Source organism: Microcaecilia unicolor, chromosome 11 (assembly GCF_901765095.1).
Source record: "Microcaecilia unicolor chromosome 11, aMicUni1.1, whole genome shotgun sequence".
NCBI lineage: Eukaryota > Metazoa > Chordata > Amphibia > Gymnophiona > Siphonopidae > Microcaecilia > Microcaecilia unicolor.
Genome location: NC_044041.1, coordinates 15,555,430 through 15,809,182, shown reverse-complemented (window position 1 = coordinate 15,809,182; position 253,753 = coordinate 15,555,430). Strand labels below are relative to the sequence as shown.

Here is a 253,753-nt window from a genome sequence, read left to right as displayed (position 1 = left end):
TGAGAATTTCCCTAATGAATATTCATCTAATATATTACCACAACTATGAGTTATTCCAAAATATTTATTATATACTTCAAAATGTGTGTTAAAATACTGTGAACATATAAAATCACATACTGATAGTGTTGCTATACACATAAACATGTCACTACTACCCTATCCGTTATATGAACTACTGCCCGCAGCCCTACTGCACAACGGGATCAGTATACGTCTTTATAAGAGGAGATGTACTTATCGCAACAGTCCTCCAATAGTTTGTCCAAATCAGAAGTCCATTTTGCTCCGCACTGACACAGTACAACAATTATCTATCCAAAGCATGCGCCATAGTCTGTATGTTAGTTGAGTCAAAATTCAAGGATATAACAAGCCCTCAAAATGTTATGTGCAGAAGGGTGCCATGATGTTTTATTTCACCATGAAACAAGGGCTATAAAGTTAATCCAAAAGCTACCAGACCCAACAAGGTCTGTGTTTGTTTTGCTCCATAAGATGTCATCAGGGGTCGGATACCTAAATACAAAATAGCAGTCACTATAAACTATCCCCCATCCCACAACTATGTTAATACAATCAAAAAAATTGTTTCATATATATATATATATATATATATATATATATATATATATATATGCTGGGGGTGATTGGGTGTGCAGAGAAAGAACTAGGCACCAGAGAGAGAAAAATGGGAGGTGTCCACCTTAGAGAAGGAGGGGAGGCGAGAAAAGCTGTTGAATCTGCTGGGGGGAGGGGGGGTCATGCCTCATAATGGAAGAATTCTACACAAAAGCTACAAATAATATGCAGAATTTCCTCACAGTAAGTAAAGCACCAAACAGATACATAAAATAGAGATGCTCCTTCTACCGAAGGTGGACAGGTTTGCACTGCATAGGAGCCACACACGGATGCCTGTACATAATGCCACCACCTCAAAGGTCAACTTGAGGGACGTTTCTGGTCTACATAAGTATTGTCATACTGGGCCAGACCAAAGGTCCATCAAACCCAGCATCCTGTTTCCAACAGTGGCCGATCCAGGTCACAAATGCCTGGCAAGATCCCCCAAAAGTACAAAACATTTTATACTGCGTATCCCAGAAACAGTGGATTTTCCCCAAGTCCAATTTAATAATGGTCTATGGACTTTTCCATTAGGAGGCCGTCCAAACCTTTTTTTAAACTCTGCTAAGCTAACCGCTTTTATCACATTCTATGTCAACGACTTCCAGAGTTTAATTACACGTTGAGTGAAGAAACATTTTCTCAGATTTGTTTTAAATTTACTACTTCATAGCTTCCTCGCATGCCCCCTAGTCCTAATATTTTTGGAAAGCGTAAACAGATGCTTCACGTCTACCCGTTGAAGTCCACTCATTATTTTTGACAGGTTCTCAAGGATAAGTCTGGAATCGTGAGCCCTTGGACTGCTGATGGGGAGCGGCAGCAGCAGGTAAAAAACCACCAATTAGGACTGGATAGCATACAGGAACTAGCGTGACTGGACAATACTTCATCTGTGCTTGACCGCCGTTCCCTAGGGGTTGAGCTCCTAGGTGTAGGCAGCCGGCAGGACTTACTGGACGGAGTGGATCAAGACAAACTTGACAGGGTACAGGACATAGGGTCTCAAACAGGCAGGAAACAAACACAAGCTTGGCTAGAACGAGGTACAGGGTCTTAGGCAGGAAACAAACACAAGCTTGGCTAGAACGAGGTACAGGGTCTTAGGCAGGAAACAAACACAAGCTTGGCTAGAACAGGGTTCAAGGTACAGGGTCTCAAGCAGGCAGGAAACAAACACAAGCTTGGCTAGAACAGAGTGCAAGGTACAGGGTCTCAAACAGGCAGGAAACAAACAAGGTTCACAACCAGAAGGGAAAGGAAGCCAAAAGCAGACAGGGAAGGAGCAATCAGGACTGAATTCAAGACAGGATTCAGGAGACTCAAACAGCCAAGGAATACAGACTAGGGACACTAACTAAGAAACAAGGCTAAGCAAGACAAGGCAGAAGTGCACAAACACCAACCTGAACCTTTGGCGTTGCAAAGGCAAAGCAGAAAGTTTCCAGGTGGCTAATAAGCCCATCAGCAGCTGAGGCTCAGCTGCAGCAATCTCAAGGCAGCTAAGGGTGAAGCTAGCTGCCAAACTTCCTAGCAAGACTGGAGGGCTACAATATCTGGACTGGACTGAAAAAAAAGAGTCTGGAAAGTCTATGGCAGCCACCGGTTCTGGCCACCAGAGGGTGAGAGGAGCACAAACCAAGAAAATAGTCACAATCATGACAATTTTATAGACATCTATCATATCTGTCCTCAGCTGCCTTTTCTTCAACCTGAAGAGCCCTAGCCATTTTAGTCTTTCCTCATAAGGAAGACGTCCCATCCCCTTTATCATTTTCGTCGCCCTTCTCTGTGGGTCTTTCAAAGCCGTGCTGCCTTCCACAGGCAAGGTGGTCATTTTGGTGACTGCCGTGACCAAAGAGTCCAATGTGGGTAACTGCAAGGACTCCAGATCCCCAGATGGAAGTAGGTAAAGTCTCATCATTGCCCAAGCCACCTCCAGGCTGGTGTCCAGTGCATCCACTGTGTAGTAATGAGAACCTTCATAGCCTCATGATTGTGAAAGGTCTTTGTGGGTGTCTTGATCCCCGACATAATCGACGTGACCACCAGAGGGGCTGAGGCATACTCTGGAGAGGAAATGGTTTAAGACTTTGAGCAACCGGAACAGCCTTGCCGCTGTGAGGTCGTCTCCCTCATGCGGTGGCAACTCCCCCTCTTCCAGCACCTCAGAGGCCGCTGTGAGGGAAGTCCCTGAAAGGCAGTCCTCCTCAACTTCTGAAATATCAGAGCCCTCCGGGAAGTCCCTGAGAGCTTCCATACATGGGCACTTAGCAACAGCACCTGCAAACTAGTCAGTAATTCTTGAGAGGATGTCCATGGAGCAGAGAACCGAGGGTCCCCTGCCCGTTTAAGTAGGAAAGCTTTGTGCATTAAAAGCACAGATTCAGGGGAAAATGCTGCCTCTGACCAAACCAGATGGCCTGCAGAATCTCTCAACTCCCCTGCTTCGCTGACTGCTGGAACTGCCCACTGTTCACTCGACTGACCCGCTGTCCCAGAGAAGCCAGCACTTGGCGCTAAAGAAAAGATGGCGCGCACCCTGAAAGAAGGCCTGAGCTTCCCACCAAAACAGCTGCCAAAGGCTAATGCTAACGCTGCCGGTTGCGGGCCTGGGCACTCAGGCAAGCTCTCCGGTTCCCAAACCAGGAGCAACGTTTTGCCATTTCTGACGGCGGCGTCATAGTGAGCCTGCTGAGGACTGAAAATCGCCCGACCCCCAAGTGCTGTTCCCAGCCGCAGCCCAGTGCTCCCTCGCCTGTCTGCCAGAAATAAAAGAGTAGAGTTAAATGTTCACCAGCTGCTGTGAGAGGCTTGCTTCTGCAAATTGCTGCTTTTTTTTTAATGAAAGAGGCAAGACGGAAGCCAAGCCAGGCGGTTCAATGCTGAAAAGGCACCGTGGGGGGAGGAGAGGGAGGGACCTGGTACCTCCCTTTATACCCTAAAATCCCACTCAAGGAACCTGACTCCCAAACTAGGCTCAACTGGACCTAGATGCTGGGACAGCAGCCCTTCACTGCAGAGCTCCACGGTTATGTCTGTCCACCTGCTAGAGAATACTGAGGTGATGGTAGCTGGATAGGGTCACATATACCAAACCTCTGAGTTCTCTCTATCTCCACTTGCTGGCAGAGGGACATAACCCACAAGTCTCTGCCTTGATTTTTATATTTATTTATTTGTTTGTAACATTTGTACCCCACATTTTCCCACCTATTTGCAGGCTCAGTGTGGCTCACAAAGTACTGTAGAGGCGATCACCAGTATCGGTATGAACAAATACAAAGTGAAGTTGTGGTAGAGTAAAGTTCGTGCATGACAGTCAGATTTAAGAATCATAAGGAGGAAGAGGTAATTTATGTCCAATCGAGCTTTGGTTTTGTTGTGTTGCAAAGTTGAGGCATTTAAGTTGGGTTGTTCAGGTATCCCTTTTTGAACAGGTAGGTTTTTAGAAGTTTCTGGAAGTTTATGTGGTCAAATGTTGTTTTCACGGCATTTGGTAGTGGGTTCCATAGTTGTGTGCTTATATAGGTGTTGATCTTGTTGCATTTCTGATTGGGAGGTCTATGAGGTCTGACATGTATCCTGGGGCTTCAGCGTTGATGATTTTGTGAATGAGGATGCAGATTTTGAACGCTATACAGTCTTTGATTGGAAGCCAGTGTAGTTTTTCTCGTAAGGGTTTTGCGCTTTTGAATCTTGTTTTTCCATATATGAGTCTGGCTGCTGTGTTTTGGGCAGTTTGGAGTTTCTTTATGATTTGTTCTTTGCGTCCCGCATAAATTCCATTGCGGTGGTCTAGGTGGCTTAGTGCCATTGATTGTACCAATTTGCAAAATGTTTTGGGAAGAATGGTTTCACTCTTCTGAGTTTATATATTTGGAACATTTGTATCCCACCTTTCCCCATTTATTAGTAGGCTCAAAGTGGCTTACATAGTTCCGGAGAGGTGGTTACAGACTCCGGTGTGAACAAATACAGTATAGGGGTACTATACAGATCTGTGGGATGCTATGGAATGCAGAAAAAAAAAACAGTGGGCATATCTGGGTATTCAATGCCAGAAGCTGCACACGCCTCAGGTACTGAATATTCAGGGTAAGGTCTGCCAGCAGCTGGAAGTGGCTTGTAAGCCACTTACTACTGTGGGCTGCATATCAACCCCAATATTGTTTGTCATTAAGAAAATGGAAACCAAGCATAGAGTTGCTTAACCAAAACAGTACTGAAACAAACTTTACACCTCTTAGAAGGCATGGGGTGAGAGCTGCATTTCTATCAAAAGCTTGACAATTTAGAAATATTGTTACAGAAACTAATTAGCATAAGCTTTTTAAGTCTACAACAAATTTAAACAAGCAATTGCAACTGGCAACAACATACTTCTCTTACAATTTGACATGTCCAGTGCTTTCGACATGGTTAACCATGGAATATTACTACACATCCTAGACTACTTTGGAATTGGAGGTAATGTTCTTCGCTGGTTCAAAGGCTTCCTGACCACAAGATCATACCAAGTAACAGTTAACTACATCAACCCCATGGACACCTGAATGTGGAGTCTCTCAAGGATCTCCCCTCTCGTCAACCCTCTTCAACCTAATGATGACACCATTAGCCAAGTTACTATCCAATCAGAAACTTAATCCATACGTATATGCAGATGATGTCACAATTTACATCCCGTTCAAACATGATATAAAGGAAATCACCAACGACATCAACCAAAGCTTCTTAATCATGCACTCTTGGGCAGATGCATGTCAGCTGAAACTTAATGCAGAAAAAAACACAATGTCTTATGCTTACTTCACAACATAATACAAATAAATTCACCACTGTAACCACCCCAAACTTTTCCCTTCCCATTGCAGACACTTTGAAAATTCTTGGAGTTACCATTGATCGCAATCTCACCTTGGAAAGTCAAGTGAAGAATACAACTAAGAAGATGTTCCATTCAATGTGGAAACTTAAAAGAGTAAAACCTTTCTTCCCAAGGGCTATTTTCCGCAACCTGGTGCAGTCACTGGTGCTGAGTCACCTAGACTACTGCAACGCACTCTATGCTGGCTGTAAAGAATATTATCAAAAAAATTCAAAGAGCCCAGAACACTGCAGCCAGACTCATATTTGGAAAAACAAAATACGAAAGGGCAAAACCCTAAGAGAAAAACTACATTGGCTCCCAATTAAAGAACGTATCGCGTTCAAGGTCTGCACTCTAGTTCATAAAATCATTCACGGAGATGCCCCGGCCTACATGCTAGACCTTGTTGACTTGCCACCCAGGAATGCTAAAAGATCGGCCTGCACATTCCTTAATCTACACTTCCCCAGCTGTAAAGGACTAAAATACAGACTAACACATGCGTCCAGCTTTTCCTACATGAGCACGCAGCTGTGGAATGCATTACCACTTAAAAACAAATTACGAGCTAATCAATTTCTGTAAATCTCTGAAGACCTATCTATTCAACAAGGCATACCACAAAGAGCAATAATTTAATTATAACACAATACCACTTCAACTATATTCTGAACATTTTCTTGCTATACCCATTTGCTTAATTCTATATTGTTATCCATGCAACACTAATGTATCTTTTACTCCAGAATGGCAAATGCCATAACGGAACATTGTAAGCTTAATTCGATATTGGCATCCATGTACTCCATGTAACACCAATTGTTTCTTTTATTCTGGAATGGTGAATGCCATAACGGAATATTGTAAGCCACATTGAGCCTGCAAATAGGTGGGAAAATGTGGGATACAAATACAACAAATAAAAAAAAATAAATAATAAAAAATATCTGCAACTGAGATGTTTAATAAATAGCATGTGACTGTCCTAACAACTTTATCAGAAACTTTTCTTCCCCTCCTCACAAGCTTTCTATGTACCTCCGTGGAAGAGGGAAACTCCCTTTCCAGAGTGGCTAAAGATAATACAAGGTGGTCTGGATTTTAGACATCAACAAGTGATATGGGTCTTTGCTTAAAGCCCACCTCTTCAATGCTGCGTTCGGCACCTAACCCTTACCGTTCAGTGAATCCAGACTGCCCCAATTTGACTGCCCCTATTGGACCGACTGTTCACTTGTCTATTAGATTGTAAGCTCTTTGAGCAGGGACTGTCTCTCTTTGTTAAATTGTACAGCGCTGCGTAACCCTAGTAGTGCTCTAGAAATGTTAAGTAGTAGTAGTAGCATAGCTGTAGCTGTGCCTTGTGTCCTTGAACTAAAGCAAGTCTGAGTTCTTTGCCTTTTATTTTGTAGGCATAGGGAAGAACTGTGTTCTTGAATGTTAAGATAAGGATGGTGCTAGAGCATCAAGAGAAGAATAATTCCAAGACTAAAGTCCTACAGAGGGGCATAACTACCACTAAGCAAGCTCAAGAAAATATCAGGAGCTATCCACTGTTGCTCCCCCCCCCCCCCTGCAGGTCTTATAATTTCTCTCCCTTTCCACCCCCTTCCCCCACCCCACTGGCAGGTCCGGTATCCCCCTGTGACCCTCAAAATCCATGGCAGTTGGCCAGCAGAGGCAGCAAAGTAGAGAGACTGCCTCTGGCTGTTGCTCCTAGATCATTTCCACTGCCATGTTAGGCCTCCTTCATATCACTTCCTGTAGGCAGGATGCAGCAGAGGAAAGACTCTGCAGGCACTGGCTGTAGGCAGTCTTGTCTACCTCGCTGCCTCTGTCTGCCGCCTGTCACGGGTTTCAAGGGCTGTGGAGGAGAAGAGGGGAGTGGAAGGGGCAATATCAGACAGGTGGCGGGAAGAGGAGAAGGATAGGAATGCTGGGTTCTGCCCAGGGGGAGTAGAAGAGGGGGGATTTGTTAGAGAGATGTCAGACCACAGGGGGATGGGGGCAGAGAAAGAAAGTTATACGAGGACCTGTGTGGTGGGGAGGGGATTGAGGCAGAGTAAAGCGAGCCACCCCTAGGAAAGAAAAGGTGAGAGATGATGCTGCACCAAGGGACTGAGTGGAGGGGAGAGATGCTGGACCCAAGGATGTGGAGGGAAAAGAAAGACAGACTGGATCTTGAAGGGAGATATACCAGGCCAATGGAGGTAGAGAGTGATGCTGGACTGTGGGGAGGGGGAAGGGAGAGTTGCTGGGCCAGGGGTGGGGTGGTGTGGAAGGAGGGAAAGAGAGAGGCGATAAGCGAAGAGAAAGGGACATGGAAGAAATGCTCAGTACGGAGGGATCATAGAGACAGGGACACGGAAGAGATGCTAGACATGGGAAGGAATGGGGACACTGAAAAGGCAAGTGTTGAACATGGGGTTGGGGATATGGACAGAGGATAGATGCTGGAATAAAGATGCAGAGGAAAGATGGATAGTGGGAATAAAGAGAAGAAATATCAGAAGAACAGAAGACCCTGAAAAGAGATGTAAGGGGAAAACAACAGGGAAAAGCAGAAAAGATAGACAACAAAAGGTAGAAAAAATGTTTTCTGAATTTATTAATTGTAATATGTCAGCTTTTGGAAATGTAAAGCAAAACAAACGAACAGTGGAGTTGACGAAAACGGCTGGAGATATTTATTTGCCAAGTCTTTTGGAAATGTGCATCTCTGATATCTTGCATTTCATTTTCTATTTCTATTACTATGATACGTTTTCTATGTAGGGCTTAGATACATTCCAGGACTTAATAAAATTCTATTTATTATTATCTTGTTTTAAAGATAGGAAAGTTGCATGATCTTTAATGACCCCCCCCCCCCAAGTTTGTTCCCACCATTCTTAAATTCTCAAGTGTTACAGAGGAGCTCATTTTCAAAGAGAAAAACGTTAAAGTGGCATAAATCTGCATTTGGATGTTTTTCTCACAAAATGTCCAAATTAGTATTTTTAAAACCAATTTTTAGATGTTTTTCTATGAAGTCCGTCAGAAGTGTGTTCAGGTCACAAGGAGGCATGTTAAGGGCTAGATCTGGGCATTCCTAACACTTGGGACATTCTTCAGCCATAATGGAACAAAACAAAACCGTCCAAGACTAAAACTAAGATGTTTTGAGCTAGACCTGTTTTTATAACGAAAAAGGCACAAAAAAGTGCCCTAAATGACCAGATGACCACTGGAGGGAATCAGGGGTGGCCTCCCCTTACTTCCCCAGTGGCCACTAATCCCCTCCTACCCCCCACAAAATGAGATTAAAAACATTACATGCCAGCCTCAGATATTATTTACTCAATTCCATTAGAACAGCATGAAGGTTCCTGGAGTCATCTAGTGGCGGGTGCAATTTACACTGCAGACATGTGGACCCAGGCCCATACCTCCCCTTACTTGTTACACTTGTGGAGGAAACTGTGAGCCCTCCAAAACTCACCAGAAACCAACTTACCCACATTTAGGTGCCCCATTCACCCATAAGGGCTATGGTAGTGGTGCACAATTGCGGATAGTGGGTTTTGGGGGGGCTCTGTAGGCAAAATAAGGGAGCAATGGTGACGTGTACCTGTGCGAGAAATATGTAAATATATTGCTTTTTCACTTAACAAAATTGCAAAAGTAAAATACATAGCTTATGCCCCTTTAAAAAGGAAAATCTTTGGGGATAAATGGTGTAATTATACTTGTATGAGTTAGTGTGTGTGTACTAATATTGCAGGCCCTTCCTAATAAGGACCACTACATTAATACATAAAAATGCTTTAAGAATTGGCAGTTTGAAAAGCAGGATGTTGCTAGCTAACAAGTAATGTGAAAAGCAAGATAAGCTATAATCAGTAGGTGGGGGGGATGAAGCCTACCACACCTGAAACTGCTGATACAGACATTTATGTAAGTCTTCAGAACACGAAGGTCTGAAGGCTGAGATATGAGAATGTAAGCCAAGCATAAGAGCTACCCATGGGTGGACACATGTAAGACAAAACCCCAAAATAGGCTCTGTAGCTATGGAAAATTTACAGTTTTTCAAAGAAAAGAAAAAGGGAACAGAATAAGGGGTGGGGGTTGACATATGATGCTTAGAACTAATGTAATAGGTTATAGATATGAAATTAATATCCAATGAAGAATTTAGGGGCAGAAACCTATGTTACAAGAGAAAGGAATATAAGCTGTAAGAATTAAGGTATGTGTGCCTGCTTGCTATAAGAGACACCCATTCTTGCAAGATTGTATTTTGAAATAATAAATTAAGACTTGCTTCACCAATTTGTTTTTGAAGTTCTTTCTTTGTTTAGGTTCTCAGGTTATCTAGAACCCATTTCATAGACCTGGGAGCATTTTATGAAGTCCACTGCAGTGTCCCTAGAGTGCCCTACTGCTTTCATAGGATGTCTGGGGGACCAGTCTACTAAAAATGCTGGCTCCTCCTACATCCCAATGGCTTGATTTTGTGTGTTTTGCACTATAAGGAAAGGCTAAAGAGGTTAGGGCTCTTCAGCTTGGAAAAGAGACGGATGAGGGGAGATTTGATTGAGGTCTACAAAGTCCTAAGTGGTGTATAACAAGTAGACGTAAATTTTTTTTTTTACTCGTTCCAAAAGTACAAAGACTAGGGGACACTTGAGGAAGTTACATGGAAATACTTTAAAAACAAATAGGAGGAAATATATTTTTCACTCAATGAATAGTTAAGCTGTGGAACCCTTTGCTGGAGGAGGTGGTAACAGTGGTTAGCATATCTGGTAAAAAAAAAAATGTTTGGACAAATTCCTGGAGGAAAGTCCATAGTCTGCTATTAAGACAGACATGGCAAGTAACTGCTTGCCCTGGGATTTGTAGTATGGAGTGTTGCCACGTTTTGGGTTTTCTGCCAGATACTTGTGAGCTGGAAAACAGGATACTGGCCTAGATGGACCACTGTTCAGACCCAGAATGGCTGCTCTTATGTACCTTTAACTCCCCTTCCTCTCCACGTCCATGTCCTTTTGGTGTCCCTATGCTCCCCCCCCCCCCCCATGTCCAATATTTTCCCTCCATCTCCCTATGTCCAACATCTACATCCTTTTCATCTCCATATACAGCACTCAAATCCAGTCTCTGCCCTCCATCTCCATATCCACCCCATCCCCCTCCCCTTTTCCAGCATCTCCCAACTTCTGCTAAATAGTGTCCATACATTTTCCATCCCACCGCGGGACAAACATCACTCCCTCCCCCCCCCTCCCCAATCCCCTTCTCTCGAGTTCGTTCCCCGCCTCCCCCCCCCCCATTAAAATGCGCCATTTCCTTCCAGAAGCACCGCCCCTCCCCTGCGGAATCAGGAAGTTACGTCACAGGAGGTGGGACGCGGCAGATGGCGGGTGGCGTCTGTGAAACGAGGCCGGCGGCTTCGCGAAAGAAAGACGCGTTTTAAGGTAGGACGGGGAGAGGGTAATGTGGGACCCAGGACCGGAAGTGAGAGGGGGATGCTGACACGTGGGTGGGGGGAGGGGGGAAGGGAGACGGTGCCGCCGGCTGGGCCCGGGACCAGAGACCAGGCCTCCTGCAGGGACCCCCATGAGCCAGGCCTCCTGTGCCAGCCCTTTCAACCGATCACCGTAACGTTCCAAACGTTAAGGGGGGAATGTTTTCTAGGGGTTTAAAAGCCAGACTAGAGCAACAGGACGTGTTTCATACCATTCGGACTTCAATCTTTTAGTGTCGGACTTTTGTAAGCTTTAAGCCATTGACTGATGCACCAGACTGAAGGTCAAAGGTGAGGCAAGGCAAAAAAAAAAAAAACCTCCAAATGCCGTTCATTTCTGTCATATTGTTATAGGAGAACAGGCTAGCAAAGTGGAAGAGTGGGTTTCAGCATCAGTCCAAGACTTTCCAAAGCTACATAAGTACATAAGTACATAAGTAGTGCCATACTGGGAAAGACCAAAGGTCCATCTAGCCCAGCATCCTGTCACCGACAGTGGCCAATCCAGGTCAAGGGCACCTGGCACGCTCCCCAAACGTAAAAACATTCCAGACAAGTTATACCTAAAAATGCGGAATTTTTCCAAGTCCATTTAATAGCGGTCTATGGACTTGTCCTTTAGGAATCTATCTAACCCCTTTTTAAACTCCGTCAAGCTAACCGCCCGTACCACGTTCTCCGGCAACGAATTCCAGAGTCTAATTACACGTTGGGTGAAGAAAAATTTTCTCCGATTCGTTTTAAATTTACCACACTGTAGCTTCAACTCATGCCCTCTAGTCCTAGTATTTTTGGATAGCGTGAACAGTCGCTTCACATCCACCCGATCCATTCCACTCATTATTTTATACACTTCTATCATATCTCCCCTCAGCCGTCTCTTCTCCAAGCTGAAAAGCCCTAGCCTTCTCAGCCTCTCTTCATAGGAAAGTCGTCCCATCCCCACTATCATTTTCGTCGCCCTTCGCTGTACCTTTTCCAATTCTACTATATCTTTTTTGAGATACGGAGACCAGTACTGAACACAATACTCCAGGTGCGGTCGCACCATGGAGCGATACAACGGCATTATAACATCCGCACACCTGGACTCCATACCCTTCCTAATAACACCCAACATTCTATTCGCTTTCCTAGCCGCAGCAGCACACTGAGCAGAAGGTTTCAGCGTATCATCGACGACGACACCCAGATCCCTTTCTTGATCCGTAACTCCTAGCGCGCAACCTTGCAAGACGTAGCTATAATTTAGGTTCCTCTTACCCACATGCATCACTTTGCACTTGTCAACATTGAACTTCATCTGCCACTTGCACGCCCATTCTCCCAGTCTCGCAAGGTCCTCCTGTAATCGTTCACATTCCTCCTGCGACTTGACGACCCTGAATAATTTTGTGTCATCGGCGAATTTAATTACCTCACTAGTTATTCCCATCTCTAGGTCATTTATAAATACATTAAAAAGCAACGGACCCAGCACAGACCCCTGCGGGACCCCACTAACTACCCTCCTCCACTGAGAATACTGGCCACGCAATCCTACTCTCTGCTTCCTATCTTTCAACCAGTTCTTAATCCATAATAATACCCTACCTCCGATTCCATGGCTCTGCAATTTCTTCAGGAGTCTTTCGTGCGGCACTTTGTCAAACGCCTTCTGAAAATCCAGATATACAATATCAACCGGCTCCCCATTGTCCACATGTTTGCTTACCCCCTCAAAAAAATGCATTAGATTGGTGAGGCAAGACTTCCCTTCACTAAATCCGTGCTGACTTTGTCTCATCAGTCCATGTTTTTGTATATGCTCTGCAATTTTATTCTTAATAATAGCCTCCACCATCTTGCCCGGCACCGACGTCAGACTCACCGGTCTATAATTTCCCGGATCTCCTCTGGAACCCTTCTTAAAAATCGGAGTAACATTGGCTACCCTCCAGTCTTCCGGTACTACACTCGATTTTAGGGACAGATTGCATATTTCTAACAGTAGCTCCGCAAGTTCATTTTTTAGTTCTATTAATACTCTGGGATGAATACCATCAGGTCCCGGTGATTTACTACTCTTCAGCTTGCTGAACTGACCCATTACATCCTCCAAGGTTACAGAGAATTTGTTTAGTTTCTCCGACTCCCCCGCTTCAAATATTCTTTCCGGCACCGGTGTCCCCCCCAAATCCTCCTCGGTGAAGACCGAAGCAAAGAATTCATTTAATTTCTCCGCTACGGCTTTGTCCTCCTTGATCGCCCCTTTAACACCATTTTCGTCCAGCGGCCCAATCGACTCTTTGGCCGGTTTCCTGCTTTTAATGTATCTAAAAAAATTTTTACTATGTATTTTTGCTTCCAACGCTAATTTCTTCTCAAAGTCCTTTTTTGCCCTCCTTATCTCCGCTTTGCATTTGGCTTGGCATTCCTTATGATCTATCCTGTTACTTTCAGTTGGTTCTCTTCTCCACTTTCTGAAGGATTGTTTTTTGGCTCTAATGATTTCCTTTATCTTACTGTTTAGCCACGCCGGCTGACGTTTAGTCTTTTTTCCCTTTTTTCTAATACCTTTTTTCTAATCCCTTGTGATGCAGGTAGTTCAGGGCAAGGGCATCTTCTCTGTAGTCATAGTGGTGGGTGGGGAGAGTGAGAGTGTTCCCAACCCCAGTGTACACTGTTGCTCAGGATCCTTTCCACATAAGGCCAGCTTATGTTCTTTGGTCCATGTTTTGGCCACTAGGCCTGCATCAGGAGCCTAAAACAAAACTTAAACTAATACAAAAATTATAAAAACATTAACAAAAATATAACATAAAATCATAATAGCAAAATAGTGAATATTTAGCAGTAAAAGGACATAAAAAAAATTAAAATGTCAAATAGTACTTACATGAAAAATGAATTACAATATAATAAAATATAAAAACTGTATGTATGTATATATATATATATATATATATATATATATATATATATATATATAATATATATGGAAGACCTCTTCAGCCAATGTACAATTGAAGGAGGCAGACCAGTTAATACCAGTCAGAGCAAGAATATGATGTAATATGCTAGATCCACCAAATTATGGGGTTCATTTTCGAAAGAGCAAAACATCCAGAAAGTGTCATAAAGCACCATTGGAACAGATTTCTTCTTAAAACATCCAAATCGGTATTTTCAAAACCTGTTTTACAGACATCTGTGCATTTCATCTGCAGTGTGTCAAAGTCTCAAGGGGACGTGTCAGGTGTGTTTCAAAGGCAGGCTTAGGGCGTGCTTAACACTTGAATGCTTTATAGCGTTAATGGAACAAAAGAAAAAGGTCTAGGGTAAAAACTTCAACATTTTGGTCTAGACCTGTTTTTATAATAAGGCACAAAAAGGTGTCCTGCCCCACCTTACTCCCCCATTGGTCACTGCCCCCCCCCCCCCCCCGCAAAAAAATGTGAATAAAAATAGTACCAGCCTCTATGAGAGCCTCAGATGTTATGGCCAGGTCCATTAGAGCAGCATGCAGGTCCTTGGAGTGGTATAGTGGTGGGTGCAGTGCACGGTAGACAGGTGGACACAGGCCCATACCTCCCCCTACTTGTTACACTTGTGGTGGAAACTATGAGCCCTCCAACATGCACCAGAAACCCTATAGGGGCCCCCTTCACCCATAAGGGCTATTGTAGTGGTGTATAGTTGGGGTAGTTGGATTTTAGGTGGATTTTGGAGGACTCAGCAGGCAAGATAAGGGAGCAACTGTGAGATGTGTGCCTGGGAGCGTTTATATGAAGTCCACAGCAGGGCCTCCTAGGGTGCCCTATTGCTCTTTTGAGATGTCTGAGGGGCCAGTCTGCTAAAAATGCTGGACCCTCCTACACCCCAGTGGCTTGATTTTCTACATTTTTCACTTGTACGTTTTTTTTTTGTAATGACCTGAAAAAATAAAACGCACAGCACAAAAGCTTGTTGGAAACGGTATTTTGGAAAGAAAAAAATAGACGTTTTGCGGTTTTGAAAATGGCTAACAAATCCAGGTGCGTTCTAAAACTACGCGCATAACTTAATTAGCTCAACAAGCAAATCAGTGTGTTTAACAGCACTTAAAACAATAATTAGCATGTAGTTCAAAAGGGGCGTGTTTATAGGCCTTTTGTGGACGTTCCAAAACTTACACGCATAGTTATAGAATATGGCACAGTCCACCTAAATCTATGCGCTGGGATTTACACCAGGTTTTAATTGGTGTAAAAGGGTGTGCACAGATTTAGGCACGAAGATATCAACTAAGTGTTTTCTATATACCTTGTGAAAATCTTATAAAATACATTTAGGCGAAACGGAGTTCTGCATGGATTTTTTAGGCACCATATATGGAATCTAGCCCTTAGTTCAAAACGTCCAAAGTCCGAATTAGACATCATATCAAAAGTGCCCTTCCACATGTCTTAATAAATGGAACCTGGTATAATATCTAAATTAGTGTTAATATAACAGAACTCTGAGTAAAATAGTCTGCTTACATAAATCGTGAGAATAATACAAACAGACTTCTAGGAAAAAAAGGGGGAGAACAGAATAAATAGCAGGTACTTATAGAACTACTTATGGCCAAAGAAACGTAGGTAAAAAAAATGGCTTGAAAATGAAATGTTGGAAGATAAATGTCAAGTATCAAGCAATCGGGAGAAAAATCAATTAGGCAGACTAACTGAACTGCTGCATTAGGGGCCCTGTTTACAAAGCTGCGTTGTAGGTACGCTAGCATTTTTATCATTGTGTTAGCTAGTATCCCTGCTGTTGAGGTACCCGCCAAGATTGAAGAATTAAACATTAAACTTCTTGATTTTGGGGATTCGGTCAAAAAGATGAAATTAGTCTACTAGAGACGAATGAGATTACCAACAAGATAGGGTTTACAACTGGCAGTGGCCCTGTCAGCTAGTATCTTGCCAAGATTGAAGAATTCAACAGTAAACTTTGAGATTTTCGGGATTCAGTCAAAAAGACAAAATTCAGTCAAGTTTACTAGAGACAAACGAGTACCAACAAGATAGGGCTGCTGCCAGTTGTAAATCCTATCATCTTCGTGGTAAATCGAAGAAGGTTATGTTTGACCAAAGCTCTAGTAGCTCTGGGGAAGAAAATAACATCTATCCCTCTGTACTTCCACAGAAATTCAGGCTTAGCCTCTCAATTTTTTAGAACATTATCCACATCAGAGGGGCAGGTCCAGAAGCTGAAGAACCTCTGACTTCAACCGAGCTCCAGGTTACAATCTGCCCGAGGATCTTTGTCTGTTCACTCAATCCCAAGACATGAATGCTCGGCAGTGATAAACATTTCTTTGGTGCCTTTGACAGAAGCCCAATCTCAATTTTTGAATAGAGGTTTATCATTTGTTTCTACTCCAAGGTTAGACAGGTTTTCCATCTATGAGTCTTTACAAAGTTTTTTTCATCCTTGAAGGCTGAAAGTGTTTTTTTCAAGATCATCTTTCTGAAGGTGACACTGAAACATCCTGAGTGAAATTACCCTCGAAGTAGTTGCCTCCTGGTCCAGTAGACCCTGTGGTTGATGTCTTTCAACAGTTGGTTCTCCAAGATTTGAACAGAGATGCTTTCCCTATTTTTAACCATCATAAAATCGTGATTCAAAAGCGCCAAACCCCTTCGAGAAAAACTACATTGGCTCCCAATCAAAGAACGTATTACTTTCAAAATCTGGCACCCTGGTCCACAAAATTATCTATAGCGATGTCCTGGGATATATGATTGATCTCATAGACCTGCCAACCAGAAACTCAACCAGATCATCACGAACATACCTAAATCTTCACCACCCTAGCTGCAAAGGACTCAAGTACAAATCAATTTATGGATCCAACTTCTCCTATATAAGCAAGCAACTTTGGAATGCACTACCAAAAACCGTAAAAACAATGTACGACCACCTCAACTTCCGGAAATCACTAAAGACCAACCTGTTCGAAAAGGCATACCCTACTGACCCAACTTAAAAGCCTGAACCCAGCATCACAAAGAAACCAAAACTTGTAATGAACACTATGCAACTCCTCTTCTCTACGATTCCCTAATATGTCTGTAACACATTTATCTCATTGACTATGTGAGCCACATTGAGCCTGCAAATAGGTGGGAAAATGTGGGGTACAAATGTAACAAATAAAATAAAATAATTTGACTCATCTGGAATAGCAAGCAATTCAGGAATTGAGAGCTCATCCGTCTTTGGTTATTAAACCTGCAGATAAAGGCGGTTCTATTGTAGCCATGGATCGTGATTTCTATGTTAAAGAGGTGTTAACTCTCAAGAACAGATTCTTACCAACCCCTAGATCCCGACCCTACCAAAGATGTGAAGAAGTTGGTGGATGTGCTAATTCAGGAGTGTCTGGACAAACAATATTTAACTGCACAAGAAGGTCAGTACTTACGAGTTTCACATCGAGTGATGCCAGTGATTTACATCTTACCGAAAATAAACAAGGATCTCCAGAACCCCCCCCCCCCCCCCAGGTTGTCCTGTTATTTCTTCTAAAGCACTTTATACCAACATTCCTCAACAGGAGAGCCTGCATGTCATCCAAGAAGTTTTAGATACTTGAAGAGCATTTTCTCATCCACCTACTGAGTTTTTTATTGATTTATTACAAATGGTTCTTACAAAAAAATTTTTATGTTTCAGCAGTTATTTTTTTCAAGTTAAAGGAATAGCAATGGGAGACACGGTAGCACCTGATGTGACAAATCTATATGTTGCTGCATTTGAGAGGCAATTTCTTCTGGATTCTCCATTTGCTGCACATATTTTATTTTGGAAACGTTTGATTGATGACATTTTTTTTTTGTTATGGGATGGAGATGCCTCCAGTTTGGCTGATTTTGTTTTCGTAATTGTTTGAATGATTGTGATCATAATCTATAAAAAGTTGAGTTAGTCAATGGAGATAGGAACCAGATGATTTTTTATTAAACAAATATAGACAAGAGGAAATCCAACATAGCTATGTTTCGGCACAGCAAGTGCCTGCTTCAGGGTAAATGTTCTAAAAATGAAAATAAAATATACAAGAAATAAATATGTAAATCCAACAGACATAAAGAAAAAACCAGAGCTATGGTACAGTAACCAGAAAAAGTATATATGTAGAAAATATTTAAGACACAATAATAGAAATATATAAAACTAAACAAAATATAATATAAACATGCTGTTAAGTATAAAAGATAGTGCTTCGTAGAATCCTCTTAAGCAGTCTTATAAAACAATGCTGTACATTAAAAACCATTGAGATAATAAATATTCTCTCAAGAAAATGTGCTTTGTTCAGCGTAACGACCGTACCTTGCGTTGAAATTGACGGATGGGTTAACATAAAGCATCAAAAGCTGGTGGTATACGTAGTCAGTTTTGGAAAGCAACTTAAACAGGTCTCAGCGAGTTTAAATGAGCTAAAAACAGGACTCAAGAAAATGAATAGAACTGGCATTTAGAAAACCGCCTATATAAGCAGTCTAAATAGGTATCCATGAGTTTAGATGAGCTAAAAACAGGACATGACAAATTATTTATGAATGTATTTATAAAACCATCATTAAAAAAATCCCTTTCAAATTAAGCCTATGCATTTTTGTGTTCTTTGTGGGCAATGAAAACTTAATTATAAAGTATAGCCATGAGTTGTTTATGAGCAACTGTCTTGATAGTGGAGACAAACAGAGCAGATCAGTCAATAGTACCAATCAATCTTTATTTATAGGGTAGACACCTAAAAAAAAAAAAAAAAGTGCCCAACACAGGCTGTGTTTCACCCAAAAGGGCTACATCAGGGTCTCTGGCAAATGTTAAAAAGTATATACCCCAGTTGCACCAAATGTAGTGAATGGACAAAAAGCTAAGGCACAATTGCAGGCAAACCCCCCCCCCCCCCCCCCCAGCATATAGGAAACGTTAGAGATAAAATCGCACTCCAGGGAATGACAGCGTGTAGCCACACTCTTCAATTGATTGGTATTATTGACTGATCTGCTCTGTTTGTCTCCACGTAGGATTTTGTGGATCATTTGCTTTGCTGTTTTCTGGCAACTCTCTTGCTATACAGCAAGAAATAATATTAAAAAGGCACAAATTACCTTGAACACAATAAAGCTGGCAAGTACTGTGAGACAGCCAATACTTGAAATTGTCAAATTTAGATCGCTAAAAATATTTTTTGGTGCACCCTGCAAAAAACAAACATGCGACATATCTTGTAAAATACTGATGAGCATTTAATTGCATCAACCATGTCAGGAGCCAGAATCTTACAAAATTAGAAAGTGAAAACTTACATGAGAGCCTTGAGATATAGAACATCTTGCTAAAAAAAAAAAATAATAATTCAAACAGCTAATTCTGACCCATAGCAGCCCTTAAATGGAAAAAGGTGGAAAAATGACGTCTTAAGCTGAATGAATAGTGATGCTTGCAGTGTGGTTGAATGTAAATTAATGTAAGGTGCATGCTAGCACTATGGACGTGAAAAGGGAAATTAAACACTGTTCAAACGGAATATTGTAATGTGTAAAAGAGATAAAATTGAACACTACTGAAACGGTATGTTACGATGTGTCTGTCACACAACTGATAAAAAATACAGTAAAAAAAAAACTCCTAAAAATGTGAAAAATGAAAAAAAGAGGTACTCTCTTGATATACAGCCGTCAAACCATCTGGAAATTGATATTAAATAAAAAGGTTTAATACACATTACCGTAAACATAATATAACTGGTGAATGCCGTGAGAGAGCCAATACTTGAAATTGTCAAAATTAGATCGCTACAAGAATTGGTGCCATTGGCAAAACAGCGTGCGCCATGTCTTGTAAAACACTGACTGACAGTATTTCGTCAATCTGTTTTTAAATATGCGTAAACAACCATGCCTTGATATTAAAATCTTTATCATGAGCCCAGAATCTTAAAAAATGAGAAAGTGAAAACTTACATGAGAACCGCTAAGAAAATTGTCCAAACAGCTGATTCTGGACCAGAGTGGTCTTTAAAAAAAAAAGTCGCGAAAATTGATATCAAGAGCTGAATGAATAATAATGACACAGTGTGGTTGAATGTAAATTTACATATGGTGAACACTAAACTATGGACGTAAAGAGGAAAATGTAAACACTGCTCAAAAGGCATATTATGATGTGTAAAAATAAGAAAGAAGGAAAAATCGAACACTACTGAAATGGCATGATGTTATGTGTCTGTCATACTATTAATAAAAACACAGTAAAAAAAATCCTATATATACAAATACTAGTAAAAAAGCCCCGTTTCTGATGCAAATGAAACGGGGGGCTAGCAATGTTTTCTTCTGTGTGCATGTGGGAGTGTGTGTGTCCCTACCCTCTGGCCTCTCTCCCCTCCCCCCTCTGAGTCCTTCACTGTTACAGAGCCAGCGATTTGATTTTGTGCTCTGCTGTTTTCCTTCACTGACTGTGTTACAGAGAGGGCGGGGCAGACACTCATAGGGAAACCGGATATCTCGCCCCCTTCACACTTCCGGCTGGAGGCTTCATAGAACGTTGGTGTTGCCTTTTATATAGAGAGATGTGTGTGTGTGTGTGAAAAAAATGAAACAAAGGCAGTAAAAAAGGTATATTGATCAGCTGAACGAAGCACATAGAGGTGCTATTACTTTCTCTAGCATTTATTTATTTTATTGCATTTGTATCCCACATTTTCCCACCTTTTTGCGGGCTCAGTGTGGCTTACAATACATTATGAATGGTGGAAATACAATTTGTTACAACTCGGTTATGGATTACATTGTGAAGAGTTATACGAGACAAAATCAAAGTATCGTTAAGGAATATAACAATGGAAAAGAACCGTGAAACATTGGAAGGAGACAACGGGAAGCTAAAAGGGCAATTTATAATAACAAGAAGACATACGGTATACATTTTTCTGTGAGTAAGGTATGAGTGAGGTGAGATTACGGGGGATCAGAGTTCAGAAGTGGATGTATTGATGCATTACTGAATAGTGAGTGTGGACTTTGTGTTTTGGTTCTTTCCGTAAATTTTATCAAAAAGATGGGTCTTCAATAGTTTGCGGAAGGTGGCTTGCTCGTAGATCGTTTTCAGGTTGCGTGGCAGTGTATTCCAGAACTGCGTGCTCATGTAAAAAAAGGTTGACGCGTGCAGTGTCTTGTATTTCAAGCCCTTGCAATTAAGGAAGTGGAGGTTGAGGAAAGTTCGGGATGACCTTTTAGCGTTTCTGGGTGGTAAGTCTATTAGCTCAGACATGTTGGCTGGGGCTTCACCTTGAATGATTTTGTGGACTAATGTGCATACTTTAAAAGTAATGCGTTCCTTGAGTGGAAGCCAGTGTAGCTTCTCTCGTAAGGGTTTTGCACTTTCATATTTTAGTTTTCCAAAGATGAGTCTGGCTGCTGTATTCTGGGCTGTTTGAAGTTTCCTCAGTATTTGCTCTTTGCAACCTGCGTATAGTGAGTTGCAGTAGTCCAGATGGCTGAGTACGAGGGATTGCACTAGGCTGCGAAAGACGGATCTTGGGAAGAATGGTCTTATTCTTTTCAGTTTCCACATGCAGTAGAACATCTTTTTGGTTGTGTTGTTTGCATGGGTTTCGAGTGTTAGGTGGCAGTCGATAGTGACTCCAAGGATTTTTAGCGTTTCTGAGATTGGCAGGTTTAGTTTTGGCATAATCAGATCAACAAACATATCATGAAACTGAGTAAAATAATGCATTCAAGTGTATGAATCAAATGAAAGGACATGACAAACCATAAGAGGATCACACTTATACAAAAATTCAAATATTAGAGAGAATGTCTATATTCAGTTTTCTTTATTGAACCCATGGTGTTGGATAGTATTCAGCTCAAAAATCAAATGCAGTTTGTTTTGTAATAACAGCTGATCTGTCATCTCCTCTAGGTCTGGAATGAATTATTTTCAGTACAAAAAAACCCGCAAGTCTGAGACTGAATGCCCTTCTTTCATCCAGTGTTGTACTAATGAAGCAGTCTGATGTCTGTTAATGTTACTTTTATGTTCAATAATCCATGTTTTAATCATATGCTTAGTCTTACCTAGATATACCTGGTTACAAGGGCATAGAATCACAGATAACTTGGGTGGTATTTCAATTAGAGGTGTGTGATAACTTGAAAATCTTCTTGCTTTGAGGATCAGTAAGTGTAATTTGTAGTGAATACTGACATACAGTGCAATGACCACAACTAGTGTGTCCTTGATGTCATGTAACTGAATGAGTCAATGGAGCTACCTCTGAAAAGGTGTGAGCAAATCCAAATAAAAAAGATAGAAGGTACTAGCTTTTCTTTTAAATTTTTGTTAATATGTACCAATGTTTCAGTTTACTCCTTTTAACATAATTTGAAAGATATGAATGCCTCATGGTACAGACCATGTGAGGTTTTTCTTTGTTTTTGTTTTTTTGTCTTTTAATAAACCTTCACAATTAGCAATCTTGGCTTTATCAAGACCATTTTGAATGTGTTTGTCAGAATAGCCCCTGTTTCCAAATCTTGAAGACATTTTTAGGGCTTTAGATTCAAAATTAGAACACAGTCGTCTTAATCTTAGAAATTGACAAAATTGAAGATTACATTTGAGTGCACTGGGATGTGAACTTTCAGAATGCAAGTATTTATATCTATCTGTCGGCTTATGGAACACTGGGGTCTCAAGAAAATAAGTACCTTTTTTTAATGAAAAATCATTCTTATTTTAGTTCAAAAAGTTTAATTGATGACGTGCATGAGTATATTCAATACAAACAAACAAAACTGCAGTATAAACAGATACAGAAAGTGAAATATAGAATACAAATTTCCGTCACCAAACAAAAGCTCAGAATGGATTCTGCTGTGCCTAAGACAAAATAAAATAAACAAAACAGGAGTTAAATCACCTGTTGCGTGGGACTTCTTAAATCACCTGTTGCCCAGGACTATTGAGCCTTTACGCCTTGGATATCACACCCGATCCTCTAACTGTGAGTATTTACCAACCTCCAAACTGAGACCAAAACGCCAATATGAATACCGCCAAACTGCTCCTAATAATCTACTCCTTATCCCTAATTCACCACACACTAGCCACCCCTCTCACAGATTCCAACATTATACCCACATTACATATACCCTGCAGACTACCTGGTCATAATACAGTTCACCAAAAGAATAACAACCAAAACAACGGAAGACTTACCATACGTGGACAAAACCAACACAATGGAAATAAAGGACACAACAAACCCAGACCCAATGAGAATAGACAACTAATAAAAATTAACACAACTTCGAACCCAACTGAACCCTACCAAACAATTCAAGTGGGATACATTAACGCCAGATCAGTAGTCAATAAAACAACAACAATAGCAGGCTGAATTACGACATACAATCTCTACCTTCTATTTATTAGTGAAACTTGGATACACGATCTTAAGGACTCCATCATTTTAGATCTATGCCCTCCAGGTTACAAAATCACACACTGGACAAGAATAGAAAAAGAGGAGGCATAGCTTTAATCCACAAATCCCACTTCACCGTAACAACAGCCGAATCCATAACACCCCTACTTGAAATTGCCTCAGTTAGGATCAACCACACTAACTTTCTCGATCACCTAAACGCTGTCCTGTTTTATAGACCACCAGGCAATTGGCATGAATGCCAACCTCACTTCATGGATTTCATATTGAGCACATGTGTATCTAACTCCAATTCACTAATAATAGGGGACATAAACTTACACCTAGAAGACCCTAACTCAACTAACGCACATGAATGCAAGGACTTCCTCCAACTATGGGACCTTAATTGGCCAAATATGCAAACAACCCATGCCAAAGGACACACACTCGACCTCTTCACATACAAACTGTCCTCTGACTTAAACCTGGTATTAACAGATCCAAAATGGACAGACATACCATGGTCAGACCACTACAAATTAAACCTATCCCTACAATGGCGAAAAAAGCCCCACATCACAACCAAGAACATTGACCCTGAAACATTTTGGCACAAATCTATAAGAACGAATGGACAGCACATACAGACTTGAAACACTATAGATTGTCGGCCTTCCCCCCCCCCCCCCCCCCCACCCAGTTTCTAGTTTAAAAGCTGCTCTATCTCCTTTTTAAATGCCAATGCCAGCAGCCTGGTCCCACCCTGGTTAAGGTGGAGCCCATCCTTTTGAAATAGGCTCTCCCTTCCCCACAATGTTGCCCAGTTCCTAACAAATCTAAAACCCTCCTCCATGCACCATCGTCTCATCCACGCATTGAGACTCCGGAGCTCTGCCTATCTCTTTGGCCCTGCACGTGGAACAGGTAGCATTTCATAAAATGCTACCCTAGAGGTTCTAAACTAGATCCTGCAGTGCCTGCTAGAGTCTATCTATTAATTCTGTGGTACAATGTTTTTAAAACTAAGTGGAAAAGACTATGGAGATTAGTTGATAAACTTTGCTTTTTATATTTTTATTTTTCCTATCTCTAACCTACAATTCCTCCTTTAAACCCAAATCTTTAAGTTCCCAAAGCACAAAGCAAAACAATGTTCACTTACCAGAGAAATGTCCTCTCGGAACTTCTCAGAAAGCTTGTAATAAAGTACTCTTAGCAAAGTGTAATATCCTGTTCTGTGCGTTCCATATTTCACATCTTGATGTCCAAGCAGACCAGTTGCTACATCTAGCTGAAGCACAGGCTAGAATTGTACATGAAAACTAATCAAAACAAAGTAAAACAAAAAAGAACACAAGACTATAACAAAAAAAAAGGAAAGGGTTTATTAAAGGTCAAGCTATGCTGTATAGCAAAAAATAAAACAAAAAACAACACTTCGCATTGCAAATAAGATCTGTCCAAAGTTCAATTATAGTCTCTAATAGTAGACCAAATGCCCCTCAGAGACATAGGAGAGCAGTGGTCCATGCGAGACCTCATAACAGCTGAAGCTTACTTGGTGCTGACACAGCAATGCAGATTGATAAGATATGATCTATACTTCAAAATTTAAAATATCACTTCAGAAAATGCTACCCTAGAGGTTCTGGATTTGAGCTTTCTACCTAAGAGCCTAAATTTGGCTTCGAGAACCTCTCTCCCATGTTTTCCTATGTAATTGGTACTCACATGTACCAAGACAGCCGGCTTCTCCGCAGCCGGCTGTCTTGGTACCAAAGATCAAAGACCCAGCACCTATTCAGATCCTTTACCCCCATCCCTTCCCTCCCACTCAGGCAGGATAGTAGCTAACATACCACCCTGGAGGTGGTAAGTCAGTGTGATTACACTATGGTAACATAGTAACATAGTAGATGACGGCAGAAAAAGACCTGCATGGTCCATCCAGTCTGCCCAACAAGATAAACTCATATGTGCTACTTTTTGTGTATACCATACCTTGATTTGTACCTGTCCTTTTTAGGGCACAGACCATGTAAGTCTGCCCAGCACTGTCCCCGCCTCCCGCCACCCAATCTCGGCTAAGCTCCTTAGGATCTATTCCTTCTGAACAGGATTCCTTTATGTTTATCCCAAGCGTGCTTGAATTCTGTTACCGTTTTCATCTCCACGACCTCCCGCGGGAGGGCATTCCAAGCATCCACTACTCTCTCCGTGAAAAAATACTTCCTGACATTTTTCTTGAGTCTGCCCCCCTTCAATCTCATTTCATGTCCTCTCGTTCTACCTCCTTCGCATCTCCGGAAAAGGTTCGTTTGCGGATTAATACTTTTCAAATATTTGAACGTCTGTATCATATCACCCCTGTTTCTCCTTTCTTCCAGAGTATACATGTTCAGGTCATCAAGTCTCTCCTCATACGTCTTGTAACGCAAATCCCTTACCATTCTCGTAGCTTTTCTTTGCACCGTTTCAATTCTTTTTACATCCTTCGCAAGGTACGGCCTCCAAAATTGAACACAATACTCTAGGTGGGGCCTCACCAACGACTTATACAGGGGCATCAACACCCCCTTTCTTCTGCTTGTCACACCTCTCTCTATACAGCCTAACAACCTTCTAGCTACGGCCACCGCCTTGTCACACTGTTTCGTCGCCTTCAGATCCTCAGATACTATCACCCTAAGATCCCTCTCCCCTTCCCTTCCTATCAGACTCTCCCCACCTAACACATACGACTCCCGAGGATTTCTATTCCCTAAATGCATCACTTTGCATTTCTTCGCGTTGAATTTTAATTGCCAAACCTTAGACCATTCTTCTAGCTTCCTCAGATCCTTTTTCATGTTTTCCACTACGTCAGAGGAGGGCGGGCCCAGGAAGAAAGAAGGGACGTCTGAGGAGGCCTTCTGACTCGCCGATCAGCTGTTCTTGCCCGTGCAGCAGAGGTGAGAGGCGCTGCACGGGCCAGTAAGGCAAAGGGGGGGGGGTTGTTGGACGGGGGGAGCGGCAGCCACGACCAAAGGGGGGGCGGCGGGGGCGGGGCATGGGACCGGAGCATGGCAGGAGGCGGAGCTAGTGTGGGAGAATACAGGAAGGGAGGAGGGCCGGCCCCGGGCTGCTAAAATTGGAAATTTTTCGTGCGGGGGGGAGGGGGAAGCGGGGAGCAGCAGGGGGGGGCAAGGCGTCCATACAGGACGCTCATGACGAGTGCCTTTGCCCCCTCCCGAAACACACGTGTTTGTGGGGATTTTTTTTTTTTGTTTTGACAGCTGGGCCTTTGTGGCATGCACAGAGCAGCCAGCATAACGCTTGGGCTGCTCTGTGCATGCTTTAGGCGCTGATTAACGACGGGTTTAACGATTCTGTGATACATCCTACTTTGCAATACCGATCCGAACATTTCTGGAGTGTTTTTGTAGTGCATGCCTCGTTTTTTAAAATCGTTAAGCACTTTTACGATTCTTATTTTTTAACGTTTGGTTGATGCATCTGGGCCTCAGTAGCTGACAGGCTTGCTAGACTTACCTAAGTGGCTGCAGCTGCAATACACTGAAAAGAAAGCAAGGAAACCTATGAGACGTAGATACGGCCGTCCCCTTGGCCTCTGATGCTCCTCCCTTCTTCTATTTGACTTCCCTCTGATAGGTCCATCATTCGGTGTGACGCTCTTCCCTTTTCCTATTTGATAGGTCAGAGTGGTGCAGCTGTGACACTCCTCCCTTCTCTGATAGGTCAGGGCGGGGCAGAGATGTAGTGTGCTTAAAAATGATTACAGAGCTTCGAACATACGAACTGTTGAAGCCTCAGAGTGTGCTTTAGAACGTTGAGGGTGCTTTTTATGTGCAGATGGGGCGTGGCCTACGGCCCAGATGGGCGTGGCTGAGACTGAGGGTGAGTAGTCCGAATAGCCTAGCCTACCAGGAAGACAGGAATTCAGGACAGATGGAGTGAGCTTCAGAACGTCTGAGGGGGGATTTTATTTATCTAGATATGTAACCATTTCGGAAATTCTACCATTTTAAACAAATGAATGTGCCCATGTAGTCCTAAAGGCAAAGTTTGCCAGCCCTTTAATATACCTGTAGTAGAGTCTTAATAGACGAGAAACAGTAAGATCATTTCTTTCCTTAGACTGCATAGAGAGATGTATTCCCAGGTAACAGAAAGAATTGGGTGCCCATTTCAGAGGAAACAGTCTCTCCAAATGTTTGCAAACTTTTCCGGAAGAAGCAAGTGCTAAAGACTTTTGGAGCTTGAGATGAAAGCCGGAATAACCCCATATTCCTGAAATAATTTGAGCAAAGCCACTAGCGAGCGCTGTGGCTCAGTTAGATAGTGGGAGGGCGGGGCTGGTGGTTGGGGGGCAGGGATAGTGCTGGGCAGACTTATACGGTCTGTGCCAGAGCCGATGGTGGGAGGCAGGGATAGTGCTGGGCAGACTTGTACAGTCTGTGCCCTGAAAAAGACAGGTACAAATCAAGGTAAGGTATACACAAAAAAGTGGCACATTTCTTGGGCAGACTGGATGGACCGTGCAGGTCTTTTTCTGCCATCATCTACTATGTATGTTACTGTGTATCAGCAAAGGCCAACATTTTAAAGGTAAGGGATTGAAACTACATTGTATCTCTGGGTGAGTTGTAATTTCCCGAATAAGAGGATCTAAAGTCAGAACAAAGAGAAGAGGGGAAAGGGGCATCCCTGGCATGTACCTCTATAGATTGGAAATGGGTCAGAAGAGAACCCATTGACCCATAACACTGCCAGCGGATTTGAATAAAGGGTCCGCACAGCATCCATTAAAAAACTTATGATACCATACGACTGGAGTGCTTTGAACAGGAAAGGTCAATAAACCCGGTTAAAGGCTTTCTCTGCATCGAAACTCACCAGAATAGAAGGTAAATTATTACTGGCAGTTAGTTCCAGAGATACTAATATCTTAGAGATTTTTAGTGGCTGGGTCTTACCTCTAACAAAACCCACTTGGGAATCCTCCACCAAATCTGGAAAGATATTAGCAAAACGATTCGCCAGCATCTTTGCAAACAATTTGGCCTCAAAATTTAGCAGAGATATGGGTCAATAAGATGCTGGAGAGCAAGGCTCCCTATCCGGTTTTAAAAGTACAATAATTTGTGCCAAACGAAGAGACTGTGGCATGGAACCATTTTGTATAATTTGTGTAAACATCCGCAATAAAGAAGGCCTAACATAATCCTATAAAATCTTGTAAAACTCAGTTTGAAAGGTGTCCGGTCCCGGTGCCTTATTATGTGGACTGCCACCCAAAGCTAGGGCTAACTCATCCTCCTGGTTTACTAAATCTCAGGTGATATCTGACAGGACTCAAAAATATTAAGATTAAAAATAGAATTTAAAAAATGGATAATACCTTTTATATTTGCTATCAAATTGTTTGTAATAATTGTGCAGTGATGTATCTCACCATCTCCCTCTTTCTGTCTTGGAATCTTCCTCTTTTCACAGGCAGGGCTTGGAGACTCTGAATTTTGTGATTTCCATTGGTCCCTCAGGATTTCAGATCAGCAGCAATGAACATGTAGACCAAAGCTCAGAGCTGAACATGTTTCTGTGTGAGAAAATCCCACGCTGTATTTGGCAGGTAAAAATTGGGATAATACGTTTAAAGAGGGGGAGATGTGCCCTACCTGAAAGAAGCTAGTAACTGTAAGTACAAGGGTGCTTTTGGTTGTATGTAATTGTCTACATTTGTATCTGATGTGTATGTTGTGTGTGTACTGTGTACGCTGCCTGCTATCAGCATATCTCTATATTTGTACATAGCTGAAAAAAAATTCCATTGGAAGCAAAAACTCATGGTAAAACTTTTTTATAGGTATATTAAAAGCAAGAAGTCAGCAAAAGAATTAGTTGGACTGCTAGGTGACCGAGGGGTAATAGAGGCACTCAGGAAAGGCAAAGCCATAGCGGAGAGATTAAAAGAATTTGGTCTTCTCCGAGGAAGATTTAGGAGATATACTGGTGCCAGAAATAGTATTCAAAGCTGACGTATCAGAGAAACTGAATGAAATCTCTATAAACGTGGAAGACGTAATGGCACTATTTGACAGCAGCAAATCGCCTAGACCAGATGGTATTCATCCCAGAATACTGATAGAATTGAAAAATGAACTTGTGGAACTGTTGTTAGTAGTATGTAATTTAACTTTAAAATCAAGCATGGTACCAGAAGATTGGCAGGTGGCTAATATAATGCCGATTTGAAAAAAAGGTTCCAGAGGTAATCCAGGAAATTATAGACCAGTGAACCTGACGTCAGTGCCGGCTAAAATGGTAGAGACTATTATGAAGAGCAAAATTACAGAGCATATTCAAAAGCATGGATTAATGAGACAAAACTAGCATGGATTTAGTCAAGGGAAATTTCCCATCTACTACATTTCTTTGAAGGGGGTGAACAAACGTGGATAAAGGTGAGCCAGTTGATTGTGTATCTGGATTTTCAAAAGACATTTGACAAAGTACCTCATGAAAGACTCCTGCCCACCAGGGGATGTACTATCCTCTCGCACCGAGGATATGTCTCTAAGTGCTGCCCGGGAGGGAAAGGTTAGGACAGCTGTTGTAGTTGGTGATTCGATCATTAGGCATATAGATAGCTGGGTGGCTGGTGGATGTGAGGATCGCCTGGTGACTTGCCTGCCTGGTGCGAAGGTGGCGGACCTCATGCGTCACCTAGATAGGATTCTAGATAGTGCTGGGGAGGAGTCCCCTGTCTTGGTACATGTGGGTACTAATGACATAGGAAAATGTGGGAGGGAGGTTCTGGAAGCCAAATTTAGGCTCTTAGGTAGAAAGCTCAAATCCAGATCCTCTAGGGTAGCATTTTCTGAAATGCTACCTGTTCCACGTGCAGGGCCCAAGAGACAGGCAGAGCTCCAGAGTCTCAATGCGTGGATGAGACAATGGTGCAGGGAAGAGGGTTTTAGATTTGTTAGGAACTGGGCAACATTCTGGGGAAGGGGAAGCCTATTCCAAAAGGATGGGCTCCACCTTAACCAGGGTGGGACCAGGCTGCTGGCGTCTGCATTTAAAAAGGAGAGAGAGCAGCTTTTAAACTAGAAATGGGGGGAAGGCCGACAGTCGCTCAAAAGCGCATGGTTCGGGAAAAGGTATCTTTGAAAGATACCACCAAAACAGGGAAGATAGGGTATCCAGATAGTGAGGTTGCACAACAGACCGTGGTAGGCCAGGTGCCCTTAAATACACTAAAGATCAGACAAAAGATGGCAAATCAGTAGTGTCAGGTACTAAGCATCTTGCAAATAGGAACAACAAACGTACTCTGAAATGTCTATATGCAAATGCTAGGAGTCTAAGAAATAAGATGGGAGAGTTGGAATATATTGCACTAAATGAAAAATTGGATATAATAGGCATTACTGAGACCTGGTGGAAGGAGGATAACCAGTGGGACACTGTCATACCGGGGTACAAAGTATATCGTACTGATAGGGTGGACCGGACTGGTGGAGAGGTAGCATTGTATATTAACGAGAGCCTTGACTCAGGTAGATCACAAATTCAGCAGGACACAAATCACACCTTTGAATCATTGTGGGTTGAAATTCCATGTATAAAAGGGGAAAAAAACGGTGATAGGAGTGTACTACCGTCCGCCTTGCCAGGATGAGCAGGTAGACGCAGAAATGAGAAAAGAAATCAGAGACGCGAACAAAATGGGCAATGTGATAATAATGGGTGACTTCAATTATCCAAATATAGACTGGGTAAATGTAACATCGGGACACGCTACAAAGGTACAATTCCTTGATGAAATCAAGGACAGCTTTATGGAGCAACTGGTGCAGGAGCTGACGAGAGAAGGAAAAATTCTAGACTTGGTCCTTAGTGGAGCGCATGATCTGGTGAGGGACGTTATAGTACTGGGGCCGCTTGATAACAGTGATCATAATATGATCAGTTTTGATATCGACCTTGAAGTAACTATACACAGGAAGTGAAATACGTTAGCGATTAACTTTAAAAAAGGAGACTATGATAAAATGAGAAGAACGGTAAAAAAAAACTTAGGGGGGCAACTGAGAAAGTAAAAACTGTACAACAGGCGTGGACGCTGTTCAAAAATACCATCCTGGAGGTCCAGGCCATACATATTCCGCGAATTAGAAAAGAAAGACGGAAGTCCAAAAGACAGCCGGCCTGGTTGAAAAGTGAGGTGAAGGAAGCTATTAGGGCTAAAATAAACGCCTTCAGAAAATGGAAGAAGGAACCATCTGAAAATAACAAGAAGCAGCATAAGGAGTGTCAAAGCAAATGCAAGGTGCAGATAAAGAAGGCCAAGAGGGATTACGAAAAAAAGATAGCATTAGAGGCAAAAAAACATAGTAAAAAATTTTTTCGGTATATTAAAAGCAGGAAGCCGGCAAAAAAATCGGTTGGGCCGCTGGATGACCGAGGGGTAAAAGGGGCAATCAAGGAAGACAAAGACATAGTGGAGAGACTGAATGAATTCTTTGCTTCGGTCTTCACCGAGGATGATTTGGGTGGGATACCGGTGTCGGAAATGGTATTTCAAGCGGACGAGTCGGAGAAACTTACTGACTTCACAGTAAACCTGGAGGACGTAATGGGGCAGTTCAGCAAACTGAAGAGTAGCAAATCTCCTGGACCGGATGGTATTCATCCTAGAGTACTGATAGAACTGAAAAATGAGCTTCCGGAGCTACTGCTAGTGATATGCAACTTATCCTTAAAATCGAGCGTGGTACCGGAAGATTGGAGGGTGGCCAATGTAACGCCGATTTTTTTAAAAGGCTCCAGGGGAGATCCGGGAAATTATAGACCGGTGAGTCTGAAGTCAGTGCTGGGGAAAATGGTAGAGGCTATTATTAAAAACAAAATTACAGAGCACATCCGAAGACATGGATTACTGAGACCAAGTCAGCACGGCTTTTGTGTGGGGAAATCTTGTCTAACCAATTTACTTCAGTTCTTTGAAGGAGTAAACAAACATGTGGACAAAGGGGAGCCGTTTTGTATTGTGTATCTGGATTTTCAAAAGGCGTTTGACAAGGAGATAGTATTCTATTGTGGATTAAAAACTGGTTAAAAGATAGAAAACAGTAGGGTTAAATGGTCAGTATTCTCAATGGAGAAGGGTAGATAGTGGGGTTCCCCAGGGGTCTGTGCTGAGACTGCTGCTTTTTAACATATTTATAATTTGACCTAGAGATGGGAGTAACTAGTGAGGTAATTAAATTTGCTGATAACACAGTTATTCAGAGTTGTTAAATTGCAAGAGGATTGTGAAAAATTACAAGGGGACCTTACGAGACTGAGAGATTGGGCATCCAAATGGCAGATGATGTTTAATGTGAGCAAGTACAAAAGCGATGCTTGTGGGAAAGAGGAACCCGAACTATAGTTACATGATGCAAGATTCCACATTAGGAGTGACCGACCAGGAAAGGGATCTAGGTGTCATTGTTGATGATACGTTGAAACCCTCTGCTCAGTGTGGCGGCAGCTAAGAAAGCAAATAGAATGTTAGGTATTATTAGAAAAGGAGTGGAAAACAAAAATGAGGAGGTTATAATGCCTTTGAATCACTCCATAGTGCGACCGTACCTCAAATACTGTGTGCAATTCTGGTCACAACATCTTAAAAAAGAATATAGTATAATTAGAAAAGGTACAGAGAAGGACGACAAAAATGATAAAGGGGATTAGACGACTTCCCTATGAAGAAAGGCTAAAGCGGCTAGGGCTCTTCAGCTTGGAGAAAAGAGAGCTGAATGGACATATGATAAAGATCTATAAAATCATGAGTGGAGTGGAACGGGTAGACTTGAATTGCTTGTTTGCTCTTTCCAAAAATACTAGGAGTAGGGGGCACTCAAATGAAGCTACAAAGTAGTAAATTTAAAACAAATCAGAGAAAATATTTCTTCACTCAATGTGTAATTAAACTTTAATTTGTTGCCAGAGAATAGTAAAAGCAGTTAGCTTTATGGGGTTTAAAAAAAGGTTTGGATAGCTTCCTAAAAGAAAAGTCCATAAGCCATTATTAAAATGGAGTTGGGGAAAATCCACTGCTTATTTCCAGGATAAGCAGCATAAAATGTATTGTACTGTTTTAGGATCTTGCCAGGTACTTGTAACCTGGATTGGCCAGTGTTGGAAACAGGATGCTGGGCTTGATGGACCTTCGATCTGTCCCAGTATATGGTTGGGGAAACAGGATGAAAGGAAATGAACAGGTATGACAGCTGTAAAAGGTAGAGCTGATGTCAGTGGAGAAGGGGTGCTGGGAGGGTGCCAGTGAGGTTGGACAAGCAGGCACTGATGGAGAGTGGGAGAGGGGTGCCATGGCACTGCTGTTACCCTTCTGAGATTTTTATGCATTTATTTTGTTTTATTCTATTTTGTGTTTCGACGTTTTTATTAGTTTTCCATCAGATTGACATCAAACATACTCCATATATTTTTCACTATACATCAGAAACCTGAACATTATAAATCTTCAAAAATATGCCATCCAAATATTTTCTTTTAACATTTCCTCCCTTCTACCCCTCTTATGCCCATTACCCCCGCTCTCCCCTTTCTTTTGTTTTATTATATTTTAAAGGATAATACAAAACAGAGGCTCAATATCACCAGTATTGATACTTGACATTTTACAAATTTTCAGAAATATGCAAAGCGTTCCCACAGCTAAAGGGAGCAAAAAGTGAGAATGACTCCTGTAGAGCTTCTGTAGTCAAAAGTTAAGGCTCAAAGTTCACATAAAGATTGTAAGCTCCACTGAATGTGATATTGAAAAATTTCTTGTATAGTGGTAAAAGGGGATTCTGCCTCGCCTCACCCTATGCTTGGAATAAACTTCCCGAGCCCTTACGCCAAGCCCCCTCCCTACCCATCTTCAAATCCTTACTCAAAGCCTACCCCTTCAATGTTGCCTTCGGCACCTAACCTTTATACCTTTCAGGAAATCTAGACTGCCCCAATTTGACCACCCCTACTTGACTGACTGTACATTTGTCCTTTAGATTGTAAGCTCTTTGAGCAGGGACTGTCCTTCTATGTTAAATTGTACAGCGCTGTGTAACCCTAGTAGCGCTTTAGAAATGTTAAATAGTAGTAGTAGTAGTAGTAATTACAAAGTTCAGAGTCCTGGGAATGTGACTAATGCTGGTGATAGCTCTGGTCTGCTCACACTGTGTGTAGTTGATGGTGTTGCCCCGCTCTGGTCTGCCCGCACCATGCGCAGTCAATGGCGTTGCCCTACTCTAGTCATTGCCTTCTGTGTCGCTGTATTAATGACCTAGAAATGCTTTTTTGCTTTTTGGGTTGACTGTTGAAGGCGGGAACAAAATGGAAAATGTGGGATTGTGTATTGAGACTCATTGCATATTACTACTTCATCTCCGTAGCAGAATGCAGTCTCAAGTCAAGCTCTGATAGAGCTGGAGTCTTAAACAGAGACACGTTTTACTGTAAATAAAAGTTATAAAAGAAATCTGGCACACTGATTCATTGCTGTTCTGAACTCTGAACTCCTTCCTCCTACCTTATAGCTGCCCATGCAATGCTAATATTTAATGATGCAGGAGACAGAGAATGAGAGCCTGACCAGTAAAGACCATGTCTTTGTTGATGTGAGTTTGCAGATGGAGACAAGTGGATGCGTTGTTCTCTCCCCCAGCTGAGGCAAAATGCAGTGAATGAGCTCTCTGTACCAAAGCTACTAATGTTACAAGCTGATCGAGGTGGGAGGCGAGAGGAGGAGAGTGGCAGTGAGAAAAGTGATTGGGACATTTTGCCAGCCTATACAGGTTAGTGGGAGGGCCAATTGAGGAAACCTGCTCACCTGTGAAGTGAGAGAGCCTGTCTAAGGCAGATTCAGGGAAAGGCAGGGAAAAATCTAGGTGAATTAAAAGCAGAACAGTTCAGAGATACAGGGACAGGTGGGAAAGGAGGTGTGCACTTAATCTGAGGAGAGAGACAGAGCCACTGGCAGATATAGAGACAGGATAGCACATGCTAGTGTAAGTCGAGGCACGGAGCTGCTCATGAGCATGGTACATGCATTTCTACAAAGAAGCAGAAAGATGGATGGGACATGCACCTCTAAGGTGAAGGATGCAACTACTGGCAGAGACAGAAGATGATATCGCAGGCAGGACCAAGTATTCAGCTGAACAGAGAAGGCCAGGACTGCAGAGCTGGACTTTCTGCATTATCGTTCATCCCTTTCGACATCTTTGGGGATAGAATTCCTACTTCTGATTTCTGTGGTATGGATGTGGCTCAGCAGAGATGGAATGAAGAGGGTGGCAACAGAGTCTCCCGGAGAGGAGCAGGCTGGCATTAAGCAACGTGCCACACTAAATACTTTATCCATGTTGAAGGATCCCTGGAATCTCTCCTATCTGACCTGTCAGGAAGAAGCAAAGAGATTTGCCTAAAGAATTCTATGCCCAGAATAAGGTTTGCCTTTTCATATTCCTTTGCAATTTCATTTTGTGTATTTAATATTTAGCTTATGCCTTTCCAGTGGTAGTTCAAGGCGAGTTACACATTCAGTCACATTACTGTAGCTCCAGATATCTATATAGTCAAGAGAAGCAGAGGTGTATGTGTGTGAATGGGTACAAGTGTATGTATGTGTGCACCCGTCAGTGGCAGATTTAACCTTTTGGAATGTCCCCTCCAAAATCACAGGTCACAGTGGGCTTCAGCTGGTCATCCTAGTGTGAGGACAGGGCAGTGCAGATGATCACTGCTGAGGCAGGAGCAGGTACCTGGGGCTGGGAGTGGGGGCTGCCTCTACGCCATTACCTACTCTGCTATTGGACAGATTTCCCTTGCGTCCAGAGGGGTATGAAAACATCCATATTTCAGCGCATTTGTTGCTTATGTAAGTGGTTTAGGCTGAATGAAGAACAGAGAGCCATTGAGTCCGCTGTCGTGGACAGGATGCTGGGCTCGATGGACCCTTGGTCTTTTCCCAGTATGGCATTACTTATGTACTTATGTAAGTTCTCTACTTGGTAATACAGAGAAAGACCAACCTCCACTGACCAACCGCCTGTGCAAGCAATTCTAAGTGCGCAGAAAAGAAAAATTAATTCCTGATCCTAAATGTGATCAAACTAAGGACCTCAGTCAGTATCTCAAAAGAATTGTTTTGTAGTGAAAGCCTGCTTAATGACATATGACTTTCTGAAACACTGTTAAGCCCCTGGATCAGGATGTTCATCTAGAGTCTAACGTCCTCATCACACCGCCCAAGCTTCTATATAGAGGAGTAGCTTAATGGTTAGATTAGCGGACTGAGAACCAGGGGAACAGGGTTCAAATCCCACTGCTACATTTTGTGATCTTGGCCAAGTCACTTAACCCTCCATTGCCTCAGGTACAGACCTAGATTGTGAGCACTCTAGGAACAAATACCTGTTGTGCCCGAATGTAAGCCACTTCAATGGCTTTCAGGCGGTATGTATGAAATTTAAATAAGTGTTATATCTCTTGAAGCACTTATAGGACTAAAAAGCTGAGGGACTGATGCACAAAGCCTCACAATAGAGTCTTCACTCTACTGCGACATTAGCTCACAAAGATGTCTTTCATGTCAGTGCCTGAGCAGTGATTGACTGAGGAACTGCCAGGAAGGCTTGACATAAAAAAACACAGACACACCTTTCCAACCCCCTCCCCAAAACATATCTGATTATAAAAAAAAATGCCCTTGAGGTCTAGTGGTTCCCAGCTTCTCTCTCCCCACACAAATTTCCTAGTAGTCCCCCACCCCCCCAACTGTTCCAAAAATATCCCTTGTAGTCTAGCGGGATCCCCTCACCCACTTTGAATGGGCTTTGTTGGTATTGCTGCGCAGGAACCGCTAGCACAGCTTGAGAAGAGGCCCTAAAGCTGTTATTTGTCCTTTGATAATAATGTGGAGGAGTGGCCTAGTGGTTAGAGCACCGGTCTTGCAATCCAGAGGTGGCTGGTTCAAATCCCACTGCTGCTTCTTGTGATCTTGGGCAAGTCACTTAAACCTCCATTGCCTCAGGTACAAACTTAGTTTTGTTTATTTTCTCTGAATCTGCCTTTGCTAATCAAGCAGCGGAAGCAGTGGCCCGTCTCATCTCTCTGGGCAAAGTTACATATGCCCTCCAAATATCTAGCTTTCCCAACCTTGAATCTGCTCATGACAGGCTTACACCATCAGGCAGTATGGACTCTTGTAATTAGAAAGGAACCCAGTATGTAGTAGATATAATAAGATAGTTTATTACAATCTTACCAATGGTAATACAGGTAAGTTAAGCATTCACATAATGGAACCACATATCATGGCACGTCCTCTCTCTCTAGCCTTCTGGAGTCTTCCTTCTCTGGTCTTCTTCTCCTCTCGTCTGAACTAATACTCCTCAAACTGCTGCTTATATACAATTTTGGCCCTATTCATTTCAATGGACCCCAGCTGTCTCAACTGGGCTCCTAGTCCTTATCAGTTGATCAGAATGACTTCACATATTCCCAAACCTTCCTGTAGCCCCCCCTTTGGATGTTCTCACCCGGGGTGCAGCTGACCCAGCACTATCTCTATGTAACCATAGCAACTCCTGCTTATGACGTCTTGCAGGTGCCAATCTCAGGATTGTTTATAGAGTAGATTGCCCCCACCCTTGCCAGTTCAGCACTTGCCACAGTGAAATGTAACTGTGTCAAAGGTGACCTCTGATTTTTACAAGCTAGCTCTCTTTTGTATCAGAGATTATTCTGATTTTAAGAAGCCTAGTTCTTATTATGAGCCATTTGCTTGCAGAGGCCTAGCTCTTTAGCCTGAGCCATTGACCTGTATTTTACTGAGAGCAAGGGCGGCCATATATACATTTCCCCTCTTGCCAGGCCCCTCAGAGGGGGCTGGCACACATGACTACTAGTGGGTGTGGCCGTCCTTTCCAGAGGGCTCATAGAGTTCTGTGGGGGGGAATGTATAGGATTGAGGTGACATGGGTGCTCTGGCACAATAAGGAACAAGGCCATAGCAAGAGTCAGTATGTGGATACATAATTATATGCTGGATGAAATGCAGCATTAGGTTTCCCCTTTTATCATAACCAACCCAAGGGGCCCAACTTTCTTACACCCACCCCTCTAGGGCGGAGCTAGACTTGGAAACATGTGAAGTCAATTAAGTCTAGGTACCATACAATGGAATCAATAAGGTCAAGTGCATATGATTGTGATTGATTAATATATCATGATTACAAAGCTGATGTTGGAAGGCGGGGGAAAGAAAACTTTCAATCAAAGTTTATCATTAGTCAAACTTTGAATGTGTAAATATAGCTAAAACTGGTGTTAATAGGGAACAAATATTTCATTTTAGCATTGAAAAAGGATTAATATTGGCCAAATAATGAATAACTACTGCAAATTCAGGAGCATTACAAGTATTGCAAAGGCTAAGCTATGGATGTTATAGGCCTACATTATATATGAAGGGCCTGCTGCTTAACCTGCAGTAGTCTTATAATTATGGGCAGGATAATAGTTTTGTAATTATCTTACTGCTAGGTGTAATGTATCTAGATCATATATGAAGGCACTGTTGAGTTATAGTGTTTTTGGAACATACATAGGAACATAATCTTCTTGTTCCTTTATACAGAATATGAAGCAAATATGTGTTAAATGAATTGATCTGCTTCACTTTCACTTGATGATTAAGAAATCATCAACAGTAGAAAACAGTCTGCTTAGTTACTATTTGAGGTTTCTCCGAGGACAAGCAGGCTGCTTGTTCTCACTGATGGGTTGACGTCCTCGGCAGCCCCCTCCATCGGAAAGTTTACTAGCAAAGGCCTTTGCTAGTCCTCGCGCGCCCATGCGCACCGCGCATGCGCGGCCGTCTTCCCGCCCGAAACCGGCTCAAGCCGGCCAGTCTTCTTTCGTCCGCGCTCGGTACGGTCGTGTTACGCCGTTCGTGCCCCAGAGAATCGACCTCGCGCGTCCTTTTCGACGTATTTTTTCCTTGTTTTTCGTTGAAAAAGTTCGGGAAGCGCTCCGGAAGTGTTCCGGAAGACCCTTTCGGGTTTTCTGCCCTTCCCGTAATTTTCACAGCTTTTGCCCCGTAAGTTTTCTTTCGTTGTCAGGGTAGGCCTAGTTTGGCCTCAGTCAAGATTTTTCTCCCTTTAAATCTTGGTGCTTCAATTTTCGCCATTTCGGCCTTTGATTTCGCCGGCGTGATTTTTCCGCCCATGACATCGAAGCCTTCCAGCGGCTTCAAGAAGTGCACCCAGTGCGCCCGGGTAATCTCGCTCACTGATAGGCACTCTGCGTGTCTTCAGTGTCTAGGGGCCCAGCACCGCCCTCAGAACTGCAGTCTGTGTTCCCTGTTACAAAGGCGGACTCAGGTAGCGAGATTAGCCCAGTGGAACGTTTTGTTCTCGGGCTCTTCGTCGGCATCAGCACCGGAGGCATCGAGTGCATCGACGTCGTCAGCGTCCGGACCATCTTCCTTGGCTGCCGCTCCATCGACTGCATCGAGGCATAGGACCTCTGCATCGGCGCCGAGGCATCGGGCGACTGCATCGACGTCGGTGGTACCGAGACTTCGTCTGCTGATGTCGTCGGACGGAGGTGCATCGTCAGGAGTGCAGGTGAGGGCTGTCCATTCCCCTGCTGGTGGCGGTGAGCCTTCGGGTGGGTCTCCTCCTACCCTGAGGGCTCCTGCGGTACAGCCCCCCCGGGATCGACCTTCTTCGGTCTCGGCCCCGAGGAAGTGACGGATGGATTCTACGTCCTCCTCGTCGGTGCCGGGGAGCTCCGGTGACATGCTTCGGAAGAAGTCGAAGAAGCATCGACACCGGTCTCCTCCCCGTGTCGGCACCGAGAGCTCTGGGTCGCCGAGGGAGTCGGCACCCAGCAGGCATCGGCACCGAGAGGACCGCTCACCCTCTGTTCAGGAGGTGTCGATGCGCTCCACTCTGGACAGCCCGGAACAGCCTCCTCGCCCGGAACAGGTTCTGACGTCGACGCCTGCATCGACCTCTCAGCCTTTTTCTGCAGCCACTCTGAACGAGAGCCTCCGGGCCGTTCTCCCAGAGATTCTGGGAGAGCTGTTGCGCCCTACCCCTCCGGTACCGGCGGTGCTTGCGCCTCCGGTACCGTCGAGCGTGGCGCCGGCTGGTCCATCGCCCAGGTTGAGGTCCCCGACGTCGGTACCGCGTGCGGTGCCGACCGCGGCCACCTCCCAGGAAGGCTCCCCGACTACGTCGGCGGAGGGAGCTTCGCCGATGCGGGCGAGGGAGTCTACCTCTCGACGCCCCCATCGTGGACGTGGCTCCACGGAGTCGAGCCGGGCGAGGTTGCAGACACAGGTCCGTGAACTTGTGTCTGACACCGAGGGTGAGGCCTCGTGGGAGGACGAAGAAGACCCCAGATATTTCTCTGACGAGGAGTCTGGGGGTCTTCCTTCTGATCCCACTCCCTCTCCTGAAAGGCAGCTTTCTCCTCCTGAGAGTCTGTCTTTCGCTTCCTTTGTCCGGGAGATGTCTACGGCCATCCCCTTCCCGGTGGTTGTGGAGGACGAGCCCAGGGCTGAAATGTTTGAGCTCCTGGACTATCCTTCTCCACCTAAGGAAGCGTCCACTGTTCCCTTGCACCATGTCCTGAAAAAGACATTGCTTGCGAACTGGACCAAGCCATTAAGTAATCCCCACATTCCCAAGAAGATCGAGTCCCAGTACCGGATCCATGGGGACCCAGAGCTGATGCGCACTCAGTTGCCTCATGACTCTGGAGTTGTGGATTTGGCCCTAAAGAAGGCTAAGAGTTCTAGGGAGCATGCTTCGGCGCCCCCGGGCAAAGACCCTAGAACCTTAGACTCCTTTGGGAGGAAGGCCTACCATTCTTCTATGCTCGTGGCCAAGATCCAGTCTTACCAGCTCTACACGAGCATACACATGCGGAACAATGTGCGGCAGTTGGCGGGCTTGGTTGATGCTCTTCCCCCTGAGCAAGCCAAGCCTTTTCAGGAGGTGGTCAGGCAGCTGAAGGCGTGCAGAAAATTCCTGGCCAGAGGAGTTTATGACACTTTTGATGTTGCGTCCAGGGCCGCTGCTCAAGGTGTGGTGATGCGCAGGCGCTCTCATGGCTGCGTGCCGCCGACCTGGAGAATAGAATCCAGCAGCGGATTGCGGACTCGCCTTGCCGTGCGGACAACATTTTTGGGGAAAAAGTCGAGCAGGTGGTAGAGTCTCTCCACCAGCGGGACACCGCATTCGACAAGTTCTCCCGCCGGCAGCCTTCAGCATCTACCTCTACAGGTAGAAGATTTTTCGGGGGAAGGAAGACTGGTCCCTATGCTTCTGGTAAGCGTAGGTACAATCCTCCTTCCCGACAGCCTGCGGCCCAGGCTAAGCCCCAGCGCGCTCGCTCTCGTCAGCAGCGTGCGCCTCAGCAAGGCCCCGCGGCTCCCCAGCAAAAGCAAGGGGCGAGCTTTTGACTGGCTCCAGCAGGGCATAGCCGACATCCAAGTGTCAGTGCCGGGCGACCTGCCGGTCGGGGGGAGGTTGATAGCTTTTCACCAAAGGTGGCCTCTCATAACCTCCGATCAGTGGGTTCTCCAAATAGTCCGGCAAGGATACACCCTCAATTTGGCCTCAAAACCTCCAAATTGTCCACCGGGAGCTCAGTCTTACAGCTTCCAGCACAAGCAGGTACTTGCAGAGGAACTCTCCGCCCTTCTCAGCGCCAATGCGGTCGAGCCCGTGCCATCCGGGCAGGAAGGGCTGGGATTCTATTCCAGGTACTTCCTTGTGGAAAAGAAAACGGGGGATGCGTCCCATCCTAGACCTAAGGGCCCTGAACAAATATCTCGTAAAAGAAAAGTTCAGGATGCTTTCCCTGGGCACCCTCCTCCCCATGATTCAGCAAAACGATTGGCTATGCTCTCTGGACTTGAAGGATGCCTACACTCACATCCCGATACTGCCAGCTCACAGACAGTATCTGCGATTTCAGCTGGGCACACGCCACTTCCAGTACTGTGTGCTACCCTTTGGGCTCGCCTCTGCGCCCAGGGTGTTCACAAAGTGCTTGGCTGTAGTAGCAGCGGCACTTCGCAGGCTGGGGGTGCACGTGTTCCCATATCTCGACGATTGGCTGGTGAAGAACACATCCGAGGCAGGAGCCCTGCAGTCCATGCAGATGACTATTCGCCTCCTGGAGCTACTGGGGTTTGTGATAAATTATCCAAAGTCCCATCTTCTCCCAGTGCAGAGACTCGAATTCATAGGAGCTCTGCTGGATTCTCGGACGGCTCACGCCTATCTCCCAGAGACGAGAGCCACCAACTTGTTGTCCCTCGTCTCGCGGGTGCGAGCGTCCCAGCAGATCACAGCTCGGCAGATGTTGAGATTGCTGGGCCACATGGCCTCCACAGTTCATGTGACGCCCATGGCCCGTCTTCACATGAGATCTGCTCAATGGACCCTAGCCTCCCAGTGGTATCAGGCCGCTGGGGGTCTAGAGGACGTGATCCACCTGTCCACGAGTTTTCTCAAATCCCTATATTGGTGGACGATTTGCTCCAATTTGACTCTGGGACGTCCCTTCCAAATTCCTCAGCCACAAAAGGTGCTGACCACGGATGCGTCCCTCCTCGGATGGGGAGCTCATGTCGATGGGCTTCACACCCAAGGAAGCTGGTCCCTCCAGGAACGCGATCTGCAGATCAATCTCCTGGAGTTACGAGCGATCTGGAACGCTCTGAAGGCTTTCAGAGATCGGCTGTCCCACCAAATTATCCAAATTCAGACAGACAACCAGGTTGCCATGTACTATGTCAACAAGCAGGGGGGCACCGGATCTCGCCCCCTGTGTCAGGAAGCCGTCAGCATGTGGCTCTGGGCTCGCCGTCACGGCATGGGGCTCCAAGCCACATATCTGGCAGGCGTAAACAACAGTCTGGCCGACAGGTTGAGCAGGATTATGCAACCTCACGAGTGGTCGCTCAATTCCCGTGTGGTACGACAGATCTTCCAGGTGTGGGGCACCCCCTTGGTAGATCTCTTCGCATCTCGAGTGAACCACAAAGTCCCTCAGTTCTGTTCCAGGCTTCAGGCCCACGGCAGACTGGCATCGGATGCCTTCCTCCTGGACTGGGGGGAGGGCCTGCTGTATGCTTATCCTCCCATACCTCTGGTGGGGAAGACTTTGTTGAAACTCAAGCAAGACCGAGGCACCATGATTCTGATTGCTCCTTTTTGGCCGCGTCAGATCTGGTTCCCTCTTCTTCTGGAGTTGTCCTCCGAAGAACCGTGGAGATTGGAGTGTTTTCCGACCCTCATCACACAGGACGAAGGGGCACTTCTGTATCCCAGCCTCCAGTCGCTGGCTCTTACGGCCTGGATGTTGAGGGCGTAGACTTTGCCTCTTTGGGTCTGTCCGAGGGTGTCTCCCGCATCTTGCTTGCTTCCAGGAAAGATTCCACTAAGAGAAGTTACTTCTTCCATTGGAGGAGGTTTGCCGTCTGGTGTGACAGCAAGGCCCTAGATCCTCGCTCTTGTCCTACACAGACCCTGCTTGAATACCTTCTGCACTTGTCTGAGTCTGGTCTCAAGACCAACTCTGTAAGGGTTTACCTTAGTGCAATCAGTGCTTACCATTACCATGTGGAAGGTAAGCCGATCTCAGGACAGCCTTTAGTTGTTCGCTTCATGAGAGGCTTGCTTTTGTCAAAGCCCCCTGTCAAGCCTCCTACAGTGTCATGGGATCTCAATGTCGTTCTCACCCAGCTGATGAAACCTCCTTTTGAGCCACTGAATTCCTGCCATCTGAAGTACTTGACCTGGAAGGTCATTTTCTTGGTGGCAGTTACTTCAGCTCGTAGAGTCAGTGAGCTTCAGGCCCTGGTAGCCCAGGCCCCTTACACCAAATTTCATCATAACAGAGTAGTCCTCCGCACTCACCCTAAGTTCTTGCCAAAGGTCGTGTCAGAGTTCCATCTAAACCAGTCAATTGTCTTGCCAACCTTCTTTCCCCGTCCTCATTCCTGCCCTGCTGAACGTCAGCTGCACACATTGGACTGCAAGAGAGCATTGGCCTTCTATCTGGAGCGGACACAGCCCCACAGACAGTCCGCCCAATTGTTTGTTTCTTTTGACCCCAATAGGAGGGGAGTGGCTGTAGGGAAACGCACCATATCCAATTGGCTAGCAGATTGCATTTCCTTCACTTACGCCCAGGCGGGGCTGACTCTTGAGGGTCATGTCACGGCTCATAATGTTAGAGCCATGGCTGCGTCGGTAGCCCACTTGAAGTCAGCCTCTATTGAAGAAATTTGCAAAGCTGCGACGTGGTCATCTGTCCACACATTCACATCTCATTACTGCCTGCAGCAGGATACCCGACGCGACAGTCGGTTCGGGCAGTCAGTTCTTCAGAACCTGTTTGGGCTTTAGGATCCAACTCCACCCCCCGAGGGCCCTGTTTGTTCTGTTCCAGGCTGCACTCTCAGTTAGTTGGTGAATTTTTCAGGTCAATCTCAGTTATGTCCTCGCCGTTGCGAGGCCCAATTGACCATGGTTGTTGTTTTGAGTGAGCCTGGGGGCTAGGGATACCCCATCAGTGAGAACAAGCAGCCTGCTTGTCCTCGGAGAAAGCGAATGCTACATACCTGTAGAAGGTATTCTCCGAGGACAGCAGGCTGATTGTTCTCACAAACCCGCCCGCCTCCCCTTTGGAGTTGAGTCTTCCCTTGAAGTGTATTGTCTTGCTACATACTGGACTGGCCGGCTCGAGCCGGTTTCGGGCGGGAAGACGGCCGCGCATGCGCTGTGCACATGGGCGCGCGAGGACTAGCAAAGGCCTTTGCTAGTAAACTTTCCGATGGAGGGGGCTGCCGAGGACGTCAACCCATCAGTGAGAACAATCAGCCTGCTGTCCTCGGAGAATACCTTCTACAGGTATGTAGCATTCGCTATAGCGAAGATGAAAGGTACAACAGTTTAAAAATGGAGAGAAAACAATCTAAACCTGTCTATACAAATTAGCAAAATGTAACAAACTAGAAAGAAACATATGATAGTTCAATTAAACAGCATAAGCAGAATAAATATCTTCCTTAATAAAAGAGGTATACTTGCGTTACAGGCAATAAGAGTAAAATAAACAGCAGTGGTCCTACACAGATTTTTATGGTGGAAATGTAGTTTGTCTTGTACTGAGAGTAGTAACAAGGAGGCTTAAAACAAACCTCTGAACATAGGGAATAATGCACCAGATAACAGTATCAACATCTGATTTAGTAGTTAATTTTGTCTGCTAAGGCAAAAAGATCTTGTAATACCTTTATAATGGAATCATCAGTGTCAGTATTACTGGGAATGTAAGTATAACAATGATTTCTGGCTTTAAATTAATCAAGTACCCCTCTTGATAGTGACAATAGAGGATGAAAAACCAAGGATGCCACCCACTTTAATCAGTGCTATAAGTGGCATACCAAAAATATACAGGTTCTCTGTTAGAGGGTCTGATTGTTGGATGTGTAATCTGTTAATTTTAATTTGTCCACATCCCTGAAAAATTTCAAAGTTATCAAACAAAACAAATGATGATTCGTATTGTCAGGAATAATAGAATTAAATAGAATTAAAAAGAATTAAAAAGGGCAAGTAATGATTAGTTATAGGGTTTCAATTAAAACAGAGTAAATCAACTGTTGGGGTACCTAGGGTGGATTCTTGTTATTATTACTATGTATACTGAAAAAACCCGTGAGTCTTTTCAAATGTATAATAGATTAGTCCTGGAACCAAAATTAGGAATAATATAAGTACAACAAGTCCCAATACAGTTGTTGGAGTACAGAGTAGTGTCCTCTTGTGGGTAGGTGGACTTGCATCACACGGTTCCACTGGAAAGATGGCAAGTGCAGTAGTAGGCTCTCTTTGATGGGCAATGTTCCGTCCAGGTAAGGTGATAATGTCTGTAGTTGTCAGATGCTTGGAAAATGTTCTTGTAGTCCATCAACTTGAAGTGGTGGCTGCAGAACCAGTGGTAACTACTGAGCTGGTGGGGATGGCTTGAAAGGGACTGAATCAGGAACCTTGTAGATGCAGATGTCTTTTAGGTGGACCCAGGATGTGTGGTCTTGCAACTTGACTAATTTGGAAGGGTCCTACGTAAATAGGGATGTAGTACTTCCAGTGAAGCAAATCTCCAACTTTGAGAGCTTTTGGATAACCGGTGGCAGGGGAAGGGCTATCATTACCCTCCCCTCTTCTGACTGAGATTTCCTGTGAAAATCGAAGACAGAAAAAGTAATGATAATAAACAGAATATTGGCAGGCAAGTTGTTATCAGGATTAGCTTTAAAAAGGCAGATGGGGTGGCTTGAAGAGCCATCAAGGCAAGCGGCAGAGCATTGAGCCAATTGTGAAGTCAATTTACCATAAGTTGTATTAATTTAGTTTTTAAAAGTGCATTGTAGTGCTCAACTAGGCCATTGCTAGTAGGTTTGTAAATACAAACAGTATGGTGTGAAATACCCAGTGCAGGAATAAAAAGACTTTAGGAACTCATCAAAAATGAAAACCATTGTCTGTAGTAATTTTGCAGGGATTGCCAAATATGGGAATAATCTCTTTAATGCAAGGATAAGTTTCTATTTATTATTATTATTTTGTTAAAAATTTTTAGAAAGCATCTATGCAGACAAGCAGGTACCTTTTAACTTTCACAGGTATCTGCATATCTGTAAAATCAGCATAGGCCTGGCCCTTGCACAAGTGACCAGTAGGTATACAGCAGACGATACACTGATCTGGAATGACATTAGATAGAGAAGCTTGCTCATGTGGGATTTAAATTTGTTGCCAGTAATTCTTATACATTGCTTGAGAAACAGAAAAGCATTATGAACAGAAAAATTTAGAGAATTAGGGAAATTCAGTATTGGGTATATTGTAAGGGATACCCATTCTTGTGAAATACCTAATCCAGGAAAGGGTACTTATTATTATGAAACAGAAATAAGCAGTTTGTGTAGAGACTTCAGCTATTGTTGTGTGTAAATAAATATGATCTGTTTGAGAGCATATACAGAGAAATAGAAACAAGATATAGATATTATATGGGCATAACACTGTTTTTTGTTATTGTTAGACAGACAAAAAGCATTATAACTCAAAAAGCTTTAGGTAGAATAGAAGGCCTCACATAAATAGAGCACAGAGGATAGCAGATACATTACCACATTCAAACTTGTCAAAATTCCTCTGGACCTTCTACGACTTTTCTCTTCACCATCGCGACTTGCGAAAATCTTTCTTAAGGGTCTGTCATGTGAATGTCTACTTATATGCACTTATAGAAAGCACATCCAATGATACATGAACAGCTAAACCATTTCACATTGCAAACATTTCTGAAACCTATCATATTTGAAAATATCATTTCCTTATAACCTTTATAATTATCCCAAAAATGAATGGGATTCTCACATCCAATTACCTTCCTCCGCAACTTAATCAAAACTATACTGGAAATGTGTATCATGGTAGCCCCCATGGTGGCTAAAAAGAAGGAAAAATACAGTTCGCAAAGTCAGAAAAAAAAATAATTTAAAAATAAATAAAGTTGAATGGCAGGCTTTGAACCCATCAACTTGGTCATAAGGAATGAGTGCAGTAGAAAAGAGAGTATGGACTGAGTAAATGAGCAGGATTGAGAAAGCAGCCTGTTCATTTCCATTGCATAAGTTTTGCTTGTGTAACTGAAGACTGCAAAATAGAGAAAAAAATAAAAAAATCTTGTGAAGGGGGGTGGAGGGGACGTCAGGGGGAGGGGTAGGAGGCATAGAGGAAGGAGGGGCTATGCAGGGAGAGGAAGGGAGGGCTGAGGGGGAAGAGGAGGGGCTATGGAGGGAGAGAAAGGGAGGGCTGAGGGGGAAGAGGAGGGGCTATGGAGGGAGAGGAAGGGAGGGCTGAGGGGGAAGAGGAGGGGCTATGGAGGGAGAGAAAGGGAGGGCTGAGGGGGAAGAGGGGGGCTATGGAGGGAGAGGAAGGGAGGGCTGAGGGGGAAGAGGGGGGGCTATGGAGGGAGAGAAAGGGAGGGCTGAAGGGGAAGAGGGGGGGCTATGGAGGGAGAGAAAGGGAGGGCTGAGGGGGAAGAGGGGGGGCTATGGAGGGAGAGAAAGGGAGGGCTGAAGGGGAAGGGGGGCTATGGAGGGAGAGAAAGGGAGGGCTGAGGGGGAAGAGGGGGGGCTGTGGAGGGAGAGAAAGGGAGGGCTGAGGGGGAAGAGAAAGGGAGGGCTGAGGGGGAAGGGGGGCTGATGGGGGATAGGAAGGAGGGGGTAGAGGTGGAGTATGGGGTGGGGTTAATGCATCCAGGGTGCGCAGTGGCAGGGTGAGATCAGGACCAAAGGACACCTGACCTGCTGTTACCTGGCGTGCCAGGTCATCAGCTAAATTGCTGTTATTAGGGGATTGGATGAGTGATCTTTATAATATAGATCAAGCATAGAAGAGTCTAGAATTTGGACATGAAAAAGTGCAGTGCATTTTTAAATATTCCTCTGTCCTGTAATTCAGCAGCTGTGAAACAGAAAATAGTTAATTTGTAGGCAGACGAATCTGCGCTTGCAAACAGAAAGACAGTTCATAAATCTTTACACACACAATGACGTCGGGAGAGCAAATGGAAGGGAAAAAATTTCCTTTAAAGTACTCCGGTAGCAGAAAATACAAATATAAATCAAAAGAGAGTTGAACAGAAACCAGTAAACGGTGGGAATTTATTAAAAATCAAAAGTGAGAAATAATGAGTTTTATCTTGTCAGCGGCATTGCTTATCTTTAGAAGTTTAAAGAAAACTGTTCAGTGCTACAGACAAGTATTATAGACAAGTAGCAGAAGAAAATACAGCTGTTAATCAAAAGAAAGTTAGTCAGAAGGCAGTGAACAGTGAGACTTCATTATTCAGATGTGTGAAATAAAGAAAAAAATAAACAGAGGATCACATTTTTTTTTTCCCTTTTTGTTTCCAGTCTGTGAATAACAAAGTAAGGAAAAAAGTAACAGAATAGATAACTCTATCTGTAAACCACTAGTTTGCGGGAGTTCATAGTGAATGTTTAAAGAACCAGGCTAGGGGCTTCCGGTGGCTTTAGGGGGAAGCGCCGTAGAATTCTGTCTCAATCAGATAATAACTAAATCATTATCATGCTACAAGCAGGGTGTGAGAAAAAGAAAACCCAAAAGTAAGAAATAAAGAGTTTATCCTGTTACACAGAAGTTTTAGAAATAGCGGCACCTCTCTGCCAGGGGAGGGGAGGAGGGGAGAGTACTCAGCATGACCTTGAAGTACAGAAAAATGAAACTGTCAGGCTTTCCCAGTGTGAGCGTTTACACAGAGAAAAGCAGAGATGCAGCTTTAAGCATGAAGCACAGAAGAATGCATTTGTAGGTCTGAGTAACTCGGGCTCAAACCAGATGGACACACGACCATTCTGTTTTGTTTTTTCTCTAAGAATGAGTTGCACAATATATTTAAAAAGTTAGCTAAAAACAAATCTATTACAGGGGATTCTGGAGTGGAAAAGCCTGATGAACTGGGACCATTTTATTCCTAAGTAAATATCAGATAAAGTAATGGCATTAAACCATGGCATGTTAGCACAAGGTATGGTAAAAAAACAAATATGGATAATACAGTAATTCAAGACAGTGTAGGAAGTAACCACTATTTAGAATTAAGTCAGAAGAGACAGTAGGACTACTAAAACTAGAATATTACCAAACACACTCAGGATAACTTCTAATCTTTAATCTAATAGTTTAAGCATTGTTCTTCACAATAGTACAGTTGAGCAAAGTGATTATAGGGTCCAAATAATTTGCTCAGGTACGGTCCACACCTAGTTATTGAGAATGGCTTTTGTCCGGGTTCCACAAGGGGAATGATTGCTGGACAGGGGGATTATTACGCCGGGCATGCTTATGAAAAGACTGTTGACATATGGCAGAAAAATGGCCCAACCTATGACAGCGCCCACACCTAATATGCTCGCCACAATCTAGGCTGACAACTCCTGGTTGTCGCAAGACATTGGGAGCTTTGTCTATTTTGTCAAGGGTAGACACAGAGTTAATTTGTAACTGACCTAGATTAGCATTGCCCGAAGTGATAGGGAGTGACAAGGGGTTCACTGGTTTAGATGGCTGTTTAAATTTTACTGTTTTAGAGGGTTGTTTAAAGGTGACAGATCTCGGGACTGAAGGGCGGGTCTGGAGCCGGGATTCTGGTCCAGAGCTAGAAGGGATTGCATTAGTAGGGACACTTGGCAGGGGTACAGGTTGAGGAAGAACGGGAGGAGGAACAGGTATAACAGCACCTGGGATGACAGGTTGAAGGATAATAGGGATAGCAGCACCTGCAACTGTGGTGGCGGCACCTGGAACAATGGTTGGAGGAATGGCAGGGATGGCAGCACCTGGATCAGTGGGCTGGGGGATGGCAGGGGCAACAGCACCTGGAATCATGGGTCCTGGACCGGAAGGAACAGGGACAGGTGACAGATCTACCGTACCGGAGATCTGTACAGATGTGGGCTTGTTCAGAGTGATGGGATGGGTGGGGGGAAGTGGAGGTGTGGGATTCAGAAGGTGGGGTGGTATGGGCGTATATCCAACGGCAATGCCACAATTTAAAAGTTTGTTGGAAAGACCTGGCTCATATGGAGGCGGAGTCCCCTCATATGAAGGTACAGCCATGGGTGCAGTGTCATCCAAAGGTGGATGTGCTGGGCTTTGGGTGTTGAGCAGAGGATTAGAATTACCTTCTTGCTCCCCAATAAGAATAAATTTGTCTATGGCATTGAGATCTTTATCTCTGGACTTCACTTTTTTATGGGAGTTGTTGTAAGTAATTAAACCACGTAATTTGGCAGGTTCAAAAAAGCTGGACACGGGCCAATCAAGGGTCTTATCCTTGGCATTCCAAACTTTGAACCATTTCTTACAGATACGGGTGAGAGCCTTTGTTTCATTCTGGAAGAACTTTAGAATTGTGTCTAAGGGCTTGGGCTTGGTCATAGTCAGAAAAGTATATGGCACAAAGGGTGGTACAACTGGTGTTGTGTAATTATGTGCTTAACTTTATTACAGTGTGAAAGGGGTTTAATAGACTGACTAAATCTTCATTAGAAATTGATTCCAACAAAAATGAAGTGAATTTTATACTTACCTGTCTTCAGAACTTTCCAGTGTACAGGGATACTTCACAAAAGGGAAGGAAACCTGTGAATAAGTCTAAGTAAAAAGAAAAGGTTGCCTAGGGCAATTTCATAAAGGTACAATTATAGCTGAACCGGTCAAAAACAAAAAAGAAAATTACAATGTGCACGCAAACAAAAAATCCTCAATATGTGTTTGTAATAGTCAAGGTACTTAGCAAAACCCCGCGGTCTAAACCTGGCCCATCAATTAGTGCGTCCACTTATTGAGAGTACACTCAGGATCCATTACAAGACACTTAAGACAGGGTGGCTAAAGGTTACCTGTATTACAAAAAAACGCAGTTCACCTTGAACCGGAAGAAAACAAAAAAACCCCTCAACCTCTGTCAAGAGATCGGACAAAAAAACCAAACAAACCCTCAGTTACTCTGAACTGGACAAACTCTCGGTCACGCTAGACCGGGGAAAAGAAGCAAACCCTCAGTTACTCTGAACTGGACCCTCAGTGTCACTGGACTTGACCCTCAGTTTCACTGGACTGGACCCTCAGTCTCTCTGGACTGGACAAACTCTCAGTCACGGTAGACCGGGGAAAAGAAGAACCCTCAGTTCCACACCTAGAACTGGAATAACCCTCAGTCAATTTAGACTGGAATACAAAAATATCCCTCAGTATTAAACTGGAACTCTTGGTCACCTTGACCAATATAAAACCTCTCGGCCAACTGTAGACCGGTGAACAAAAAAAAAACCTATTTAAAAAAAAAAACGTAATGGTCAGCTAAAATTATAGTACCTGAATAAGGGCAACCCCAAAAAACCACTTGTTAGTATTCACAATAAAAAATTAATCTGGGGGACAATTTGGAAAGTACCCCATATAGAGGCACCTAGATAATCAATTCTATATATTCACAACGGGCTAGAACAGTAAGGATAAAACTGCTTTTAAAATCAGCGTGGCTATGCTGCTTCAGCAGGGCTGAATTGGTAAGCAAGCTAGGATTGGCAGCCTTCCCAGAAACAAGAAACCCTGAAAACAAAGTAAGTGTTCCGTTCGGTACCCAATTTTAAAGATGCCTAGATTTAAAGGTGGCAGATTTAAAGAGGGACCCTAAGAGAAACCCACAGCTGTGCACAAGGACAGTAAAAAGTGTGTTTGAAATCAGCTTGTCTATCCTGCTTCAGTGAGTGTCTTTAGACAGCACAAGCAGGGCTGAATCGGTAAACAATGTATGGTTGGCCACTTGCCCAGAAACAAGACAAAGAAAATGTACTGTGCAATGGCCAGTCTCAAAAAATTGTCCTGCACAAAGCCCAAAACCTTCAAAAGTACCTTGGTAGAGGTTAGAAGGTGCTTCTTACTCCCTTTATTAGTACTGGGGAAAGCTCAGCAACCCACAGACTGTAAGAAGTCCGGAACCTGCACAAAGGGTGGGGTCAGTCTCCAGTAATTGGAAACTGGCTAACTAAAAAAAAATTAACCCAGCTAAAGGTGGTAATTTGGGACCGCAGCCAGGGGAAGGCTGTTTGTGTATCAGAAAGTGCTGCCGAAGGAGGCAGACTGAAAATCTAGAGATAGGGAATCATAAATCTCATCGGCGTTAAGGGAAGGACCCTTGCATAAGTCCACCGTCGAGAATATGTTGAAAAAAAAAGTTGTACCAGTTTCGAGAGATGAAACGAAACTGGAGTTGAAAGATATGAAAAAAATAAGAGAGGGAGTTAGTTAGATGGATTTAGGAGCAATACAGTTGACAGAGGATAGACAGCGAGAGGTTAAAAAGAATACCTGTGTAAATGACTGTTTAACTTGTACCACTTCAGCATAGAACAGGGACAAAAAACGAACGGAAAAGGGGGAAAAAAAATCACTTTCTGAGCTTTTAAAAGTGAACTGTAGAGCCTCCTCTGCCGAAGCAGTGCTAGACTGATAAGGCAGCTAAAGTGGGCAAGCTTCCCAGATTCTCATGTCCTTGAGATAGCGAACTACAGCACTTGTTAGGGAAAACCTTTAAAAGCTACAGAAAGAAATGGCAGTTTCGGGACCCTGGATAAGGATATTAAAAAAAATGTGAGAAAAAGGGTTTAGAACTTACAGCTCTTTGGGCAATTTTAAATAAATTTACAAAGGCAGATTCGAAGCCCAAGAGGGAGTAACCATCCTCTGGCTACCAATATGTTTATTTTCTCTGAATCTGCCTTTGCCAAACAAGCAGCGGAAGCAGTGGCCCGTCTCATCTCTCTGGGCAAAGTTACATATGCCCTCCAAATATCTAGCTTTCCCAACCTTGAATCTGCTCATGACAGGCTTACACCGTCAGGCAGTATGGACTCTTGTAATTAGAAAGGAATCCAGTATGTAGTAGATATAATAAGATAGTTTATTACAATCTTACCAATGGTAATACAGGTAAGTTAAGCATTCACATAATGGAACCACATATCATGGCACGTCCTCTCTCTCTAGCCTTCTGGAGTCTTCCTTCTCTGGTCTTCTTCTCCTCTCGTCTGAACTAATACTCCTCAAACTGCTGCTTATATACAATTTTGGCCCTATTCATTTCAATGGACCCCAGTCTTTCTCACCAGGGCTCTTGGTTCTTATCAGTTGATCAGAATGACTTCATATGTTCCCAAACCTTCCTCTAGCCCCCCCTTTGGATGTTCTCACCTGGGGTGCAGCTGACCCAGCACTATCTCTACATAACCATAGCAACTCTTGCTCATGACCTCTTGCAGGTGCCAGTCTTAGGATTGTTTATAGAGTAGATTGCCCCCACCCTTGCCAGTTCAGCACTTGCCACAGTGAAATGTAACTGTGTCAAAGGTGATCTCTGATTTTTACAAGCTAGCTCTCTTTTGTATCAGAGATTATTCTGATTTTAAGAAGCCTAGTTCTTATTATGAGCCATTTGCTTGCAGAGGCCTAGCTCTTTAGCCTGAGCCATTGACCTGTATTTTACTGAGAGCAAGGGCGGCCATATATATACAGTTTGTAAGCCCTCCTGGGACAGAGAAATATCCAGAGTACCTAATGTAACTCACCTTGAGCTACTACTAAAAAAGGTGTGAGCAAAATCTAAATAAATAAAATAATAATGTTAGCGTGTGCTATTGGTAAATTATCTTCCCCCTCCTCCCCTCCCAAAGCATTCCTTCTTTGGGCTATGCACGAGAAGTCTTTGTCTGCCCATATGAAATTCAAAGTCTTGGTTCTGGTTCATTGTGATCTTTTCAGTACTCTTCATCTTATCTAGCAGACCCCTTTCTTTTATGCTGCAGGCCACCTCAATATTTGCTATGACTCTTTCTCATATGTAGTATTCCCTTCCATTGTCGTCTTAATAACAGCCTTCACTCCTTAAATGTAGGAAGATGATTAAGACTTGGCTCTTCCAACTAGCTTCCTCCAATCTGTGGTGTGCTGAATCTACCCCACTCACTTTCTGTCCCCTTCGTGCTGCTAGATGTGCAGTCTCCTGTTCTCTCCTTCCATTTTTTTCCTGCTTTCCTTATTAGAAGGTTTGTAAACCCCTTTGTTGCCCCCAGATGGCTTGAAATGCAATATAACAAGTTGTAAAGCCCGTTTAGTCTGTCTAGTCTAGTTTGCATCCTGTTACGATATTATAGACAACAGTTAATGCCTGCCTTTCTGTTCACTGCCTTGCAATTAAACATCCACTGTTCTTATCCAAAACTTTCTTGAATTCTGCTGGGTTTTTTTTTTTTTTTTGCTTCCACCAGGAAGTTGTTCATGCATCCACTATTCCCCATTTTATAATGCCTTCTGCCATCTAGTTCATCCATTGTTGTTGCGCTTCTTGCCATATCATAAAGGAGAACAAATAACAAACCCATAATAATCATAACCCAGATCAAACAAATATATCATAATGAAATACAAAATATCCAGGTGAATTATTATAAATATTCAAGAGACATAAAAATCAGTAAAGCGTACACCTAGGAAAAATATATGTGAGAAGTGCTCAGAATTAATTTGTGCTTAAAATGTGGAAAAGAGAAAGCACTAGATTTCAGTCGTTGTACTTGGTAAATCCTTCTACATGTATATATTGAGGTAATATACTCGTACCTCAGTTAAAAATAGTCACAACAAAGAATGTCCTAGACCAAGACTCGCAGCTCACATTCCGCAGCTCTGACCAGTAGTAATCACCATTATGCAATGGCTGAGGCCTTACGTCTCTCTGTGAACACTGCCTTTACTGCATCCCCAGTCCCAGAGGAGCAGTTGCACAGTTTGAGACTCAAACCCTGGTTTCCTACCCATTTAGGGCCTAATTCATCCAGATCATTCTCCAGGAACACAGATTGGTAGAGAAGGCTTAGTGAATCAGGCTCTTTGCGTTTATGCACGTTAAGGGCAATTCTATAACTGTATGCCAGCAATTAGGTACTACATGCGCATGAGAATGATGCCTTAATTGCCACTTAGAACATAAGAATAGCCATATTGGGGCAGACCAGTGGTCAATCCTGCGCACAAGTACCTGGCAGAATCCCAAAGAGTAGCAAGATTCCAGAAGCCCTGAAAGTATCAAGATTCTATGCTACCAACCCCAGCCAGGGCAAGCAGTGGCTTTCCCCATGTCTATCTCAATAGAAGACTATTTATTTATTTATTTATTACATTTGTACCCCACGCTTTCCCACTCAAAGCAGGTTCAATGCGGCTTACATAGTAATTGGGATTACAAAGTATTGGTGGAGAGAAATAAGTTGAGTATTATCGGAGTAATAAAAGAAATAAGAATGTACAAATGCAGGGATGAGGGGAGTAGGAGAAGTATGAGCAAGGGTAAGTGAACAATTGGGTAGATGAGGCGGAGGGGAATGGGCAAGAGTGAAGGGAGTAGGAGAGGTGTGAGTAAGGGTAGGTGAGCATTGGGGGAGGGGTTGATGAGGCGAAAGGGAATAGAGCAGGGGAAAATGAGGCGGGAGATGTAGTCTAGGTCGTTTTCATTGTCTCCTGGATATGTGATGAATAGATGGGTTTGTGGGAATTAATCTGGATCGTTTGGGTAGGCTTGTCTGAACAGATGGGTTTTTAGTGATTTCCGAAAGGGCAGATGGTCACAGAGTGATCGGATTGGTCTGGGGAGGGCATTCCAGAGTTGGCTGCCTAAGAAGGAGAAGTTGGATCCATAATAGGTTTTGTACTTGAGTCCTTTGCAATTGGGGTGGGTAGTGTAGGTTGAGGTAAGTTCATGAGGTTGTAGACATGTTCCTGGTGGGGAGGTCGATCAGGTCGAGCATATAGCCTGGAGATTCACCGTGGATAATCTTGTGGATTAGTGTGTGGACTTTGAAATTGATTCGTTCTTTGATAGGGAGCCAATGAAGTTTTTTTCGAAGAGATGTTGCTCTTTCAAATCGTGGTTTGCCAAAAATGAGTCTAGCTGCTGTATTTTGGGCAGTCTGAAGTTTTTTCAGGATGTGGTTCTTGCAGCCTAAGAAAATACTGTTGCAGTAGTCGGCGTGGATAAGTACTGTGGATTGCACCAAGTTCCGGAATGTTTTCAGGGGAGATATGGTTTTACGCGTTTCAGTATCCACATCATGTTGAACATTTTCTTTGTAGTGGATTTTGCGTGATCTTCGAGCAAGAGATGGTTATCTAATGTCACTCCAAGGATTTTTAAGTTGTCAGATATAGGGATTGTGGTGCCAGAGATGTTAAGGTTGGTAGGGAGGGGCGCTGAGTGCTCGGAAGAGAGGATTAGGCATTGCATTTTTTTCTTTGTTCATTTTCATCATAAAGGCGTTGGCCCAAGCGGTTAAGATGTGACTGCCCAAGGATGTTTTGTCGGAAATTTCAGTTAGATTTGAAGGGAATAAATATGGTGACGTCGTCAGCATATATGAAAGGGTTGAGACCATGTCTGAATAGAGCTTTTGCTAGTGGGATCATCATAAGATTGAAAAGGATTGGGGATAGAGGGGAACCTTGAGGTACACCGCAGTTTGGTGACCAGGGAGATGAGATAGTTGAGGTTGATTTGACTTGGTAAGATCTTGAGGTGATGAAGCCCCCCACGCGCCGCATCTCCTTTCTCTCTTCTCCCACCCTGCCCCTGTCCAGCGATTCTCCTTCGCCCCCATCCCCCTCCCATTTATGGCCACCTGCCCGCCCTCTTCTCCCCCCAACATCCCCCTTTTTCTTCTTGCCACCTTGCGTGGTTTGTCTTTTTTAATTTACCTCCGTCCCAGCAGCCACGTCATTTGAAAGCCCTGCCCCGTCTCTAGCCTTCCCTCCCTTCGTGAGTTCGTTCCCTCAGAGTCCCGCCCTGGAGGAAATGACGTCAGAAGGCAGGACTCTGTGGAACGAACTCACGAAGGGAGGGAAGGCTAGAGACGGGGCAGGGCTTTCAAATGACGCTGCTGCTGGCACGGAGGTAAATTAAAGATTTAAAGCCCCAAAGGCGGTGCGGTATGGCGGCGCAGCGCTGTAGCACCACCCTTGAAGGCAGGCATCCCCCTGCGGTGCTTACCCCGCTTACCGGGTTTGACCGGCCCTGCTACTGATGTCCACAGGGTGAACACTTTCTGTTCATTTTCGGTTATTTGGGCTGTTTTTTTATTTTTTGGATATGTTATTATGTTATCTATTGGATATGACATCTAAATCTGACTTTGGTCATTTTACACAAAATGTCCACAATCTGAGTAGGAAAGAAGGTCTTTTTCAAAAAAGATAACGTCTTATCTTTTTTTTTTCTTTTTTTTTTAATACAAGGTTTTGTGCTTCGGACATTGTTTTTTTGGTCCATTTTTGAAAAGAAAAAACAAATAAGTGCAAAATGTAGAGATTCTTGCTATTGGGATGTAGGAGGAGCCAGCATGTTTTAGTAGACTGGTCCGGTCCCCCAGACATCCCAAGAGAGCAATGGGGCATTCTAGATGGCACTTCATGAAAATGCTTCCGGGTGCACATCTCACCTTTGCTCCCTTATCTTGTCCCCAGAGCCCTCCAAAACCCACCCAAAACCCACTGTCTCCCACTGTACACCACTACAGTAGCCTTTATGGGTGAAGGGAGCAACTATTTGTGGGCACAGTAGGGTTTTGGTGAGTTTGGGAGGGGTCACAGTTTCCACCACAAGTGTGACAGGTAGAGGGAAATAGGGACCTGGGTCCCCCACTGTGTACTGCACCAACCACTACACTACTCCAGGGACCTGCATGCTGCTTTAATAGACCTGCCTTTAACATCTGAGGCTGTCATAGAGGCCGATAAGTCATATTTTTATTTATATTGTTAGAGGGGTGGGAGGGGTTCAGTGATCACTGGGGTATTGGAGGGTCAACCTTTTATTCTCTTCAGTGGTCATCTGGTCTTTTTGCCTTATTTGTTCTGAGAACAGGTCTTCTAAACCAAAACATCTCAGTTTTAGTCCTGGACATTTTTGTTTTATTCCATTATGGCTATAAAATGTGCAAGTGATAGGCATGCCCTAATCCCACCTTCAAAACGCCCCTGACACACCCCCTTGTGATTTGGACGCACTTCAGACGAATTGCATAAATAAACTTTTGCAAAATAGTTTTCAAAAATACTGATTTGGATGTTTTTTTTTTTTTTGGTTACATTTGTACCCTGCACTTTCCCACTCATGGCTGGCTCAATGCGGCTTACATGGGGCAATGGAGGGTTAAGTGACTTGCCCAGAGTCACAAGGAGCTGCCTGTGCCTGAAGTGGGAATCAAACTCAGTTCCTCACTTCCCCAGGACCAAAGTCCACCACCCTAACCACTAGGCCACTCCTCCACTGTTGCTACTATTTGAGATTCTACATGGAATGTTGCTATTCCACTAGCAACATTCCATGTAGAAGTCGGCCCTTGCAGATCACCAATGTGGCCGCGCAGGCTTCTGCTTCTGTGAGTCTGACGTCCTGCACATACGTGCAGAACGTCAGACTCACAGAAACAAAAGCCTGTGCAGCCTTCTACATGGAATGTTGCTAGTGAAATAGCAACGTTCCATGTAGAATCTCCAATAGTAGCAACATTCCATGTAGAATCTCCAATAGTATCTATTTTATTTTTATTACATTTGTACCCCGCACTTTCCCACTCATGGCAGACTCAATGCGGCTTACATGGGGCAATGGAGGGTTAAGTGACTTGCCCAGAGTCACATGGAGCTGCCTGTGCCTGAAGTGGGAATCGAACTCAATTCCTCAGTTTTCCAGGACCAAAGTCCACCACCCTAACCACTAGGCCACTCCTCCACTCCAAAAAACATCCAAATGGTGCTTTGACACTTTTTGGATGTTTTTCTCTTTTGAAAATGAGCCCCTATGTATGTTTCTAATAAAATATTTTTTTAACACATATTAAAACTGGTTAGTATAAGATAGTCAATTTAAATAGGCTTTGATGTGATTTCACTTGCGCTAAAATGTTTAAGGTATGCTAACAAACCAACTATATGCTAAAGAATGCACAAGACATCCTTTCTATATACCCACACAGATGTGTATATGTAGATACCAGTGGATGCATTTTTTGTAAATTTCTGTAAGCATATGTGACCATCTGTGGGAAAAGGTGACTAAAGTAGCAGATCCAAAATGTTGAGAATGGCCAGTTTTTGATGTCATGGGTCCATGAGCAGTCTGCAAAAGTTACATGTTTGAATTTCTGTAACCTTTTGTTTTATTTTTTCACATAAAAGGGTAGAGTTTGAGCTGTTGTATAGCAAATTTGCTCTAACAGAATTCATTAAAACCTCTTTTTCTTTGTTTGTTTCTGGTGTCTTTAGTCACCTTTTCCCAGAGATGGTCACATATATCCTTCTATGTGTGTGTGTATATTATATTCTGGATATGAGCATACTCTGATTTCTCAAGTATTTCCAGCTTTCATGTAGTGAAGAATCTCCCCTCTTTTTGGCCAAAATGGTTTAAAAATTACTCTGTTTTTACTGCCTTTGGGGGCAGATGTTTCCATTCAAAATTCTTAGATGTACCTTTTCTTTGTCTCTCTTTTTTTTTTGTGTGTGTGTGTGTGTTCTCTGTAGTATCTAGTGCCAGTATCACTCTGCTCTACCCTATACTGTGGGCCAGAAGACCCCACCTTTCTAGTGCCAGTATCACTCTGCTCTACCCTATACTGTGGGCCAGAAGACCCCACCTTTCTATAGGCCCACAGTGCCACAATAGACCTCATTTACATAAGAACATAACATAAGCTTTGCCATACTGGGACAGACCGAAGGTCCATGAAGCCCAGTATCCTAGCTGCTTCAGCCTTTCCTCATAGGGAAGTCATCCATTCCCATTTATCTTTATTTTTGATATTTTTATTTTATTTTTGTTACATTTGTACCCCGCGCTTTCCCACTCATGGCAGGCTCAATGCGGCTTACATGGGGCAATGGAGGGTTAAGTGACTTGCCGAGAGTCACAAGGAGCTGCCTGTGCCTGAAGTGGGAATCGAACTCAGTTCCCCAGGACCAAAGTCCACCACACTAACCACTAGGCCACTCCTACTGTTGCTACTATTTGAGAATCTACATGGAATGTTGCTATTCCACTAGAAGTCGGCCCTTGCAGATCACCAATGTGGCCGCGCAGGCTTCTGCTTCTGTGAGTCTGACATCCTGCACATACGTGCAGGACGTCAGACTCACAGAAACAGAAGCCTGCGCAGCCTTCTACATGGAATGTTGCTAGTGGAATAGCAACATTCCATGTAGAATCTCCAATAGTAGCAACGTTCCATGTAGAATCTCCAATAGTATCTCTTTTATTTTTGTTACATTTGTACCCTGCGCTTTCCCACTCATGGCAGGCTCAATGCGGCTTACATGGAGCAATGGAGGGTTAAGTGACTTGCCCAGAGTCACAAGGAGCTGCCTGTGCCTGAAGTGGGAATCGAACTCAGTTCCTCAGTTCCCCAGGACCAAAGTCCACCACCCTAACCACTAGGCCACATTTCAACTGATGTCTTATCAGAAGTATGATTCTTTAACAAAGGTTTAACTGCAGCTGTCTTCATGTCATCAGGAACTATACCTCGCTCATAACACTTATTAATGATCTGTGTGAAAACTGCAACAGACAATTCTTTCAATACTTTCACCACAGACAAAGCACCTGTCACTCTAGCAACATTTTTTGTACTTGATTAATACACTGCTTGAAAAGTTGACCATGACTCTGCATCACTGAGGGAACAGGGCAATTCAATAGGTAGTTCCCGATTATCAAATCGTTCCACATTTTCTGATACTTTACAAACAAAACCTGTTGCAAAATCATTGCAAGCAATATTCATGTTGGACTCATCCAATCTAGGAGTCTATTTTACTAACGAAAACACCACACTAATTCCTTGGAACTAGAAGGAGCTCGTTCAATTATGCCATCAAAAACTTCGCACTTCACCTGCTTCGTATTCCTGCAATAACAATTCAAAGCCACATTATAACTTTCCTGCATTAGTCAAAAAAGTACCTGTCTCCATTCTCTCTCTTTTCTTCTCAATTCTTGTTTTTGTTTCAGTACCTTAATCTCTGTTTGCCTTCTGCGTCTGTCTCTTCAGCTCCTGTGCCCTTGTGGGCTGCATATCTTTAGGTGTAAGCAACATCCATCTTCTGCATCACAAGTCAGCTTTTATCAATGATGATAATATGACCAGCAAACCTCATTTTTTGTGCATCATTGAACCCTGGCTTTGAGACACAGAATTAGCTTACCTCACTCAGTGCAGTACCCCTAGTTGTTTATTTATTTATTTATTTATTTTCAGAATCCGGACTCTTGTGCTGGAGGGCATGTGTCATTCATTTTCTTGAATGACTTTGATCTGGGACAGTTAAACCTCTCTCAGATCTTTCATTCTGAGATATTGTTCATTCCTGTCATTTCAAAACCCTTTATGTACTACTTCCTGTGCTGTTACTGTCTACCCTCACTTCCATCTGACTATTCAGAAGAGGTTCTGAGCTTTCTCTCTACTCTCACAGATTTACTGATTCTTGAAGTTCATAACATCTAGGTTGACAATCCCATTAAATTTTGTCTCTCACCCTGCACACTCTCCTGGTCACGTTCTTGATTTTATTATCTCTTCCTGCTGTAATCACCCTAGTGGTTAGGGTGGTGGACTTTGGTTCTGGGGAACTGAGGAACTGAGTTCAATTCCCACTTCAGGCACAGGCAGCTCCTTGTGACTCTGGGCAAGTCACTTAACCCTCCATTGCCCCATGTAAGCCGCATTGAGCCTGCCATGAGTGGGAAAGCGCGGGGTACAAATGTAATAAAAATAAAATCTTAACCACTAACTCTACCTTCCCTTTTTCTTGAATTAATCACATCCTTCTTTCCTTTTCATCTAGCCCAGTAACCTGTTTCCAACAGTGGCCAATCTAGGTCACAAGTACCTGGCAGAAACCCAAATAGTAGCAAAATTCATGCTACCAATCCTGGCTTCCCTGTGTCTGTATCAATATATATGTACATTTTCTCCAGAAATGTGTCCAATCCTTTTTTAAACCCAGATACGCTAACCGCTATTTCTACCTCCTCTGGCAACGAGTTCCAGAGCTTAAACTATTCCCTGATTGGAAAAAATATTTCCTTCTATTTATTTTAAAAGTATTCCCATATAACTTCATTGAGTGTCCCATAGCCTTTGTACTTTTTGAAAGAGTAAGATATCAATTCACTTCTACTCGTTCTATATAGCTCAGGGTTTTCGTAAACCTCAATCATATCCCCCCTCAGCCATCTCTTTTCCAAGCTGAAGAGCTCTAACCTCTTTAGCCTTTCCTTATACGAGAGGAGTTCCATCTCCTGTATTTATTTATTCATGCATTCTTGTATCCCACTGTTATCCAATAACAAGTTTCGGTTCAACGTGGCTTACAATTTACATTTTAGGTGAGAGTTACAAATAGCTTTTTATCGTTATGACAGGAATAGGACAAAGATTGTTTTGGTCGCTCTTCTTTGAACCTTTTCTAATTCTGCTATATATATATTTTTTTAGATACGGTGACCAGAACTGAATGCAGTACTCCAGGTGAGGTCGCATCATGGAGTGATACAGAGACATTATAGTATTCTTGATCTTATTTATCATCCCTTCCCTAATAATTCCTAGCACCTTTTTGCTTTTTTGGTCGCTTCCACACACTTTTATATGGAATTACAGATCCTCTTTCCACTAGTTCTGAACTTTCCTCCACTAATTCTATTGTTAGTGTTACTAATTCTTATCTTAATTCGTAGTTGGATTTCAATAAAGTTACTTTATTTTCTTTTGAAAAGACTATGGTTCTTATTTTTGAAGCATATAGACGTGTAAAAATGCCCACATGGATGTCCGGGTGCTTGAAATTGGCAAATCTCAATTTTGCAAAGGCAGAAAAGGGACGTCTAACATTGCAGTACGTCCAAATAACAAGGGGTTGTGTAGTGGGCGTGTTTTGGGCAGTATTAGAGAGGGCCCAAAATTAGAATGTACAGCAATAACTGAACAGGACGAAATGTCAAAGTCTAAAAAGAAGGACATCTGTAGTTAGACCTGTTTCAGTCACGTCTAGGGTACAAAAAGGTGCTCTGAGCAGCTGGCCACTGGAGGGATTAAGACATGACAGCTCCTTAATTCCCCCAGTGGTTGCTGTCCCCTTCTCTCTCCCCTGAAAGGGAAACTGGAAAGGAATACCAGGCTCTTTAATAGCTTCAAGTATTATGGGCATTCTGAACAGAGCAGTATGCAGATCTGAGGAGTAGCCTAGTGGTTAGTGCAGTGGACTGTAAACCAAGGGACCCATCTTCAAATCCCACTTTTAACGCTTTTATTTTATTTTTTTTAGTGTATAACAATTTATATTGATGACAAGCATAATAGATACAACCATCAGCTAAACATACAACGTCAAGTGAAAGATAAGCACATGTGAACAACAGTATGGTATCTGTCATCAAACTTTAGGCAATACATATCTCCCTACCCACTGCCAAACCCTTCCCTAACTCTACAAGAAGGTAAGATAATAAGGTAATAAGGAAGGAAAAAATCATCTAATATAATAAAACTCACCCTCAACGTTCTGAGGACACGGACGTCACTTCCGTATATAAAACTCACCCTCAATGTTCTGAGGACACTGACGTCACTTCCATAATGAAGGGTTCGTGGTGGTGAAGCCACCGAAAGCACCATGTCGCTGAACCCCGCTCTCGCGTCAAACGTGATAACGTCGAGGGCGGAGCAATGGCGTCATGCATCGAGGGCGGGGCAATGGCGTCAGTGGCTTCACAACCAAGAAGTTGATGAAGGTGTGTTCACGAGGTGCGGACCTATGGCGTCAGTGGCTTCAGAATGACAAACCGGTGGGTAGGGAGGGAGGAGGTGTTGGGGAGGAAAACCTTGCTAGCGCCCGTTTCATTTGATCCAGAAACGGGCCTTTTTTACTAGTAATAGATATTAGGTATCTGTTATTGATGCACAAACCAAAAAGGTGTACTCTTATCCCTTCCAGCAGTGTCTTAAAGATCCAGAAAAAAAAAAAAAACACCCCACTCAATCAAGGCATGTGTGGTATGGGGATTTGTCTTCCAAAAAGATTGTGGAAAGGAGCTTCCACAAAAAAAACCCACGAAAGGAAAGGGAGGAAAGAAAGGAGAACACAAAAGAAAGGTTCCCTACCCCTTATCTCCCTCCTCTCGCTGCTCCGCCCTTAAAATGTATTTAAAATCAAGCTTCTAGCCCTGTGTGGGAGAGACTAAATGTATAAATCCCATACCGCCTGAGACAATTTTTTTCTGTTTAGGGGAACATTTGGCTTGTCTTTGCTCCAGTAACATCAATGCATACATGTAGTTTCTGCAGGCCCAGAAAGAGGGTACCGCTTCACCTATCCATACCCATAAAATAATTTGCTTACCCAGGGCCCCTTTTCTTACAAAGAAGAAGAACATGATAACTATTGGAAATAGGAAAAGCTTCATATTTATCCAAGAGCAATTCTGCTGGCGTGACTGGCAGAGAGCACCCTAAGAGTTCTTCAAAATAACGTAAAATGGCCTGCCAGAATATTTTTACTTTCAGACATCCTCAGAAAGCATGGAAAGAAGTTATGACCCTGATTACGTTTTTGATATATTGGGGTTTCCAACCCACCGATCTTATATACTTGCTGCTGTGTAAAATAAGCCCCCTATATAATATGCAAAACTGACCTTCTTGCAATTCAGCACTCACTGATAGTTCAGGTATGAAATCTAAAGAGAGGGCAGGCAATCCTGAATCTTGACTCCATTTATGAATTAGATCCTCTCAAGACCAGGCAGGAGAGATTAACTGTAATTCTCTGTGAAGGGATCAACAAGCCTCCATCTCGGAACTTATCAAAAAACTCCTGTAAATGAAGAGCCAAGGAGAAGGCCAGGCTGTCCAAATCCAACGATTGAATATAATGCTGCAATTGTCGATATGCTAGAAAATCCCTTGATTCCACCACTCCCATGTTCTGCAACGGTTCCCAAGACAGCAACGGTCAACTCCCACAAACTCCCACAGAGATACCAATGGTCAACCCCCACAAACTCAACCGAGTACACAACGGAATGGGAGAAGAGATGTATCTCGACCCTTGACATACTAGCACCTATCCGAACCAAAATCACACATAATCACAACACAGCCCCCTGGTTCAATGAAGACCTGAAAACACTAAAGACACAATGCAGAAGACTAGAATGGGCACAGACAAGAAATAAAAATGACAAAACTAAAAATATATGGACGGATACACTAAAAAATGTGAACACAAAATAAGACAAGACAAGCGGAAATTCTACAAAGACACAATAGGACCTGACTACAAAAACACAAAGAAACTATTCAAACTGGTGAATAAACTAATGGACACTAAAGCAGCAACAACAACAAATGAAGACCTCCCACCCACAGACGATCTAGCTAAGCACTTCAAAGAAAAAATCATCAACTAACGCAAAAGCCTCCCTAATAACACCTCCAAACTCAACACCTTCCTAGATGAACTAGGTCCAAAACCCGAAGAAGCACCAACCAATCGAACTTGGACAATTTTCCCCATTTTCTCCTCTGAGACAGTAGCCCAAATGATTACAGAATTATCTGTGGCCCACTGCCCATTAGACGCATGCCCAAACTACATAATGAATACACCCCTCATCCAATACATCGAAGACCTAACATCCCACCTAAACTATCTGTTTGGTGAAGGAATATTCCCAGCAAACAAGGGAAACATCCTCCTCGCACCCATTCCAAAAGACCCCAAGAAGAACACCAAAGAAATAACAAACTACAGACCAGTAGCATCGATACCACTAACAACCAAGGTGATAGAAGGCTTAGTTGCCAAACAAATAACTGATTACATGATTTACTTCTCAATACTGCATGAATCTCAATCAGGATTCAGAGCCAATCACAGCACTGAAATGGTCCTAACCACTCTACTGACCAGATTCAATCATGAAATAGCAAGAGGTAATAATATACTACTCCAGTTCAATTTGTCGAGCGTATTTGACATGGGTGACCACCATATTCTACTAAGAATACTTGATAAAGTAGGAATAGGGGGTAAAATACTCTCTTGGATCGAAAGTTTCCTGACTACCAGAACATACCAAGTAAAGGCCAATTCCGAAATCTCCCAGCCCTGGAAATCAGAATGTGGGGTCCCACAAGGCTCACCGCTTTCCCCCATCCTATTCAACCTTATGATGACTCCACTAGCCAAATCCCTTTATTCCCATGAACTTCGTTCTTTTACGCAGATGTCACAATCTTCATCCCCTTCAAAACTGACCCATCAGAAATAGACCACAAAATCACGACCAGCATGAACATCATGGAATCCTGGGCATCTACCTTCAAACTAAAAGTCAACAGAGAAAAAACGCACCCATGGAGACCTGAATTCCCCGTGAAGGTCGGGGGGGGGGGGCCTTGAGGGGGGGGGGTACTGTCACGGTGGTGACTGTTTCATTGTCTGTGCTCACCTCGCCCTCTGGTGGCCTGAACCAGTGGCTGCTATGAACTGTCACACATTCCAGACTTCAGCCCAGCCTGGTCCGGATCTTCCGGGCTGCCAGACTTGCTTCTCTTGTTTGTGCCTGAACAGCATCCGTAGCTGCCTTGTGATTCCTGCAGTGAACTTCAGCTGCTGATGGGCTTTATTAGCCATCTGGAAACTTCTGTGTTTGCCTTTGCATCGTCTGAAGTCCCTGGTTTGTTGGTGCTTTGTTGCACTTCTGCATAGTCTGGTTTCTTGTTTGAGTTTCTTGTCCAGTTCTAGTTAGTCTGTGTGTAGTTTAGCTTAGGTTTATTGCTTATTTCTTAGTCTTGTTTCTGGTTTGTATTACTGGTCTTGTTTCTATTTGTCTGTGTCTCTTGCTTAGTGGCTGCTCTGCATCTTTCAGTCCTGACTCTTTTCTGTCAGTGTTTGTACCCTGTTTCTGTGGCTGCTTGTCAGCTTTCAGTTCCTGTCCTTTAGCTTGTCCATTTCCTGTTTTGTGTAGTATTGTCTGTGAATCCTAGCCCAGTTTTCTGCCTTGCTGCCCATGTATATTTCCTTTCCCCTCTGACCCTTAGTCTCTGTTCAGCCTAATTGGTATCTAGTTCCTGCCCTGTCCGGTAAGTCATGCCGTCCGCCTGCACCCAGGGGCTCAACTCCTGGGAAGGGCGGTCAAGTGCAGGTGAAGTCTAGCTGTTTCTGTCAGAGTTCTGCCGTCTCTGGTGTGGGGTGGTTTTGCCTGCCACTGCCGCTCCTCAGCAGTGGCCCAAGGGCTCACGAACCTAGTTTCTGCCTTGAAAACCTAACATCACCCCTGTTTCTCCTTTCCTCCAGGGTATACATGTTCAGATCAGCAAGTCTCTCCTCATACATCTTGTAACGCAAATCCCATACCATTCTCGTAGCTTTTCTTTGCACTGCTTCAATTCTTTTTACATCCTTAGCAAGATACGGCCTCCAAAACTGAACACAATACTCTAGGTGGGGGCCTCACCAACGACTTATACAGGAGCATCAATACCTTCTTTCTTCTGCTGGTCACACTTCTCTCTATACAACCTAACAACCTTCTAGCTATGGCCACCGCCTTGTCACACTGTTTCGTCGCCTTCAGATCCTCAGATACTATCACCCCAAGATCCCTCTCCCCATCCGTACATATCAGACTCTCACCACCTAACACATACATCTCCCGTGGATTTCTACTCCCTAAGTGCATCACTTTGCATTTCTTCGCATTGAATTTTAATTGCCAAACCTTAGACCATTCTTCTAGCTTCCTCCGATCCTTTTTCATGTTTTCCACTCCCTTCTGGGTGTCCACTCTGTTACAAATCTTAGTATCATCCGCAAATAGGCAAACTTTGCCTTCTAACCTTTCGGCAATGTCACTCACAAATATATTGAACAGAATCGGCCCCAGCACCGATCCCTGAGGCACTCCACTACTCACCTTTCCCTCATCAGATCGAATTCCATTAACCACCACCCTCTGGCGTCTGTACATCAACCAGTTCCTAATCCAGTTCACCACTTCGGGTCCTATCTTCAGCCTGTCCAGTTTATTTAAGAGCCTCCTGTGGGGAACCGTGTCAAAATCAAATACAAATCGTCTCTGGCAACCAGCTTCTCATATATCGGCACCTAAATCTGGAACTGGCTCCCAAAGAACCTAAAATTGAAAGACTACTTTCCGTAAACACCTAAAAGCTTATCCTTTCAGAAGACACTTACTCTCAAACCAAACAATCAGATGAACAAAAAAGGGCACTAATAACAGCAACATACTGGACCCAAATATATACCCTAACCTACAATCCCACTTCCTTACCTCTCTACGAATGGCCGACCAAGAAACTAACTCAGCTCAACCCCCTGCTATTCTGTTTGTCTCTCATCGTAATTCTACTATAATGTACATAATGACACACTGGGAAAAGATCAAGGGTCCATCGAGCCCAGCATCCTATCCACGACAGCGGCCAATCCAGACCAAGGGCACCTGGCAAGCTTCCCAAACGTACAAACATTCTATACATGTTATTCCTGGAATAGTGGATTTTTCCCAAGTCCATTTAGTAGTGGTTTATGGACTTGTCCTTCAGGAAACCGTCTAACCCCTTTTTAAAGTCTGCCAAGCTAACCGCCTTCACCACATTCTCCAGCAACGAATTCCAGAGTTTAATTATGCGTTGGGTGAAGAAACTTTTTCTCCGATTTGTTTTAAATTTACTACACTGTAGTTTCATTGCATGCCCCCTAGTCCTAGTATTTTTGGAAAGCGTGAACAGACGCTTCACATCCACCTGTTCCACTCCACTCATTATTTTATATACCTCTATCATGTCTCCCCTCAGCCTTCTCTTCTCCAAGCTGAAAAGCCCTAGCCTCCTTAGTCTTTCTTCATAGGGAAGTCGTCCCATCCCCGCTATCATTTTTGTCGCCCTTTGCTGCACCTTTTCCAATTCTACTATGTCTTTCTTGAGATGCAGCGACCAGAATTGAACACAATACTCAAGGTGCGGTCGCACCATGGAGCGATACAATGGCATTATAACATCCTCACACCTGTTTTCCATACCTTTCCTAATAATACCCAACATTCTATTCGCTTTCCTAGCCGCAGCAGCACACTGAGCAGAAGGTTTCAGTGTATTATCGACAACGACACCCAGATCCCTTTCTTGGTCCGTAACTCCTAACGTGGAACCTTGCATGACGTAGCTATAATTTGGGTTCTTGTTTCCCACATGCATCACCTTGCACTTGCTCACATTAAACGTCATCTGCCATTTAGCCGCCCAGTCCCCCAGTCTTGTAAGGTCCTTCTGTAATTTTTCACAATCCTGTCGCGAGTTAACGACTTTGAATAACTTTGTGTCATCAGCAAATTTAACTACCTCGCTAGTTACTCCCATCTCTAAATCATTTATAAATATATTAAAAAGCAGCGGTCTTAGCACAGACCCCTGAGGAACCCCACTAACTACCCTTCTCCATTGTGAATACTGCCCATTTAACCCCACTCTCTGTTTCCTATCCTTCAACCAGTTTTTAATCCACAATAGGACATTTCCTCCTATCCCATGACCCTCCAATTTCCTCTGTAGCCTTTCATGAGGTACCTTGTCAGATACACAGTATCCAGATACACAATATCAACCGGCTCACCTTTATCCACATGTTTGTTCACCCCTTCAAAGAAATGTAGATTGGTGAGGCAAGATTTCCCTTCACTAAATCCATGTTGACGTTGTCTCATTAATCCATGCTTCTGTAATTTTGTTCTTAATAATAGTCTGTACCATTTTGCCTGGCACCGACGTCAGACTCACCGGTCTATAATTTCCTGGATCTCCTCTGGAACCTTTTTAAAAAATTGGCATTACATCGGCCACCCTCCAATCTTCTGGTACCATGCTCGATTTTAAGGATAAATTACATATTACTAACAATAGCTCTGCAACTCATTTTTCAGTTCTATCAGTACTCTGGGATGAATACCATCCAGTCCAGGAGATTTGCTACTCTTCAGTTTGTAGAACTGCCCCATTACATCCTCCAGGTTTACAGAGAATTCATTAAGTTTCTTCGACTCGTCAGTTTCAAATACCATTTCCGGCACCTGTATCCCACCCAAATCTTCCTCGGTGAAGACAGAAGCAAAGAATTCAGTTAATCTCTCCGCTACAGCTTTGTCTTCCCTGATTGCCTCTTTTATTCCTTGGTCATCTAGCAGTCTAACTCATTCTTTTGTCAGCTTCTTGCTTTTAATATACCTAAAAAAAAATTTTGCTATGTATTTTTGCCTCCAACGCAATCTTTTTTTCGAAGTCCCTCTTAGCCTTCCTTATCAGCGCTTTGTATTTGACTTGACGTTCCTTATGCTGTTTCTTATTATTTTCAGTCTGTTCTTTCCATTTTCTGAAGGATTTTATTTTATTTTTTTTTTTATTTATAATTTTCAAATAATACAAACCATGTATATACAGTGGGGGAAATAAGTATTTGATCCCTTGCTGATTTTGTAAGTTTGCCCACTGACAAAGATATGAGCAGCCCATAATTGAAGGGTAGGTTATTGGTAACAGTGAGAGATAGCACATCACAAATTAAATCCGGAAAATCACATTGTGGAAAGTATATGAATTTATTTGCATTCTGCAGAGGGAAATAAGTATTTGATCCCCCACCAACCAGTAAGAGATCTGGCCCCTACAGACCAGGTAGATGCTCCAAATCAACTCGTTACCTGCATGACAGACAGCTGTCGGCAATGGTCACCTGTATGAAAGACACCTGTCCACAGACTCAGTGAATCAGTCAGACTCTAACCTCTACAAAATGGCCAAGAGCAAGGAGCTGTCTAAGGATGTCAGGGACAAGATCATACACCTGCACAAGGCTGGAATGGGCTACAAAACCATCAGTAAGACGCTGGGCGAGAAGGAGACAACTGTTGGTGCCATAGTAAGAAAATGGAAGAAGTACAAAATGACTGTCAATCGACAAAGATCTGGGGCTCCACGCAAAATCTCACCTCGTGGGGTATCCTTGATCATGAGGAAGGTTAGAAATCAGCCTACAACTACAAGGGGGGAACTTGTCAATGATCTCAAGGCAGCTGGGACCACTGTCACCACGAAAACAATTGGTAACACATTACGACATAACGGATTGCAATCCTGTTGTGTCCGCAAGGTCCCCCTGCTCCGGAAGGCACATGTGACGGCCCGTCTGAAGTTTGCCAGTGAACACCTGGATGATGCCGAGAGTGATTGAGAGAAGGTGCTGTGGTCAGATGAGACAAAAATTGAGCTCTTTGGCATGAACTCAACTCGCCGTGTTTGGAGGAAGAGAAATGCTGCCTATGACCCAAAGAACACCGTCCCCACTGTCAAGCATGGAGGAGGAAATGTTATGTTTTGGGGGTGTTTCTCTGCTAAGGGCACAGGACTACTTCACCGCATCAATGGGAGAATGGATGGGGCCATGTACCGTACAATTCTGAGTGACAACCTCCTTCCCTCCGCCAGGGCCTTAAAAATGGGTCGTGGCTGGGTCTTCCAGCACGACAATGACCCAAAACATACAGCCAAGGCAACAAAGGAGTGGCTCAGGAAGAAGCACATTAGGGTCATGGAGTGGCCTAGCCAGTCACCAGACCTTAATCCCATTGAAAACTTATGGAGGGAGCTGAAGCTGCGAGTTGCCAAGCGACAGCCCAGAACTCTTAATGATTTAGAGATGATCTGCAAAGAGGAGTGGACCAAACTTCCTCCTGACATGTGTGCAAACCTCATCATCAACTACAGAAGACGTCTGACTGCTGTGCTTGCCAACAAGGGTTTTGCCACCAAGTATTAGGTCTTGTTTGCCAGAGGGATTAAATACTTATTTCCCTCTGCAGAATGCAAATAAATTCATATACTTTCCACAATGTGATTTTCCGGATTTAATTTGTGATGTGCTATCTCTCACTGTTACCAATAACCTACCCTTCAATTATGGGCTGCTCATGTCTTTGTCAGTGGGCAAACTTACAAAATCAGCAAGGGATCAAATACTTATTTCCCCCACTGTACATACAAAGAATGTTAGAAAATGATATTACAGGATATCTCCAAAACTCTAACATAATAAGGTAATAGTTCTTCTTACTTTGACCACAATAAGTCAGACAAGATACTAGGAATTAAGCTAAGGAATTATTTTCTTAATAATTAATTGAGAGGAAAAGACACATAAACCAACTAGCTGATATTACTAGCATATCAAACTGTGTGATGATTCAGGTAGATCCAATACCACCACTCTCCTCTTTGGCAACCACCCATGCCTGCAATTTCTCATGGTCAAGAAACACATAGTTAACATCATTTAAAGAAACAAAACATCTACATAAATATTTCAGTACAAAAGATCCACCTAATGCGAGTATTCGTGGCTTTAGCGCCAGAAACTCTCGCCTTCTTTTCTGTGTTTCTTTATTCAGATCAGGAAAAACTTGTATCTTGGCCCCCAGGAATAATGCTTTCATATGTTTAAAATATAAACGAAAAATGTTATTCCTATCCGGCTCCAGTGCAAAGGTCACAAGGAGAGTGGTACGGTGAGTTATCACCTCTAGAGAACTTTCCAGAAATTCTGTAAGGTTAAGTCCAGGTTGAAAGCCTTGGGAGGGAGTTCTGATTCCTGAGATATATTGAGCTCTGGTAATTGGTGGAAAACCCTCTACCGGAACTCCCAAAATTTCACCAAAGTACTTTTTTAACATGTCTATTGCTGGAATCAGTGGAGACTTTGGGAAATTTAGAAATCTTAAATTATTTCTCCTTCCTCGGTTATCAAGAAATTCTAGCTTCCTAGCTAGAATTTCCCTTTCTTTAACCATTACTCCTGTTAAGTTCTGCAGTTTTTGTGTCTCTTCTCCTAGTGTCTCAATTTTCCTTTCATTTTCTTGTAATCTCCCGGATAGGACACTTTGTTCTTGCTTTAAGTCTAGATATTCTGTTTTAATGGAGTTTGTTACGTGGGTTAGGGTGATATTAATTCCCTGGATAGCATCCCACAGTGTCTCCATCGTTATAACAGCTGGTCTTATTTCCACTCGACTTCTCTCAGGAGCAGCCTCCAGAATCAGGGGAGATATCAGGCTTTCAGCCCTTATACTACCAGCAGTGTTCCGTTCTGGGGTTGAGGTAGCGGCAGGGCCCCCTTCTGCAGCTCAAGATCTCACCACTTCGGAAGGGTCATCGAACTGCTTCCCTGCCGGCACTAAGCTGCTTCCAGGTCGAGGAGGAGCTGTAATCTGAGGCGGGCTTAGCGAAGCCGCCTCAATGCTTCGGTCCGTCTGGCCAGCATCGGGTCCCGTCAGCGTTGGCGTCTGCAGCTTCAACGCCTGGACTCCGAATTGTTCCAGCGTCTTTTGCTGGGTAGCCGGTTTCGCGGGGTCGGAGGAGGCTGAAGCCCCGGTCTTGCCCTTCCTCTTCCCCATAATATCAACGGGGAAGAGTGCTGCATCCCAGGTATGTCCGCTGAGAAAATCAGGAGCTCCCAGATATGCATCCTCTCACAGCGCCATCTTGTCTCTTGAAGGATTTTATTTTAACTCTAGTAGCTTCCCTCACCTCACTTTTTAACCACGCCGGCTGTCGTTTGGTCTTCCGTTCTCCTTTTTTAATAAGCAGAATATATTTGGCCTGGGCTTCCAGGATGGTGTTTTTGAACGCATGACCCTCGCAGCTGCTCCTCTAAGTGTTTTTTTCACCGTTCTTCTCATTTTATCATAGTCTCCTTTTTTAAAGTTAAATGCTAACGTATTTGATTTCCTATGTATACTTACTTCAAAGCTAATATCAAATCCAATCATATTATGATCACTGTTATCAAGCGGCTCCAGCACCATTACCTCCCGCACCGGATCATGCACTCCACTAAGGACTAGGTCTAGAATTTTTCCTTCTCTCGTCGGCTCCTGTACTAGCTGCTCCATAAAGCTATCCTTGATTTCATCAAGGAATTTTACCTCCCTAGCGTGTCTCGATGTTACATTTACCCAGTCAATATTGGGGTAATTGAAATCACCCATTATTATTGTGTTGCCCAGTTTGTTTGCGTCCCTAATTTCCTTTATCATTTCTGCATCCGTCTGTTCATCCTGGCCAGGCAGACGGTAGTACACTCCTATCACTATCCTTTTCCCCTTTACACATGGAATTTCAATCCACAGTGATTCTAAGAAGTGTTTTGTTTCATGCAGAATTTTCAATCTGTTTGATTCAAGGCTCTCGTTAATATACAATGCTACTCCTCCACCAATTCGATTCACCCTATTACTACGATATAATTTGTACCCCAGTATGACAGTGTCCCACTGGTTATCCTCCTTATACTAGGTCTCAGAGATGCCTATTATATCAAATATTTCATTTAGTGCAATATATTCTAACTCTCCCATCTTATTTCTTAGGCTCCTGGCTTTCGCATATAGACATTTCAAAGTATGTTTGTTGTTCCTATTTACATGATGCTTAGTATTTGACAGTATTAATTTGCAATCTTTTGTCTGATTTTTATTTAAGGACACCTGGAGGCATATTTTCAAAGCACTTTGGGAGGCTAAGTTCCATAGGTTTCTATGGAACTTTGGGAGGCTAAGTGCTTTGAAAATGAGCCTCCTGGTCTACTATGGTCTCTTTTGCAACATCACTATCTGGATACCCTATCTTCCCTGTTTTGGTGGTATCTTTGAAAGATACCTTATCCCGAACCATGCGCATTTCAGCGACTGTTGGCCTTCCCCCTGTTTCTAGTTTAAAAGCTGCTCTATCTCCTTCTTAAATGCTGATGCCAGCAGCCTGGTCCCACCCTGGTTAAGGTGGAGCCCATCCTTGTGGAATAGGCTCCCCCTTCCTCAGAATGTTGCCCAGTTCCTAATAAATCTAAAACCCTCCTCCCTACATCATCGTCTCATCCACGCATTGAGACTCCGGAGCTCTGCCTGTCTCTTGGGCCCTGCGCGTGGAACAGGTAGCATTTCATAAAATGCTACCCTAGAGGTTCTAAACTAGATCCTGCAGTGCCTGCTAGAGTCTATCTATTAATTCTGTGGTACAATGTTTTTAAAACTAAGTGGAAAAGACTATGGAGATTAGTTGATAAACTTTGCTTTTTATATTTTTATTTTTCCTATCTCTAACCTACAATTCCTCCTTTAAACCCCAATCTTTAAGTTCCCAAAGCACAAAGCAAAACAATGTTCACTTACCAGAGAAATGTCCTCTCGGAACTTCTCAGAAAGCTTGTAATAAAGTACTCTTAGCAAAGTGTAATATCCTGGTCTGTGCGTTCCATATTTCACATCTTGATGTCCAAGCAGACCAGTTGCTACATCTAGCTGAAGCACAGGCTAGAATTGTACATGAAAACTAATCAAAACAAAGTAAAACAAAAAAGAACACAAGACTATAACAAAAAAAAAGGAAAGGGTTTATTAAAGGTCAAGCTATGCTGTATAGCAAAAAATAAAACAAAAAACAACACTTCGCATTGCAAATAAGATCTGTCCAAAGTTCAATTATAGTCTCTAATAGTAGACCAAATGCCCCTCAGAGGCATAGGAGAGTAGTGGTCCATGCGAGACCTCATAACAGCTGAAGCTTACTTGGTGCTGACACAGCAATGCAGATTGATAAGATATGATCTATACTTCAAAATTTAAAATATCACACAATATGCTGCACTGTCCAATCCATAGACTGCACTCCAAAATCCATGACTTGAAAAGGTGAACAGCCAGACTCAGCAGAGTCCCACATTGCCGTCAGACTAATATTCCGCCAGGGTCGTTATGCTCATATTAGCCCTCTCCTCAAATCACTTCACTGGCTTCCTATCCGTTTCCGCATACAGTTCAAACTCCTCTTATTGACCTATAAGTGTATTCACTCTGCAGCTCCTCAGTACCTCTCCACATCTCTCCCTACATTCCTCCCCGGGAACTCTGTTCACTGGGTAAATCTCTCTTATCTGCACCCTTCTCCTCCACCGCTAACTCCAGACTCGGTTCCTTTTATCTTGCTGCACCATATGCCTGGAATAGACTTCCTGAGCCGGTATGTCAAGCTCCATCTCTGGCCGTCTTCAAATCTAAGCTAAAAGCCCACCTTTTTTATGCTGCTTTTAACTCCTAACCCTTATTCACTTGTTCAGAACCCTTATTTTATCATACTCACCTTAATATTCCCTTATCTCTTGTTTGTCATGTTTGTCTGTCCTAATTAGATTGTAAGCTCTGTCGAGCAGGGACTGTCTCTTCATGTTCAAGTGTACAGCGCTGCGTACATCTAGTAGCGCTATAGAAATGATAAGTAGTAGTAAAGACTCACAGCACCTCAATTCCAACGGCAAGGGCGCTATCACATAGGACCATGTAGTGCTATCCAAAAAAAAAAACCCAAAGCCTTGGACGGACCAGTATACACACAAAATTGCAACTAAGACATAATAATTGTATAACCGCTGGTATGGCGATAGCCTTATCAGTACATTGCAAGCCACTTTGAGCCTGCTAACATGTGGGAAAGAGTGGGGGGTATAAATGTGCTAAATAAATAAATAAATAGCGTTCAGAATAGTCCTCTCGGCAAATGTGCAGCCTTGCTTAAACTATATTTAAAGCAACAAGGTCCAGGTTTTCAGGTGACCAAGTCATACGTATTGAAAACTTTGCCAAAGTTATAGGGAAAATAACAATACCTGCATTTAACAATACCTGCAAGATCCAACCCACTTTACAACCAGCTGTCAACTTTGGACGCTCAATGACAGCAGGTTTTGAAGAAAGGTCTTGGCTGTTTCTGCGGAATCAAAGAATTGTGGCTTGCCTTCAGTAAACACCTTTAGGCGAGCTGGATAAAAGAGAGAAAATTGAATGTGGCACCGGTGTAGTTCTGCACATATAGGAGAATAAGCCTTCCTCAGGAGAGAAACTCTAGAAGAAAAATCTTGAAAGCACAGTACTGGCTTGTTTTCAAAGGTGAGCAGCCCTTTAGTGCGAATAGCCCACAAAATTTCAGCTTTTGTGCACATAGTTAAGTAACTTAAAGATGACTACTCGGGAACATGTCTCCATGGGCCTGCGAGGGCCCAGTCAATGAGCTCACTCAATGCATAGAGTGCCGGCCTCAGAGTGCATTTGCAGTGTGGAGACCAACCAGGATTCCAGGAACCCCCTGAGCTCCGATTCAGTAATTGTTTCCAGTAAGCCCACCAGGAGTAAATTTCCCCTTCGGGACTGATTTTCAATGTCATCCATATTTTCTTCCAGCACCCGGAATTTAGTTTGGAGGTCTATATTTGAAGTTGAGAGTTGTTGCATTCGGTCTTCAAGATCAGATATGCACTGATACTGTGCAGAAAATTCTCCCTTCAGCAATTCCAGTCTCCCATTGTCAAGATAAACGATTGCAACATATAACAGATAAGCTTGATAATGTTGCAATCGTTTATCCAGCAAAGCGTCTATGACCTGTTTTACTTCCGCAACAATCTCAGTAATCCATGCAGAGCTTATCGATGACAGTCCGGCTTCGCCTCTATCCGCCATCTTGAGATCACTTTGGCGTGATTTCTCTTTCTCTCGTCGTGGTGCTCTCGCAGCCATCCACCCAAACAGACTAATTCTACCTCGCAGTTAGTGTAGAATGATATGGTGTTGTAGTTTCCAACTTTTTGCACCAGAAATATACATTCGGATGGTGAGTTTTGGAGGTTGAGGCCTAGGAGCTCGTCCCAACTGCGCCCGCTTGCTAGCACGGCATTACGTGACCCCCCCCCCCTTAACTCTTTTTTAAAACATTTTTAAATTGTGAGCCCTCCAGAAACAGAAAAATAATTACTGTACCTAAATATATAAGCCACCTGCAAGCCTGAAGGTTATTGAAGTGGTGTATGTTCAGGTGCAGTAGGTATTTTTCTGTTGCTGAAGGGCTCACAATTACAAAATAAGAGTTAAAGTGGGATTTGAACCTGCATTAACCACTAGGCTACCTCTCTGTTCTTCAGGGATGTCTGTATGGCCATTCTTCTAAGAATGCTGCCAAATGGACATCCTTGTTCCTGTTTTTTTGCTGTTCATATGTTGGCTGTTCCAAAATGGCTGTCCTCAGCACATGAATTTCCATCTCACATATTTTCAAACGGGAAATCCTAATGTATTTCCTTTTGTAAATACATGTGATAACATGATCAGATTTGATTATGTCTGGAGTAATTTAGACAGGATTGGAGATTAAGGAGGTCTGGATTATTGGGGTCTTTGTACAGAAATCAAGAGATATATAGGCTTTAACAGAAAATTCTTGGATAATGGTGGCTAATGGACTAAGAAACAAGTTGAAAAAAACAGGTGACAGAACAGAACCTAAAGGAACCCCACATGAAAGCAGAAAATGATCTAATTAGATGGCAGTGAGAGAAATTTGGCAAGTGCGAACAGACAAAAGAGAGGAAAACCAGTGAAAACCTTCTCCCAAAGTTCAGAGTGACTCACTAGATCAAAGTCTGCAGTAAGATTCAAAGAAATAAGTAGGAACCGCATTGTTCCACTCAAAAGCTTGAATGAAAGTAATTTATTCATTTATTATCTCATTTGTACCCCACAGTTTCCCAACAGTGTCAGGCTCCCATTGAGAAGAGGAATAAGATTTATCTTTGTAGAATGTCATGGACGGAATCCTGACTGATGGGGGTGAAGCATGTGAGAAGCCTCAACATGTTGAGTTAACTAAGTGAAAACAGTATGTGCTACTAGTTTTATCAAGAATGGCAGGAGAGGAGCGCGTCTGTGTGGGCCGCGCACGCCAGAGTCAGAAGACAGCACTTCTGCTGGCAGGGGTTTGGGTGGAAGGGGCCCGGCCTGGTGGCGGAGGCGGGTGGGACTGTGGCACCGGGCCCCCCTCAGGGGGGGGGGCGACGACAACCTATGGGGGGGTGGCAGTGGGGGCGGGGCCCGGGAGCGGCCTTGTCCCGGGCCCGGCCCAGTCTCTCGTCGGCCCTGAGTTGCAGTATGTTCATCCTCTTCACTTTCCCCTGTTTTCATGCATGTCTCAAGTTTATTCGACAGTCTGCATTTTACTACATTGCCCGCTTTTCCTCTGGAACTATCTTCCTGCCTCCCTTCATGCTGAACCCAGCTATGACAGGTCTAAGATTTTCTTTTGTAGATGTCATTAAATCTCCCTCTTGATTCTCTGTGGTTCGTAGGGATGTGCCAGCTGGAAATGACAGCCTCTGATTTCTTAATGTTTTTTCTCCATTCTTTCTGTACTGTCACTGTCCTTTTTTTAATTTATATTCTGCAAATCATTGCAATCCACGTTCATGTAACCTATTATGAAAGGCTGTATATCAAGAATCCAAATAAACTAAATTAAAACTACTTTCCCATGCCCCTTCTAAAAATTTCTCTTTCTATGATAAATTTCCATGGGAGATTTATATCATCTTAATTGCTTTCCAGTGTTGGCATGTTTTATGTAAGTGTAAAATCTTAGATATGATCATATGTGGCTGTGTGTAGGGTTGAGCCTGTATGACCTATCAGTATGTACATTTAAGCTCAGATGGGGTAATGAAGGTTTTCTCCTGTTTTACTGCACGGGTGACTGTGATGACATCTGTCTGGGGCTCCTGCCTCAGTTAGGTACACTACAGCCTTAAATCAGTGCCTGTAAAGAGAGAAAGTATCCAGATATGTTTTGCTTGTGGTTAAATTACTGCCGTGTTAAATGAGTCTGACTCACGACTCACCTTTTGATTACTACATTAATTATTAAGTTACCTTTTCAAGACAATGTCAATAGTAGGACTCGGGCTGCAAGTGTTTTTCCTCTAGTACTGTTTGCTGTTCAGGGTAGAGTGGAAATCGTGAAGAAGAGGGGCACAATGCAAGGCTTTTATGATCTATGCTGGACATTTGTCTAGAATTTTGAGGGAAATGTGGTGATTTTGCTGGAGACTGAAATAAATGAATGCTTTCTCAGATGCAGGAACTTATTGGAAGCTAGATGCAGAACGTAAATGACAAAATTCTGAAGGCTTAGAGGACACGAGGTTAAGCAGGTTAGGACTCTAACTTAGAAAAGAGATGACTGAGAGAAGATATGGTACCAGTTATAAAATCAAGCATGAATTGAGACAGTAACGGAAGAAACAGTGGTTCAACCTTTCAAACAACACTAAAATAAGAGGTCATTCCATGAAACTAATGACTAGCAGGCTGAAAACAATTGTGGAAAGTATTTTTCACACAATGCATACTTAAGCTGTAGAATCTGTTGCTGGAGAACATGGTCAAGGACAAATTGTTGGAGGAAAGACCTTAAATAATTATTAGCTAATTATCCTTGGAAATGCGCTGAGAGAAATTTGATCTCCTTTTTGGGATCTTCCAGGTATTTGTGAGCTAACATGATGGACCAACTCACTGACTTTTTTAAATGCATAGATAGACTTCTGCAAAACAGGTTTCAAAAATTGTGATTTGAATGTTTTGGCAAGCAGAATGTCTAAATGCTGTTCTGTGCCACTTTTTAAAGCGCTGTTCTCTTTTGAAAATGAGCCTCTTAGTCTCTCACATTCAAAGCATAGGCTATGATTGCAGGTGGTGCTTATCTCTATGGGGGAGGGGAGTAGAATCATAAAGTTGATACTATTGAATAAATGATTCTAGTCGGTGGTGGGGAAGGGGAAGACATTCTTAGGGTTTAAAGTAACAGTATCATGGTATTATGTTCCAAGATCACATCTTCTAACTACCCGTACTAACTAACTAACTGCCCATACGCCATGCGCCCTCCCTGCCCATTTTCAAGTCCTTACTCAAAGCCCATCTCTTCTCCCTTGCTTTTGGCGCCTAACCACCTTCCCCATTCATGATACCTACACTGACTACATAGTTTGTTACCTTTAGATTGTAAGCTCTCTTGAGCAGGGACCGTCCTTCCCCATGTTTAAACTTGTACAGCGCTGCGTAACCCTGGCAGCGCTATAGAAATGCTAAGTAGTAGTACCCGTATGAGGTTGGCAAGGCATGTTTTTGGCTTCCTTTTTATAGTGCCAGTGTTTAATCATGAAGAAGTAGAACCTGCCCAGAGTGGCAGATGCAGCTCTGGACACGTTGTTGGGACAGACTGGATGGGCCGTGTGGGTCTTTATGTGCCAACATTTATTGTGTTACTATGAACAGTTGGCAGCAATTGTATAGCAGGTTTTCAGCAGAAAGTCTGCACAGAATCTAGGGAATCAGTTGTGAACTTGCTACGTCCTGCACTATGCCTTCCCAGCACCTCTAGTGTGTTTGTGCCTAATTTTATAAAAGGTTGTCTGAATTCATGTAATTCTGACCACACTGTTATGTTATATTTTTGTTTTTTCACTAGGTCCTAAAGCTAAGACCCTTAAATTGTTAACTTGTGAGAAACTCCCCATATGGATTAGATCCATGTGTAACATTATTGATCCAAGCGACTAATGCTTTGCTTCGAGATGCTTTAACTTGCATTGTTAATGCCTCTTAAAAAAAAAAAGGGGGGGGAGGGCGTAAGGTGGCTTTTCTCTTTAAAAGGAAACCATTCTGTGCCCAATATTCCAACAAAACAGCCTTCACTAGCTTGTAGTGAGTCAACTCGTTATTGCCCAATTTTGTATAAGTCTCTGGTGAGGCCTCATTTGGAGTACTGCGTGCAGTTCTGGAGACCGCACCTATGGAAAGATATAAACAGGATAGAGTTGGTCCAGAAGGCGGCTACGAAATTAGTAAACAGTCTTGAATGCAAAAATTATACGGACAGGCTTATGAACCTCAACATGTATACGCTGGAAGAGAGGAGGGAGAGAGGAGACATGATAGAAACGTTTAAATATCTCAAGGGCATTTATGTACAGGAAGAGAGCCTTTTTCAAATGAAGGAGAGCTCTGGAATGAGGGGGCATAGGACAAAGTTAAGAGGGAATAGGCTTAGGAGTAACCTAAGGAAGTATTATTTCACAGAAAGGGTAGTGGAGGCATGGAAAGGCCTCCCGGTGGAGGTGGTGGAGTCGAGGACTGTTCCAGAATTTAAAAAGGCATGGGATAAGCATGTGGGATCGCTTAGGAACAGGAAGAATTAGGGGTTACAGAGGATGGACAGACTGGATGGGTCATATGGCCTTTACCTGCCGTCATGTTTCTATGTTTCTTCTATTTTGGATCATCCTTTTTTACAGAAATTGAACAGTTGTTCTGAAATTGAATGTTTTGGATAATCATTTCATCTGAGATTGTATTCAGTATGGATTTGTAAGGGCCACAGTACTGAAACTCAGATTTGTAAGGGCCACAGTACTGAAACTCTTTTGATATCTGTGATTGATGTTGTACATCAGGATAGGACTTCCCAAATTGTGAGGCATGAACTGAACAGGCTTTCCATAAGATATCATTGGTCTGTGCATCCAGAGGGTCACAGCCACAGAAAGATTGATGGGCAGGGCCAGCGCAACCCAGTAAGCATGACAGGGGGGCGCCGACCTCTGGAGGGTGCCACAAGCCATGCTTACTGCCACCGGCGGCTCACAGTTCCAGGCCCAACTGCAGCCCCCCTTTCCCCACCTGCCTGCTCTCAGCTCCCGCAACAGCCCACATTTTGTTCCCGCTGCCCTGCGTTTGAATCTTTTACCTCAGTCAAATTGGCAGCGGAGGTAGCAGTGAAAGAAGCAGGCTCGCCTTGAGCCTTCCTTGCTCTCTGTGTCCCGCCTTTCTCTCATGTAATTTCCTGTTTCTGCAAGGGTGAGACACTGTGAGGGAAGTGAAAGCTCGAGGCGAGCCTCTGCTGCCGCTTTGACTTTGAGATAAAAGATTTAAACGCAGGGCGGCAGGAACCAAAAAGATGCAGTTGTGGGAGAAGAGGGCGGGCAGTTGGGGGAGGCTGGGGTTGGAACTGGAACTAGCAGCAGCTGAGAAGGGGGCTAAGGCTGGAATTTGTGGACTGAAAAGGGAAGGGAAATAGAACTTGATATACCACTTTTCTGTGGCATTTTGCAACTACATTCAAAGCGGTTTGCATATATACAGGTACTTGTTTTGTACCTGGGCCAATGGAGGGTTAAGTGACTTACCGACAGTCACAAGGAGCAGCAGTGGGAATCAAACTCAGTTCCCCAGGATCAAAGTCCGCTGCACTAACCACTAGGCTACTCCTCCACTCGGGGGGGCAGGTGGGGGCAAAGGAGAATCGCTGGACATGGATGGGAGGGGAGGGCAGAGGAGAATCTCTGGACATGGATGGGAGGAGAAGGCAGGGGAGAGAGGAGAATTGCTGGACATGGATGGAGAAGAGGCCAGGGGAGAGAGGAGAATTGCTGGACATGGATGGAGGGAAGGGAAGACAGAGGAAGGAGATGCACATGGAGGAGAAGGGAGAGAGAAGACATGCTGGACATGGATGAAGGGGAGGGAAGACAGAGGAAGGAGATGCACTTAGATGGAGATGAGGGAAGGGGAAGAGAGAAGAAAAACTGCACATGGATGGAGAAAATAGGCAAAAGCTGGATCCGCTCTATACCGCCTCCAGTCAAGTCCGAGGAGGACCCAGCTTTTGCTTATGGATGTAGGGCAAGAAATGAAGGAGGAAAGTAAAGAAATAAATGGCAAGGAAGCCCTGGAAACAGAAAACAAATAAGCAGCAGAACCCGTGACTGGGACCAACATGATAATAAAAACAAAATCACCAGACAAAGGTAGAAAAATATTTTATTCTCATTTAACATTTTATTCTCATTTTAGTGTTTGGAATATGTCCAGTTCGAGAATTTACATCTGCTGTCTTATTTTGCACTGTATACGAGGGAACATGTTTCTTTCTGTTTTTCTGGTATTGTGCTTCTTAGGATTTCAGGTTAATTTTTGAAGAATTTGAAGAGAGCCTATCTCTGTTCTGCACGTGTGACTGCAAGGCCAAGTGTCTGAATAGGGATCTGTTTATTAGGTTGTGAGATTTTGATAACTGTCAGGTTCTCAAGGATAGTCTGGAATCTTGAGCTCTTGGGCTGCTGATGAGGAGCGGCAGCAGCAGGCAAAACCCTCTAACCAGGACTGAACCAACAGGACTTGAAGGCAGGCGAGGCAGGAACCAGAATCAGGAAACACAAGCAGGATTCAGGAACTAGCGTGACTGGAACAGGACTTCACCTGCGCTTGACCGCCGTTCCCTAGGGGTTGAGCCCCTAGGTGCGGGCAGCCGGCAGGACTTACTGGAAACAGGAACTCACACAGGGTATAGGACTCTAAAGCAAGCTTGATAAAACAGGGACCAGGAATCAGGACTGAGGGTACTCCCTCAGGTGACAGGATACAGCAACAAGCTTGACTAAACAGGGACTGAAGGTAAAGGCAGAGGGGACTAGAGAAACAACACAAGACAGACAAGGCAGACAAACACTAGAGGGACCAAGACAAGGCATACAGGCACGAACCAAAGCAAGGCAGAAGTGCTCCCAACAACACCAAAAGGATAAAGCAGGGCAGCTAAAACAAGGCAGAAGTGCTCCTAATAGCACAAACAGTAAGCAAGGCAGAAGGGCTCCAAACAGCACCAAAAGGGAAAAATAGAGAAGCCAAAAGGGAAAAGCAGGGAAGCTCAAACAAGGCAGAAGTGCTCCTAACAGCACAAACACTAACTTGGACCTTTGGCGTTGCAAAGGCAAAGCAGAAAGTTTCCAGGTGGTTAATAAAGCCCATCAGCAGCTGAGGCTCAGCTGCAGCAATCTCAAGGCAGCTAAGGGTGAGGCTAACTGCCAAACTTCAAACCAAGTCTGGAGGGCTAAAATATCTGGACCGGACCGGAAAGAAAGTCTGGAATGTATAGGGAGACAACAAGACAGTCTATGGCAGCCACCGGTTCTGGCCACCAGAGGGCGAGGTGAGCACAGCCAAGGAAAACAGTCACAATCGTGACAATAACATATTGTGTTTCAGATTTGGCAAGACTGTTCTCCTATTTCCAGGTCTGTGTGCTGATTTGGTTTGTCATTTTGAGTATACTGGAGTAACAGCTTACAGAAATTATAATGAAAAAAAATCACGTTATTTTTCTTTTATACTGGTGTAATATTTTCAATGATGCCTGTTTATATGCGCAATGATGGTAAAAGGGGTGTGGCCAATGTGGGTATGGCTACTGTAGGGGTGGAGCCATAGTGATCCTGCCCCTATGGTTACTCATAATAACATAGTAGATGACGGCAGAAAAAGACCTGCATGGTCCATCCAGTCTGCCCAACAAGATAAACTCGTATGTGCTACTTTTTGTGTATACCTTACCTTGATTTGTATCTGTCATTTTCAGGGCACAGACCGTATAAGTCTGCCCAGCACTATCCCTGCCTCCCAACCACCGGCTCTGGCACAGACTGTATAAGTCTGCCCAGCACTATCCCCGCCTCCCAACCACCAGCCGCGCCTCCCACCACCGGCTCTGCCACCTAATCTCAGCTAAGCTTCTGATGTGTACCAGTACCTTTTTTTTCCTACAAAAAACCCCACTGGAGGCAGGTGTATGGTAGTGGAGGAGTTTGTGTTGCTCTCACTGAGGGAAGGGGAGAGAGAAGGTGCTAGATGAGGGGAGGGGTTGGGAGGAGAAAGAGAGGAGATGCTGGATGGGTAGGGGGCACCGTCTAATAGACCTTAGGGGCGTGCCAGAAACCCCAGCACTGGCCCTGTTGATGGGTATGACTAGACAGAGGAGATGCCTTTTGCTACTTGTATTAAATATCATGTCTGCTTTCGCTACCATAAAACATGAAATATTTTAAGATTGAGACCTGGGTTGAGGAGTCAATATATTACAATAATTTTAAGTTTGTTTTTTTTTATCTGGCCATATCTCTTTGTTGTGGAATGCTCCAGTGCTCAGCACTTTGTTTTGTGTAGTTTAATTTTTTTTTTCTTCAGCCAATTAGAAAACCTCTAATTACTTGTGGAATGCAATATTTTCTTAGTGATGATAATGGTGAGTTGGGGTTTTTTTTCCACTGCAGTCCGCTGGGCAGTGCTACAGACCATGTAAGGGAGCGATTCCCTTACATGGTCTATAGCCCCGCCCAGCGCATCCCAGGATGCACTGGGCGGGGCTGGGCGCCGCCATTTTGCTGTCAAGCCAAGGGAGGCAGGCTGTGTCCCTCCTCCAACTATAAGGTAGGGGGGCCTGGAGGGGGCTGTCCTTACGCTGGACCACCAGGGATTGCTGAGACGTTGGGGGGGGGGGGGGTGTTGGGGTGGGCTGGAGGTCCGCCGGACCTTCAGCCCCTCTCTGTCGCTCGCTAGGTGGGTGGGTGGGAGGGAGGGGGTTTTGTCAGCGGCCACTAGACCACCAGGGACCAATTTCGGGGGGGGGGGGCGGTTGGGGGGGCTGGAGACCCACCAGATCTCCAGCCCTCCCTGACCTGGAGGGGGGGTGGGATCATCGGGGGGGGGGGGGGGACCAGAGGTCCACCGGACCTCCGACCCCCTGTTAGCGTTTGCTTTGGGGGGGAATGGGGGCCTGCCAGCATGCAACTGCATGCTGGACAGGGCTCACCATTCCTTCCCAATGATTGGCAAACCCTAACGCCAGCTCGGAGCTGGCGTAGGGTTTGCCGCGGCCAGTGACCCAAATTTTGGTGCGCTGGGTGCTGATCATTGGGGAGGAATACCTAATGCCCTGTTTAGCATACATTTGCATGCTACTTGCGCTATGAGCCCTCTAGTGCGTTTTTTCACGCACTCAAGGGCTCTGATCATGCGGGGCTAGCAAACGCCGGCGCTAGTACAACGCTAACAGCCTCTAGCACCGGCGTTTGCTTTTGATCATGAGGGCCTGAGTCTCTGTTGCCTTAGCAACAGCTTCTTTGTCAGTTGCGGAGAAGGGCAGAGGCAGCTGAGGAGAGAGGAAGCACTGTGAGTGTGTCTGTGGCTGAAATAAAAGTGGAGGTATTTAAGGAGTATTTGAAAGGAAATTCAAAGGTTAAACAGGGAAATAATAACTTTGTAACAAGTGTTGGTGTTTCCCCTGATGAGCAGCTCTAGTTAGAGAGAGACTGTGCGCTGATTTAATTGGTGTGTGAGTGATTAGGTGAGTGGAGCGTGATAGGAAAAGTACAAAAGTATGCTGGCCAAATTTGGGAAGTGTGTAAGGGGTGTAACATTGAGAGTGTCTCTGTATCTTTGTGCAGAAAGTGATGGTGTCTTGTCTGTCTGTCCTGATTTAGATTGTAAGCTCTTTTGAGCAGGGACTGTCTTTTCTTCATGTTCAATTGTGAAGCGCTGCGTACGACTGGTAGCGCTATAGAAATGATTTATAGTAGTAGTAGTAGAAGCCTGCCCTTGCAGATGAGCAACGTGGCCGCGCAGGCTTCTGTTTCTGTGAGTCTGACGTCCTGCACGTATGTGCAGGACGTCAGACTCACAGAAACAGAAGCCTGCGCGGCCGCATTGCTGATCTGCAAGGGCAGGCTTCTACATGGAATGCTGCTAGCGGAATAGCAACATTAACATTCCATGTAGAATCTCAAATAGTAGCAACAGAATCTCCAATAGTAGCAACATTCCATTTAGAATCATTCCTATGTGTCCTATCTGTCTGTCCTACCCTCCTTATCCCTTATTGGTCCTGTCTGTCTGTCCTGATTTAGATTGTAAGCTCTTTTGAGCAGGGACTGTCTTTTCTTCATGTTCAATTGTGAAGCGCTGCGTACGACTGGTAGCGCTCTAGAAATGATTTGTAGTAGTAGTATGGTGGGACTAGCAGTGAGGTATGTAACTTAGAGTTTTGGTTGGAGTGGTGGTTGTATTTCGGAGTGGTGGTATATGTCATTGCTTCTGCCCATTTTAGTTTAGGGACATTAAGTAAAGGTAGCCTGCCGGGAAGTGAAGGAATTTTCTAATTACTTTTATTTTCACTAGTTTGATTGGCCACAGTGTTTGTATATTCATTAATGGGCAGATAATCAAAAGCCCCGCGCTGTTCCAAACAGCGCTCTAAAATAGTGCTGGAACAGCACGGGGCTTTACCGCACCGATGATGAGAGATAATGCATGCAAGTTTAAGCAGCGCAATTATCTCTGATCATGGGGTAGAAGTGCGGGCGAATTGTGCCAACTCCCGCACTTGTTTGACAGGTCTGAGCTGTCAAAAGCCCAAACCTGTCAAACACAGGGGCTGGAGGTCCATGGGACCACCAGGCCGTGACTACCCCTGCTCCGAGCAACGGGGGCTGGATGTCTGGTCCCTCCGACGATCCCATCCCCCCAGGTTCAGGGAGGACTGGAGATCCGGTGGGTCTCCAGCTCCCCCAAACCCCCAGAAAAATGACTCCCTGGTGGTCCAGTGGCTGCCGGTCAATCCCCTCCACCCAGCAAGCGACGGGGGGGGCTGGAGGTCCGGCAGACCTCCAGCCCACCCCAACTCCCCCCTCCCAGCATTCTCTGAAGAAATCCATGGTGGTCCAGTGGCCGCCGGTCAATCTCCTCCTCCTCCTCCCCCCCCCCCATTGAGCAACCGGGGGGGGGGCTGGAGGTCCAGCAGACCCCCAGCCCACCCCAACTCCCACCTCCCAGCGTTCTCTGAAGAAATCCATGGTGGTCGAGCGAAAAAAGAACCCCCTCCCGGCCCCCCAACCTTTTAGTTGGAGGTGGGAGGTAGCCTGCCTCCCTCCTTTTTCTTGGTTGACGACGCACAAAATGGCGGTGCCCAGCCCCGCCCAATATATCAGACCATATAAGGGAGCAATATGGTCTGTAGCCCCGCCCAGCGCATCCCAGGATGCACTGGGTGGGGCTGGGCGCCGCCATTTTGTGCGTCGTCAACCAAGAAAGAGGAGGGAGGCAGGCTACCTCCCTCCTCCAACTAAAAGGTAGGGGGGCCGGGAGGGGGTTCTTTTTTCACTCAACCACCATGGATTTTTTCAGAGAACGCTGGGAGGGGGGAGTTGGGTTGGGCTGGAGTCATTTTTCTGGAGGTTTGGGGGGGCTGTGGGCATAGGCGTAGTTTGACTGTTTCATTTGAGGGGGCAAAGAATGGGCGGAGCATATTAGCATATCATTTGCATATATACATATGCAAATGAATATGCTAATATGGAGGAAGGAATTGAAATTTACAGGCAAAATATCACAGATGCACATTTCAAAAAGCTGACACATTTCAATTAATAAATTATGAATAAAATACTTTTATCTACCTTTGTTGTCTGATCATTTAGTTTTTCTATTCGCTTTGGTCCCAGTGTGTTCTGTTTTATGCAGTGTCTTCTTTCCAGTAGGCTTCCCTCTGCTCCCCACCCTCCCAGTCCCATCCATCTCTTGCTGCTTCCCTCTGCTCCCCACCCCTCCCAGTCCCATCCATCTTCTGTTCCTTCCCTCTGCTGTGCCTGACCTCTCCCAATCCCATCCATCTCCTGGTCCATCCCTCTGCTCCCCACCCCTCGCAGTCCCATTCATCTCTTGCTCCTTCCCTCTGCTGTGCCTGACCTCTCCCAATCCCATCCATCTCCTGGTCCATCCCTCTGCTCCCCACCCCTCCCAGTACCATCCATCTCTTGCTCCTTCCTTCTGCTCCCCACCCCTCGCAGTCCCATCCATCTCTTGCTCCTTCCCTCTGCTCACCATCCCTCCGTCCCATCCATCTTCTGCTCCTTCCCTCTGCCGTGCCTGACCTCTCCCAATCCCATCCATCTCCTGGTCCCATCCCTCTGCTCCCCACCCCTCCCAGTCCCATCCATCTCTTGCTCCTTCCCTCTGCTCCCCACCCCTCCCAGTACCATCCATCTTCCCTCTGCTCCCCACCCCTCCCAGTTCCATCCATCTTCCTTCTACTGCCCCCCCCCCCCCCCCGCGAGGTCTAAGATCGTGACTCCGTTTACCCCCTCTCTTCCTCCCTCCCTCCCTCCGGCGCAGGCAACAGTCTTCAGCTTTTTCAGCATTCCTGGCAGCGGTAGCGATGTACACGCTGCCTTCGGTCTGCCCCGGAAGCCTTCTCTTCAAGTTCCTGTTCCCACCTATGCGGGAACAGGAACTTGAAGAGAAGGCTTTGGGGCAGAGCCGAAGGCAGCGTGTACATCGCTACCGCTGCCAGGAACGCTGAAAAAGACTGCTGCCTGCGCCGGAGGGAGGGAGGAAGAGAGAGGGGTAGACGGACACGCTCCTCTCCGTCCGCTTGGCTTCCCTGCCCTCTCTGTCTACGTCCCGCCTTCCTCTGACGTCAGAGGAAGGCGGGACGCAGACAGAGAGGGCAGGGAAGCCAAGCGGATGGAGAGGAGCGCGTGCCTGCATGTGTTTTTTTTGTTTTTTTTTTTTTAAACTAATGGCGCGGCGGCGCTTCATCGTCGTTTGGGGGGCATTGCCTCCCCCCCCCCCAGTCTACGCCTATGGCTGTGGGTCTCCATCCCCCCCAAACCTCCAGAAAAATGACTCCAGCCCAACCCAACTACCCCCTCCCAGCGTTCTCTGAAGAAGGTCTCCAGCCCTCCCTGAACCTGGGGGGGAGGGACCGGAGGTCCGCCGGACCTCCAGCCCCCTGTTAGCAGGTTTGCTTTGGGGGGAAATGGGGGCCTGCCAGCGTGCAACTGCATGCTGGACAGGGCTCACCATTCCTCCCCAATGATCTGCAAACCCTAACACCAGCTCTGGTAGGGTTTGCCACGGCCAGCAACCCAAATTTTGGCGCGCTGGCCGCTGACCATTGGGGATAAATGCGCTAAGCCCTGTTTAGCATGCATTTGCATGCTACCTGCGCAAAGAGCCCTCGAGCGCGTTGTTTCACGCACTCGAGGGCTCTGATCATGCGAGGTTAGCAAACACCGGCGCTAGTACGGCGCTAACACCCTCTAGCGCCAGCGTTTGCTTTTGATCATGAGGGTGTAAATGACACCTAGCACAGTTCCTGGAACAGTGACAGGAAGATAGGGTTTTCTCTCCAAATTTAATTTGGTTAAGATAGGTGTAGGAAGAAGTTCCACCAGGAAAGGAAACCAGGGATTACACATCACTTTTTGGAAGGAAATCTTCGGGCCCCCACGCAAGAAAGAGTCTCACGCTTCCACCATCTTACAAAGTTACATAGGGGCTCATTTTCAAGGCAGACTTAACAAAATTCCACTTAGTGCTTTGAAAATACACCTCATAATAACTTATGGAATTTTGTTAAGTATAAAGTGCTTTGAAAATGAGCCCCATGGTAACCTATGAAACTTTGTAAGTCTAAGGCAGGGTTGTCCAACGTCAGTCCTCAAGGGCCACAATCCAGTCTGGTTTTCAGGATTTTCCCAATGAACATGCATGAGATCTATTTGCACGCACTGCCTCTATTGTATGCAAATAAATCTCATGCATATTCATTGGGGAAATCCTGAAAACCTGACCTGGCGAGGGCCAAGGTTGTGCACCCCCTAGTCTTAGGGGGCCTTTTACCATGGTCTTAGGGGTCCTTTTACCATGCTAATCAGCAGTGCACATCCTGAAAGACAAGGTCTGCTCAGCTAATACTGCCCCAGACATCACATATATACTGTTACAAGTTACATTTTCCCAGAAATCATGTGATTTCCCATAAACCAGAACCATTAGGTAGCCTTATACCATATATGGATTGGTCATGTATTCTATCAGTCTCTCCTGATGTGTTTGCACGTGAACAGTCGGTGGCCATTGTTTAATTACTTGTGAGTTCTGTGTCAGTTCTGCGTGCACAGCCAGAACAATACCCTTGTGTCCTCTCTCTGTCTATCTCCCTTAGCCCTCACTGTGTCCACAGCCTGTCAGCAACTGCCAAGGTTACATCCACCTTATATGAAAAACATACCCAGCTGCAAATTAAATGTTATGAAGTGTCAGTTCTGAGCTCCTGAGAAATCAGTGATTGTTACACAAGATGCTGAGTTAGTAGGCTAACATGTGAGAACCAAACTGGGCAAAGTACAGGCCTTAGGCCTAACCCTTAGGAACAGTTCAAGCATAGAAAGGCATATACATCAGTGACGCCCTTGGTTCTTCTTTAGGCAAAGGGGAGACAGTTTTGAGCTGTTTGAAATTGTTCACACACAAACCCACTGGGGGAGCCATCCCTTTACCGCCTCCATCCTAACTGTTTTTCATTTTCTGTTGTTGGTCACTAGTGTTCACACTGTGAACTTCACAGACCCTGAACCTTTTGAGCTCGACAAGGTCCAAGCAGGAGACTGGGTCCTAATCAAAGTTATCAAGAGGGAAAATTGAGCTTCACTTCGCTGGGAAGGTCCATATCAAGTACTCCAGTATACTTATCACACTGCAATAAAGTTGCAGAGGTTGTTGCTGAGATTAAGCAACCAGAGTAGACCAACTTCTTGCAAGGGTAAGTCCGGCTGCAATGGGGAGGTGCTTCAACAGGAAACCTCGTCTCAAACCTGGTGAAAAAAATAACAACCCAAGCGAGAATTTAGTGTTGAAATGGAGGCCTTACCATCTAATCCACATGACACTGCTCCTGTCTATTCTGGACACTTTTGCATTTGGAGTCTTGCCCCAACATCATCTTTCCTTGGAGGAGATTCTTCCTGGAACCATTTATCTGATCTTCGCCCTTCACCTACTGTTTTGTCTGGATTTGCTGTGCGGTAAGTACACACTTGCTGCATGGCAGTTTCCTGGGGGATCCGTTACCACCCACTATATAGGAGGCGGTAAGGGCTCCCATGCTAACCTGGCAGTAACACTGCCCGATTACCGCCAGGTAAACCCCTGATGACAAAATAAAAAATAATTTTTTTCATGCCAGAAATGGTGTGCAGTGGGGACAGCACTACTACTGGCTTCTGCACTAGTTCCAGATTGGCGTGCTGCAAGACCATGGTAGGCATGCTGTTCCTTTGTAATAGGGCCCCTTAGTGCTTTGAAAATGAGCCCCATAATCCTTTCAAGAAAATCAGTTAATCGTTTAACTTATTAGTGGAATATAACCACAAGGGCATGGTATGGTCGCACATTCAATATGGCAATACTAGAGCCTAGCTAAGGAACAGGTTAATTTGAGTTAGTCTTCACTGAGCCAAACTTTCTTCCTTGGGCCATCACCATCCAGCTGGATAGGCAGTACCTTAAAAAGTGTAATTAAACTCCCGAATTCGTTGCCAGAGAATGTGATATAGGTGGTTAGCTTAGCGGGGTTTAAAAAAGGTTTGGACGGCTTCCTAAAGGAAAAGTCCATAAACAATTATTAAAATGACTTGGGGGGGATCCACTGCTTATTTCTGGGATAAGCAGCATAAAATGTATTGAATTTGTTTGGGATCTTGCCAGGTATTGTTAACCTGGATTGGCCACTATTGGAAATAGGACACTGGGCTTGATGGACCTTTGGTCTGTCCCAGTGTGGCAATACTTATGTACTTATGTGGAGGATAAAGGATATTATTTTTTTTGTTTTGACATTTATATCCCACATTGTCCCAAGCAAACTCTGGTTCAGTGTGGCTTACATTTGAAATTACAGTGAGACAGAATAATAGAAGTCAGTAGCATCATGGGAGCAAGTAGATGGATATGTCTGAAACATTTAACAAAGTTGAGATTAGTATATATACCCAACTGGGCATTTAAAAGTCTGTCCTGTCCTTTAGTGATGCCACATGTTCAGAAATCATAGCCATAAGTATAGACAGTTATTCAAACACTGTCACATGCACAAAGGCATCCATGCACACATTGCAAAAGTAAACTACTACTACTATTTAGCATTTCTATAGCGCTACAAAGTGTACGCAGCACTGCACAAACATAGAAGAAAGACAGTCCCTGCTCAAAGAGCTTACAATCTAATAGACAAAAATAAAGCAAGCAAATCAATTAATGTGTAGCGGAAAGAGGAGAGGAGGGTAGGTGGGGCGAGTGGTTACAAGTCAAAAGCAATGTTAAAGAGGTGGGCTTTCAATCTAGATTTAAAGATGGTCAAGGAAGGGGCAAGACGTAGGGGCTCAGGAAGTCTATTCCAGGCGCAGGGTGCAGCGAGACAGAACAATAACAGCTTCTACAGAATACATCCAAAACTCAATTTCCATAGCATCTCACAGGTCAATCCAGAGATGAGTGGGTTATGTCCCTCTATCAGCAGGTGGAGATAGAGGGAACCTCAGAGGTTTACTATATGTGGACCTGTGCATCCATCTTAATCTCAGTATTCTCTCTTAGCAGGGTGGATGGACATATCCTGTGCTGCTCTCTGAGCTTTGCTCCTAACCTGTTCCCTCAGGTTTAGTTGAGCTGAGGTTATTGACTGGGCTTGGCCACTTTGGAGTACACTTGGTGGTGCCAGGTCCCTTCCCTGCCTCTCTTTCCTAACAGCATGTTCAAATTCTGCTATATAGCTCTCCTGCCTCTTAAAAAAAAATACCAAGCTTACAGAAGCTGTGGCTCACCTGTGGGTCAACAGTCTTTGAACTCTGGAGTCCTGGCTTCAAACCCTTTTATGACACTATTTCACTAAGTGCACTTCTGCAAAGGAATAACTCTGTGCACTGTCTGATCGCAGGGAGTTCTTTATTTCTCAATTCTGTTGCTGTTACACTCCTACCTTGCTACTTCTGGCGGTGGCCATCTTGAGAGGTTAATCTGAGGGGCAGCCATCTTGAGAAGTTCATCTGTATCTGTATCTGTTCCTGAGAGGCAGCCATCTTGAGAAGCTTATCCTTATGGGTGTGCCCAATGAGAGTCCTCGCCTGGCAGCTGTGGCAGGGATCCTCTGAGGGAGGCCTATTTAATAGCAGAACACTGTCAGCATTTTGCTTTAGCTTCAACTTCGGTGGAGTTCCCTGTTTTCCTGTGTCTGGTGAATTTGACCTTTGCCTGAATCCTGACCATTTTTTTGTTTGCTGCTTGCCTTGACCTTTGCCTGAATCCTCCTGACCATCTCTTTGTTTGCTGCCTGCCTTGACCATTGCCTGAATCAGTGGCGTAGCTAGGGTAGTTGACACCCAGGGCCGGTCATTTTTTAACACCCCCCCCCCCCCCCCCCCGAAATCCAGTACTAGGCATACCGAGAATACAAAACACTCAGGACCTATAGAGCAATTCTACCATACCATAAGCAGTAATTTGTACGAGTCACACAAGGAAAAGGAAAGCATCTTAAACACTACAGTGAGCACTAGAACATCAATTCACCTATTGTAAAACGAAAACAGACAGATCGTAGATCCTGCACAGTCAATGCCAACCGAAAGCCATGTCTTTTTCACAAATACAGATACACCCTAATCCACTATAGAATAAGTAATCATAAACTTTCTATTTAGACAAAAATTAAACTGAACCCCCAATGCCAGACTCTGCATACAATGCAACACCACAGAAACAGAAAATGTCCTCTAGTACTGTGCAAAATATAAAGACAGCAGATGTAAATTTGAAAAAACTAACAAATACCAATCACCACTTTACAAATTAACAAATAGAAATAAAACAAATAATATCATTTTATTGGACTAATACATTTAGCTTTCAGAGGCCAAAACCTCCTTCCTCAGGTCAATTCAGTATAGTACTGTTAGTGTCCTATCCTGACCTGAGGAAGGGGGTTTTGTTCTCCGAAAGTAAAATTAGTATAAAAATTAGTATTAAAGTTAGTATTAAAATTAGTCCAATAAAAAGATTACCTTATTTACATGTTCTATTATAAACATTTATTAACACAGCTACAATACTACTTTATCCTAAAGCAAAAAAATAAAAATATATATTTACAGTTCGTTGTCTCTGGTTTCTGCTTTCCTCATCTTTTCACTGTCTTCCTTCTATCCAGCATCTGTCTTCGCTCTCTCTCGCTGCCATCCAGTGTCTGCCCTCTCTCTCTGCCCCTTCGATCCACTGTCTGCCCTCTCTCCCTTCCATCCACTTCTGCCCCTTCCATGCACCATCTGCCCCAGTCTGCCATCTCTCTCTCCTCCTTCCATCAACATCTGCCCTCTATCTCTGCCCCTTCCATCCACCATTTACCCCAGTCTGCCCTCTTTCTCTCTCCCCTTCCACCCACCATCTGCCCTTTCTCTCTGCCCCTTCAATCCGTCTGCCCTCCCTCTACCATCCATCCAGGGTCTGCCCTCCCTCACGCTCCCCCCTTCTATACCCTCTCTCTCTGCCCCCTCTTTTCAGCCCCCAGTTCCAGCCCCCTTATTCCACCTGCCCCTAGTTCCAGCCCCAGCCCACATCTCCCACCTGCCCCCCTTTTCAGCCCCACTATCCCACCAGTCCCCAGCCCTTTTCTCCCATCAGTCCCGAGCTTCAGCCCCCAGCCACTTCTCCCTGCCCTCTTTTCAGCCCCTAGTTTCAACCCCAGCCCTTTTCTCTCACCAGTCCCGAGCTTCAGCCCCAGCCAGTTCTCCCTGTCCCCTTTAAAGCCCCTAGTCCCCACAGTTTCAGCCCCCTTCATCCACCACATGCCTTGCATCCCCCCTTTTCAGCCCCAGACCCATTCTCCCACCTGCTCCAGGCATGGACCCATTTTCCCTCCTGCCCCCTTGTCAGACCCCAATTCAAGCTTCAGACCCCTTCTCCCATCTGAGCACTCCCCTCCCCTCTCTGAGCACCCATCTGAGCTCCCCCACCCTAATCCCCTTTAAGCACCCCTCTGAGCTCCCCCACCCCTCCCCAATCCTCTTCTCCCCTCCTTGATGCTCTCCCACCCTCCCTAATCCCCTTTAAGCACCCCTCTGAGCTCCCCCACCCCTCCCCAATCCCCTTCTCCCCTCTTTGAGCTCCCCAACCTCCCTAATCCCCTTTAAGCACCCCTCTGAGCTCCCCCACCCTTCCCCAATCCCCTTCTCCCCTCTCTGAGCTCCCCCACCCTCCCTAATCCCCTTTAAGCACCCCTCTGAGCTCCCCCACCCCTCCCCCCCTTCTCCCCTCCTTGATGCTCTCCCACCCTCCCTAATCCCCTTCAAGCACCCCTCTGAGCTCCCCCACCCCTCCCCAATCCCCTCCTCCCCTCTAATTCCCCACCCTCCCTAATCCCCTTTAAGCACCCCTCTGAGCTCCCCCACCCTTCCCCAATCCCCTTCTCCCCTCTCTGAGCTCCCCCACCCTCCCTAATCCCCTTTAAGCACCCCTCTGAGCTCCCCCACCCCTCCCCCCTTCTCCCCTCCTTGATGCTCTCCCACCCTCCCTAATCCCCTTCAAGCACCCCTCTGAGCTCCCCCACCCCTCCCCAATCCACTTCTCCCCTCTCTGAGCTCCCCACCCTCCCTAATCCCCTTTAAGCACCCCTCTGAGCTCCCCCACCCTTCCCCAATCCCCTTCTCCCCTCTCTGAGCTCCCCCACCCTCCCTAATCCCCTTTAAGCACCCCTCTGAGCTCCCCCCCCCCTCCCCAATCCCCTTCTCCCCTCTGAGTCCCCCCCCCCCCGACCCGACAGCTGAGATCTGTTCTCCTGCTGCTCCTACCCTGTCCTGCCTTAAAAAAAAAAATTTTTTTCGAAGCGCCGGAGAGCGGCAGGCAGCGCACCTCGCGTCTGCCCTGCTAGTAAAGAAGATCTCGTCGACGTCGTTGTCCTTCCCACACTGAGTCCCGCCCGCCCTCGCGGTAATAGGAAGTTGCCTCAGAGGGGGGCGGGACTCAATGAGGGAAGGGCGATGACGTCAGCGAGATCTTCTTTACTAGCAGGGCAGACGCGAGGCGCGCTGCCTGCCACTCTCCAGCGCTTCGAAAAAAAAACTTTTTAAGGCGGAGCAGCGGGAGTGGAGCACCCCCCACCCGATGACACCCAGGGCAGACCGCCCCCACCGCCCTGCCCTTGCTACACCACTGGCCTGAATCCTGACCATCTCTTTGTTTGCTGCCTGCCTTGACCTTTGCCTGAATCCTGACCATCTCTTTGTTTGCTGCCTACCTGGACCTCTGCCTGACTTCCGACCGTACTCTCGGCGTGCCTCTTCTCTCGGCTGGTGTCTCGAAGTCCTGTTGCCCCTGGGGCCTGGGGGCTCAACCCCCAGAGGAAGGGGTCGCTCCAGGTGAAGTCTCGGAATTGTTTGGCCGCCTTGCGGAGCTCAGGTCCACGTTTGTCTCATTTGTGCTTCGCTGGGCATAGGAGCTCACAAGCGTAACAGTTGCTGTGAGTATTTGTCTTTTTGAATTTAAGGTGCTTCTGGTCTCCTTTCTGCACCGGTCCAGGAATCTTCATAGTAATGCTTAGGGGGAGCGAGGTGTTTGGCAGGCTCTTCGGCTGTTTGTTTGCCTGCGGCCGCCATTTTGTTTGTATACTTCGACAGTGTAATCGGCATCCTGGTCATTTTTTTTCTCAGGAGCGAGCTCATGCGATTCCCACCCCTTTCTCCGGGCTGCCTGTTGCTTCCCTCTGGTTCATTGGCGCTCATTGCAGGAGTGCTATTGTGACAGTGATCCTCGGTGCTTCTTGCGGATTTGATTTCCTGCGCTCCTTCAGTTGTCCTTGCATTGCTGCACGTGGCGGCACAACAGGGGAGGCGCGCTTTCTTCTTTAGGTGCATCTGTTGCTGTAATTGGCAATTTTGGGCTGTAAGTACAAGACAGTTCATTTTCTTTACTTTTAGTTGTAAAATGTATGGGGAGATGTTCTCTTTAATCTTTGGCAGGAGAAGACGGGTCCTGCATCAATATTTTTGGTTCCCTGTTTATGAGAGCAATCTAGTTCTGTCTGATAATTAGGTGGTGTACAAGTGAGGTGAAGTGAGCGTTTTCCTCTATACTGCCATTTTATTTTGCATGTTCTAGTGTCCTCATAACATCACTTAGTTATCTGTAGTTAACTTTTCGCTTGTAAGTCCCTGACCCTTATTTACAGTGTTGTGTTTGGCTCTTTAGATCACAACTTTCTACTGTGCTGGGGTATGTTGGAGATGACTTTTAGTAGTGAAATTGGGGACTGGCATTTCAACTGTTGATTTGGCCCTCGCTTTCCTCTTTTGCTAGTATTTTGTGACCACGGCTGGCACAAGATGTTTTAGATTTCTCTGTGCTGGAAGTGATTACTCCTGGTGCCCGGGGAACCAGAGGTCTGACCTGGGCATTGAGCCCCTGTCATTTGCCTAGGAGCTATGCAACCTGATCATGGCCTTCTCTTTTCTCTTTTTTTTTCACTCTTGCCCTTTCAGGGCATGGCAGTACACATGGTGTTTACTTAGAGTCAGGTTTGCTGCTGTTGACACCATGTTTCTGGGAGAAGTGTTACATTTGGAGTTGATTGCTGAGGCTAGTGCTATCCTCGCAGAGTTCTCTTGATCTCCATGGTTACCTGCACCCTCTATGCTAACAAGGTAGCAGTTTCGCCAGGTGCAGTGTTTGCATTAAATTGGTTTTCTTATGGAAGTGACTGACTTTCAACCTTGGTTCTCTGCCACACTTTTTAACTCCAGTTCGCTGCCAGTTCTAGGGCACAGCCACACCAGCCAATTATTGACACTCCCTGCAAGCAGTTAGCTCTGGCTTGGGCATCGGACAACTGAGATGGCTTCCACGTCGCATTTGGCAAGCTACCTTTTTAAAAGTATCTGGTGCCTGGACAAGATCTCCGCTGGGGCCTTTGCTCCTGTCCACGGGCGTCGGGCCTTGTGTGATCTCTGGACACAGACCCTTACGTTGACTCTGGACATCGAGTTTGGCACTGTCTTGGGAGGTCGGGCCTTCATTGTCCTCTGGACATCGAGCCTCTTCCATCACTGCATGTTGAGCCTTCCCTGATTGTGCCTTCTTCCGACTCGGACTCTAGTCTTGCTCCGTCTTGGGATGCCGAGCCTGGTGCTGGCTCCGGTGATGGCACCCTACCCTGTCTATGGATTTTGGGCAGAGTGCTTTTGCAGGCATTTGGGCCTTGTCCTGTCTCAGGTTCACGGGTTTGGCTACATCTCTAGTTCTCAAGATTGGCTCTGTTTTTGCCTGCCAGCCAGTGGCGTAGCAAGAGGGGGGGGCGGAAGGGGCGGTCCGCCCCGGGTGTCAGCACAAGGGGGGCTGCTCCGCCGCTCCTGCTGCTTCCAGGCACCCCCGCACCCAAAATCCCCCCCCATAGGTGCCTCGTATAACCCTCCTCCTCCTTCCTTCCCGCCCTCGGCAGCCCTCCTCCTCTCCGCCCCCCCCCCCCCCGTGTCATAACCCTTTTACTTCCCGTGGTGGCAGCGACATCAGTTACGTTACGAAGAAGGCACTGCAGGCTCCCCTCCGGCTTCAGCTTCTCCCTTCGCTCTTCACACAGTGAGTATCCTGCCTTCGCGATAACGCATTTCCTGTTTCCGCGAAGCCAGGACACTCACTGTGTGAAGAGCGGAGGGGAGCCTGCAGTGCCTTCTTCGTAACATAACTGACGTCGCTGCCACCACGGGAAGTAAAAGGGTTATGACACGGGGGGGGAGGCAGAGAGGAGGAGGAGGGCTGCCGTGGGCGGGAAGGAAGGACTCAGAGGGACAGGGACTGTTAAAGCGAGCAGAGCTGCTTTGCTGCAGCGCTAGCCCTGTGTTTGTGGGGGCAGCAGTCAGGTGAAGGAAGGAAGGAACGGAGAGGGTAGGGGAGAGAGGATAATGCTGGATATGGATGGGAGGGGAGAGCAGGTGGAGAAAACAGATTGCTGGACATGGAGAGAAGGGGAGGAAATGGAGAGAAGGGGAGGGCATGGGGAGAGAAGAGATCGCTGGGGAAGAGGGGAGGGCAGGGAAGAGAGGAGAATTGCTGGACGTGGGTGGATGGATGGAGGGGAGGGCAGGAAGGAACGGAGAAGAGGGCTGTCGGGGAGCTGAGGGAGGGCAGGGAGAATCGCTGGACATGGAGGGGAGGGCATGGGGAGAGAAGAGATCACTGGAGAGGAGGGGAGGGCAGAGGAGAGAGGAGAATTGCTGGACGTGGATGGATGTAGGGGGCAGGGGAGAGAGGAAATTTGCTGGATATGGGTGGATGGAGGAGATGGCAGAGGAGAATGGAGAGTTCCTGGACATTGATGGAGAATTGCTGGATATGGATGGATCAATGGGGGCAGGTGAAAGAGGAAATTTGCTTGATATGGGTGGATGGAGGAGAGTGCAGGGGAAAATGGAGAGTTGTTGGACATGGATGGATGGAAGGGAGGAAAGTCAGGAAGGAAATGCACATGGATGGAAGAGAGAAGAGAGGAGAAATGTTGGACAAGGATGGAGGGGAGGAAAGACAAAGGAAGGAGATGCACATGGAGAGAGGGCAGATCCTAGATGGAAGGGGCAGGGAGAGAGGGCAGACTTTGGATGGAGGGGACAGGAGAGAGAGGGCAGACACTGGATGGCAGGGAGAGAGAGAGAGAAGGCAGATGCTGGATGGAAGGAAGACAGTGAAAAGAAGATGAGGAAAGCAGAAACCACATTGAGCCTGCAAAGAGGTGGGAAAATGTGGGATACAAATGCAGCAAATAAATAAATAAACCAGAGACAACAAACTGTAAGTAAAATATATATTTTTATTTTGTTTTGCTTTAGGATAAAGTGGTATTGTAGCTGTGTTAATAAATGCTTATAAATAGAACCCTGTCAGACTGTCATAGTAATGCTTGAATGTTTTCACTTATATACACTGTCAGCTAGCACATTTGCTTATTTCCGATCTGACGAAGAAGGGCAACCTTCGAAAGCTAATCAAGAAATGTATTAAGTTATGTCCAATAAAAAAGGTATCATCTTATTTTCTTTTCCATGTTTTATTTTGTTTGATTTCTATTGATAACCTTAAGAGTGGACTAACACGGCTACCACACTCCTCTACTTAAAATAGAACATGGAAATAAGGTAATCTTTATTAGACTAATTTTAATATATTTTGACTAACTTTCGGAGAACAAAACCCCCTTCCTCAGGTCAGGATAGGATATTGTAAAATCATTATACTGTACTGATCTGAGGAAGGAGGTTTTGGCCTCTGAAAGCTAAATGTATTAGTCCAATAAAATGGTATTATTTTGTTTCTGTGGTGTTGCATTGTATGCTCAGTCTGGCCTCTTGGGGGTTCAGTTTAATTTTTGTTTAAATAGAAAGTTTGATTCTATAGTGGTTTAGGGTTTATCTGTGTTTCTGAAAAAGACACGGCTTTCAGTTGGCATTGACTGTGCAGGATCGATGAACTGTACTATTCTGTCTGGTTATGTTTTACAATAGGTGAATTGATGTTTTAGTGCTCACTGTAGTGTTTAAGATGCTTTCCTTTTCCTTATGTGACTCGTAGAAATTATTGCTTATGGTATGGTAAAATTCTTCTAGAGATCCTGAGTGTTTTGTATTCTCGGTATGCCTAGTACTGGATTTGGGGGGGGGGGGGGGATGTTAAAAAATGACCGGCCCCGGGTGTCAACTACCCTAGCTACGCCACTGCTGCCAGCTCTTTCTCTGTCTTGGGATGCCGGGACTTAACTGCCTCTGGTTTTTGAGCTGGTCCGTTCAAGTTGTGTTTCTGACTCCAGCCTTTGCTAATGGGTTTCCCTCCACCTTGGTCTTATGATATTACACCGTATTGGAGGTTGAGTCTGGTTCTGTTTTCGAATTCAGCTTTGACTCCATTGCTTGGGGTCAGGCCACACTCCTTTCCCTGACTTTTGGCTCTAGATGCCTAACCTTGCTCCAAGTGTGGAGCTCGAGCCTCTTTCAGCTGTTGCTTTTGGCAGGTCGTGCCTGGTTCATTGTCCGGAGGGTCGCGTTTGCTCCTCCTCTGGTTCTTGGGCCTTGCCGGTGATGGAGGTTGGGTATTCTTCTGTCTCTGGCTGACTTCCAGGCTTGGTCTCTGTCGCTCGTGCCTGGCTTCTTCTCTGATAGGGAAGCAGGGATCCCTTGCTGCATTTTGGGTCTAGATGCCAAGTCTTGCATGGTCTCTGGCGGGCGAGCTTATCCTTCCTGCCACAGGGCGGTATCAAGCCAAATCTGGCTATGGTTCGGGAGGTGGGCCTTGCTGTTTTATAGGGGTTCAAGTTAGCCTTCCACCTCTGGTTTTGGTTCTTGCTCGGTCTTTTGGCTGTCGGTCTTGTTCCACCCCTGACGGATGAGCCGGGTATTCTCGCCGACTGTCAATCCTTAGGCTGTGTCTGCCTGGCCTGCATGGCAGTTCTAGCCCCTGAGTCTTGCCTGGTGTCTGGCTATGGCGGCCTTCTTCAACTATGTCTGTTGAGCCTTGCTTCATCTCTGACTTGCGAGTCTTTTAGGGGCTAGCTAAGTAGCTGCTTGTTGTGGCTATCTACATTGCGGACTGGAGTGGATTTTCTGCCACCAGATGGCAGTTTTAATCCTGCAATCTGGGGGAGGTCAGCGGGTGTTGGCCTTCCTCGTTCAGTCATCAGATGTCTTTGCGCCTTGTCTGGTTGCAGAGTATTTTTCTTTTTAGCAGTTGGACCTGGCTGCTTTCATAACTCCGGTTATATTGCTTCTACTGGTCCTGGAGAGCGTTTCTTGTTCCATCTCGAGATGGTGAGTTTTCTCGAGATTGAATCCCTCCTGCTGCCTCTGTTTTTGGGATCTGGCAACAGTGCTACCTGTTGGGGCTTGTTTGGTATCTGTGGTTCCACCCTACTTTGGGATTGCTTTGGTACATCCCACTCATCTCTGGATTGATCTGTGGGATGCTATGGAAGGTAAAATTAGTCCTTACCTGATAATTTTCTTTCCATTAGTCCCAACAGATCAATCTAGAGGCCTGCCCTTGGTTGATATTGACTGACTATTTGCTTTCTCACGCTTTTTTAGGATTCTTAAAAAAAAAAAGAGAGAATTAAACAAAGCATTAGACTGCAGTTTACTATTTTGGATATTTCCCTCTCGCAGGAGCGGTGGAGGAGGGGAGCCTACTTGGCCTAGATAGAGGCAGAAGAGAACTTCCACGTTTGCCTCTTTGCGGATGATACTAAACTCTGCAACAGGGTGGACACCCTGGAGGGTATGAATGACATGAGGAAGGACCTAGCGAAGCTAGAGGAATGAACCGATATTTGGCAACTAAAGTTTAATCCAAAAAAAAATCAGGGTCATGCACTTGGGTCACAAAAATCCGAGGGAACGGTACAGTATAGGGGGTGAAGTGCTTCAGTGTGCGAAGGAAGAGTGGGACTTGGGGGTGATTGTGTCTGATGACCTTAAAGCTTTCAAACAGGTAGAAAAAGAAACGGCCAAAGCCAGAAGTACATAAGTAGTGCCATACTGGGAAAGACCAAAGGTCCATCTAGCCCAGCATCCTGTCACCGACAGTGGCCAATCCAGGTCAAGGGCACCTGGCACGCTCCCCAAACGTAAAAACATTCCAGACAAGTTATACCTAAAAATGCGGAATTTTTCCAAGTCCATTTAATAGCGGTCTATGGACTTGTCCTTTAGGAATCTATCTAACCCCTTTTTAAACTCCGTCAAGCTAACCGCCCGTACCACGTTCTCCGGCAACGAATTCCAGAGTCTAATTACACGTTGGGTGAAGAAAAATTTTCTCCGATTCGTTTTAAATTTACCACACTGTAGCTTCAACTCATGCCCTCTAGTCCTAGTATTTTTGGATAGCGTGAACAGTCGCTTCACATCCACCCGATCCATTCCACTCATTATTTTATACACTTCTATCATATCTCCCCTCAGCCGTCTCTTCTCCAAGCTGAAAAGCCCTAGCCTTCTCAGCCTCTCTTCATAGGAAAGTCGTCCCATCCCCACTATCATTTTCGTCGCCCTTCGCTGTACCTTTTCCAATTCTACTATATCTTTTTTGAGATACGGAGACCAGTACTGAACACAATACTCCAGGTGCGGTCGCACCATGGAGCGATACAACGGCATTATAACATCCGCACACCTGGACTCCATACCCTTCCTAATAACACCCAACATTCTATTCGCTTTCCTAGCCGCAGCAGCACACTGAGCAGAAGGTTTCAGCGTATCATCGACGACGACACCCAGATCCCTTTCTTGATCCGTAACTCCTAACGCGGAACCTTGCAAGACGTAGCTATAATTCGGGTTCCTCTTACCCACATGCATCACTTTGCACTTGTCAACATTGAACTTCATCTGCCACTTGCACGCCCATTCTCCCAGTCTCGCAAGGTCCTCCTGTAATCGTTCACATTCCTCCTGCGACTTGACGACCCTGAATAATTTTGTGTCATCGGCGAATTTAATTACCTCACTAGTTATTCCCATCTCTAGGTCATTTATAAATACATTAAAAAGCAACGGACCCAGCACAGACCCCTGCGGGACCCCACTAACTACCCTCCTCCACTGAGAATACTGGCCACGCAATCCTACTCTCTGCTTCCTATCTTTCAACCAGTTCTTAATCCATAATAATACCCTACCTCCGATTCCATGATTCTGCAATTTCTTCAGGAGTCTTTCGTGCGGCACTTTGTCAAACGCCTTCTGAAAATCCAGATATACAATATCAACCGGCTCCCCATTGTCCACATGTTTGCTTACCCCCTCAAAAAAATGCATTAGATTGGTGAGGCAAGACTTCCCTTCACTAAATCCGTGCTGACTTTGTCTCATCAGTCCATGTTTTTGTATATGCTCTGCAATTTTATTCTTAATAATAGCCTCCACCATCTTGCCCGGCACCGACGTCAGACTCACCGGTCTATAATTTCCCGGATCTCCTCTGGAACCCTTCTTAAAAATCGGAGTAACATTGGCTACCCTCCAGTCTTCCGGTACTACACTCGATTTTAGGGACAGATTGCATATTTCTAACAGTAGCTCCGCAAGTTCATTTTTTAGTTCTATTAATACTCTGGGATGAATACCATCAGGTCCCGGTGATTTACTACTCTTCAGCTTGCTGAACTGACCCATTACATCCTCCAAGGTTACAGAGAATTTGTTTAGTTTCTCCGACTCCCCCGCTTCAAATATTCTTTCCGGCACCGGTGTCCCCCCCAAATCCTCCTCGGTGAAGACCGAAGCAAAGAATTCATTTAATTTCTCCGCTACGGCTTTGTCCTCCTTGATCGCCCCTTTAACACCATTTTCGTCCAGCGGCCCAACCGACTCTTTGGCCGGTTTCCTGCTTTTAATGTATCTAAAAAAATTTTTACTATGTATTTTTGCTTCCAACGCTAATTTCTTCTCAAAGTCCTTTTTTGCCCTCCTTATCTCCGCTTTGCATTTGGCTTGGCATTCCTTATGATCTATCCTGTTACTTTCAGTTGGTTCTCTTCTCCACTTTCTGAAGGATTGTTTTTTGGCTCTAATGATTTCCTTTATCTTACTGTTTAGCCACGCCGGCTGACGTTTAGTCTTTTTTCCCTTTTTTCTAATACGTGGAATATATTTGTCCTGAACCTCCAGGATGGTGTTTTTAAACAGCATCCACGCCTGATGCAAGTTTTTTACTCTGCGAGCTGCTCCTTTCAGTCTTTTTTTCACCATTTTTCTCATTTTGTCGTAATCACCTTTTCTATAGTTAAACGCTAGCGTACTTGATTTCCTAGTTTCACTTCCTTCAATGCCAATATCAAAACCGATCATATTATGATCACTGTTATCAAGCGGCCCTCGTATCGTTACCCCCTGCACTAGATCATGAGCACCACTAAGGACTAAGTCTAGTATTTTTCCTTCTCTTGTCGGCTCCTGAACTAGCTGTTCCATGAAGCTGTCCTTGATTTCATCAAGAAATCCTATGTCCCTTGCGTGTACAGATGTTACATTAGCCCAGTCTATATGCGGGTAATTGAAATCCCCCATTATTATTGTGTTGCCCAGTAAGGTATACACATATGTTTGTCTTGTTGGGCAGACTGGATGGACCGTGCAGGTCTTTTTCTGCCGTCATCTACTATGTTACTATGTAGTGCTGCTGAAAATTCACCACTAGAACACTTATATTAGGAATGTTAGTGCAGTCAGCTGAGGAACTGGGTTCAGCTCTTTGTGATTCTAGGCAAGTCACCTAATCCTCCATTGCCCCAGGCACAAAAACTTAAAGTACATGCATATGATAACTGTAAACCGCTCTGGTTGTACTACAGAAAGGTGGCATATCAAATCCATGACCCTTGGCCCTTTCTCTCTGTCCTTGTGTAGCAAAAGGCACAGGTTTGTGGACATCTAAAGGTGTGGCCTCTGGAACTGGTCTAGCTGCTCCGGCTCATGTCACGCACACTGCCTTTTTAAGTCCCTACCGGCCTGAGCTGGATTTAAACTGCTGACCTAGAGGTGAACGCCGCCGTGACAATTTCCCAGAGCCAGCCCTTACATTAGATTTCCTGGATTGCAGTCACCTTAGTGTCCTCCTTAATCTGTTGCCACTTTAATGTTTTTAGTAGGTTAATGTTACTTCACTGTGATGCCTGGTTCGCTTTCTGCTCCTGGTGATGGAGAGAGAGAAGGCAGGTATGCCACTGAAATATGAGTTCAGAAAACATAACATTAGAGGCTTGCAGCAGCTTCGTGACACCAAAGTCAATAACGGACTGCTGTCTCTCAAGTCACAATAAAGCATCATGTTATGAAGGTCATTTTAAAACAGGACTGCTTGGCAGAGAAGGCACATATGTCTGCCCCAAAGCAAGTTAAATGAGTATGTGTATGTTCTAGTAGAAACCAGTGCATGTGTTTTCTTTTTTTTTTCTTTTTTTTTTTTTTTAATAAAATACACTTGTAAATTCCAGTCCATCCCCTGCTTTGCCTATTCTCCATCCCCGGGAATATTCAGTGCACTGCATAAAAGTGGACACTGTTTTCTGAGTGCCTACATCCCTGGGCAATTTTGCAAGGGCTGACTTGAACTTGTAAAACCCTGCTGTACACACTCAAATTGCTAATAAAGTTACCTGTTATGTGCATGTATATGTGTGTGTGGAATCTCTTTTACCTCATTCACTCCTCTGTTTCCATCTTCCTTCTCACAGCAGTAATGGCCTCACCCCTGTTTCTCCCCGCATTTTTCCCCCAATATTTGACAAGTGAGACCAGGAATCCTGTGCAATCTGGAGCCCATTTGGGCTCACTGTAATTCCCACTGCAGTGCACGCAGGGAACTGTGGTCCTTAATTTGTCAATTAAGAAAACAGGACTTCAAACCCAACACTATTCTTTTAAGCCTGGCCTTGTCCCCTTTCTTAACACTGCCCCTCTCATATATTTTCAACATTTGAACTTTGTTAAAAAAATAGATTTGGCCTTGAAAACTTTCAAAAAATATGCAGTAGGGGCAGCCCAAGTCAATCTGCCGCCTGATTCAGGGATGAGATGTCGCCCCATCCCTGTCTGGCCAGTCTGGAATCCCCCCCTTCCCTCTTCCCCACGTTTACTTTCTTTTTTTTTTTCTTTTCCAGAAGGCGGCAGTGGCAGTGATTCCTATAGGCTGCCCCGCTGCTGGCATCGGCCTCTTTGCTCTACAGCGTCCTGCCTCTGAGGAAAGAGGAAGTTACATTAAGAGGCGGGCTGTGGTAGGGAGAAGAGGCCAGTAGCAGGGCAGCCTATGGAAATCACTGCCGCCTCTTGGAAAAGAAATAAAATAAGGTAAACATAGAGATGAGGGGGGAGAGGGCCCTCCATGGAGAGTTCCGCTTGAAGTCAGTATTGCTCCCCTCCCCCCCTTTCTGGCTTGTTAATATGGTATACCTGGACACTCATTTGTGGTTGCGGGGGGTGCACTGGCAGTTCTTGAATGAATGTTATTTCTTTGTGTCAATTATCAGTCTTTATTGTAGACGCTCTGAATTAACCATTATTTATTTTTTTTTAATGTGTGTGAGCGTGCTTGCGTTGTGGTTCGTGCACCCTCTCTTTTCTAGCCCATTAACATGGTATACTCAGACACTCATTTGGGGTTGGGAGGGATGCATTGGGAGTTTTTGAATGAATGTTATTTCTTTGTGTCCATTATCAGTCTTTATTATAGACGCTATGGATTTTTTTTCTTCTCTACAGTTAAAAGGGGGAATCATCCAATGCATATAAACGTGACCTTTTGACCTTCTGCACAGTCATGCAGTGGGTCGTCTAGGTTAGGTGAGGGGAATCAGGGTGTTTGTCTTGGGTGGGAGGCAGGGTGGAGGGGGTTCAGTTTTGGGGGATTGTTTGGTGGTTTGTAATGCTGACCTGGATGGTTACTGGGTTAAATGAAATGCTGATTCCTGCTGTGTTTTGTCTATATTTCCCGGGGGGGGGGGGGGGGGGGGGGGGGGATTCCACAGGATGAAGGATTTCTGGGTGAGGGCTTGGCACTTTGGAAGTCTTTTGTGTTTCAATTTTAGCGATTTCTATTATTTTATGGAATTGTGATCCTGTCTAACCCAACAATTCCTAGATTAGTCTCCTGGAATTTGTGGGGAATTACCTCACCCATGAAACATACTAAGATTCTGTCTGTGTTACCACGCCATAAAGTCTCACTGGCTTGTCTCCAAGAAACTAAGTTGTCGGATGCTGAACATTTGAAATTTCGTCAGCGGTGGATGGCCAAGTGTTTCTTTTCTTCCGCCCAGGGAAGAAAGGGGGGGAGGTGTGGCTGTCTTTATTAATAAAAACTTGCAGTGTCAGACTCACATGGTGGCTAGTGATGAGAATGGGAGATATCTTTTGCTGCTTTATTTGAATATTATGGGCCAAGAGGTCTTTCTACTTAATATATATGGGCCTTATGTTTATGATCATACTTTTTTTCAGCATGTGGTGCGGCCGGGCACTCTACAGCTCCTTGGATCATCCTGGCTGGTATGGCAGGAGAGGAAGGGGTCTTCCTTATTTGTGCAAAGTGTTTGTCATCTAGTGGGTCCTTGGCGTCTATTAAATCTGGATGTCTGAGATTATACCCACCTTTCTTATTCCCACTGTACCTGGTCTCATCTTTATTATATTCTCGTAGATGCCACCCTTTTCCTACAGATTATTCATGCTGAGATTGGTCCCATGGAGATTTCTGATCATGCCATAATTTGGGTGGATATATTTAGGCTCTTCATGGCTTCCCTCTTTATCTGTTTGACAACTCCCACTTTCAGGATTATTTGCTTCAGAAATGGTCCCTTTTTGCAGAAGCTAATGCTTGTCATGAGTCAGAGCCCCAATTGTATTGGGAGACATCAAAGGCAGTCCTTAGGGATGATATTATTTCACCATTTTTATCACAAGATTTTTACAAAAACTTCATTGGCTACCAGTACAATACAGGGCTAAATTTAAAACTCTATGTCTGATCTTCAAGACCCTGAAAGGAAATGGCCCTGAGTACCTGAAAAATAGGATGATCCTCCACACACTGCCAAGGACACTAAGGTCCTCCCAAGGGCTTTCACTAACCACACCCTCTCCAAAAGACATTACATGATGTGTTACCCGCAAGTGAGCATTCTCCAGAGTAGCCCCCACACTCTGGAATGCACTGCCTGAAAGGCTGCGCTTAACACAAGATTATCTCTACTTCAGGAAGCAGGTGCCGCGCGCGCCTGTCCTCCGTTGTTCTGTGCTTCTCTGCCCTGGAACAGGTTACTTCCTGTTCCAGGGCAGAGGGGAGGCGGGGTGCAGGCACCCCCCCCCCCCCCCCGGCGGCGTGCACCCGGCGGCGGGGGGGTTCCTTCATGGGGGTGTCCTTTCGCCGGGGCGGGGGTCCGCGCTGCATCGGGGGGGGGGGCGCTGCACCCAGGGGGCAGGGCGCATCGGCGATCCGCCCCGGGTGCCGGCCCCCCTAGGAGCACCACTGGAAAGGCGGTATATCGGGTCCCATTTCCCTTTCCCTTTAATGGTAGAACCTTAGGACCAAAGATGTTCAAACTAAAGCACACACTTTAAGATGACGGGGGGGGGGCTGTTTCCTTGGCTGCAGGCACAGAGTTAGCAAGCCCAGGAATCGCATGTGTGTGTGTGTGTTTGTGGCGTTCCCCCCTCCCCCAGTTGTGTTCTGGGAGCTCTCAGGTTTGGGTAGTGCTGCTCTCACAGGGCCTGGGTTATCTGAGGAGCCACTGAGGTCATTCATCTACTTTTCACAGCCCGCTTCCTTTTATTTTTAGCCAAATCCGTCAGCCCTGATAGGCGGGAGGAAAGGTGGGTAATCGGAGCCAGGGAGAGGACAGAGCTCCTGCCTCCCTTCCTTCTCCACCTCCTCCTGGGAAGGTTCTGAACTTGGCCTGCTCCAGGCAGATGGATTTGTTGAGTCATGTGAGGTCAGTTACTCACACACACACACTGTTCAGCGTGGGCAGATGGGAAAAATTTTCCCCACCCCAAATCGGCCCTAAACCAGCCCAAAACCCACCCAAAGTCAAACCCTGCCTCCAACGTCACCACCCCGCCCCCTGATGTCACCTCTGATGTCGTTAGCCCCACCCCTGATGTTACCTCTGATGTCATTAACCCCGCCCCTAATGTCAACCCTACCCCGGAAAAGCTTCTATTGGACCAAATTGGACCAATAGAAGCCCCTGAAAAAAAGCGCAAACCCCGCACAGCTGCAACGAAAAAGAAGCCCAATTTCCCGCAGCCCGCAGCCTTCGAAAATTTCCAGCATCCTGGCTTAAAAACCAGCCCAGTTGGGTGGGAAACCCACCCATCTGGCAACACTAACTGGAATGAGTGAAATTAAAAAAAAAAAGGGGGGGGGGGAGGAGGTTTGAATGTAGGAAATGTGCTGGGAGGCAGCTAGACAGAGGAATGCAGCAGATTTATTCTTGTATAAGGTAATGTCTGGTTACAGCAGGGGGAGGAGCCAGGGCTGAGAAGAACTCAACTAAAGCTTTAGATAGTTGGGAAACGTGTGTCTCCCCTTGCCTCTCCCCCCTGTCTCGGCTTTGGGCTACAGCCAGGTTGTTAAGAGAAAACATTTTGTTTTAAACTCTTTTTATAAAGTGTGGTTGCCATGTTAGTCCACTTGGATGCAGGGAAATAAAGATTGTTAATGAAAAAAAAAATAACTTGACTACTTTTTGGGAGCTAACATACCCCCCCCCCTCTCATCTTTCTCCAATCCAAACAGAATTTGTTATATCAATAATACACAGTGTGTTTCTTCTAGCAGAAAAGGTGCCGGTACTACTCAAATGCTAGGACACCCTTCAGGAGTGGGGTGATAACTGAGGGACCCACCCACCCCATAATAGCCAGACCCCCTGCAACCAGTCACAGAATCTATGACAAGACTGAATTGGTGTGTAGAGCCTGAGCTCTTTCATTAAAACTTGGAGTCCATGGGTCAATTTTAGCAGACAATGGAAAAGGTGCCGGTACTCAGAACCCCCTCAAAAAAAAACCCTGATAATACATGAACATTGTCACTGTAGTTTGAATACCTCAGAAAACATATATAGACAGACAAAATGGTTGGCACTTAACCTAACCATTACTCCTCTATTCAATACCACTACCAATCTGTCTGTATTATGCATTTGCATACCTTAATTGTCTTTAGCTGTTTAGATCTATTAGTCTGTCCCTATGAACTATTGTGTAGTCAGATGTACTGTGCTGTCCTAATTTGATTGTCTCTGTTGTTATGTCCTTTAGATTGTAAGCTCTCTTGAGCAGGGACCGTGTCTCTTCATGTTTGACTGTACAGCGCTGCGTAAGTCTGGTAGCGCTTTAGAAATGTTGAGTAGTAGTAGTAGTAGTAGTAGTGAAAGCTTGGCTCTTCAACCAAGCCTTTAATGGAAGAAGTAACTAACTCCTTAGTCTCACTCACACACACAAGGAGTACTCAGGCTGCATATGCTGCAGCAGGACATGTTTATCCACTCCAACCCTAGCTGAGATAATATTTAACCATCTCTCTGACCTTGTGTGCAACTTTCTTTAAATCAATCGCCTTACTTTCCTTACCCTTCTATGTGTTACGTCTTTGCTTTACCCTTCGCTATCAATTACAATGTTCTATTACGTATTGTGTTGACATTGTAAATAGTATACCATGTCATACTTTGTATTGTTTTTGAATATTTTTACTGCTGTAATTGTCTATTGCTCATGTTTGATCTATTCTTACTGTACTTTGCCTTGAGTGAATTCCTTCAAAAAGGCAGTAAATAAATCCTAATAAATAAATAAATAAATATATGTGTTACTGTGCGCATAGAATCTCACAGGAAATTATTCAACTTGAACACAAGGCGGCAAAGTGAGTGTATCTTGCCCTGCCCTTCCTTTCTCCTCGAGATTCAATGCTGTTGGCCCTTGCAGCATTGAACTAGTTAATTCACAAGCATACCAAAAAGCAGCTTTTTCTTTGCTCTTTTGCTTTTCATAGATTTGGTAATAAATCTGGCAAGTTGTTAGCAAAAGTTACAAAGTCATGGGCTGGTAATCATTTTATTCCATCCTTGCTCGCACGTGCATCATTCACTTGCTGTTGCAAAGCTTCTGCATGATTATTATGCCTCCATATATTCCACACCTGAGCCACTATCCAGTCCTCCCATTTTAGATTATCTGGAGGGTTCTGGATTGCCGCGACTTTCTCCGGAGATTCGGGCCCAACTCAATGCTCCTCTTAGAGCAAAAGAGATCCAGCGAGTGGTTAAATCTCTTAAGAGTGGTACAGCGCTGGTACCAAACGGGTTTTTGGCTGAATATTAAAAGATCATGATGCTACAAATTTGTGGCCTGTTGTCCTCCTTTTTCGATGCTTCCATATCATCTGTTTTCTTCCGTATAGTTTCTAATGAAGCTTTGATTACGTTACTTCCCAAGCCAGGGAAACCCCTAGACCATCCAGACTCGTACAGACCAATATCACTCATTAATGTGGACTTGAAGATCCTATCTCGGGTATTGGTGGACCGGCTCGCCCCACATATTCCATCTCTAGTTGGTGAGGGTCAGGTTTGGTTTGTCCGTAGCTGTCAGTCTTGATTAATGTACGTAAAGTTTGCCTGGCTATTTTGCAAAGTTATAACAACAAGGAACCCTTGATTGTAGTGAGCTGAGAAAGCCTTCGATAAGGTGCGCTGGGACTGTCTTTTCTCAGTGCTAGAGTATGTGGGCATCGAGGGCTGGGTTTTTTTTCGTGCTATTAAGTCGCGTTATTCTAAACCAAAAGTATCTTTAGTCGTCAGTGGACTATGGACATCTCTGTTTTCAGTAAATAATGGGCAACCCTGCCGCATACCTTTATCACCTTTACTATTTCTCCTTTATTTGGAACCCCTGCTGTGCACTGTGCAGCTTGATTGCTATATCATGGGTATTAGCTTGCCCTCACTTTCGGTTAAAACTTTAGCATTTACAGATGACATTCTAGTGACTTTGACACGCCCACAACAATCTCTGTCAGGTTTAATTAATGCAACAGATGAATTCAGTTATTTTTCTGGTTTTACATTGAATTTGCATAAATCAGTGGCCTTCCCAATCCAACCTACAATTAGGGAGTCTTGGGTAGGCGAATTCCCCCTCTCATGAGCGACAGGACCACTCAGATATTTGGGTGTCCTCATTCCATCTGACTTTTCTCATTTATATGAGCTTAATATTGACCCCCTTTGCTCTTTTACTAGACAAACGTTACAGGCGTGGCAGTTGCTGCCTTTGTCTATTATGGGTAGAATCGCCCTGCATAATATGACGGTGGTCCCGAAATGGACGTATATGTTGCAAATGTTACCCATATTTCTTAAGCATAAAGGTGAAAAGTTCTTGACTCGACTTCTCACGTGTTATATTTGGCAGGGTAAGCATGCCAGGCTACCAGCTTCTCAACTTTTTCTCCCTCAGCTTAAGGGTGGGATGGAGCTGTTAAATGTCAAACTTATTTTCAGCGGCTAGTTGTATGTGACATCTTACTAGTTGATTTCGTTATACCTCATATTTTTCGTGCCCTCCCCCACCAGGGGACCTATCAGGAAATTGAAATAAAACACATATTCTCTCTCTCTCTCTCTCTCTCTCTCTCTCTCTCTCTCTCTCTCTCTCTCTCTCTCTCTCTCTCTCTCTCTCTCTCTCTCTCTCTATCTATCTATCTATCTATCTATCTATATATATATATATATATATATATATATAAGGCCAATGTGGAGCGAACTCCTCTTAAAACGAAGAGATTCTACAGGACTAGCTCAGAGATACACTTCAGCCCTCTTCTTTTTATTGGTAAGCAATCAAAGCTTCAGAATCAGGAATCACATGTTATCAGCATCATATGGAAAACATTACTCACTAATCATTATCTTTCTTATGAAAGTTCAGCAGAATCATGGAAAATTGTTGTAATATCAGAATATGTCAGCAGTTGTCCATCCAGCATATTAGTAACAAGCTGACCTATATTTTATCTTTCTAATTCACGTCAAGTCACTTAATGCTGACAAAGCTATGATTTCCCAAAAACAATGGGATCATGGACACGGCATAGTTCCGTGTTCTTTATCATTCTGCTAGCTTAGAAATATGTGTTACGTCTAGCATCTATCTCAAGTTATTTCAACATTAGATCAATGTCTAGTAAATTATTATTCAGCAGTTGCTGTAAGCAGAATCATCTAGCTACAAGCTTTTTGTTTCCCCTGATTTAATTGTTACATTAAATTCCTGGGCAGCTATTCTCAGACAGATTTTCCAGACCATCCTACTGCTGTGGAGATGGGATTGCTTTCCCCTCTTCACTTTAGTTCTTGGCTTCATGCATCACCAGAAAGGGTGCGTACGCCCGCCCCTTTTACTGCATTACTATCACCTCTGAGGCGGGCCTGGCGCTGGGTTTGTCACACCTATGGTCTCTCTGCAGTGTCTTCTCTATTGTTACCTCTGCAGGGAAATGTGGGTTTCCCAGTAGGTTCCACCTCCTTGAACTTTGCAATTTGGGCAGCCAGAAGTATAGTTTATGTTTCAACAATTTTTATTGATGACAAAACAGACAAACATCTCCAACAAGTGAAATGTGCATAAAGTCAAACATCAAGATTTGTTCCCCTATAACAGAACATTAATGTCAGTCATCAAACTTTATCTGTTATCTCCCCCCCTTAATATTCCAAACAATATAGTATTAATACAGCAGTAATCTCCCCCAGTACCCACATTTAACATTCCCCTCCCCTCCCCGCCCTACCCTACCCAATCCACCCCCCGGCCACCAGGGTAGGTGTTCTTCCAACCAATTATAAGAGCATTTTGCCCTAGTATATATGTCATTCCACTATGTGCAAATTCCAGATGAGGGGCCCTTTTTTCTTAGTACCCCTCAATCCTCTGCCTGACCAACCATCATGGGCATGCCATTGATTAATCAAAGAGCGATCCCTAGCGCCCCTCATATGAACATATATCTCCACGCAGTGAACTTGTAAAATAAGATAAGATCTCTATTCCCCCCAGGGCGCTGATCCCCCCCCCCCCCCCATTCACTCCACATTCATCCCAAAACATTCAACACCTGGCTTCTGGATCTGGGTGCAATGATGTTTTGGTAGGCTCCCCATACTCCTATGAACAACTTCCTCCTTTTTCCGGAGTAACGGGCCCCTTGTGCTTCCCATAGCATCAGTACATGCAATTTATTCCTCCAATACCAATAGGATGGAGGGGTGCTAGAAATCCAATAATAGAGTATACATTTTTTTCCCAGGATGCAGGACTTACTAAGAAACAATTTCTCCTCTCGATTCCCCGTTATCCATACCGCTCCCGAGCTGCTTGATCGAAAGAGATGGTTACTCGCCGCCCTAGAGTCCCTGATAAAAATCGGGCAAGAGCTGCCCAGAACTTCCGGATGGTCCTACATTGCCACATCCCATGTGTCAAAGATGGCATGCTCGCCCCACATTTCCTGCATTTATCCGAGTCTGTTACCCCTGCTCGCCATGCCTGTTTGCCTGAAAAGTAGGCCCTGTGTATTGATCTGAAATGGCATTCCTGCAACTCCGCACTGTGTACCACCCCTGGTATTCCTTTGAGTGCTGTTAAGACCTTCCCTTCTGTTATGTTCCCCACCTGCTTCCTTTCTCCAACGTTCAACCACCTCGCTAACATCCCTCCTAGGCTGAAACTCTCTCAGAGCCTTATGGAACCATGATACTGATACCTGCCCCGCTGCATCTCCTGATAGAAATTCCCTAACCTTCCCCCCAAATTCCGTCGACAGAGTGGACTGGGGCAGTCCCCGGACATAATGCGCCAACTGCATATATGCCAGTTCCGTCAGAGGCTCTCCCGCGCATCTCCTAGAGAACTCCGCATATGGCATCACCTTCCCATCAGGTTGAACAAAGTGTTCCAGCAGGGACACGCCCTGCTTCTCTAGGTCTCTAAAGACCCAACTATCTCTTCCCGCCGGAAAGTCTGCATTCCCCACAATTGACAATAATCCACTACTCTCCGGATTCTGTCCCCAGTATCTTAACAAAACCCACCAAGCGTATCTCATGGGCTTTAAAAGCACACTATCCTTTACCTGCTTTGGAAGTCCCGCACTTTTTGCATGCAGCAAATAACTCATAGACCAGGGCTTAAAGTAAACTTGTTCCCATCCAATATCTGTGTAGGTGGACATGTCCAGAATCCAGTCCCTTAAGTGTCTTAACAAACAAGCCTGATTGTAATCGCTCATCTCGGGCATACCCAATCCACCCCTCACCTGGGCTCCAGACAAATATTGCCATCGCATTTTTGGTTTTCTCCCCGCCCAGCAAAACCTCACCACGTGGCTCTGTAGCTTCCTCAAGTCTTTTCTCAAAAGTCTGAGCGGCAATGCTTGTAGCACATAGAGCCACTTCGGGAATATAACCATACGATATAAATGTATTCTACTCATAAAGGACAACGGTAGTGAGGCCCATGCAGATAGCTGTTTTTTGGTGTCTCTGAGCAACTGGGGAATATTATAACTATACAGTTTCATCGGTTTAAGCGGCATCTGTACACCTAGGTATTTGAATGCTTCTGTCGCTTTCCGTAAGGGAAATTGATCCCAGACTGTTTGTCTCACCCCCTCACTAGCCAAAGCCTCCGACTTGACTAAGTTGAGTTTGAACCCCGAAAAATCTCCACATTCTCGTAGGCTTTCCATTAAGTATCGCAATGACGTCGGGGGGTCTGTGATCAGAACCAACAGATCATCTTCAAAGGCCGCTGTTTTAAACTCTCTACCCTGGATACTCACTCCTTTTATGTCCGTATTCCTCCTTAATTCCCTCAAAAGTGGATCTAATGTCAGTACAAATAAAAGAGGTGATAAGGGGCATCCCTGCCTGGTTCCCCCGACCAATAGGAAACCAGTCTGAGCACAGCCCATTGACACTGATTCACGCCGTAGGTCTGTTATAAAGTGTCTCCACAGCGTCCACGAAAAACCCATCAATGCCATATGCCCGCAGTACCTCAAAGAAGAACCCCCAGTCCACTCTATCGAAGGCCTTTTCCGCATCAAAACTAATTAACATAGCTTCTTGGCCTTCCCTCCTGACCCATTCCAACGCCCCCGGGATCTTCCTCATGTTTTTTGCAATTTTCCTTTCTCGGACAAAACCCACCTGGGACTCCTCAAGCAGAGTCGGTAGAAACCTAGATAGCCTGTTTGCCAGAATCTTAGCCAATAACTTGGTCTCTGTGTTCAATAGTGAAATGGGTCTATAGGATTCCGGGAGGTGTGCTGGCTTACCTGGCTTTAATAGTACTGTGATATGAGCCTGATTCAGATGTGCTGGCTTCCTTCCCTCCTGGGTCATAACGTTAAAGACCTCTGAGAGTACCTTGCCTATTTCTGATCTGAGCAGTTTATAAAATTCATTTCGGAAGCCATCAGGCCCAGGCGCCTTGCCTAGTGGGCTCTGCTTTATTACCCAATCCACTTCGTCCTCCGTTATGGGAGCGTTTAAGGTACGCACCTCTTCTCTGTCCAGACGGGGTAGGTCTACACTATCCAGGTAGGCTCTACTAGGTGTTGCAATCTCCCCCTGTGGCTTATATAATTCCTCATAAAATTTTTTGAATACCCCAGCTACATCTTTTTTTTTTTTTTATTATTCTTTATTAATTTCAAATTATACACCAAGTATTACACTGGTAAAGAAAAGGTACATTTGTCCATAATTTTAAAAAGCAATATTAAAAAAAAAAAAAAGTAAATCCTGACTAAGTACACACTAGTCCTCAAAATTAGATCCAAGATTTAACAATAACCGGAGAATATAGTAACAATTTTAAAGAAAACAAAAACCGGTCAGGGGTTTTTTCTTTTTCTATTTAAGCTTGTTCTTTTCAGTTCAAAGATCTTTTAGCAGTTATAAATTCACTAAGTTGTACAGATTCAGAAAAAACATATTTGACCGATTGATAACAGACAATGCACTTACAAGGGTAACGTAAGAAAAATGTTGCACCTAGCTGAAGAACTCCTGGTTTCAATAATAAAAACTGTCTACGTCTTTTTTGAGTCTCCTTAGAGACATCAGGAAATATACATACCTTAAAGCCCATAAATTCTTTTTCTTTATTTTTAAAGTATTTCTTCATAACCATAATTTTGTCAATAGGAATAGCTAGTTACTAACAATGTAGCCGGGGCTACTAAGTCCTCTGTTGGTGTCTCCAAAATCCCTGATACGTCAAGTGGTTCCTCTTGTTGTTGTATGGAGGGCTCAGATTTCGATTGTGGTAAATAATAAACTTGACTCATAGGTGGAAAATTTTCATCTGTAAATCCTAAGATTTCTTTCATATATCTGGCTAACATCTCTCTTGGAGCAATAGTTACAGCTCTCGGAAAATTCAAAAGTCTTAAATTGTTTGCTCTTTGAGAGTTTTCCAGATTTTCAATTTTTTTCCTCATATTAGTAAAGTCTCTTATCATATTAATTTGTACCTCCTGTGTTTTTTCCACTTGTTGTACTGAGGTCTTGGATTTTCCCATTAACTCTTTATTCTCTCTTTCTATTGATTCAACATTTTTTTCCAAGTTTTTAACTCGTGACTCCAAGTCCAATATTTGTGGGCACAGTACTTTCCCTAAATTAGCAATCAAGCCCCATAAACTTTCCAGGGTAATCTCCGCTGGTTTATCTTGAAGGAAAATCAAAGTACCTTGTCTTTGTGTCTCCTCGGCCAATGTCTTCTCTGCTTCTGTATTAGCAATAACCGCCAATCTTCCTCCTGCAAGCTGAACATTATCTTCCAGGCTTAAACGAGGGCTCTCAAATCCTTCCTCCCCTCGACTCTCCGTCGAAAGGTCTTTTCCCCCCAGAGGCTCCGCCGTTAACCCAATTCCTGGGTACTTCGGAGACGACACCAAGACCGGAGAGAGAACAGCCTGGGGTTGAGGAGGGGGTGCTCGTTGGTCGGGGCTAAGGGTGACATCATGCACAGACGGCGTCTCAGTTCCTCCGTTTGTCCCGGATGCTGCCAGCGTGCTGCCCTCCAACCTTCCAAAAACCTCCACCCCAGCTACATCTTTATCAGTGTGCACCCTAACCCCCTGTGCGTTTGTCAATGTAAGTATCTTCTGAGGGCCCTCCCTTCTGTTTAGGAGCCTCGCTAGAAATTGCCCCCCCCTTATTTGCAAATCGATAGAGCTGGTACTTATAGTATACTGCTGATTTCTGTGCATTGTGATATAAAAGTTCATTGAGCGCCTGCTGTGTCTCTGATAACTGGGACCGCAACTCCTGCGAGTGGGCTTTTCCATATTGCCTCCTTAATGCAGTCACCCTCCTCTCCAATCGCATCACCTCCCTCTGTCTCACCTTCTTCTTAAAGCTCGCATATGCTATAGTCTCTCCCCTGAGGACCGCCTTAGCGGTCTCCCAAAAGAGCACTGGATCGTCCCTATGACCTGCATTATCCCCTTGAAAGTTAGCCCAACATGTCTTCAGATGTGGTATAAACTGATTATCTCTATAGAGATATGCGGGAAAGCGCCAAAGGAAGTCTCCCCGACCCTCCCCGTCCAAACGTAATTCCATGGATACCCATGCATGGTCAGATATCACTATGGGACCTATTGTGGCTTCCGTTACCCGGGTAAAGATATCCCTGCCTACTAGTATGTAATCAATACGGGAAAGCGTAGAGTGTGCACGTGAAAGGTGCGTATAGTCCTGATCTAGTGGGTGCAAGGTTCTCCAAACGTCCACCACATCCAGGGCCTCCTCTAACATCCCAAGACCTCCCAAAGTCCTGGACAGCTCCCGTGCTGTAGGTTGTGAGCGATCCAGTTTTGGGTCCATAACCTCATTGAAGTCCCCTCCCATTACCACCGGCCCCTCGCCCATGTCCCGCATCCTGCAGATAAGGTGCCTATAGAACTGCTTTTCAAATTTGTTAGGTGCATAAATGTTGCATAGCAGTAAAGGGTGTCTGTCCAATTCAACCGACACCATTACAAACCGCCCCCTTTTATCCCGAATTGTTTTTTTGATTTGCACATGGATTCCCTTCCAGAACAGGATAATCACCCCCCCTCCTTTCCCGTCTACCACTGGAGACTCCACAATTTCACCCACCCACCAATGTTTCAACTTCTCATGTTCAGCTTTAGATAGATGTGTTTCCTGGAGGAAAGCTACTGCTGTTTTCTGATCATTGAGTGCTTTTCAAATTTTATATCTCTTGATGGGGGAGTGTATACCTCCTACATTCCAGGTTATGATTTTTATCACTGACATCCCCCCACCATGTCCCACATTCTGGTCAGTTGTTCCTGTGGCTCACTCCCCCAGAGGGCGTCCCAGCCTCCACCCCCCAGGTGTACTCCCCGGTCTCGCTCTACCGCTTTTCTATGTTGGAAGCCAGCTATTCCTTCTCTCCACACTCTCACATCTTGCACCCACATTCATACCCCTGTCTCCCCCCTCCCCCCCTCCATCTCCCTTCCCCTCCCCTCCCAACCCCCTTCCCGCCCATCCCACCCCCCCCTTTCTTCCCACTCTCCCTCCCTTCCTCTCATACGTTACCCCTTCCATGCCAATTGGCATTCGAACGTCCCTCTCAGGGCTTGGGACTTCTTATAGTGTCTGTGAGGGTTCAACCCCTCTCTTTGTCCTGGTCACTTAACCTTGCTCTTTCATAATTTCAACTATGCATGTATAACATCTCATGCCAAGCCAGCACCAACGGGTGCAACATCCAAACGAAAGTCTCCACTCCGCCGCTTCTCCTCCCACCAGCAAAGCTCCCTGCAGACTGCCAATTCTGCCATATCGCCATGCTTCAACCGTTGTTTTGCCCACGTGCTCCATCCGTAGCCTCGGCCAGCTTATCCACGTATTCCTTTGCTGCTCTAAAGGAGTCAAAGTACAATACTTGCCCATTGCTGATCACTTTCAATCAAGCCGGATATGACAAGCTGAACTTATGTTTAAGCCCAAACAATTTGGAGCAAAGGGGAGCAAACTCCTTTCTGGCTGCTGAGACTTTTAGCGAATAATCCTGAAAACACAGGATTTTCCTGCCTTGATACTCAAGCTGTTTCCCAGTTCTCAGCTTTTGCAAGATTTCCACTTTATGGGAATAGTTCAGAATCTTTAGTATAGCCACCCTTGGTCTGTCCGCGTTATCTCTTCGTGGGCCCAACCTGTGGGCACGTTCAATTTTCAGCCTGCCCTCCAGGCCTGGGTCCTCCAACGCTTCCGGAAGCCATTTTTCCAAAAAGGCTCCAAGGTTTTTTTCTGGCAGGGCCTCTGGCAATCCTACCAGCCGCAAATTATTCCTCCTAGAACGATTTTCTAGGTCCTCCAGCCTCGATTCTAATTCCGATAACCGGGATTCATGCTTGGGCTGCACCTCCGCTAGTTTCCGGATTTCATCCTCCGCTTCCCCTAAGCGCTGCTGTGCCTCATGCATATCTGCTACCAGTGCTGTATGCCGTTCTTCCATCCCGTCTAGTTTATCGAGGATGAGCTGCAACTTGTGCCCCACCGTTTGCTCTACCGCCAATTTTACTTCCTCCGTGATTTCAGCTGCCCACACGGAGCCTGGAGATGGGGAGTCTGAAGCGCTTTTGTCCGCCATCTTGGCGTCTGTGAGTCTTGCTCTCTCCTTGGGCTCTTTCTGCCCGGATTTTGCCGCCATCCAGCGCTTTTCGTTGGTCCTTTGTGGGATTTTGTAAGTGCTCCTCTCTCACAGTGCCTTCTGTGAAGTTTTAGTGATTTTGGACGCCGTTTACGAGTGTGGTTTATTTAACGTCCCGGAGCAGTGCGATCTTCCGACTCACCGCTTCATTCCCCAACCGGAAGTCCAGGGCTATAGTTTATATACACCATTTGTATGCAGAGGATAAAACATTTGAAAGTTTGCAAATAAAATATGGGTTGGATAAGAGAGATTTATTTTCCTTTTTGCAGGTACGCCATTATATTGTGCCTCTCCCCCCCTGATTCATTAACAGCTGAGGTTTGGGAAAAGTTCCTCACTATTTTGGAGTTGGATGCACAATTATCAATCCCTCTCAAATATTACCATGCTGATCTTTGGGAGAATTTGACTATGAGAACTTAGCTAGTAAATGGGGTGGAGAGTTGTCTATCACTCTCCAGGGGCATAAACTGAAGACATGTCTCCTGGGAATTTTTTAATTAACAGAAAGTGTGATGTTCAGAGAAACCCATTACAAATTCCTTATGAGGATGTATGTATCTTCCCGCAGAGCCTTTAGAGCCTCTTTAAGAGCAGATGATGCATTCTTGAAGTGTTCCAGTTCCCCTGCAGACCTGAGTCATATGTTTTGGTTTTGCCCTCCCATTTTGGATTTTTGGAGGCAAGTGTGTGCTCATGCTTCACACCTTTGGCGGGTGACTTGGCGTTCAGATCCTCATCAATTCAGTGTCTTCAGACTTTTTCCATTTTTCCTAAGGGCTTTTGCCCTTCTTTAAAAACGTGCAGTTCTCGCTGCTAAGAAGGCAATTCTACATCATAGGTTAACTGCAGAGGTGCCTACCTTGATGCAGTGGCGCACTGCTATGATTCTTTTTTGTGCACTGGAATGCAGGGGTATTGGTGACTTATCCTCCTCTAAAGGGGAACTTTTGCCAGATTTGGTCCCTATTTTGGGATTCTCTGACTTTGGTGGCGTGAAGCAGGATGTTAAATTCTTAGTTTATTCAGGTTTAACACTCTGGGTTATGTACTAGTACTACTATTTAGCATTTCTATAGCGCTACAAGGCATGTGCAGCGATGCACAAACATAGAAGAAAGACAGTTCCTGCATAAAGAGCTTACAATCTAATAGACAAAAAATAAAGTAATCAAATCAATTAATGTGAACGGGAAGGAAGAGAGGAGGTTAGGTGGAGGCGAGTGGTTACAAGTGGTTACGAGTCAGAAGCAATGTTAAAGAGGTGGGCTTTCAGTCTAGATTTAAAGGTAGCCAAGGATGGGGCAAGACGTAGGGGCTCAGGAAGTTTATTCCAGGCATAGGGTGCAGCGAGACAGAAGGCGCGAAGTCTGGAGTTGGCAGTAGTGCAGAAGGGAACAGATAAGGATTTATCCATGGAGCGGAGTGCACGGGAAGGGGTGTAGGGAAAGACGAGTGTGGAGAGATACTGGGGAGCAGCAGAGTGAGTACATTTATAGGTTAGTAGAAGAAGTTTGAATAGGATGCGAAAACAGATAGGGAGCCAGTGAAGCGACTTGAGGAGAGGGCTAGTATGAGTAAAGCGACCCTGGCGGAAGATGAGACAGGCAGCAGAGTTTTGAACTGAGTGGAGAGGGGAGAGGTGACTAAGTGGGAGGCCAGCAAGAAGCAGATTGCAGTAGTCTAAATGAGAGGTGACATGGGTGTGGATGAGGGTTTTGGTAGAGTGCTCGGAAAGAAAGGGGGTGGATTTTACGGATGTTGTAAAGAAAGAAACGACAGGTCTTGGCGATCTGCTGGATATGAGCAGAGAAGGAGAGAGAAGAGTCAAAGATGACCCCAAGGTTTCGAGCTGAGGAGACAGGGAGAATGAGAGAGCCATCAACAGAAATAGAAAACGGGGGCAGCGGGGAGGTGGGTTTGGGGGGGAAAATGAGAAGCTCGGTTTTGGTCATATTTAATTTCAGGTGGCGTTGAGACATCCAGGCAGCAATGTCAGACAAGCACGCTGAAACTTTGGTTTGGATGCAAGGTGAGATATCAGGGGTAGAAAGGTAGATTTGGGAGTCATCAGCATAGAGATGGTAGGAAAAGCCATGGGATGAGATTAATGAACCAAGGGAAGAAGTGTAGATAGAAAGAGGAGGGGACCAAGAACAGAACCCTGAGGTACGCCGACAGGCAGAGGGATAGAAGTCTATGTCTATTTATTTATTTGTTACATTTATATCCCACATTTTCCCACCTATTTGTAGGCTCAGTGTGGCTTACATAGCACCAGAGAGGCATTAGACTCCGGTGTAAACAAATACAAAGTGATGTTGTAGTAAGATAAAATTCATGTGGCACAGCCACACTAGGGAATCGTACAACGGAAGAGTTGTGTTATGTCCATTACTTCCTTTAGTTTTGTTGTGTTGCAAAGATCAGGTATTTATGTTGGATCGGTAGGGTATGCCTTTTTAAACAAGTTAGTTTTTGGTGTTTTCCGGAAGTTTAGATGGTCGTTCGTAGTTTTCAAGGCTTTTGGTAATGCGTTCCACAGTTGTGTGCTTATGTAGGAAAAACTGGACGCGTAAGTTGATTTGTATTTGAGTCCTTTGCAGCTTGGGTAGTGCAGGTTTAGGTACGTTCTCGTTGATTCGGATATGTTTCTAGTTGGTAGGTCAATCAGGTCTGTCATGTATCCCAGAGTTTCACCGTAGATAATTTTGTGAACCAGAGTGCAGATTTTGAAAGCAATGTGTTCTTTGGGAGCCAGTGTAGTTTTTCACGAAGGGTCAATCAGGTCTGTCATGTATCCCAGAGTTTCACCGTAGATAATTTTGTGAACCAGAGTGCAGATTTTGAAAGCAATGTGTTCTTTGGGAGCCAGTGTAGTTTTTCACGAAGGGGTTTTGCACTTTCAAGTCACGTTTTTCCGAACATAAGCCTAGCTGCCGTGTTTTCAGAAGTTTGAAGTTTCTTTAAGGTTTGTTCTTTGCATCCCGCATAAATTCCGTTGCAGTAGTCTACATGACTTAGTATCATTGATTGTATCAGGTTGTGAAATCCCCTCAGGAAGAATGGTTTCATGCGTTTGAGTTTCCACATTGAGTGGAACATTTTCTTTGTTGTGGATGTCACTTGGCTCTCTAGTGTTAAGTTACGGTCCATTGTAATGCCAAGGATTTTCAGGCTGTCTGAGATAGGGAGGGTGTAATCTGGGGTGTTGATTATATAAACAAACTCTCAATATTACATGAATCACAGTCAGGTTTTCGCCCCCTCCACAGCACAGAAACAGTACTACTCACTCTCCTAGCCAGATTCAAGCAGGAAATAGCAATAGGCAAAAACATCCTCCTCCTCCAATTCGACACGTCTACTGCATTCGACATGGTAAACCATAATATATTAATAAGACTACTAGATAAGTTCGGGATTGGTGGAAACATACTTAGCTGGATCAAGGGTTTCCTAACCACAAGAACATATGAAGTAATCTCAAACTAAACATATACCACAAAGACCAAAACATGTGAAACTCGCAAATGCATTCAGAAATGTCAATAATGCTTTGTATTATATTACTTTCATGTATTCTATTACCATGTAACCCAAAATCCTTCTGTAACACCAAAGGTCTATTATCTTCTCACTTCCACTATTCATGATGTATTGTAAGCCACTTTGAGCCTGCAAAGAGGTGGGAAAATGTGGGATACAAATACAATTAAATAAATAAATAAATATCATCGCCGTGGAAAGCAGACTGCGGCGTACCACAAGGATCACCGCTATCACCGATCCTCTTCAACCTAATGATGACCCCACTAGCCAAGTCCTTATCCAACCAAGGCCTTAACCCTTTCATCTATGCAGACAATGTCACAATATTCATTCCTTACAAATCGAAACTGATAGAAATCACCAACAAAATCAAGATCAGCTTGAACATCATGGACTCTTGGGCAAATGCATTTCAACTAAAACTAAACAAAGAAAAAACACACTGTCTCATCCTCTTATCCCTACACAGTGCGGATAACCCCACTATGGGTGGGGAAGGTGGGGGTGGGGAGATTATTGTTGGGAAAAAAAGGGGGGGCATTCAATTTGTAATGGCAAAATATTGTTCTGTTATACTATTGTTATCTGAATGACCTTAATACAATTCTTTAAACATAATATAACTGGAGTATTGGCATTTATGTCGACATGTGCCAGTATTTATTTATTTATATTATTTACTAACTTGCACAATCCAGAAAGTTCTTGGAGATTTACAATAGTAACTAGAGAAAGACACAGGGATGGGGAGCCGTAGTACCGTGGTAAAAGGGAAAAATTTGGCCTGTTTACCGCAGGTGCAAAACTTTTTATCACCCCATGGGAATGGTAAAAAGCTTTTTCCCTGCAGTTGAAAAAAAAAAAGCTGTGGGTGATCTCCACAGGCGTGCTCCGGGGCCTTCTCTCTGTCCGGCAGGATTGCCAGGTGGAAAATTTTTTCCCCACCCAAACCCGCCCAAAACCCGCCCAAAGTCAAACGCCGCCCCTGACACCCCACCCCCGCCGTCATCAGCCCCGCCCCACCATCATCGGCCCCGCCTCCCCGTCACTAACCCCGCCCAGAACGTCACTAACCCCGCCCAAAACGTCACTGACCCCGCCCAAAACGTCACTAGCCCTGCCCCCGCGGCCCAAAAAACCACTAAAAAAAACGCCGAAAGACCCCAAAACAAGCCCAAAAAACTGCAACCCGCCGCGGGCAAAAATTTCCCACGGCGGGTCGCAGAAAACCGCCCAATTGGGCGGGAAAACCGCCCACCTGGCAACACTTGCTTCCAGTCCTGCCTTCTGACACAACTTCCTGTTTATCAAAAACAGAAAGTTGCATCTTTTGACCAATCAGAGGAGGCTGGGCAGGAGGGAGGGGGAAAGCTGAGCTTTTTTTTTTTCTGCTTCTTTATTTGGAGGCGGGGGGCACTGAGCCTAGGAGAGCTGCATTGTGAGTGCTAGCACAGCCCCGCAAAAACCCAGCATGCAATCGAGATCCTGAGAGAGAGAAGAAAATGGTGTTGAAGTGGGCTGTAGCCTGCGCCTTATATGTTTGGCTTCATAACGTCTGTACTGCTTTGTAGGTGAGCCCTGGTGTGGTTGCGGCAGTTGACAGATTTGTTGGCTGAGTGATGATTGCTGACCAGGAAGCTGGTCCTTCTGGAAATAATAATAATAATTGAAAAAAAAAAAAAAGAGAGTGGGGGGGGGGAGGGGGTGTTGGAGATTCTGGGGACTGAGGTGCTGCTTGATCTGGATTAATCATTATTTTTCCCACCCAAAGCCCACTACCAGGCCATTTCTTCTTCAGCTTCCAGCAGGCTTAGGGCTCTCTCTGGCCTGGGGGCATTTCTCCTAGTTGCACTCCCCTAACATCATCCCTGGCATGTGTGATCTTTATATTTTGCATGGTATAGGAGGAAATGCGTCTCATTCTATTTTTTTGTTGTGGCTTCTTGAGATTTTGGTTTATCTTTATCATTTTTGGTCAGCTATTATGAATTTGGCATTTGTGTTCTGTGTGACTGAGGTATTCTGTTAGCATAAATTTCCTATGTAGCATTCTGTAGTAATTTGACTTGTTCAGTTTTCCCGAGAGTGGAGGGCATATTTGTGAGGGGTTTGGTTGATCCTTGTTCTGTATAGTTTGTGATTTATAAAACAACAGATGTACAGAATATTGTTTCTTTTTATACTTTAATGAAATGATTTAAATATGTTTAAATCATTGTTATTAAAGAGTTTCAACCTAACCGCAAAGAGCATCCTAGTACTCAGTACCAGTCAGTACCCTAACAGATACAAGGAACCAATATAGAATACACCCATCCAACCCTAGTCCCCCCCCAATCTCCCCCTTATCTCCCCTGTCTGAAATGATTTAAATATAAAATCATAACTGTTGGCGGCTTGGGTGGATGGGATCAGACAGAGCTCGCAGGGATGGGAACAGACTTTGTCCCCGTGTCATTCTCTAATAGAAAAACATAAACAATACAATAAAACATATACTTCTGACAAAAAAGTAAACAAAATCAACCTTAGTTAAATATCAAGCAATAACCCTCCAAATAAATAGGAGTTACTAAACATTACTGATTAAAAACTTGTCAGAATCAAAAAAGTCTTAAGTCCTTGTATTCTGGTCATCTGTCTGCATTCTTGGGGCCCCGATGCTTAAAGCTCTGGCGCTAAAGTGAACAGCGCAGAAAAGTAGCCCTCTGATGCTCAAAGTTAATGGTATTTAAATTATATGTGTGCTGTGAGACCAAAAGTAAGGAGGAGGAACATGCCTGACGCATGTGCACAAGAGTTTCACAGTAAGCGCAACTGCATTCGCTAGGCAAAGTGAAGCGCACATCAGCGCCATTCTTCTGCACCTTTAAATATAAGGTTTTCAAAAAAAATTTCACTTGAAAGGCTTATATTTAAGCGCAGAAAACAGGCGCTAATATATGCTTTCACTTTCGGGTTTGCTCAGACTCGTACACGTTTCGTTCTCAGTACTTGTGCTTACAGGCTTGCAGGGGCTTCCTTCTGCTTCCAAAAGAAATCAAAACTGGCAGATTTTAAACTGAAAATCAAAAGAAATCCTCTCTTCAAAGCCCGCAAAACCAGCTCTGAGCTGTCGGTAGGTTTCCAGCGGTAAGAGCAGGGTATGTGCGCTGTTCTCTGAGCACTGGGATGGCATAGCAAATGACCTCATTAACATTCATTTGACTACATTTAAATACAATTTGTAGCTATCTTTGGTGCTCACATTGTTTCCTTCCCTCTGAGCGTTCTCTGTAGATTAACACCGGTGCTAGGTTCTGAACATCAGCCCCCAGGTGCCTGAATGTTGGCGCCTTCCTTATAGAATTGCCCTTAGAATGCTGCTGAAAATTCTCATAGACCAGCCTGGCATTATCCAGAGAGTACCAAACGTAATTCTGGGTATTCTTAAAGAAACGGTTTCAAATTCTGTTACATTTATTAATTATCCAGAGAGTGCCAGAGCAGAGTGAGGGCATTTGTTCAGCCACTATTCCTATAGCTAAGCAATTTAATTTATGCCAACAAAAAGGGCCTAAATTAACAGCGATATTCAGTCACTGTCTCTAAAGCACTGCTTCTCAATCCAGTCTTCAGGACACACCCAGCCAGTCGGGTTTTCAGGATACCCATAGTAAATATGCATGAGATAGATTTGCATACAAAGTAGTCATCTTCAACTCCTGCCTCTCCTTCTCCGCGCATATCCAGCAGATAGCCAAGACCTGTCGCTTCTTCCTCTATAACGGTGATGGCGAACCTATGGCACGCGCGCCGCTGGCACGCGCGCCGCCGGTTGCCTAACCCGAGACTTTCAGCCCTCCCACCCACCCAGCATCAAGCATTTCTTCCTCCCTCCCTCCCACCCGGCGTCAAGCATTCCTCCCTCCCTCCCTCCCACCCGGCACCAGCCCGCCCGGCCTCCATCCCTCCCTCCAAACCCGAAGAAATTTAAAAGTCTTCCCTTGTCCAAGTAGGCGGCGTCAGCATCAGCAGTAGCAGCGAAAAGCGTGCTGCTGGTTCGGCGCGTCTTCAGCCTTCCATCTCTCAAGCTCTCTGGTCCTGCCCTCATTTCCTGTTAGGGCGGGACCAGAGAGCTTGAGAGACGGAAGGCTGAAGACGCGCTGAACCAGCAGCACGCTTTTCGCTGCTACTGCTGATGCTGACGCCGCCTACTCGGACAAGGGAAGACTTTTAAATTTCTTCGGGTTCGGAGGAAGGGAGGGATGGCAGGCTGGTGCCGGGTGGGAGGGAGGGAGGAATGCTTGACGCCGGGTGGGTGGGAGGGAGGGTGCCCTGGTGCACGCCGGGTGGGAGGGAGAGAGCGAGGCCTGATGCTTGGGTGGGAGTGCTGGGTGGGTGGGAGGGTGGGAGGCCTGCCTGGTGCTTGGGTGGGTGGCCTGCTTGGTGCTTGGGTGGGTGTCCTGGTGCTTGGGTGGGAGTGCTGGGTGGGTGGATGGCCTGGTGCTGGGTGGGAGGGAGGGAGGCTTAGGTGGCCTGGTGCTTGGGTGGGAGGCCTGGTGCTTGGGTGGGAGTGCTGGGTGGGTGCATGGCCTGGTGCTTGGGTGGGAGGGAGGGAGGCCTGGTGCTGGGTGGGTGGCAGGCCTGGTGCTGGGTGGGAGGGAGGGAGGCTTGGTGCTGGGTGGCCTGGTGCTGGGTGGGAGGGAGGCCTGCCGCTGGGAGGGCAGGGGGGAGAGGAGGGTGGCTGGAGGGGAGGGCAGGGGAGAGAGGAGGGTGGCTGGACATGGGCGGCTGGAGGGGAGAGGAGGGTGGCTGGACATGGGTGGCTGGAGGGGAGAGGAGGGTGGCTGGACATTTGTGGCTGGAGGGGAGAGGAGGGTTGCTGGACATGGATGGAGGGCAAGAAATGAAGAAGAAAGGAGGAAAGTAAAGAAATAAATGGAAAGGAAGCCCTGGAAATGGAGTTAAGAGAACAGAGAGCAGCAGAATCAGCGACTAGGACCAATATGGATAGAAAAACAAAATCACCAGACAATAAAGGTAGAAAAAATCATTTTATTTTCATTTTAGTGTTTGGAATATGTCCAATTTGAGAATTTACATCTGCTGTCTTATTTTGCACTGGGTATACTGGAGCTGTAATAACTTACAGAAATGATTTATAATGAAAGAAAATCATGTTATTTTTTTCTCCTATACTAGTATAATATTTTCAATGATGTCTGTTTATATGCGCCATGGCTGGTGTAAGGGGGTGTGGCTATCATAGGGGTGGAGTCATATGTGGTGACCCCGCCCATAATGAGTACCGGCACTTTGCGATGAGTAATTAGATTTTGGGTTGCTGTTTGGGCACTCGGTCTCTGAAAGGTTCGCCATCACTGCTCTATAACATTAGCAAAATTCGCCCTTTCCTCTCTGAGCACACCACCCGAACTCTCATCCACTCTCTCATTACCTCTCGCCTTGACTACTGCAACCTACTCCTCACTGGCCTCCCACTTAGCCATCTATCCCCCCTTCAGTCCATTCAGAACTCTTCTGCACGTCTTATCTTCCGCCTGGACCGATATACTAATATCACCCCTCTCCTCAAGTCACTTCACTGGCTTCCGATCAGGTACCGCATACAGTTCAAGCTTCTCCTACTAACCTACAAATGCACATGCACTCGATCAGCAGCCCCTCCCTACCTCTCTGCCCTCATCTCCCCTTACGTTCCTACCCGTAACCTCCGCTCTCAAGACAAATACCTCCTTTCAGTACCCTTCTCCACCACCGCCAATTCCAGGCTCCACCCTTTCTGCCTCGCCTCACCCCATGCTTGGAATAAACTCCCTGAGCCTATACGCCAGGCCCCCTCCCTGCCCATCTTCAAATCCTTGCTCAAAGCCCACCTCTTCAGTGTCGCCTTCGGCACCTAACCACTTTACCTCTATTCAGGAAATCTAGGCTGCCCCAACTTGACATTTTGTCCTTTAGATTGTAAGCTCCTTTGAGCAGGGACTGTCCTTTTTTGTTAAACTGTACAGCGCTGCATAACCTGAGTAGCGCTCTAGAAATGTTAAGTAGTAGTAGCAGTGCATGCAGATCTATTTTATGTATATTTTCTGTGGGTATCCTGAAAAACCTGACTGGCTGGGTGTTTCCCGAGGACTGCTGTTTAGGGAAAGGGGATGAGATTTGATACACAATCAGAGCTGTTTTCATTTTATGGTTAAATCTTTTTTATTATTAACATACAAAGCTTGACAGAATACAATCTTGGTTTGTGATCTATGAAATCCTAATACAACAAGCAACTAGTATTACTTTGCCAAAGTCCAGTATTTTCTCTTTATTCCCCTCCCTACTCCCCCCCAACAATCTCTCCCTCCCTCCCTCCCAACAGTGCATCCCCCCCTTCCCTTCCCCCCACACAAGCTGCTTATCAAATGGTCAGGTAAAGTCTCTTTCTCAACCCCTTAATTTAAAATCTTGCTTCTTGCCAAGGGTTGTAGCGTGTCCCAAAAGTTCTCCCATATTCTCTGAAACCTCTTGCCCTCCTCCGTCGACAGATCTTGATAACTTCGTCTCTCTAATTTCAAAAGTTCAATCATTTGTATTCTCCAGGATCCGATTGTGGGGGCTCTAGTATCGCGCCAGTGTTGCAGGACTACTCTCTTTCCCATCAGCATCGCTCTCTGTAGAAAAGCGAGGAAACCCGGTGGAGCTGGCTTGACATACTTATATTCTCCAAAGAGCATCAAAGGGTGTCTCTGTGCTGTTCGCCCCCAATATCTCTTAGTCTCTCTCAAAATTTGCGTCCACAGTTGCAAAATATGTTGGCAGTACCAAAACATGTGGGCGAGTTTAGCCAAAGACTGTCCACACCATGGGCAGACTCCATTTCCGCCAAAGCCGGCCCTCTTCGCCCTGTCCGGGGAGATGTATAGTCTTAAAGCAAATTTATATTGCATTTCCCAATATCTGGTAAAAATGGAGGATTTTTGAATCGAGATGATAAAATTGTGCAATATTTCTTCTGTTACTTCCGTCAACAAATCTCCAGCCCACCTTTGGGCACTAGTTCGAAAGTCTATATTCTCCGTCGAATCCTGTAATGATCTATGATGGTATTTTAGTGGCACTACTGCTTGTGCCCCTAAGGTCAGGTCTGAGCTCAGGATATCTTGAACATCTTCGCTTAGATTCGACCAACCCAGGGATCTAATATAGTGTCTAACCTGAAGGTATGCGAAGCGGTCTGACTCCTTTAATTTAAACTCCTTTTGTAGTTCCGCAAAGGGTTTAGTCTCACCTTCCTCGGAGACCAACTGATAAACATATTGAATCCCTTGCTTCCTCCAGTTATTGAAGGTCCTCGAGGAGGTGCCCTCCGGAAAGTCAGGGTTGTGGAACAAAGGCAGGAAAGGGGTCGCCCTCCAGTCAAAATAGTATCTTTTACACAGCCACTTCCATGCTGCTCTCGCTGTTGTCACTAGTGGATTCTTCCCCAGCCCCCCAGGGAGCGCTCGACCTGATGCATGTAATACCCATCCCAGGTGTGCAGTTGGGGACATTTTCATCTCTAATTGGGTTGCTGAAAAGTGATGGTGACCTGTCAGCCAATCCCTAATATGCCTCATGGAGCAAGCCGTGATTAGATGACGTATATTTAATAACCCCATTCCCCCCTGTAGCTTCGGTTTTTGTATGATATGTATGGGGAGCCTAGGCCTTTTCTGATTCCACAGGAATTTTTGTATTAACCTGTGTAATTCTTTCTCCTCTCTCCTTCTCAGGTGGATTGGTAACACCTGAAACTTGTACAACCATTTTGGAATTATTATCATGTTTACCAACCCCACCCTACCCATTAATGATAGTGGACAAGAGCTCCAAAGCTGTAATAATCTTCTAGTGGTGTCTAGTAGGGGTCGGACATTCTTGTCATATAGGGTTTTCATTTCTATTGGTATAGTAACTCCCAGGTAACAAAAGTGTTGGGTCCCCCAAGGAATCTGGGGCTGCCCCCTCCACGAACTCTTAACCGTCTCTTCCAGTGGCAGGGCCAAGGACTTAGTCTGATTCAATGTGTATCCGGATAACTCACTATATGTGTCAATAACCTGTAGGAGATTGTCTAGTGAAGCCTGAGGGTTGCTCAGCAGCAGTAGTACGTCATCTGCATATGCAAGTACTTTTAACTCTGTCCCATGAACTTGGATGCCTCTAATGTCTTTATTTGCCCGTATCTCAATCAACATAGGTTCTAGGGTTAATAGGAAAAGTAGTGGGGAAAGAGGGCATCCCTGCCGAGTACCTTTGTTTATCCCAAAATCTTCTGTCAGGACCCCATTCACTCGGATCTTAGCCCGTGGCTGGTTATATAACGCTTGTATGGCTTGCAAGGTCCATCCCTCCAGGCCCACTTGTCCCAGCGTTTCAAACATGAACTCCCAGTCTACTTGGTCAAATGCGCGTTCTGCGTCCAAGCTCACAATCATCCTGCCAGTATTAATGTCATCTTCTGAAAGCATGGCCATAATAAGTTTCCGTACATTTTGTACTGACTGTCGCCCTCGGACGAACCCCACTTGTTCCTCCCCAATAAGGTTGGGTATCAGAGGTGCCAGTCTGTCCGCCAATATACGAGATAGTATCTTGACTTCCACGTTTATAAGGGAGATGGGTCTATAGGAGCCTGGTTGTAATGGGTCTCTACCCTGTTTGGGTATTAAACTAATTGTTGCCAAATTAGTATGTTGCGGAAAGTGGCCAACCTCCACCACCGTGTTTAGGTGTTCAGTCAGGGGGCCCACTATCTGCATTTTTAGGATTTTATAGAACTCTCCCGACAGGCCATCAAGTCCCGGCGCCGAATGCAGTTTCAAAGCACTTATGGCTTGTTGTAATTCTTTTGCTGTCACAGGGCTATCTAAGATCTCTACGGTATCTGCTGGAATCTTTCCTGGTCCCCGTGTTTGTAAATATTGCCTTATGTCATTCCCCATGTGCTTTGATTTGCTGGTCACCCCGTATAATGTAGCAAAATGATCCCTGAACACTTGTGCTATCTCAGCCATTTGGTTTGTTACTTCTCCCGTGGGCTTCTTTATAGCAGGTATAAAGTGGGATTTCCGGGAGCCTTTCACTACTCTAACCAGCATCCCACCCACTTTATCTCCAAATTTATATAAATTAAATTTCCTATATATCTGGGATCTTGTAGTTCTCTCATGTAGTAGGCTGTTTAGAGCTGTCCGTGTGGCTACCATTAATTCATATGTCGCTTGAGTTGGGGTTCTAGTATATTTTCTCTTGACCGTCTTAAGTTTCTTCTCTAAGTCCACTATCCCCTGTGAGAGACGTTTGTTTCGGGCGCTAACATAAGCGATTATGTCACCCCTTAGGACAGCTTTCGCTGCTGACCAGAATAGGGTTGGGTCTTCTTTGTGAGCCTGGTTGTTAGCTGAGTACTCCTCCCATTTCTTTTGGAGGAAACCTTCAAAGTCTTTAGAACGGTATAAATAAGCTGGAAACCTCCACCCCGGGGATTGTCTAAAATACTGTGGGTTTTCCACATCTAACCAGACCATGGCGTGGTCAGAGATTTCTTCTGGTCCAATTCTAGCTTCTCTGACTCTAGGAAAAAGGTCTTGTGTTGTGAGAATATAGTCTATTCTAGACTGCGTATGGTGCGCTCTAGAGGTATGTGTGTAGTCCCTCTCCTCTCCGTGCAAAATCCTCCAGGGGTCTAGCAGGCCCATCTCTCTGCAGAAGATCTGCAGTAATGAATTACTAGGATTTTGTTTGAGTTGTTGTTTCTTAGACCTGTCTAATTCCATATCCATTATTTGATTTAAGTCACCTGCCATAATTAGTGGTATTGTTGGTACAGTCTTATATTTTGCTAAAAGTTGTGCATAAAAAGAGTGTGCTGGGGTATTAGGACCATATATAGAGGCTAAATGTAATTCTACTCCTTGCAGATTAAGTTTGATCCCCACTATCCTCCCCTCTCCGTCTTTGAATACCATTTGTGCCTGACACATTAGGGATTTGTGAATAAGAATGGCAACACCTCCCTTTCTATTAGCTGCTGGGGAACAAAACACCTCTCCCACCCAATGTCGTTTCAGCTTCTCGTGTTCTTCTTGTGAGAGCCTAGTCTCCTGGAGGCACGCTACTCCCGCCCCGTGTCTCTTCAATGCTGTCAGAATTTTTGCTCGCTTAATGGGGGAGGTGATGCCACCTACGTTCCAGGAGACTATGCGTACTCTATTTGGGGATATGCTTGGTTGTTTGAATCTGGGTCATTGCAAAGATGATAACTTTTACCTCCTCGGAGTGCCCAGCCACCACTCCAAGGTTCCCCATCTGCACACCATTTTGGTTTAGCCTCTTCTCTAAATTTTTCTCCTGGTTTCTAACCCGTGTCAGCAATAAATCAGTTGTTTTGTTGAGTACTGCTTGTGTGTCTTCTTCCCCCCCTCCCCACCCCCTTCCCTCCTCCGCCACCCTCTTTCTTCTCCCCCTTCTCTTCTTTCCCCAATCCCTAAATCCCTCACAGCAAGTGCCCATATTTAATGGGTATCAGGGGTTTCTGTCTCTCCCGGTCCCCCACCCACTCCAACGTAACTCAAATTTTATGAGCCCTGCAGCTCCAACTGTCACAAACCTAGATATTTCTTGATCCAATGTGTTCTTCATGTGGGACTTGTAATCAGTCATTGTCGTTTGGATCCCGCTCCTGTGCTTCTAGAGTTTGTACGTATGCCTGTGCTTCTTCTGGTGTTCTCAAGGCCTTCCATTGTCCATTGTCTCTCACTCTCAATACTGCTGGATAGGCCAACATGAACTGGATCTTCCGTTCGTAAAGTTTCTTACAGTACTGATTAAATTTTTTCCTCTTTTCCTGGAGTCCCGCTGAATAATCTTGGAATATTAGGATTTGTTGTCCATCAAATTTAACCTCATTTCGCTTCTGCCGAAACCCCCTCAGGATTTCATCCTTGTGGATGTAATTATGCACCTTCAAGATCACCGTTCTGGGGTTTCGCCATCCATCTTGCTGTTTGCCTATGCGGTGCGCTCTTTCCAAGCACAATGGCCCCGCATGGTCCGATAGTGCGAATTCAGTCGACAACCATTTCTCTAAAACTGACATCAGCACTGAGGCTCCCACAGACTCCGGAAACCCCACAATACGAAGGTTCGTTCGGCGGGAGCGATTTTCAAGCTCTTCGAGCTTCTCTTGGAAAATCTCTAGTTTAGCGTCCATCTTGGTCTGGCGTTGTTGCGCAGGGGCAAACGTCTCTTCCAGCGCAATCACTCGCTGTTCCAGCTCCCCTGTCCTTTTTGTGGTTTCGGTGGTGAGTGACTCTAACGCATTTAACTGTTCTGCAATTTTTTCCCATTTTGGGTCAATCGCGGCTCTCACCACTTCTGCCAGTTGTTGTAGTTGCTCAGCCGTGAACGCCCCCGAGGCCTGCGGTAGTGTGCCGACCTCTAGGCCTCCCACCGCCTTCGCCGCTTCTTTTTCTTTTTTCGCGCTTTTGGGGGGCATTATCTTCGGAACGGCGCTCATATATTTGTCCATGCAGTTCTTCTGTTTGATCGCCAGCAAAATTTTTTCTCGTTTCACGTTTGCAGGGTTTTTTTATAGGAAAGTTTGAGTCGAGGACCGGGAGAGCCCAGATTCACGTCCGCCTCGTTCTAAAGCATCACGTGACCCCGCTGTTTTCATTTTATATACAGACACTTAACTTGTACCTGGGGCAGTGGAGGGTTAAATGACTTCCCCAGAGTCTGCTGTTCCATTCTATGTGATTTAAACACCATGGCTTGCATTTTTTTTTAAACCACTGATTACGGGATTTAAATATTGTGCCATCTATGGAAAAGTAGCTTAGTAAATATGACCTCTAGTGGGGCAGTGGCAGCTTAGGGAGCATGGTGAGCAGGTTTCTCCACCACCCTTTTTCTATAGAATGGAATGTCTCTGTTAGTCTGGTGACTGGAGAATTAAATCAGGGATGTGCTATAGACGTAATCTACCTAGATTTCAGCAAAGCTTTTGACACGGTTCCCCACAGGAGGCTCTTGAACAAACTGGACGGGCTGAAGATAGGACCCAAAGTGGTGAACTGGATTAGGAACTGGTTGACAGACAGACGCCAGAGGGTGGTGGTAAATGGAATTCGCTCGGAGGAGAGAAAAGTGAGTAGTGGAGTGCCTCAGGGATTGGTGCTGGGACCGATTCTATTCAATATATTTGTGAGTGACATTGCTGAAGGGTTAGAAGGTAAAGTTTGCCTTTTTGCGGATGCTACTAAGATTTGTAACAGAGTGGACACCCGGGAGGGAGTGGAAAACATGAAAAAGGATCTGAGGAAGCTAGAAGAATGGTCTAAGGTTTGACAATTAAAATTCAATGCGAATAAATGCAAAGTGATGCACTTAGGGAGTAGAAATCCACGGGAGACGTATGTGTTAGACGTTGAGAGTCTGATAGGTACCGACGGGGAGAGGGATCTTGGGGTGATAGTATCTGAGGATCTGAAGGCGATGAAACAGTGTGACGAGGCGATGGCCGTAAGTAGAAGGTTGCTAGGCTGTATAGAGAGGGGAGTGACCAGCAGAAGAAAAGAGGTTTTAATGCCCCTGTAGAAGTCGTTGGTGAGGCCCCACCTAGAGTATTGTGTTCAGTTCTGGAGGCTGTATCTTGCTAAGGATTAAAAAGAATTGAAGCATGCAAAGAAAAGCTACGAGAATGGTATGGGATTTGCGTTACAAGACGTATGAGGAGAGACTTGCGGACCTGAACATGTATACCCTGGAGGAAAGGAGAAACAGGGGTGATATGATACAGACGTTCAAATATCTGAAAGGTATGAATCCGCAAACAAACCTTTTCTGGAGATGGGAAGGCGGTAGAACTAGAGAGCATGATATGAGATTGAAGGGGGGCAGACTCAAGAAAAATGTCAGGAAGTATTTTTTCACGGAGAGAGTGGTGGATGCTTGGAATGCTCTCCCACGGGAGGTGGTGGAGAGGAAAACAGTAACGGAATTCAAACATAGGTGGGATAAACATAAAGGAATCCTGTTCTGAGGGAATGGATCCCCAGAAGCTTAGCCAAGATTGGGTGACAGAGCCGGTGGTGGGAGGCGGGGATAGTGCTGGGCAGACTTATACGGTCTGCGCCAGAGCCGGTGGTTGGGAGGCAGGGATAGTGCTGGGCAGACTTCTATGGTCTGTGCCCTGAAAATGACAGATACAAATCAAAGGTAAGGTATACACAAAAAGTAGCACATATGAGTTTATCTTGTTGGGCAGACTGGATGGACCGTGCAGGTCTTTTTCTGCCGTCATCTACTATGTTACTATGTTACCCTCCTACCTGTCCATTGTACTTAGTTGCTTCACTTTGAGGCCTCCCAGCACTGTTTACTGCTCAAACATCAATGTAAATCAGAATTCTGAATCGCTTGTGTCATAAAAAGGCGACATTGAGAAGAATAAAGGAGAACCAACCAGTTTAGGAAAATTTTTAGAGTTCTTTCGTGTAAGGACATCTTAAAGAGTTAAATATTTGAGCACCGTTGTTTGTTTTTATTCTGTTGTATTGTGGTTTGAATTTTCACGATAAATGGTTGTTTAATTTTAATTTGTAAACCACTTTAATACTGTTGTGTTAACTGATATATTACATTAACAAATTGCATCAAATTTCTGTCTCCCTCCCCCTCGTCACATGTGCTGCTGCAGGGGCAATGTTATTCCTGCATGTACTTGAGACACTGTAATCTAAGATGCTGCTCTGATCTTCTCCGCTCAACAACTTTGTTTCCAGTACAATTGAGCACTATAGCTTCAGTTTATTGACACACATATTCTTTTTATATTTGGATAGAATTAATAATCAACAGACGGCAGAGATGCAGGCCATTACGGCCGAAACACAGCTGTGTCGAGTCCCTTTCTCCCTGCTACAGTTTGGCTAATAAAGTTGATTCTTCATTTTTACATCCAAAGTGTCGTCTTTTTTATGTAATTTTTTGATTTTGATGGACTTATCTTTTAAATACATATTTTATGATTAATTTTAAATTTTGACGTTTTATATATATATATATATATATATATATATTATTTTTATATTTTTTGTTTTTTGTTTTTTGCTTTTGTTGGTCATCTTTGCTGTTTTGTTTCTTGTACTTGAGACACCGACATTCTCATTAATAAAGAAGCAAAAAGTCAGAGGGATGTCCGTTTGCAAAAAATAACAATGACAAAGGACAGGGGGAGGGGTATTTAATTATTTATTAGGATATATTAACCACCTTTATGAAGAGATTCACCCTGGGAGAGAGAAGGGGAGGGGAGTTAGGAAGAGAGAAAACAAGGGATCAGAGAGTGGGAAAGCTAGGGAGCAAGGGAGAAAAAACTAGAAAGTTAAGTAGGGCTGGGTAGAACCCAAAGAGTGAGATTGATGGGGAGGGAGGAGAGTATTCTGTAGAATTTCAAAATATTGTGTACAAAATTCCCTCAGGCATTTATGTGTTATCCAGGCTTCTCCTCAGTAGAATATGTTTTGCAAGGTATTTTCTGCATTTTCTATTAAAGATTCTGTATATGTTTTATAATGTTATTTTTCACCCTTATTTACTACTCTTTATTTGAGTGCAGTTGGTTTAAGTATTGTTAATGGGTTTGTAAGATCAGGTTCAAGGGTATTTTTAATAACTCAGGGAAACTGGATGATTAGATATATAATACTTTGCTAAGGGATAGCTTGTCATGGGAGTAACTGATCTCTTTCATCCCAGTTTGTAATTACAGAAAAGGAAAAGGTAAAACGCAGGTGGGGGCATTAGGTTAGGTGGTCTATTTTCTCATTCACCTTGTGAATGAGGGACTCTATTCTTTTTTTCAGATCCTAAGTCACTGCGAAGCAGCTACTTGTGTGCTTTTTTGTTTCTGTACTATACAGCTGCAGTGTTGGATATCGGAGCAGAAGAGTCCTGTTACCTGCAGATATCTCTCATTTTTAGGATCTGTTTACTGTTCTCATTCATAATTCACTCCACCAAGAATCTCGGCCATTTGATCAATTTATTACTGCATGACTTTGCACTAAGTTTTAGTAAAAGGACCCATTAGTTAGATTTATTTGCCGCTTTTTTTTTTTTTTTTTAAAGAAATTCATCCTAGGCAGTGTATTTCAAAAGTCAAACTAGGCAATAGACAATTACAGCATAAAAATATTCAAACAGTATACATTATGACAACATAGTCTGTAAGCAAAGTTGGAACATATAAACAGATAAGATAGTCCTCTTACATTCTATCTCCTGTTAGTCTAATTTAAAGAAAGTTGCACTTGACATCAGAAAGTTGCATGAATTTAATCTCAGGGTTAGAGTGGAAAACAAGTCCTGCTACTGTATATACAGACTGGCGTTAGTCCTTTTGTGTGTGTGAATAGCTACTTAGTTGTTTCTTCCATTAAAGGGAGAAGAGACAAGTTTTAACCTGCTTCCTGAGGTACAGATAGTCTTGCGTTGAGCAAGGCCTTTCATGGAGTACATTCCAGAGTGTAGGGGCTGCTTTGATGAAGACTTGCTGGCGGGCGTTGTAGGCACTGCTAGTATGACAGATAAGCACTCAGCAATTACTCTGGACTCATTTGGTTAGAGGTGTGAGAGTACCTGAGGCTGTCCCCAATGAAATAATGATGCCAATGTGGGAAGGCCTCTGCGAGAGAAACTGCACTGGCTTCCTGTCAAAGACCGTATCACTTTTAAAATTTGTGCTCTGGTGCATAAAAACATCTATGGTGAAGCCCCTGCATACATGGACACCCTAATCAACTTGCCACCAAGGAACTCCCACAGATCCGCACGAACGTACTTAAACCTCCATTACCCAGTATATAATGGACTTCAATGCAAAAGCACCTACGCATCAACTTTCTCCTACACTAGCGCTCATCTCTGGAATGGTCTGCCTAAACTGGTGAAACTTACTACTGATCACCCTACTTTCAAAAAGTGCCTCAAGACCTTTCTATTTGGCAAAGCGTACGCACCACTCCTGCCAGGCATCTCTACCTTCTGATCTGTCTTTACCCCGGTGTCAGATTACTCACCGCTGCTCTTTCTCTTTTTCTTTACCTCGCTTTTGCCTTTTCCCCATTATCCTTCTAGGACATTATTTGTTTGACCCCTGACTTGCTGTGTGTTTATGTAGATTGTTGTAAGCCACATTGGACCTGCCCATGGGTGGGAAATTGTGGGATATAAATGCTGTAAATAAATAAATAAATAAATATATATATATATATATATATATATATATATATATATATATATATATATATAAGCAATTATGACAAGCAAGATACAAAAATATACTGAACACCAAATTACTGATGATTATACAAAATAGATATATGAATGTATATAGGTATATGTCATTACACAACTACAATACTGTCCAGACAAGAAATTACTAACTCAGCAACTATATTAGGCAAGACCATGTGCCTGAGTCCTACCCAACTTTTCTGGCAAAGACCAAAACTGGCTAACCCCGAATCGTAAAGAAAAATCCCCTTCTCTCACCGTTGCAGACTGTAGCTTCAGTGTCCAGATGGGGTGATGAATTGGCTTCTCTACAGGGCTTGAGCAGGATTCCCCATGAGCTCTCTGAAAGTATCGTGGATAGTCCCATGTCCTCGTTCTGGAAAGCGGCTGGATAGTTAGTCTTTGGGAAGCCGTAAATCAGCTTCTGAATCCTTCCTTGTGCTAAACTCAGCACAGAGAGAGATACAGTTCACAGGTGTGCTGGCAATTCAGTCCCTCTTGTCAGAGAGATCCATACATCATCCAGTCTTCTCTCTTGTTCTCTTCTCCTTTGTTCTTTCTTTCCAGTCCAAGATTGGCACTGCCCTCCGGGTCCCCAGGTGACAATCGTGGATCATTCAGGAACCGTATGCCTCTGTCCAGCAGGTTACATATGGTCATCAGAATGAAGGGCCTAGGGCTTCCAGAAAGACCACTTTATCAGCAGTAGTTTCGCTACTGAGGTAAACAACAAGCATTACCTCATTCATGTCTTGCAGTGCATACCGCTCCTCCACAGTTTCACACAAGATACTAGAGGCCCTGTGTGCCTGTAAAGCTCTCAGTCTCCTCAACAACTTCCCAGGAGATAAAGCAGAGAACAAATTCAGGTGAACACCATATCCTTGAAGTCAGCTAGCACAGCTGTGCCAGGAAAAAATGCAGAATCCATGTTGTTTCAGAAAAGATGGTTCATGGCCTAACCAGGCCTCAGGCCTAACAAAGGTGAAACATGGATAAACCCTACAGCGTCACATCATTAATGCCCTTTGGAGAGGGTGTGGTTAGAGATACTCCTTGGGGAGGTCCTTAGCAACCTTGGAGGTTTGTAGAGGGAGCTCTTCAAGTATTCTGGACTATTTTCTTTAAGGGTCTTGAAGATCATAGAAACAGAGAAAACTGAAGGCAGATAAAAGACCATATGACCTATCCAGTCTACCCATCCATGCCATCTATTCTCCCTATCACTGTACTTGTCCCAAGCTCTCTTGAATTCAGATACTGTTTTCACCGTCACTACTTCCACCAGGAGGCCTTTCCACAAATTCACCACCCTTTCTGTAAAGAAGTATTTCCTCAGGTTACTTCTGAGTCTATCCCCTTTCACCTTCATCCTGTCCCCCCTCATTCCTGAGCTTCCTTTTAGTTTTAATAGACTCACCTCCTGTGCATTTAAGTGCATAGGTATTTAAATGTCCTCTATCATATTTCCCCTCTTCCGCCTTTCTTTCAAAGTGTACATATTGAGACCTTTAAGGCTGTCCCAATACGCTTAATGATAAAGACTACTGACCATTTTAGTAGCTGCCCGCTGGACTGACTCCATCCTGTTTATATCTTTTTGAAGGCTTGGTCTTCAGAATTGTACACATATTCTAAATGAGGTCTCACCAGTCTTATACAGGGGCATCATCACCTCCTTTTTCCTACTGGCCATTCCTCTTTCTATACACCCAAGCATGCTTCTAGCTTTCGTTGTTGCCTTTTCTACCTATTTGGCCACTTTAAGGTCATCTACTACTACTACTACTATTTAGCATTTCTATAGCGCTACAAGGCATACACAGCGCTGCACAAACATAGAAGAAAGACAGTCCCTGCTCAAAGAGCTTACAATCTAATAGACAAAAAATAAAGTAATCAAGTCAATTAATGTGTACAGGAAGGAGGAGAGGAGGGTAGGTGGAGGCGAGTGGTTACAAGTGGTTACGAGTCAAAAGCAATGTTAAAGAGGTGGGCTTTCAGTCTTGATTTAAAGGTGGCCAAGGATGGGGCAAGATGTATGAGCTCAAGAAGTTTATTCCAGGCGTAGGGTGCAGCGAGACAGAAGGCACAAAGTCTGGAGTTGGCAGTAGTGGAGAAGGGAACAGATAAGAAGGATTTATCCATGGAGCGGAGTGCACGGGAAGGGGTGTAGGGAAGGACGAGTGTGGAGAGATACTGGGGAGCAGCAGAGTGAGTACATTTATAGGTTAGTAGAAGAAGTTTGAACAGGATGCGAAAACGGATAGGGAGCCAGTGAAGCGACTTGAGGAGAGGGCTAGTATGAGTAAAGCAACCCTGGCGGAAGACGAGACGGGCAGCAGAGTTTTGAACCGATTGGAGAGGGGAGAGGTGACTAAGTGGGAGGCCAGCAAGAAGCAGATTGCAGTAGTCTAAACGAGAGGTGACATGAGTGTGGATGAGGGTTTTGGTAGAGTGCTCGGAAAGAAAGGGGCGGATTTTACGGATGTTGTAAAGAAAGAAACGACAGGTCTTGGCGGTCTGCTGGATATGAGCAGAGAAGGAGAGAGAAGAGTCAAAGATGTCCCCAAGGTTTCGAGCTGAGGAGACAGGGAGAATGAGAGAGCCATCAACAGAAATAGAAAACGGGGGGAGTGGGGGAGGTGGGTTTGGGGGGGAAAATGAGAAGCTCGGTTTTGGTCATGTTTAATTTCAGGTGGCGTTGAGACATCCAGACAGCAATGTCATCACATACGATCACACCCAAATCCCCACTCCTCTTTCATTTACAAAAGTTCTTCACCCCCTGAACAGTACTGTTCCCTTGGGTTTTTGCAACCCAAATGCATGATCCTGCATTTTGTAGCATTAACTTTTTGCTGCCAAGTTTCAGACCATTTCTCTAGCTTCACTAAGTCCTTCCTCATGTTATCCACACCATCAGAGAGTCTACCTTATTGCAGATTTTAGTATCATCTGCAAAGTGGAAAACCTTACCACTATTACTATTTATCATTTCTATAGCGTTACTAGACATATGCAGCACTGTACACTTGAACATGAAGAGACAGTCCCTGCTCAAACAAGCTTACAATCGAATCAGGACGAACAAACAGCACAAATAAGGGAATTACTAAGGTGGGAATGTAGAAGTGAATAGGGGTTAGGAGTTAAAAGCAGCATCAAAAAGGTGGGGTTTTAGCCTAGATTTGAAGATGGCCAGAGATGGAGCTTGACGTACTGACTCAGGAAGTGTATTCCAGGCATATGGTGAAGCAAGATAAAAGGAACAGCGTCTGGAGTTGGCAGTGGAGGAGAAGGGTACAGAGTTCCCAGGGAGGAGTGTAGGGAGAGAGAAGAGTGGAGAGGTACTGAGGAGCTGCAGAGTGAGTGCACTTGTAAATCAAAAGAGGAGTTTGAACTGTATGCGGAAACACGATAGGGAGCCAATGAAATGACTTGAGAGGGCTAATATGAGCATAGTGGAAGAATTTTGAACAGATTGAAGGGGAGAGAGATGGCTTAGTGGGAGACGTGAGAAGTAAGTTGCAGTAGTCTAAGTGAGAGGTGATAAGAGTGTGGATAAGGGTTTTGGTAGTGTTCTCAGAAAGGAAAGGATGAATTTTGGTGATATAGAATAGCAAGTTCAACTGATTTTACTTGATAATTTTTGCCAATAATCCTGAAATCTAATTTATTTTAGAGGAAGGAAAAGACCTCAGATGCTCGGCTTGTTGTAATTGGTTTAACAGAATGCCGTGCGAACATCCTCACCGGTCTGAAAAACCTCCTCAATTTTTCTATATTTTAATTGCGTGCAAGTTTTTTTTCATTTCACTTTTTTTCATATTCCTTAATTGTTTCATATTATTTCAACGACTAGGGATTAAGAGGCACTTATCTTTTACTGAAAAGTGTTGCATTCAGATTCTCCTGTTTTACATCCCTCCTCATTCGTTTTACATAACCAGAAAGAAAGTGAAAAAGAATGAAAGACTAGCCTGCTCTTCCAGTCAAGAATTGTATTACTCTTGATATCAGGAAAAGCCAGAGCAGACTTTCTAAACCTTTCGCTGATGTCCTGCTGGGTAATATTAGGAAGAAACCTAATCTTCCATACAGGCATGAACAATCTCCTCTTGTTAGACACCACCAGTTCACGGATAGTAATGATGTGGAATTACTACCTTTGTTAGTTGAAGAGACTTTGGGGGGCTAATTTGCAAAGCTCAATGTAACTTTGTAAGTATAATTGCTTCAAAATTACGCCTCTTTGTATCCTCCTGCTGATCTTTTCAGACATCCTTTTGTCGCTCTCAGGTTCCCAGTGCTGTATTGTGTTAACTATGCCAACTCTGGGGCAGATGCACTAAACGTTTTTCATCGTTAAATGAGCCCTTAAGGAAGAATTTCCGATCCTTTCCATGCACTAAAGCCTATTTTTCGACGGTAGTAGCAGCTAACGAAACTGGAATGCAAATGAGAAACTACCATTGAAATGTAGACAATTCGGAATGCACTAACCATACCGACGATAGCAACGATTCACTTACCACCAGAAATTTAACGTCAGCTCAGACCTGTCGTTAAAGCCTGAGCTGTCATCTCCCCACTGCCCCCTGCACGATGAAAAACCAAATTGCTGCCATGTTTTAAAAGAAAAGTGGCTCCCTGCTTCCCTGTGCCTAAAATAAAAAAGGAAACTAAATTAAAAAAGGATCGGGAGGGGGCAAAGGCGCTCATCAGCAGCGTCCTGTATGGACGGCCTGGCCTGGCCTTGCCTTGCTTGCCCCCCCCCCCCCCGAAGTCCCCGCTGCTCCGTTTGTGAAATAAAAGCTTTTAAAAATGAAACCTTTGCAGTTGCTGGGCTCCCCCTCCCTTCCTGTGTCTCTCTTCTTTAGTCGGCAATGCTCCGCCTCCTGCCCTCCTCCACCTCCGTGCCCCCCCCCCCCCCCGATTTCGTCCCCGCTGCTCCCCCCCCCCCCCCACCGGACCCCCCCTCCACCACAATGGCCGGTGCAGCGCCTCTCACCTATGTTTGAAGGTTTTGCACAGGATGGATCAGCTATTCTTTAGCTCTTCTGTCTCCTCCGATGTCTCCTTTTTCTTCCTGTGTCCGCCCTCCTCTGACGTCAGTTATCTACGTATATAGTAACCTGTTCCGGGGCAGAAAGAGCAGGGAACCAGCGAGCCGACACCCCTCCCAGCGCGTTCACCCGGGGCGGACCGCCCCACCGCCCCCCCTTCCTACCCCACTGCTCCAGTGTTGCTTTTGTTCAAAATCTGTGCTGTCTTGTCTGTGTGTGGGGGGCCTCGTGAAGATGGCTTGGGCCTGTGCTGTTTGATGTGTCTGTCTCCTCCTTTCTTCTGCCTCATTTCCTCATTGCTACAATGATCTGTACTGGGACCGGTGCTGTTTAACATATTTATAAATGATCTGGAAATCAGAATGACAAGTGAGGTGATTAAATTTGTAGATGACACAAAATTATTCAAAATAGTTAAAACACATGTAGACTGTGAAAAATTGCAGGAAGACCTTAGGAAAGTGGAAGACTCGGCATCCAAATGGCAGATGAAATCTGTTGTGGACAAATGCAAACTGATACACATTGGGAAGAATAATCCGAACCACATTTACCTGATGTTAGTATCCATCTTAGGACTCAGCACCCCAAAAAAAAAAAATCTAGGTGTCATTGTAGACAATATGCTGAAATCTTCTGCCTAGTGTTCAGTGACGGCCAAAAAAAGCAAACAGGACGCTAGGAATTATTAGGAAAGGGATGGTAGTAAGACCTAGAATATTATAATATCTTTGTATTGCTCCATGGTGCAATCTTACCTTGAGTATTGCATTCAGTTCTGGTCATTGTAGCTCAAAAACATTATAATGGAATTAGAAAAGGTTCAAAAAGAGCAACCAAAATGATAAAGGGGGATGGAACGCCTCTCATTTGAGGAAAGGCTAAAAGGTTAGGGCTCTTCAGCTTGAAAAAGAGACGGCTGAGGAGGGATATGATTGAGGTCTACAAACTCCTGAGTGCTGTAGAACAGGTAAAAGTGAATTGATGTTTTTACTCTTTCAAAAAGTGCAAAAACCAGGGGACATGCAATGAAATTACATGGAAATACTTTAAAAACAAATAGGACGACACATTTTTTCACTCAAGGAATAGTTGAGCTCTGGAGCTGATCGCCAGAGGATGTGGTAACAGTGGTTAGCATATCTAAGTTTAAAAAAGGTTTGGACAAGTTCCTGGAGGAAAAGTCCATAGTCTGCTATTGAGATAGACATGGGGGAAGCCACTGCTTGCCCTGGGGTTAGTAGCATGGAATGTTGCTACTATTTGGGTTTCTGCCAGGCACTTGTGACCTGGATTGGGCACTGTTGGAAACAGGATACTGGGTTAGAAGGACCATTGGTCTGACCCAGTATGGCTGTTCTTATGTCTCTGTTGTCTGTCTTTTCTTTTATCTTCTTTTGTTTATTTTTTTTTGTTACATTTGTACCCCGCGCTTTCCCACTTATGGCAGGCTCAATGCGGCTTACATGGGGCAATGGAGGGTTAAGTGACTTGCCCAGAGTCACAGTTCTTCATTCAGACTTGCAAAGAGCAAAAGAAGTCGTAGGTAACTCGCACCAGCAGAAAACATTTTAAGTTTTGGCACAACAAAAATTGATAAAGTGTAGTGCACAGCACTTCTACTTTGCCTTGTATGTTTTTATTTTTGTTACATTTGTACCCCGCGCTATCCCACTCATGGCAGGCTCAATGCGGCTTATATGGGGCAATGGAGGGTTAAGTGACTTGCCCAGAGTCACAAGGAGCTGCCTGTGCTGGGAATCGAACTCAGTTCTTCAGAACCAAAGTCCACCACCCTAACCACTAGGCCACTCCATCACTAAATCCATAGTATTTGGTTTTCCAGTCTTCTGCACACTTCTTTGCATCCAGGTGACATGGCTAATAACCTCATTACTATGCCATTATAAGTCACAGAGCACGATACCATGGGCTTATAATAAGCAGAGTGCTGTTGTCTGTGCAACCAATTGTGTACAGATTACCCATGCATTAAACCCCTTTCCTTATCATCCATTCCAAACCAGTCCAGACGAGTGACTTATGTCCCCTTATACAGCTCAGAGCTGACTTCATTCTGCCTATAGGGGGGTTGATGCTACCTTTATCTCCTCAGTATTTTCTGGCACCAGCAGATGGTGCAGACTTGTAGTCTGGTGGAGCAACTATGAGTAGATTGTTCCAGGGAAGGCTATAGGCCCAAATTCCTGGTGGAGCATACACCAAGTCTGGGGAATGCTGCAAGCAGCAATCCTAAGGGGCTGATTACCTTCTAGTGGCTAACCGAAACTGCTGCCAAAACGTATCCACCTGGTTTCAGCCATAGCAGAAACCAAAAACTAAAGATTGGTTGTGTGAATGTGAACCAATGAGTTCCACTGGTGCTGATCAAAGCTTGCAGTTGGCAGCCCTCTGCTAAACACATAGGAGATTACCACCCAGTTCCAGGAACTGTAAGCACAGGCTGACAACTGGAAGAGCCATCTTAACAAGTACTTCTCAACAAGTCTGCTACCTTTAGGGGCCCAAGTCAATGCAGATGTAGTTAAATATCATTTATTTATTTGTTACATTTGTATCCCACATTTTCCCACCTATTTACAGGCTTACATACAGTGGTGGAAATAAGTATTTGATCCCTTGCTGATTTTGTAAGTTTGCCCACTGACAAAGACATGAGCAGCCCATAATTGAAGGGTAGGTTATTGGTAACAGTGAGAGATAGCACATCACAAATTAAATCCGGAAAATCACATTGTGGAAAGTATATGAATTTATTTGCATTCTGCAGAGGGAAATAAGTATTTAATCCCTCTGGCAAACAAGACCTAATACTTGGTGGCAAAACCCTTGTTGGCAAGCACAGCGGTCAGACGTCTTCTGTAGTTGATGATGAGGTTTGCACACATGTCAGGAGGAATTTTGGTCCACTCCTCTTTGCAGATCATCTCTAAATCATTAAGAGTTCTGGGCTGTCGCTTGGCAACTCGCAGCTTCAGCTCCCTCCATAAGTTTTCAATGGGATTAAGGTCTGGTGACTGGCTAGGCCACTCCATGACCCTAATGTGCTTCTTCCTGAGCCACTCCTTTGTTGCCTTGGCTGTATGTTTTGGGTCATTGTCGTGCTGGAAGACCCAGCCACGACCCATTTTTAAGGCCCTGGCGGAGGGAAGGAGGTTGTCACTCAGAATTGTACGGTACATGGCCCCATCCATTCTCCCATTGATGCGGTGAAGTAGTCCTGTGCCCTTAGCAGAGAAACACCCCCAAAACATAACATTTCCACCTCCATGCTTGACAGTGGGGACGGTGTTCTTTGGGTCATAGGCAGCATTTCTCTTCCTCCAAACACGGCGAGTTGAGTTCATACCAAAGAGCTCAATTTTTGTCTCATCTGACCACAGCACCTTCTCCCAATCACTCTCGGCATCATCCAGGTGTTCACTGGCAAACTTCAGACGGGCCGTCACATGTGCCTTCCGGAGCAGGGGGACCTTGCGGGCACTGCAGGATTGCAATCCGTTATGTCGTAATGTGTTACCAATGGTTTTCGTGGTGACAGTGGTCCCAGCTGCCTTGAGATCATTGACAAGTTCCCCCCTTGTAGTTGTAGGCTGATTTCTAACCTTCCTCATGATCAAGGATACCCCACGAGGTGAGATTTTGCGTGGAGCCCCAGATCTTTGTCGATTGACAGTCATTTTGTACTTCTTCCATTTTCTTACTATGGCACCAACAGTTGTCTCCTTCTCGCCCAGCGTCTTACTGATGGTTTTGTAGCCCATTCCAGCCTTGTGCAGGTGTATGATCTTGTCCCTGACATCCTTAGACAGCTCCTTGCTCTTGGCCATTTTGTAGAGGTTAGAGTCTGACTGATTCACTGAGTCTGTGGACAGGTGTCTTTCATACAGGTGACCATTGCCGACAGCTGTCTGTCATGCAGGTAACGAGTTGATTTGGAGCATCTACCTGGTCTGTAGGGGCCAGATCTCTTACTGGTTGGTGGGGGATCAAATACTTATTTCCCTCTGCAGAATGCAAATAAATTCATATACTTTCCACAATGTGATTTTCCGGATTTAATTTGTGATGTGCTATCTCTCACTGTTACCAATAACCTACCCTTCAATTATGGGCTGCTCATGTCTTTGTCAGTGGGCAAACTTACAAAATCAGCAAGGGATCAAATACTTATTTCCACCACTGTAATACCGTAAAGGCATTCGCCAAGTCTGGTAGAGAAACAAATACAAGGTGATGTAGTCAAATATAGGTACATGTGTTTCAGGTACAATGGGGATCGAGGAGAGGGAGGTTATATAGTGTCCATTACAGTGGGGATCGAGGAGAGGAAGGTTGTATAGTGTTCATTACGATCTTTGGTTTTGCTGTGTTGCAGTGTGTAGGTGGTTATGTTGGGTCGGTGGGGTATGCCTTTTTGAACAGGTTGGTTTTTAATGATTTCCTAAAGTTTAGATGGCTGTATGTTGTTTTCACAGCTTTTGGCAATGCGTTCCATAGTTGTGTGCTTATGTAGGAGAAGCTGGATGCATAGACTGCTTTGCATTTAAGTCCGTTGCAGTTTGGGTAGTGGAGGTTTAGGTATGTTCGAGATGATCTGGTTATGTTTCTGAGTGGTAGGTCTATGAGGTCTGTCATATAGCCTGGGACTTGGCCGTAGATAATTTTGTGGACTAGGGTGCAGATTTTGAAGGTAATGCGCTCTTTGATTGGAAGCCAGTGCAGTTTTTCTCGGAGGGGTTTGACACTTTCGAATCGCGATTTGCCAAATATCAGCCTGGCTGCTGTGTTTTGAGCGGTCTGAAGTTTCTTTGTGAGTTGTTCTTTGCATCCCGCATAGATTCCGTTGCAATAGTCTGTGTGACTGAGTACCATTTATTGTATTAGGTTACGAAATGTTTCCCTCGGGAGGAAAGGTTTTACTCGTTTAAGTTTCCACATTGAGTGGAACATTTTCTTTATTGTGGAGTTCACTTGGCTTTTGAGTGTAAGGTTGCGGTCAATTGTGACACCGAGTATTTTCAAGTTGTCTGAGATAGGGAGGGTGTGTTCTGGAGTGGTTAAGATTGTGGGTTTATACGTATTGTGTTGAGATGAGAGGATGAGGCAGTGTGTTTTTTCAGTGTTCAGTTTCAGTTGAAAAGAGTTGCCCATGAGTCCATGATGTTCAATCCAAGTTTGATTTTGTTAGTGATTTCTGTTAGATTGTGTCTGAAGGGAATGTATATAGTAACATCATCTGCGTAGATGAATGGGTTGAGGCCTTATTTAAATATTGGTGATAGTGGTGATCCTTGAGGTACTCCACAGTCTGCTTTCCAAGGTGGTGATATGTTTAGGTTTGATTTCACTTGGTATGTTCTGGTGGTTAGAAAACCCTTGATCCAGTTAAGTATGTTTCCAGCAATCCCGACATAATCTACTACTACTACTACTACTTATCATTTCTATAGCGCTACAAGGCATGAGCAGCGCTGTACACCATACACAAAAAGACAGTCCCTGCTCAAAGAGCTTACAATCTAGATAAGACAGGTAAACAGAACAATAAGGGTAAAGGAATAAGGCGAGAGGTGCAGCAAGATAAAAGGGACGGAATCTGGAATTAGCAGTAGAGGAGAAGGGGACAGGTAAGAGAGATTTATCTACAGAACGGAGTATCCGCCAAAAGATAGTTGTTATTAGCGGTTATTAAGATAACTTGAAAACCAAATGAGAACTTTGTCATTGATGCCAATTGATGGGAGATGGTGAAGAAGGAGAGAATGATCAACAAGGTTGAATGCTGAGGATAGGTCAAAGGACATATGGATCACGGGGCAACATTGGTCAAGAGAAATGTGGATGAAGTTGTGAGGGGCAAGAAAGGTCTCTGTACTACAATTATGGCGAAAGCCAGATTGGTACTAATGAACGACATTACATTTCTCAACATGTTGGACAAGTTGGAGAACCTAGTTTTTCAGGAAGCTTAGACATAAATGGGAAATTGGAAACGGGGTGGAAACTTGTAGGACGAGAAGAGTCAAGATGGGGTTTTTTTGAAGAGAGGATAAAAGAGTTTTAGTAGTATATTGTGGTTGACCATGTCGAATGCGCTCGACATTCGAATTGGAGGAGGAGTATTCTTTTACCTGTGGCTGTTTCTTGCTTGAATTTGGCCAGGAGAGTGACTAGCACAGTACTACTAGTGGAATAGATGCAACTGGGCGGTAGTTGGCAAGTTCGGTTGTTTTTTTTCTTGGTGTCTTTTGGGATTGGGGTGAGTAGGACATTGCCATGTTCCTCTGGGAAAAAGACCTTGTTGGAGCAGGTAGTTTAGGTGGGATGTTAAAAAGCAGTCCGGGGCGGATTTTAGTAGGTAGCTGGGGCAGGTATCCAGTTTGAAGTGGGTGCTGGAGAACCTTTTGATCGCCTGGGTGACTGTTTCAACGGTGAGGAGTGTGGTTTGACCAAGATCGGTCAGCTGCGTGTTCTCCAGGGTTTGGGTCCAAACTATTGATGAAGTTATCGGTATCAGTATTGACCTGGGGTAGCATTTTGCGTAGGTTTGTGAGAACAAGTAAAAAACAAATCATCATTACCAGTCTTTTATGGTTACCCAAACTGTGCACAAATAACAAGAGAAAGTATCATTGAGATTGTTTCCTAGTTTGTATTTAGTTATAAAACTGATTAAGGACAAACATGGTATCTTGAGCCGTAGCTGATTATTGTCGAACCTGTGATGCGTGCCAAAGAGTGGGTAATACCCAAGATCACCCCCGAGCACCACTGAAAACTTTACTCATTATCAATGAGCCATTTGAGAGGATAGCTATGGATATAGTGGAGCCTCTAGCTGTCCCTTGCCGGACTGGGAAAAGATATATATTGACAGTGGTGGATTTTTCCACCAGATATCCTGAAGTCATCCTCAATAGAAGCAGAGAATGTTGCCACTCCCTGCTAGAATTATTTTCCTGGATAGGATATCCATGAGAGATACTCTCAGATCAAGGGACACAGTTTATGCCCAAGCTGATCCAGAATCTGTGGGCACACTGTGGAATGAAATACATACCACACCATATCACCCTGAAACTAATAGGTTGGTGGAGAGATTTAATGGGACATTAAAGCATATGTAAAGACTTTTGTGGAGTCAGGAGACTGAGACTGGGAAAAGTACTTACATAAGTACATACGTATTGCCATACTGGGAAAGACCAAAGGTCCATCAAGCCCAGCATCCTGTTTCCAACAGTGGCAAATCCAGGTCAGAAATACCTGCAAGATCCCCAAAAAAGTACAAAACATTCTATACTGCTTATCCCAGAAATAGTGGATTTTTCCCAAGTCCATTTAATAATGGTCTATGGACTTTTTATTTAGGAAGCCGTCCAAACCTTTTTTAAACTCCACTAAGCTAACCACTGTTTATAGTGGAGTCTGTTCTTACACAAGGACACAAACCTGAAAACCAAGCATCAGTAGAAAAAAGACAATAGGAAGAGTATTAGCATACGGAATATTAAAGTAAGAAATTTCAACAGGTCATATGAAATTTTCTGAAGCCACTTACCATTAGTTGCAGCCTGCAAGCTAGGTGTAAAGAAAGAAACTGCACCAAGTTCAGTGAAAGAAAATAAACAAAATTCAGCAGGAATAGAAAATCAAGCGTACAGGTTGACAGGTACCAGAATTATTCCCAAGACGATATGAGTGTAAATGAGTGGAACAATGCCAGAAAATATCCATAGAAGGAAAAACAGCATGAATAGAAATAAAAGTAATAGTGGTCACACAAGACAATACTTGACCTAAGTGTCGACATGTACAAGAAAAGGAAATACATAAAAAAGCTGAAATAAGAGGATAAACTGCAAAGACATGAGAAAAAGATAGAGGACAATTAATACGACTAACAATGCAGTACAGTTAACCGCAATACAAAAAGAGTTAACCAGTATAGCAACAGACAGCATATGATACGAAGCATTAGAAAACTAGGCAACAGAAGCCATAGACATAGTATGAGTAGTATTAATGCTAAGAAGAGAAACAAAAGAGTGGAGAGTGAGCAACAATAATAGGAGAAAAACAAACAGTTGTAAGAATAAAAAAACAAATTTATCATTATGGCAAATACTTCATTATGGCTAATGTGCAGAATATAAAGTCCAAAATGCAAAGTCCAAAATCCAGACAAAACAGTAGGTGAAGGGCGAAGATCAGTTTGATGGTTTCGGGAAGAATCGCCTTCAAGTAAAGATGATGTTGAGGTAAGAGTCCAAATGCAAAAGTGTCCAGATTAGACAGGAGTCACGTGGGCATATTAATCAGATGGTAAGGCCTCCATTTCGACCCTAAATTCTCACTTGGGTTGTTGGTTTCTTCACCGGGTTTGAGACGAGGGTTCCTATTGAAGCACCTTCCCTTTGCAGCCGAGCTTACCCTTGCAAGAAGTTGGTCTATTCTGGTTGCCTTAGCCCTCTTGATGACCTTGACTAGGACTCAGTCTTCTGCTTGGACCATTTCGAGCTCAATAGTTTCAGAATCTGTAGACACTACTGATCAATAACAGAAAATGAAAAACAGTCAGAATGGAAAATGTGAGGTAAGGACTCCAGGCAATGTTATTATCAGGATCAGGAAACTGAAAGCAGACATGAGAAGGTTAAAAGGTTATAGCAGTGTGTTCACAAATGTTAGAGTAATACAGAATATAAATCCTCTTTTTATCAAGAAAACTGTTGCTAGTAAGGCAGTGAGAATAATAACAAAAAATGAAATAAATGAAAAATCTAGAACCATAAGTCTCCAATCATACAGTATGAACTATGGCTGAGTCAAGTTTTGTCAAATGACATACAGGTAGCAGACATCAGATATCTCAAGCAGGAAGTAAGGTTTTGCAGCTTCATAGCAGCAGCTGAAAGTTATGTGCGTGTAGGATCTTTAAACTGACTGGGAATGACATTAGACAGAGAAACATTTTTGTTAAGTAACGTTTTCTTCAGATATGTTGCCAGTAATTTTTATATACTACCTGACAAGCAGAAATTCAAAAGGAATCAATTCTGTTCTTCCTGGAAATTGTACTAACAGATATAATGAACAGTAAAAACTAGAGTATTGTGATAACTCGTATGCTGTAAATATTATTGTTACAATTGTAATCACTGTGGTAGAGTTCAATAGTTCAGTAGATCAAGTTCCAAACAAAAAACAAATTAGAGCAGGTCTGAAATTACACTGAGTCCAATGAAATTATCCTTCCAGCAATGCAAAAGACCTGGTATGATCATAAAGCCCAAATTAGAGAGTTTTATGAGAGCCAGCAGGTACTTGTTTTAGTCCCAGTTCGTCAGAATAAACTTCAAGCTAATTGGGCGGGACCTTTCAAGGCTTAAGACGCCTCAATGATAACAAACTGTGTTACAGAACTATAGACAGAAAGCAGCATACCTTTCATGTAAATATGTTAAAAGTCTATGCAGATCGCACAGCTGTGTTAGCTGTGTGCAACCCACCAGAAGAGTGTCAGAATAATGAACCCATACCTGAACTCCTAGCCAGAGACATTATTAGAAGGATCTACATAATCATTTCTAGTGGGAAAGCAATTAACCCCCAATCAGAAACAGCAGCTAGAAGCCAGTACTGGAAAAGTATGCTGATGTGTTTTCTACTAAAAAACAAACAGAAAAGTGGGCACAAAACCAGGAGTCCCAGAGACTGGATCACAGTAAAGCTAAAACCAAATTTTATTAATTAGTAAATTTGTGCCCACTTTTCTGTTTGTTTTACAAAGTATCTGTGGGTCTTCTTTGAGTTCTCCACGCTTTGTGGATTCTCTATTGAGTGTTTTCTACTAAACCAGGAGTTACTCATTTGACTAATCATAATGTAGATACTGGTGATCATACACCACTGAAGCACAGTGCCTATTGAATATCTGCTGAGGTGTAGAAGCATATGAAGCAGGAGATTGATGAGATGCCAGCCCTAGGTGTTATAAAGAAGTCTCATAGTCCCTGAGCTTCTCCTGTAGTTCTTATTCCTAAGAAAGATGGCACAACCCGCTTCTGTGTGAATTACAGGAGACTTGAATGTACTGTATCTGACACCTATCCGATGCCCCGGGTAGACGAGTTACTAGACCACTTAACTGGGGCCTAATACCTGACCGTAGCCAAGGGTACTGGCAGATTCCCCTCATAGCTGCTGCTCAGGAGCAATTAGCATTTATTACCTCATTTGGTCTGTATCAATTTACTGTGATGCCTTTTGGAATGAAAAATACCCCTGGTACATTTCAGTCCTTGGTGAATCATCTGTTAGATGGACTCCAGGAGCATTCTAGGGCTTATCTTGATGACATTGCTGTGCATAGTCAGACGTGGGATGACCACCTGATCCACCGGATCAGGGAGGCTTACCTATCAAGCCCAGTAAATGTCAAATGGGAATGGCAGAAGTGCAGAATGAGAGGTGGACAGCTAAAACCTGAGTCAGCTAAGGTGGAAGCTATCCAAAGTTGGTCCATTCCCCATACTAAAAAGCAGGTATTGGTCTTCCTTGGAACAGCGGGGTATTACAGGAAGTTTGTGCCTCACTACAGCACTATAGCCAAGCCCCTGTCTGACATGACTAAAAAGAGACTACCCCAAATCTTTACCTGGTTGCCAGAATGTGAAGCAGCCTTCCAGTAATTAAAGACGGCATTAGCTACTGATCCAGTACTAGTTGCACCTGATTACCAGCAAGGATTTGTGGTACAGACTGATGCCTCAGCATATGGCATTGGAGCTGTACTCAGTCAAGTGAATAGCAGAGGGGAGGAGCACCCCATTGTGTACCTGAATTGAAAGCTCCTTGACAGAGTGGTAGCCTATGCCACTATTGAAAAACAGTGTCTGGCCTTAGTGTGGGCCCTCAAGAAATTGCAACTTTACTGTCATCACAGATCACAATCCATTGGTCTGGCTTAAGAGAGCCTCAGGAGAGAGTGGGAAGCTACTCCAGTGGAACCTGTCCCTGCAGATGTAAAACTTCACCATATAGCACCGGAAAGGCAGTAAACATGGCAATGCTGATGGACTCTCCAGGACAGGAGCGTGTTTCCTTTCCACTATGATTCAAGCAGAAGATGTCTTTAGCATCTCCCTCACTCCCTTCTGTCCCTGGATCCAACATCTCCCTCTTTTTCCCTTTCTTCCCTGTGCATATCTCTCCTCCATCCCCATGTCCAATCTCTCTTCACTTTTCCCTCTTTCCCATTGTCCACATCACTCTCTTCCTTCCTTACACCCTGGGTCCAACATCTTTCTCTTTCTTCCTCCCCCTTCCCCATACAGCATCTCTCCCTCCCTCCCACTTCCATGTCCAATATATCTCCCTCTCACTCCCCATGCATCTCTTCCTCCCTCCACAGCCAACATTTCCCCCTCTCTCCCCATGCATATTTACCCCTCCACCTCCATCCTCATATTCAACATTTCTCCCTCTCTCCCACCCTGTGCAGCATCTCTCCTTCCCACCCCACCTCCAATAATTCTCCCACTCAGCAGCTCACCCTCCCACCCACCTCCAACAATTTTCTGTCTCCCCTAACCCATGTAGTATTTCTCCATCCCAACTCCAGCAATTCTCTGTTTCCCTACACCCTATGCAGCATCTCGCCCTCCCTCCCTCCCCTCCAAAAATTAACCCTATCTCTCTTCTCTCCCCCATGTGCAGCACCTCTTTCCTTCCCTCCACCCCCATGTATTTCTTTGCCCGTGTGATCCTCGGTCTGAATCTCTCCTCTCCTCCCTTCACAAATGTTTGTCACATCAAGGGTTGCTGGCAGCGGTAGCAATTCCCACACACTACGTGCAGTAGGTATGGAATCTTCACCTGCGATGACTACCATTCACCAAGGGTTGGGCCCTCAGCTGCAGGAGGCCAGCAGGACTTACGAGTTAGATGATTCAGAAAGAAGGGTAGCTTAGGAAATAGTCATAGTCAAAACAGAAGACTAATGTGAAGAAATTGAAAACTCATAACTAGTCCAGGTGACGGAAGTATCTTCTGAAATCACGGTCACTGTTTGTTGTAACAGAGAGCTCATATGTAAAGTGCCATGAAAAAGATGAGCCTGCAAAAAATGTAATACAGCAGAATATTTAAGAGCATAACCAAGAAGGTCTAAATTAATGACATAACTTGGACAAAAGAAAATTCTCATTGGAGAAGTTGGTGCTCCTTTTTCTTGCCAGAGGTCGGTTGCAGTAGAAGTACTAAACTGGAATAGAGGCGGTAGATCAGGATTTGGATCAGCAGTCAACCTACAGTACTGAATAAATAGAGATGACATACGAGTAATGCCTAGTATTTAAATCTTAGCACAGGATCATTAGAAAGAAAAGTCAAAGAATGCATTGTTAGTTCCTTGGGGTACCAATAGGTGGTGCATAGTGTCAATATATAAAATCACAAATTACAAATACAAAACAATTTTCCTCCTGTAGATTAGATGTTGCTGGCACAGGAAGTCGTCAGAGTCTGCTCCAGGAAAATACAACAGCCTTTAACATGATATTTAGAGAGATAGAGAAAAGCCAATATCAGAAAACTATATATTTCTATGAGGCCTCCTCACGTGACCTTTACATGGTTTAAATAGGCCAAATGAGAAGGACAACAACCTATAGTCCTCTGTAATAGCTCAGAGCCAAATTGGAAAATGAAAATAATATAAATAATAATAAATTCGAAACTGATCATTTTTATGCTTTCATAATTTGGGCCCTAAATTATGACAGCATATCAAGATTCACATTCAGAGGGATAGCTAAAAATAAGCTTATATGTTCCCAAGAATCAATTTACAATTTAGAGTATATTTTAAATATAAGCAGGAGCATTTCTTAAAACATTATAGTAAAATTCAAAATTCAAGGATAGAATAACAATTTTTATTAATGCAATAAATGCACACAATTGACCAATAGCATATGTTCATATAGACCAGTATGATAAATGGAACAGCTTGTAAGCCTACATTGTAAATTGAATTCTAAACAAAGAGTAGCAAGGATAACACAGAATCACAGAAAAACCCATCTGGTTATTAAAAATCTGAAACACGTAATGAATTCCTGTATCGTATACTGAGTTCAAAGCTTTTGCAAAAATGAACTTTAGAGAAAATAAGAACTACAAGGGTTAATCTCTGTCATTCGGTCTTAAGGAAATCACGAAATAACAGTGCTTCCTGTGTCTAATTTGAGTTTACTGCTCACTGCAAGCATTGGATATAATGGTGACTGAAAATAGGTCTATACATCAGACAAAAACTGTAAGTTGAAGCTTTTATATTAATACTTCATGCTGGTGTAATTAGTCTTCATAGAATTAATACTTCAGGAGAGGAAAAGGAGGAAAAGAAGGTTATTACTTTATCTGTTTTCCATAGGGTCTCAATAAAAAGGAAGTTGGCAATTGTAGCTAGTCTTATCTGCACATAGCTCTAAAATAATAGCAACCTGAAATTCTTTAGTTCTGATTTACCAGTTAGTTATGTTATGCAAGGGTTAATCTCCAAACCCTATTGCATAGATTATAAAGCAGGCGCTGTAGTAGTATGGAATCCGGAAATGAAATTTAACTGCGCCATTTGGGGTTTGAGAACCAAAAATGCTTGAACTCTATACAATAATTTATCTTAAAACTATAAATCTTTAAGAGGCAAGGAAGGAAGTTTGAGAGTAGTAGATAAGACGTGAAAAGAAAAATTAAAACAGTTAATTCATTATTACGGAATACATCCCCAATAAAGAGCCAGGAAGTGAACATCAGCACTAGTTATTTTAAACAACATTACAAAGAAACAGTGTTTTAGATGGTATATAATATAGAACCTTTTATAGTAAATACCTGGAATAATTATGCAATTTTCAAAGAACACATACACGGATGCACACCTATAAAATTAAAACTGTAAGTGGATCTCTTTTACTAAAAAGTCTGTCATATGATACCTAAATAAGTATCATGTCCGGTATATCTGTCTTATCCAGATTTAGAATCCGGATGTGATTACCGGAGCTAACAAAGATAAATTATCGAAAACTCTTAAACTATTTATAGCTACTAGAACTAAAAAGTGCTTGCATTTCTAGTGAAAGCAATTTACCGGAAGTAAATAACAACAATCTATTTAATATCATGTCACAAATTAAACAAACATTGCTTAAATGAAATAATATACAATCCTGGAAAAAAAACACTCCTTTGAGATTTACTACCACTGCAGTTGATAGGCAATCTCTCAGAGTAACCTTAAAGCACTAATTTAAAACTAAAGAAATGATTCCTTAATAACTAGCTGGTTTAGTTTATTCTATTTACCACAGGACACACAGGAACATACAGACATAAAATTAAAACTGTAACCTAATCCTGATAAGCAGAAAAGTTAAAACTCAGAAGAGGAAGCAAGATATTTCTAGATGTAGTTCAAAACCAATCATTGGAATTGTGCACGGTTAAGGAATTGTTTAGGGTATCAAAAAACAAAAAATATAAAAATAAATATTCCAGTAGCCAATCATAAGTCACAGCACACAGACAGAAAAGGAAAACCACACTCATACACATACACAGTTATTGTCCCACATACAGAGGTGTCCCTGTGTATTGAGGACAAAATCTTAATCCTAAATTTGGTAAAATAAAACATTTAAATTAGAGCTAATCCAACAGGCCATGAAAGTATACAAAGTATACAAGTAACACATACAATAAATGAAAATATACTCACGATTCGTGCAATGTAATCTCCAGCGCAGAAAATCAATTGAGAAGGAGAACAGTTGGCGGGATCACTATGCCCTTCCGAACTCTCGGTGGCATAGGGAGGTCAACCGCAAAATAGGTTTGTTTCGGACGGAAAGTCCTTACCAAAGGTCAGAATAGAGGTCAAATCACCAATATCTGGTGTTGGGTGCGGAGAGGAAGATATGATATAATGGGTAGTGAACAACATCACCCAATATGTATAACAACGGGACCTAGTGAGCAAGTGGTCTACAAATAAGCTTTAGACCTGTAACCTGCTATAGAAAAAATGAACTAGATTAGTAATATATATATTGACCAGATGTAGAACCTGGTACAAGGTCAGTGGTTCAAAAGGCAGCTTCAGGGATAACAAGGAGACCTAGAAATGATAATGTGCTAACAGTTTACAAAAACATGCAATGATTATTCTGATAGTAAAACATGCAGAGACATAACACAATCATACTCACGCATCTATTAATGTATTCCAACATAGGGACCCAAAATAAAAATTACTAATAGTGGGGATCCAGATTTAGGTTACAAGTTATACAATGCAGCGAATGATAGCCTAATACAGCAAAAGCATTTATACTTACAGCCTTTCATCATTAAGTGAAGCCCACAAATCATCGTTTGGAATGAGGAGTTTATTTGCAAATCAGACTTTAATCAGATACATTCATCAGACAAATTCTGGATTCAGCTGACCGGAGCTCTGCGTCCTAGATGCGTTGGGGAGAACCTCCAACGATCTATCTGATGCCCTTCTCTTATATAGTATCTGGACGGAGATCTGGAAGATCTAACAGGGCTGGGTTTTCAGGCTGGCCTGCTGAAGGAAGTGGCCGGTCTCGAGATGGTTGGGCTGGTAACATCTGGTTGTGCGGCTGAGTAAACCCGTATATCTTTCACTTGTGGTCCAGTAATTTGCAAGGTGTAAAGATTATTGCCACAACCTTGGGGGATCTAACATCATTTGGGCCTGGATAGATCTTGAAGACGTACTTGTGGTGTACAAACTTGGATCTTTCCATGTCTTTATTCTAGGCATGCACCATCATAATCAGTCCATCAAGAGTCAAATAATATATAGATGTAAACATGGAGAAAACAGTGCTAATTAAGTGCAAAAGCAAAAGCGAAACCATAAGGGTTCAATAATGAAAAGCCAATTTACATAAATAGCAATAGTATATATGAAATTATATCTCCTGATTGGTAGGGATCAGAGCTTCAACTTCAACCCTCTTAATACTAGGAATTGGGATTTGCATAATATATCCCCACTTCTGGCTTGCATAATGTGCAAGACAGATTGGTAATTATTATGAAAACATGATCAAATAACAATGGTTAAGTATATGGAACAACAGAAAAGAGTACAAAAAAACCAACAATAAAAATTGATTGTTCGAGTTATTGATGTATGGAGGGTTAGGAATATGGTGAACAAAAATAGTCAAAAGGCACGGGCAATGCGTTGCAATCTATCGCCAGTAGGTATGGAATCTTCACCTGCGATGACTACCATTCACCAAGGGTTGGGCCCTCAGCTGCAGGAGGCCAGCAGGACTTACGAGTTAGATGATTCAGAAAGAAGGGTAGCTTAGGAAATAGTCATAGTCAAAACAGAAGACTAATGTGAAGAAATTGAAAACTCATAACTAGTCCAGGTGACGGAAGTATCTTCTGAAATCACGGTCACTGTTTGTTGTAACAGAGAGCTCATATGTAAAGTGCCATGAAAAAGATGAGCCTGCAAAAAATTTAATACAGCAGAATATTTAAGAGCATAACCAAGAAGGTCTAAATTAATGACATAACTTGGACAAAAGAAAATTCTCGTTGGAGAAGTTGGTGCTCCTTTTTCTTGCCAGAGGTCGGTTGCAGTAGAAGTACTAAACTGGAATAGAGGCGGTAGATCAGGATTTGGATCAGCAGTCAACCTACAGTACTGAATAAATAGAGATGACATACGAGTAATGCCTAGTATTTAAATCTTAGCACAGGATCATTAGAAAGAAAAGTCAAAGAATGCATTGTTAGTTCCTTGGGGTACCAATAGGTGGTGCATAGTGTCAATATATAAAATCACAAATTACAAATACAAAACAATTTTCCTCCTGTAGATTAGATGTTGCTGGCACAGGAAGTCGTCAGAGTCTGCTCCAGGAAAATACAACAGCCTTTAACATGATATTTAGAGAGATAGAGAAAAGCCAATATCAGAAAACTATATATTTCTATGAGGCCTCCTCACGTGACCTTTACATGGTTTAAATAGGCCAAATGAGAAGGACAACAACCTATAGTCCTCTGTAATAGCTCAGAGCCAAATTGGAAAATGAAAATAATATAAATAATAATAAATTCGAAACTGATCATTTTTATGCTTTCATAATTTGGGCCCTAAATTATGACAGCATATCAAGATTCACATTCAGAGGGATAGCTAAAAATAAGCTTATATGTTCCCAAGAATCAATTTACAATTTAGAGTATATTTTAAATATAAGCAGGAGCATTTCTTAAAACATTATAGTAAAATTCAAAATTCAAGGATAGAATAACAATTTTTATTAATGCAATAAATGCACACAATTGACCAATAGCATATGTTCATATAGGCCAGTATGATAAATGGAACAGCTTGTAAGCCTACATTGTAAATTGAATTCTAAACAAAGAGTAGCAAGGATAACACAGAATCACAGAAAAACCCATCTGGTTATTAAAAATCTGAAACACGTAATGAATTCCTGTATCGTATACTGAGTTCAAAGCTTTTGCAAAAATGAACTTTAGAGAAAATAAGAACTACAAGGGTTAATCTCTGTCATTCGGTCTTAAGGAAATCACGAAATAACAGTGCTTCCTGTGTCTAATTTGAGTTTACTGCTCACTGCAAGCATTGGATATAATGGTGACTGAAAATAGGTCTATACATCAGACAAAAACTGTAAGTTGAAGCTTTTATATTAATACTTCATGCTGGTGTAATTAGTCTTCATAGAATTAATACTTCAGGAGAGGAAAAGGAGGAAAAGAAGGTTATTACTTTATCTGTTTTCCATAGGGTCTCAATAAAAAGGAAGTTGGCAATTGTAGCTAGTCTTATCTGCACATAGCTCTAAAATAATAGCAACCTGAAATTCTTTAGTTCTGATTTACCAGTTAGTTATGTTATGCAAGGGTTAATCTCCAAACCCTATTGCATAGATTATAAAGCAGGCGCTGTAGTAGTATGGAATCCGGAAATGAAATTTAACTGCGCAATTTGGGGTTTGAGAACCAAAAATGCTCGAACTCTATACAATAATTTATCTTAAAACTATAAATCTTTAAGAGGCAAGGAAGGAAGTTTGAGAGTAGTAGATAAGACGTGAAAAGAAAAATTAAAACAGTTAATTCATTATTACGGAATACATCCCCAATAAAGAGCCAGGAAGTGAACATCAGCACTAGTTATTTTAAACAACATTACAAAGAAACAGTGTTTTAGATGGTATATAATATAGAACCTTTTATAGTAAATACCTGGAATAATTATGCAATTTTCAAAGAACACATACACGGATGCACACCTATAAAATTAAAACTGTAAGTGGATCTCTTTTACTAAAAAGTCTGTCATATGATACCTAAATAAGTATCATGTCCGGTATATCTGTCTTATCCAGATTTAGAATCCGGATGTGATTACCGGAGCTAACAAAGATAAATTATCGAAAACTCTTAAACTATTTATAGCTACTAGAACTAAAAAGTGCTTGCATTTCTAGTGAAAGCAATTTACCGGAAGTAAATAACAACAATCTATTTAATATCATGTCACAAATTAAACAAACATTGCTTAAATGAAATAATATACAATCCTGGAAAAAAAACACTCCTTTGAGATTTACTACCACTGCAGTTGATAGGCAATCTCTCAGAGTAACCTTAAAGCACTAATTTAAAACTAAAGAAATGATCTCTCTATATAAAACGCACCTCCAACGTTCGAATGAAGCCTCTGCTAGCCAAAAGTGAAGGGGGTGAGATCGCATTGTGTCTGCCCCGCCCACGCGTCAAACGTGATGACGTCGAGGGCGGAGCAATGACACTCATCCAATCGCAACGCTCGCCAGCGAAGCGTCAGGGAAGGAAGCGGCGCTCTCAACGTCTAGCCTTCCCTTCGCTGTGTTCCGCCTTCTTCTGACGTCAAGGATGACGTCAAAAGAAGGCGGAACACAGCGAAGGGAAACCTAGACGTCGGGAGCACCGCCTCCTTCCCTGACGCTTCGCTGCCGGAACCGCCACGGAGGTACATTTAAAAACAAGAAAAAAAAATAAAAACCATGTTGGGGGGAGCGAAGAGGGTGGCCACAAAAGAAAAACAATGGGAGCGGGAGGGCAGGGGAGAAACGACACCATGGATGCGAAGGGGGGGGGGGGGAGAAGAGGGCGGCCCAGGCTGGGAGTGGGACATGGGAGAGAGAGGAGCATGGATGCAAGGGGGGGTCATGGAAGGGAGACAGGGGACTTGCTGGAAAAGGATGAATGGAGGCGGCAGGGGACAGAGGAGCATGGATGGGCATGGATTGGGAGGGCAGGGCTCAGGGAGAGAGGGAAATTGCTGGATAGGGATGAATAGAGGGGACAGATGGGCATGGATGGATATGGATTGCAGGGCAGGCCTCAGGGAGACAGCGCAGTTGCTGGATAGGGAAAAATGGAGGGGCCAGGTGACAGATGAGCATGGATGGGCATGGATTGGAAGGGCAGGACTCAGGGAGACGGAAATTGCTGAATAGGGATGAATGGAGGGGACATTTGGGCATGGATGGATATGGATTGCAGGGCAGGCCTCAGGCACAGAGGGGAAATGCTGGATAGGGAAAAATGGAGGGGCCAGGTGACAGATGAGCATGGATGGGCATGGATTCGAAGGGCAGGACTCAGGGAGAGGGGAATTGCTGGATAGGGATGAATGGAGGGCACAGATGGGCATGGATGCATATGGATTGCAGGGCAGGCCTCAGGCAGAGAGGGGAATTGCTGGATAGGGATGAATGGAGGGGCCAGGTGACAGAGGAGCATGGATTGGAAGGGCAGGACTCAGGGAGAGGGGAATTGCTGGATAGGGATGAATGGAGGGGACAGATGGCCATGGATGGATATGGATTGCAGAGCAGGCCTCAGGCAGAGAGGGGAAATGCTGGATAGGGAACAATGGAGGGGCCAGGTGACAAAGGAGCATGGATTGGAAGGGCAGGACTCAGGGAGAGGGGAATTGCTGGATAGGGATGAATGGAGGGGACAGATGGCCATGGATGGATATGGATTGCAGGGCAGGCCTCAGGGAGACAGCGCAGTTGCTGGATAGGGAAAAATGGAGGGGCCAGGTGACAGATGAGCATGGATGGGCATGGATTGGAAGGGCAGGACTCAGGGAGATGGGAATTGCTGAATAGGGATGAATGGAGGGGACAGATGGGCATGGATGGATATGGATTGCAGGGCAGGCCTCAGGCACAGAGGGGAAATGCTGGATAGGGAAAAATGGAGGGGCCAGGTGACAGATGAGCATGGATGGGCATGGATTCGAAGGGCAGGACTCAGGGAGAGGGGAATTGCTGGATAGGGATGAATGGAGGGCACAGATGGGCATGGATGCATATGGATTGCAGGGCAGGCCTCAGGCAGAGAGGGGAATTGCTGGATAGGGATGAATGGAGGGGCCAGGTGACAGAGGAGCATGGATTGGAAGGGCAAGACTCCGGGAGAGGGGAATTGCTGGATAGGGATGAATGGAGGGGACAGATGGCCATGGATGGATATGGATTGCAGAGCAGGCCTCAGGCAGAGAGGGGAAATGCTGGATAGGGAAAAATGGAGGGGCCAGGTGACAAAGGAGCATGGATTGGAAGGGCAGGACTCAGGGAGAGGGGAATTGCTGGATAGGGATGAATGGAGGGGACAGATGGCCATGGATGGATATGGATTGCAGGGCAGGCCTCAGGGAGACAGCGCAGTTGCTGGATAGGGAAAAATGGAGGGGCCAGGTGACAAAGGAGCATGGATTGGAAGGGCAGGACTCAGGGAGAGGGGAATTGCTGGATAGGGATGAATGGAGGGCACAGATGGGCATGGATGGATATGGATTGCAGGGCAGGCCTCAGGCAGAGAGGGGAAATGCTGGATAGGGATGAATGGAGGGGCCAGGTGACAGATGAGCATGGATGGGCATGGATTGGAAGGGCAGGACACAGGGAGACGGGAATTGCTGAATAGGGATGAATGGAGGGCACAGATGGGCATGGATGGATATGGATTGCAGGGCAGGCCTCAGGCAGAGAGGGGAAATGCTGGATAGGGAAAAATGGAGGGGCCAGGTGACAGATGAGCATGGATGGGCATGGATTCGAAGGGCAGGACTCAGGGAGAGGGGAATTGCTGGATAGGGATGAATGGAGGGCACAGATGGGCATGGATGCATATGGATTGCAGGGCAGGCCTCAGGCAGAGAGGGGAATTGCTGGATAGGGATGAGTGGAGGGGCCAGGTGACAGAGGAGCATGGATTGGAAGGGCAAGACTCAGGGAGAGGGGAATTGCTGGATAGGGATGAATGGAGGGGACAGATGGCCATGGATGGATATGGATTGCAGAGCAGGCCTCAGGCAGAGAGGGGAAATGCTGGATAGGGAAAAATGGAGGGGCCAGGTGACAAAGGAGCATGGATTGGAAGGGCAGGACTCAGGGAGAGGGGAATTGCTGGATAGGGATGAATGGAGGGGACAGATGGCCATGGATGGATATGGATTGCAGAGCAGGCCTCAGGCAGAGAGGGGAAATGCTGGATAGGGAACAATGGAGGGGCCAGGTGACAAAGGAGCATGGATTGGAAGGGCAGGACTCAGGGAGAGGGGAATTGCTGGATAGGGATGAATGGAGGGGACAGATGGCCATGGATGGATATGGATTGCAGGGCAGGCCTCAGGGAGACAGCGCAGTTGCTGGATAGGGAAAAATGGAGGGGCCAGGTGACAGATGAGCATGGATGGGCATGGATTGGAAGGGCAGGACTCAGGGAGACGGGAATTGCTGAATAGGGATGAATGGAGGGGACAGATGGGCATGGATGGATATGGATTGCAGGGCAGGCCTCAGGCACAGAGGGGAAATGCTGGATAGGGAAAAATGGAGGGGCCAGGTGACAGATGAGCATGGATGGGCATGGATTCGAAGGGCAGGACTCAGGGAGAGGGGAATTGCTGGATAGGGATGAATGGAGGGCACAGATGGGCATGGATGCATATGGATTGCAGGGCAGGCCTCAGGCAGAGAGGGGAATTGCTGGATAGGGATGAATGGAGGGGCCAGGTGAAAGAGGAGCATGGATTGGAAGGGCAGGACTCAGGGAGAGGGGAATTGCTGGATAGGGATGAATGGAGGGGACAGATGGCCATGGATGGATATGGATTGCAGGGCAGGCCTCAGGCAGAGAGGGGAAATGCTGGATAGGGAAAAATGCAGGGGCCAGGTGACAAAGGAGCATGGATGGGCATGGATTGGAAGGCCAGGACTCATGGAGAGGGGAATTGCTGGATAGGGATGAATGGAGGGGACAGATGGCCATGGATGCATATGGATTGCAGGGCAGGCCTCAGGGAGACAGCGGAATTGCTGGATAGGGATGAATGGAGGGGCCAGGTGACAGAGGACCATGGATTGGACTCACACTTTCACTCTGACTCTCAAACACTCACTCTCACATACACTCTCCCAAACACACACACTCCGAGGAAAACCTTGCTAGCGCCCATTTCATTTGTGTCAGAAACGGGCCTTTTTTACTAGTTCCTTAATAACTAGCTGGTTTAGTTTATTCTATTTACCACAGGACACACAGGAACATACAGACATAAAATTAAAACTGTAACCTAATCCTGATAAGCAGAAAAGTTAAAACTCAGAAGAGGAAGCAAGATATTTCTAGATGTAGTTCAAAACCAATCATTGGAATTGTGCACGGTTAAGGAATTGTTTAGGGTATCAAAAAACAAAAAATATAAAAATAAATATTCCAGTAGCCAATCATAAGTCACAGCACACAGACAGAAAAGGAAAACCACACTCATACACATACACAGTTATTGTCCCACATACAGAGGTGTCCCTGTGTATTGAGGACAAAATCTTAATCCTAAATTTGGTAAAATAAAACATTTAAATTAGAGCTAATCCAACAGGCCATGAAAGTATACAAAGTATACAAGTAACACATACAATAAATGAAAATATACTCACGATTCGTGCAATGTAATCTCCAGCGCAGAAAATCAATTGAGAAGGAGAACAGTTGGCGGGATCACTATGCCCTTCCGAACTCTCGGTGGCATAGGGAGGTCAACCGCAAAATAGGTTTGTTTCGGACGGAAAGTCCTTACCAAAGGTCAGAATAGAGGTCAAATCACCAATATCTGGTGTTGGGTGCGGAGAGGAAGATATGATATAATGGGTAGTGAACAACATCACCCAATATGTATAACAACGGGACCTAGTGAGCAAGTGGTCTACAAATAAGCTTTAGACCTGTAACCTGCTATAGAAAAAATGAACTAGATTAGTAATATATATATTGACCAGATGTAGAACCTGGTACAAGGTCAGTGGTTCAAAAGGCAGCTTCAGGGATAACAAGGAGACCTAGAAATGATAATGTGCTAACAGTTTACAAAAACATGCAATGATTATTCTGATAGTAAAACATGCAGAGACATAACACAATCATACTCAGCGCATCTATTAATGTATTCCAACATAGGGACCCAAAATAAAAATTACTAATAGTGGGGATCCAGATTTAGGTTACAAGTTATACAATGCAGCGAATGATAGCCTAATACAGCAAAAGCATTTATACTTACAGCCTTTCATCATTAAGTGAAGCCCACAAATCATCGTTTGGAATGAGGAGTTTATTTGCAAATCAGACTTTAATCAGATACATTCATCAGACAAATTCTGGATTCAGCTGACCGGAGCTCTGCGTCCTAGATGCGTTGGGGAGAACCTCCAACGATCTATCTGATGCCCTTCTCTTATATAGTATCTGGACGGAGATCTGGAAGATCTAACAGGGCTGGGTTTTCAGGCTGGCCTGCTGAAGGAAGTGGCCGGTCTCGAGATGGTTGGGCTGGTAACATCTGGTTGTGCGGCTGAGTAAACCCGTATATCTTTCACTTGTGGTCCAGTAATTTGCAAGGTGTAAAGATTATTGCCACAACCTTGGGGGATCTAACATCATTTGGGCCTGGATAGATCTTGAAGACGTACTTGTGGTGTACAAACTTGGATCTTTCCATGTCTTTATTCTAGGCATGCACCATCATAATCAGTCCATCAAGAGTCAAATAATATATAGATGTAAACATGGAGAAAACAGTGCTAATTAAGTGCAAAAGCAAAAGCGAAACCATAAGGGTTCAATAATGAAAAGCCAATTTACATAAATAGCAATAGTATATATGAAATTATATCTCCTGATTGGTAGGGATCAGAGCTTCAACTTCAACCCTCTTAATACTAGGAATTGGGATTTGCATAATATATCCCCACTTCTGGCTTGCATAATGTGCAAGACAGATTGGTAATTATTATGAAAACATGATCAAATAACAATGGTTAAGTATATGGAACAACAGAAAAGAGTACAAAAAAACCAACAATAAAAATTGATTGTTCGAGTTATTGATGTATGGAGGGTTAGGAATATGGTGAACAAAAATAGTCAAAAGGCACGGGCAATGCGTTGCAATCTATCGCCAGTAGGTATGGAATCTTCACCTGCGATGACTACCATTCACCAAGGGTTGGGCCCTCAGCTGCAGGAGGCCAGCAGGACTTACGAGTTAGATGATTCAGAAAGAAGGGTAGCTTAGGAAATAGTCATAGTCAAAACAGAAGACTAATGTGAAGAAATTGAAAACTCATAACTAGTCCAGGTGACGGAAGTATCTTCTGAAATCACGGTCACTGTTTGTTGTAAGAGAGAGCTCATATGTAAAGTGCCATGAAAAAGATGAGCCTGCAAAAAATTTAATACAGCAGAATATTTAAGAGCATAACCAAGAAGGTCTAAATTAATGACATAACTTGGACAAAAGAAAATTCTCGTTGGAGAAGTTGGTGCTCCTTTTTCTTGCCAGAGGTCGGTTGCAGTAGAAGTACTAAACTGGAATAGAGGCGGTAGATCAGGATTTGGATCAGCAGTCAACCTACAGTACTGAATAAATAGAGATGACATACGAGTAATGCCTAGTATTTAAATCTTAGCACAGGATCATTAGAAAGAAAAGTCAAAGAATGCATTGTTAGTTCCTTGGGGTACCAATAGGTGATGCATAGTCTCAATATATAAAATCACAAATTACAAATACAAAACAATTTTCCTCCTGTAGATTAGATGTTGCTGGCACAGGAAGTCGTCAGAGTCTGCTCCAGGAAAATACAACAGCCTTTAACATGATATTTAGAGAGATAGAGAAAAGCCAATATCAGAAAACTATATATTTCTATGAGGCCTCCTCACGTGACCTTTACATGGTTTAAATAGGCCAAATGAGAAGGACAACAACCTATAGTCCTCTGTAATAGCTCAGAGCCAAATTGGAAAATGAAAATAATATAAATAATAATAAATTCGAAACTGATCATTTTTATGCTTTCATAATTTGGGCCCTAAATTATGACAGCATATCAAGATTCACATTCAGAGGGATAGCTAAAAATAAGCTTATATGTTCCCAAGAATCAATTTACAATTTAGAGTATATTTTAAATATAAGCAGGAGCATTTCTTAAAACATTATAGTAAAATTCAAAATTCAAGGATAGAATAACAATTTTTATTAATGCAATAAATGCACACAATTGACCAATAGCATATGTTCATATAGACCAGTATGATAAATGGAACAGCTTGTAAGCCTACATTGTAAATTGAATTCTAAACAAAGAGTAGCAAGGATAACACAGAATCACAGAAAAACCCATCTGGTTATTAAAAATCTGAAACACGTAATGAATTCCTGTATCGTATACTGAGTTCAAAGCTTTTGCAAAAATGAACTTTAGAGAAAATAAGAACTACAAGGGTTAATCTCTGTCATTCGGTCTTAAGGAAATCACGAAATAACAGTGCTTCCTGTGTCTAATTTGAGTTTACTGCTCACTGCAAGCATTGGATATAATGGTGACTGAAAATAGGTCTATACATCAGACAAAAACTGTAAGTTGAAGCTTTTATATTAATACTTCATGCTGGTGTAATTAGTCTTCATAGAATTAATACTTCAGGAGAGGAAAAGGAGGAAAAGAAGGTTATTACTTTATCTGTTTTCCATAGGTACGGGTCTCAATAAAAAGGAAGTTGGCAATTGTAGCTAGTCTTATCTGCACATAGCTCTAAAATAATAGCAACCTGAAATTCTTTAGTTCTGATTTACCAGTTAGTTATGTTATGCAAGGGTTAATCTCCAAACCCTATTGCATAGATTATAAAGCAGGCGCTGTAGTAGTATGGAATCCGGAAATGAAATTTAACTGCGCCATTTGGGGTTTGAGAACCAAAAATGCTCGAACTCTATACAATAATTTATCTTAAAACTATAAATCTTTAAGAGGCAAGGAAGGAAGTTTGAGAGTAGTAGATAAGACGTGAAAAGAAAAAATTAAAACAGTTAATTCATTATTACGGAATACATCCCCAATAAAGAGCCAGGAAGTGAACATCAGCACTAGTTATTTTAAACAACATTACAAAGAAACAGTGTTTTAGATGGTATATAATATAGAACCTTTTATAGTAAATACCTGGAATAATTATGCAATTTTCAAAGAACACATACACGGATGCACACCTATAAAATTAAAACTGTAAGTGGATCTCTTTTACTAAAAAGTCTGTCATATGATACCTAAATAAGTATCATGTCCGGTATATCTGTCTTATCCAGATTTAGAATCCGGATGTGATTACCGGAGCTAACAAAGATAAATTATCGAAAACTCTTAAACTATTTATAGCTACTAGAACTAAAAAGTGCTTGCATTTCTAGTGAAAGCAATTTACCGGAAGTAAATAACAACAATCTATTTAATATCATGTCACAAATTAAACAAACATTGCTTAAATGAAATAATATACAATCCTGGAAAAAAAACACTCCTTTGAGATTTACTACCACTGCAGTTGATAGGCAATCTCTCAGAGTAACCTTAAAGCACTAATTTAAAACTAAAGAAATGATTCCTTAATAACTAGCTGGTTTAGTTTATTCTATTTACCACAGGACACACAGGAACATACAGACATAAAATTAAAACTGTAACCTAATCCTGATAAGCAGAAAAGTTAAAACTCAGAAGAGGAAGCAAGATATTTCTAGATGTAGTTCAAAACCAATCATTGGAATTGTGCACGGTTAAGGAATTGTTTAGGGTATCAAAAAACAAAAAATATAAAAATAAATATTCCAGTAGCCAATCATAAGTCACAGCACACAGACAGAAAAGGAAAACCACACTCATACACATACACAGTTATTGTCCCACATACAGAGGTGTCCCTGTGTATTGAGGACAAAATCTTAATCCTAAATTTGGTAAAATAAAACATTTAAATTAGAGCTAATCCAACAGGCCATGAAAGTATACAAAGTATACAAGTAACACATACAATAAATGAAAATATACTCACGATTCGTGCAATGTAATCTCCAGCGCAGAAAATCAATTGAGAAGGAGAACAGTTGGCGGGATCACTATGCCCTTCCGAACTCTCGGTGGCATAGGGAGGTCAACCGCAAAATAGGTTTGTTTCGGACGGAAAGTCCTTACCAAAGGTCAGAATAGAGGTCAAATCACCAATATCTGGTGTTGGGTGCGGAGAGGAAGATATGATATAATGGGTAGTGAACAACATCACCCAATATGTATAACAACGGGACCTAGTGAGCAAATGGTCTACAAATAAGCTTTAGACCTGTAACCTGCTATAGAAAAAATGAACTAGATTAGTAATATATATATTGACCAGATGTAGAACCTGGTACAAGGTCAGTGGTTCAAAAGGCAGCTTCAGGGATAACAAGGAGACCTAGAAATGATAATGTGCTAACAGTTTACAAAAACATGCAATGATTATTCTGATAGTAAAACATGCAGAGACATAACACAATCATACTCACGCATCTATTAATGTATTCCAACATAGGGACCCAAAATAAAAATTACTAATAGTGGGGATCCAGATTTAGGTTACAAGTTATACAATGCAGCGAATGATAGCCTAATACAGCAAAAGCATTTATACTTACAGCCTTTCATCATTAAGTGAAGCCCACAAATCATCGTTTGGAATGAGGAGTTTATTTGCAAATCAGACTTTAATCAGATACATTCATCAGACAAATTCTGGATTCAGCTGACCGGAGCTCTGCGTCCTAGATGCGTTGGGGAGAACCTCCAACGATCTATCTGATGCCCTTCTCTTATATAGTATCTGGACGGAGATCTGGAAGATCTAACAGGGCTGGGTTTTCAGGCTGGCCTGCTGAAGGAAGTGGCCGGTCTCGAGATGGTTGGGCTGGTAACATCTGGTTGTGCGGCTGAGTAAACCCGTATATCTTTCACTTGTGGTCCAGTAATTTGCAAGGTGTAAAGATTATTGCCACAACCTTGGGGGATCTAACATCATTTGGGCCTGGATAGATCTTGAAGACGTACTTGTGGTGTACAAACTTGGATCTTTCCATGTCTTTATTCTAGGCATGCACCATCATAATCAGTCCATCAAGAGTCAAATAATATATAGATGTAAACATGGAGAAAACAGTGCTAATTAAGTGCAAAAGCAAAAGCGAAACCATAAGGGTTCAATAATGAAAAGCCAATTTACATAAATAGCAATAGTATATATGAAATTATATCTCCTGATTGGTAGGGATCAGAGCTTCAACTTCAACCCTCTTAATACTAGGAATTGGGATTTGCATAATATATCCCCACTTCTGGCTTGCATAATGTGCAAGACAGATTGGTAATTATTATGAAAACATGATCAAATAACAATGGTTAAGTATATGGAACAACAGAAAAGAGTACAAAAAAACCAACAATAAAAATTGATTGTTCGAGTTATTGATGTATGGAGGGTTAGGAATATGGTGAACAAAAATAGTCAAAAGGCACGGGCAATGCGTTGCAATCTATCGCCAGTAGGTATGGAATCTTCACCTGCGATGACTACCATTCACCAAGGGTTGGGCCCTCAGCTGCAGGAGGCCAGCAGGACTTACGAGTTAGATGATTCAGAAAGAAGGGTAGCTTAGGAAATAGTCATAGTCAAAACAGAAGACTAATGTGAAGAAATTGAAAACTCATAACTAGTCCAGGTGACGGAAGTATCTTCTGAAATCACGGTCACTGTTTGTTGTAACAGAGAGCTCATATGTAAAGTGCCATGAAAAAGATGAGCCTGCAAAAAATTTAATACAGCAGAATATTTAAGAGCATAACCAAGAAGGTCTAAATTAATGACATAACTTGGACAAAAGAAAATTCTCATTGGAGAAGTTGGTGCTCCTTTTTCTTGCCAGAGGTCGGTTGCAGTAGAAGTACTAAACTGGAATAGAGGCGGTAGATCAGGATTTGGATCAGCAGTCAACCTACAGTACTGAATAAATAGAGATGACATACGAGTAATGCCTAGTATTTAAATCTTAGCACAGGATCATTAGAAAGAAAAGTCAAAGAATGCATTGTTAGTTCCTTGGGGTACCAATAGGTGGTGCATAGTGTCAATATATAAAATCACAAATTACAAATACAAAACAATTTTCCTCCTGTAGATTAGATGTTGCTGGCACAGGAAGTCGTCAGAGTCTGCTCCAGGAAAATACAACAGCCTTTAACATGATATTTAGAGAGATAGAGAAAAGCCAATATCAGAAAACTATATATTTCTATGAGGCCTCCTCACGTGACCTTTACATGGTTTAAATAGGCCAAATGAGAAGGACAACAACCTATAGTCCTCTGTAATAGCTCAGAGCCAAATTGGAAAATGAAAATAATATAAATAATAATAAATTCGAAACTGATCATTTTTATGCTTTCATAATTTGGGCCCTAAATTATGACAGCATATCAAGATTCACATTCAGAGGGATAGCTAAAAATAAGCTTATATGTTCCCAAGAATCAATTTACAATTTAGAGTATATTTTAAATATAAGCAGGAGCATTTCTTAAAACATTATAGTAAAATTCAAAATTCAAGGATAGAATAACAATTTTTATTAATGCAATAAATGCACACAATTGACCAATAGCATATGTTCATATAGACCAGTATGATAAATGGAACAGCTTGTAAGCCTACATTGTAAATTGAATTCTAAACAAAGAGTAGCAAGGATAACACAGAATCACAGAAAAACCCATCTGGTTATTAAAAATCTGAAACACGTAATGAATTCCTGTATCGTATACTGAGTTCAAAGCTTTTGCAAAAATGAACTTTAGAGAAAATAAGAACTACAAGGGTTAATCTCTGTCATTCGGTCTTAAGGAAATCACGAAATAACAGTGCTTCCTGTGTCTAATTTGAGTTTACTGCTCACTGCAAGCATTGGATATAATGGTGACTGAAAATAGGTCTATACATCAGACAAAAACTGTAAGTTGAAGCTTTTATATTAATACTTCATGCTGGTGTAATTAGTCTTCATAGAATTAATACTTCAGGAGAGGAAAAGGAGGAAAAGAAGGTTATTACTTTATCTGTTTTCCATAGGTACGGGTCTCAATAAAAAGGAAGTTGGCAATTGTAGCTAGTCTTATCTGCACATAGCTCTAAAATAATAGCAACCTGAAATTCTTTAGTTCTGATTTACCAGTTAGTTATGTTATGCAAGGGTTAATCTCCAAACCCTATTGCATAGATTATAAAGCAGGCGCTGTAGTAGTATGGAATCCGGAAATGAAATTTAACTGCGCCATTTGGGGTTTGAGAACCAAAAATGCTCGAACTCTATACAATAATTTATCTTAAAACTATAAATCTTTAAGAGGCAAGGAAGGAAGTTTGAGAGTAGTAGATAAGACGTGAAAAGAAAAAATTAAAACAGTTAATTCATTATTACGGAATACATCCCCAATAAAGAGCCAGGAAGTGAACATCAGCACTAGTTATTTTAAACAACATTACAAAGAAACAGTGTTTTAGATGGTATATAATATAGAACCTTTTATAGTAAATACCTGGAATAATTATGCAATTTTCAAAGAACACATACACGGATGCACACCTATAAAATTAAAACTGTAAGTGGATCTCTTTTACTAAAAAGTCTGTCATATGATACCTAAATAAGTATCATGTCCGGTATATCTGTCTTATCCAGATTTAGAATCCGGATGTGATTACCGGAGCTAACAAAGATAAATTATCGAAAACTCTTAAACTATTTATAGCTACTAGAACTAAAAAGTGCTTGCATTTCTAGTGAAAGCAATTTACCGGAAGTAAATAACAACAATCTATTTAATATCATGTCACAAATTAAACAAACATTGCTTAAATGAAATAATATACAATCCTGGAAAAAAAACACTCCTTTGAGATTTACTACCACTGCAGTTGATAGGCAATCTCTCAGAGTAACCTTAAAGCACTAATTTAAAACTAAAGAAATGATTCCTTAATAACTAGCTGGTTTAGTTTATTCTATTTACCACAGGACACACAGGAACATACAGACATAAAATTAAAACTGTAACCTAATCCTGATAAGCAGAAAAGTTAAAACTCAGAAGAGGAAGCAAGATATTTCTAGATGTAGTTCAAAACCAATCATTGGAATTGTGCACGGTTAAGGAATTGTTTAGGGTATCAAAAAACAAAAAATATAAAAATAAATATTCCAGTAGCCAATCATAAGTCACAGCACACAGACAGAAAAGGAAAACCACACTCATACACATACACAGTTATTGTCCCACATACAGAGGTGTCCCTGTGTATTGAGGACAAAATCTTAATCCTAAATTTGGTAAAATAAAACATTTAAATTAGAGCTAATCCAACAGGCCATGAAAGTATACAAAGTATACAAGTAACACATACAATAAATGAAAATATACTCACGATTCGTGCAATGTAATCTCCAGCGCAGAAAATCAATTGAGAAGGAGAACAGTTGGCGGGATCACTATGCCCTTCCGAACTCTCGGTGGCATAGGGAGGTCAACCGCAAAATAGGTTTGTTTCGGACGGAAAGTCCTTACCAAAGGTCAGAATAGAGGTCAAATCACCAATATCTGGTGTTGGGTGCGGAGAGGAAGATATGATATAATGGGTAGTGAACAACATCACCCAATATGTATAACAACGGGACCTAGTGAGCAAATGGTCTACAAATAAGCTTTAGACCTGTAACCTGCTATAGAAAAAATGAACTAGATTAGTAATATATATATTGACCAGATGTAGAACCTGGTACAAGGTCAGTGGTTCAAAAGGCAGCTTCAGGGATAACAAGGAGACCTAGAAATGATAATGTGCTAACAGTTTACAAAAACATGCAATGATTATTCTGATAGTAAAACATGCAGAGACATAACACAATCATACTCACGCATCTATTAATGTATTCCAACATAGGGACCCAAAATAAAAATTACTAATAGTGGGGATCCAGATTTAGGTTACAAGTTATACAATGCAGCGAATGATAGCCTAATACAGCAAAAGCATTTATACTTACAGCCTTTCATCATTAAGTGAAGCCCACAAATCATCGTTTGGAATGAGGAGTTTATTTGCAAATCAGACTTTAATCAGATACATTCATCAGACAAATTCTGGATTCAGCTGACCGGAGCTCTGCGTCCTAGATGCGTTGGGGAGAACCTCCAACGATCTATCTGATGCCCTTCTCTTATATAGTATCTGGTCCTAATACAAGTCTATGGCAAGACACTTTTTTTTCTCTAATATTGCTTAATCTATGAATCATGACCTCCGGTCAGGTGCCCTTCTTTCCGTTGTAGAGAATGCCAGACGAATTTCCTATTTAAGATATAAAGTTTATTTACAATTGTACTGAATAGCTCAATGGGCTATTTCAGGTAGCATTTCTTGATAAGCAATATACAAGTCAGAATGAATGATTAAAAAAACAATGTACAGCGAATAAATCAGAATGCTATAGACAGACGAAGAAATCAGAATGCTATATACAGACAAAGAAATTAGAATGCTCACTACCTCTTTGTTCCAATCTGTTTTTATATCGTTCTTCTTTGGCATCTGACCAATTCTCTCATACAACATTCCTGTGCAAGTCTCTGAATACCACAAAGCTGTTAATCATGGGCAGAACATGCTACATCTGTTTTCCCTTATTGCTCCCCCTTCTTGCCAGACTTTCTGGAGCCGTGCCTTCGGCTGATGTGGGCCTCATGTCTCAGGAGATTTAGTGTTGAAACAGCTTGCTCTGCATGTTCTTTGAAGCTTTCCACTTCTATTTTTTTATGCTTTTATTCAACATCCTCCCTTTGAGGACTGATTGTTTCAGGCCTCAAACATCTGTTTCAGCTCCAGTCTGTTTCTTTTTACCTCCCTTCTAAATCTCCTCCCCCATGTTTGTGGCATTCAGTTTCTGCACGCTTTTTCAATATTTTTGGCTGACATATTAAAGTTCTATTCATTCTTGATTTCAGTTACCATTGTCATTTTAAAAGCATCCTGGCACATCTTTGCAAACATGCTAATACACATGTTATACAGCATTAAACAGATTCAATTGTACTAGGGTACAAAATTTATATCTCTTGAGGTATATAATTTATAGGACAAAGAGCTTCATCAAAGGGGAATACACTGTCATTCATTCTTACTTTTCATTAGCTGATGTGGCATTAAAAATTACACAAATTAAAAGCATATTCCAAGGTACTAACATTCATTGCATCAGTTGTTACATACCATTGAGTTAAAGTCTTATTGCAGCTTGTTTTATTGCCACACTTTTCTTTGGCTGTGACATTTACAATCACTGTATTTCCTCCTATAGACCAATTACCTGTTACAACATTGTGCATATAATTGCACTTTATCGGGGAAATGTTTCCAGTTGTCATACTATTAATCAGACACCAAAATGATGTCTGTGGGTACTTGTCCATAAGCAAGGCTTGCTTATAAATAGTCTCATTTGTCCAATGAAGTTTCCATCATCTCTTACACAGGTATTATTGGGATAACAGACATGATTTTATCATTGTAGTCCCATATATCATAGCTGGCAAGGACAAGGATGATGTCAGTCAGTGGGCACATATGATACAATCAGTCAAATTCAACATCTTGGCCGCTGTAACAAGTCTATATGTGTTCATTGTCCATTAACAAACAACAACAAAACAACAACATCCCAATACCATCATGTTTAGGGCCATGATGTTTGTTTATTCTTTGTCCATTTCAATATTATTAGTTCGTCGAATATCTGATAAATGTATCCAAGAAGTATGACCTTCCAGACGGGCAGCGGTCTGAGTAAGGGCCGTGATAGCAAAAGGCCCTACATACACAGGATCCTTCCACGTTTTATGTGTAAAGTTCTTTCGCAGTACTAGATCACCTACTTTAAAAGCACAAACATCATTAGTAATCCCTGCCTGTGATGCTACATTTGTTCGGATCATATCACTTGTCAGGTTCAACATCGGTTGTAGCTTTTGCCAGTACTGAGCTGTGCTATCAGTACTTGCTGTCTGCATCGGGAAGAAATGACGTCCTGTCTGAATTTGGAATGGGGACAATTTAGTACGCCCATTGGGTTGGGCCCGTATTGTCATTAATGCTAATGGCAATACATCAAGCCATGTATATAATTTTCCCACCATTTCTTTATTGAGAGATTTTAGTAAAACTCTCAATTTTGTTTTTAATGTTTAAATCTTTTTATTAGTAATCCAATACATATATTGCAGGTAGATATCACAACACAAAATCAACACATATGTGCTTCAAGATGCCATGTGCTTAAGGATTACAACAAATTTGCATTCCCTCTTTCCTCCCTCCCCCCCCCCCCCCTCTCCCCTGTACCGGCAACCAAACAACTAAACAAGTAAAACTTTAAGAAAACCATTTACACTTTATAAGTCAATGACTAGTGTTCCGCACGTAGACCAGAGGCTTTGATTCTTATAGCCTCCAGCCCACTTCCCCAATCACTTAGCGTGGGGATGAGACCTTCTCAATGATCAAACCAGATGTATACTCCCCTGATGTCAGACCCAGTCTTCCCCTCTCTTACAGTACACTAATAGGTACAGCACAGAAACCCATCCCCTCTATCCCCTCCCACCCAACTCCCTCCCTCCCTACCCACCCTCCCTTCATGCGTGCTGATTAAATGTTGAGATGGTTAAATGTTTAGGATGTAACTTCTCCCTTTAGGTGGCAAGGCGCTCCACACTGGTTCCCACATTTCTCTAAACCTGGTGCCTGGGACACTGTCCATGTTTTGCACCCCACACCTATCTATTCTCATTTGGTGAATTAACTGTAATCTCCACCTCCAGATGTGAGGGCCCTGCGGCATCATCCAGGCTGTCAAGATGGCATGAATGCCGCAAAAAATTGCTAATTGTACAAATCTCTTGAACTCCGCCGGCGGTTGTGTTGTAAATTTAAAGCTATTAAATAGCAGCAAGGGGTCACAAGTGAGAGTACATCCCCACCATAAGTCTATAATCTGTAGCACTGCCCCCCAGAAGCGCTGTACCTCCGGGCAGAGCCAGAACATGTGCCCTAAGGAGGCCATAACCGCCCCACACTTTGGACAGACCCCGGAATTGGAAATTTTTGCCCTGAATGCCCGCAGGGGAGAGATGTGCAGTCTTAACAAGAATCTATATAGTTTTTCGCGCTGTAGTACTGACAAACGCCGCGCATATAATTGTTTTAAATATGCTTTGCACATCTCCTCCGTCACCTCACAATTTAAATCTTTGGACCAGTCTGTTGCCAAGGATGCATACTGCAGCTCTACAGTCGTGTCCTTCAACTGCTGGTGATGAAATCTTAATGGCACACACAGCTGGGCACCCAACGTATAGGCCTCTGAGAGAATGTCGGACACATCCTCCGTCAAGTCCGTCCAGGGTAAAGTCTGTACATAATGTCTTAATTGGAGATACGCAAAGAAATGCCTCCTTGAGATCCCATATTGCTGTTGCAAGGTGGCAAAAGGCCGTATCTTACCTTCCTCATCTATGATGTGCACCAAATATATTATGCCCTTCTTTTCCCATTGTTTAAACACACTATTTCCCTGACCTGGTGGGAAATCCGGATTATTACAGATTGAAAGGTAGGGCGTTACTTTAGCGGAAAGCTGATGGCGACGGCAAAGCCACCTCCAAGTCGCTCGCAGGGATCCCAGCAGTGGATGGCGTTTCAGCGCCGCCTGAGGTAATTTACCCCCAGTATGTAACAAGTGACTAAATTGAATCTCCGGGAAAACCGAGGTCTCTATAGCCGTCAGGGAGAAGTCCGAGGATCCTCGGAACCAATCACTTATGTGACGCATAGAGCATGCTACCGTTAACGATCGAAGGTTCAACATTCCCATACCCCCATACTCCCTGGGTGTCCAGATCATTGAGAGCCTTAGTCTTGGGCGTTTCCCTTTCCATAAATATGTTTGCAACATTTTCCCCAGTTTATTCTCATCCTTTCTTTTTAGAAATAGCGGGAGCTGCTGAAAAACGTATACCCATTTCGGCACTATCAGCATGTTAAACAGCGCTATCCTTCCCCACAAAGATAAAGGGAGGGCCTGCCAGAGCAGCAACTGTTTTTTCGTCATCTCCATGAGTATTCTGACATTTTGTTCATATAGGAGTGCTAAATCTCTAGGTATTAGGATCCCCAAGTATTTTAGTGCTACCTCTTCCCGGCGCAGTGGGAATTGACCTCTCCACTCACGGAACGTGTCATCATCCGGTGCCATTGCACATGACTTTTGGAGATTAAGGGAAAACCCTGACACCTCACCATATTGTTCCACTACCTGTAAAACGTATTCTAGAGAGGCTTGGGGGTCCGCGAGCAAAAGCATGATGTCATCCGCATACGCCAGCGCACGAAGCTCCTCCCCCCCTACATTAATGCCCTGTATCTTACTTGTCTTGTTAAGTATCCGCAGCAAGGGTTCTAGAGAAAGGTCAAACAAGAGCGGGGACAATGGGCAGCCCTGCCTCGTACCGCGTTGTACTTCAAATGGTGCCGACCTACTCCCATTCGCTACAATCTGCGCCATCATACCTGAGTAGAGTGCTTTGACTGCTCTCAAAAACCCCTCAGGGAGCCCCACCCATTCCAACACATGAAACAAATATCTCCAGTCCACCTGGTCAAAAGCCCTAGCAGCATCTAAGCTTGCCACTAGTAACGGTGTCTGTGAACATTTGCTCTGTGCCATAGCCAGTAGGATTCTGCGGACATGCAATACTGATTGTCTTCGAGGAATAAAGCCCACCTGTGCCACATCCACCAACTCTGCAATCCGGGTAGCCAGTCTATTGGCCATTACCTTTGCAAGGAGTTTGATATCCACATTGATCAAAGAGATAGGCCTATACGATATCGGATCTTCGGGCGGCCTACCCGGTTTTAATATGAGTGAAATGAGGGCTGTATTTTCTCTACCCGGGATCGTGCCCTCCTGTATGATGGCCTGCAGATAATCAAGCAATGCTCCCCCCATTGGTGCCTGCATCAATTTAAAGAACTCTCCCGAGAAGCCATCTTCACCTGGTGCTGTTAACGGCCGCAATCCCTTAATTGCTTTCTGTAGCTCTCTCATCTGTAGCGGCATGTCCAACTCCATTACCGCTTGGTCTGACAATCTGGGCATGCCCGCCCGATTTAATAGGTCATTCATTGAATTCCTATCTGCCCGGTCTCCCCCTCTATACACTGCCTGGAAGTGATCTTGCAATATCTGCAGTAAACGCTCTGGTCGGTTTACCACCAATCCTGTACTGTCTTTCAAAGCCATGATAGTCCGCGTGCCCCGTTTACTCTTAACTAGACGAGCTAATAGCCCGCCTGTGCGGTTCCCAAATCTATGAAAGCGGAACTTTTGAAATAACCACCTACGCTGTGTGTGCTCATGCAGTATAGTATTAATAGACACTTGCAGTGCTACATATGCATCCCTATTAGCTTGGGTCGGGGAGTGAAGACTTAAGAGTTTGGCTTTTCTCAATTGTCGTTGTAAATTTACAAGGCTCGCGGCCGTCTTCTTTCGACGAGCCGCTGTATATGATATTATCTCCCCTCTCAGTACAGCCTTCGCAGCGCACCAAAACAATTGGGGGTTAGTTTGATGCTGCTCATTGTGGGATACATATTCCTCCCATCGACCCCTCAAAAATTCCTGAAAATCCTTGTTCTTAGTTAAGTATCCTGGGAATCTCCAGGTCGGGACAGGACTAAAGCTCCCCGGCGGTTCCAGCTCTACCCAAACAGGTGCATGGTCCGCGACCACCACTTCCTCTATATGGGATGCTAGCACAGAGGGAAAGAGCACTGATGATACAAATATATAATCTAGTCTGGACCAGGATCCATGGGCCCGGGACCTGTGAGAGAAGTCTTGCTCCCCAGGATGTAGTACCCTCCAAGCGTCTATCAAATCCAGTGAGACTGCAAACTCCTCCAACACCCCCTGTGCTGCTCTTCCTGTGTTTCCGTCGCTACGGGAGCCTGTACAGTCAATCTCAGGATCTATTAAGAGGTTCATATCACCTGCAAGAATAAGGCTTTTACCTTGATATGGCACCAGAGCCCTTAGCAGCTCAGGGAAAAAATTCTTATCATAGGGCGTGGGGGCGTATATTGCTAGTAAATATACCTCTCTACCTTGCAGGCACATCTTTATCAGTATATATCTGCCTAAGGGGTCCTGTAAAAGTACCTCGGAAGTGACCATCAACCTTTTATGAAGCAGGATAGCCACTCCGCTCCTTCTCCCTCCCGATGATACCGAGTGCACCTGGCCCACCCAGGATTTGCACAGCTTTGCATGTTCTTCCTCTGACAATCTTGTCTCCTGCAGACATGCTATATCTGCCTTAAGGCGCCTCAAGTGAGCCAAGATTTTCGTTCTTTTGATCGGGGAGGTGATTCCCCCCACATTCCAAGTTACTAATCTGCAATTAGGGGTCCCATCCCGAAGCATGTCGCAAACCAAGGTTCCCTGCTGCTGTGAATCCAGGGGCCCAGCCTCCCCCCGGATCCCACGTGTAGCACATCTGCTTAACAACGCTGCCACCACAATTGATACATGTAACATCATCTTGAGAAGCATAATACACACACGATTCTCCCCCCTCCCCCCAACCCCTCATGTCCATCTCCCACATCTTCAATATCAGGATACCATTATTACCCACCCCAAACTCCCCCCTCCCCCCTCCCACCCACCCTTCCTCCCTTCCACCCCCCTCCCCCCCGCTTACCCCTACTGTTACCCTGAACTTGAGTGGAACTTCTTCCATCTCACAGGTAGTCACTGAATGCTGAGGCCCCCACTCCACCGTCCATCATTCTGTTCTCCAGCCGGTATCAAATACTCAACAATTAAACTTAATGCAGTCAGTGTGTTCCCCACCATCTGCACAAAGCAGCAAATCCTCTGTAACGATCTTCTGCCTCACTTATCTGTCATGGCCACCACCTTTCCATTACGGTTCAGGAACTCCGTTGCCCCTTGTACCGAATCAAATGAAGACCACGTTCCTTCATGCAGCACCTTCAGCGTGGCAGGATACAATAGCATAAATCTTATTTTCTTTTCTACTAGGGAAGTGCAGAGCGGGTGAAAACGACGTCTTCTCTCTTGCACCCCCGCAGAGTAATCCTGAAAGATCCGGATCTGCGCATCATCGTATTTTAGTGTGTCTCTCTTTACGCGGTACCCAAGCAATATTTCCTCTTTGTGGGAATAATTATGAATTTTAATGATGACAACACGTGGCTTTTGGTTCTCAAGTTTCAGCCGGCCCAGCCTGTGAGCCCGTTCAATGCACAGGGGGCCATAACTATCAGACAAGGCAAATTCCGTGTTAAACCACTGCTCCAGCAGGAAACTTAAGTTCTTTTCTGGCAGCTTTTCTGGCAGGCCTACAATGCGTAGGTTACTCCTTCGTGCCCGGTTCTCTAGATCTTCAATCTTGTCTTGTTGTGCTCGCACAGTCTCTTTTAGTTGGTCGAGCTCTGGCGCCACGCGGTTACACGTGTCTTCCATGTCTGAAACTCTCCGCTCTGCCTCTGTCAGTCGCTTGTTAGAATCCAGCAATAAGGCATCTAGCCTTTCAAACCGCCCATTCAATTCAACAAATTTGGGTTCCAGTGCCGCTCCCATCGCAGCTGTGATCTGATTCATTTGTTTGGCGGAGAATTCTTCATCCGCGCTCGGCGCTCCGCCCGCCATCTTGGATTCGCCGATGGTCGGTGTCACCTTTTCTTTCTCTGCTTTCGCAGCCTTTTTGGAGCTCCCTGCCGGCATCGAGATCAGATATTGTTCCATACACTGTTCCCACAGCGTGTCACAGGTAAAACTCCCGCCGATGCGGCTGGTATATGGTCACAATTAACGATATGTGGAGCAGAGGCCTCGGAGCGATGCTGCAATGCACCTTTCACTCACAGCGCATCACGTGACTCCCCCTCCTCAATTTTGTTTTTAAAATGCCATTGTAGCGCTCCACCAAACCATTGGAGGTGGGGCGATACACTGATACTTTTCTGTGTGTTAAACCCATAATCGTTTCCATTTCTTTCAAAACACTGTTATTAAAACGCATCCCGTTATCAGAAATTATTCTAGACGGACACCCATGGCTTGGCATAATATGAGTTATCAGGCATTGTACCACCTCATGTGCTGTCTCCCTTTTACATGGAAATGCTTCTATCCACCTTGAGAAAGCATCTACCCAAACTAACAAATATCTTTTTCCCTGCACTGGAACAATCATATCAGTAAAATCAATATACCATTCTTTTGCTGGGCCTTCTGGTATTGGAAGTGTCCCAGGCGATATTTTAGGACCTCTTTTAGGTATGTTAATATTACATACCATGCAATTTTGCACAACCTGTTGAATCAAGTTATCAATTTTTAAAGTCCAAAATCTTTGCTCAAATTGTTGTTTCATTGTTTCCTTATTTCAATGCATGGTTGCATGCCACTCAGTTAATACCTTAATCACCTGACTCATTGGCATACAAGGTAATCCTTCTTCTGCATTAAACCATTCACTTCCCAATTTCATACATCCTCTCTTCAACCATTTTTCACTTTCCTGTTCCTCTGGCTGCCACATTTCAATCTTATCTACATTCGTAAGTGGCCCTTCCTGTGTCTGTCTAGTATTATACAAAATCTTTTCACTTTGCTTAACCACCTCCGTTGCTGCTGCATCAGCCATTGCATTACCTTGTGCCTCAAAGGTTGGCCTTTCAGTGTGGGCCGGGGTCCACACAACTGCAGTTTTTCTACCTTCACGTTCCCTTCTGGCCAAAATTTCAAACAGCAATTTCCAATATGTGTAATGTTGTAAATTTTTACCTGCACTGGTTATCATCCCCCTACGTTGCCATTTTAATATATGATACTGTAGTGAACTTGCAACGTAACCACTATCAGTATATATAGTGACATTTTGAGTCATATCAGTGTGTTGTAAGGCCGTAATAACGGCTAAAAGTTCAGCATGCTGTGCAGTATGGTCAGGAGGGGTTTTATATTGTACTTGCATTATCTTTCTTAGATTCTCATCTACCTGCACGCAGGCAAAGCCTGCAACAGTCCTTTCACAAGCTCCATCTGTAAACCATATCAACCCATCAGACAAGGGTTCAAAAGTAAGACAGTGAAATGTAGGGATTTCTATAGTATCGATCTCACCCTCTAGATCGACAGGAAAAAGCAGATCTATCTTATTTCTCTGTTCTTTAGTTAATGGTATTATTCTTATATCTTGTCCTAAAAGTACTGCTTGATATTTTCCAAATCTAGTGGCTGTCAATGCCGTCTGGCTAGGGCTTAACAGCGTTTTAATCGTGTGGTTGGTATGTATTACAATAGGAACAAAAGGCATTTGTGCTCTCCATTTGCCTACTGCAGCCACTATAGCTGTCAGTAACTTTGGTATTTCTTTCATTCCCTTTTCCACATGATTAAAAGAGCCTGACAAAAAAGCTACTGGTGCATTTACTTCATTGTTTTGATTAATCATAGCTGCCCAACTGTTTCCCATGTCTTTTACCCACAAATGCACAGGTGATTGTATATCTATTACTGCTAAGGGTCCTGGGGATAACAAATCCCTCACAATCTTAGCCAGCACTATTTTATCCTGCTCTTCCAACACAATTAGTGTATTCTTTGGTGTGGCTGCGGGCAGTTTCAAATGTTTATAAAGTCTCATTACTTTTTGTGTATAATTTGGTATCCATTGTCTGCAGTAATTTAACATTCCCAAAACAGCACGTAACTGGGTAACTGTTTGCGGTACCGGAGTCTCATTTAAAATAGATATAACTTCCGGTATAATGACCTTATGTGCTGCTGAAACATTTTGTCCTAAAAAGGTGACAGTAGACTGGGCTATAACACATTTTTCCTTGTTACATTTATATCCTTACTCTCCTAATAACAAAAATAATTTTCTAGTCCATTCTAGGCATTCTGTTTCAGTCTCAGCAGACAGTAGAATATCATCTACATAGACAAACAATGACACCGTGTCAGGCAAGTGACTCCTGAAATCCTTTAAATCCATCATTAGTTGTTTTGAGAATACCGATGGACTATCAGTAAAGCCTTGCGGCATCCTAGTCCACCTGTATGCCTCATTCTGTACTATAAATGACGTCAAATCCCTAGACTCTGGATGAAGAGGTATTGAAAAGAATGCATTAGACAAGTCAATGACAGTATTGTACGCATATATATTCTGGGTATGCAAAAGTGTAGCAGGATTTGCACAAATCGGAAATTGATTTCTTGTAATCTCATTTAGCTCTCTTAAATCATGTACTATCCTTACATTGTTTTCCCCTTTTGGAACCGGAAACAATGGGGTATTGTACGGGGATACTGAAGGTTCAATAATACCACATTTCAATAATTTACCAATGTGTTCCAGGGTTTTGGATACTAATTTAGGTCGTATGGGGTAAGGGTCTTGCTTCGGCCCCTGTGCCCCTTCTATTAATTCTATCTTATGGGGTTTTGCATTTACGGCTAGTCCATATGGTGAATCACTTGTACTCCAAATATGTTGTGGTAATTCTTCCATAACCCTTACTTTATTTTCATTATTCAACTGTTGGACCATAGTGAGCAAACTTGGTATTTCTTTATTTCCAAAATCTAAACACAGTCCTAATTGAGACAACAAGTCTCTACCACACAAATTTACTGGGCAATCAGGTGCCACTAAGAAGGGTACCACAGCCTCCCTTGAACCGTACGGTTGGCATTCCAGGCGCACCAGAGTCGGTTCTGTTAGCCTTTTTCTTTGTTCTATCCCCGTAAATCCCACTGTTGTTCTATACTGATTTGAAAGCTTAACTCCCTGCGGTTTTGTACATAACACAGAGGTACTCGCCCCTGTATCTATCAAAAATCTCACAGGAGTTCCATATTTTCCAATTGTCAATGTAATAAAGGGTTCCCTTGTGTCTAACCTGAAAATCATCCCTCTTCCTGACACGGGTCAGCTTCCAGTCAATAGCATTGGTCTGGAGTATTCTGCCAAGTTGGAAAGGCATTTACAGTGCCTTGTCTCTGTACTGCAGCCCCTGGTCCCTGTGATTGCATCGCCGGCTGCTGTAAGGCAGTCTGCGGGGCACTCACAGGCATCCCTACTACTTGTGGCATCAATCCTTGCTGCGTCTGCATTTGTACTTGGGGCATTCCTGCATTCTGATAACATTCTGAAGCATAGTGACCATATTGCTGACAAATCATATTGTTCAGATGTTATTAAAGATTTTAAATCACCTCTTTCACCTATTAGCCCTACACACAGAACTAGCTAGGACTGTGACTAAGTCAAACCAGATGATCTCTTAACACTGCAGGAATCTCACTTAAAAAAAAACAAAGTTAAATTGCAAAGACATTCCACATAGAGAACTAGAACCTATTAATTAAACAGAATAACACATATTTTAAAATAAACAGAGATCACCTTATAAGACAAAATCAATCTTATTTAAATCTAATCTAAAACAATCTTTTAAAAGGAACAAAACAAATTTCAGTTCTTCCTGACCTTTCTAACCTAAGCCAGACACCCGAGAAATCAAAACCAGATGACATTCCTCAACCTTCAGGCTGAACCAAAGGCTGCTTTTCCTGTTCTTGCTGTATTTTTTCTACATCTACATGGAAAAGATCTGCTGCTACAGAAAATAAATTCCAAATTGTAAGATGTTGTTCTAAACTTTTCTTCTGCTTATTTTTATTTTCTTGTAAGTATCTCAGGAGAGATAATAATTTTGGACGATCAAACGATCCATACTGAGACCAGCTCAAAAAAGAATCCTTTGCATCATATTTGACCCATTTCTCATGTGTTTCTTCAATCTGTTTTTTTTCTAACAGGAATAATTCTATGACATGCTGCAAAGGAGTGCATTTTTTTGAACTATCTAAATCTAAATACAAAGTATATACAGGGGTTTTTTCTTTCTTATCTGCCCCTTTCCCTTCCATTTTATTCTGACTATTACAATTTCTCCTATAGAGCCACAACCTACAAAAATATACTAATGCACTTAAACAAAGAAAATATACAAAAAAGAAAACTACAAAGCTAAACAAATATACCACTAATAGGTCCACAATGTAAGCTTACTCACGCGTCTTCTTATTCTCTTTTTAGCAAGCCCAGGAGTCATCACCCGTATGTCCACTTCAGTAGGTTGATCACTCCCACTTCCGTGGTGCACAGAAATCAGGCTTAAACAACGCTTGCTCTCTCTCAAAATCCTGTAAAAAACTTCATTAACAACAAACACTTAATTTGTCATTCGTCTCGCCTTCTCTTTTCCGTGTGCGGCATCACTCCTGGCTGGCTCGCCACTTTTGTAGAGAATGCCAGACGAATTTCCTATTTAAGATATAAAGTTTATTTACAATTGTACTGAATAGCTCAATGGGCTATTTCAGGTAGCATTTCTTGATAAGCAATATACAAGTCAGAATGAATGATTAAAAAAACAATGTACAGCGAATAAATCAGAATGCTATAGACAGACGAAGAAATCAGAATGCTATATACAGACAAAGAAATTAGAATGCTCGCTACCTCTTTGTTCCAATCTGTTTTTTTATCGTTCTTCTTTGGCATCTGACCAATTCTCTCATACAACATTCCTGTGCAAGTCTCTGAATACCACAAAGCTGTTAATCATGGGCAGAACATGCTACATCTGTTTTCCCTTATTGCTCCCCCTTCTTGCCAGACTTTCTGGAGCCGTGCCTTCGGCTGATGTGGGCCTCATGTCTCAGGAGATTTAGTGTTGAAACAGCTTGCTCTGCATGTTCTTTGAAGCTTTCCACTTCTATTTTTTTATGCTTTTATTCAACACCGTTTTAGCTATTGCAAGTTATTGTGCAATTTCCCTGTCCTCTCCTTTCCGTTTCAGCTATTGCAAATTATTGTGTAATTTCCTCTTTTGTCAACAATTTGTTCTTATGAAGACATCTAAATATGGATATATCAATTTCATAACATCTTGTAATCTGGGTGCCAACTTATTAAAAACATTCTCCATCTTACAAACCAAACTTTCCATTTTCGTCCATAATTTCTACATCGTATGTGTTACATTCAATTTGAAAGTTGTACCAGGTTTCATTAGGACTCACCAAGCAGTCCTGCTCTTGCAGGCTCTCTGCTATAAGGCCATCAGCTTGTTATCAGGCCTAGTCAGTGCTTTTCAGCTGGTTAAAGCTATGTAGCTTGGCCCACCACTATTCCAGTGGATAGGTCTTAAGCTAGAACACATATTAACTTGCAGGAAAAGCACGTCCTTGCTCAGCCAGTCATAGATTTTTAAACCTAGCTGGTATTTTTACAGCCTGAGTGCTAAAATCTGGCCTTCCACCCTTCCGGTGGGCATCCAGTGAGGGCCTCTTGCTGTACTATAATTATACAGTCCCCAAAGCCAGGTTTCCAGGTTTGTCACTGTCCTATAGAGAGAGAGTGACAGTGGCAATCTCCAAAGTTGAGAGCTAGAACAATATTGTAAAAGAGCAGTAGCAAGAATGGCAAATGGTGGAGTTGAATGTGGGAGAGGTGAGCTCTCTTCTGCACCAAGAAAGTGGAGGGTAAAGAGAGAGGATGTCCTCCCCTCCTATGGAACTTGAAAAGTGACTCCCAGGCCCCTGGTGCAAGCAAGAATTACTGACCTGCTTCTGTTTAAAAAAATGTATGCTCACCCCAAATTTAAAGGGTCTAACAATAATGTTTTTCTGTCTCCTTTGACTCTGCAGATGTCTGCTATTGTACCAAAGGGGAAGAACTGGCGTTCCATGTACAAAGGACTTGTCTTGGGGACTCTTCTGACCAGTTTCATGCTGCTGCTGTACTCGTACGCCATCCCACCCATGCAAGGCAACATGAATGAGTAAATGGAATTAATCTGGGAATATACAATTCATTAAGTAGGGTGTTCTGTCCCCAGCAACCTTACACTAATTTTATAGCATATCCCTAAAATGTGTTTAATGCCTTTACTGTTACTCTCACTTCTATGGATTTCGCTGCCGCCATCACTCGCTGGAAAGGTATATGAGCAATACATTGTGTGTAATGTAGTCCAAAGAACAAGCTGGGGATCCCTCTACGATGACGAATCACAGCAGGCAAAAGTAGAGGCTGACCAAAGACAAATCACCACTGGAGATATAATCCAACAGTCTTTTATTGATGAAAATAAAGAAAGGACCCGACACGGGTTTAGAATCAATTTTAAATTCAAACTCAGGTAAATTGCTCCATGACCATATCTTCTGCTACTAGTGTATTTCAGAACGTTTTAGGTTATACACTAGTAATGTTTGTTCTAGATTTGTTCCACAGTGGTTTAGTTCCTCATAACACTTTTTGTATTAACACGACAGCTTTGTTAATTAAGGTTTATGGATCGATATTTTTTTAATTCTATTATTGTTAATGCTTTATCAACTTACATTTTAATTATTGTTTCTCAACGGTATATGTTGTTTTTTATTTTATTATTTTTTATTATTATTTTTTACTAAACATGTATTTTCTTTAATTTTCTTTTTATTTTATATGTTGATAATTGTTTTTAATTTATATGTTGATAATTATGTACATGGTTTAAATTATATTTAGCATTTTTGTACACTGCCATACATGTTTATTCACCGTTTGTATTTATTATTATTTCATTATTATTTTTTACCTATAGAGCTTACTGTTTGACCCCTGATGTAGGCGCTTCCACGCGTCGAAATACGGCCCGTGTCGGGTCCTTTCTTTATTTTCATCAATAAAGGACTGATGGATTATATCTCCAGTGGTGATTCGTCTTTGGTCAGCCTCTACTTTTGCCTGCTATGTAATGTAGTCCCACATGTACCGCAGCCACCCCTGCTTGTTGTTTAAAGTTAATTGTTAGTGGCCTATTCTCCTGCAAAGGCCTCCTCCCTTTCTCTACCAAGCTTGATTCATTTTTCCTGACTATTTCTACTCTCTCTGTCCTGATGGGTCAGCTAGGGTATGACCTTTCTCTCTAATTGAGGAATGCCATATGGGACCATTTCTTCTACCTGATAGCAGGTTCTGTCCCTATTGGTCCCTTTACCTCCACCTCCCTAGGCTTGTGTGGGGCTTTTCCTGGCTTCCGTGTCTCCACGAGGAACATTCTTCTCCTTGCTGTGGACAGCACATGTTCTTCTCCCCTGAAGACAACTCAATCTTTTTACTTCGTTCATTCTTTCTCTGAAGATACTACACAGTCCCAACACCCCAACTCTGAACTGCTTTCATCTATTTAGCCACTTTCGCACCTCTGCAATAAAGCTCCTTCTCTTCAGATTTCCATCTCCATCCTCCGATACAGCTCTGAGAACTAAGAAGTCTCTTGCCTTGGGGCGTGAACTTCTGAATTTGTTCTAACTGTGAGTAAATTATCTACATTTATTCAATAAAGTAAATTTCAGAAAAAGAATAAAGACTTCTTAATGTGCTGACATGCCGAGGTTACGCTTCTTGGATATTAAAGCCTTAAGAATGTTACGCTTTAAGAGGCCAAGACATAGGGTCTTAAAGTATACTTTCTAGCAAGGCTCCCGGTTACCTGCAACAGCTCAGTGCATATTTATATTTTTTATTTCTATATATTTCTTTATCATCTTATTTAACAGAGCTCAGGTCAAAGTAAAATTGTATTTGCATCCAGGTTTAAGTGTTTTAATGTACAAAACAATTTACTTAGTAACATAGTAGATGATGGCAGATAAAGACCTGTATGGTCTATCCAGTCTGCCCAACAAGATAAATTAATTACATATGGTATGTAATACTTCATATGTATACCTGATCTTGATTTGTCCTTTCCATTTTCAGGGCATAGACTGTAGAAGTCTGCCTAGCATGGGCCTTATTCTCTACCTTCTGAAGCTGAATCTGTCCACCCACGACCAGGGCACAGATCATAGAAGTCTGCCCAGCACTGGCTTTGCTTCCCAGTTACCGGTATGCCTAAACTTCTGTGGATCCATTCCTTCTAAACAGGATTCCTTTGTGTTTATCCCATGCATTTTTAAGAAAATAATATAGGGCTAGCCCAGTGGCTCATTGGCAGTACTGTATTCTACCTTCGGTGCTGGGCAAAATTGGTAGAGACTATTATAAAGAACAAAATTACAGAGCATATTCAAAAGCATGGATTAATGAGACAAAGCCAAGATGGATTTAGTAAAGGGAAATCTTGCCTCACCAATCTATTACATTTCTTTGAAGGGGTGAACAACCATGTGGATAAAGGTGAGCCAGTTGATATTGTGTATCTGGATTTTCAAAAGGGGTTTGACAAAGTACCTCATGAAAGACTCCAGAGGAAATTGGAGAGTCATGGGATTGTTCCATTGTGGATTAAAAACTGGTTAAAAGATAGAGTAGGGTTAAATGGTTAGTATTCTCAATGGAGAAGGGTAGATAGTGTGTTCCCTAAGGATCTGTGCAGTGACCACTGCTTTTTAATATACTTATAAATGATCCAGAGATGGGAGTAACTAGTGAGGTAATTAAATTTGCTCATGACACAAAGTAATTCAAAGTTGTTAAATCGCGAGAGGATTGTGAAAAATTACAAGAGGACCTTATGGGACTGGAAGACTGGGCATCTAAATGGCAGATGACGTTTAGTGTGAGCAAGTGCAAAGTGATGCATGTGGGAAAGAGGAACCCACATTATAGCTATGTAATGCCAGGTTCCATGTTAGGAGCCACCGACCAGGAAAGGGATCTAGACGTCGTTGTCGATGATACGTTGAAACCCTCTGCCCAGTGTGTGACGGCGGTGGCTAAGAAAGCAAATTGAATGTTAGGTATTATTAGAAAAGGAATGGAAAACAAAAATGAGGACGTTATAATGCCTTTATATCTCTCCATGGTGCGACTGCACCTCGAATATTGTGTTCAATTCTGGTCGCTGCATCTCAAAAAAAGATATAGTGGAATTAAAAAAGGTGCAGAGAAGGGCGACAAAAATGATAACGGGGATATGAAGATTTCCTTATGAGGAAAAACTGAAGTGGCTAGAGCTCTTCAGCTTGGAGAAAAGATGGCTGAGGGGAGATATGTAGTAGTAGATGTGATAGAGGGCTATAAAATAATGAATGGGTAGACGTAAATCGCTTGTGTACTCTTTCCAAAAATACTAGAACTAGGGGGCACATGATGAAGCAACAAAGTAGTACATTTAAAACGAATCGGAGAAAATCTTTCTTCACTCAACGTGTAATTTAAATTCTGGAAATTGCTGCAGTAAAAGCAGTTCGCTTAGCGAGGTTTAAAAAAGGTTTGGATGGCTTCCTAAAGGAAAAGTCCATAGACCATTATTAAAATGGACTTGGGGAAAATCCACTTCTTATTTCTAGGATAAGCAGCATAAAATGAATTGTACTTTTTTGGGATCCTGCCAGTTACTTGTGACCTGGATTGGCCACTGTTAGAAATAGGATGCTGGGCTTGATGGACCTTTGGCCTGTCCCAGTATGGCAATACTTTTGATTCCCTAGGTCATCTGGGGCTGGAATGGCAGCATTCACAGTAGGGGCATAGTCAGAACACTATTTTTTTGGGGGGGGGGCAGGGGTGGACTGGGGTGGGGGCAAGCATTCCTCTCAGTACCTCCTTGGCCCTGCTAAAATATATTTTTGCTGATGGGGATGCTCAAGCCCCACCATCCAAACAGATTCTCTGCCAGAGCCCCTGATCGTACTGCCTGAGCAGCGAGAAAGCCAGCAGGGTGCTCTAGACTATGACACCAGCACTTCTGTGTATTCTGAGTTTGGTGTATGAACTGAGCATATGCAGAAATGCTGGCATCAGAGTACCCCACCCACTTTCTGCTGCTTAGACAGCTTGGGTGGGGACTCTGGCAGAGAATCTCTTTGGCTATCAGGGCGAACATCCCTGCCAGCTAGGCAGCAGATGCTGCAATTTTGGATGGGGCCTGAGCAGATTCCATTTACCACCACCTGTCGCCTGTCAGTCAACCAGTTTCCAATTCAGTTCACCACTTTGCGTCCTAAGTTCAGGGTGGGCCAAAATCACATCAGACTAGTGGGCTCTGGATATTCGTACAGAAGATTACAAGTTGGAGTTCTCCCACCCGGTCGCTCCTCTTCTTGCAGTCTTCTTGTCGAAAGGAAACCAAGGCAGTCAAGGTTCAAACTACTGTAGATTCCTTACTGGCATCCAGGCCATTATTCCAGTTCCCCAGGCTGAGTAGAGACAGGGCAGACACTCCATCTACTCCATTGTCCCAAAGAAGGAAGGCACCTTTTATCCAGTCTTAGATCTCAAAGGTCTAAACCGCTGCCTCCAAGTGTCCCGCTTTCGCATGGAGACACTAAGAGCAGTCATAGCTTCACTTCAAGTGGGAGAATTTCTCACTGCCCTCAGTTTCAAGGAGGCATTCTTGCTTATACCTATATGACCGCCGCATTGGAGGATTTTGTGTTGGGCTGTCACTTTTGTAAATTTTAAAGGCCCTCTTTGCGCCCCAGGAATACCCTTCTCCGGGGACAAAGGGTCTGCGCCTCCACTATGTGTTGGGCCGCCTGCTTAAATCCTTCTGATATTCCATCCCGGGGATATTGCTGTTGTGTATATAGCAGAAGGCGTAAGTCTAGGATAATGTCCATGACCATGGCCTTCTGTCTGTCAGGATCTAAGTAGATCTTTGCCCATTTAAGTTCCCATAAATATATGGTATTAGAAATCTATAAAATTTAGTGTAAAAAGTGTGTGTTAATCATATGTGGCTTAGTTTCTAGTTAGAATGACAGGTAAAGAATAATTGGAAATAAAGACAGAGATAGATTTCAGAAAGAAGACTTTATTCTTACCAAGTTGTTCAATTAAGTACAGACATCAGACAGACTCTGGTTTCAGTCGCACAGGGCCCTGCCGTCTGAGAAAGCGTTGGGGAGGACTCCAACTCTCTCTCAAAATCTTATCTCTTTTATAGCCCCAAGTCCCAATACAAGTCTATTGTGAGGTACCTTTTTTTCCTAATATTTCTCAATTTCTGAGATCATACTTTCGTATCCGGCCATCTGTACCATCTGTACCCAACTCCTTCCGTTCTAGCTATTGCAAGTTATTTCGCAATTTCCTCTTTTGTCAACATGTTTTCTCTTCTGCCAGAACATCTTATTTTTAGCATATCAGTTTCATTCACTTCCTCTTTTTTTTATCATCTTATGATCTCAGTTTCATCTTATAGAAAGACAAACTCCATTTTAATAAGTGCTACATTCAATTTGTATCTGATTTTGTTAAGACTCATCTATAAGGCCATTAGTAGGTTATCAGGCCTAGTCAGTGCTTTTCAGCTGTACAAAGCTATGTAGCTTGGCCCACCACTATTCCAGTGGATAGATCTTAAACTAGAACGCATATTAACTTGCAGGAAAAGCAAGTCCTTGCTCAGCCAGTCATAGATTTTTAAACCTAGCTGGTATTTTTACAGCCTGAGTCCTAAAATCTGGCCTTCCACCCTTCCGGTGGGCATCCAGTGAGGGCCTCTTGCTGTACTATAATTATACATTCCCCACTTGTCACCCCCTCTGGAGAGGGGTGACACCTAGCTCGTCAAGCTTGTCATCATCCATTCCAGAAGGTGGCAAGCTATCAAACGAGAGGGGGAGTTTTGGTCTTACAAATTGTTAGAAGGTATGGTGCAAGATAGGAAACTTCATTCTCAGGTGATATATTATTTGGGCATACGGAATTCCCTTTATATTACCCAACCCCTTGGGCCTTAATCTTGATGTTACCCCTCTTGAGGTAATAGCAATTTCAGGTGGATCATACTAATAAACACTTTCAGGTCTGTCTATGGCTTCTATTATATCTGTTGCATAGCGCATGGGGAGATAATCTAATGTATCTATCTCAGTAGTCCTCGGAAGGAATAGTGGTTTTGATTAAGCATTGTTATGGTGGCTCAACAAATATATGGTTAGCACTCAGACTGCAGACTGTTTTAGGTTGTAGGTATTCAGAATCCTTAAACAGGTATGAGGTTGTCTTATACAGCAAAAAGGGTCAATCCTAGGAAAATTTATATTTAACAAAGGTCATGCATGGAACTTGACATATGCATAATGATCTGGAAGTATGGGAAGCATTTTATATATCCGTTACCCCACTTGGAGCTTAATCAAACCTACAGAAAGACATGCAGCTTAAGTAAGCCTACACCAAAGTTAAACAATTGCATAACTGGTTGATACTAACAGGGTTTACACCTACATTATGATATCATAGCCAGTATTAGGGTTTGATGTTACCCATGTATCTGAGCAATATCAACTTCAATTTCAATTACATAAACAGAAATAACGGGAAAACTGTTAGAAAAGCAATTAGAACAATAAAGGAAATAATAGGAAAATAAAAATAAAACCTTTTCAATATATAGACAGGATTACTGCTAAACTACAAATAAAACAAAATATGAATCTATAATGTCCATAAACAGCAACAGTAAATCTCAAATTAAGTATCAGTTCTTAATCCTCTTTCATCGATCATGGTTGAGGCGGTGGAAGCGCTGAAGAATCTGGACAGAGATCTGGGTTTTCAGGCTGGCCTGCTGAAGGAAGTGGCTGGTCTTGAGATGGTTAGGCTGGTAACATCTGGTTCTGCGGCTGAGTAAACCCGTATATCTTTCACATGGACCCAGGACTTGTGGTCCAGTAGTTTGCAAGGTGTAAAGATTATTGCCACAACCTTGGGGGATCTAACATCATTTGGGCCTGGATAGATCTTGAAGACGTACTTGTGGTGTACAAACACGGATCTTTCCATGTCTTTATTCTAGGCATGCCCCATCATAATCAGTCCATCAAGAGTCAGAGGTTAGCAAAGGAATAAGCAAAATAACTGTATGCCTGAATGATACAATGCTATATCTTGGTGGGCATACTCAGCGTGAACTGAATAAGCAAAAATAATATATAGATGTCAAGAGACATGAAAGACAATGTAAACATGGAGAAAACAGTGCTAATTAAGTGCAAAAGCAAAAGCGAAACCATAAGGGTTCAATAATGAAAAGCCAATTATATCTCCTGATTGGGAGGGGTCAGAGCTTCAACTTCAACCCTCTTAATACTAGGAATTGGGATTTGCATAATATATCCCCACTTCTGGCTTGCATAATGTGCAAGACAGATTGGTAATTATTACGAAGACATGATCAAATAACAATGGTTAAGTATATGGAACAAAAGAAAAGAGTACAAAAAAACTAACAATAAAAATTGATTGTTCGAATTATTGATGTAAATATGGTGAACAAAAAATAGTCTAAAGGCACGGATAATGCGTTGCAATCTATGGCCAGTAGGTATGGAATCTTCACCTGCGATGACTAACATTCACCAAGGGTTGAGCCCTCAGCTGCAGGAGGCCAGCAGGACTTACGAGCTAGATGATTCAAAAAGAAGGGTAGAGGCCAAAGCTTCTTGAAACTCCAGTAAGTGGAGAGCCTGTCTCTTTTGCTCATGGACCATTTGATGCATATGTTGAAACTCACGCTCAATAATGTCTCGTATCTCACACTGGGTAATGTTGGGGTCCGTGCATCTGTCCTTTAATTTAGCGATTCTTTGCTGCAACATAGCCTTCAGATCAGATACGTTATCGGGTAGCTCTTCTTTGCTAGCAGTCGTCTCCTCGGTGAGGGACGTCAACGGGATTCCTGTATCCATTTGGGGAAAGGCAAAACTTAAACGGACCAGTAGTGAAAATTAGGTGGTTCATTTATTGAAAGAAGTCATAATGCATCGAGAATGAAAAATGTAACAAAAAAAAAATTTTAGAAAACCACCCTGAAGGGTGTAAGGTAAAAATAGGCTTACAAAAAAACAAAATAAAAATAAAACAAAATATTATACATCTGAATTGCAGCAAGGCATATTCAGATGGCAAGGCAAGAAAAAGGTTCCTTGAAAAAGATAAATGGAAGGAAAAAAAAACATTCAAAAGTGCAGCCACCCTTGATTGACCTTCATATAGAGTTTAAGTAACCCTTTTCAAGCAGTCAAAGGGGTTATTGTGATAACCTGTTTTAAATAGAAAGGAATCAAAAAGTGGAGTGCATAATTTTCCTTATTCATGTCTGAAAGCTTCACCAATTCTCCGTTCAAGAATACTACAAATTCTATGATCAGCGCAAAATGCTCCCCCAAATGGCCAGTTCAAGGGAATATTTCTCGCATTTATTCCATATAACGGATAATGGTTATTAAATATTTCTTCTTTCTTAGACAAGGAAATAATGAAAAGCTTTCAGATATCACACACATCATAAAGAGATTTCAAAAATGAAGGCTTTATATTCATGGGAAAAACTAAAGAAGTGAATGTCACATCAATTTAAACAGCGCAACAGTCAAAGTAGAAAACATTTTAACAATGAGCAATACATAGCTTTTATTTAAAAGGGATCCCGTATAAAGTAAAATGGCATAAATAAGTCAGTTAAGGTATATATAAAAAACATAAAATGAACATCCTCTGGGGATCGCTCATCCCTGCAGTTGATAAGAACTCCCCAGGGAAGGTATGCATAGAAGCAAATAAATAACTTGCTGACTCAGTTAGGTCATTTGTATGGTACCATAAATATACACTTGCAATTAAACCTAGAAAAATATAAAATAAAAACATGTCACCTGTAATAGAAACAGAAACATCACACCAACACATATACAGATAAATGGTTTCTGGATATCAAATGAGGAGCTGAGTAGTATGAGTAACTGAGAGGAACAAAATCAGATCGGGTTCGGATTACGCCCAGTCAGTATGGACGGGTGGGGTGGGCGATTTTAATTCCAGGGCTAACGTTGAACAGGTAGTAGACACTGCGATACAGAATGAGCGATGCGCAATAGCCGCATTGCCCGAACTTGATCTCTGGGCAGATGCCGTCGTGGTTCAGAACACTGAACGGCATAATGGCCATATTGCTGGCAGCGATAACACTGGACATTGGCATAGCGATCAGGACTAGGGCCAGAATGGTAGTCTCTAGGTCGTCTATTAGTGTCGGGTGGGCCTTTTCCAGGTTGAGACCGGCGGCCACGATCACCAGGGTAATCATTCCTACAGTCTTGGCGATGTGGGTTATCTAGCGAGGGGAGGTCACTCGGTCGTCTGCGGTCTCTCTGTGGCTGTCGTATCTGCACCCGGGAGACACGTAGCGATGGGGAGTCTGAAGGAGGTTGACGGTATTGACTATGAGGAAGGTGTCGGCATGGACATTCCATGGCGTAATGTCCCAATTGGAAACAACAGTTGCACTGTACTTCAGCTCGGTGGCTGGGAGTAGGCTGAGAGCGATAGTCCCGGCACTGATTGTTAGCACTAGGAGCATTGGATTTATGTGGAATGAGTGAATCGGCTCTTACAGGGGGCCGTCTACTAGGCCGCGGATTAAGATTGCCCTCACCAAGTATCAATAACGATGTCAGATCGACAGTGTCTGGGATCACATAATCTGTGATAGTCGATACCCATCTACTGAGGATCTGATAATGGAGATGACGGGTGGAATCGGGTGTGTATGTGTAAATAAAGTCTAACAACCTTTGCAGATTTTTGGTTTTAAAGGTGCCTTTACGGGGCCACGAGAGTCCAGGCTGAAACTTATTCCAGGAATGCCATATTTGGCAAAACTTTATAAGATGTATGCGGTCTCCTGGGAAGTGATTTATCACTCTTTCAAGAGGCAGCATAATGAATTGGGTACCAGAACTCTGGTATGGTAGAACACCGATATCTGGGTTGTGTCAAATTGTACTGGCAAATCTAGTCTTATACAACACCTATATCACTACTATCTGTTACTATTATCTCCACAAGAAATCCGAATATAAAATTGCCAATAGAAATCCGACTATGAATCCAACTAAAAATCACCAACTCCATAGATTATCACAACTAACGTGACAATAAACTACAGGTCCACAGAGGAAATCCGAAAGGTCACACCACCGTCTCGGTGGGGATACCTTAACGGCACACCCCCCACTACTGTGTTACCCTGCGCTGGGTAGACAGATAGATATAAGGCGGGGGACACCGCACCGTGCAAAATCTATGCTAAAGGACTCAAATGTCCGTTCCGTCATTCCCTAACTACTCTAACCATGCTCGCTAAATTCCCTACACTATTTATGACGAAATCTGGGTTAGTACCTAAGCTATATCCAAGTATTTACATGTCCCTAAAACTATGTTTGTGTTAGTACCCTAGCTGTATCTAAACCCCTAACTAGGCACTGTCACCTACCATAGGGACAACACAAGAATTTGCCCCTCAGCATGTGGAAGCTTCGCAGAGCATCAGTCCCTGAACTCTATCTAACTGTTTCTACACTATATCAAACATCTTATGTATCTTCTGTAATAACTCCAAAAAAAACCTCTTATGTATCTTCAGTATAAATCCAATAACTCTTACGTATCTTTCATAACTCAAATAACTTTTAATGTCTAGACATTATGTAGTCTGTCCAAAGAAATAAGAACTCACTCCACCATCAAAGTACTTGTACAAGATTTAACTACTCACAAAATGGATGGTAAAGGAATCCCCACAATTCGGAGAGACAGAGAACTAACATTTGCTCACAACCCAATATAAGCGTTAAAATTAATGAAAGTATTAAAGAAAAAAGTCTGAAGAGTAGGGATTATACATAGTCAAGAGCCCCATCATTGACCTATACACACCCCCAGTTAACGTTCCTAAGTGTTCTAGACTTAGAAATCCAGGATATACCCTGCCGGAATTAGGACAGGCACTCTCCCGACTAACCTCTAGATCAGTAATTAAACCCAAGCAACTGATCGACACCAGCTATAAGTATATCCAAGGGGGCCAAATATGCCAGTTACGCAAAATCAAACACCTCACTAGAGGACACCTTAAAACAGGTGTATATTCCAAAATCTATATTTTTAGTTACTGTCACCCCAACCACGGTTAACCTGCTTATGGCAGATATTAGTCCCAATATGGGGTGGTTTACCACAATCCCAGCCAGTACCAGTAATTGTCAATTGTCCTAACTTATTGCAAGATAAAGATATAGAAATAGAAAAGGTATAGAGTATAGGGAATTGGAGTAAAAATTTCCCAACTTTAAGTTACAAAATGTAAACAAGGACCTGGCAATAATCTCCAGCCTGTAACAGCATCATGGCATCATGTCTGTATAAGTACGTATATGAGGGACGAACTGTAGGGCACCTTAAGGGCGGCAGCCGATTCTGAAGACTTTAAGGATCCAGCTGCGAAATAAAAATAAAGTGTACATATTATATGGCAAAAACTGGGCCTACCTAATTTGTAATGTAAGGCAGAAAATAAATTGTAAAGTTATGTTGGGAGCTGTGTATGGAAACAAAATATAGACATTAAACAAGACATGAAACTTCTACATACTATAAGAAGAGTAACAGGGGATAACCATATATGTTACTGAAACACCGATTTCAACAAAAGGCAAGAAAGGCATTGTAATATGTGTAGTCCGGAGCTATACCCCTAGAATAAATGAAATAAAGGTAAATACATATTAAATGATTTTGGGGCGGGTACCGGATAGGTTGGAAGTAGCATCTAAACTGGAAAATATAAGAGAAGCATATATTATAATAAATTCTTAAACAGAACGCCAGAATCGTGATGCAAAGATGACAAGTTAATACCTATAAATATGACAAATTACACTCAGAAAAGGAACATAGTAAATAAAATAAACCCGGATGAGATGGCAGGAAGCTTTTGTGCTTAAACAGGTGAAAGGGAAAAAACAAATTAAAACATGTGATTCGTACACCAAGAACTTCTAATGATACGGCATAAAACATACATACTAATCAGTGACTGAAATGATATGTCTAAATGATGACAAACAGAACAGCTGCAGCATGAGAAGGAAAGAGAAGGTGGGTTGGGTTATAAAGAACCAACAGGAAATAACTGAAGAAGGAAAGCAACGCTGTATTCTCATGGCACGCAGCCATCATCTTCTCAACCGGAAAGGTAAAACATATTTTATATGCATATCTATTAAGGTAAAAGCTAAGAAATGCTTCTATATAGTACATAATACTTCTACTATCATATAAGTTATACAAGGGGTTATCTAGCTCTTAATGTAACAATAAACCATTGTAATTTCATGTGATTTGCTGTATTGGATCCGAGTTCACAATGCTGTTGAGTAAAAACAGAAAACTTGTTATAAAGACTTACACAATTTAATTCATTATAGAACCATATTATTTAAAAGTGATTGTCATTCTCAGGACGTGGAAATATTCATCAGGAAACATTATAACATAAGTCATTACTGCAAGTGTTAAAAATAAGCCAGTCCAAGTTGTATACACTCGGAGGACGAAAACCACAATGCAAGCGAGGAAGTGCAGTATTTCCTGTAGATAACATTATAATATAGTTAGGTTCACCGATTATTAAAATTGTTAAAAAGCATCCTTCAAATGAGACTTAAATATGAAGACAATTTATAATTCTGACAATCTATAATATTGTTCAAAACCAGGATTCAAAAACCCATGTTTCCTGAAGATAAGCAGGCTTGTGGTATTATTTAAAGTCAAACCATTAACTAACACGATAGTACGGTGCTGGGGCTGTAACTTATATTTCTTTTAAACGAGTACGCCATTAAGACAGAGCACAAGAAACCTGAACTATATGAGTATCGGAAATGCAAAGCATATGAGAATCTTATCTAGAGGGTGAATAAGATCTCCTCATATCTAGCGCAGTATAACACAAACAGTAAAATGTCCATATATAGTACAAGCTATAGTAGCCGATGGGCGGGGACAGCATAGCGCCTAGCTTATAACGAGAGCAGGATATAATCTATATAGTGTTTAAACAGCAAACTGTAAAGATATGTTTCCTAATTATGTCACAATAAAGCCCCATTTCAAACTGCTCGTTCAGGAAAACCTCAGCAATTATATATGAAATTATGCACAGCTTGGGAGAAAGAAACATCGGCTGGCATTGTGAACAACAGGAAATCTTAAGATAAAAGTGAATTCAGAACCGATTACACAAGGAGGGACAATTTTAGGGGGAGGAAAAAAACAAAAAGGTGCAAGAGTCGGACAGTGGTGGAACCTAAAATATAAATTACTAATTGGCGGAAAGCCCAATGCTTTTGCCGCAGGTCAAATGAACAGACACTTGAAAGTCACAGAGGTGAAAAGAGAGTGTAAGAAAATTGTACAAGAGTGAGTGGTGTCAGCCATGATATATATTCTACACTATCCCAAATTACTTATCCTCCAAGGTAGACTTCAAATGTTAGAACCCCAAAAAACAAATGGGGGTTGCTACTACCCTTAAAGAATATAGGAGACGCGGAAGAAAGGCTCCCATAGTCGGAGGACACGGGTCTCAGGGGTCTCCGCTGGTTAGGAGTTCATCTACAACTAAACCCCCCCCTGGATCCTGGTTAGGAGTTCATCTACAACTAACCTTTAATAAATTTAAATAAGTCAGGAGTTCATCTACAACTAACTGTCCTAAAAGCCCTGGTTAGGAGTTCATCTACAACTAACCTTTATAAGATTTTAGATGCCCGAGTCAACTTGTCCAAACTCGCAATGAAAAGCGTCAGACGTCTCTATATTGCCCCCACGCTCATCTGTACTAGATAACTCATATGCGGGCAATAATGCCGAATCCGCAGGCCACTCCGAAAATGGAATGGAAGTCTGCTCAAAATCTAGTAATTTCGATACCGTCATCCATTGAAGGATCACCTCCAATGGGTGTAAGCCCAAGGCATCGATATCAAAGCCAATGGTTATAGCGTGACACTGGTATGTAAGAAAATAGAAATAAAAAGCAGTATAAAAATATAGCCTATCCCAGGGAAGAGCCCCTGAAACAAACTACAAAGATAGTAAAGATAAAATAGATATAATAAAAAAAGGAAATTAAAAGAAAGGTTTGTAACACTGAACATATGTAAGCTCTTGGGGGATGGTACTACCATAAAAGAATCATTAGACAATAGATTTTCTATTAAATAATTCATAAGAAGGGAACCGAAAAGCATTAAAATAAAACAGCTGACAGTAAGAAAGCCTGCAAAACCAGGACAATACAATACAAAATAAAATCAATCACACTGTTGGGCTGCATACACATACATTAAAGTCTGAAACAAGAGTGACACACGCAAAATAGGAGAGTAGGTGGGACCTAGCGAGGGAGAGGAATATCAAGAAAATGAACTAAAAAAACCTGGAAAAACAGACTGTAAATCATTATTATGGAACTCGCAATATTACACTGCAGAAACAAAGGCCATTGTAGACAAACAAAAAACCAGCGCTGCCACCGCAAAAAAAAAGGAAACCTGAAAGCATTCAAAACACTGCTGTTCGTGGAAGAGGATACATACAAAAACTAGAGAACCGGCAACTGGATTATCAAAAGATAAGTGGTTTAAAAGAAATATGTACCATTACATAGGAATTTCATTATGCATGCTGAGAAAATGAGCCATAAAACAAGATTAAACTTGCAGAAAACTGAATATATGATTGAACTGAAAACATTGCCGCACACCATTTATTTATAGAACTCGAACACAGTCTCACAGCCTTAACTAAAATAAAAACCCAAGCTTTTGACAGTAGAGCTAATCAGTAGTATAAAATCTAACTTGCATCCTGAAAAGTTACGGGCAAGCAGTTCTACAGGAAATAAGTGGATATTAATCATGCCGTTCAGAAACAGTGCCGTAAGCTAAATCCCGGAGTATCATTTCAAAGTATAATAACAAAAATCTATGGAGGGTCATACATATAAATGCTACCACTTTTGATACATTCCATCAATTAATATACAAGAGTAGCAGCACGTTGGGCGCCAAAGTGAGAGCCCAAAGCATATCCAAGACATAAATAAGGAAAATAAATGACAAATTTTAAGCATTATTAATTAAAAATATAACATTGTCCCAAAACAAATTATAAATTAAAAGGGTGTGATAACAGCTACTAGGTCAAGTACAAATTTAAAATTACAACTGTAAAAGGAGAAGAAAAAGCATTAATCAGACCGGAAGATGGCCGTATAGTTTGACAGCCAGCCATAAGTTACAGTATAAAGCACTGACAATACATGAAGGAGAAGAGCATGCTTCTGAAGTCCAGATAGCTTAGAAAAACAAGTCACAGAGCCAGGGGACAGGAGAATGCTGTATAATGGACAAGAGACCTTTTGCAAGGAGAAAGTATAGGTGGAAGTGAGATAAATTTAACAGTCTTACAGCCGAGGCTGTGACAGGAGAGAGGGGGTACAGGAAAAAAGTGGCAAATTCACTCAGAGAAGCAGTAACAACGGGAGCTTAAGGCAGACAACTGTCAGGATTAGTGCAGGAAGAGTTATCAGAGCGGAAGATGGTGACAGTCTGTCAAAAGTAATGGCACAAAACATTTACAGCGCACGAACGGACAGCAAGCTCTCAAAGCATGAGACGCACTTGCAAAATAAAGACACCGGTTAACAATACTTAGAACTGGCAACAGACCTGTCATAGGGAATATTTATAATCAAAGAAATAACTAACAAGATAATATGGCAGAGAAATCACTGACAGAGAAGAGAACATAACCTTACTGACAGATAGCCTATATATAAGAGCAGGGAACATAACCAGAAGAAAAGGAAGGTGCCGTGACCAACGGAGGCAAATACAAAGTACAGGGCAAGACGTTATTACAAAAGATTATTAGAAACAGGATTTAATAATAGATTCCAAAGCTAAAGATTAGCAGATACGAGAGGGAGAAAGTGCAGAGAAGAGGAAGGAAGTGGGCGCCGTCCAAGAAGCCAGGCAGTTACAGAAGAAAAGAGGAAGATAAGCAGCTACGCACTTGTAAATTGAGAGAGTCAGTGAGAGACTTAAAGAATCGGAAGAAATGGGACCGCAAATGTGTGCAAATATAAAGAAAAGAAATAAAGTGCGAAGAAAAGCCACAGCCGTATAGGAAACCGGCATCTCCTTCATAGTCAAAAGTATTAGGCCAATAAGTGGCTAGGATGCTGAGCGCCGTTAACCGAAGCTTGCAGATAACATAGTGACAGTAAAAGGTAACTCAATCTAACACCCGATTGAGTCAGAATTAAGCAGTTGAAGGTCAGACAGAGGTAACAAAAGCGTATAGGCGAGAGCGAGCATCTGGGGGAGCAGGAACAGAGGTGGGGGCAAGCCTGTCAGTGTTGAAGCATAGTTCTAATGCTGCCCATAGAGCTTGGCAATAACAGCGAAATAAGGAAGCAGAAAATGGTGAAGTGCAGCTAAGAAGCTGACAAAGAATTGTTAGGTTTAAACTATAAATCATTCACAAAGACACATCAGGAAAATTTCTAACTAGGGTGGGGAGAAGTCAATATTGATAGCACTCTCCGTTCAAGATGACAAAACCAAGTACGGAGAAAGGAGCGGAGAAAGCATAGAGTGCACTGCAGGATATGCGAAGGTTATAGAGTTCACTGACAGTAATAGAAAAGTATAACGGAAGAGCAAGTGGCGAGGAGATAACCACAGGAAAAAGTGAAATCATAGAGAGTAGGAGCAAAAAACTTATATAACGGACATGAAGGAACAGAAAGTATATTCTGGGTAAGACGGAACAGAACTGTGTCTGGATCAGACTCAACCCAAGATCTTCAGACATATAAGTACAGAGAAGACATAACTACTACTACTACTACTACTTAACATTTCTAGAGCGCTACTAGGGTTACGCAGCGCTGTACAATTTAACAAAGAGAGACAGTCCCTGCATCCCACGAATACAGGTGTATTGAGGGAAAGACAAAAAATTTAAGAACAGAAAGGAGGCGGCGAAGGAACCGCCCAAGGAAAAAGAACAGAGGAAGTCAGAAGGACAAGTAGGGGAACTCATAGGTAGAGACAATAGATGTGAGAGTAAAGGAAAACCGAGAATAGAATGGGGAGGGAACAGAAACGCATCTGAAGCAGGCAGAACATCTGTAGTGAGCCAGAAAGCATACAGAGAACGTAGGGGTATAAAAGAGGAGAGAAGAGAACAGGAAAGAGAAAAAGAGAACGCGCAACCTCTAAGGATCGTTGAGCCAGAATGCTCGCATCAAGACCAATCCAAAGAATTGAGCGGGAAATAGACAGGCAGCAAACACGAGATCGGAGTCTCCTCGTCTCGTAGTAATGCACCAATCACGCAACAATCACACACTTACACGCATCTCGCAAATCAAAAAGATGGACAGGATAGAAGAAAGAAAAGAGGGTGAGAAAGAACAGAAGAGAATATTGAAAGACAGAAACGAAGGTTTGAACGCAAATATTTATCCCCTCTGCGTTCAAAAATTAGGGAAAGAAGGACAGTATTAGGGGGCTATTGTGTTACATCAGCGATCCGGGTCAGAGAAACAAGTGTGCCAGTTCAGCGCAGGAGAATAAGGCGTGCAGGGAACAGAGGAAGAAGGCAGAAAGATAGAAGAGTATTTGAGGGAGGGGTGAGAAAAAGAACGGACAGAATACCAGTGCCCAGTACCCCTCAAATGGGCAATGTCCGTGAGAGGCAGGAAAAGAAAAATAAGGAAAGGCAGAGAAAGGACATCATAGAGATAAAAAAAAGGACAGGAACGCGGTCCCAGTTATAGGTGGAAGAGGGGGGTCAGGGAGATAAGGGGGGGGGGGGGAATATGAGAGAAAAAGAGAAAGGAAAATTGAGTGACAGAAATAAAGCATTGAACGCACAGATTAAGGTATCCCCACTTGCGTTCAAATGGCGGGCGGGAAGGTCAGCGGTACCGGCCAGCGATCGGGGTCACCAAATGTAAATTTTAAAGGCCCTCTTTGCGCCCCAGGAATACCCTTCTCCGGGGACAAAGGGTCTGCGCCTCCACTATGTGTTGGGCCGCCTGCTTAAATCCTTCTGATATTCCATCCCGGGGATATTGCTGTTGTGTATATAGCAGAAGGCGTAAGTCTAGGATAATGTCCATGACCATGGCCTTCTGTCTGTCAGGATCTAAGTAGATCTTTGCCCATTTAAGTTCCCATAAATATATGGTATTAGAAATCTATAAAATTTAGTGTAAAAAGTGTGTGTTAATCGTATGTGGCTTAGTTTCTAGTTAGAATGACAGGTAAAGAATAATTGGAAATAAAGACAGAGATAGATTTCAGAAAGAAGACTTTATTCTTACCAAGTTGTTCAATTAAGTACAGACATCAGACAGACTCTGGTTTCAGTCGCACAGGGCCCTGCCGTCTGAGAAAGCGTTGGGGAGGACTCCAACTCTCTCTCAAAATCTTATCTCTTTTATAGCCCCAAGTCCCAATACAAGTCTATTGTGAGGTACCTTTTTTTCCTAATATTTCTCAATTTCTGAGATCATACTTTCGTATCCGGCCATCTGTACCATCTGTACCCAACTCCTTCCGTTCTAGCTATTGCAAGTTATTTCGCAATTTCCTCTTTTGTCAACATGTTTTCTCTTCTGCCAGAACATCTTATTTTTAGCATATCAGTTTCATTCACTTCCTCTTTTTTTATCATCTTATGATCTCAGTTTCATCTTATAGAAAGACAAACTCCATTTTAATAAGTGCTACATTCAATTTGTATCTGATTTTGTTAAGACTCATCTATAAGGCCATTAGTAGGTTATCAGGCCTAGTCAGTGCTTTTCAGCTGTACAAAGCTATGTAGCTTGGCCCACCACTATTCCAGTGGATAGATCTTAAACTAGAACGCATATTAACTTGCAGGAAAAGCAAGTCCTTGCTCAGCCAGTCATAGATTTTTAAACCTAGCTGGTATTTTTACAGCCTGAGTCCTAAAATCTGGCCTTCCACCCTTCCGGTGGGCATCCAGTGAGGGCCTCTTGCTGTACTATAATTATACACTTTCTGTTCAGGGCTTTGCTCTTCGGTCTCGCCACAGCTCCAAGAATATTTACCAAGCTTATGGTGGTGGTGGCTTCCTTCCTTTCGGCGCCAGGGAATCAGAGTTCACCCGTATCTTGAAGACTGACTTATTCATGCATCATCTATTCAGACAGAGTGGCTGCGACGGACAAAGATATCTGTCTTCTGCAGTTGTTGGATGTATGCATGTATGTCTTGGAAGATTGTGCTTTACTATTTTTAATGGAGTTCTTTTTATCTGGTATGATGTTTTTGTATTGTAAACTGCTTCAGTCACTGTAGTGGGGAAGCGATATATCCAGTTTGAATAAACTGTAAACTGTTGGGTTGGGTGATCAATTTTGAGAAGAGCAGACTAACTCCATCCAGACACTGAAGTATCTAGTCATTCTATTTGTCTCAGCACAGGACAGGATCTTCCTCACAGAGTGCAGGAGGTCAAAGCTGGTTCAACAGATTCACCTTCACCTCAGTCAAGGCAGGCCCAGGGTCTGGGACTACGTCCAGGGTCTGGGATTAATGGCAACAACAACTGATGCCAGCTAGTCGGGTTGGGGAGCTCATTACAAGTTCCATCTTGCACAGGGCACCTGGATGGAACAGGAGTCTCAGTACTGGAACAGGAGTCTCAGGGCAGTGCAGAATGCCTTATGTGACTTTGCTCCCTTTCGGTGGGGGGGGGGGGGGGGGGGGAGGGACACAAGGTCCGAGTTTCCTCTGACAATGCGGTGGCATATATCAACAAGCAAGGCAGGACCCGCAGCCAACTGATGGCAATGGAGACGGCCTCCCTCATGAGTTGGATGGAGAAAAATCTTCTCTGCTTGTCGGCAGCTCACATTCCTGGGTCCCCTTGAATGCGGAGGCGGACTTTCTCAGCAAACACTCCTTGGACCTGGGAGAATGAGAATTTATGGTGTTTACAAACACTTCAAAATACAGCTGCTAGAATGCTTCTCAGGGCTAGAAGTTTTGATCCTGTTACTCCTCTTCTCATTAGTCTTCATTGGTTGCCGTTATCTTACAGCATTAAGTTCAAAATCCTTCTCCTAACTCTTAAAGTTCTTTTTTCTGGATAACCATATTACCTGTCTAATGTTGTCATCCCCTATACTCCTTCTCACAATCTTAGTTCTTTAGACTCCAATCGTCTTACCCTGCCGTCACCTAGACTTGCTTATTTGGAGTCTACTAAGATCATCTGTTTTTTTCTTTCTGGCTCCAAGATTATGGAATGATCTCCCACTGGATATTCGGAATGAATTGTCTTTGACTTGTTGTTTTCAATTGGCTTTTGGGTCCTAAATGCTGTAGAGTGTCTCCTGTAATGGGCCTAGAGGGCTTGTATCTGTACTTTTAAAATTCAAAGTAAATTAACTTAAATTTAATTTACTCTGTGTTATATAATAATTGTTTTCATATACTTTTGCAGAATGAGTGTAGTTTTATTTCCTATTTTTATGGCGTTCTTTTCATTTTTATTTTTAACGTTTAAAATTTTATTATTGTGAACCGCTTTGATCTTGCTTGACAGGGCCTGTGGGGATGGAGCGGGGATGGAGACAGGGCCTGCGGAGGCGGAGACAGAACCCACAGGGGGGTGGGGGACGTGACAAACTTTGTCTCTGTGTGATTCTCTTAACTATCTCTTCATCCTGGCTTTCTAGTGGAGTACTGCAGGGTTCTCCCTTGCCTCCCATCTTATTTAAGATCATGATGATTCCTCTTGGTAATCTACTTGAGAGCAATGGTCTTTGTAATTTTATTTATGCTGATGACATCACTATTTACATCCCATTTTCCAAAACTCTTTATGATATCATTAACAAAATCAGATTAGGTATCACATTAACTGAATCCTGAATCACATTTTAAATTGAAACTTAATACCGAGAAGACTAAATTTTTATTAATAACAAATCCTTATCTGACTTTTCTCAAATATTTTACAATTGATAATATAACCTATCCTCTTCCTCAATGAAAATCTTAGGGGTTACAATTGATCAGCTTTTATCCTTAGAAAGTCCAGTCTCGAACGTAGTCTCTAGTTCCTTCCATATGCTTTGGAAACGTAGGAGCCCTTTTACTAAGCCACGTAGGCGCCTACACATGCCAGTTCAGAGCTACTGCCCGGCTACCGCGTGGCCCAGGTGGTAATTTCATTTTTTACGCGCGTCCACTACACACGCTGGAAAATATATTTTATTTTCCTGCACATGGTGCTAACCAGGCAGTAATTGGCATTGTATGCATGTTGATGATCACCGCCCAGTTAACATGTGAGACCTTACCGCTAAGTGAATGGGTGGTGGTAAGGTCTCAGACCCCAAAGTAAAAGTAGAGGCTAACCAAAGACGAGTCACCACTGGAGATATGAATCCAACAGTCTTTATTATTATACTTAAAAGGAAGGCCCGACACGGGCCGTGTTTCGACGCACGCAAGCGTCTACTTCAGGGGTCATACAGTGAGATCTATAAAAAATGTTTGTAGAACAAACATAAGACAAACTATAAATAAACATATATAGCATTATACAGGAAAAATAAGAATTTAAAGTGAAAATGATAAGTAATAGGGATGAAAACATTCAAATTATGAATCAATAAATGTTATTAATGAATTAATGTATTGTGTTCAGTTTTAGAGCCATATCTTGCTAAAGATGTAAAAAGACTGGAAGCGGTGCAAAGACAAGCTATGGGATTTGCGTTGCAAACCGTATGAGGAGAGACTTGCCGACCTGAACATGTATACTTTGGAGGAAAGGAGAAATAGGGGTGAAATGATACAGACGTTCAAATAAACAACCCTTTTCGGGAGACGGGAAGACGGTAGAACTAGAGGACATAAATTGAGGTTGAAAGGGGGCAGACTCAGAAGTAATGTCAGGAAGTATTTTTTCACGGAGAGGGTGGTGGATACATAGAATAACCCTCTGGCGGGAGGTGGTGGAGATGAAAACAGTAATCGAATTCAAACATACGTGAGATAAACACAATCCTGTTTAGAAGGAATGGATCCACGGAATCTTAGCGGAGATTGGGTAGCAACGCTGGTAATTGGGAAGCAAAACCAGTGCTGGACAGACTTCTACAGTCTATGCCCTGATCGTGACTGAATAGATATGGATGGGCTTGAGCGTAAATTTTAAGGGGCTTCGACATTAGCTTCAGAACTTTTAGTACAAGAAGAGTGCTGGGGAGGCTTCTACGGTCTGTGCCCTGAGAATTGGAAAAGACAAATCAAACTCGGGTATACATATAAAGTATCACATACCATGTAAAGTGAGTTTATCTTGTTGGGCAGACTGGATGGGACCGTACAGGTCTTTATTTGCCGTCATTTACTATGTTACTGTATTACTAGGATTTCACTAAGAGAGCATTTGGTTATAATTGGAGGAGTTTTGCCATCTATTGTGAGGGCAGGGTCACAAATCCCTTCACTTGCCCCACACAAAAACTGCTTGAATACCTTCTACATCTATCAGAGGCAGATTTCATGACCAACTCAGTAAAGGTTCACCTTACTGCAATTGGAGCTTATCATTATTGGGTAAAGGGTAAAGCCTTTAGTTTGCTTTATGTGGAACATGCTGCATGTGAAACCACCCAACAAGCCTCCCACAGTGTCATGGACCTCAATATTGTACTTACTCAGCTGAAGAAAACTCCTTTTGAGCCACTAGATACTTGCTACTTGAAGTACCTGACCTCTGAAAGGTCTTATTTTTGGTGGCAGCCAATTCAGCTGCGTTAGTGAGCTGCAGGTCCTAGTAGATGATCCACCTTGTACTAAATGGTTTTTTTTTATTTTATCATTTTACTTAATTACATTCACATTTATCACATAAATGTAAGGGAAAACAGAAATTGATATTAAAATAGAAAACATTTTCTCCCACCAATATATGTTATATAATCGTCCACAACTGGGAGATCCAAGATCAGGAAAACAATCTCAAAGAAAATAAGAAAAACTCAAAATGGTTAATCTTACAATTCACTTTTTCTAGGGGAGGAAGGTTAATCGGTAATTGCAGCCGGTACAGTGGTAACTAAAGGAAGTTGCTGCAGAGGGTTCTTCATCTGTTCTTTCAACTCCACAAACTCTTGTAATTTCTTAGGTTCAACAAATAAGTAATTATTAAAATTCAAAGAAATAGAACACTTACAAGGGAATCGCACTAGGAAGGTCCCACTTAGGGCAATGATCTTTGGCTTAAAAGCCAAGAGTTCACACCTCCTAGTCTGCGATTCCCCTGATAAGTCAGGAAATATATTTGTCTTTGAACCCAAAAAACTATCAGCCATGTGTCGGAAATACAATTTCAAAACATTATTCCTATCTAAATCAAAGGCGAAAGTCACTAGTAATATAGCCTTTCCAAAATATCAGTTAAGTTCACATCTCTTTTCTCTGATAAAGAAGATTATTTAGGGGAAATATAAATTGCTTTAGACACCGGAGGGTGGCTATCACAAAATGTTTGCAAATTATCAGAGAAATATTTCTTCAACAGTTCAATAAAAGAAAAAATTCCATAGTCAAAGTCTCTATTTTTATATCTTGGACTTCCACTTTGTTAGATAAGTATTGATATAAATTCTTTAATTCACATGTTTATTCCTGAAAAATTTTAAACATCTGAAGAAGAAAGTTATTCACACTCTGCAGCGCTTCTCATAATGCGTCCATTGTGACATTTTTTGGCTTCACCAGGCCCAATTTCTCCACAGAAACCGCTCCAGATATCTTCGGGGGGGGGGGGGGGGGGGGAGAACTCACTGTCCAATCCCCCAGTTGGTTTATTATCCAGAGTCGATGCTGTGCCAGGACCTCCTCGGGTCACGTGAAAATCCTGACCCACTTCGGGTGTTTCCACTGTCGACCTCCATAGCGAAGCGTTACTGTTTCCGGGTCTTGGAGGGGTCATGCCAACAGGGGTCTCAAAGTCACTCCCTCTCCACTGAGATTCGGCAGTAAAGCCTTGCTGTTCCCTCGAAGCAGGAACCGATATCCCTGACGTTATGACTCCGAATCTCTCCAAAGTAGGCTGAGAAGTGGTGGGACCCCCAGCCGTGTTCAAGGAGGACAACACCACGGCTTTACCTTTTCTCTTCCCCATTCTCTGGGGAGCGCGCCTACTTCTTCAGGTATTCTGGTGTAAAATGGGAACTCAACTAACGTACATCCTCCCTCAACGCCATCTTGGATCCTCCAGTTTGGGACACTTTTTGTCTGGTTTCTCCTCAGAGGCCTGTCTGATATGGGTAACCCTACAGCATAGCCCTCTGAGTCATTGAAACACTGAAGCCCCTCCACCACAACAAGGTGGTGCCCCTTCGGAGGGGTTGTACTAAATGTTTTAACAGTAGAGTGGTTCTGCACACCCATCCGAAGTACTGCCTAAAATTGTGTTGGAGTTCCACTTTAAACAGTCAGTAGTTCTTTCAACCCTTTTTCCTGATCCACATGCCCATAGAAATGAAAGTGCACTGCACACTTTGGACTGCAAGAGAGCCCTGGCCTTCTATCTGGAGCAGACTAAAGCCCATAGAAAGTCCACCCAGCTTTTTGTTTCTTTTGAGCCAAACAGGATGGGGGCTACCATCAGCAAACACACTCTTTACAATTGGCTAGTAGGTTGCATTTCTTTTGCTTATGCCCATGGTGGGCTGACTTTAGAGGGTGATGTCATGGCTCCATAATGTCAGAGCTATGGCTGCATCAGTAGCCCACTTGAGATTTTATTTATTTATTTTACAAGGCTTGATATACCGCCAATTGCCAAGAAATGGCTTCAGAGCAGTTTACAAAAACAATACATGCTATAGAGAGTAGAAAAATTCACAATTATAGGAGAACTAGAGGGAAGGAAAGAAGCAGAGCCTAATGGGGAGCAGCAGAAGCAAGGATAAAAAAGTGAGTCTTCAAGGCAGATTAGAAAGAGCTGTCAGAAGGTTCAGATCTGAGACAGGGGGGAAAGTGTGTTCCATAGCTTGGTTCCAACATTGCCAAAGGCAGAGGCCCGTGTAGAGTCAAGTCAGACAACAGTAGGAGGTGGAAGCTGTAATAGTCCAGTATTGGCTGAGCGGAGAAGATGGGCAGGATTGTAGGATGTGATGAGACGGGAAAGGTAATCCAGGGCTGCATGAAGACAGGATTTGAAAACCAGAACTAGAAGTTTGAATTGAATCCGTGCTGACAAGAGCAGCCAATGTTCCTGAAATAGTAAAGGAGTGATGTGATTGAAGGGCTTGGCATAGTGAAGAAGACGTACTAAAGTGGATTGCACTAGTTGAAGTCTCTTTAAGGAGTTAAGTGGAAATCCGGCATACAAAGAATTACAATAATCGCATTGAATGATCACTAAGGGAAATGGGACGCCCTTCCGCTCCGGTAGCGGGGATGCTTGCGCCGCCGGTGCTGTTGAGAGAGGCGACGGCTGGCTCCTCGCCCGTGGTGAGGTCCCCAGTCCCGGTACCGCTTGCGGTACCTGCATTGGCGGCCTCCCAGGCTGACTCCCCGACGATATCGATGGAAGGAGGTTCATCGCTGCCGGTGCGGGAGTCATCCTCTCGGCGTACCCACCGTGGCCAGGTTTCTACGGAGTCGAGACAGGCCCGGCTTCGGACTGAAGTGCACGAACTGGTGTCCGATACCAATGGTGAGGCCTCGTGGGAAGCAGAAGAGGACCCAAGATATTTCTCTGATGAGGAGTCTTGCGGTCTCCCCTCTGATCCTACTCCCTCTCCTGAAAGGCAGCTTTCTCCTCCGGAGAGTCTGTCTTTCGCGGCCTTTGTCCGGGAAATGTCTACGGCCATTCCCTTCTCTGTGGTTTTATGGAGGATGAGCCAAGGGTCGAAATGTTTGAGCTTTTGGACTATCCTTCGCCACCTAAGGAATCGTCCACTGTACCCATGCATCATGTCCTCAAACAGACATTGCTGGTGAACTGGGCGAAGCCGCTAACTAATCCCCACATTCCCAAGAAGATAGAATCCCAATATCGGATCCATGGGGACCCAGAGTTAATGCAGACTCAGTTGCCTCATGACTCTGGTGTGGTGGATCTGGCCCTTAAGATGGTCAAGAGTTCTAGGGAGTACGCTTCGGCACCCTCGGGCCATGACTCTAGAACCTTGGACTCTTTTGGGTGGAAGGCCTACCATTCTGCAATGCTCATTTCCAAAATCCAGTCCTACCAGCTCTACATGAGCATTCATATGCGGAACAATGTGCGGCAGTTGGCGGACTTGGTGGATAAGCTCCCTTCTGAGCAGGCCAAGCCTTTTCAGCATGTGGTCAGGCAGCTGAAGGCGTGTCTTAAATTCCTGGCCAGGGGTGTTTACGATACTTTTGATGTCGCGTCCAGGGCCGCTGCTCAAGGTGTGGTGATGCGCAGACTCTCATGGCTGCGTGCCTCGGACCTGGAGAATAGGGTCCAGCAGCGGATTGCGGATTCCCCTTGCCGGGGGGATAATATTTTTGATGAAAAGGTCGAACAGGTGGTTGAACAACTCCAACAGCGGGACACCGCTTTCGACAAATTCTCCCACTGGGTGCCTTCAGCTTCTACCTCATCAGGTAGACGTTTTTATGGGGGAAGGAGGACTGCTCCCTATTCTAATAAGCGTAGGTACAATCCTCCCTCTCGCCAGCCTGCTGCCCAGGCTAAACCCCAGCGCACTCATTCCCGTAAACAGCATGCGCCTCAACAGGCCCCTGCAGCTCCCCAGCAGAAGCAAGGGGCGGGCTTTTGACTGGCTCCAGCAGAGCATAGCCGAAATCAAAGTGTCCGTGCCGGTCGGGGGGGAGGTTAAGATTTTTTCACCAAAGGTGGCCTCTAATAACCTCCGACCAGTGGGTTCTCAAAATAGTCCGGCTAAGATACTCCCTCAATTTGATCTCAAAACCTCCAAATTGCCCACCGTGAGCTCAGTCCTTCAGCTTCCAGTACAGGCAGGTACTTGCAGAGGAACTCTCCGCCCTTCTCAGCGTCAATATGGTCAAGCCCATGCCACCGGGGCAGGAAGGGCTGGGATTCTATTCTAGGTACTTCCTTGTGGAAAAGAAAACAGGGGGGATGCGTCCCATCCTAGACCTAAGGGCCCTGAACAAATATCTGGTCCGAGAAAAGTTCAGGATGCTTTCCCTGGGCACCCTTCTTCCCATGATTCAGGCAAACAATTGGCTATGTTCTCTGGACTTAAATGACGCTTATACTCACATCCCGATACTGCCAGCTCACAGACAGTATCTTCGATTTCGTCTGGGAACACGGCACTGTCAGTATTGTGTGCTACCCTTTGGTCTCGCCTCTGCGTCCAGGGTGTTTACAAAATGCCTGGCTGTCGTAGCGGCATCTGTCCGCAGACTGGGAGTGCATGTGTTCCCTTCTCTCGACGATTGGCTGGTGAAGATCACCTCCGAGGCAGGAGCTCTACAGTCCATGCAAGTGACTATTCGACTCCTGGAGCTACTAGGGTTTGTGATAAATTATCCAAAGTCCCACCTTCTTCCAGTCCAAAAACTAGAATTCATAGGAGCTCTGCTGAACTCTCAGAGGGCTCGTGCCTACCTCCCGGAAGCGAGGGCCAACACTTTTCTGTCTCTCTTGGTTCCTGGGTGCGGGCTTCTCAGCAGATCACAGCTCAGCAGATGTTGAGATTGCTCGGCCACATGGCCTCCACAGTACATGTGACTCCCATGGCCCGCCTTCACATGAGATCAGCTCAATGGACCCTAGCTTTCCAGTGGTACTAAGCTGCTGGGGACCTAGAGGACGTAGTCCTGTTGTCCACGAGTTTTCGCCAATCCCTGCATTGGTGGACAATTCAGTCCAGTTTGACTCTGGGACGTCCCTTCCAAATTCCTCAGCCACAAAAGGTGCTGACTACGGATGCGTCTCTCCTGGGGTGGGGAGCTCATGTCGATGGGCTTCACACCCAAGGGAGTTGGTCCCTCCAGGAACAACCCTCCAGGAACAAGGTCTACAGATCAATCTCCTGGAGTTGCAAGCGGTCTGGAATGCTCTAAAGGCTTTTAGGGATCGGCTGTCCAGACAAATTATTCAAATTCAGACAGACAATAAGGTTGCCATGTACTACATCAACAAGCAGGGGGGCACCGGATCTCGCCCCCTGTGTCAGGAGGCCGTCAGAATGTGGCTTTGGGCTCGCCGGTACGGCATGTTTCTTCAGGCCACGTATCTGGCAGGCGTAAACAACAGTCTGGCCGACAGGTTGAGCAGGATTATGCAACCTCACGAGTGGTCACTCAGTTCGAGAGTGGTACGCGAGATCTTTCAAGTGTGGGGTACCCCCTTGGTCGATCTCTTTGCTACTCGAGTCAACCACAAGGTCCCTCAGTTCTGTTCCAGACTTCAGGCCCACGGCAGGCTAGCGTCGGATGCCTTTCTCCTGGATTGGGGGGAAGGCCTCCTGTATGCTTATCCTCCCATACCTTTGGTGGGGAAGACTTTGCTGAAACTCAAGCAAGATCGAGGGACCATGATTCTGATCGCTCCCTTTTGGCTGCGTCAGATATGGTTCCCTCTTCTTCTGGAGTTGTCCTCCAAAGAACCGTGGAGATTGGAGTGTTTTCCGACCCTCCTTACTCAGAACGAGGGAGCGCGTCTGCATCCCAACCGTCAGTCCCTGGCTCTCACGGCCTGGATGTTGAGGGTGTAGATTTTGCCTCCTTGGGTCTCTCCGAGGGTGTCTCCCGAGTCTTGCTTGCTTCCAGGAAAGATTCCACTAAGTAGAGTTACTTTTTTCTATGGTGGAGGTTTGCCGTCTGGTGTGACAGCAAGGCCCTAGATCCTCGCTCGTGTCCTACACAGACCCTGCTTGAATACCTTCTGCACTTGTCCGAGTCTGGTCTTAAGATCAACTCTGTAAGGGTTCATCTTAGTGTGATTAGTGCATACCATTACCGTGTGGAAGCCCCCCATCAAACCTCTTACAGTGTCATGGGATCTCAATGTCATTCTCACCTAGCTGATGAAACCTCCTTTTGAGCCACTGGATTCCTGCCACCTGAAGTACTTGACCTGGAAGGTCATTTTCTTGGTGGCAGTCATTTCAGCTCGCAGAGTCAGTGAGCTTCAAGTCTTGGTAGCTCATGCTCCTTATACTAAATTTCATCATAACAGAGTAGTCCTCCGCACTCACCCTAAGTTCTTGCCGAAGGTGGTGTCGGAGTTCCATCTGAACCAGTCAATTGTCTTGCCAACTTTCTTTCCCCGTCCTCATACCCACCCTGGTGAACGTCAGCTGCACACATTGGACTGCAAGCGAGCATTGGCCTTCTACCTGGAGCGGACACAGCCCCACAGAAAGTACACCCTAATGTTTGTTTCTTTTTATCCCAACAGAAGGGTAGTGGCTGTCGGGAAACGCACCATATCCAATTGGCTAGCAGATTGCATTTCCTTCACTTACGCCCAGGCTGGGCTGACTCTTGAGGGTCATGTCACGGCTCATAGTGTTAGAGCCATGGCGGCGTCAGTGGCCCATTTGAAGTTGGCCACTATTGAAGAAATTTGCAAAGCTGGGACGTGGTCATCTGTCCACACATTCACATCGCATTACTGCCTTCAGCAGGATACCCGACGCGACAGTCGGTTCGAGCAGTCGGTGCTACAGAATCTGTTCGGGGTTTAGAATCCAACTCCACCCCCCCCCCCCCCCCAGGCCCATTTTTATTCTGTTCCAGGCTGCACTCTCAGTTAGTTGGATAAGTTTAGGTCAATCTCAGTTATGTCCTCGCCGTTGCGAGGCCCAATTGACCAATGTTTGTTGTTTTGAGTGAGCCTGGGGGCTAGGGATACCCCACATGTGAGAACAAGCAGCCTGCTTGTCCTCAGAGAAAGCGAAAGCTACATACCTGTAGAAAGTATTCTCCGAGGACAGCAGGCTGATTGTTCTCACCAACCCGCCCGCCTCCCCTTTGGAGTTGTGTCTTCCCTTGTCTTTGCTTTTTACTGGACTGGCGAACACGCTCACGTTCGGGTGGGAAGACGGTCGTGCATGCGCACTGTGCATGCACACGCGAGGGCTAGCAAACGTTGTTGCTAGTGAAGATCTCCTATCGGACGTCACCCACATGTGAGAACAATCAGCCTGCTGTCCTTGGAGAATACCTTCTACAGGTATGTAGCTTTTGCTTTTCATGTCTTCAATGTCTGAGGGCTGGTCATCGCCCCAGCCCCTGCACTTTGTGTCTTCAGCTGAAGAAGAGGACCCAGGCGGCAAGATTGGCTCAGTGGAACCTTTTGTTCGGAGCCCCATCCGGTACTTCGGTGTAGACGGCACCAGCGGTACCGAGGTCATCGTCGGTATCCATGTCGGCATCGGAAACTGCATCAACGTCAGGAGCGCAGGTGATGGGTGTCCACAGACCCTCCCACGCTGGTAGCAGTGAGCCATCAAGTGGGTCTCCACCTGCCTCGAGGGCTCCTACGGTACAGGCCCCCCCCCCCCCCCCCGGGACCGACCTCTTTCGGACCCGGCCCCGAGGTGACGTGCGGATTCCACGTCCTCATCAGTACCGGGAGGTACTGGTGACGTGCTTCGAGCGAAGGCGAAGATGCACCGTCATCGCTCACCTTCCCGTCACAGTACCAAGAGCTCCGGGGCGCCGAAGGATTCAGCACCCGTGAAGCGTCGACGCCGGGAGGACCGCTCACCCTCCATTCAAGAGGTGTCGATGTGCTCTTCTCCAGACAGCCCGGTACCACCTCCTCGCCCCAGGCAGATTCTGACTTCGTCGCCTGTACGGGCCCCACTGCCTTGCTCGACAGACACTCTAGACGAGCGCCTCTGAGCCATTCTTCCAGGGATTCTGGAAGGGCTGCTGCGACCATCTGTTACGGTACCGCTGGTGCTTGCGCTGTCGGTACCGTCGAGAGATGCGGCGGTTGGCTCCTTGCCCGTGGTGAGGACTGCGACGCCGGTACCGCTTGCGGCATCGGCCTCCGCTGCCACCCAGGTTGACTCCACGTCGACATCGCTGGAGGGAGCTTCGTCGCCCACGGCGAGAGAGTCTTCTTCTCGGCATCACCATAGAGGACTTAGTTCCTCAGCGTCGAGACGGGCTCGGCTTCAGACTGAAGTTAGAGAACTTGTGTCTGATACCGAAGGTGAGGCCTCGTGGAAGGCAGAGGAAGACCCCAGATATTTCTCTGATGAGGAGTCTTGTGGTCTTCCTTCTGATCCTACTCCTTCGCCAGAGAGAAAGCTTTCTCCCCCGAGAGTCTGTCTTTCTCTTCATTTGTCCGGGAAATGTCTACGGCCATTCCCTTCCCAGTGGTTACTGAAGATGAGCCCAGGGCTGAGATGTTCGAGGTCCTGGACTATCCTTTGCCACCTAAGGAGTCGTCCACTGTTCCCCTGCATAATGTCCTGAAACAGACATTGATGGCAAACTGGACAAAACCATTAAGTAATCCCACTATTCCCCAAAATATTGAGTCCCAGTATCGGGTCCACGGGGACCCAGAGTTGATGAAGACCCATTTGCCTCATGACTCTGGAATTGTGGATTCGGCTCTCGAGAGCCAAGAGTACTAGGGATTACACCTCGGCACCCCCGGGGCGGGAATCTAGGACTGTGGACTCTTTTGGGAGGAAGGCCTACCATTCTGCTATGCTCGTGTCCAAGATCCAGTCGTACCAGCTCTACACGAGCATCCACATGCGGAACAATGTGCGGTAGCTGACAGACTTGGTCGATAAGCTCCCGTCGAAGCAGGCCAAGCCTTTTCAGGAGGTGGTCAGGCAGCTGAAGGCGTGTCGCAAATTCCTGTCCAGGGGTGCTTACGACACTTTTGATGTTGCGTCCAGGGCCGCTTCTCAAGGTATAGTGATGCGCAGACTCTCATGGCTGCGTGCCTCTGACCCGGAGAATAGAGTCCAGCAGTGGATTGCGGATGCTTCTTGCCAGGGGGATAACATTTTTGGCGAGAAGGTCGAACAGGTGGTAGAGCAGCTCCACCAGCGGGACACCGCCTTCGACAAACTCTCCTACCAAACGCCTTCAGCATCTACCTCAACAGGTAGACGTTTTTATGGAGGAAGGAGGAATGCTCCCTATGCTTCTAATAGGCGTAGGTACAATCCACCTTCCCAACAGCCTGTTCAGGCTGAGCCCCAGTGCGCTCGTTCACGTCAACAGCGTGCACCTCAACAGGCCCCTGCAGCTCCCCAGCAAAAGCAAGGGACGGGCTTTTGACTGACTCCAGGCGAGCATAGCCGATATAAAAGTGTCCATGCCGGACGATCTACCAGTAGGGGGGAGGCTAAAGTTTTTTCACCAAAGGTGGCCTCTTGTAACCTCCGACCGGTGGGTTCTTCACATAGTCCAGCTAGGATACTCCCTCAATTTGATATCAACACCTCCAAATTGCCCACCATGAGCTCAGTCCTTCAGCTTCCAGTACAGGCAGGTACTTGCAGAGGAACTCTCCGCCCTTCTCAGCGCCAATGCAGTCGAGCCCGTGCCACCGGGACAGGAAGGGCTGGGATTCTATTCCAGGTACTTTCTTGTGGGAAAGAAAACAGAGGGGATGCGTCCCATCCTAGACCTAAGGGCCCTCAACAAATATCTGGTCCGAGAAAAGTTCAGGATGCTTCCCCTGGGCACCCTTCTTCCCATAATTCAGAAAAATGATTGGCTATGCTCTCTGGACTTAAAGGACACTAATACTCACATCCCGATACTGCCAGCTCACAGGCGGTATCTTCGATTCCGTCTGGGAACACGGCATTTTCAGTATTGTGTGCTACCCTTTGGTCTCGCCTCTGTGCCCAGAGTGTTTACAAAATGCCTGGCTGTAGTGGCGGTGTCTCTACGCAGACCAGGAGTGCATGTGTTCCTTTATCTCGACGATTGGCTGGTCAAGAACACCTCGGAGGCAGGAGCTCTACAGTCCATGCAGGTGACTATTCAACTCCTGGAGCTGCTGGGGTTTGTGATAAATTATCCAAAGTCTCAACTTCTTCCAGTTCAAAGACTAGAATTCATAGGAGCTCTGCTGGACTCCCAGACAGCTCATGCCTACCTCCCCAAGGCGAGGGCAGACACTCTTCTGTCTCTTGTTTCCTGAGTCCGAGCGTCTCAACAGATCACAGCTCGGCAGATGTTGAGATTGCTCGGCCACATGGCCTCCACAGTACATGTGACTCCCATGGCCCGTCTTCACATGAGATCGGCTCAATGGACCCTAGCTTCCCAGTGGTTTCAAGCTACTGGGGATCTAGAGGACGTAATCCAGCTGTCCACGGGGTTTCTCAAATCCGTACTTTGGTGGACAATTCGACCCAATTTGACCTTGGGACGTCCCTTTCAAATTCATCAACCTCAAAAAGTGCTGACTATGGATGCGTCTCTCCTGGGGTGGGGGGCCCGTGTCGATGGGCTTCACACTCAAGGACGTTGGCCCCTCCAGGAAACAGGAGTTGCGAGCGGTGTGGAACGCACTAAAGGCTTTCAGAGATCGGCTGTCCAATCAAATTATTCAAATTCAGACAGACAATCAGGTTACCATGTATTACATCAATAAGCAGGGGGGCACCGAATCTCACCCCCTGTGTCAGGAAGCCATCCAGATGTTGCTTTGGGCTAGCCATCATGGCATGTTTCTACAGGCCACGTATCTGGCAGACGTAAACAACAGTCTGGCCGACAGGTTGAGCAGGATAATGCAACCTCATGAGTGGTCCCTCAACTCGAGAGTGGTACGTCAGATCTTCCAAGCGTGGGGCACCCCCTTGGTCGATCTCTTTGCTACTCAGACCAATCACAAGGTCCCTCAGTTCTGTTCCAGACTTCAGGCCCACAGCAGGCTAGCTCAGATGCCTTTCTCCTTTATTGGGGGAAGGGCCTCCTGTATGCGTATCCTCCCATACCCTTGGTGGGGAAGACTGCTGAAACTCAAGGCGGATCGCGGAACCATGATTCTGATTGCTCCCTTCTGGCCGCGTCAGATCTGGTTCCCTCTTTTTCTGGAGTTGTCCTCTGAAGAACCGTGGAGATTGGAGTGTTTTCCAACCCTCATTACTCAGAACGAGGGGGCGCTACTGCATCCCAACCTCCAGTCCCTGGCTGTCATGGCCTGGATGTTGAGAGCGTAGACTTTGCCTCCTTGGGTCTTTCTGAGGGTGTCTCCCGAGTCTTGCTTGCTTTCAACCTCCTCCTACCACAGTCTTACTGCTTCTCATCCTTTGAAGTCCATTCCATCCGTCTATTCTACCCGCTGCCACTCCGAGTTGCAGTCATCTACCGCCCCCCTGATAAGTCCCTCCCTTCCTTCCTTCCTTCCTTACTGACTTCGATGCCTGGCTCTCCGTTTTTCTTGAGCCCTCATCCCCATCCCTCATTCTTGGTGACTTCAACATACACACTGATAACCCATTCGACTCATACACTTCTCAATTCCTCACCCTAACTTCCTTCTTCAATCTCCAACTGAGCTCCACCACCCCTACTCACAAATCTGGTCACTGTCTTGATCTCGTCCTCTCTTCTACCTGCTCGCCCTCTAATCTCTGCGTCTCTGCTCTTCCCATTTCTGACCATCACCTGATCACATTCACACTTCATCACCCTCCCCCTCATTCCCGCCCAACACTAACCACTACCTCCAGGAATCTCCAGGCTGTTGACCCCCCCCCCCCACCTTATCCGCTAGTATCTCCGATCTCCTCCCGTCCATCACGTCCTCCGAGTCCGTCGACAAGGCTGTTTCCAAATACAATGCCACTCTCTCCTCCGCCCTCAACACCCTTGCACCGTCTGTTTCCCGTCTCACAAGGCGCACTAATCCCCAGCCCTGGCTTAACCCTTGCACCCGTTACCTTCGCTCCTGCTCCCGATCGGCTGAATGCCTATGGAGGAAATCTCGCACCCATACTGACTTCATTTACTACAAAATTCATGCTATCCTCCTTCCAGTCCTCCCTATTCCTCGCCAAACAGGACTACTACACTCACTTGACTAATTCCCTCAGCTCTAACCCTCGTCGTCTCTTCACCACCCTCAACTCCCTCCTCAAAGTGTCCTCCGCTCCCACCCCCCCCCTCACTCTCTCCTCAATCACTGGCTGACTACTTCCGCGACAAGGTCCAGAAGATCAACCTCGAATTCACCACTAAACCTTCTCCTCCTCTTCATCCTATCACCCACTCCCTCAACCAATCAACCCAGGCCTCCTTCTCCTCTTTTCCTGATATCACCGAAGAGGAAACCGCCCATCTTCTCTCCTCCTCGAAATGCACCACCTGTTCCTCAGACCCCATCCCCACCAACTTACTTATCACCATCTCTCCTACTATCACCCCTCCCATCTATCATATCCTCAACCTCTCTCTCTCCACCGCAACTGTCCCTGACACCTTCAAGCATGCTGTTGTCACACCTCTCCTCAAAAAACCTTCACTTGACCCTACCTGTCCCTCCAACTACCGCCCCATCTCCCTCCTACCCTTCCTCTCCAAAATACTTGAACGCGCCGTTCACAGCCGTTGCATTGATTTTCTCACCTCTCATACCATCGTCAATCCGCTTCAATCTGGCTTTCGCCCACTTCACTCGACAGAAACGGCATTATCCAAAGTCTGTAATGACCTGTTCCTCGCCAAATCCAAAGGTCATTACTCCATCCTCATTCTCCTCGACCTATCCGCCACTTTTGACACTGTCAATCACAACTTCTTGACACACTGTCCTCTTTTGGGTTCCAGGGCTCTGTCCTCTCCTGGTTCTCCTCTTATCTCTCCCATCGTACCTTCAGAGTACACTCTCATGGCTCTTCCTCCACCCCTCTCCCGCTCTCTGTTGGAGTCCCTCAGGGTTCTGTCCTTGGACCCTTCTTTTCTCTATTTACACCTCTTCCCTGGGCTCCCTGATCTCATCTCACGGCTTCCAGTATCATCTTCATGCTGACGACACCCAGCTTTATCTCTCCACACCTGACATCACTGCGGAAACCCAGGCCAAAGTATCGGCCTGCTTATCCGACATTGCTGCCTGGATGTCCAACCGCCACCTGAAACTGAACATGGCCAAGACCGAACTTCTTGTCTTCCCACCCAAACCCACTTCTCCTCTACCTCCACTCTCTATCTCAGTTGATAACACCCTCATCGTCCCCGTCTCATCTGCCCGCAACCTCGGTGTCATTTTCGACTCCTCCCTCTCCTTCTCTGCGCACATCCAGCAGATATCCAAGTCCTGTCGCTTCTTCCTCTATAACATTAGCAAAATTTGCCCTTTCCTCTCTGAGCACACCACCCGAACTCTCATCCACTCTCTCGTTACCTCTCGCCTTGACTACTGCAACCTACTCCTCACTGGTCTGCCACTTAGCCACCTATCCCCCCTTCAGTCCGTTCAGAACTCTGCTGCACGTCTTATCTTCCGCCTGAACCAATACACTCATATCACCCCTCTCCTCAAGTCACTTCATTGGCTTCCGATCAGGTACCGCATTCAATTCAAGCTTCTGCTACTAACCTACAAATGTACTCGATCTGCAGCCCCTCCTTACCTCTCAACCCTCATCTCCCCTTACGTTCCTACCCGTAACCTCCGCTCTCAAGACAAATCTCTCCTTTCAGTACCCTTCTCCACCACCGCCTCCAGGCTCCGCCCTTTCTGCCTCGCCTCATCCCACGCATGGAACAAACTCCCCGAGCCCATACGTCAGGCCCCCTCCCTGCCCATCTTCAAATCTCTGCTTAAAGCCCACCTCTTCAATGTCGCCTTCGGTACTTAACCTCTACACCTCTACCCAGGAAATCTAGACTGCCCAACTGGACATTTTGTTCTTTAGATTGTAAGCTTATTTGAGCAGGGACCATCCTTCTTTGTTTATTTTGTACAGCGCTGCATAACCCTAGTAGCGCTCTAGAAATGTTAAGTAGTAGTAGTAGAAAAGATTCCACGAAGAGGTGTTATTCTTTCAAATGGAAGAGGTTTGTCGTCTGGTGTGACGGCTAGGCCCTAGATCATCTTCGTTCTTGTTGTACACAGACCCTGCTTGAATACCTTCTGCACTTGTCCGAGTCTGGTCTTAAGACCAACTCCGTAAGGGTTCACCTTAGTGCAATCAGTGCTTATCATTACCGTGTAGAGGGTAAGCCTATCTCTAGACAGCGTTTAGTTGTTCACTTCATGAGAGGTTTGCTTTTATCAAAGCCCCCTATCAAGCCTCCTATGGTGTCATGGGATCTCAATGTCGTTCTCACCCAGCTGATGAAACCTCCTTTTGAGCCACTGAATTCCTGTCATCTGAAGTACTTAACCTGGAAGGTCATTTTCTTGGTGGCTGTTACTTCAGCTCGTAGGGTCAGTGAGCTTCAAGCCTTGGTAGCTCATGCTCCATATACTAAATTTCATCACAACAGAGTAGTCCTCCGAACTCATCCTAAGTTCCTGCCGAAGGTGGTGTCGGAGTTCCATCTGAACCAGTCAATTGTCTTGCCAACATTTTTTCCCCATCCTCATACCCGCCCTGCTGAACGTCAGTTGCACACGTTGGACTGCAAGAGAGCATTGGCCTTCTATGTGGAGCGGACAAGCCCATTCAGACAGTCCGCCCAAATGTTTGTTTCTTTTGATCCCAACAGAAGGGGAGTAGCTGTTGGGAAACGCACCATTTCCAATTGGCTAGCAGATTGTATTTCCTTCACTTAACGCCCAAGCTGGGCTGACTCTTGAGGGTCATGTCACGGTTCACAGTGAAGTCAGCCACTATTGAAGAGATTTGCAAGGCTGCGACATGGTCTTCAGTCCACACATTCGCATCTCATTACTGCCTTCAGCAGGATATCCAACGCGACAGTCGGTTCGGGTAGTCGGTGCTGCAGAATCTGTTTGGGGTTTAGAATCCAACTCCACCCCCCTAGGCCCATTTTTATTCTGTTCCAGGCTGCACTCTCAGTTAGTTGTTTCTGTTTTTAGGTCAATCTCAGTTATGTCCTCACCATTGCGAGGCCCAGTTGACCAGTGTTGTTGTTTTGAGTGACCCTGGGGGGCTAGAGATACCCCATCAGTGAGAACAAGCAGCCTGCTTGTCCTCGGAGAAAGCGAGGTTACTTACCTGTAGAAGGTATTCTCCGAGGACAGCAGGCTAATTGTTCTCACCAACCCGCCCACCTCCCCTTTGGAGTTGTGTCTTCTCTTGTCTTTGCTTTCTACTTGACTGAGGGACACGCTCGCGCTGCGGGCGAGAAGATGGTTGCGCATGCGCGATGCGTGCATGTGCGTGCGAGGGCTAGCAAGCTTTGTTGCTAGAAAGATTTCCGTTCCTAGGGCTGCCGACGGACGTCAACCCATCAGTGAGAACAATCAGCCTGCTGTCCTCGGAGAATACCTGCTAAAGGTAAGTAACCTCGCTTTATTTGTAAACCCTCATGTGTATCTCACCCCAGAATTCTCTGTTCACTCCATAATGCTTTTATCAGGTAACTTCTATAACTGACCTACCAAAACCAATTCCAGAAAACTATCAAGTCATAAAGAGGTTCTGTGTTCTTATAGTCCCTTTCAATAAACCAAAAAAAAAGCCATACCCACCACCTCCCCCCACTCCAGATCTCCCCCCTTCCCTGAAGTCCACACCCAGACCTGCTATGCTATTACTCTTCCTCTTAGCAGTCACAGGGGCTGAGCATCCAGGGGAAATGTTGGATTAGGGCCTCCGGGAGAACCAGGCTGAGCCGGTAGGTTAGCATGGGGGGGGGGGGGAGGGGAAGGGGCAAGAAGAAGGTGTAAAATTAAAGGTTTGCCTAGAGCACCAAATATCCTTGTAGCTGCTCAGGTTATACAGAGGTAGAGTTGTAAGACATTCAAAAAATACAGTAAATTCTGAAAGGAAACTGGACATGCCACGTATTGATACCTTGATGAAAAACATATTTGCATAGATGTTCTTTTTCTTTCTTGTAGGATCTCTGTTCCTTACTCCTGTTCTTCCTATCCTGCCCAAGCCAGGAATTTTCCCCCAGCCAATGCCACTCAAAGTGCAACAGTCTATGGCAGCAGATGCGTACCACAACTAGACATAATGTTCATGAAGACCCATAAGACTGCTAGCAGTACTATCCTGAACATAATCTTTCGCTTTGGTGAAAAGCACCGGCTCAAGTTTGCCTTCCCCAGTGGACGTAATGACTTCTATTATCCATCGTACTTTGAGAGGAGCCTTGTGAAGGACTACCGCCCAGGCATGTGCTTCAATATCATTTGCAACCACATGAGATTCCACTACACTGAGGTGCGCAAGCTGGTTCCTGTTGACACTATGTTCATCACTATCCTCCGAGACCCGGCATACCTCTTTGAATCTTCTTTCCATTACTTTCTCCGTCTTATCCCAATCACATGGAAACTGTCAGGTGAGGACAAGATGGCAGAGTTTCTGCGGGACCCATGGAGGTACTATAACCCTAATGGTTACAATTCTCACTACCTACACAACCTGCTGTTCTTTGATTTGGGATATGACAACAACCTAAATGCCGAGAGCACATTGGTAGAGGAGCACATTCATGAGATAGAGGAACACTTTGACCTGGTGATGCTGTTAGAATATTTTGATGAGTCACTGATCCTATTGCGGGAGCTGCTTTGCTGGGAACTAGAGGATATTCTTTACTTCAAACTGAATGCTCGTAAGGACTCCTCCGTGTCTAGATTGAGCAGCGATGTGTATGAAAAGGCCACTTCCTGGAACCAGATTGATGCAAAACTCTACCATCATTTCAATGCCACCTTTTGGCGCAAGGTGGATGCCTATGGGCGGGGCCGCATGCAAAAGGATGTCGATGAGCTGCGCAAGAAGAACAACATGATGATAAGCATCTGTATTGATGGAGGTGAAGCTGTGGATGCCAAAGCTATCAAAGACTCATCCATGCAGCCATGGCAGCCTCTATGGGACAAGTCAATCCTTGGTTACAACTTGAAGAAGAAAATTGACAAAAAGTATCGTAAACTGTGTCGTAAGATGCTTACACCTGAGATTCAGTATATGACTAAGCTGGGTGTCAACCTTTGGGTCACCAACCTCTGGCGTAGCATACAAGATTTCCTCAAGTGGTAACCCACAGAATATAATCATGGAGGTCTTTGCTATCTTAGCAACAGAACATAACCAGCAGACCAAGTTATTCTGCTGAGTCCTGAAGACTTTATTGCTGAGTGAAAAGCATCTGGAGGCAGTGGTGGTTGATATTTTTAAATGGGTTCAAACTTTGTGGCCATTCTTTGTCTTCAACCTTCCATTTAGTACCAACATCATCTTCTTTCAAATGTCTGCTGCTCCAAAAACATTTGATGGGATGTTCTGCCACCATGTCCCATCCTTGGAAACGGACCAATGACTCCAGAGACTGGGGCAACTGAGTTGAACACAAATGGACTTTATTGCAGACTCGACACAGATCTGTGTTTCGGCCACAGGCCTGGCTCAGGAGTCGAGTAAAGACCCTGGGACCTTTGCTGTCTTAATTCTGAGAATGAAAAACTTGAGTTTCTTTATTCTTCACATTTCTACTACATTGGACTCACACTGGTCAGTAGTACAGTACACAAAAGAACTGAACAGTACTTTGTTAAATGCTTCCAGAGTCACCTCCCTCTCTGGGCTGACTCTGGAAGCATTTAACAAAGTACTGTTCAGTTCTTTTGTGTACTGAACTACTGACCAGTGTGTGAGTCCAATGTAGCAGAAATGTGAAGAATAAAGAAACTCAAGTTTTCATTCTCAGAATTAAGACAGCAAAGTTCCCAGGGTCTTTACTCGACTCTTGAGGCAGGCCTGTGGCCGAAACACAGATCTGTGTCAAGTCTGCAATAAAGTCCATTTGTGTTCAACTCAGTTGCCCCAGTCTCTGGAGTGATTGGTCCACTTCCCACTCTTTCTTAGTGTATTTTCTTTGTGGGATTTTGTTGTTCATCCACCCAAGTGGATTGCCCATCCCCATCCTTAATAAAAGGCAGATGGACTGAGTGAGACAACCATAGCATGCCCCCCATCTACCAACAGTCCCTTCCTGTTTTGCACTGCTTATATTTAAAGCTGTTCAGATCAGTTTCAGAGATGATTGAGTTTGATGTTTGTGTTTTCACTATGTGTTCCTGTTTTTCCTGCTTATCACAGAGTGGTGGAGAAGTTGTGAGAGATTAAGTTTATGTGCACATGTTTGTATTATTTACCTAATCTCAGTGACAGCTTTTCCTGCAGGTTTGAGGTTGCCTGTCTGTGACTGCGTTCATGTATGATTGCGTTAATATATACACGTACAGTATTAATATATGGTCTTGTATGAGCACATGTTCAAATCTGTTGACATTTGAGCAGTTCATGTTTATTAATTGCAAGAATACTAGCAGAATTGCCCATTGTTTGCCCAAGCTAGATGGACCCTTAAAAGTCCCCTTCATAGAAAAGAATGTGACAGTTTAGTTAGTCAAAACCTCTTGATGTGTATCATTAAGGTCCACACCTGAGTCCCTTTCTTCCTGATCTTGAGAAATCAGAAGAGAACCTGACTGGGCCATAGGGAGCAGATCCATGCATGATTGCAGCTGGATGTCTGTAAGGTTGAGAAGTAAAGTTGCACTGTTTACATCAGGGAGAGTTCTGGAAAGGCCATCTAAATACTCTTAAAATTATTACAGTCCCTCAGGCAGCCTACCATTGAGGAAGGAATGGAACAAGCTAATTTTTCTAGTTGAATTGGGTTTTTTTTAAAAGCTCACAGTTATGGCAGCAACTGAAGAAGAAGTTAACCCCTTCCTGGGGTTGCCCCCAGGAAGACAACTTCAGGCAACCATTGATCTCTACCAAAACATTCTAGAAGAGTTAAAATGTGTTGCAAGAGCCAGAAGTTCTGCTGATTTAATTCCTCTGATGACACTGGCTTCTGATGTTTCTCAGAGCAAGTCAGAAGTATGACTAATCACAAACTGTCTTCATTATTGTTCCACAACTTTGGGGGGGAAATAACATTTTTGTCTATCCCACTGAAATGTACTTTTAACAGTCCAGAATATATGTGTTTTATGACCAGTTCTACATAACATGTGCAGTCTATATTCATTATATATGCAGCTGTATGATGATGTATGTATACATTTCTGACAGTTTGTGTGTGATCTTTTACATGTATGATTGTATGTGTATACTTGTATGAACCTATACATGTGTAAACAAATGACTGCAGGCTCCATTGAATGTTTAGTAACACTACATCTCAGCAGATTGTACATTTTAATATTCAACACAAGTGTCTATTTATCAGGCTTAATTACTTCTATTTAGGAATGTTCCATGTAAGACAATATATACATCAGAAAGATCCGGGGTCATTACAACAGATCATAAGCTCACATTGAGCTCTTCAGAAGTGCAGTGTATATCTTTGTAGCCTTATTGGTCGTTTTAGGGTTGTGGAGACCATATCTGCAAGGGGAAAGATAGATTTACTATTCATATATATTTATTCATCAACACATAACATATAGAACAATCAACAGAAAAGAGACATTTAACAGCAGCATCTTTAGGTAACTTATGGCTGGCTAAATCCATGCACCGAGTTCCAAATGAACTATGATTTGCATTTCTCTGCCAGAAACTTACTACTGAAAGGAAGGAAGCATAGTAGCAGAGCTTCTAGTGACCAATGGGGAGACTGACTACATACCCCCCCCCCGGTTTCTATAAATGGCGCATAAATTTACATGCTATTCTGAGATGCGTGTGCAACTAAATTAGTTCCAATAATTGGGTGTTAGCAGTCAATTATTGGCATTAATTAGCAACAATCTGCTTTTACGTGAGCATCTTGCCACACACTATATATTCTATATGGGCAGATCTTATAGCGCACAACTCATAAGGGAGTGTGGCCATGGGAGGAGCATGGGCAGGTCAGGGGCATTCATTAAAGATGCTTGTTATATTACTGAGGTTTCAGTTGGTGTAAGTCCTTGCACCCAAACTTTGACGCAGAAATCTTCCTACTCCTACAGTTCCTCCCAGCATCTTTGGTAGCTCAGTCTACCCTATTGACTCCTTCCATTGTTTACATCATATTCTACTCTAAACTTTCTTCTCCCAGATTTTCTCCCTGTATAAAATTGTTTTCCATACTCTCATCAACTTCAGATCAGTTAGAAAATACTTTGATCATGATACCTTCCATTCCCTTACTCTTGTCACTTCTCATTACCAGGTTAGATTATTGCAATATAATCTATCTGGGATGCACCGTCTAATCTTAATCCCTTCAAAACACTGTGCACAAATTTGACCATATCGCTGCCCTACTATATCAACACCACTGGCTACCAATAGAGAAACTGTTAATTTTTAAACTCTTATCCTTATATTTAAGGCTTTTAGAGTAGGTCTCCCTTCCTATTTATCCACTCTTAACCATTCCCTACACCCCAAGACTTCTCCAGTTCCTCAACGATCACCAGCTTTGTCTTCCAAGCCCTAGATTTGCCCAGCTGGAATCCATGTTTTTTTTTTACTCTTGACCCTATATCTCATTTTTACTTTTCCCCTGCCTCTCTGCCTGTTATTATCCATGATGATCGAAGTTTGGATATATGCTAACAAATGCAAATAAATAAAATTTAGCTTTTTCACCTCTTACCAACCTATTAGCTGCTCATCTTACACTCATTCTCCTTCCCACTCAACTCATTCCCTCCTCCCCATCTCACTTTTTCCCTAGCCTTCTGTTCCCCCTCTGTGTTTCACTCAGTCCCTAGAACCCCATTTACAACCCTTTGTACTCAACTCCCTCCCCAGCCCTCATCTAGCTTCTGCTTCTGTGGGGGGTTACTGAGAGGACGGTCACAAGGAAAGCAAGAGCGACCCAAGAAAGAGCAGAGGAGGCAAGCACATGCCCCGTATGAGCAGGAAGCTCGCCCCCCTGGTGGGTAAAAGAGTAGGGGAAGGAAGGGATAAGGCTAGGAACTACCGACCCCATAATGCATCTGACCCAAAACAGTACGAGCAAGCAGTGGGGGAGGAGGAGCAGGATTGGGAGATGAGTTCCAATCAGGGTAATGATGAACAGCTGAGGGAGCCTGAGTAGGAGGAGGGGGTGATGGAATGGGATAAAGTGGAAGAGTCAGGGGAGAAGGAATGGAGGTGTCTGCTTGGGCTCAGTCTAGAGGAGCCAAGGTGAGAGGTTTGCTGGCTGCTGTCTTTCCTAAACTGAGTGGTATTGGAAGAGATGAATTGAGACAGTTGGAGAAGAGGCTGTGGCAGAAAGTAACCCAGAGATTGAAGCAGAAAAGAGAGTGAAAGTGCCGGCTGGGTGGAGAAAAGGAAGATAACGTTGAATTGCTGTGAGCTTTATGTTGCAAGTCAAGGAAGGAATCCTTGGGGTAACCCTGTGGATATTAACAAGGGTTAATGATTGAAATGTGAACTTTATGTGACAAGTCAAAGAAGGAATCTTTGTGTAACCCTGTGAATATTAACAAGGGTTTATATTGAAGGAGGAAATAGCATCATGTATTGCAAGAAAGATGAACTGTGTTGTGTGAAAATAAGAGGAATTCTTTTAAGATATGACTGAAGTCTTTGGTCATCCTTTGGGGAAAATACTATTCATAAAAACCACCTTGAGGTATGACTGAATGAAAGGAGGATATGGAGGTGGACATCAGAATGGAGAGTTGCCTGGGGCAGACAGAGCAGGAGTCATAGTTGGAACAACCTGGCTAAGCAGGGTCGGACATGGCCCAGGAATGGAAGATAACCAGCTGACACTTCCTATTCCTTCATAAGCCCCATCTTCTTCCCTGTTACTTAGGCCCTCCTTGGCCTCCAGCTTCCTTTACCTCAGCTTAGGTTCCTGTACTCCTTTTCACCTCATCCCCAGCTCTGCTCTTTTTCCACCTACCCTCACTTCTTTGCAGATCTGTCCTTTTCCTCAATTTTCAGCCCTTCTGCACTTCCACATCCTTCAGTTTCACAGCATCACTCCATTGAAACCTTCTTTTCTATCTCCTGTCTCAATATCACATCCCATTTAACACTCCCACTACGCATACTCCCATGCGGTTGCATGTTGTCACTGCCACCCAAACCCTGAGATCCCACTCCCCCCCCTTTCCGTTTCCACATCACCATTCAATGTAGTTTCACTCCCACGTAATCCCTTAGTCCTTGTTCTCACTCATCCACAAGTTCCCACCTAATCTCAACTCTGAGATCCATTTTTTAGGGGGGGGGGCATTTGCCAGCGCTAGGGTCCCTCTGATGTAGAAATTCCACTGCACTAGGCTTATCTCTTCTTTCTCATGTCCCCCTCCGACAGGCTAACCCCTTCAGACTCTTCACCTTCATGCTTACGTACTGTTTTTCCCCCTTTCAGTACCCCTCTCCTATAAGTCCTTCTTTTAAAGTTCACCCTGTCCACCCAGTAATCAGAGTTGACAGAAGAGTTATCTCTGCAGTTAGAAATAGCAGTGATCACAGTCACACAGGAGGAAGCAGGACACATCAGTGGTGATTGCCAGAGGGCAGGGGCCAGCAGATTAGCAACATTGCCAGTTGGGGCCATTGGCAACAGTGATCATTGTCAGTGATGAAAAAAACAGAAATAAATAGGGATTTTTAACCCCTGGATGTTATAAAGTTGGGCATTCAAATTTCTAACTGGCGTACAAATTTGGGCACACAATTTATAGAATAGTGCCAGTTGTGTGCCTAACTTAATTGTTAAATTAGGCACCACTTGGCATTACGTACCAATAATAGCCTTTAACTGGTGTTAATTGGCATTAATTTGTAGTTAGCATGCATAACTGCATTTAGGTATTATTCTATAAACATGCCCTCAAATTCTATATATGGTGCCTTAAGTTGTGCGCACTAATTTGGCTACACAATTTAATTGATTAACAAGCCAATCTGTGCTGATAATTGGATGTTAACAAGCAATTAGCATCAATTGGCTTTAATTAGAATTTATGAGCACAACTTTCTAGGTGTATTCTATAAAGTAGTGCACCTAAACTCTAATGCACATGGTCGAAAAGGGGTTGTGGGCATTTCAAAAAAAACTATGCACACCGTTATGGAATACACTCTGCGGCTAAATTAGGCACAGATATGTAGGTCTGGTTTTAGGTGGGTGCGCCTAAGTTTTAGGCACAAGAATGTGCCTAAAACATACCAGGAAATGTAGATGGAAAGCGATGGCCACAAATGCTTGCAGTCTAAGCAATAAAGTTCATGACCTTCAAGCCCTGATGTTGGAGGCAGACTTGACCTTGTTGCAATCACAGAGACGTGGCTCAATGGTTCCCATGAATGGGATGCAAACATACCAGGCTATAATCTATTTAGAAAGGGTAGAGAGGGTCGTAAAGGTGGAGGAGTAGCTCTGTATGTGAGAAATGATATCGCAGTGACTGAAATGACAGGGCCTGGAGAAAGGAAGAAGAGATATGGATCACCTTAAAAAGAGATGATAGAACCTCTGTCCACGTGGGTGTTGTCTACAGACCTCCGACACAATTGGAGGAATTAGATAAAGACCTGATCGCAGATATTCAAAAGTTGGGAAACAAGAGAGAGGTGCTGTTGCTGGGAGATTTCAAACTGCCGGATGTAGATTGGAAGGTTCCATCTGCGGAATTGGAAAGAAGCAGAGAGATCGTGGATGCTTTCCATAGTGCTCTGCTCAGACAAATGGTGACGGAACCCACGAGGGAGGGAGCGACGCTGGATCTGGTGCTCACAAATGGGGATAGTGTGTCAAATATCTGAGTGGGTGCCCACCTGGGCAGCAGTGACCATCAAACAGTCTGGTTTGATATGACAGCTGAAGTGGAAGGTAGCCACTCAAAGCTCAAAGTCCTGGATTTCAAGCTTGCTGACTTTAGTAAAATGGGGGAATACCTGAAGAAGGAGCTGATGGGCTGGGAGGATGTACGAGAAGTGGAAGGATAGTGGTCCAGGCTGAAAGAAGCTATAAATATGGCCACAAATCTTTATGTAAGGAGAGTAAATAAAAGCAAGAGAAAAAGGAAACCAATGATGAAGAAAATGCAAATTTGCTAAATAGATACTTTTGTTCTCTTTTCAAAGAAGAAAATCATGGAGAAGGACCACGATGGACTGGCAAAAGTACATTTGAGAATGGAGTGGATACAGCACCGTTCACGGAAGAGAGTGTGTATGAACAACTTAAGTACATATATAAGTATTGCCATACTGGGAAAACCAAAGGTCCATCAAGCCCAGCATCCTGTTTCCAACAGTGGCCAATCCAGGTGACAAATACCTGGCAAGATCCAAAAAATGTACAAAACATTTTATACTGCTTATCCCAGAAATAGTGGATTTTCCCCAAGTCCATTTAATAATGGTCTGTGGACTTTTCCTTTAGGAAGCCATCCAAACCTTTTTTAAACTCCGCTAAGCTAACCGCCTTTACCACATTCTCTGGCAACGAATTCCAGAGTTTAATTACACATTGAGTGTAGAAAACTTTTCTCCGATTCGTTTTAAATTTACTACATTGTAGCTTCATCGCATGCCCCCTAGCCCTAGTATTTTTGGAAAGCGTGAACAGACGCTTCACATCTACCCGTTCAACTCCACTCATTATTTTATAGACCTCTATCATATCTCCCCTCAGCCGCCTTTTCTCCAAGCTGAAGAGCCCTAGCCGCTTTAGCCTTTCCGGAGCGATACAAAGGCATTATAACATCCTCACTTTTGTTTTCCATTCCTTTCCTAATAATACCTAACATTCTATTTGCTTTCTTAGCCGCAGCAGCACACTGAGCAGAAGGTTTCAACATATATCCCTTTCTTGGTCTGTGACTCCTAATGTGGAACCTTGCATGACGTAGCTATAATTCGGGTTCCTCTTTCCCACATGCATCACTTTGCACTTGCTCACATTAAACGTCATCTGCCATTTAGACGCCCAGTCTCCCAGTTTCATAAGGTCCTCTTGTAATTTTTCATAATCCTCCCGCGATTTATCGACTTTGAATAACTTTGTGTCATGAGCAAATTTAATTACCTCACTAGTTACTCCCATCTCTAGGTCATTTATAAATATGTTAAAAAGCAGCGGTCCCAGCAAAGAGCCCTGGAGAACCCCACTAACTACCCTTCTCCATTGGGAATACTGACCATTTAACCCTACTCTCTGTTTTCTATCTTTTAACCAGTTTTTAATCCACAATAGAACACTACCTCCTATCCCATGACTCTCCAATTTCCCCTGGAGTCTTTCATGAGGTACTTTGTCAAATGCCTTCTGAAAATCCAGATACACAATATCAACCGACTCCCCTTTATCCACATGTTTGTTCACCCCTTCAAAGAAATGTAGTAGATTGGTGAGGCAAGATTTTCCTTCACTAAATCCATGTTGACTTTGTCTCATTAATCCATGCTTTTGAATATGCTCTGTAATTTTGTTCTTAATAATAGTCTCTACCAATTTGCCCGGCACCGACATCAGACTCACCAGTCTATGATTTCCCGGATCTCCTCTGGAACCTTTTTTAAAAAATCGGTGTCACATTGGCCACCCTCCAATCTTTTGGTACCACGCTCGATTTTAAGGATAAATTACATATTTCTAACAATAGCTCCACAAGCTCATTTTTCAGTTCTATCAGTACTCTGGGATGAATACCATCCGGTCCAGGAGATTTGCTACGCTTCAGTTTGTAGAACTGCCCCATTACATCCTCCAGGTTTACAGAGAATTCATTAAGTTTCTCCGACACGTCGGCTTCGAATACCATTTCCAGCACCGGTATCCCACCCAAATCTTCCTCGGTGAAGACCGAAGCAAAGAATTCATTTAGTCTCTCCCATAGGCGGTCGGTGGCCCAACTGTTTGGGGAGGCTGAAGGGGACGGGGTTCGGGGTGGGGCCAGGGGTGGAGCTTAAATCCATAATTGTCTGATAACACAGAAAAAATAAATAAATAAAAATAAAAGTCACAATACCTTTTATTAAATTTAGATAGTAGATATGTATCATATGTCAAAGAATAAAGTGGTTGCTCAAAGCATATACTAACCACAATCGCTCAACTACAAAACACTATGCACAACTTTGTGCAAAAACACACTCAGAACCTTACTGTACCATAAATATTACACTGGGCAGAACCTAATACACCAATATACCACCCATACGGAAAATGCAGACCGTCAACAATATGAAACAAGGATCATAATATCACAATTCTCATGTAGAGCCACAAAACATCCTAATTCATGTTTAATGTGGGATAAAATGCCATACATAAGTAAATAAATATAAACATTTAATGTTGAGCACCTGATTCTCAAAGTGGACATATTCCAAACCCTATAATGAAAATAAAATGATCTTTTCTACCTTTGTTGTCTGGTGACTTTGTTTTTCTGATCATGCTGGCTGGCCCAGTATCCGATTCTGCTGCTATCTGTCCTCTTAACTCCGTTTCCAGGGCTTCCTTTCCATTTATTTCTTTACTTTCTGCCTCTCTTCATTTCTTGTCCTCGCTCCCATGCCCACCCTCCAGCCATCCATACCCACCCATTGATTCTCTCCTCTCCCCTGCCCCCCCTTCAGCCATCCACACCCACCCACCCATTGATTCTCTCCTCTCCTCTCTGTTCCCGGGCAGATTTTCTAACAGGAGCTGCTCATCCAATCAGAGAGCTCTATTTGAATGCAGATTAACATACAGACACTCTAATGGGAATTTTTAGTCAAAACACTAGCGAAATCCTTCGTTTTTGGATCAAAGTTCACATTTTTGATCAGAGCCATGCCCTAACATTAAGGCTGTAAACATTTCCAACAATTTTTACCCATAAATATGCAAATAATAACCTCCCAAAAATGGACTAATTTGCATATGGCTTGAGCAAATTTGAGTACATAGCATACCAATCACACTTCCTAGCACCTAAATTTTGCAATTAGATTTAATGCAAATACTTTTAAAACTTATTTTTAGCACTTTTAAAATTTCAGGGGTCAGTGCAAGTCTCTTTGGTGTGAACTGCTCATGTGCACGAATTCATGATCCTAGTTAAATATCTTCCTGGCAACCCAGGACACCTCCAGCCAACCCCCCTGCTCTGCTCTCCCAGCAGTAAGATAATCAAATTACAACTGGTTATACACAAGGCTAGAGATGGCTTTCACTGCAGCTGCTGCTATTTAAACCCCCCAGAGCAGCAGGACTCGCAGGAGAACTACTACTAATACTATTTAGCATTTCTTTAGAAACAGCTGATCCTGCTGTGGCTGGGGAGGCATAGCCTCCCCAAGCCTCTTATACCAGGTGCCTATGGTCTCTCCGCTATGGCTTTGTCTTCCCTGATCGCCCCTTTTACTCCTCGGTCATCTAGCGGTCCAACTGATTCTTTTACCGGCTTCCTGCTTTTAATATACCTAAAAAAATTTTTACTATGTGTTTTTGCCTCCAACGCAATCTTTTTTTTCGAAGTCCCTCTTAGCTTTCCTTATCAGCGCTTTGCATTTGACTTGACATTCCTTATGCCGTTTCTTATTATTTTTAGTCGGTTCCTTCTTCCATGTTCTGAAGAATTTTCTTTTAGCTCTAATAGCTTCCTTCACCTCACTATTTAACCACACTGGCTGTCGTTTGGTCTTCCGTCCTCCTTTTTAATACGCGGAATATATTTGGCCTGGGCTTCCAGGATGGTGTTTTTGAACAACATCCACGCCTGTTGTAAATTTTTGACCCTCGCAGTCACTCCTCTAAGTTTTCTTTTCACCGTTCTTCTCATTTTATCATAGTCTGCTTTTTTTAAAGTTAAACGCTAACGTATTTGATTTCCTATGTATACTTACTTCAAAGCTAATATCAAATCCAATCATATTATGATCACTGTTATCAAGCGGCCCCAGCACCATTACCTCCCGCACCAGATCATGCGTGCCACTAAGGACTAGGTCTAGAATATTTCCTTCTCTCGTCGGTTCCTGTACCAGCTGCTCCATAAAGCTGTCCTTGATTTCATCAAGGAATTTTACCTCCCTAGCGTGTCCCGATGTTACATTTACCCAGTCAATATCGGGGTAATTTAAATCACCCATTATTATTATGTTGCCCAGTTTGTTTTCGTCCCTAATTTCCTTTAACATTTCTGCATCCGTCTGTTCATCCTGGCCTGGCGGACGGTAGTACACTCCTATCACTATCCTTTTCCCCTTTACACATGGAATTTCAATCCACAATGATTCTAAGAAGTGTTTTGTTTCATGCAGAATTTTAAATCTGTTTGATTCAAGGCTTTCATTAATATACAATGCTACCCCTCCACCAATTCGATCCACCCTGTCACTACGATATAATTTGTACCCCAGTATGACAGTGTCCCACTGGTTAGCCTCCTTCGACCAGGTCTCAGAGATGCCTATTATAGCTAATTTTTCATTTAGTGCAATATATTCTAACTCTCCCATCTTATTTCTTAGGCTCCTGGCATTCACATATAGACATTTCAAACTGTGTTTGTTGCTGCTATTTACATCATGCGTAGTACTTGACAGTACTAATTTGCAATCTTTTGTCTGATTTTTATTTTTATTTAAGGACACCTGATCTACTACGGTCTCTTTTGCAACCTCACTATCAGGATACCCTATCTTCCCTGTTTTGGTGATATCTTTGAAAGATACCTTATCCCGAACCATGCGCTTTTGAGCGACTGTCAGCCTTCCCCCCATTTCTAGTTTAAAAGCTGCTCTATCTCCTTTTTAAATGCTGATGCCAGCAGCCTGGTCCCACCCTGGTTAAGGTGGAGACCATCCTTTAGGAATAGGCTCCCCCTTCCCAAGAATGTTGCCCAGTTCCTAACAAATCTAAAACCCTCCTCCCTGCACCATCGTCTCATCCATGCATTGAGACTCCGGAACTCTGTCTTTTGGGCCCTGCGCGTGGAACAGGTAGCATTTCAGAAAATGCTACCCTAGAGGATCTGGATTTGAGCTTTCTACCTAAGAGCCTAAATTTGGCTTCTAGAACCTCTCTCCCACATTTTCCTCCGTCATTGGTACCCACATGTACCAAGACAGCTGACTCCTCCCCAGCACTATCTAAAATCCTATCTAGGTGACGCGTGAGGTCCACCACCTTGAAAATCTAAAGGTGGACAAAGCCATGGGACTGGACGGGATCCACCCCAGGATATTGAGGGAGCTCAGAGAGGTTCTGGCGGGTCTTCTTAAAGATTTGTTTAATAAATCCTTGGAGACGGGAGATGTTCCGAGGGATTGGAGAACGGCGGATGTGGTCCCTCTTCACAAAAGTGGTGATAGGGAAGAAGCTGAAAACTACAGGCCGGTAAGCCTCACTTCGGTTATTGGAAAAGTAATGGAAGCGATGCTGAAGGAAAGGATAGTGAATTTCCTGGAAGCCAATAAGTTGCAAGATCCGAGACAACATGGTTTTACCAAAGGTAAATCGTGCCAAACAAATCTCATCGAATTCTTTGATTGGGTGACCAGAGAATAGAATCGTGGACGTGCTATAGACGTAATCTACTTAGATTTCAGCAAAGCTTTTGACACGGTTCCCCACAGGAGGCTCTTAAATAAACTGGACAGGCTGAAGATAGGACCCGAAGTGGTGAACTGGATTAAGAACTGGTTGACGGACAGATGCCAGAGGGTGGTGGTTAATGGAATTCGCTCGGATGAGGGAAAGGTGAGTAATGGAGTGCCTCAGGGATCGGTGCTGGGGCCAATTCTGTTCAGTATATTTGTGAGTGACATTGCCAAAGGGTTAGAAGGTAAAGTTTGCCTATTTGCGGATGATACTAAGATTTGTAACAGAGTGGATACCCGGGAGGGAGTGGAAAACATGAAAAAGGATCTGCGGAAGTTAGAAGAATGGTCTAAGGTTTGGCTATTAAAATTCAATGCGAAGAAATGCAAAGTGATGCACTTAGGGAGTAGAAACCACGAGAGACGTATGTGTTAGGCGGTGAGAGTCTGATATGTACAGATGGGGAGAGGGATCTTGGGGTGATAGTATCTGAGGAGGATCTGAAGGCGACGAAACAGTGTGACAAGGCGGTGGCCGTAGCTAGAAGGTTGTTAGGCTTTATAGAAAGAGGTGTGACCAGCAGAAGACAGGAGATGTTGATGCCCCTGTATAAGTCGTTGGTGAGGCCCCGCCTGGAGTATTGTGTTCAGTTTTGGAGGCCGTATCTTGCTAAGGATGTAAAAAGAATTGAAGCGGTGCAAAGAAAAGCTTTGAGAATGGTATGGGATTTGCATTACAAGATGTATGAGGAGAGACTTGCTGACCTGCACATGTATACCCTGGAGGAAAGGAGAAACAGGGGTGATATGATACAGACGTTCAAATATTTGAAAGGTATTAATCCGCAAATTAACCTTTTCCGGAGATGGGAAGGCAGTAGAACTAGAGGACATGAAATGAGATTGAAGGGGGGCAGACTCAAGAAAAATGTCAGGAAGTATTTTTTCACGGAGAGAGTGGTGGATACTTGGAATGCCCTCCCGCGGGAGGTGGTGGAGATGAAAACAGTAACGGAATTCAAACATACGTGAGATAAACATAAACGAATCCTGTTCAGAAGGAATGGATCCTCAGAAGCTTAGCCAAAATTGGGTGACGGAGCCGGTGGTGGGAGGCGGGGCTGGTGCTGGGCAGACTTCTACGGTCTGTGCCCTGAAAATGACAGACACAAATCAAGGTAAGGTATACACAAAAAGTAGCACATATGAGTTTATCTTGTTTGGCAGACTGGATGGACCATGCAGGTCTTTTTCTGCCGTCATCTACTATGTTACTATGTAAGAATGGCATGTGAGCATATTCTATAAAGTACACCTAACTTTAGGCGTAGTTTATAGAATCGCACTAACTGCGTGGTTTTAAGGCGCCATATATAGAATTTCCCCCATGGTGCCCAAATGCTGTAATGTCAAGTACACAGGGGCATGTGCACGGATTTGGGGCATGTCTTGCAATTATAGTTTATTCACACTTCCTATGCCGCCCAAGCTGACTAGCAGATCTGGGCGGCGTACAAAGCTTAAAAATAAAAACTGTAGGAAAATAGCTACAGTGTATTGACAGGAAAGGTAGTGTCACTCAAACAGTAGCAGTAGCAAGTCCTTTTAAGTTACAGAATACTATTACGTGCGCAACTGCCAACTCTAGGAGCCAACATTTAACACTAGCCTTTGACATGGCATAAATGTTTGCGCCTAAAGATAGTCACACACATACCAACTTATAGCAGTCTATCCCGAACTTACTTAAATTTGCATAATCCAGACTGCAATGGAATTAGATACAAATCAATTTATGCATCCAGCTTTTTTTTACATAAGTACACAACTGTGGAACGCTTTGCCCAGAACCGTGAAATCTATGCACAACCAGGAAGTCACTGAAAACCAACTTGTTTAAGAAGGCTTATCCCCCTGACCCAAATGAACTTTCTACTTCCTGCGACACAGTAGAACTATGAACCGTATTGGACTTTTAGCACCACCCCCTCTTTATTTCTTTGTTGCTTCTATTTCTGTTTCTTACATGCCTAATACTATATTGTGTATTTGTATTTTACCGAACCGGAGCCTGCCTCTACGGTATTGTGTAAGCCACATTGAGCCTGCAACTAAGTGGGAAAATGTGGGGTATAAATGTTGGGTATAAATGTCACTCTGCTGCTCCCCAGTATCTCTCCACACTCGTCCTTCCCTACACCCCTTCCCGTGCACTCCGCTCCATGGATAAAGCCTTCTTATCTGTTCCCTTCTCCACTACTGCCAACTCCAGACTTTGCGCCTTCTGTCTCGCTGCACCCTACGCCTGGAATAGACTTCCTGAGCCCCTATGTCTTGCCCCATCCTTGGCCACCTTTAAATCTAGACTGAAAGCCCACCTCTTTAACATTGCTTTTGACTCGTAACCACTCGCCTCCACCTACCCTCCTCTCCTCCTTCCTGTACACATTAATTGATTTGATTACTTTATTTTTTGTCTATTAGATTGTAAGCTCTTTGAGCAGGGACTGTCTTTCTTCTATGTTTGTGCAGCGCTGCGTATGCCTTGTAGCGCTATAGAAATGCTAAATAGTAGTAGTAGTAATTCTATAATGGCAGCTTCACAGGCAACAGAATTGGTGCTTAGCTTCCATATTTCTGGCACCCTTGGGAGAATCTACCCCTAAGTACTTGACTCCCTGGTTCTCCAAACTCCTCAGCTGCCCCTGTCAAACGTTTGCTGCACACTTTCCAGCTCTTGGTGACACATCACTGTGTCCCCAACACAAGCAAAGGGAAATTTCTCCTGAGCTAGATCCAGTGCATATTTTCTAGCGAAAAAGGTGCCGGTACTCAAATGGCAGGCCACCCTTCAGGGGTGGGAGTGATCACTGAGGGACCCACCCCACAATAACCAGGCCCCCTGCAACCAGTAACAGAACCTATGATAAGGCAGAATTGTTGTGTAGAGCCTGAGCTCTTTCATTAAAACTTGGAGACCATGGGTCAATTTTAGCAGACAATGGAAAATGTGCCGGTACTCAGTACCCCCAAATACCCCCTCAAAAAAAGCCCTGGCTAGATCTGACAAGATTATCCGTGGAAAGGTTTGCAGACAGGCCAGTTCTTTCACAGAGTGGACACGCACAGACATTCAGGGGATAATTTTATTAAGGTTTTACTGTGGGGAAAAGGCTCATGTGAAAAGTAGACACTTGGAAAGACTGCTACTCGTACAGCTGCTGCATGTTCCTGGGGCAGAGCTGGTATGACTGCACACATTTACGCTATCTTCAGAGTGGCATGAACTAGTTATTGGAGCTTGTGCTGAAAGCCTGGTTTAGAAAGACCCACCTCTGTGGACTTGACACATAGTTCTCCTGTTATAAAATTTTCCGTTCCACAGGAGTATTATTTCCTGTGTGTATGTGTGCATCTTGACATCTTACCTCAAGCTGTGTGTGTGTTTAATTTGTGTACATTTGTTTGCTTAATAATGCTGGACAGTTACTGTAGAGACCTGTTTGATATGCTTTTGGCATCATTAAAGAGGAAATGATGTATAAGAAAGCACTGAAGACCTAAAGGGGCATTTTCGAAAGAAATGTCAAAGTTGGAAAAGGCGGGAAAAGGTCATTTTTGAAAAAAAAGATGGACGTCCATCTTTGGTTATGAAAATACCAAGGACGTCCTTGGATCTGGACGTCTTTTTCGGCGATTTTTGAAACCAAAGACGTCCAAGTCTAAAATGTCCAAATTCAAGCCATTTGGACGTGGGAGGAGCCAGCACTTTTAGTACACTGGTCCCCCTGACATGCCAGGACAGCAATTGGGCACCCTAGGGGGCACTGCAGTGGACGTCATAAAATTCTCCCAGGTACACAGCTCCCTTACCTTGTGTGCTGAGCCCCCCAAACTCCCCCCAAAACCCGCTACCCCCAACTGTACACCACTACCATAGCCCTTACGGGTGAAGGGGGCACCTATATGTGGGTACAGAGGGTTTCTGGTGGGTTTTGGAGGGCTCGCTGTTTCCTCCACAAATGTAACAGGTAGGAGGGATATGAGCCTGGGTCCACCTGTCTGAAGTGCACTGCACCCACTAAAACTGCTCCAGGGACCTGCATTCGCTGACCTGAGGCTGGCAAGTACTATTTTAAATTATGTTTTTTTGAGGGTGGGAAGGGGTTAGTGACCACTGGGGGAGTAAGGGGAGGCCATCCCCGATTCCCTCCAGTGGTCATCTGGTCATTTCGGGCACCTTTTTGTACCTTATTTGTAATAAAAACAGGTCCGGGTGAAAACGTCCAAGTTTTAGTCGTGCACATCTCTGCTTTTTTCCATTATGGCTCAAAGACGTCCAAGTCTTAGGAACTCAAGTCCCGCCTTCACCATGCCTCTGATATGCCCCCTTAAAATTTGGACGTCCTTGCAACAGACTTCTAATAAAGATGTCCAAAATCGGGTTTCGATTATACCGATTTGGACGTCTGTGAGAGATGGACGTCCAAGTGCCGATTTATGTCACTTTTTGGACGTCTATCTCTTTCGAAAATGAGCCTGCTACTGAACTGTAGAAATCTAATTAGATAAAACGGAAACAAAAAGAAGAAAGGGGTAGACCAGTGTCTGAAAAAAATAAAAGACACTTTTTATATGATAAGATGCTGTTTGGGGCATCATTTGTGCCTGAAAATTATATGCTTGACTCCTGAGGCAGGCGCACCAGACGCTGAAACGCAGGACTGTGTCAAGTCACTTTTAGTCATTACTCATCAGTAAACCACTTGCTTTGGAATCACATTGGTCTACCCCTTTCTGCTCTTTTTTTTGGTTGAAATCTAATTAGATAACAGATTGCATTTCTTTCCATTAGGGGGTCATTCTCAAAAGGTTGCCTAAAATTAAGCATCTGAAGTATGTGCACTAAACACAAATTCTATAAGGATAATTATACATATAGCATAAGTCCGCAGTTAACACACCTAACCTGTTACGCTGGCTCAATAGCTGCTGTAAATGCTTGCAGCTAACATCTGTTAGGTGTGTAGCTGACAGTACTCTATAACCCTAGTGTATAACTGCTAGGCACACCACTGACTCGCCCATAACCCTCCTATGTCTACACACCCCTCCCCCAGCAGTTGGGTGCTA

General features: G+C 43.9%; 1 protein-coding gene across 5 annotated transcripts; it reads left to right on the top strand.

The window, feature by feature from the left end:
* Nucleotides 1-10,893: 10,893 nt before the first annotated feature.
* On the top strand, nt 10,894-236,805 carry GAL3ST1 (galactose-3-O-sulfotransferase 1). Of its 5 annotated transcripts, none has more exons than XM_030218700.1 (4): nt 10,894-10,965; nt 28,975-29,110; nt 195,747-195,880; nt 234,985-236,805. In XM_030218700.1, exons 2-4 carry the CDS (start codon nt 29,072-29,074, stop codon nt 236,138-236,140), a joined length of 1,329 nt encoding a protein of 442 aa, XP_030074560.1. In that variant the 5' UTR covers nt 10,894-10,965; nt 28,975-29,071; the 3' UTR covers nt 236,141-236,805. The 5 variants fall into 5 exon arrangements, with proteins under 5 accessions (XP_030074560.1, XP_030074559.1, XP_030074563.1 ...); XM_030218699.1 differs by lacking the exon at nt 10,894-10,965 and adding an exon at nt 11,267-11,306; XM_030218703.1 differs by lacking the exons at nt 10,894-10,965; nt 28,975-29,110 and adding an exon at nt 29,111-29,175.
* Nucleotides 236,806-253,753: the final 16,948 nt, after the last annotated feature.

What these genes read in the sequence shown, in the direction of transcription:
- GAL3ST1 (XM_030218699.1), top strand. Translation starts at nt 11,284, where the DNA reads ATGCACCAGACTGAAGGTCAAAG. An exon ending in TCCCACGCTGTATTTGGCAG is followed by an intron (nt 29,111 to 195,746) that starts GTAAAAATTGGG and finishes TTGACTCTGCAG; the next exon opens with ATGTCTGCTATTGTACCAAA. An exon ending in ATGCAAGGCAACATGAATGA is followed by an intron (nt 195,881 to 234,984) that starts GTAAATGGAATT and finishes TCTTTCTTGTAG; the next exon opens with GATCTCTGTTCCTTACTCCT.